General features: G+C 40.5%; 6 protein-coding genes and 1 long non-coding RNA gene across 16 annotated transcripts; 3 read left to right on the top strand and 4 right to left on the bottom strand.

Moving 5' to 3' along the window:
- Positions 1–13,551: 13,551 nt before the first annotated feature.
- RAMAC (RNA guanine-7 methyltransferase activating subunit) lies at positions 13,552–17,938 on the top strand. 4 transcript variants are annotated; one of them, XM_084532111.1, is made up of 4 exons: positions 13,677–13,876; positions 13,980–14,078; positions 14,922–15,086; positions 16,707–17,938. In XM_084532111.1, exons 3-4 carry the CDS (start codon positions 14,923–14,925, stop codon positions 16,894–16,896), a joined length of 354 nt encoding a protein of 117 aa, XP_084388237.1. In that variant the 5' UTR covers positions 13,677–13,876; positions 13,980–14,078; position 14,922; the 3' UTR covers positions 16,897–17,938. The 4 variants fall into 4 exon arrangements, with proteins under 4 accessions (XP_084388234.1, XP_084388235.1, XP_084388237.1 ...); XM_084532110.1 differs by having other exon boundaries at positions 13,980–14,179; XM_084532108.1 differs by lacking the exon at positions 13,980–14,078 and having other exon boundaries at positions 13,552–13,681.
- An 18,342-nt stretch (positions 17,939–36,280) lies between these two features.
- Positions 36,281–41,100, bottom strand: LOC311442643 (UPF0235 protein C15orf40 homolog). Of its 2 annotated transcripts, none has more exons than XM_084532106.1 (4): positions 40,977–41,100; positions 40,552–40,678; positions 39,206–39,333; positions 36,281–37,159 (listed from the first exon to the last, which is right to left on the bottom strand). In XM_084532106.1, exons 1-4 carry the CDS (start codon positions 41,067–41,069, stop codon positions 37,067–37,069), a joined length of 441 nt encoding a protein of 146 aa, XP_084388232.1. In that variant the 5' UTR covers positions 41,070–41,100; the 3' UTR covers positions 36,281–37,066. The 2 variants fall into 2 exon arrangements, with proteins under 2 accessions (XP_084388232.1, XP_084388233.1); XM_084532107.1 differs by lacking the exon at positions 40,977–41,100 and adding an exon at positions 40,746–40,838.
- A 9-nt stretch (positions 41,101–41,109) lies between these two features.
- Positions 41,110–55,567, bottom strand: BTBD1 (BTB domain containing 1). The gene is made up of 8 exons (XM_084532096.1): positions 55,081–55,567; positions 48,743–48,899; positions 48,070–48,175; positions 46,471–46,668; positions 46,005–46,197; positions 45,326–45,413; positions 42,276–42,422; positions 41,110–42,055 (listed from the first exon to the last, which is right to left on the bottom strand). Exons 1-8 carry the CDS (start codon positions 55,536–55,538, stop codon positions 41,897–41,899), a joined length of 1,506 nt encoding a protein of 501 aa, XP_084388222.1. The 5' UTR covers positions 55,539–55,567; the 3' UTR covers positions 41,110–41,896.
- An 8,260-nt stretch (positions 55,568–63,827) lies between these two features.
- Positions 63,828–86,713, top strand: TM6SF1 (transmembrane 6 superfamily member 1). Of its 5 annotated transcripts, XM_084532102.1 has the most exons (11): positions 63,828–64,158; positions 66,178–66,281; positions 67,281–67,378; positions 68,367–68,470; positions 69,318–69,400; positions 70,769–70,890; positions 75,475–75,579; positions 77,777–77,869; positions 78,872–78,991; positions 80,024–80,094; positions 81,657–82,629. In XM_084532102.1, the coding sequence occupies exons 1-10, from the start codon at positions 64,067–64,069 to the stop codon at positions 80,072–80,074; spliced, it is 972 nt and encodes a 323-aa protein (XP_084388228.1). In that variant the 5' UTR covers positions 63,828–64,066; the 3' UTR covers positions 80,075–80,094; positions 81,657–82,629. The 5 variants fall into 5 exon arrangements, with proteins under 5 accessions (XP_084388228.1, XP_084388226.1, XP_084388227.1 ...); XM_084532100.1 differs by lacking the exons at positions 80,024–80,094; positions 81,657–82,629 and adding an exon at positions 84,000–84,337; XM_084532101.1 differs by having other exon boundaries at positions 80,024–82,629.
- HDGFL3 (HDGF like 3) lies at positions 86,018–123,917 on the bottom strand. The gene is made up of 6 exons (XM_084532105.1): positions 123,796–123,917; positions 101,546–101,622; positions 98,580–98,718; positions 97,106–97,264; positions 95,365–95,511; positions 86,018–87,383 (listed from the first exon to the last, which is right to left on the bottom strand). Exons 1-6 carry the CDS (start codon positions 123,877–123,879, stop codon positions 87,378–87,380), a joined length of 612 nt encoding a protein of 203 aa, XP_084388231.1. The 5' UTR covers positions 123,880–123,917; the 3' UTR covers positions 86,018–87,377.
- Positions 122,443–126,017, top strand: LOC311442645. The gene is made up of 2 exons (XR_014696788.1): positions 122,443–123,456; positions 124,496–126,017. It is a non-coding gene; the product is annotated as an uncharacterized lncRNA (long non-coding RNA).
- Positions 126,018–149,255: 23,238 nt separating this feature from the next.
- On the bottom strand, positions 149,256–225,495 carry BNC1 (basonuclin zinc finger protein 1). Of its 2 annotated transcripts, none has more exons than XM_084532092.1 (5): positions 225,366–225,495; positions 157,872–157,974; positions 157,494–157,729; positions 154,313–156,240; positions 149,256–152,166 (listed from the first exon to the last, which is right to left on the bottom strand). In XM_084532092.1, exons 1-5 carry the CDS (start codon positions 225,372–225,374, stop codon positions 151,485–151,487), a joined length of 2,958 nt encoding a protein of 985 aa, XP_084388218.1. In that variant the 5' UTR covers positions 225,375–225,495; the 3' UTR covers positions 149,256–151,484. The 2 variants fall into 2 exon arrangements, with proteins under 2 accessions (XP_084388218.1, XP_084388219.1); XM_084532093.1 differs by lacking the exon at positions 225,366–225,495 and adding an exon at positions 169,753–169,904.
- Positions 225,496–226,032: the final 537 nt, after the last annotated feature.

The following is a 226,032-nucleotide window of genomic DNA, read 5'->3' as shown; positions in this document are numbered from 1 at the left end:
GGGTCTTGTGCAAAATGTTTAACGTTATCAGTAATGGATGAAGTGATTGTTCTACGGCCGATTCCATCCTAACTCCTCCACTGCTACAAAGAGTCCTAAGTTTTGTATAGTTCCCATTGATTCATCTGATTTTTGTATGATGTAGTTTTCCATTTTCTTAGAGTATTTTGAGATCTCTGTAAATGAGAACTATAAATATGCTATCAAAATTAATTAGTTCTTAAGCTTTCATATGCAACATGATATTTCACTTCCGATTTGCCTCCAGTGCAGGATGTGTACACGATGTAATTCCGTCCTCATTTCGCATTCACAAGTGTGCTCTTATTGCTGTGCCATGGTTCAGGAAGACTCCAAGTACTGAAGGCGCAGGATCCCTCAGTACGATTCAAGCTGAGCAATAAATAGGTCCCCATTCTGTAAATGGATGTAACTTCTTTAGATGAGAAATTTCTCCTGTTCCCACGGGCCTCCTAAAGATATAATTTTTGATTCCTAGATACAGGGTATATATCCTTTTCAGAAAGCTGATCTAGCAACCAAGCGTCTGCATTGTGAAAGGCAAAAAGCTCACAGGTCCCTTCCTCTCTCTCAGTGTTTCTGTTCTCTCCTTTTGTTTGGCTTTCACTATTGTCATCTTTTGCCACTCTATTTTATTTTATATATAACTTTATTTCAGGAAAACTGCTGCTTAGTCTATTTGAACTATTATACTTCAAGACAGTCTTCTCCCTATTTCCCGTGGCAGATAGTATTAAATAAAATATTCAACACTGTGATTTTCTCTTTTTTTTTTTTTTCCAAGTAGTCTGATGAAATCTGCATTTTTTTACTATAACAGAACCATGCCATTTTCCTTTTTTTTTTTTTTTTTTTTTAACTCCTTTGACAAATAACCAACCATTTTCATGCTTTAAATGTTATCCAGAAGTTTAACCAAAGAAGGCTATGGGGAATTCTTCATTTTTACATTTGAAACAGAGAATTAATTTTCAACATCCCCAGATGGCTGGAGAATTAATGTGATTATAATATCATTGGATATAAAATTTTAAAGATGAGTAACAGAAAAGAAAGAACTTTAAGTTAGACTGTTGAAAACGCTCCGATTTATGATTTTTGTTGTTAACACCTACTTAATCCAATATCTAATAAACAATTTGGACAAGGAATCCAAAGGGATTTATTTGTTTAAATAAACCAACACTCCTGTCCTTTGAATTAAAATGTCAGAGCTCACAATAAACATCTGAGACCTTCAACAAGTCCTCCAGCAAGGCAGAAGAAAACCCAAAGCTGACATATTCATGTGATTTCTAAGGCAAAAGCAGCTCTCCTCTCCACTGTCCTCCAGACATAAACCAAAACAATCCCATAGCAATTGTTTAGGACTGCTTTCTGTGTCTTTAAAAGCAAAAAGGATAGGGCCATTTTTTAAAGCGTTTTGTCAATCATCTATAAAAGAGTAGGCTGAACGTTCTCTTCTTATTCTTTGCAGTTTATTCTTGTATGTATAATTACTTGGTGCCAGGAAGCTCCTGTCTAAGTGTAGTAATAGAAGGTACACAAGCGGTTTCTATCTAACTTTCAAAAAGGTTGGCCTGTAAAATATGCAAATATCAGCTTAAAGCAGATTTTTATGTAAATGCAAAGAGCTGTCATCATCACACTCTGGTAGATGCTGCCTTCTCAATGAAGACAAATATACAGCTAACGAAAACCAATAAAAAATAGGATTTTTGAGAAAGAAGACATAAAGAAAGCTGCCAAAACCAGAATAACGCCCTACCAGCCACCATAGGTCTCTGAGGGTAAGTACCCAGCAGTCTTAAAGGCTGTAAAATTGTACAAGGTTGATGGATTTCTGATAATTCTAGTCTAGTTAGACACCTTTGTCAGCTTTAATAAACAATTTAGGACAAATCCTCTAGGCATCCTCTGTACTTTGCTCTACCAGAAATCCAGCCTGGGACACAACTGGGAGCACGCACTGAATTCTGTAGTAAAGGTGGCCCCCACTTGGAGCACGCCTTGTTCCCTTTGACCTGTTTCTTCATCCTTATGAGGAAAGACAGAGATAACAGATGCTCCCAACTGTCCTTCTTAATGCTGTTCATTGATGTAGACATGTTGGTTATGTCCACTCCATTGCAAAGTAAGGAAGGTTGGTCACTCTCCAAACGATGGCTTTTTTTCTGCATCTAGTGGTTCTTGCTATCCTTCTCTCAAATTGTGCTAATTTGAACTGGGTTTGCAATGGACAAACTGGGACTGGATAGGGTAGGTGAGGAGCTCCATGTGTAAGTCTTCTTACTGCTTGCATTTCAGTCTACGTTCCTGTTTAGATGCATCCTAATACTTTTCTTTCTTTCTTTCTTTTTCTTTTTTTTTTTTTTCCCAAGTGCACGGGAGTGGAGATCTTCAGATAGTTCTCAGTAATGAACAGGTCTCTCAGCTGATGGGTGGGATCCTGAATTGCTCCTCAACACTATCCCAAATACATTCAGTTTTTTCCTCCCAATATACAGCATCTTGCATTCTGTATGTTACTTTTGAAGTTATTAGCTTCTTCACTTAGTTTTACTTTGGTTTTCTTTTTAAAACCAGAAGAAAAAAAAAATTATTTCACTTGCAAGTACAAATGATGACTCTGGTTTCCTCCCAGGCTTACTTACAAAAATCCATATATTTGCAATTTATAAAATGGAAATTGGAACAACCAGGAACTGGATATGCAGATGGAGTAGATTAATTTTATTTTTAAGGTGATTCAGATCAAAATTTTTGGTAGGCCACTTCGTACAAGAGATAAGAGAAGGAAAATACTATATCCCTTGTCTGTTAGAAGCAGGACTTTCATCTTGCAACTTGGGTGTGATGCTGATGGTGACAGGCAAGGCTACTAGTTGAGGAGCAAATAATACAGCAAGGAAAATATATTCATATTTTTGGTGAAAGAAGCTTAATTTTCAAACATGCAGAATTGCAGGACCATTCATTTCAGCAAGCCATTTTGCTCACATGTAAATTTTCTTGTAGCTCAGGAGTTTTTAATTCTCAGGCCCTTTTTACCATCTGTAACTCAATCTCTATTTTTTAAAGAAATTGCAGACATCTGTTTAAATACCCATCTCTTCCGTCACATGGAATTTTGGATTCAAAAATCCGAGCTCGAAAATAATACCAAAGTTGGATTACATTTCCAAGCAACCACAGAGTGGCATTTTAAATGCTGCCTTTTTAATTAGCCCGTTCCGACACCCCGGCTGTGCTGCGGTGTGTGGAGCAGGGTCTGCCATGGCGGGTGCGGGTCAGTGAGTGGGACCAGGAGCAGGGACGAGAGGCTGCTGGTGTAAAATACTTCACTCTTTGTGTTTCTTTAGAAGTTGCTCATCAGTGGACTTAGCCTCTTAATCAGCTTGTCTTACCAGGAAAGCTAGACTTTTCCATGGGTACATTGGACATCTGATTGATTTACATGAATGCCCAATGGCTGGATAAAAGCTGATACATTTCCTTGTGGGCAGATGTATTTGGATCCCTCTTCTGTAAGTATTTCCCTAAGCACTGAGCAGTACAAGGGCCATGGGGAATGAAGCCACGTGGGATTTCAAACCTATTTACAAAACTGGCTGGTTGAGGTACAGTGGTGAGAACCCTAAAGGTCTCTCAGAAGCCTATAAGGACACAAATAGGGACCTCAGCACAAGATTTCCCTCCTCCAATTGTGGAAAATATCTTGATTTCAGGGAATCCAAAACTGGTTCAGAGAAATTAGACTGGAAGTGCCCAGCTATGAGTGTCCTTCACAGGCAGGGACAACTTTCATTTGTGAAGGAAACTATTTGTCACCATACAAGCCCTATTTTGCACCACTCTCTGAAAAAGTGTTGAGATTTTTTCCCAGGAGACTGTCCTATGTAAAGCAATTAAAGTGCATTGAAGAGGTAGGCTAACACTTCCATACTTCCAAAATGCATTAAAACAAAACAAAATGAAGCAAAGCAAACAAACAGAGGAAAAAACTCTACTGGGCTTAATGTATACCCCTTTCAAATAAAACTAAAGACCTTGACTTGCACTAGTCCTTTTCCTCACGTCTTGCTAAGATACAATATGTAGGCAATAATAAAAATGAAACCAGAACGCCACAACTCATGCAGAATTTGTTCTCTTTTTGCTACACTAACGATTAAAATCTGAAAAAGTATAAAAGAGTTTTTTGACAAAAGAACAATGAGAACACAGCTCCCACAAATAAAGATGCCAGGGATATTTTAATGAGGAAATGCATTTTAAAATAGGCTTTTAGGTGGTAACCTGGGCAATACATCCTCCCTAGAAAAAACTAGCTCAAGAGGAGATTCTGCATTCCTAATCCCAGCACCATAACTTCATTCTGCGACAACACTTGGATAAATACATAAACTCTACCAATCTGTTAAACAAACACAATTCAGCTCTATGTTTGGCTTCTCAGAAAACACTATCTGTCAACACTAAACCCAGTCTTGTGTAATGCTAGTTAACAGAACTTTAAAAAGTGCCCACTTCAAATGGTAAACACAGATTCCACTTTTCTAGAGAAATTTCATATTCCTTGAGGGGGTATATAAAATCCAGATTATGGAAGAAAAAGAAAAAAGAGCAAAATGTGTATTCATTTGAAAATATTAAAAATAAAATAAATTTTAGGGACATGTTTACAGCTGAATCACTGGAAGGAGCACTGCTGTAGATCCAGAGCACTTAGCTGGGTTTTGAAGAAATACCAAAAGCATGGCAGGCAGCAGCAGCAGCAGCATCTATTAATATCACATCAAGTTTTTCAACCATGGTTCAGTTCAGGTTTTGGAGCCAGGGGAGGGACCGCAGTGCAGAAGCACAGGAGGTGACACCAAACACGCAGTTAGAGAATTCAACCTAACTCCAGGGGCTTGGTGGGAGGGAGGTCAGAACACTTCCAGAAAAGCTTTGGGCTAGGCACTTCAAATGTTTTGTTTTAAATTTATCTGTAGCCAACGGAGAAGTACTAGTACACATCAAAACCTTTTCTGCATACTTGAGAAAATGAAATTAAGTCTACACTATAAGGTCCGGATGACACATATCCTCTATTTTTCATTTACTGTTCATTTGCAGAAGAGCACAAGATTTATGTTGTGTATGTAGCAACATTTTTCTAAGTTTAATTTGATAGTTTTCCTGCAGGGGTAGGCTAATTTTATCCGTATCTGACTTTAATAATATTTATTACCGTTCTTCTGCTCCTCAGTGGCTAACTGAATATTCTCTCTATGTCCATCTGGTGAGTATCTTTTCCCAAAATAGTCCGTGACCACTCTTTCCTATATTTGCATGAGAGACATACTATTATTATATTTGCGTGGAAGAAGCTGGGTGATCCTGCAAAAACGTTTTTCAGTGACATGATTTGTCCACACTGGAAGTTGATTTACAATGTGAAATGTGATATCGTAAGTGGTATGCAATGAAAGATCTAAGCAGAAAGTACTCAGCAGTCTCTCAGAAATCTAGCCAAGGTTGCTTTTATTTAGATCCTCTGTTCCCTTGCCCACAAGAATTAAGGTTTGGTCACAGAGAATAACCAGCAGTTATTGCTACTCGGTATCAACTTTCTTCCCCTATTTAAAGCTGAATTCCTGGTGGTTTTAGGAACATGCTTTCCACAACAGGATTCCATAGCATTAGCTGAACTGGGGAAAGAGCAGGAGCCAGCTCTGAAAGCGTAACAAAGCATGTTTTGAATGCATGGGACATGCAAAGCCACAAATGCCAGCCAAGCAACACCACGTGCTTAAAGCCACATTCAGCAAACTGGAATTTCCTCCTGCACTGTAATGCCTGCTGCGACAAGTAGCTATACTCTTGAGGAAACAGCCTCTAAGATGCATTTTGCTCTCTAGCTAGAGGAATTCTCACTACAAAGACACCTTCAACAAGGTAATGCTTTGCATTTTCATTTGGTTTTACACACAGGAATCTCAAAGCATTAATAGGCACGCTGAGGCAAACCTGGCCCCCACGATGCCAAAGGAAAAGTACCTTTTTTTGACTTCACTGGGATCATGATTTAATCATAATTGATTAATCCTCATTCCATTCCTGTGAGGCAAGTGAGGGATATGTAGAGATCACTTCACACACCGCTACACTGTGGCTGTCTCTGGAAAATATCAGCTGTTCCAAAACAGAGAGAAGCCCAGTTTGGAACAGGATGCAAAGGCCAAGACTCGATCCAACTGGAACAATACAAGAAATGCTGATAGCCAGAGTGGAATCTCTGAAAATAGATTTTGGCCAGCACGCTGGGATTAAGAGCCCTACTTTTCAAAAGGTGTGCTGGGACCTTTAATAACCATAAATAGTCAGGACTTTGTTTTTGTGCCTCACTGGAAAGATGGCACCGCTTGCGATATGGCATTTCCTCACACCGTGCTGTCGCATTGCTTCATTGCTGGATCATCTGCAGCTTTCAGCAGGACCGACGTGGCTTCCGAGCCAAGTGGAGAGCCGCAGCAATGTCCCAGCACTGCTGAAGACATCATCAAAACAGTACATGGAACCCGTGGAACAAGGGCTTCTCTCCCAGGAAATAGCCTGTGAGATCTGGCAGCAGCATTTCCCATCAGATAGCAACTGTGAGATCTTGGATATCTTATGTAACCGCCATCCCTAAATAAAACGTATATCTAGTTCATCTTTTTTTCCCCCTGATTTAATTAGAATCTTGCTTAGATTTTTAGGTTGGCAAAGCCTTAGCTTGCAATATGCTGCAGATGCTACTGCTTGGAGATTAACGTTTGCTTTTTAATTAAAGTTTTTACTCAAGAAGTTTGTGAAACCCCCACAGCAGCACTTAAGACCAAGAAAATAACAGTGTATTATTCTTAAAATGAGCAGTCATAGTGTAACATGAAACAATCACATTCAAAGTATCACCCAAAATTACTGTGTGGTTTCATATAAGCGTGAGCTTTTCTGGGCTTGTTTTTAATGAGCCTCCATCAGAGGCACTATCAGAGCTTTGCATTTCCCAAGGTAACATCTCTCTATTTTTTTTAAGTTTATACTCCTCAGTAGTAAGCATGCTCTGGTTTCCAACCAACATTAGAAAGCAGCGTTCAGCTGAGTGCTAGCAAGCTGAACAGCTGGGTTGCCACCATAGCACAGCTTCTGCGGGCTGTGCAGGGATGGGAAAGAAATGGAAATGATGTAAGGAAGTGCTGAAGAGAGACCTGAAATTGGGAGGACAGGAAAAGAACAGTAATGTGGAAAGGCTCCAGGAAAGGAAACTGCCATGAGTCAAGGGGCAAAGATGGAGAAGGATTTACAGCCGCGCTGGGTCAGGCAAGGACGATGTGACTCGGCATCCGAGGTCTCAGCGAGGGCAGGAGGGGACGCAGGGGGTGGCAGCCACAGCATAGTCTCCTGAAAGATTAGGAACTCTTGTCTGCTGGAAGGAATGATCGCCAGTCCCAATTTAGAAGTAGGAGGGTGAGTTATTACTGCTGGTAGTGGTGGTGACCTAGACCCCAAGTCAGGGACCTGCTCCAGCACTGTACACACATAAAATGAAAAGATGGCCTCTGCCACAGTTTCCAAATTATGGATAGGGTGAGGGTTGTGCATCGGTGAGGCAATGGCAGAGCAAGGAGCAGACCCCTCCATCCAGCTTCACAGATCCTGCAGGCTCAGCTCAGCTAAATTATACCGCATCTTGCTTTAGCGTGGTGTGGCTTCGAAACAAATCGGTCTCTCAGAGAAATAGTTTTACTTTTTTAAAAAAATTACTTCTGATTAAGAAGACACTCCAGACTTGAAGTAGTACAAAATTGGGCTATACTTCAGCCCTTGCTTTCTTTAATGGCCCTTAACCTTAAGAGGAACCGCGGAGAACGCTCAAGAAGTCTCCGCATGTGCAAAGGGAAGATAAGAAAGAAGAGAGACAAGTTCTGTGCTAACAGAGTCCTGGTAAACTTGGAGGTACAATGGGAGACCCGGCTATCCCCTTTGGAGACTGAATATTTGGCTTTGTGTCCCAGGCAGCTGACTGCCATGCAACATGCAAACTGCATAAACCATCAAACCCGGGAGAAATGCTAGACGCTTACTAAAAAGGCATAACTGTTTCCTTCTGCCAGACCCTAGGTTTTGCAAGGGCCTGAGTCCCTGATTTAAACACAACACAAATCATTACCAGATGTGTGTGTCAGGGCCCTGAGTACACTGACAGGCCTAAATTCCCCTGACCAGCCCGCCCCAGTGCCTCCCCCGTGCCCCTGCCCAGGGCCCAGCTCAGCCCTGGGCTCCGGTCCCCTCACAGCGGTGCTGCAGCACCCAGTTGGCCTCGGGTTTGTCTTGTCCCCACAAACATCTTTGTCCCTCTTGGCTGCTGGGGGGCTGTGGGATGGGCCCCTGCCACACTGGTCATGCCATTGTGCCCAGTTCCTGCTCCCTGTCCCTCACTGCCCCCTGGCAGTGAAGAGGAAATTCTCTTCACCCACCTTCCAAACAGCCAGGTGCTGCTAACTCGTATCCAATCTACTTGTTGGCATTTCACTGCAGCAGATTTAAATGTATCAGACTGGAGAGGAACACTAGAAATGAGCCCAAACTAAAAAGAAATAGCAAAATACAACAGAAAATTGAATATGAATACAATCCAGTCCTAGAAACTTCTGCAAGTACCTCCTTTACATTTTGCAAGTATCTTTACAATAGGCAAATCCATGGCAGCACTGATTCATACCTCCCCACTCACAGGATTGCTTGACATCTAAAAAGCGGCTGGGTTGGAGTTTAGACAGCCTGACGATTAGGATGAGCTTGATATCTTAACATTTGGCGACGCCATTTTCTGACTTTCAAACAACTCCACACGAGTGTGCTTTCAGCATCTGAATATTCCTCCCACCGTTCTCCATCCGCGTGGTACCTCCGTCTGGGAAAGAACATAACCTGTGCACCAGATGTGCTACACAAAACCCCCCTGCCTGCCCTTCAGCCGCAGCATGCGTGCCTCCACGGGGTCTAACCCACCTCCACCTCAAATGAGGAACATATGGAGCACCATGAATGGCAGGAACAAGACTTCGCTTTGAACTGCATTCCTCCTATCAAAGGGCCCTCTGTCTTGCCTTCTCCTCGTCCGTTCCTCTGGGTAATCATAAGGAAAGAACCGAGCGTTTGGAAAAGCCTCCTGGGGACAAATTCATTTCTAGTGTAACTCTGCTGAAGTTAATGGTGTTGCACCATGGATTAAAATGGCACCATAATATTAAAAAACAGAGACAGCATACTACTCTGTAATTACTGTCTAAGAGAGCGAAAATAATAAAAATGATTCATTCTTATAGACCCCAAAGGGCACAGCTGGCTTAGTCAGTTTAAAAGGTGAAGATAAAAGAAGGCAGCTAGAATGTAGTGATTTTTAATTTGTATATATATATATATATGTATAAATGACAGTCAGATAACACCACCTCTGCACTAATTTTAAGAACAACATGCTAGAAATATAATTTAATGTAACTGCAAGTTTTAAAAGACTGATAACAGAAATAGCTCTTAAGAAAATTAAAGGCCTCCTTTCATACTGCTGTAAATTAGGAACAAATTCCTTTTAATCAAGAGTTACGCTGTTGTAAGCTTAATGCAAAGGAATTGGGCCCCACAGCACCAAAATGGCTATTCTGTAACACAATCAAACACCAGGACTCGCATTTTACCATTCTTATAAAAAAAAGGACAATGTTATTTTTTTAGGCAGTTAACATTTAAAGGTCATTGTTACGGGAAGAAAACATTTCTTGTATTAAGTTTAGTAAAGTTGGCAGAAACGGTGCAGTCTGTTCCTTCATGGACTTCGCTTTACAATACCATATGGAGGTGTGTGGAAGGCACTCTGAAGCTCAGTGACACTGCAATATAACGGCAAAGGCAAGGCAGAGATCTGATAGAATTACTGCACGGGCTTCAGAGGCATTTGTCAGCAACAGCTGTTATATCTCAGTCTTTCTTGTTATTTAAGTGAGATTCATCTAGGCAATAATCCTTTCCAGCCACAGGAATAATACCCCATGATGAGACTTGATCTTCCAAGCACAGGAGGTTCCAGAGAAAGAGCACAACTCTGAATATTTCTAGAGATTGGCTAAGGAGCATCTCTGCTCACCTATTTCCCAGCACAAGGAATGATCCAGCAAATACCTGACCGTCATTGGTTGCTCAGATGTCCCCTGGTGGTCTTATGGCCTCTTACACGCACAGAAACACAGCTTTCCTTTGATGTGTAATCAATAACAAGGCTGCCACACACACCCTTTGTACCTGCCTTTAGCCAGAACACAAAGTCTTGCTTTCTCTAACAGTGCCAGACATCACCATTTCCTAGAATGAATTATCCGGGGAAGTCAGTTTTTATTGTACAAACAAACCTGGCTTTCAGTTACACTGAGAAAATAAAGGGAAAAAAAAAAAAAAAAGGTGGTGGTGTGGAATTAGCTAACAGGAAATCACTGAACAGATTCAGCACACACGCACGCACACACACACACAAATTAAAAAAAATCAGAGTTTTGAATATAAATTTTCACTAAAATGTTACCTGATATAAGATATAGAATGTTGTTTAACAACAAACACGCAGAGAGATAAAACCAGCAGGATCTATAACAGTGTACGGAGGCTTCTCTTCCTATTTGTTTATAGACAAAAATTTCCTTGATCAGACAGGCCACAATTACAAGGGATGTTGGTTCCTTAGCTGATTTCTCCAGGTAGATATTAACATTGAATTAAAAGGGTTTCTCCTGTTTAAAGATATAGAAATGTTCAAAAATGTAGTTCTCCTTTTTTCCTGCTACCAAGATACACGCTAACTTTTCATTAAAAATGCCACAGCTGTCAACCTCTACTGAGATAAAGCAATCAACCTAGTCATAAAGAAATGAAGATTTGTAAAAAATGTAAGACTTTAAACAAATAAAACTTTAATAATGTTTTCCTGTTTTCTTCTTGCTATGGGCTGGTTCTCCAGTACAAAAGACTTATTTCTTTTCCCCAAAAGTGACCATAATAACAAGGGCTAGGAATAAACTTTTAAATGAAAGCTGAATATAATGAAAACACGTGAGTCCCAATGCTGGGGATTTATGTAAAATGTCAATCACAAAGTCTTGTGACAGAACAGTAAGAGTTATCAACACTAAACAATTATAAAAAGAACTGCAATTTCCCATTGTTTCAGAGCAGACAAGAGTCTGCTAGTTTTAGTGTACATTTCTTTGTTCATCAGAAAGATTCACAGTACAAAAGCTCAAGTAATTTCCAATAGGCTGAAAGGAACATTTCTTAGTTTAAAAATTAGAAGATAAAGCTTCTTCTAACAGTACAACATTTAACATAATGAAATCGATAGAAAAAAACAAAACCTTTGAGGCTTTATCACACTACAGTAGACTTCAGAGATGTTGATTACAAGACTGTGTTTGTACTAAAACAACACATTAATTATCCAGAGAGGCTTGAAAGATTGCAAGAGTGGATTATCAAGCCCTCAGTCTTGACAACACTTGGAGCTAGACCTTTGAAGTACCTGGCCACCTGTGTAGGTATGTGTGATGTGAAATTCTTAGTGGGTGTTGAGAGCCCTACTTGGTGCCATTATTCATTTTTGTGTGTCTTTATTCCTTTAAAAATCACCTGTCACTTTGTTTTTTTTTTTCACATGCAGTTTGAACTTCAGTATTCTACAAGACATCTTAAGAAACTGCCCAGATCATGGTCTCCTTGATGTTATAACCTATAGCAGGCAAAAAGGCATGTCATGAAAAATACCCAAAGCACAAACATCTTAAGTTTTTATATATATATATATATATACACATATGTATGTATGTATGAACTACTCTGATTTAGCCATTCCCTGCAAGTGTTCTCCTATGTGAAGTATGCTGATCAGAGCACCTTAGCAAAATTGTAATTTCTGAAGTATGCTGCTCACGGTGTTTACAACCAGTGCATGCTTTCAAACCATTTATATATGCTTAGATTATGCGTGTATGGATGACTCAAGTCTATAATTAAAAGTTTAATATTAAAATAAGTTTTCTCTTTTAATGAAAAATGTAATCCGTGACACAGCAGACTAGAATCTCAAAACCATATTACCATTGTATTAAGGATCATCATATTAATTTTATGCATGAAATCCTCTGTAGACACACCTGAAATTGCAATATCCAGTGGTCAAAATGAAACATGTCTGGGGAAGAAATAAAACCCTACTTATTTCTGCCCAGCTTAAAAGGGCAGTCAGTAGAACAGGGATTATATGGGGAAAACATAAGCTAAAATATATTATTTTTTAGCAGCAATGACAATTAATTTGGCTTAGAACTAGGCTAAGATATTTGCATTAGGCTGTTTGGATTGAGGTCATCATTTCTATTCCACAAGAGACAACACACTCCTGCTATAGGTCATGCAGGAGGGCAGACTGTAATTATTTCTGTTTATTTTAAACAAAGGGCACTTATTTTGGTCTAACAATTTTGGAGAATTGGATGCTGCTATCACTGTTGCTGGGGTATTTTCTTTAAAGCGACGTACTTGATTATCAGTATCTATGCTTTGCTAGTGCCTGTGAGCATAGTGGAGGCCCTGAGCTTATACAAAAAAAAATACAATAAAACCGTTGTTATCTTAAAGGGTCCTACAAAACGTCTTTTTTTTTTTTTTTTTTTTTTAATACAGAGCATGAGAGACAATGTGCTGTTTGAAAAATCTAAAAATTACTGGCTTAGGAAAAGTGGAAAATAGTCAGCAATGTAAAGACTTGTAACATCTACATCATGGAAACAGTGCCAGTAGGGGAACAGGGACACAAACACCATTTATTCTACAGGAAGGCCTGAAGGACTGGTGGCATCGAGAAAAGGGAGGCAACACAGCACCCCTGTACTGTAAACCCTCAGGGCAGCGAGCTGTTTATAAGCGCTGTGTTTATAAGCCATAAATCAGTAACAACACCCGGAGCCGCAGAGGTATGCGAGCGGAGCTGCAGTTCCTGCTTTGAGCCATTCACCTGCCCGGGACCTTGCTGAGGAAGGTTTTGAAGCCCACGTGTAACTTGGTGTGGGGAACGAAGCCTGCAGCACTGGGTGGGAGCACAAATGCTCGGCTGCAGCCAGGTGCCAAAACACCGCATGAAGAATATAACTTTTATTGGGTTGCACGGAATTATTCAGCTGCCAACAAGGCTTCACTTAATCTTTCTTTCTTCACTTAGAAGTCAGTGCATCTCGGCACTTTTTAAGTCCTGACATACACTTATATCGCATTATCAACCCTCACAGGGCTATGTCTGTAGGCACCGGGTCGGTTTCACCGCCTTCAGTTGTCCCGACCCAAACTGCCTCCCTAAAACCTGCCAGGACAGGGCCACGCCAATCTCTACGCTATTTACATCAAGGCACTTTGCCCAAATCCCAATTTCGGGGAACCTGCCCTCCGCCCACCACTACGAGCCCTGAGGCCGGGGCTCCGTGAGGGGCCGGCGGCCCCGGGAGAGAGGCACCGCCCCGGCGGCGGCGGGAAGCGGCGGGGCCCGGCCCGGAAGAGGAGGGCTCGGGGCGGCGGCGGCTGGCGGCACAGGGTGAGGGGAGCGCGGCTGCGGGGGGAATGGTGCCGGGGAAGGGAAGGGAAAGGAGGCGAGACCAGGCCGGCCGCTCCTCTCAGCACGCTCCGGCGGAGCTGCAGCAGGGGGTAGGCGGCTCTGGCCCGGCAGGGAGGGAAGCGAAGCGAAGCCCGTCCCTTCTTCCAGGCTGCGTTGGGCCCTAGGCGAGGGAAGGTGACTGGCCCCCCTGTTACCAGCCCCAAAGGCTGTAGGAGCCCCTGAGATACGTTTTCGGTCTCAGGGTCCACAAAACTCCCGTCTCCTTCCTTCCCTCCAGTTTGCAGATCTTCAAGGAGGCAGCAGAAGACCTCGATGTGGAAGTCGGAGACAAGGACCTTTAGTGCTCTAGATCAGGCAGGGCCTGTTAAAACAGTAGGTGCGGAGCTTTTCTCAGCATCTCCTGTTAGGGCCAGACTGTCACTGATGGGCAGCGCTGGGTAGCACCAACTTCTGCAGGGCAAATTCATATATAGGCAGGTAAATAAGTAAACTAAGACCTTAAATACAACTCCCATTTGAGAAGTGTATTATGAGGCAACTTAAGATCATCTTGGGTGCTGTTCTTTCTTTGAATCAAATTATTAAAACAAAAATCATTGTAAATAAGTAATTATTTTGCTTTGCAGGCTATAATTATCTATTAGGCCTGCATTATATTCTGCTGTAGCAAACTTCTCAAGTTGATCGTAGTAATGTTCTTCCTGCAAGGAATGGATAAGGAGTGGCTTGGAAGTGCCTTCTGAAGAAATATTTTTTTTCTATAGCTAACCTTCAGAAACACCCTATTTCTTTCAACCAGAATTCATCACACTCAAAATTGATTCAAAAGCACTGCTGTGTAATAGCTGACTATATTAGCTGTTAATCTGAGTTGACCTTTTCCTGCATGCATGGAGTCCCTTAAAACCAATCCCAGAGTTTGGACAGATCAATGTTTGCATATCCAGTATATATGTCCAAAGACCGGACGTGCAATTGGAATTGATCTCTGTAAGGCATGTCCTTCATTGTCTTAACTCTCCAGAACAGGCTATTTTGTTTGTATTTGCAGTCTTAGGTCATCAAGACAGGGAGCATCAAGTCGTCTGTGCTATTGTGCTCACTCGACAGTGTAACTTTTAATTGTCCTTTACTTGCCCTAAGTGGATGGTGGTAGTTATTACAGTAAGTCTCAATACATCATTAAAGCCTCTTCTATTGTGTTTATACAAATTTTCAGGATGACTTCGCTGGTAGACATGCCCCTGGATTATGAAAAGATGTTTGCTCATCGGTTCACATCAGATGATAAAGAATACCAAGAATACCTGAAACGCCCTGCAGATCTCCCTCCTATTGTTGAAGAATGGAGAAACAGATCTGGTGGCAACCAGAGAAGAGAACGGTACTGATGTCTATTTTTTTTAAATGTTGGTAGTTTCACAAATACATGATTAAACGATCACTTATTTATTTCAAAATAAAGTTAGGAATTTGTACTGTTAATAGAAGTATCCTTCATAGTTATGTATGTTTAAGGTGAAGAGTCTTATTTGAAAAGTAGTGAGGTTTTACATTTTCTCTCTACTGATATTGAAAGCTTTGATCTTTGTATAAAAGTATAAACTGAACTGCTTTCCTAAAAGGAATGAGCTGGAACCACTGAACCCATTGCCTTGGGGTTTGTTCCTGCTCAGTCAGGAACACTTTCCAGAGGGGAAAGATGGGAGTTCTGCAAAACAAAGTAGCCTATTTTCTGTTGGATAATAATCAGCAGGAAAATATGTGAAGGAACAGGCTAATAACGTGATTATCTGTCGCTAGCTGTCCAAAAAACTTTTCATTTGTAACTTAAGTATTTGTTGCACTGTTAGACTAGCCTGCATTTCTTTCATTAGAAATATCTGTAAAACCCATCATGTCTGCCTAGCGAGTGCAATATTAACCACCTACTGCAAAATATTTTGAATTATATTATTTTTCCAGAATGTAATTGTAGCTTTTTATTTAGCCCTGGACAGTAACATCTGACTTTCACATGACCGAAAAGGGACAATTACCACGTGTAGCACATTTGGTAATACTAACGTCAGAGTTCATATTTAAGTAAACTCCTGTGTGCCTAATAGTTGTGAAGACTTCTAAGATAAATATCTAAATAAAATTTGTGCCTTATCTGAAGCAAAGGACATCATTCTAACTTTTTATTACTCTAGAAAGTTGTCATCAAGTTAAACCCCAAATCAGTTTATACAGATTTAAAAATAAATAAATAAAATTAACAGAGATGTACCTTAAACGTGTACAAAATTTTGTTCTTTGAACTGATGAACTGTTGCACCTACTCCTTGTTCACGAAACAGACTTCATGTAAATGTTGTCTATGCTGTATTTTACCACACCACTGAGATGTCCAAACAAAAATGACTGCCTGGCAGCTCAGGTGCCCATAACAATAGTGCTACAGCAGAACAGCCACAGTTTAGCCTGAACAATACCTAAATAACCACTGATAAGTAGCTCCCTGAGTGTAGTTAAGTTATGGTATATACTCACACTCTGTCAGCTTGGGAATCAACAGGAGACTATGAAACAATTGGTAATATGTGCTAGGGTATGTGCAAATTCCAGGGGTATGCTGTTAGGTAACTGAATTGTATGTAAGCCTGCTTTGCCACAGCTTTCAACCATGAAGCTAGTAGACTGAACCTTGCTTCAGTACAGCTACAGATGAACCTTTTGGTTGTTTTTTTTTCAGTATATGGTCCGTTAGAGTATTTAAAGTTCCAGCAGTGGCTCTACTGCCTATAGAATGCTTTGTGCTGGGAAACACTGTCCTGCCACTGCTCAACAAATCACGTATTGAGTCGTAGTAAGAAATTAATTAATAATCTGAGGTGACTGTTGATATCTTTTTTATGACAAACAGATGAAAATGTAAGTGGTTAATTGTTATGTAACTGTTCATATACTCAGTTTTAAAAGTTTACAATTTGTGCGAATCCTTTCTTTCTTTTTATTGTAGGTTTCAAGATGGCAGATATTTTAGAGGGGACAGATACAACTGGCAAGGTGACCACAGATCTAATCAGAGGCCAGAAAGAGGTTGGGGTAACAACTACCAGCAGCACAGACAAGGACAATCTTACTCTTCCCACTATGGACAATATGGCTACAACTCCTACAACCCAGGCCCTCGTTACCATCCCTACTGATGGTACTTGTGGTTGGAAAGTCCAATAATACTATGTGATGAGTTAGATTTTTGACTTGTCTCCTGTTTTCTTATTTTTCACGGTTTACAGATAACTGAAGAATCCATATTCAAGTCCATTGTTGTTTATCTGTAGCAGGAACTGAAAAAGGGAATACCTTTTATTAATAATAAAAGCATATTCTACAATTTGTTTAGTCTGTAGATCTTAGATTAAATTTGTCTTATATTCTTTTGTCTGCACCACTGAGATCCTCCTCTCTGTTACATTTTAGAAAATGAGGCAGGTCAGGGGAAAATGGTTGTAGCTTGTCTGCAGCCTGTAGAAGCTTGTTACATAGTCTTAAGACAGTTCTTTTTTGAAAGTGACATGCTGTGTCTTTCTCTGGAGAGAATTTTCTAGTTTGACTTTTGATAGTGAGAAAATTTCAGATGCCTTAAAAAGGAGAAGAAAGATACTATTACAGAAATAGTTTATGGGGTTGGTATTTATGAAAACTCAAAAGAACTCTTTAGGTATTTGATAGAGGTGTGATATCTCAATATTTAATTTATTGGGATAAAACAACTGTAGGAAATAAGATCTTGCATATAAGATAAATTCCTGTCTGTTGAGTCAATGGGTTAAATTTATGTGCAGTATTCCTCTTAAAAACATGGTCTAACTATTGGAATAAGAGTTAAGTAGTTTAAATATGTATCTTCTTACTCTAGTAGTTCAGTGGTACTCAAGTTTTACCTGAGAAGTGATACTAGACTTAGATTAATTTGTAACATCTTAAAATAATTTTGGTATGTGCATAATGTATTTCGGATTTACATTTCAGTAAAGCTGTAAAACTGTGATGTCTGTTGTTAATTAGTTTGTACGAGATACTTTGTGGATGTTATAGAAGAAAGGAACCATAATCAATACTGTTTGTATCATACTTTGTTTTATGAGAAAATAGCATAAGCAGTGAACAGTGGGTTTTTTGGTTCATGGCATTTAAGTTCCACATTTTCTTTAACTACTCACGCAATAAAAGTATTTCACGTTAAAAGATGTTTCTGAATATTTCTGAAATCTACTTTTGAAACATTCAGAATTGCAACATTCATCTAGGCTGACAGCTGCTCAAGAAGCAGTACTAACAGATAAGTGTTAATACTGGACAGCTGTTGGTTTAAATTAGATGAGTGGCCTACTCAGCTAAAATAAAGAGGATGAGACACTGTGATTAATTAGAAGTCTGGAGTGTTAATCCTCTAACTTACTTTTGACCATAATAGGGTCAAAGTTCTCTATTTCACCATTAATATGATAAGCTAATTTGTCTTAGGAGAGCAGTGCATTTCTTTCTACTTGACATCTTCAACTGTTGTACAGAAACACAGAACCATCCCTGCTGTTGTCTAAGTCATGACATTATGTGATAAGTTCAAATTACTGCATCTTCCTTTAAAAACAAAAAGTAAATATAGCAGTCAAAAACACTATCTCAGCTCAAGGTGCTTTTGAAAACTAAAGAGACTGCTTACTGTTGATCTTAAAAATGTCCCGTGTGCAGCTTCAGCATGGAATCATTTAGCTTGGAAAAGACCTCTAAGATCATTAAATCCAACCATCACCTAGCACTACTGAGTCCACCACTAAACCACATCCCTAAGCACCATGTCCACACATCTCTAAAATACCTCCAGGGATGGCAACTCTGTGACTGCCCACTCCAGGGCAGCCTGTTCCAGTACCTAACCATCCTTTCTGTGAAGAAATTCATCCTGACATCTAATTTAAACCTCCTCTGGCAGAACTTGAGGCTGCTTCCTCTCATTTGTCACCTGAGAAAAGAGACCAACACCCACCATACCACAACCTCCTTTCAGGTATTTGTAGATGACAGTGAGGTCACCCTTCAGCCTTCTTCCAGACTAGAGCCCCAGTTCCCTCAGCTGCTCCTCTTGTCTCGTTTTCTAGCTCCTTTGCCAGCTTCATTGTTCTCTGCATTCCAGCAACTCAGTATTTTGTGGTGAGGGGCCCAAAACTGAACACAGTACTTGAGGTGTAGTCTCACCAGTGCCGAGTACAGAGTGCACAGTCTGTGAAGCAAAAGCTGTAGTGCTGAAAAGTGGCTCCACCTACCTGTTCTTTTGCTTTCCCCTTTTCAGACAATATTAAGAGCTTTGATATAATATTTAATATCCTACTCCCTGATGTACCTGCCTTGAATTCAGTTGTTTAACCTTAGAAATGTTACAGTGAAAGGTTCATTCTTCCTTGAGAAGTTCTACAGGATGAAATGCTCTTTTAACCCTTGATAATTAACCCCCATTAATACGGAAGAGCTGTTACACTAGGGAATATAAGCTTATCCAAAGTTACGCTCTGTGCACTATCAAAAACCTGCAAAGTGGTTTGGTGGAATTCCTTTTTAACACAGAATCACATGCAAGGAGCCAGATAACCCAGACTCCTACCTCCAAGAAAGGAGCGCATCTCTTTCTGCAAAGAGCTTGATACTGCCTGCTATGCCAGGGAAGCCAGGCTGTGCCAGGATATTCTTCCTCCTTACCATCTGGAGTAGCATCTCAGGTTGAAATAAAACCTGGCAAAAGGAATGGGTTCTCTCATCTGTTGCTTATCCTCAAAAGCCCAATAACTATTTTAATTTTAGTGTCTTTCAGCTAATGAATGAAGAATCTACAACACTGTGGCCAAGCTGTAGCACATAATATTATGGTGGCCTAAATGGACACTACAACTTTAGAATCACACATTGCATGGCCTCAGGTGTCATATTCTGAGTTTCTTGACCAAGTGATCAGGAGAGACACCAAGGCCAGTGCAGCTTCCTGGTTTCTGTCTTTCTTTACGTCCTTGACTCCTGTTATTGACCACTTGTCTCACCATTAAAACTCTCAATTCAACTTCAAGGGATTGTATGATTTACAAAACTTGTAATAATTATGGCAAGAATATATATATATATTTTTTATGAATGCATTTCTAAGTAAATGCATATTTTGCACTAGACAAAAAGATAAACAAAATTTAATGTATATTGTCCCTGAAAGTTTCCATTTAAATGAACTTGTATCTATGATAAAGTCCAGTCTATTGCTTCTGTCAAGCTAAATAATACCAGTAAGTACTGTCTCCAATCACAGTTTTTGCATTATGGTGTGTTACAGATGATAAAACTGAAGCTACATTAATTTTAACATTTGCAACTTCAAACACTGCAGAAATTGTTTGCTTTAAGTATGATGGAGATTGCAGGGTAAACATTAAAATTCAGTGTCTGGAATCTGACTTTAAGAGAACTTTTCCCTCTGACATTTGCTCAGACATCATTATTAATGTGAATAAAACAAAAGAAAGATAAGTGTTATGTATTAAAAAATGACTGCCACGTTGCCAAGAGTTTAATAAATGCAGAAGTTTGACTTCAGCAGTCCTAAATCCCTTCCTGAACATGTAAAGCAATTTTATGCAGACAGTTAATTCATGCTGAAGAATTATCACGCTAAATTACAGGTGCTGCAGCAAGAAACTTCCAAGAAAACTCAGTAGCTTTTGTAAAATTTCTTAACTAGAATTTTAAAAAATGCTAACCACTAAGCCACTAGCTACTTGAAGCCAAGAGAGTGCATAGAAAAATTCTTAGTATGATTTGTGAGATACAATTTTCCAAGTGTTCACTGCTATTCAACCTCTATTTTATCCTAACTCTTCAGCTGGGAATTGAGATGTGCCGACATGCTTCGAAAGGTTAGCTAGAAGCTGAAATACTTTCAAGAGGCTCTTTAAAAGATATTTCAGACAGTGAAGACAGTGTCGTATTTCTGATATACGTATAATTATCACTCAACTTCTAGAAAAAAATGTATTTCATCTCCTCCTGTTCAAATATATCTGAATGTATTTAAACTCCTACTATTAATTTGCTACTAAATATTCTCCTTAACCAAGAAACATGGTCACATTTACTTCTTATACTGAGATGCTGGAAGGAAAGTTCTTTTTATATCAAATTTAAGCTGACATTTCCTCTCCACTATCATTCCTATTCCTTACAATATCTCTGAATTACACAACTTTGGGTGAATTTTCTTACCTGATCCAACTGGTGCAGTTCCACCTCCTCTGGCTCTGACAAACAAGAGGGGTTAGGAATACGTGGCCCAGGAAGGGAAAAAAGGACTGCTCCTTACAGCAGCGGCAGGCTGCCTTCAGAGTGTTTTTATGAAACTGCACCTCCCTTATGTTTCATTTGCCAATCAGGAAAAGTTACTATAATTTGTCTCCTGTATGTTAGAGGAAAGCTACATAATCCCACTTACATTACGCACAGCACTAGTGTTCTCATGATCAGAAACTAAACAAGATTATGGGTCAGATCAGGTTTCCCTAAAAGTACCTAGGGAGTATGCAGCCCGATTCAAGACACACAGACACAAATCCTAGAGATCAAAACGGAGTCCAGTGGCTCCAGAACTGCCAGGATGGTAGATGGCAACTATAATATGGTGGTGCACAATGATCTTTCCTCTCAAGATGATTATTTTTACATTAGGCCCTGCAGGCTGTAATTTATTTTTGTTTACCATGGCCTATATTCTTCCTCAATAGGGCACGGGCTGCACTCAGTGGTTGTCAGTCCTCATTTGTTTATGTGAACAGCAATGCCAAAATGTTATCTCTCTGCAGCTCACCCCCTTATTTTCTAAGTACTGTCCTATTAAAATGCAAATTTATTACAGAAGAGTTGGCAATCACTACATTTTCCTGCAAGTCTAATAACACAGGACATCATTTGTATTGGTTACCTTCTCTGATATTTCCAGCAAGTGGGAATACAAATAAGTGTTATCTTTTTCCTAACACACTATTGCTTCTTTTTCTAGTAATATTTCAGCAGATGGATAATTTTTTTCCACAAGTATGGAGCAGTGTTTTTATTTATTTATTTATTTTTAATGATTACTTTCATATTCTGTAATTCAAAACTTGCTTCACTAACAAAAGATCTATTAATATCAACTATAAAAGCTGCTCCTGCTCATCATTTGAAGAAAACTTATCTATTCAAAAGATGAGTTAAAGTTCAGGAAGCGACTTAGCTATTTGTTATAGAACTACAAAAGCAAGCTTATTTGTGAAAAAAATCTAAAGGGAAAATCTTCCAACTGAAGATTCAAACAATTTTCAAAATGAAACTTGTTACACCTTAAAAGAATGACAATAAGTTTCTTCAAAGCTCTTTTACACGGTTAGAGAAGATGATTTGGTAGTTATATACCTACATAAATTAATAAATTAATACTATTTCTAGTACTGTTTAGATAAAGGTTAAAAAATATCTCTCTATAAGCATACACAAACACATAAGATGTTTTATATAGCTTTTGGCCACCCTGTGCCAAGCATTTAGCGCAATCAGAGCTGATCAGAAAGTCCAAAGTCATGTCTGAAGTTCGTTTCTGAAGAAATGCTTGAAGACTTTATTTTCTATTGTAAAGACTTATTTCCTATTGAAAAGGCCTATTTGCTATTAAACATGTGATCAGTAGAAATAAGTTAATAGTGATAATTACCAAGTGCAACCAGCCCCAAGCTATTACATAATCGTTTTACATAATAAAAAGAAAATTAAATTTTCCATGGCAAAAGCTTTCTTTTTTATATGCTTTAAGTTTTTCCCTTTTGTAGTCATCAAGTAACCTTGATTTATGAATCCCACTGAGCTCTCAAAACAAAGTATCTTTAAGAATAAGTTCTTATGTGCTGCAGTGTTTTTAATGGCACGAGCACTTGAATACAGCAAATGAAACCCTTGGAGTTTAGGTTTAGAGCAAGAGCTCTGCGTGGATACATGTTCTCTTCAGACCAGTATTACTCATGCAGATGCCACATGCTCACAACACCCACCCTGAAACAAATGGCTGCAGCATCAGACTTGGGGTACATACACCCTCCTCTAATCCACAGCTGCAGCTAAACTGCTGCAAGAACATAAAGGAGCTTAACCTTAAACTGCCACAGGGGCAAATCCTATTTCTCCAGTCCTGCAGCTCAGAGGATATTTCCATCAGCAGAACTATGCTTTTTTGTTGTCCTAAGGTAAGATGGGACTGGGGAAGGTACCTTGTACAGCCCAGGCAGAGACTAGAAGGAGCACTGCTGAGCTGAAGGAACAGTTGTTTCATGGCCATTTGCTCTTGTATACTGAACCCCTTAGGGGAAAATATGTTTTAAGATGTAATTATTGGTTATCAAATGACTTTAATGTCCCTCCACAGCCTGGGAAAAAGAAAAAAAAAAGAGAGAGAGAGAGAGAGAGAGAGAGAGAGAGAAATTCCTTCTTCCTCCAGACTCCAGGGATCTCCGCAGCCTACACCAAGCTGGCAGAATATGGACTCAGGAAGCAGTTAAGCAGCTGGCTCATTATACTGGCAGAGTTTTCAAGCCCTTAAGTAAGGTGGATAGATCCAGGGAACGACAAACAAACAGCTATTGATGACTTATCCTGCAGTCTGCGTAAATCCCACTGAAGAGCCTTTCTGGACCTCACCAGCAGGATTTTAGTTTTTAAGAGACAAAATTGATTTAGTGCTAACTAATAAAAGATCAGCCTAATTCTACTTCCCTCCATACCTGCATTAGATATATTCTTATTATTGGCCTACATTTTTTTTTCTTTTTTTCTTTTTTTTTTTTTTCTCCAGTCCCATGCTCTTTTTACTCTTCCTCTTGTCATTCCACAGGCATCAGGCTATTCTATGTCAGAGATCCATTTTAGCAGTTCCTCTTATTCTTGAATGCTCTTAAAGACAAGACCTTCTAAAGCTACTGAGTGTAAAATTTGAAAAAGACAGCTTTGCCACAGTGCCAGTCATTCTAAAAGGAAGTTAAAAGGAAAGGGTATTTTCAAAGACAGAACCAGATGTGTTAATTCCCAGCTCAGCTACTACCACTTTTAATGCTTTTGTGTCTTGATTTCCCATCTGTAAAATAGTGGTTAAATCTGCCCTGTTTCCCTCCTGTCTGCTACATATTTCAGCTACAAGTCTCCTAGGCAGGGGCTGCTCCATTTAAAGTATAGTTATGGTGTACAACAATCTCAGCTGGGTCTGTATGTCCTGGTAAGAGGCACTGGGAATGGTCTGGTGGATGAATCGATCTATTTTCTGACCATTATTTAAAACAAAACAAAACAAAAACATGTGATAAACGCTGTGCAGGCAGGGCCAATCTAAACACTGCCTTTATTTCTCCATGCAGTTACACAGCACGCTATTTACATGTGCACAGCTGGGATGCTGGGGCCAAGCAAGCTCTCAAAGCCAGACCTACACTAAAACGATTCTAACTCCTATGGGTGCAGTAGAAAAATGCTTAAAAAATATAAGCAGCATAAAGGCAGCATCATCATAGCTAATAGGTATGGATAGTCCCATTTGACAGTTAGTCCTGAATTCAACCAAGGTGAATTAGAAATGAGGGGGCAGTCTATGCAAACTTGATTCCACATCAATAACATTTGTGCTGCTTACTGTGTTGAATGTCCTATTCATTTACACCTAATTGATTTCAGAAACATTTTCTCTCTTGTACATGCACACCATAGAATCACAGTAAGAGTAAAATTCTGACCTCATGGAAGTATTACAGCACTTTTTTTTTTTTACTTTTTTTTTTTTTTAATCAAGCTGTTTTACACCTACAGCAAAGGAAGAGGAAAGAAAATACAGTGGGGAAAGAGGAGGAGTGGAAGTCTACTAAGATGAAAGAGGGAATGCACTGGTGCAGGCAAAGGAAGAGAAGTCTTCCTCCAAAAGAGTCTATTGAAAGGTCAAAGAGAGTGTTCTTAGCATCTGAGAAGATGAAATCATTTCATTGAAGGTAAAATGCAAGGCTGTTTAAAAGCCATTTGTGACTGATGAGAACTGGAAGACAAAGATGGCATCACAATCTCTTGGCAAGAAAATTCTTCCAGATGGCATCTCTTTCTCATTAATGCTCTGGGGGAGGATCCTAGACAGCCCAGCAGGTCCCGTCGTGACTTTGGATTCGAAGCCATCCACAAACTCAGCTGCCCTTTGGCTCAACTCCACTTCTGCTGCACATGCGTGTGGCACGCAGCAGTGCTACAGGACATTAGCTGATGAATGAAATTAACTGCCTATTTTTACCTCTTCAGATCACACCTCCCAACTGTGTTCTAAAAGGCAGAAACCTGCCCATAACCACGTCTCCCACTTTGTGGCTCAGAGAACTTTCTCAAGCTCTCCAAGTCTTCTACTACTAGTATAGTAACCTTAAGGATTGCTAGAAAACACAGATTTTTAACACAAAGAAAGTTGACCTGTTGAAGGTCAACTCATTTTTTGAATTCATGCCTCCCAAAGTGGGCATCAAGATGATCAAGATTTCTATGCTGAATTAAGACCAGACTGAATGCCTGCATCTTGGCTTCACTGGGCAAAATCAGAGCAAGGCTTTAAACAGGCTACACAAAGAGCAACGAAGTGTCAGCACTGCCTGGTTACTTACAGACTGGACCAAAGGCACCTTATTCAGAGTAAGCCAACTCACTTAAAACATTTGTGGTATGCTTATACATGAGGCTGTGGATGTGCTGCTTTGGTTTAAAGCAGACTTGTTACAAGTTACAAGCAAGATCAGATGAAATGGAAATAGGACACTAAGGAAAGAAAAAATGCAAAATGCAAAAATTTTGACTTAGACAACTAAAACAGTTCCACTCAACCCATGCAAACCTGCGGGCAGAGCAGTTCTTCAGGGGGGTACAGCAATCTACTCAGGGCTTTCCAGGCTCCTTGTCAGTAAGAGCCAGTCCCACACAAACAGCACATGCAGCCCTTACGGTTTTGTTTTTGTTCGTTTGTTTGTTTTTCCTTAAGGTATGCAACCCTTTCAAATTTGCACAGAGAAACATAAGCAAAAAAAAAAACAAACAAACAAGCAAAAACAACAACTTTATTGTTGCCACAATCCAATGGGTTTAGGAATCAACATTATAGCCTTCAATGCGAGAGCTCTTTTTGTTGTGAAAAAGATTCATCAGTGGCCCCCTGCAGAACACCATGAAGCATGAGCATGCTTCCCACTGCAGCTAGGCCTACCCAGACTGCCTGCCAGAAGCATTTTCAGGTTCTTATTTAGACAGGAGGAGCTCCAGTTGCACTGAAAACTGTCAAACTTTCCCTGATGAAAAGCTTTTGTCCCTATCATCAGCCTCTTTGTTGTCCCCAGCTGTCCCCCACAGAATATTTGTATTTTTTCCCCTCCAGTCTAATTGTAGATGAATTGAGGGACAGACTTCCATACTTCCCTCTGGAAATTCTCCTGTAAGCCTGTTGGAGCTCGTTACCTATGCCTTCTTTCTGAACTCTGGCTGAAGTACGTGACCTCTTCCTCCTCTACAGTGTTTGTCATCAGCTCTGAATTTGCTACCTTGGGTCAGATTCCTTGTGGAATGGTGTGGGGCAGTGACTTCTTGGTATTTTTGTCTGTGCCACACCCAGCCCATTCAGGGATCCCAGCTGAATTCAGGAGAATCCAGGACCCTTACAGGGCCAAGCACCTATGGAAATCTCTACTGAGCGAGCTCCCATACAATTGTTCATAAGAAACCCAAGGAGAGTTTAATATGGCAATCTCTCACTGCACAAGAGTGGCTCAGTTTGAACAACTGAAAGGAGGTTATTTAACAACAGAAAATGACCGTATGTACCAAAAAGTCATTTACACATCACTAGGATTTGTCTGGATTAACAGAGAGCAACGGACAATGCTACAGACCTCAAGCAAGCTAAGGGTCAACAGGCAGAATTTATTTGAATTCCTACAGATTAAGCTGCTAAATAAAACACATTCTTTCCTGTGAGCATAGCAGATATAAATATATAGGAGCAGTCAGTCCCTGACTGCACGCTGGGAACCTAAACAAATGTTATAACGCATGAAGGATCTTGTGCATGTAACATCTGCACCGCGACTGCGGTGGGGAGCGCCACGCTGGGCCCGTGCTGCTCCTGAGCCTGGCAGTGCCTCACTCGTCCCCATGACATTGCTGGCCCGCAGGCAGAGCTGCAGAGTGCACAACGTGGTAACGGGGCTGAGTATCCGCAGGCAGATGATAAACTGCAGCTTCCCATGCAGGGACAACCAGGACTTCTATTTTAACCAGCAAAACACTGATCTGGAGATGGGATTTCATTAAATGCAGTAAATTGTTTACGTGGTTTCCACGCCTTACTCAGTTTCCATGTCAAATTAACACATCTCATCAGGTGAAGGCGAGCACGCCATCCTGAATACTGATCCAGGCCAGAATGCAATTCCAGTAAAAATTAGTTTAAGTCCTTTCCATTGGCCCTTTGTCAGCAAACTTCATGGTACACAAGACAAAGAGGAGGTAAAGGAATAAAACAAAATCAAACACAATATACTTAACATATTGGGAACAATTAAAATGGGCTTTTTAATTAACCTTGGTAACCTTCTAGGAGCTTTCAAATTTATATGGCTTTAAATGATAATGATTTCAACAGAAAGCATTTTTGTTTCTCTATGAAAGGTATTAGTAGGAAATTGAAAAGCTGCAGGAAAATTCAATTGCATTTTTCACATTTGTTATGAGCCTGCTCTAACTGTGCCACAGGAGAGGTATTTAATCATGCACCACTCCTTGCTTTTGGATGCTCTCTTCCTATTTGGATTGGAAGGACACGTATTAAAGGGTCATTAACCAAAGTCATGTACATCATCTCTCCCTCACAAATCAACACCATAAACACTGCAACAGCCACAGAGCCGCTGTATAATCAGGGCCCAATGCAGGCTTTGCGGCTCATACAAGACTAAGTGGACAGACTAAACTACCCCAAAGAAACCTTTTTCCCTCCCAAAGAAAGGGCAAAGGCCTCGCAGCTGCTGGAAGACTTCTTAGAGCTATCTCATGTGCAAACGACAGAACCTGCATGTGCGACTCTGGTCCCACAAGTACCCTGGCAGCTGAAGTCTCAGCACAAGCAATCTCATTACCTGGTTTCTACATGGACGGTGCACTTACCCCTTGTATTTACACAAAGTTTTAAGCATGTGACAAGAGCTTTACACTCTGAACACATTATGAAAGAAGATGAGAGACAAATACCACATTGCACTGGCTTATACAAGTCACGATGGCGGTACTGAGCACAACTGCACGGAACAAAGGGCTGTGTCACAGAATCATATCATGCAATGTTTTCACATCAGTACACTCCATAACATTTTTAAATAGAGTCATACCCCTGGCTGCACAAATTCATAAAGCAATGAGACGCCGTGGTGAGATGTATACAGAAGACTTCCCTTCTTCGTAGTTACATTCCTGTCTCCGTGCACTGAATGCAGTACCTCTGACTACTAAATGCAGTGAGATGCAGTGCACTTCCAAAAAGCACAGAAAATTAATTTTGAGGCTGAGTTGATTCCTGCTTAGTTTATCCCACATAAGCCTGTCTTTTATATGGCATACTTTGTCCTTAACACACAGGGGTTGATTTATGCCTCACCATTTTGGAAATTATTTCAGGATGGTCTTTTTGCCATAAAAGACGTGCACAGGAACACAGTGTCTGGCTTACTGAAGAAAACCGAGCAGCATTTCATCTCCTTCAAGGAGTCTCATGATCTACTTTCTTACTTTTGTCATTACTATTTAATGATATTATAATTACTATAAGCCTCTAGTGTTCAGAATAACCACAAAACAAATACAACCTTGATTATGCTCTTATTATTATTTGTATTACAGTGGCAATTAGAGACTTGAGCTTTACCCAAGGAAAAGAGGAACGTGCATCTCCAAGAACCTGCATCTAATCCACAATGAGAATTACAAATCAGAAAAGATTAGGGGAAAAGGACAAAACACAGAGGTTGCTATACCTAGATCACATGCTCATATTGTCTTGTTTTAGAGGCCTGACATTCTTCTTTAGAAAAGATTCTGTCTCTCATGAAACTGGACACAAAGATAATCAGCAGTCCTAGCCTCTAAAATTGGCTCACATCTTATTGTTTAGTACATGTTCCTTACAATGCTCAGATACATCTTGCTCTCCCCTGCTGCCAGTTCTAGGTTCACTACAGTCTTGATAGCTCATTGTCTGTTGCCACACCTGCTGTCAGTCATGCTTTTTTTGTTGCGACTAAGTCGTCACAGATTGATTTACCCTTTAAAACTGTGGGCTGTATTTATCCTCTAAAACAGGCATGTAGCAGAAGACCAAAGGCTCCTTTGTGGAGAAAGCTTTTCAATGTTGAAGATGTGTGTCACTTCTGCTTGACACTGTTCACAGGCAGTAAAGCAAAAGAAAACAAGTGCTTGATTCACCCTCTCACATACTACACTGTCGAATGAGCCAGTTAATCAGAAGACCTGATTTCACCATTCTTAAGTGATTTCACTTAAACCTTGACATGTCTTCCCCTTTCGGTATTTGCTCTCCTTCAACAGTGGAAATTAATACAGCAGAGTCATTAGGTCTAAAATTCAGACTTGATGATTGGTACGAATTTCTCTGAGTTCAAATTTCTCTTCCAATTAAGCCTTAACGCTTTCCTGACAGAGAAAAAGAATGGAGTGTCTCATCTGGAAGCAATTTTAAAGACAGTCCACAGTTATCATCCCCCTGCAGAGCAAACTTGCGCCTTAGCCACTAACCTGAATGAGCTCTTCTGGCACCAGCTCCTCCCACCGCAAGAGGCTGGAAGCTGGCTCACAGGGCTGCCAATTTAGCATGACGAAAACCTGTGGGAGCCTTCTCTTTACTTTGGAGGAAGCTCTGCAGATGAGGTAAGACCCCAGGAGTTGCAGTTGGCTGACTCTGGTGTCATGGGGATGTGCCAGCCTCTCAGAGTCATTACAAATTGTTAGTCCCGACTTGCTGCGAAGGATAATAGTTCAGTCACCAAAAAGAAAAAAATACTGCCAGACTGTAGCTGCCTTTGTAGAACCAATTTACTTAAATGAGATGAAAAGGCAGAACAGATGAACTAGTTATAATCAGCACACAGACTTTTCCATCTAAATTTGTATTTTAACTCACAAATGTCTCTAAATAACAATAGCACCAGTATAGCACTCTTTCTATATTACACATGGGTATGGCCCTTGCATGGATCTATGATTTCAGAAGATGAATCTTTCCTTCCTGAAAAAAATCAGTTTGGCATTTAAGGGCTCACAATTCACACTAAAAGGGCCATAGAAAATAGCCTTTTCCCATCTAGATTCATAGATTGTAAGTAAGCAAATCACTGTGAAAGATGGGGCAAATTATGTTGCAAATTATTAGATTTACAGTCTTTGAAAACATGACAAGGAAGGTATTACTCTTGTGACAGTTTTTCCCCATTCTGACTTGAGTGCTAAACAGCAGAACAGATGCCATAAAACATCTGGAGCCCATCACATCGTTTATTCTGTGCATGCTTCTCCCCAGTAGAGCTTAGGACATGCTGCAAATACTTCCAACAAGCCAAAAAAAATTGCTATTAGTTCAATAAATGACCTTTAAATAATGTAAATTATTCTCTATTCTCCCCTCCCTACCATGTTTTCTCTTCTTTGTTTTCTGATTTGAGAAGTTTGCCCATTACTCAAACCCAGGAATCAAGCAAACAGGTACTGCTTCTTCAGAGTCTAATCAAGGTACCTCCCTATGGACACCTGGGGGACAAAGCCTAGAACAAAGCATGTAAATAGCTAAGATCTGAAAATGAACTAACAAAATTTGTTTATTTAAATTTGTAATCCCAGGCATGTAAAAGTTGAAGCACTTCACTACATTATTTCCCAGGTAAAAGACTGAGTAGGTCCACTGAATGAGCAGAAATCACATGCAGCTGAGAGACCAAAGGTTTTCTATATAAGGTTGTTAAACATTCTTCAGAAAACACATCTTTAATGGAACTTTTCTTAACAGCCTTGTGATATAAACAGTGGTGCAAGAAAAAAAAAGCATTTCTTGTAGAAGTTTATCTTCCAGAAGATTAAAGAAAAAATACTTTCAAATTCACGTGTGATGGCAACCCCAATAAAAGAAAGGCTTATAGCAAGCTCTGGCATTGCATGTTCTTCTGGTCTTGTTTCCCTAAGTGCACAACGTGTATACCTACACCTCCACAGACAGTTTTACTTATTTTTTGTAGATTTAGAGTTTATATAGGTTTATATACTTCATAGACTACTGAAAAAAAAATGTTTAATTAGATCTTACACCTTCTCTGCTTTCACGCACCCAGACATTTGGAAGACTAGTCTTGCTACACATACACAACTTAATGACAGCTATTGTCAAATTAGTGTTTTCAGATGCTCTGATTTCACATTTATCCTTTCCCAGAAATATCACCTAGTGCTTCATTAAATAAAAGACTTTTTTTTTTTTTTTTAATTCTAGCTGATAAGTGACAGCAATCACAGCAAAAAGAAGTCTGACAGTTTGAGAATATCGTTATGAGCTGATCACCTTTTAAAAATATTTGACCAAAAAGCTCTTGGGTCTGCTTTGGTAGCTGAACCTGAACTCAGTGAGGAAGTGACTGAGCAGAATCAGACGTCCTCATTAAGTAAAATTAGTCAAGTACAATTTGCCTGGCTGATCCCCTCTATGTATTAACCCTGATTTTCAGACATTGATGAGCTTAATCAGGATTTTCAAACAAAAAGAAAAAAAATAAAAAACACTCATGAACCTAGCAGGTTTATTAGGAACAGATTGCATTTTCACTGTCAAAAGGCACCAAAGAATCAGCCGAAATACTGAAGAAAATTCTCTGTTCATAAGCGCATCCTAATAGCTAATAGCAATCTTTCCTCATAGCACGAACATGACCTCAAATATGTGCTAGCTGATTGCTGTCAGATTTACTGAAGACAAAAGGAGACATTTTATTAAAGGGCAAATGCCAAGAGGCTACACAGAGCTGCTACAGGGCTTCACTAGAAGGGACAGGTTTGCCCTCTGATTGCAAAGATTACATTGCTAGGGCTTTTTCCCCTTCCACAACGAATATATCTCAAAGTGCTGTCAAGCCCAAGAAATGAAGAAAAAACAAAATACTGTAGCAGATAAGGAGATAAGTGTCAGCAACAATGCTGATGTAACAAATAAAGAGCAGAAACAACCCCAGAGAGGCTGGTCCTGCTTGAGGGCACTTAACCTGAAGCAGTGGCAGCAGAAGTGAACGTGAGAGGGCAGCAAGAGGGCATGTGGACTCAAGGGAAGGCAGGCAGCTGCTGGAGCAAGGCTGGTGATACTGCTACCAAGTTTACCCCACAGACCTTCTGAGCATCAGAAAAGAAGCAATAAACTTTGTAGATGTTAAGACAATCTATTGGAAAGGGCATCAGAGAAAAAAAAAAAAAAAAAAAAGGTTCTGTAGAAATATCTCATTTTATACAGTTTATAAAATTTGACTTGCCAATGCCCCTTTCAGACAGATGGGCATTGTAGAGGTCCTAACATGTTTTGAGGGTCCTGATGTTTTTTTCCCTTAAATTATGCCTTAATGCATCCTGCTTTGCAAGACACTGCAGCAACAACAGCTGGCCAAAGGAACAACGTGCTGCAGCCCTCCCAAGAGCACCGCACACATGCTGGGTAATGGGAAAAAGGCAGCTTAATGACAATTATCCCAGAATTACAATTTGTAACTCCAGTTGTTCTCTTAAGGCAGACTGCTTTATCTGAGCAGCACAACGTGAAACTTTGTGCTCATTTCAACACTCTTTTCTCCCTAAGTTCATGGTCAACTGTTTGCTTTACAGCATGTTTCAATAGTGACCAACTGTTACAGCAATACTCAATTCATTTCCTTTTCCCTGTGTTCTTTCAACTCAAAAACTCAAAATGTTATTTAAACAACATTCCAAAACCTGAGCCTCAAGCTGCAGTAAGATGGTATGGTAGACTACTCTGTCACTCTAGCTTTCCCAGCTCTTGAGACAATAAAAAAAACTAATAAATGCAGTATTTATAGAGGAAAGCAAAATTCTTCATGGCTTACTGACAATTACTTGAAAAGCTATACATAAAGGACTAGGAAGAAATGAATTCCAGTACCTTAGAGAAGCAGCAGACTCCTCCTTTCAGACAAGTATTTCATTTCTTCAGCAGCTTTTTGACTGTTTATTGTGCCTTGGTTACATTAACAGCGCTTTAGAAAGGCTGCTGCACTCAGGGCAGAGAATAGTAACGGAGCTAAGCTTTACATGCAGGTACAGCACCATGTTCCCAGACGGAGCCAGGGGAGCACATTTTCACACTAGCTAATATGGCAGTGAATCACCCTCCCGAGATAAAGGCTAAAAACATTAGGAGGGGAATATAGCAGGCTGGAATTCAGGGTACAAAAAAAAAAAAGGGATTCAGCTGGTTCACGTTTACATATGCAAATAAACAGTATGAGAGGGGAAATACTGAGAGAGAGATGTGAAGTAATGAAGAGAAAGAGCAGGTGTATCTATCTTCCTGCAGGCTGAAGGAAGGAAGATATTAAACGGTGCCTTCTGGTAAATTGCCACTGCCAGTTATTGACAAAGTTGTCAATTATATGGGATTATTTAGACTGATGATACAGGAAGAAATGGGGATTTAGAAACACATGGGACTAAAAGCAGAGATGGGGCTGTACTGCAGATGATAAATGGAGTGGACTGAAACAAAAAGAGCAAAGAGGCCAGTTTCAGAGGGTATAATTAAATATCCTTAATTAGCATATTAGAATGCTGCAATGAAACATATACCTACTTCCAAAGTTGGATTTTAGAAAATAAACATTAACTGAATGGAAGAAAGAGCAAGAATATTGTCTGCCATAAGATTGCTTGACATAGAATATATTCAGTTAACTTTTATTTTGCTAATGTTTAAATAACTCAATTATATAAAAAATGCACTGCCTGCCCACGTCTATAACCACTAAGATATTAAACCACCATTATACAGATCTTACTGAAATTGGTCAGACAATGCATTAGGAAAAGAGCACTGAGCTTGAGTAAATAGTAGGATTTCAAGTCACATTGCTAAAGAAAAAAAGATGTTCTTATGCACATAGAATAGTTAGATGGGGACCATCATGCTAAAGGAGCCACTGCTTTATTAAAAATAAATGCTGCTGAAAAGTTAGGGAATATTTACTACCATAATTTCCTAAATAGAATGGAAGATATTTCATTGTGTTCACAAAGAGAGTTGATGGCAAGGAGCTAGGCCTAAATCACACTTTTGGCATTGATGTCTTGTTTGGTCATGTAAGCCACTTACCTTGCTGTGCCATACATCAGCAATACCTTCCTGCCTCCCAGGCACGTCACAAGAATAAATGTATCAATGACTATTATAGATATATTATAGATATAATTGGGAGACCACATGAAACCATCAATACCCTTCTGAAACATTTTTGGTTACTGATATCAAACAAATTCTCTGTTTCCAGCACGTAAAGACTTCATTTGCCACACTGCTCACTCATCCACTGGGTGAATCTTGAGCAAGACAAAGCACTACTACCAGGATAACTGAATTTCCACTTCTCTGTTTCCATTGCCATCACTTTTTCACATCTGCACTGAGGTCTCAACTAGTTAATGCCTTGAGCAACAGAAATTAGGGCTTGAATCTAGGCCACCAATAATATTTTTGCTTCCTGAGAAGCAATGCTGAAAAATATAACTGCACTAACTCTTGGAAAAATACCTATGACAACTGAACAGGACAAACTGAAGTGAGTATCAAGTGCTGTATTACAAACCAGACAAAAGGAAAAGTACTTGGCTTGGCTAAGAACAAAATCAGCTTTATATATGGGCCCCAACACACTCACAAACGCGACAGGAAGCAGAAATGCAACAGGGAAGAGGGCACAGTGGCTGTCTACCCAAGGACTAATAACTTCCTAGCTGAATAGGACTCATCTTCTGATTGACAAGGATGATGAATGTGACTGTGCCTGGCTCAGATTACATAAAAATGGCAGCACAATACACTGACAGCACCCCATTTGTCTTCATACCTTTAGTGCTTCGGAAGAAAAGATGCAGAATGTTAGCTGAAGTAGTCTGAGAAAGGTAAAATCTCTGAAGCAGAAGCTGGCAAAGAGATTAAGCAGAACACGTTGACAAGACACAGAGGGAACTGAAAGACTAAATTGGTCACTTTTGTAGACAATCATCACCAAAGACGAATGTACCTCAGAGACTGCACTTGCCTACCTACCTCCTACCTCAGTCAGGGTCTGAAGTCCTGGTAAAGTGTAATACGTTGTTTTAATATAGGATAAAATATCACACATGGTATCAGCTTCCTGGGAATTATTTATAATGCCTGTTGCAGCATCCATCTCATACAGCTTATTAAAGCAGGATTCCTCAATCTTTGGATTGCTGTTTCCCAGTCATAATAAACAGAAAGTTGGAGAATAGGATAAAAACAAACGAACAACAACAACAACAACATACCCAATAACCAACCAAACACGAACACTTATTTTTTGCTTGTTCTGCCTTAATTCTTCTGCAGGACATGGTACCCCTCTGCTGGGCAAGAACAGATGTAACGCCAAGGAGCTACAAACCAGAACTGACAGACCAGTAAATGGAAACTGGCCCATATGGGCTGAAAGTGGTAAGGGAAGACGAGTGAGGCAATGTGTAGCTGGCAACAAGCCTGAGAACACAGGGAGTCACACAGGGAGTCCAGATACAAAACAAAGCAAATACCAGTCACAATTCAGACTTAGTTCCCTAAACGCTGTCCAAAATACAGCTTAACATTTTTGTAAAATCTGTGAAAACGAGTCACCTTGAAGTCTAAATAAAATTGTTGCAATATTTAGGATATCAGGAAGAAGAAAGAATTTGGTAAAATGAGATTTCTGATCATGAAAAAAGGATTTGTGAGCTATAAAATCTGCACCATGTGATGCTGGTAATGGAATTTAGCCCTAACTTTTGCATCCATAACTTTTTTTTTTTTTTTTTTTTTACTTTAGGCATTAAATATATATACGTATGTAAACATAAGTAATTGTAAAACATGACAATCATAGTAAAGATAAGAAATTCGGGCATTAGTAGTGACTGTACTAAGAAGTAAATTCCTACCAGAGACCTCTGAAGAATACTAAGAAGAAAAGTCAAATCTTCTTATTACCCGTGAGACTAGGAAATAATTGCCCATTTTCTATGGGTTGGGATAGTAAACATTTTTAAACCAAGGAATGATCACAAAAAAAGTCATGTTTAAAAATAACATTCTAGTATGTGACATCAAGGAAACCATGTTTCTGTTAAAAATATAAACACAAAGCAAAGTTTGATAATATTTTTTTGCCCCTTTTATTAAAAACAGTCATTACATTTGACATACATTTGGCACAGCTTCTATCATTGTATCTCTGATTTTCAGGCAACCAATTGCAGGCTATCACAAAGTGACACTAGGAACGCCATTGCTGAGTTTGGGGTCAGAGCTACAAACTTCAGATTTTGCTTCATTTATGCTGTTGATTCTGTTTTTAGTTTGTCTGTGTGATGATCAAGAACAGCATATTGCCTTCAAATACATTCATATTAGATGTACATATGTGAACATGGTGTAGAACTGTACCCTATACCCGCCACTAGATATTGAAGAGAACACTCTTCTAGGTTTTGCTGTCCAGAATGATTTATAATTTTGCACTACATTTCTTGTCACATTGTCCCAATGCCTTTGAAGCCTATCACTCCAAGCCTTTTGCTTGGTGAACCAAAGTTTGTTGCATTCAGAAACAATTTTCTTAAACAACTTTTTAGAGTCCATGAAAGATGACAAATCTTACTGACAGGAAACTCTCCAAAGGGGAAAAAGCCTGTGGTAGTAACAGAAGCTGATACAGAGCTTCAGTAAAGACAAGTTTTTCTAAGCAAACCTACACACACACACAAATGCTTCAACTATACAGCAGCTATATTAACACAGGGAGAGGGAGGACAGTGGAGATTATCTTCTCCTAGCCATTATCCAAATTCTAAAAAGGACTAGATTTACATAAGAAAAACCATCAGTCCATTTACCAAGACACATTACATTGTTCCATTTGCTGCTTGTGTTTTAGGTCACGTGGAAGCTTCTTTTTTCAGTTTTTCTAATATCTCATCTGGTGTCACCGATACCAAAATCTTCACCACTTTATCACGGGATTTACCACCCTGGTTCAGACACACAAAAAAATTATCTTGCAGAGAATCACCGCTACACACACATTGCCAAAAAGCTCATTGTGATGCCAATACATCAGGTATTGAAAAATTATACGGGTATTGTTGAAAAATAATTCTTAAGAGTATAGGTATGCAGAGTTAACAGCAGTAAGACGTGGTTCATCAGTGTCCTTTCTAGTTATTTTAAAAGTGGAAAGCAATGCCTCATCTACTCTGCTTTTAAAATTGGATAGAGCTCCCAGAGCATGCCCTGAATTTTTGCCCTTTTTATAGGCTAGAATAAAAAGTAAGGTATGTTTCCATAATTCAGCTGTATCATCTAGAAGAAAGACTGCAACTGCATTTGCGTTTTATTTTTTTAAAGGTTACTGTATATAGTTGATAGATGTAGACTTTTAAATCTTCCTTCAACACTGTTTCCCACAAACCATTAGTTACTCTTAAGCTGAATTCCCAAGTTGATAATAGCAACAAAATGAAAATAAATTGCATTGTATATAACCTGTAAAATACTCAGATTAGTATGGCAGTTATTTTAAATATTGTTGACTTGTTTTTGTATTACTGACAAAATTGCTATTTTACATAGGAACTGGCAAATTTGCAATTTCATTTCATTTTGCCTGAAGCTACAACTTTGCCCGTATTCAGTAAAAATGTGAGAAACAAATATGTTGTATTTTAATCTGCAGCCTGACAAAAATCTTTAAAGATCCAAAAGGACATCCTGAATAAGGAAAATGTCTTAACAGTGCTATACAGAAATATGGCATGAATTTTAAAATTAAAAATAGATTTTTGAAGCAGACTAGCCAGCTGATGATGAAAATCAAGCCCCTTGGGTAGAAATATTACCATATTTCCAAAACCCTGTTTTATACTGGATTGTTTCCCACTTAGTTTAGTTTTCGTGGCGTTATCGCTTATCATAAAACAAGTAGCACATAAGAGAGAGCAAATAGTACAAAAATCACTCGGTGTGTACACCCAGCAGATCAGGATGGGAAATCCAAGTCACAGATAAAATACTGACTTTACCACAGTGCTTCACTGAGAACAAACAGTGGTTTGTGAAAAACAACACTAGCATGCAATTATTTGGACATTGTAGGTCAGATCAACTGAGTCAAGAAGGTCAGGCAACACTGGCCCCTTTTATGCTCAACTCTGCTTAGCACTTAGGAGAATAAACTAGTTAAACCTAAACATCTCTTTAAGACAGGAGAGTGTTATTGTAAAATGTTGATTGAATTAAGGAGTTTGCCCAGGAGTCAAGAAAACATGAACCAAGCCTTAGCATCTCTACCTTTCATCAAAGCAGTGCTCAATTCATTGATTGTATTCCATTTATAACCACTATCTTTTAACAGACTTTTACAGCTACATTAAAGAAGCACAGAAAAATAAAGAGCACAGTTTTTCATTGTGCTTACAAACTGTAAATTAACATGGTTGGAAAGACTGACATATGAGTTCAATGCGTTAATAAAACAAATTATTTATTCAGTGCAATGAATAATACAAACAGTTTCCACATGCCAAGTCAACACACACAAGTTCTATTAGTACAAAGAAACTGTTAAGGCCCAGATAGAATGGATGTGTTTACAGATGCTTTTACTTATATGCAACAGTTACTTTTCAGAAAATTTTTACTCAAATACAGAAGTACCTTCAAAAACTGAATGAAAAGTTATTAATAAAATGCACATTTTTCTGCAAAGCACAAATTATGTGTATTGAATTTGAAATGAAAACAAAAGTATCTTTAAGGGTCACAGAAAACATGAACTTCATAAACTTTTGGAAATATATCATGATAAGAAGTACTCTGACTATGTACTCAAGCTGTGGTTCTTCTTGTGTTAGGTTTTCCTCAATGAATCATTCTATTAACTCAAACACTTTTCAAGTGTCTTTTGGACTAAACTTGGAGAGTATCTCCAATGACTAACTCAGTGAATAACAATTCAAGATCTTGAATTTAAAGTGCAGTAAGAGAAGACTGAAATAAAGAAGAAAAAAAACAAGTACCTTTTCTAAAATAACTTCACTCTTCTTCACTTCTAGCACCTTAGAGAGGTAGCGACACAGCTCTGCATTTGCCTCCCCTTCTGACGGAGGCGCAGCAATAGCTACACCTACTGCCTCAGCTGTCACATCTAGAACAGATATTTTAAAGAGTTTATGCTCAGAATATTCAAAACGTCTTGTTATCATTTCCTAAAAATGAATGCTTATGCTTCCAAAAGCATTTCATTTTACAACCAAATGACCTCCTAGATCAGGAGGTAACTCTTAGATCAGCAGGTAACTCAGTATTTTTATACTTCACTAATTCCCTTAAGTTAACTGTTAGCCAGTGCGAATAACGATAACCTTCCAGCACAAAGAACAGCAAAGCCTTTAGACCCGTATCATTGAACAGCTAATGAATTATTGGCTTTTACACTCTAGTAGTTGGAGCACTATGGTAATGTGCTCTGTATTGCCCATTCTTCTGCTGTTGTACTCCGGCTCTCCAGCTTGGCTCTGTGCAGCATAATACAAATCGTATTACCCCCAATATGCAAAAAAAAAAAAAAAAAAAGCATGACCAATAGGCTGGCCCCAAGATCTTTGCTATCATCAAGTTTTCTCTGGCTCAAGCGGCAGCACATCTAAGTGTGCTAATCCGTGCTCAGATTTTACTGACCCCATGTAAAACTCAGCCAATAGATCAGTGTTTCTTGGATGTAACAACTGAAACGTGATATTTGCATTCGCTTCTTGTCTGCTCTAGCTTTTAGATTTATGTTTGTAAACAGTAACTATTGTGGCCTAAAACTGCTTTTAGTTTTAATCCCTGTTGAAACAGGGAGAGCTCAGCATCGCTCTTCTCAGAGGGGGAAGGCCCTCAGCAGGGAGTACGCCCCTGTGTCAGGCTCACACCTACCAATGTAAAAACCTGCTCTAGCTTGTCCAGAGTTGTAGCAAGGGAACAGATTTTGCACGCTCCATCTTTTACAGCAGGAGGAAACCTCCACAAGCCCTTGGGATCCAAGCAGCTGGCCTAAAACTGAAGCGCTGCGCCCGCGTGCTTGAAGGAAAGCCCACAGAACCACTCAGGCTGGACGAGGCCCTCAAGGCCAGCTGGGTCGCTGTCCCTCCTTTCACAAATAAAATAAAACCAGAGGTGTGTTGGGCATTCACAGCGTGAGCACGGGGGGGTGGGGGGGGGGACGAGGGCTCCTCCGGACTGTTGCCGCGCCCCACAGCGGCAGGATGGCGGTTACAGGGTTACACGGTTACGGGGTTACACGGCCCCACACCGCCTGAGCCCACAGAGCCCCCCCGGGCTCCCCCTGCCGAGCCCGCCCCGCTCCCCGCCCGCCGCCCACCTGTGACGGCGCTGCAGCGCGCGCCGGGCTTGGCGCGAACCGTCACCCTCACGCCGCCCTCAGCCGCCACCACCGGCCCCGCGGCCGCCACCACCGGCCCCGCGGGCTCCTTCGCGGCTCCTCGGCTCTGAAAGAGAGAAACGCGCCGTCAGCACCGGCACCGGCCTGGCCCGGCCCCGCCGCCCTGCACGCACCTTCCCCGGCATGGCCCCGCCGCGCCGCCGTACCGCCGCCAGCAGCGGGCGGAAGGCGCTAGGGCCCCGCATGGCTCCGCGCTGCCCTTCCGCCAGCACCGCCCGGCCCCGCCCGCAGCTCCACAGGCGCCGCCCCCGGCCCCACAGGGCCTGGCCCCAATGGGAAATTTCTAGGAAAGTCCCAGGAAATAGGAAAAATGAGCTGGGGGTGGGTCTGTCCCCGCTTCTCACCCCAAAATCGTTCTCCAAGCAGTGCTCTCGTACACCCTCAGGGAGGGTACAGAGTTCTGCACGGGAAGAAGTGTAAAACGACACCGACTGCATCCCATTACCAGAGGCAGAATGAGTGGCACACACACGGCCCTGAGCTCATACTAATTCTTTAGTATTGGGTTATCCAGTCAAAATAGCATCATTACAAGTCCTGTACTCCCGTTTTCACATTATACATTTTCTTACAGGCACATATGTATATACAGTGGCTATGTCCATAACCGGTTCTGTGTTCCAAAACAGCCCTTCTAAATTAAGAGATTCGGGAAAGATCCATTTATTGCAGAGTTAGACTTCATCTTTCTTTGCTGCAGCTGCTGTCTGGAGTGTTAAGTCCATTAATTCTCCATGGCTCATCCAAAACGTCTAGATGATACTAATACGAATCCAGCTTTGCTGATGTACTTCCAAAACAAAATAATATACATACATAGCAGTAATTCGTGTCCTTAGGGTCATTCCAAGGTTATTTTGGAGAAGTGCAAGCTGGTAGTAGAGCAGCAGAGTTACTTTTTAGGACAAGTTGGGGAAAATGTACATGTGAAGCTCATAACTAGTACAGATTTTCCAGTTCAAGAAATGAATTCTACTAGGTGAGAAATAAAGGGTTCAAAATACAAAGCCATTAATCACAACATACTATTTAAAACAATCTTTTCAATATACAGAGTACTTATTCCACTTGATGCTTCATTAAGAGGAAAAGCTAAATTACATTCTGCTAACAATGACGCAGAGAAAATAGCTTTCCCGGTACCTCTCAAACAAGTTAGTTTTGTTTTAACACATTCATGTCATTTCACAGAATTGTCTTACTGTCACCAACAGTGAGCTAAAGTCCAATGATACACTGACACATCCAAGACGATTGTGTGAAATTATGTATAAAATATTATTTCTGGTATCTGTCCATCTTCTATTGATGTCCCATTGTTGTTACCCGGCGAACTATAAAAGACAAAGCACGTTTTGCTAGCAGTAGGAGATTCGTGGATCACCTTCTTCAATCCTTTTGTTCCATAGTGGGAATCAGGACCCTGAAAAACACCAGAAGACATTAGCAACTGAATGAAAATGTGCAGCAAGACCCATAAAATTTTGAAGTTCAAACACTATTTAATTATTTTAACAGTAAAAACAAACAAACAAACAAACAAAAATCTGTATTTATTTATACACTTTCCCATCAGAAATTAGACAAAAGACAAACCCTTGGATGAAAACAGCTTTTTCTTCTATACTGTTGAGCATTCTTACTTTTAACGTTGCACAAGCTGTGTAGCAAACTGTTGGCAGAATCTCTATAGGTTCTTTGAACATGACTCTGAATGTACTGGCAGTTCCATCGCAACTAAATCCAGTATCATTTTGTCCCAGTGTTTGATTCTTCTCATAATCAATTATCTGCATAAAGACACGAAAAACATATCTTTAGATTTATGAGCTTGAGAAAGATTCTTACTGTACACACATTGGAGTATTACAAGCGAAACACTTGCCTACTCCACCCAGTTTAATTGCAACAATAGTGCAGTTTCAGAATTGAGATAAGTGCAATTTCCTAACAATACTGTGAGGGCTGACCCTGCGGTGTGGTGAACCATGGCTTTTGCATTTTCGCACAGGCTGTCCAATCTGTGCACTAAACTCAGCCCACAGCACTGCTCCAACCAGGTTATAGCTTTGCCTGAGAGGAGATGAATAGCTCAAACCTTCAGCTTTTGACCTTAATAAACTACGTATGATCCTATACTTAGATTTGCTGATCTTTGTACACCTACACAGCCCCCATGAGGGAAGCACATGAGGCTGGACCCACATGCTTCACAGGCTGTGGATCATTTAGAAAACAAGTTTTTACAGATAACGTGAACAGTCAATGATATATTCTTAGAAGAAAACAAAAACTTGTGCTTCGATGTTTTATACAATTTATTTCTATTTCACATTCAGTATAAAAATTACACTCAGACCACATATTTCTTTTGCCTTCAGTTTTAGTGGCAAATAGGAATCTTTAGCTGAGATGTCAGAAATAGCACGTATCATACTTCTCATTTTGGATAGCAATTTCTGATCCACACTGCTGAACATCTCCTGCAGAAGTAGGATACCACAGCTTTAGAGGAACACAAATACTGCTCATGATTACTCCACTAACAACAATCCTAACAATTTTATTAAATTGCTATATAATGTTATTACTGCACCAATGAGAGCATACTTTGCCTCAAACAGGGCTTCAATTTTTTTTCCAGTCACAATCAAAAGAAATACTAACAATTCTAATGTTGAAGGCATATGCCCCTTTAACATAGTAATGTATATTGCAAATACATTGCTTACTATTTTAAGGTGAGTATAAAATATTTTTTTTTTTTCCTGAAGCTCTGCTAGTATTGTATGCACTTTCAAAATGAAAGGTGCAGAGACAACTTAAATGGCTGCCTACAAGGACAAAATTTCGGGCTCATCAGGAACTGGAGATAGTTTCAGAGTAAAGAAAATCCGTAGAGGATGGGTGGCCTTCATCTGAACCATGAAGGTGCATTAGCCTGTCAGTTTGGATCAGGAGTGTTTCTCAAGTGAGTCTCTTGATCATTCCTACTTAACATGCTTTGGTTTGCCTTGCAAGAACTAAATTCTTTTCAGATGAAATAAATCCAGCAAATATATTGAGGGACCACACAAAATGCTTTCATCTGCTAATAGGAATTTAGTGTAAGGGAATCAAACAAGAGTTAATGAAAAGTAAAAATCCCCCAGTAAGTATAGTGTGGTACTGATGACCTAGCAGCTAAATTTTTCGTTCCGAAGATCCACCTGAGTGCACTATACTACTCATTTACACAGATGTATAGTTTGAGAAAAACAAATTGATAAAGTTTCAAATCAAGGGATTTGCAAGTGAGTTTTTAAACTGAGGAATGTGGAAAAGCCAACAAATTCCTTCAAAATCTCAACCCCGATAAACTCTCTTTGGAACATCATAAAAGGAAAGATTTTTTTTTCCCCCTGCAGAAGACAGGCACAAAATTCCTATACTTAAGTACACAATGGTCAGAGAACAGTAATCATCAAATGGGAAACAGAAGACAAATAAACTGCCCTTTAAATAGGATGCCAAGAAAAAAAAACTGGAACAGCATTTCCAACACATGCTAGAAGTCTACAAAATAAAATGGGGACATCTGTCCCCAAATGAAGTCACGGATTCTTTCCCAAAACATTCCACATACCTAGTAAATCAACGTGATATTGATTTAACGTGATGTTGATGAAGTAGCGGGTTATGAAATACACAGCACCGAGTAACTGTGTCAGCCACAGATTGTTAATACCTTGCTAGAAAGCTTAGAAACAAATCAAAACTAAACTCAATAAGAGAATTCAAATGGACCGAAATTCCATACTTAAAAAGGGAAAGATACAGTGATGGATCAATATTACTAGAAGACAATCCTAATCACACATGCTAACAGAGATCAGACAGGCTACAGGAGCAGGAAATACAATTTTAGTGGTGTCTTCAGTTACCCTCTCAGACTAGGCAAGTGTCATATCAGGACACGAAGCAGGGGTGACATTTTTAGATACTATCACTGACCATTTCATGAGATTGCTAACCAATTGCTCAGTAGGAAGAAACGCAACCCTTGATTTGGTACTGAGTGATTAGTAGGATCAGATTCACAATTTCATAATGGAAACACTATGTAACACTGTCTATAATATATTTAGAGTCAGCGTTCCTACATGAACAACAAAAGCAAATCCACCACAGCTGTGCTAAACATCAAAAAGAAAAATGGGGAAGTTTGTTCAAAAGAAGCTAAAATAAACAATTAAGAAAATCAAATCCTTTTACGTAGCATACTACTAAAAGACATCACACTCCTCAGTACAGTACTGGTACACATCACCTATTAGAAAGGCTTGAGAAAAGGGAAGAAAGCTGGCATGACTAAACTGCACAGGGCTATTACTGTAAACATAAAAAAGGGCATCCTTACAGGAATTCAAGGTTACACTGGACAAGTGTTAGGGAGTTACTAAACAGAGAGACCAAATCAGTCTCAGGAAAAGCCTGTTCTGAAAAGGATCGAAGGACAAGAGACTAGAGTGGATAGGAAGAAAAGTTTCGTATTGTACTTACTTTTCCCTAGTCATCTGCTTATGACACTGTTGGATATAAAATACAGCTTAGATTCCTGCCTATCAGACTGCTATCCTATTTAGATATACAGCAAACCTTTTGTATTAAGCACAGTTTCTGCATAAGCCTATTTCAACAGAATATACTGTACCTGGATATTGACTTGATAGTCTGTAGGTCCATGAATAGATCCATATAATCCAAATCCCACTATTGAAATTCTTCTGTTAACTGTGAATCTAGTAAAACACAAGCCAAGAAAGGAATTGAAACAACTGTGATGAGTGTGTTACCTTCTTCCCAGTCAAGGAAGAAAAAGAATCCCATCGAAGAGTGCAAAACCAAACTGAAAATGACATTGCATTAATATTTTTCAATAGTGTTTTCTATTTAGATTTCAATAGTAAAAATGTCTTTTTTTTTATTATTATTTTAATCAGTTTTATAGCATAAAGCTTTGTGAATCCACTGAATCGTATATAAATACATATATATAATATTAAGGATTTCTAAATGAAAAATGACCAGATTCTTGATCTGTTTTTATTTTAGAGATATTCAATATCCTTTGTAACTTAAAACTGGATATGTAGCGAATACCCCACCCCTCTAGAAAGTACCCAGGCCTTTTGAACTTTGTTCTTTGCTCCTTTATATTTCATCAGTGCAACAGCCTAAGTCACTTTATAAAAGGAAAAGATTAGATGTGCCCAAACGGTACCAGCTAGTCTGTTACTGTATCTTATGCCAAAAATTGGAAGTTGAATAATATGACTGCCTTTCTTCCCACACTTCTCTGTTTCCCCTTCAAATAGTTTCCAAAGCCATACCTAATCCGATCACTTGTTCCACTGTAGCCCCAGCGACTCTCCACTTGCTGGAACCTGTTAATGCTGCATTCTTTTCCTCTAAGGCAACATCTTGGTCGGTCAATGTAATCTACTTTTGGCTTAGGATTGACAGTAAAATGCAGAAAGAGATTTACTACTTCCCGATCTGACAAGATTCCAGACTGAGCAGGGCCTATGAAAAGAAAAAACTTCCAAGATAATTCTAAAACTTAATTCAACTGTCATATTTAAACCACGTGCATTAGCACACCAAGGATGGCAATAACATTTTCCAATGGCCAGACCATGTTCTGCAGGATATTTGCTTTCATTAAGACTGAATCACAATGTTTATTAGTACAGTATTAATAATAACAGGATAGTGTGTTAAGGATCTCAGCACTCACAGATGAGCAGTGCAGAACTATTGTGCAGAACTAGTAGGACAAAGAACCCCAGAACTCACCTGCTGCAAACTCTTCAATAGTCATTAATGGAAAACGAATTAAGGAAAGAGCTCTTCCAAGGACTTTCTGTTTGTTTCCAAATGTCACAGGCAGTTGTTGTCTTTGACATTCAGCTTCTGCCCAACGAACAACAGCTCCAAAGAGTCTACTTTCTCGAATACTAAGGGTATCTCTTTCTAGAACTGCACACAATGTGTCTGTTATGTGAAAAAATATTAACAGATTTGAATCAATATTAATCCAAAACAATTCTACACATTTTAAATAAGCTTAAAACATTAAACAAATAAACACTCAGAACTTTTATAATACCACAAAACGTGTCTTATGACTAGAGAAGTCTCCCAATAGTGTGCAGGTGTCCAAGCTAAAAAATAAATAAAATAAAATAAAATAAAATAAAAAATAAAAAATAAAATAAAAATAAAAATAAAATAATACTTCCTCTTTCTGCCACGATGACAGCATATAAACTTTTTTCTTGATTCCTAAGAGTGTGGCTATAGACAATCTATATATTAATGGTCCTATATATAGGATATATAGGGGTGTGTGTGTGTGTATATATATATGTATAATGTATGTACGTATATGTATATATATATATACTACATAAGCTATGTAGTGACAACCAATAAATACCCTAAAGAATTTCCATGGCTATGGCAAGATCAAAGCTGGCAGTGATCAAGTACAGTGCTGAATGTACAATACCACTCCAGTTATTCATGACAACACAGTCACGTTCTCAGCCGAGTATCCACCTGCCAATCTCAACCAACTGTAGACACAAGAAGCAGCAGTACACACAAAACCAGTTTAAACATACATGAAAGTGATCTTAAACATTGACGCATTTGCCTCCCACAAAGTTTTAAGGTGGAACACAGGATGTCAGGCAAGCTACTCTCACTTGCATTTTACAAAAGCAACTTCTCCTGTATTTCTAACATGTTCTGACATTTTAGGAAGAGCATATGCAAAAAGTCTCTACTGATTATTTAAGGTTTAGTTTGCTCAACTCTCAGTTTAGCATAGAACATGAGCTGTAAAAAAAAAAAAAAAAAAAAAAAAAAAAAAAAAAAGTGTTTTTTCACATTCTGAATCTTCTGTCTTCAGAATTTTTTACATGCCCTGAATTTGAGCGAGGCGTGTTTGCTGTCATAGAAAAGTCACAAGTCAAAACAGATTGAGATTTATCGAGAGTGGAGATTAATGTTCACAGTTTGGGTCTAAACTCACTGAACACAAGTTAACAATGACTTTACAATTTCTTTAAGCAGCTGGAATACCTTTCTTCAGTCTGAGTTTGGGATACAATCTAGCTGATCTGGAGTAAAATCGTAGACATATATAGTAACAATCAAGTTTAAGTAACCAAACATAACAACTGCTGGCTTTTGGTAAAGGAAAAAGTATAGAAAGCAGAATTACCAGGAGAATTCTAAGCTAGTTTATATTTAAAAAACAAAGAAAAAAAACATTCTACACATTGTACCTGATTTGTGCAACCCTGAAGAGAGAGAAGTATCACACAGCAATAAAACAGTATGATTCCCTTTGGAAGTCTAACACTTAGGACACAAGAAGGAACTTACCTATATCAATATCAGTAAAGCCTTCTGCACTTATTGCATCCATGGTACTTTTGTCTATTGTGTCGAGACACAGACTAGCAAGCTGAGGTTCGTCAAACAGACGAGCCTGAGAAAGTAAAGTAGTATAGCTTTGGTTACTGCGCTGTTGCAAGCATCAAGCTGCTAAACCCCTAATTCTAAGAAGCAAGTATTTTTTAACTCAATGTAAGTCTAAATTAAAATAGGCTGATTTGTCTAAGTATGCCTGGTGTTTATACCTTCTAGAGCACTTACATTCTCAAAGGAGAATATAATTGAGGAGAATGCACTGCATACAAGGTTTCCTTCATGCTTATAATTTTAGTTTTGAAAATATAACTTTAAAAAGTACATATCAAATCTACTATAGTGAACTATCTCATAAAGACAAACAAAAAAACAATTAGGATATTCACTGTAGAATACACAGGTCTCATCTGAAATGTCCCAGTACACTGTGTATTAAAAAAAATTCCTCTGCATTACCAATAAAAGCCAAGACAAGTCTGTAAAAATGCTAACAAAGCAATAAGGTATTTTCAGACATAAATTAAATGATGCGACGGCAGCCCCCCTGTGAAGTAATATTATTTGGTTATTCCCATCCAACTACCAATTTTCATGGTAAACCAAAACTAAACTTAAATTCACCTACCTGAGTAAGCAGCATAAAGGCATTATCTGCTCGGAGGTGCTTCGTCAGAAAATCCACACAATGTGCTTCCAGGGCTGGGACTGCATACTTCTTAGCTGTGTAAAGAGTAGTCATGACTGTTTCTGGACCGATTTGAACTTCATCTGAATAAAGAAACCTAGAAATCAATACACAGATAGATATAATAAAAACATATCTTGAAGTGCCGTCAAGCACAACATAATCTCTTTACATTTACAAAGCAGGTAAAAGATTTGCACTGCAAACATGTAACAGTTCACCATGTAGCATTTTTACAAATTAATAAACTAACTAAAGGGTTGAAGAAAGACTATTACATTAACCTAATGGCATACATTTGTTTTAAATACACATTACTCCCTAAGACTGATCTGGCTGTGCTAGTTATACATAGCTACCAAACTGTAAACAACAGCTGAGCTGCAGAATTGCTTAGCGTATTAATGCACGCTCTTTTCATTCACTACTAAAAGCTGTATTCCTAAGTATCAATACACAACCCTCTATGGGTGTATTACTGATTTTAATTTACTGAAAGTGCATACTAGCTTCTTCACAATAAGGAGAAGAGCGTCAAGGACTTCTACTGTGATAACATCTTGTGTGACAGTCACCATTCTCCAGCATTCAGAGGAGAGGAAAGGGAGTAATATTCTAACAGATGACCTTGACTCTATTCCTGCTGCAGACTGACATAGGAAAAAAAACCTGGCTTCTCTCCACTGCTTGAGGTTATATGATTGCTTGAGATTTCAGCATAAAGCAGTGAACCAAACCATAAAAGTCTCCACCAAAACCAGGAAAAAAAAAATCTCTTTCCTGAGCAGCTGTTACTTGAAACCAGACAAGATAAGATTTATTTTGAGGTTCTGCATGGAAAAGATGACTTTTTTAAAAAAACACTTTTCTTTCAGATGACATTGAAGATAATCTTATCGTTATTTCACCAGGTTTTCAGATAATAATCAAGATTATTCTGTCATTTACAGAAATATATCTGTACTACACAAACACGTTCCCCCCCCGCAACACACACAGCTGATTAAATATAATAAACCAGGGCACATTTGCAAATGCAGGAATTGTACAGGGAAGGACAAATCTTTTAAATTTCTTAGTATTTTTTGTTTGGACCTCCTGGAAATGAATGGCAAACAACACATTGAGAAGGAAGGCATGATTAGAAGGGTTTTTAACATAATAATAACAATCAGTTTGTATTTAACAGAAGAAACTTGTGAAAGGAACAGACTCAAACTTGCCTGCAACATTGGGAGACCTAAGTAATGGGAAGATGGAATAATAGTTTCAGATAAAATTATTCACTGTTTTTGTTTCTTGTAAGAAAACCCTAATTCTTAGTAATTGCTAACTCTTCAGTTGTATATCAGTATGAATGAATATTTATAACAACCTACAACTGAATTCACTGCCACTTACAGGTATGTGTTTATCATTACAATAATCTAATCCATTCAAATGGCCAACTTTCACATAATTTAGGAAATCTGAACAAGGCTCCAGATTAATCCTTTAAACTGAATTTACATCAAAGCTTTTTGAAAGGAGTTTATCTGAACGCTGAACTTGTCAGTACAAGTTTCATACAGCTCATGTAGAACTGATTTATGAAAGCCATAAACTATTAGTTGATGAAAATGATAGGCTTTTTTTGCCAGCCACAATCACTGACAAATGTAAGAAACTAAGATGTAGTAGGTACAGTTTTCAACATGCAGTTCTGTATACCAAATTGACAATTAGCTCATGAAAGCACAGAATAGCACATTATGATTTTGGTTTTAACATTTTTAAAAGTCCTTTTTAAAATGTCCTAAAATTCCTTGTATGATTTTAGAGAGCTTGGAGGCAAAGATGTCATAAGTGTCAAAAATTAAGAGGCTGTTAAAGAGTGCCATTACCACATACAGACACTACAAGGTTTTACTAAATCCTACCCCCCAAAAAAATAAAATAAAATTCACCAAGTTGTTTTTGGAACACAACCTTGATTTTATTTCGTAGATGTGTCCAACCTGTGGCCAACAAACAGACTGGTTCACTTCGTACACTTTATAAGAATCAGGGCGCAGTTCCAAACTGTACTTTTCTCTGATGCTTCTTTGCTCAGCTTTGTAGGTTTTTTTTCCCCCCCATATGATCAAAAATCAATTACATGGCCAAAATTTTTCATTTGTGTGACTTCTGTTAGCTGCAGGATGCTTTTTCATTCCATGAAGGACATACCTGAGGCTCTCTGCTACGATCCCTTCCCTGCTGCACGCCTGGACGTACATTAAGAGACACTCCCCAGCTGCGCGCATGTCAATGACAAAAGTGAGGGGACTTCCAACGGTTAAAGCTCTGGCAACTAAACGTTACCCAGCACCAAGTCCATCACCTAGACTTCATGATGCACCAGGGAAGGGTGTGAGAACGCATAGCAACAGGACATGTGATACAGTTACATACTTTTAAACTGAGTAAACTCCTGATAAGGAGTATCCAAGTATATTAAGAATGTCACATAGTCAGGTGTGTTTGCGCATTCAGTATTCCAAGTTTTTGATAACATCAGTATTCTCAAAGCCAACCGATAGTCTTTTGCAAGTACTAAAAAGTGTGAATTTGCAAAGCTGAAAGGTAGCTGTAAGCGCTACAAAAATCGTAATAAAGTGCATTGTTCTAGGACGTTGTATAATCCTGTTTCCCTTTAGCATATGGACGGACGGTCATGATGCATTCACCTACTCATAAAAGAGGAACTCTAGGTGTGTCTTCTCTCTAAAAATCCCTCTGCTCCTGTGCCAGGAGCTCTGTCTCTGTGCTGCCTCTCCCACTTGTGGCACGCCTGAACTAGCACTCCTTTGTGTTCACACCACTGCTCTGCCTCCACTCAGCCCAGTGGGGCTCATGATCACTTCTCCTCCTCCCTCCTCTCAAGACTTACAGAAAATAACCTGCACTTTAGATACTGACCAGTTGTGCCGCCATCCAGGATGGCAGATGGCTGCATAGACCATTTTTAGTGACCCAAACAAAGAATTTTCCAAGTGACTACTTCAGCATTCATTTTGCCTAAGTATTCAAGTTTTACACGACTTCTTTACTCTCAGGTTAGCACTTCTTTATCCCCTAGTCCCAGCATCTTCCCAACAGCTGAAGTATTTTCACCACTCTAAAAAACACAGGAGTCTTCTTCCAGTTGGTCATGATTAACCCTCTATTTACTGCTTGCCAAAGTCCTCAGCAAAGACATTTGGAAAATGAACTGCTAAATTAGTGTCACGTTGTCACTTTCCTTTATACTATGACAAAGGACAAGTTAAATTATTTTAAAATGTATGTGAACGGAAACAAACAAAAATAATCTGCCTACAAACCCAAATCTACACCACAGTACCCTAGTACGAGTCCACTTCAATGTCCTGGATCACTGCAATTCAATCTGTGCAGGTCAAACCATACAGGGGGAAAAAAAAAAAAAGTTTATCAATTGTGAATTAGAGAAAGCAGATTCAAACTTTGGCACTCACATTACTTCACTTCTTAGGGATTTATCCGACAAATTACTGAAGCAGTCAGCTGCTTTAAAAAAAGCTTCTATGGCTCATGTTTGAAAACTCTTCAGGCAAAAGGAATACTGGGTGGCAAGCCAAAACACACATCAGTCATTTCTACGTCTTTGAGCTCAGCCAATTATTTTCTACGAACGTTCTTGCTCCTTGCCCAGTCAGTTCTCAGTCTCCCTTTTTGCCATCTTTACAATCAAGATTTTAGCCAACAGACAAGAACTACCTAAATTTCTCAAGGGGAAGGAAAAAAAGAAAAGGAAACCCTAGAATTTATTACTGAAATTAAGCAGTACTATCAATTAAAGATTCAGTTCATTATTTTTAAATAACTTAACTCAAAAAAAATCAGTATTTTAGAGGCTGATCATAAAATAGAAGCAATTGTAGCCATTTTAAAAGAGGATATGAATATATCCAAAAGAAAAATTGAAAGAGAGAGATGTCACATCAAATTTGTGACTATCTGGTGTTTAAAATGTTCACTATCTAGCTCCTTTTTTCTTCCCCATAAATCTAATTCAATCCACAATCTATTTCGTAACACAACACTAACACTGAGGAACATTTACATCACAGGACAGGGAGACACCACTCTATTTCATTGGATGTGGAATGAATTTAAGAGAATCTGAACTTTTTTCATCACAAACATCTCTGCCTTTGGCTTTACACTATAAGAAGCATTGGTCAATAGATCTTTAAGAAACATAACTACAGATAGAACAGAACAAAAGACATATGTAAACAAAACCAGAAATTAGCTGTGAAATGTTAAGTAATTAGCAAATTATCCTTAAAAGTTTTTGCATCAATTTGATGTTTCTTTTATCCTGATGTTCATTTGTTAGGAATATAAATGTCTCAATTCTATTCCTAGCTATTACACTTCAAACTGGTCTTTGCAAAGATTAAAGAAGTGCCCAATAAAATACAACCATCATTACCTGACCAATTTACTAATGACAGATAAGAGGCCAATAATGCAAGGTGAAAGTCATGAAAAAAACAAACAGGGTGTCTTATAGTTGAGGGACCTTAAATCTGTGTATAAGAGCATGGAAGAAGTCTGGTACTAGTCTGTACTAAAGAAATTCTCTTTAGATATGTTTCTAACAAGGTGTTGCAACTTATACCATTATAAGCTCGGTGTACACATATCAGGGTTTGATTCTGAAGAGGGAGCTTGAAGGGATGCTACCAGATCCAAGGAAGGCAGCAGGCGTGCAGGTTACCTACTCCTGACGTAGGGAGGTAGTGACAGAAAAATAACAATACAGGACTGTTTTGAGGCCTTGTAATTGGAACAAGTTCACTCTAAATACATATCTATAATATAGGAGAAAGTTCTAAAAAGCTGCCAACTATTTCATACATACATCAAACCTGACACACTTCAGTTCAGTCTGGTGATATTTAGACCAGATACAGGTATAATCAATTTACTTAAGCAAGTGCCCTGGCCCTTACGTACCAGCAGCTCTACAGACACAAGGTGGCTTTTGTTTGCTTTGCTTACTTCTACAATTTTCAAACACCACCCTTCTCACCCTCCTGCTTCTGCATTTGTATATTTAATCCAAACAAACTTCTCTCATCATAACCATTTTTCATTGCCTGGTGTTTTTTCTGTATCTGTATACAGACACACGTCTCATTCATTTGCTATTAACCTTTGTAACAATTTTTGCTTGAAAGACACTTCCCAGCATGCTACACAAGCACTTCACCTTACATTTTTACCACTCCCTGTTTGCTGAGAAACCAGAAAATACAGTTTATTTGCTAAAGAGCCACACAGAGAGTTGCTGCTGTGTACTTTTTATAGCAAAATCAGTTGCTGTAGCTCCCGTTTCCATGATTACTAAAAGGACTCCCTGATTCTTCTCAGCCTCCAAACAAAAAGAAATTGTTAAGATTTGGGCCCTTATTGCATAACAGAAAGCTCTAAAACACTACAAATTCCCTTCCAGGCAATGACACTTGTCTTCAAAATGTTCATTACAGATATCTGTTCAATACATTTTATAGATGTTATGCCTAGCAGAGGAGTTTCTTGTGAAAAAAATCTTAAGATTAAATAGATATTAGACATCAGTAGCCCATTTTGCATATGTTTTCCCCACCACTGCGCTCGTGGTTTCCCCTGGGTGGTTTGCGTGTAAGCTGTGAGCTAACTGCATGCTGCTGCGCTCTCCACCCCAAATATCTGAAATGTGTGCCTGCAATAGGCATTTCTCTGGTGAAGGGACACAGTTCGCTACCACTGCTGAAAAAGACGAGAGAACTGCAAGACGAGTAAGTTGTCAAAGTAAATTATCAAATGAAATTAAAAGCCCAGTACAGCCTCGGTTCCTTCTCAGCCATCAGTAGGTGGATGGGCAGTTGCGACACTCTGGGATTGCTGAACCACCAATTCCCATCACCTTCATTAAAAGACGAAACCAAAAAGCCAAATCAGCCCCTCCCCGTCCCATCCTGAGGGGCCACTGGACCCCAAACCAGGCTGGGAAGGGATGCGCAGGGAAGCGGCACGGAGCAGGACGCCGTGACCTTGGGTGCAGCCCCCGGCTGCCGGGCGGCCCCTCGGCACCTCGGGGGGGAGGACAAACGGGATGGGGCTCAGGGCACCGACCCCCGGCAGCGCACGAGGCTGAGGGGACGGAGCTGACAGGGGGGGAGCCGCCGTGTGGGGGCCACCCCCACCCCACACCTCACACCCCCATCGCCCACCCCCGTCCCGACCTGAGCAGCGCCAGGAAGGCGGCGGGCTCCACGTCGGGCAGCTCGATCTCGGCCGAGGTGGTGGCCATGCCGCCGTTGAACATCGCGTCGAAGACGGCGCTGCCGGCCGCCAGCACGAAGCGGTGGGCGGGGATGCGCTGCTGGCCGGGCCCGGGAGGAGCCCCCCCGGCGCCGCCGCCGCCCCCCGATCCGCCGCGGGGGCCGCCCTTGCCCACCACGAAGTGCACGTCGCTCAGCAGCTCGTTGGAGAAGAGGAAGGCGAAGCGCTCCCGCAGCGAGCCCTTGGTGGCCTGCCAGTTGTACAGCGGCTCCCGCTGCAGCACCGCGCCGCTCTCTGGGGAGGCGGTGGGAACGGTGGGGGCGGCGGAGGGGGCCGAAGCTGCGGCAGCGGCGGCACCGGGAGCGGCGGGAGGCGCCTCCCCGGGAGCCCCCGCACCGCCGCCACCGGCGGCCGCCATCGCCGCCCTGAGGGGGCCGCGCCGCGCCGGGCCGGGCGCTCAGGCAGCCCCGCCGCGCATGCGCCCCGCGCAGGCTCCCTGTGGGGCCGTGGGTGTCCGCTGGCCGTGCGGGTGGCTGAGGGGAGCAGGGCACAGCCCGCCGGTTCCTTCTGGCACTTTGTCACTTCTGTCACTTTTTGTCACTTTTTGTCACTTGTCTGAGGGAGTGCGGTGTCCCCGCGTGCAGTGGGAATGCAGTTCCAGTGGGGAGAGCCGGCCTAGGCCGTAAAAAGGCAAAAGGCGGCTGTGCAGTCATGGAAATTTATTTCTGTGTGTGGCTGAGTAAAAGTTAACGGCTCTCCGGTTAAAGCTTGTGAAAGGCAAATTAATTTTTACAACACCTGATTCCTTATAATAAAACTCAACACATATATGGATGCCCCTTTAAACTATTTCTGAGATAACTTGAGAATATGAATGACTGTTGCTATGTGCACCTTAAAATTTTTACACAAAGTGGTCTATTTAAAGTGTGCCTTCATGTCTGACATTTTAAACTTCCGAGGAGGTTTCCAAAGCAAAACTTACTAATAGTGAATGTAGTAGACAGCACATTTTTTTCTGTCTAAATCAGCGGCCATCAAATTCAACATCCTTGGGCCAGGGACTGGTCGTCTGAGGTCACTAAGTTGGTGAATTAATTCGGCAAATACTGAAAAAAAAAAATGATCTATTTTATTTTATTTTTTACTTTACTACGTTAGTGGCTTCTGGAAAGGGAGGAAAAGGTTTGCGTTGTCACAGTCCTGTCAAACCGGGCACGGTCAGCTGGAAAGTAAGGCGGATCCTTTTGCCATCTGCTGGAGCTCTGCTGTAAATGCAGCACGATGTAAATCACGGAGCTGAGGGCTGTTTATCAGAGCTCCTGGCTTGTCAGCATTTATGGAAGCGTGTGGCTAAAAGAGGAATATAATATGTCACCGCTCTGCGTTTAGGTTTATAATTAGGACAAAACTGAGACCGAGCAAATGTGGTCTGTTTCGCAGAACAAATTTTAGAGAACCTTAAGCAAGATGGAAGCAATTTCAGCGGGGCAAAGGGCACAAGAAGATATAGTATACCAACCATAAAGCAGCAAGCAGCTTTGCACACAGGCTATATTTAAAAGTAAAGTCATGCTGCTGACTTGGGAGAACGAAGCTAGCACCTCTGCACTTTCCTGGTCCCAAGGTGGACAAAGGGAGGAAAGGGGGAGAAACCCAAATTTCCTCTGCTAGGTTAGGGACTGGAAGCTCAGGAAGCTGAGATGTACCGCAGCTTGCTGCTTTGCTGTCTCATACCATTTCCATTCTGGGGAACCCCAAAGGATCATCTTGAGAATCCATTTTAGGGGGAGTTTTTAAAAAATGAAAGGAATCACTTGTCACTCAAAACGGGCAAAGGAAAAAAAAAAAAAAAAAAGGAAAATGGTGACAACATGGACAGAAAAAAAATATTTTCTGGGAGTATATATATATATATATATATATTGTTATGGGATGATCTGGACATTAATGAGTTTCCTGCATTGTTGTCTTTCTCCTTTTACCTTTCTGTGATCACTGACAAGTTAGCTTGTCAACTGAGAGCCAACAGACACAACTGTCCTGCTTATACAGAACTGTGAAAATGCACACATGCTGTCATTAACACACCAGAGAATGTTAACAAGGCTGGAAGAGGGCTGAGGAAAAAAGGGGGAAAGGTAGGCCAATAAATTAAAAGAACAGTGGCTGGGGCAGACAGAATACGTAAGATCTTCAATCATAGAAAGAAAAAGCTATGCAAGAAAAAAAAAAAAAAAAGAGAGAGAGAAAGACCCATGAAACAGCCTGAGAAAGAAAGTTGAGAGTGAAAATGAGGAAAAGAACAACAATAAAAATAGTATGAAAGAAATCCAGTGTCTAAAAACAAAAACAATAAACAAACATGAAAAGAGACAAAGGAAAGGAGAAATGTGACCTTGATACCCATCAGATTTGTTCAGCTAAAAGCTAAAGGGACTAATTCAAACAGTTTTGGAAGTGAGAGCTAAGAGAATATTAAATAACAAATTTCCCTTGAAAAGTTTTTTTTTTTTTCTTTCCTTCATGTAGCCTATAAGCCTCAGACATTTGTTTCACCTTGTAATTTTCATGCTATTTTCCTTTAAAAAAATCGTCTGGCTTTTCTTTGGCATTATCAGTAGGTAGATCATAGCCATTTTTAAATATGATGTCACAGGATTGTATTCACTGGTCCAAATCAGAAATAATGCACAATGCTTTTCCCCAAAGGGTTTACATATGAAAGTTGCTAAAATGCTGCCCCATTTTATTTTATTTTATTTTATTTTTTGCCTTCTTATTATGCTCTGTTTTTATCTAGGAAATATTGTATAAATTAATACAGAGAGAAAAAAAATAACATAAGCAGTTGCAAATTGGCCCAAGCAGAACTTTTTGTTTGATCTCATGTAACAGAATGGCTACAAATCAAGGGCTGCAGACAAAAGTTCAACAGTATTATATTATATACTGCGAAGGTTGTCTTGATCACTGGCCAGCAAAACAGAAGGTCAGGGAGTGTCCACGCTTTTGAGCAACACACTTCCAAGGTCTACGTAATGGCCTGAGATAGTTCAGGCTGTGTCTTTTTGCTATGGAAATTCATAGAGCTTCCTAAATTATGGTCTTCCTTTACCCATCATCAGGAAGGTAGAAGAGAGACTGGATTTACATACACTGTAGAAGAACTGGAGAATTTGGTGATCAAACTGCGGGGATTTCTGAGATACTTGTGATGCCAGGGATGTCCCAGAGACACAGGAATGCCTGCCCAGAGGCCCTGTCCTTCCCTGCCAGTTAAACCCAGCCAGTTCTGTGAGAGCCATCAGCAGGGTTTGGGTTACAAAGCATATTGTTTTCAATCATTTGTTCCTGAGATTATTTAAATTCTCCTCCCTTTCCTTTGTTTCCCCACATGAACTCAGCTTTGTGTATGTTCTAAGTCCTTGTTATGATCTGAGTTTTTGAGCTGGCACATATTTTTACAGGGATTAGTAATTGTTCTCATAAGCAGCTCGCATCCCTTCTCTACTTCATGAGGGAAGAGAATAATTCAGCGTAAATCATAGGTTTGTTTCTGATTAAACTTCCCGGTTGGGACCATTTGACAACTTTTCCTTTCTGTGCTCAGTTAGATTCTTAAAAGTTGTTACCATGCCAGTGCTGTGGATGCCACACATACATAGTTCCATTCCCATAACTGAATCACTATTAGCTTTAAAATTATTCAAATGTGTAAATTTGTAGCAACAATGCCTTCAAATAATAACAATGAAGTTATCTCTGGACCCATGCAAGCACAGAAAACAAAATCTGAGTCTTACATCTGAGGACCACTAAAGGTCAGGGAATTTTTTTCAATAATTCTTTTCCCTATCATTTCTCCAAGTACTTCTTTTATGTGAGCATTTAAATGTGCATTTTCTGCTGTGCTGCTTAGTTGTCCTGGAGCATTAAGGTTTTAATGTACCTTGTTTCCCCAGTTATATTGATATACTCCTCCAGTTTTTAGTGATAATACTCATAATTTCTACCTAATCTCTGTTAATATATTGTAATTGTTGCTTGTAGTGCATCATTGCTATAAACATTCCCGCTAATAAATATAGTCCTGGAAATATTTTCAGAATCCTAACTGAAAGATGTGTATAAACATCTGGCACAAGCTGGCACAAACATTACATGGAAATTTTGCAACACCCCAGCTGCAGAGGCAGCCTTCATTCTGCACATCTTCATTCTACACATTTTCATTCTGCACATTTATACATTCCAAAGATATTCTACAAATAATATTCTTTACATCACTTATCTGAAAGTGATTTATGAAACCAATTAATTAAGCCTTAGAGGATTCTACTCACCACATATCTATTTTAAATAGCATTTCAAATACTGACATAGCTGGCTCTATGAAAACTATTATACTATGCCGTATTTTTAAAATATGTACGTATGTTCTGTTACTGCATAGCTGGGGAAGCAAATGAGGGAAAAATCTCTTATTACTAGTTATTAGCAACATATCTTTATGATTGAACAGTGAATGTTTTGTGAACCTATTTACTTTTCAGTCACTGATAAGTACATGCAGTCTGTTGAGGCACAGTAGCATTTCAGACAGCACACACAGCTCCTCCACTTCTAACAAGGTGTTTAGTTAGCACTTTGATTTCCACATGATTAACAAGATTCTTACTGAGAAGCCACACTCTTGCCACTTGCAGTTTAAGTCAAATAGCACAAGTGACATACATACTCCTTTTACTGTAATGCCTATTAAATTTATTCTGAAATATCTCTTTCCCTCTTAAGATTATTCATTGGTTAGTAAACAGCCTATAGCACAGAACGCAGCTCTATTTTGGGGGTACTGATACTGAATTTTGCAAATGAAATAAACACTGATCACTAACTCCTTCTTGCTTGCTTCTGTACTAGTGTGATTGCTGCTGGAGAATCCCCCAAATCCTCAGCAGATCATTAGCACGTGCCCTCCTGATCCCCAGTGCGTACTGTATGAACTACATTATATTGCCTCTGGTGCACCATGCACTCTGTGAATTACAACAGAAATTCAGAAATAGAATAGGTTGGATTTAAGGAGGTTGCAGTTATATGTGATCTAAGCTGCTCTCTCAGCAAATGAACACATGGAACAAAAGTCCCAAACATGAAGCTTTTAATTCATCTTCTAATTCATCTTTCAATTCATCTTTCATTTCATTTTTTCAATCCATCTTTTTCTGGACAATAGGCTACTGACTTCTGTCTTAAAAATGTAATTGCACTTACAGGAAGTATACTGTAAAGAATTTGTCAGCTTAGCTCGATAGAACTGAATGACACAAGTCGTTTTGTACCAGGATGGTATTTTGTAGCTGGCATCATAATGCAATGAAAGTTTGCTGCTTGGCAGAGCCATATGCGAACACATGAGCAATGCTTCCATGAGCTATAAATAGAGTCTCTTAATCCTTGCATTGATCTTCATGTGCTTGCTTAAGGTTCACCTACCTATATTTGTATAGATTATTTTAATTCCTTTGATTTAAAATAAAATCAGCTATGTCTCAATATAATGTTAAGCTCTACAATTTGTTCTGATTTAGGAGGCAGTTATTAAAGGTAAGAGCTGTTTCCCAGACTAAAAGTAGACACAAAGACCTAGTGGTCAGTTAGTCTCCTATTTTGAAGCTGACCATTAATAAATAAGCATATTTATGTCCTCCACAGTACTCTTTTGCTGGCACACTTACAAATGCCTTCTTAGTACTGACATCAAGACTGATCTACTGCCATTTAGTAGAGAGACTGAAGAGAAACATCTGTATTATAAATATAGACTATTGATCCAGCAATGGTCTAACAAAGAAGCTGACAAACACCAGCCCCAGTTTATGGCTTGTGAGTTGAGTCTCACCAGTCTGGTGGCCACACACGTGGCTCTGGTCTATTGCTGAGGACAGGATTACCAGTGAGGAATCCATCATGTGGCATAAGGCTGGTGATCTGAGAAAGAGTTGGGCTACCTATCTGAAAATGACCATTTGGACAAAAAACACGTAGTTTCTGACACAGGAATGTTATCGTGTGGTGAAGGATCATTGGTCTTGACACTGTGCTGCTGAAGAACTTGTCTTTCAGATGAAACACAAGACCAGAACCCTAGAAATCACATGGGACAATACATATGATTCTGTGACAACTTCTGCACGGGAAGGAGTCTATTTTTTCAAGTTTTTGTTAATCCATTTTGCTTTGCTATGCTTAGCTGCAGCTTAAGTGGGGTGTACTTGTTTTTCAATCTCAAACTGATATCTTATGTTGCTAAATAGTTGAATACTTGCATGAATTTCTACAAGCAGTGGCACACACATGCCTCATAAAGACGTTACCATTTATAAAATTCAGGAAAAATAAAGAAAAAATGCTTTTCCAGCAACAAAAAAAATGAATATAATTGATTATGTGACAGGAAGCTGAGAGGTTATGCTTATTCTGGTGACAGCAGCTTATCAGCACCACTTTCTAGTACACTGATTAGTAATTATGTTGTTAAAGACACCCTATACCTACCTTCATTTTTATATTGATCTTCTGGTACATGGGGTTTTACATACAGTTGAAATTCTTTTCCCTTCCTCCTCCACAAGAATACTTTAAGCTTTCAGGACATACACGTGTTGGAGGACTCCTGCTTTTAAACTGAAGGTTTAAGCTCAGTAAGATACTTTGCTCTTTGACTATATATTTTTTTTTTGACATAAAGCCAAGTTTTGAACTCTTTGCTGTTGGGGAAGTTGGTCAGTGGTTATGGGCTGCACTAACTGAACAAGTTTCTAGAACTGGTGTCTGATATACAAAATATCACACTACAATATACTCAGACTCAAAATCGCATTTTTTTCCCCTTTGAAAAGCTAAAATTCAGGGTCTCACACCTGACCCTCTGCTTGATGGAAAGTTTTTAGACACTGCTGTTGGAGGAAAAGGTCAGTTTTGTGGCTTTGAGTTGCTAGAGCTCCAAGAGAAACAAGAATGCTGGAGATGTTATTTTCTTTATAAAGACTGAAACAGAAGCCAGGGTACTTTGGCACAGAGAAGCAAAGTTGGAATGAGAAGTATCTGTAGCTATTAGAAATAAAGATTTCTGTAGTGGAAAGGGCAGAATAGCAGACTTCACATGTTCAGTACAATTATGGATGGACTTGGGTGTTCCTCTGTCCAAAATGGAAAGGAATAATGGAGCTGGAAGGCTTGGTAGTGCTTTGTTCACAAGGTGAGAGATGAGAATGTAAGGAAAAGAACATGCCCTTTTGATCAAACACTTCAAACATGCCATATTTTAGGGGTCTTTTCTGCCAGCAGATGCTTATAATTTATTTTTTAATCAAAATTTGATAGATCTCAATACAATAGATTCAAGCAGTGAACCCTTCTACTGACGTTTATGTACCACAAAAAATATGCCCTGACAGTTCCTACTCAGAAGCTGAAAGAGGACTCAATAAACAATCATGGTGCGAATCAGCACTGGAATATGCTGACAGAGTGGTAAGGAAGAAGTTTCCCACATGGCATTTGGCTATATGGACGCAGGCACCAGGAGAAGTTTGAGACACGAATCTTGAGACTGCTCTGTGGCAGCTGCATACAAATGAGCAGCCTATACATTTGAAAGCTTGAGAAGTAAACCGGCTGTGCATTGAAAGGTAGGCATTTGGAGGTGATAAATTTAGCCCTGACTCATCCAATGGCAATTTTGACACTTGCTGTGGACTAGATTACTTTTAGGAGTTGCATCATGTTTTTACCAGATAGTTTGATTGAGCATGGTTTAACCTATTCGTATTCCTATGGCCAGATTCTAGACCTTTCTCAGCTGAAATAACTATGCAAGAATTAGTTTGTGTATAGTACGTAGGGTGTAGATATGTTCTGGGTCATCAAGTTCCTTTCTCTAAGAGGCAGTCATATCAGTTGATCTGTTGAACTTAAACTTACCAAATGACATCTTAAGACTTGACTTTTTTTTTTTCTTTCTTTCTTTCTTTTTTTTTTTTTTTTTTTTTTTTTTTCTAAATCACTACTCTTGCCATGAAAGATTTTGAAAACCCTGTAGTGTTTACAGCTAAAAATCAGTTTCCAAAAACTACCGTGGAAGTTTCTTCACGGCTTTGTCCTACAAATTAAATAGTTCTTTCCTCTCCCTGGTGCTAACTCCTCAAGTATTTACTGAGATGGTTTGTGTGCCAAGCTCCTCAGCCTGCTCCTGACGGACAGGTGCCGTCTCCCCAGCCGCCTCACTGCCCTCCTCCTCCTCCGTCCAGGGCGAGTTTTTTCCCCTTTGCGGTGCAGGACGCCCGTTTTCTCCTGCAAATGCCCGGTGTTTAAACGTTCACTGAACTATGGAAATAGCGGTTTTCCCTTCTGCCTGCCTCGCACGCAGACTCCCCCCACTTTTGTTTGCACGGAGAGTTGATGGCATTAACACTCCCGCACGGAACACGCTCGGAAGCCAGAAAACGCGCTGACGGCCTCATTCCTGTTCTTTCTCGTTACTTAAACGCGAAAAGATGAGTTCGGAATCCGAACTTTTCAAAGCTCTCCCCGGCCTCCCGGCTCCTCCCGGCCCCTCACCGCTCTGCCCCTTCCGACGGGGCTCCCTCAGCCGAGCCGGCAGCGCTGAGGGGACGGCGGCGGCCGGGCTGAGGCTGAGGGTCAGGCCCGCCCGCCGCCGGGGGAACAACGGGCGGCTCCGGTTTCTGAGGCGGATTTAACCTTCCCCGAGCGGGGCGGGAGGGGGCGGCCCGCCTCGGGGCTCGGGCTGGCGATGGGGCGGGCGGCGAGCGGCGGGCAGAGCCCGGCGGGCCGCGGGAGCCTGGCCCTCGGCGGGGCGGGAGGCGCTGAGGCGGCGCGGACCATGCGCGGCGCTCGCTGAGGCAGCCTCCGGCCGCGGGGATGAGCGCCTCGGCGGCCACCGGCGTCTTCGTCCTCTCCCTCACCGCCATCCCCGTCACGTACCTCTTCAACTGCCTGGCGGCCAGCGGCAGGTGAGGCGGGCGAGGTCGGTGAGGGGGGAGGCTGCCGCCCGCGGGGAAGGCTGAGGGAGCCCGGTGGGTATTTTTAGCGGCGGCGCTCGGAGAGGGCAGCGGCGGCCGCGGGGCCGAGGAGGGTCCGGGTCGGGCCGGCGGGAGGCGATGGAAGAGCTCGGGGTGAGGGCAGAGCGGCGGCGGGAGGGGAGCGATGCGAACGGGGGGACAGCGGCTCGGCCCCGCCTCGCCTCAGGCGGGCCCCGCGGCCATCACCTGAGGGAGCGATGCAGGAGCGAAGCCGCCCCGAGGAAACCCTCACGGCGCCCCGAGCCCCGAGGGCTGCTCCGGGGGCACTGCCTCAGCCCAGCCCCGGTTCAAAACGAGAGGAAGGACTCACCCGGCTCGCCAAACTTGAGAGCCGCACGCCTCAGGCAGCCCCCGGAGACGTGCGGCGTTTGGCTGAAAGACACAGTTCGCCCCCCGAAAACACGGGAGCCCGGGATAAACCGCACGCCTAGGGAAGAAATGTCCTCCCTCGTGGGGAAAAATCACCAAAACAAACGCGAAAACCGACGTACTTAAGGGTCCGTGTGGTATTTTGTGGTCTCACAGCCCGGGGTGTTTTGCAACGTTATTGCTTAAAAATATATTGCTCGTGTTTCTAAGGCTTTGCCGCATCTGTGCCTTCCTCATTTTCCTTCACCAGGCCGGTAACTTTTTTCATTTGTTTGTTTGTTTCTCACTGCTAGAGAAATACTGGCTTACTTGACTCATTGCCAATATTTGTTTCAAATTGACAAACCGCAGTGAAAAGTCACTGCAATATCATCAGCGGCTGTAATGGCAACAAGAAACCCATCACCGGTAAAACAGGCTAGCAAAAGGTTCAAACCATGAGCTAAATCCACGGGCTAGCGCTGCTCCTCATGACTGAGCACGTATGTGTCTGTACCCCAAAACAGGGGATCTGACAAAGTTTTTCCAGTAATTTCAAATAAAGTTTCACTAAGGCTGAAATTGTCACTGTCCGTATTATTTGATGGTACATAACTTGTTTTCTTGATACATAGACATAGAGAGGTACTCTGTAAAAAATCATGTGAAGTATTTTTTAGCTTGTGCTTCTGGAGTTTACCTAAGTTTTTCCTCCTTTATATATTTATTTATTTATTTTTCCCATTGTGCACAAGCACAAAAGTGAAGACTGAGGAGTCTGTCTTACATAGAACTAGATACAATTTACACCCTTAGAGACGTAAGCCAATTTCAAACATTTTCTTAACTCACATTTCTGTGGGGGAGGAGACAAATTTGCTTTGTGCCGAAGACTTTGGTGCTTTCCTGCACTACCTCTTTCACGCACTAGCATTAGAGCCGCAGCTTCAGAGAACAGGTCTCTGCAGAGCCCACCTGTGCTACTGCCAAAGTGCTGATTCTTAACCACCCCAAGCCACCCTGCCTTACAGGGCTCAGGGGACCTTTGGTAGCACTTCCAAAACTAGACATTAGATCCATTATAGGTGCTCCACCCTGCTACTCTGAGACCATGAGACTGATGTCCTTTATTTGCAAATATGTATTTTCGACAGTAGATAATTTATTGCTGAGGTGGGACTAAATGTCCCTAATGATCCCTTTTGGCCTTGAAATCTCTGCATTTGTGACTTTCACGTCTCATTGGCCCTTAAATTTTCCATCATCTTTGTTTATTTTTACAGATACCAGTATGAAAACTGATTTTAGTCAGACAAATCTAGACTCCTGGATATGTTGTTTATCTAGCTATTTATGTATTTTCTTTTTTTAGATGATCACATATAAAAAGGCACATTCTGCAAAACTACCAAATTAATACTATGACAGCCTATGCAATAGATTTTAAAAACAAGCCTTTTCAGTATTAGAAGTTACTTGAAGAGTACGTACATGTGAGAGTGGGCTTGTCATTTGAAGATAGCTAGTGAGGAAAATTGAAGAAGCACGTTTCTGTCTCTGCCTTTCATTTAAATCACCTTTCTTTTTTTAATGCTGTTACAGTTCCTGGTCAATTGTTGCAGTTGGATTTCTGGTTCTGGTTTTTATTGCTCTGTTGGCTCGTGTTCTTGTCAAAAGAAAACCACCAAAAGACCCACTGTTTTATGGTATGTCTTTGTAACATGGAAGCTAAATTAGAATGTATTAATTTTTGAAAAGGATGATGTATGATGGTTATTTCATATTGAACATTTACGGCATGGCTTCAGAAGCCATTCTATCCATACCTAAACTTACACTTTGCCTTAAAGGCGTACAGATATTCATTACTTTTTAAAAGGAAACCTTAAATTTAGATTACCTTATAGCAAAAACATAGAAGAAAAAAAACAAAACAAAACAAAACACTGCAGTTGTGCCTCCAGCTGGCCCAAGTTGGAAATTTTACAATGTGGAACCACAGGCAAAGCAGTATACAAACTACCTGTATTTGCCCTCAGTCTTCCTCCTCCTTACATCTTATAAGCAGCTGTCCTGCAGTGTTCTGAGTTAGGCTGGGATCTCTCAATTCATGCAGAAGTCAAAGGAAATAGATAACATAAACCTAACACAGATAAATTTCCTGTCTCAAATGAGTGACTCACTACCTTGCCCAATAGGTCTCCCATGGACTGCAGTGGCTAATGCAGTTTGCATTGCTCACCTTCAAAAATGGCGAGTTACATTTTCCTCTCATCTTCCTTTTTTTTTTTTTTTTGTCCTTTCCCCTTTTCAGAAGATAGTTACATTCGAGGTTATGTACCTCGAATGTAACTTTTTTTTTTATGTGATTAAGATTTTTGAAAGCCTACACAATGCCTTCTTTACTTGCTGATTTTCCATGGAGATTAATGGAGGTTGTGCCTACAGCTCTACGGGATTTCACATTTCTATGAAAAGCTTCCTAAAAACTTCCTGATTCCTAGCTAATAGTTAAAAAACATTAAGCTACATGAGAAAGTCATATTACATGTTAAACGTCAGTTAAATGGCCTCAAAGTAGATGCATCTAGTTCAATAGATCTCTGCTTAACTAAATTTGTCAGACTGTGAAGTGACTGCATGATTTCAAGTCTTTAAACACTTATGATTTTTTTAAAAATTTATTTTGCTTTATCTTATCGCAGTTTATGCAGTATTTGCCTTTACCAGTGTAGTGAATCTAATAATTGGACTGGAACAGGATGGAATTATCGATGGATTCATGACCCATTACTTGAGAGAGGTAAACGATTGTTTGGCTTATATGTATAAATAAAATCTTCACTATGAATAACTTGTTGCAGTATTTGTCACAGAAAAATAGCCATTTACACATGCAACAGAACCTTCTTGAAATTGGTCACTGACCTGTTCAATTATTGTTATGGACAAAACTTTTGTGGACTTGAAATCACTGATTCATTTGGAAGATGAGCATTCCTTTCAAGCTCCAACATTATGTAATTTAGTTGAAGTAATACTGTTCTGTATTAACATCTGTGGTAATTATGTGGACCGTACACATTTGCAAAAAAACCCATAGTCAGCACTCAAAAGTGAATGAGTGTTGCTATTTCTAAGTGCTTTACCAAGAAGGAAACAAAATTGTTCCTTTATTGTTGCCTGATCACTTTAGTAAATATAATTACAGTAGAGTTAAAAAATGATGATGCCAGATATCTAGTCAGCAGAATCTGTTGGCTGCTGAATATCAACATCCACCAAAAATAGCTCAGTAAGAGCTTGATTTGAAAGTCACTGAAGTCATTGAAAACATTCCATGAACTTTAATGTGAAATGAGTTGGGCCCTACAAGGTTATATGTTGTCATCATCAACAAATTCTATCCCGCTGATCTCTAGGTTGCTCAAAGTATTTTTGTTACTTGTTAAATATATCTTTATTTCATTGCTTCTATCGTTAAAATACTGAAAAGTAATAGTTCCATAATATAGCAGAACAATGGCTGATAGTCATACTCAGGTGTTTTCCCTTCCATCTTGCACCCTGTTTTGCAAGTATAAAACTGATTTTATTATACCTGATCCTGTCTAAATTAGGTTTGTGCTTGGAGACATGTTTATTGATAGTTAAAAAATAGATTGACAAATCATCGGTTACTTTTCTCAGATTGTTTCCTGCTATTCTTTTTTTTTTTTTTTTTTTTTTTTTTTTTGTTATTCATTATTCTCTCTTATATCATTATGTTTTTATTTTTTTTTTTCCTGTAGGGTGAACCATATCTGAACACTGCTTATGGCCATGTGATCTGCTATTGGGATGGCTCAGCACACTATCTGATGTATCTGTTGATGGTTGCAGCTATTGCTTGGGAGTAAGTAATTTTGATTAATGTATCTTTTAATTTGCTTGCATTCTCATATAACCTATAATGGGGTTTCTTTCCTATGCAGTATTTAAATTTTCCTTTTAGGACCATTTTATGTTGTAGGCTAAAGCAACACTACTAAAATTTCTTTATTTTTAGGAATTGTACCCCCTCCAAGTTGCCCTTTCTCTCATCTGAATAAGACCAACAAATCAATTGAACAGTAGTCTCTTTTCTTCACCCTGAGCATAGCTCTGCATGCTTTGTGTTAGTTAAAATGAAAACTTAAAGACGATGCATATTAAAACCATGTGATGCCCCCTTCTCCCATAACATATTTATGTTAGGATTATCATTATTTAGCGTTATGATGTTCTCTGTTTTAGAGAGAATCACACAGTTTGAAAGGCAGTGGCTCTTTCTACAAGTTCTTATCTTTTTTGCTGTTGAAGAAAGTCTGAGAAGATAAGTACTGAAAGTCCAGAGGCTAATGTATCCTCTGGTAATAGAAACACTACAGGAATCAAATTAATTATTAATTTTATAGTCTTGTACAATATATGACATGCAAAATCATGCACTCAGCCTTTCAGTGAGTGAAACATAGTGGCAAATAACTAAGGTTCATATGATAACCCTCTCAGACAGGAATGTAGAATTTTTCCAAGTCCTCACCTCCGAGTAATAATCCACTGTTGTCTTGTGATGCAGATTTTAAAATATTTGTTTACTAAGATACCACAGTGACAATCAGGAAAATATTTGAGGGTAATTTGGTGTAGTGGATTTTTAAAGAGTGCAATAATTTTATTATTATTTTTTATGTATGTATTGATTTATTTATTTTTAACAGACAAAGCTATAGATCCATTGGCCTCTACTGGCTGGGTTCCATTATCATGAGCATCATTGTCTTTATGCCTGGAAACATTGTGGGTAAGGACATGCTTTATATGACTGCATTTTTCATGTGAAACATTCTCAAAAATCAGCAAAAGACTATCTAATTTTACAGCAGTATTGGTTCCTTTCTGCAATAAAGCAGAAGAGGAACTTTAGAATATCAGTAAACAGAGGCAAGATGTTTCAAAATTTAAATATGAGGAAGGAAAGACTGACACTAGGAAAAGAAATCCTTTTGATTTACATTCTCAAGATTAAAAAAAAAAAAAAAGAGTATTATATTTTGCTATGCCCATAAGGCTTTCATCCAAAGTAGGTTTAATTTGACCAATAAGACAATAACTGTCTCCTAGTAAAAATATAATCTTATTTTGTATGAAATTAGTAAATTGCTTACTAGTCTGTCCTTCAAGCAGCTTAAGAGGAATCTGAATCACCTTTAAAAGTGATATCTGGAAGTTATTTTATTTTCAAAATAATTTAACACTCCCAGATTTCTATGATAAATCAGTGAATAGCTGTGCTCCCAGAGGCTGAGAATTGTAAATTAAGAATTTACATCATGTCTTTCTGATAGGTGGTCCTTTAGGAGTGACCACCCTGCCTATTTCCCAGCTCCAGTTAAAGATTTCCTCATTTAAGAAGCTTAAGTTGATGCAAAGTTGACCAGGATGCAACTGAAAATACGTTCCTGCCTCCAAATCCTGCTGTCAACTTTAAAAAAGCTCAGTATGGTAGAGCTTTTCCTAACAGTTCATGGTGCAGTCTGGAACCAGTCCAGTGCCGTCTTTTGTAGAAACACATACACCACAGAGAAGACTGTCACAGTAAATCTGCAGGCTCTCTCTTCCTCTTTCCTGTGGGGAAGGCCAAGAAACTTGTTTTCAAGAGCACATCTTCTCTTTTCCTTTCTGACATAGGGAACAGCTAGTATAAAAGACACAGTTTTCCTGATTTACCCTGGCTGAGGTCTCTACTTATATTTTGTTCATAAGTATTAGTACAGGCCTGTAAGAGAAATCAGGACTTTGGAAAACAAATGCAATACCAGGTCTTAAAAAATATTAGACAATTTTTTTTTCCTCACTCCAAAATGCCATCTCTATTTGAAGCAGTGTAGAGTGACTGAGGTAGTTTCCAGGCCCCTCAAAGAACGCAGATTTCTGAACTGCCTCCTTGTCTGATAGTTTCTGTCTCATCTGGGACTAACACTAATGGGTACATGATTTTTAACAAGGATTATGTGTTGCTTTAGCAGCCATTTCTAACGTTTTATCATAGTGTCAAACCTGAAGCAGCTATGATATTACACAGGATTATATATATTTTTTTTTTTGCTCCACTACAACACAACTTACAAATTTCTCATACATCTTATGATTTTATTATTATTATTAACAGGAAAATATGGAACAAAAGTGTGTCCTGCCTTTTTCTTAAGCCTACCATATATTTGCCTTCCTATATGGGCTGGGTTCCGAATTTATAACCAACCTTCGGCAACTCATGACACTCCAGTCAAGGTAAAATTGTTGTATTTAAGTGTTGGCTACTGTTTGGAAAACGAAAATATGCTTAATGTTCCTACTGAGTTTTATAGGTAAGAGTGGAATGCTTTGTAACTGTTCGCTGTTATGACAATTGCTGCCAAGCTGTGTAGACACTGTAAAAATACCTGTGCTACAAGAACATTTCATTATGGTGGGATAAGGGAATAGCAGAAGTTTCGCATGTTTAGAGCAAAGGACTCATTTCTAGAACTAATCTTGTGGCCTTCTTCTATTTTTTTCCAACCTTAACTGATTGAAAAACTAACATATACCAGCTTCATAAAGCACCACACAACCCCTATAAAAGCTCTGCAGGAAAGTAGTAGTCATCTGTCTTCTACAGATGCTCTGCAGGAAAGTAGTAGTCATCTGTCTTCTACAGATGACTACAGATTTCATGTAGTTAAAACATTTCTTTTTCCGTATGCCACAATATTAGATTTTAGAGGTAAGACATTAGCAAATTGATAGGAAAATTGTTTATGCGTTTTTTACTTATTAAAAAAAATGTAAAAAAATTTACAAACTGCTTAAGCTATTTGCTTTGAATTTAGTAGCTGGGCTGAAATAAGATCAACTGAGCAAGCAAAAACAATGCAACAATGGCTTAAGCACTGTTTTATATATATATTAAATATATATAAAAAGCACAATCCTGCATTACAAAGCACAGAACAGATATTTAACACTTTGTTGCCATAAGCAAGCTAGTTTATCGCCACAGCATAGCATGATCAATTAACAGTTTTGCATCGCAAGAGCTCCTGAGTCCCAGTCAGGTTTATTCCATAACTGAAAATAAAGACTCTGATGAAGGAGAGTTCCTATTCTAAAGCTAATAAGCAGCTAGCATGCGAGGGGCATGTTCTATGGCATAGAATAACAGCAGACAATGCACTGAAAAATATTCCCAGAAATGCATGAAAGACAACATTCAGCCATCTATCCATTCATGACTCAGAAGTAGGAACAAGGTGCATAGATACTCGTACCTTCTGACGTTTGAAGACATGCTACAGAATCAGAGCTTTTAGAGTGAATCCCTGTTAAAAGCGAATGAGAGAAGATTTCAAATAGCAAACCCTTGTCTACCCTCCTGCATAGTATTTAGAAAACCACATCCCATCCGATAGAATTTTGAGCCAATTTATTTAAAATCATCAGTAATTAGAGGCCAGAAATACATCTGATAGTCATTAGGGTAGAGAGGTTAAGCATAGTTAGAGGTGGTGATGATGATTTTTGCTGTATGTATTAGTGAGAACATTCTTTGTATTGAGGATGGGTAAAGGTTTCAGTTTGTCTTGTATAGAAAACACCACCGGAACTGCTACTTTAGAAAATGTACTGCCTTTCTACTTTAGAAAATGGACTGCTTATTTGCTGAAATATAGCCATGTCTCCTGTGATCATGAGGAGTTAAGCCACTTAACTAGGTTTGATATTTTACTTTGTTATATATTCCAGAGAAATACAGTTTTTAAATTTTATTTCAAAAAGCGGGTGAATAAGAAGTTGGTGACCTGGAAGTTTAACATTACACTTTTAGGTAAATCCTTTCTTGTAAACCTAAACTTCCTTTCTATAGAAGGCCATAAAAAAAACTCTTGATCCCTTTCATTAGGGCCACCCAGCCTTGTTCAGTCATTTCTTTTTTAGAACTCATATTTTATCTTCACAGCTAATTTATGCTCTGTATCAAATGTTTGGAGCTGGGAATTTATACCTGGGTCCAATAACAGTAAAAGTTAGAATATCTTTAAACCATAACAGGACTACTAATGACTTTTATTTTTTAAATAAAACTCTTGAAATCCTAAATTAAATATTGTTTTCAGGAAACAATTGTGTGTAGTGCTGCTAATCAGTTTAAATGACCATTATAAATCCTGAAAATAGTTAGTCCTCTTTCGAAAGAAAATCTGCAATTAGCTGAAAACTTAATTTCTTTTAGCTATCTTTTATTTGGAGTCAGTATTAATAGACTTAGGAAGAAAATGTACTAATGCCTTTAAGCGTTGTAGAAAGAATACTTACATGAAAGCAACAGATGTAATGTATGTTATGTTGGCCAGAATAGTCATCGCTATAATGTTGTTATAAACTGTTTAGTTAAAAACAACAACAAAACTGACAGAGAGGAGATGATCAAGTTTTGGGTGTTTTCTGATAGAAGTGGATGCATAGGAAAGGAATGGAGTTATGTCCTCAGTTTGAATCAAAGCAAGCTGTGCTAGTGTTTTACAAAGCCCAGCAGATTTATCTACAAGTATTACAGCGCAAGAAACAGTTCAAGGTAATTTAAACTTCATTAAAAATATTAATATGCATAAATTCAGATTTGCACATGAATTCTGAAGGGACTGAATTCTATGGACAGCACACATGATTATCCCTGCTGCTTAAATCTGACCATGTAAGGAGCCTCTAAGAAGCTATGGAAAATAGCTTTTCCCTGGAAGTGAGAGAAAATGCTAAGTGTACCCACACACTTCCTTACTAAACAAAAGCAACAGCAGGATTGGCAAGATGTGTGCAGAGTTCAATGTTGCTTTTAATAAAGGGGAAACCTGTAGCAGGTTCTCTCTACTCAGCCACTGTACTTAGCACATAATTCATCTCAGCACTTACTGAAGTGACTTTGCCATGTAAAAAGGAGTGTAAGGCAAAATTACTATGCAGTTAAGGTCTGACAGTAAAGTCACAGTAAAGTGCCTATTGTCTTCCTAATTCTTGTTCTTTTTTTATTATTATTTTTAAACCTTTGCATTTTCATTTTGTTTAGTGTACACAGAGAGAAAAAGGTGTAAGTTGCCAAAATGCCTTGGCAATTTCATAAACTAGTTCTACACAAATTTTGTTCCTACTATTACATTGGCTCTGTCTCTGATACAAAGTTATATTGTAGTTTTGTGGTCACAGTGAATATGTACATTCATTTAATATACCTTTTGACAGGAAGGACTGATGCATATATGTATATAGACATAAATGTGTGCTTCAAACTTGGACAAAGTGGAAAGAAAATATATCAACCCTCAGATTTTCCAATATCCTTATGTGGTTTATATCTGATAATGACTTGCAACTCAGTAGCCATGGAACTCTTTGTCTTTCATAGGAATATTAGAAAATATATGTAACTTGCAGGTAGTATTATAAACATTGCTACATTAATGCTTTAAATACTGTGAATTAACAGATTTTTCTGAAAAATATATTTTAAAAAATAATTTTATGAAAAGGATTATCTCTGTATATAAAAGCCTTATTTTTATTAAACTACAATGCAGGTTGTACAGTTCTTATTCAGGAATTGTGCTTGCAAAGTGCTTCTCTTGCTTCAGTGACTTTATTGTGATCTTAAGTGCTTTTAACTGTGCCTCTACATCCTAATTATTGTTTTGTGCTTTTGGAGACAATCCACAAGTATATAACAGGAAGGAGATCAGTTTTTTCTTTTGCTGTGTGCATGCCAACACACGGCTAATAAAAAGGAAGAGGAAATGAGTAACACGTATAAATGGGGAAGTTCTCCCTCTGAACTACAGGAAGGTATTCTGATGTGCCTATAATTTTGCCTGTGAATACAGTGCTGAAAGTGTACCTAGAAATATTTCCATGGGTCTAGTAAGTTTTAGCATGTAGACAAAGCAATCACTTTGGTTCCTCTAAGCCATGCTCCCTGTTAGATATCTTCATGGCCTTTGTTACCCTACAGTCTGATCACCTCACATCTGCACACATGGTCCTGGAGGGAGATTCAGGTTCTGAAGAAAGGAGACAGAACAGATCAGACCCAGAAGTGCTTCGGTACCTGCCAGAGGAATCCATGGCACACAGCAATTAAAGAATGAATAGTTTCGTTCCACCCCCCCACCATGTGCTCTACAAACTCTCTTCATTCACTGTTTCTGCATTACACATTAGGATAAATTACTTGCCCACTGAAGTCAGCAGAGATCTGTTAGCCACAGACAAGTTTTTATTTTATCCCTGTTCCATTAATTTTAATAGTAGCACAGGCTGCTGAAAATTAGCATTCACTGTCAATAATGATGAGCCCTCATTTTAATGTCCCTCCAAAAAGTCCTTTTAAAGCATATTGGAAACAACTTCAAATGCTTGAGATAAATAAACCCACATTTCCAAAGCTTTTCTACAGACGGACATTCAGGAACATGAATTCATTTAAATTAACAATAGATGCAGCTTTAAAGGAAGTTAGTTATACCGCTTTGAAGCCTGGCATGATTTCAGAGTTAAAGTAGTGTTAAGTTGCTTTGAAAGTAGACTAATCTGTATTGAAATGGCTTTAGTTGGATCCATCCATTTCTAGAGTTTATTCAGACTAATTTTCCTGACTGCATACTATAAAGACCAAAGTCGTCTTTTTAGATGCAGAAATCTTTCAGTCCCCAAGGTCAGTGGGAAAAAGGTAACTGAAAACTGCTTCTATCATGACGTTTCACCACTTGAACCTTCTTGTAGTGACTAATCTGAGGTTAAACCATGTTATGCAGAACTGGGATGTACTAAACACATTCTGTATTGCAGGTAGTTCAGGAAGTTCAGAAGAAAGGACTCTTAAGACGACCAGTAGATTTAATGTTAGCTGCATACCTCATACTAGCAACGGGGTTTTGCATATTTAGGGGCATGGTAAGTTGAAGATAATTTAATATTCTTGCCTCTATTTTTCAGAGAAAATTTAAAATTTGTTTTCCTAAATAAGATATTGTAGCAACGTTGTGGCAAAAAGATATGTTTAGTCAAGGGAAATCCTTTAATTTTCGGTGTTGGAATGGGCCTTTATATATATTTATGTATTTATATATTTATTCTGTGTATAGGACAAATTGATATTTAGAATAATTGTTGGTGCTTTGCTTCTCTGTTTTTCTATACATAAAGGCTGGCTTTCAGAAGAGACTTGGTACACAATTACAAGAGCAAATAGCACCCCTAGGGGCCTAAATATTGCTTTCATTGGTCAATTGTTGAACTTATGTCCAACTAAATTAAGTTTGCATTTGTGTTTTTCTAAACAGAGATACATAGTTAAAATTAGGAAAACAAACTAACTAACACTGCATGAGAGAAAGGAGAAGCTTTCCACCTGGAGAGGGGGAAAAAAACAAACACACAGGATTTGTTCATGTTACCTGAACAACACACATTGATTCTACTTAGCTAGAATGATTTTGTTCTTATGTTTGCTTTTTATGCACAGGTGTTTATATTAAAATTTCAGAGGAAACGAGTCATGAGTCAGTATTGAAAATGCTTGTTGAAGCAGATAAATCCAGTAGTAGGTAAATCTAGTCCCCTGTCAGCTGTAAAGCATTTTCTGTCTTAAGCAGAAGGGAAGCTGCATATCAACCAGTGATCAGAGCTCAGGTGTTTAGGTGTTTTACACAACTGTCTGCCTGTTTGATTTGTAGATTTGATCCAGTCTGGAATAATTCAAGTAACACATGATAATTATCCATAGCAATATTTTATTCACCTAATGCAGATTGCCTTATTCTAGTTCTGTTCCTCACATTACTCTCATCTTCTGCTGTTTCTCTAAGAACTAGCCTCGCAACAAAAATCTTTCTTTTTCCTTCTAACTTTTTGCAGTCCACTTAATTCCTTATAGATCACGCTACTTCAGAGTACTACTCATGCAGGTTAATCAGCTTTTTACCTGTTGTTTTGCTGTGGGAATCGTTATCTTATGCTCTGACATCTAACTTTTATTCTGCAGCCCCACTTCATTTCTCAGAGGAATTGTTTTGTGTGTTTTTTTTTTTTTTTCTTTTTTGTTTTTTTTTCTTTCCCCTAAATGTGTGGTGATTTCCTTACGTATTTCCAGTACCGAAGCAGGAAATGTTTACTGGCCTTACTTCTACATGCAGAGAGAGATTCACTGAACGTCTCTGTGTAAGCTGCAGTAACCATGATTTTGTGAAAAGGCTAATGAAACACAATCTTTTATACTGCACCCAGATCTTCTTCTTGGATCCATATGTTTGAAAACAACAGGGAGGAATAGCCATTGCTGGTAAATCTTTGTATTTCCCCCTCAAAGTCATGCAGCACCTGAAATTGGGTTGTGCAAAGCAATGTTCAGCCCTGCTATTAAATGGGCATTGATGATGCCGTGCTACAAACACTGAGTGTGACAGCTGGTGATACAGACTGCTTACACATTTTGGAATAGTATTTTCATAGTAGTCCTTTAAACTCCTAATATAAAAAAGTAACTACTTTTGGAACTGGATCTTTTCATGTTTATTGGGAACTTTATTCTCTCTGTAGGAATATAAAATCCAATTATCTCTCCTCTGCTATCCCCTTTTAGAAGTCATTGTAATTGTTTTTATAAAACACCTGTTTTTGGAATCTGCATCACTCTCCATTGCTACTTTTCCACAGTGCAACTCTTTTCTTGGACTACATCCATAGCTTGCTATCCTAAACTTAGGTGCTTAACCTGAAGTTCCCACTGTTTGAACAATTTTCCATTCAAAAGCTCATTTCCTGCTATCAAAGCCTGGTTATCAGGCCAAATCAATAGTAATTATAGTTTTTACTATTGCATAGCCAACTGACTGAAATCTTTTCCAGTCAGAATTTTTGAAGAAGGCTGTTTGCATTTCGTTGCAACCCCTCCAAGCAGCAACTGAACTTTTTGATTTTTTTTTTTAAATTGGTGATCAAATGGATCACCTTTGCAATAGATTTTCACCAAGCCTCCTGTGTATCAGTGCTGCAGAACACTACTGAGTAGCTAGGGCAGGTAACAGGTATCAGGTTAGCTCATTTTAGAGAAAATTATTTGTTCACGGGAAGTTTTAAAAATTCTTCTTAGATTGCTCTGGATTGCCCTGCTGAACTCTGCCGGCTATATATTCAACTTCACGAGCCTTATATAAAAGATCCTGCTGCCTATCCTAAGCTTCAGGTAAAGCATTGACTGTGGAGCGTAGAGTGTTATGAAGTGATTTGTTACCTGGCGCAAAGATGAAGCCATGGGTTGCCACAGATGACAACATCAATAAGGGAAGTATTTGTTCATGGCAAGTTAACCAGAATTCCATATTACCCCCTAAACAGCCTTACAGGGTACCAACTCTTCATGGTGATAAGTTTAACTTTGATTCAAATCAGTTACCTAGAGTTACACATCCTAATTACTGAGGATTCTATTAATATATTCCATGAAATAGACCACATACTTTTTAGAATAATTGCCTTTCCTTAGATGGGCAAAGCAGACTTTCAGTCTGGAATAACGGAGCAAGGGGTGCAGTAGAACTAGATTCCTTAAGCTCGCGTTGTGCTTCTGTCACCAGTGACACTCCTTGAGGTAGGATGCTTCTTACAAACCCTATTTACATAAATATTACAGAGAAGGGAATGTTTTCCTTTAGTTACGTAATATTTGCAAGGTTGCCATTCTTTTGCAACCCTGGCTACTGCATAGGGGCAGGGCCTGAAGAGATAAGAGGATTCACTAGTGGGACAATGACCTGTTCTTTCTGGAAAAGGGGGTGGCTTGGGTATATCTCATATTGCAATACTGAAAGCACCATGGAGCTTGAGAAATGGACACCCATATTATATTGGATAATGAGTTAGGACAAGTCATACTTATTAGATTGGTCCCAAGATGGTAAGCAGTAGGAGGAAGGAAAATATGTCCTGGGACAAACAGAATTTGGAACAGGTAAAGAGGCAACAGCCATCAATACTAGTGGAGGCCTCGAGATAGCTAGATCCGGTGAACAGCATCCATGTGTGAAACTCTTCTCACAAAAAGCTTATAACTACAGAAAGGCCTGGGAATCATTGCTCCGAGGAGTTTAGTTGTGAATAATCTCAAATCTTCAGTCAGCAGCTGGCTAGTTTTTAAATGCATCTCCCTCATATTGCAAAGCAACTAATATTTGTGTTTAAAATGCAGATGCTGGCATACATGTTCTACTCTGTACCATACTATGTGATTGCTCTGTATGGACTACTGGTACCTGGTTGTTCCTGGATGCCTGATTTAACCCTTATACATGCTGGAGGACTAGCTCAGGTATTTCTTCGTAAAATGTTTACTTTTGAATTACTGGTTAATAAGTAGAGAACTATGGAATGAGCAAGGGGACCAGAACTTGATCTTGCCATGCTGGTTTTACACCATTGTAACACAGATCACCTTTTAGATCTGTGAAGAACTAATTTAAGGGAGTGGAGAATCAAACTTATTTTCTTTTTTTATCAGGCTGCATTCTTGCTCTAGTAGACTTTTCTCTTTCTGCAATATCTTTTCATTGGACTCATTTAAACCTTATTAAATGCCATTAATTCTTTAGCTGACACCATGAAGGAAGGCTGTTTCACAGCTGAATAGTGGACCACATAAAAGAGAAAAAAACAACAATGAACAACAAAACATAATGTTTCCATAATATGTGCTGGCCAGCTAGGTGATCTGGGAAAAACAAAACAAACAAACAAACACAAATGGAACAAGAATCTAACAGTCACACGACAGAGATATTATCAGTTGAGGATGGTGAGGTAACTCTGGGAACCTCCTGGTCCACAAGCCGCAGTAACATTAAGATATGCTCCTGTTGCCAAAGGCATATGCATGATCACACCTAACTCATTCTGTTCTGATTCTCTTGAACATTTCCAGTTAATTGCTAGATGGTGCTGATGGTTATAAGAACACTGACCAAAACAGCAACAAAAGTTGACAAGCACTAGTAAACTACCTCTCATGTCACACAGATAAACACTGAACAGTTGAGACTGTGACAAGAATTGATTTGTACTGTATGTAGGGTGTGAAATGTGCTGAGTATTCAGACAATGCAGAAAATACGCACATAATCCTGTAAGAATGATGAAAACATAGGGACACGGAATAAAGGCAGTTAAAGTATTGCTATTAGACAAACACAAACCACTACTTTGTTCCCTATGCATGAGATAGCATTCACAGATACTAACCATAATTCAGTTTAACTGTCCAGTAAAGATGGGGAGAGTTTATTTTCTATTTGTGAGCAATGATTACAGAGATTAACTTTTTTTTTTTTTTTTTTTAATTATAAAGGATCTTGAATCACCAAATTATATTGAAACAGAATCTGGCAAACATTACTGAAGAATTTTAGATGCTCAAAGGTATCATAAATGTTATACAACTGTGTTCGGCCCAAATCTAATCTAAAAAAAGCACAAGGTAGCTAAAGTGGGCAAGTCCGTGTCAGGAACCTCTCTCTACTGACAGATTACTCATGTTTCATGAATTCCCCAGGCAGTAAGGAAAGAAACTGCTCCTTCAAGGATTATTTAGCACTTCATGAAATAAACCAGAAGTCAAAGCATGCTGACTGTCACAACCATACAAGTTTACCAAAATCTCAGACCCCCCAGAGACTGGAGGTGTTTCAACAAGGTTGTTTATGAGAAACAAATGTTTCTCATAACATATGCTGACTTTTTTTTATTTTTAAGTGGCACTTTATACTCAAAATTTCCCATTTTCATCTTTGAAGCTTATCCCAGGCACAAGCACAAATTCTGTAGGTTGACAAAAGCTAATTAAGTGAACTGTATATTGCACACTCCCCCTAATTAATTTTATCCCAATTCAAAGACATTTTGTATAGTTTTTGTGGTTTTGACTGTAATGTACTGCACAATGAACTTCAGTCATCCCACAACTGAGAATGATTTACTTGATTTGCCTTTGTGCAACTTAGGAAGAAAAACATGTGATAATGGTTTGAGGGCTCTTTTTAAAAGCTGTTTTGTTGTTGTTTTTATTTGGAGCATAAAACACATTTCCAGGTTTGTCTACTGTCAAAACAGTTGCAATTGGTAATTAAAATAAATGTAGTACTGAAACACATTTTGCTTTCTGCTGTGCGTAAAGGTCCAGAAAAGGTAAACATCTAAAGATGAAAATGGAGCATTGACCCCTGGGAATAAACACTGCTCCTACAGATGGGGGATGTTGGGATTTTAGTTATTTTTATTTCTATCATTATGAAATACATACTTTTGTTTTGGCAAAAACAAGTCTGAAAATGGCATGTGATGCATCCAAACCCTTTACAGGTGCCTAGCCCTTCATACACAATAAGAAATATTCCGCTCTATTTATTGTTTCTAGAATTACACATAGCTCTCAGCTTGGATTATTTGGTTACTGACATTCAGACTCCAAGAACAGGTTGTGACTCTTCTCAGACTTTCTGAAGCTGCAGGAAGAGCTCTTTAAATGCCACATGACTGAAGTACCAGGAGCTTTGATTATAAGGAAGAGTTAAAGTAGCCTCTGTGAACTTGATAAAATTGGCATTCACCTATGCAAGTGAGCCACACGAGAAGTGATTAAGAGCCATGCCCCCGCTACCCACAATCACCTCTGTCTCACTAGCTCTCCATGGCCTTCTTCCCTACGCTGAGATGCAGAAACTTTTTCTTTACTCCTTCTCCACATAAGTGTTTTCCTTAATCCAGCAATTTTTGGTGGCTAGTTTCTGCAGTGCCTCTGATCTACAAAAGAACCTAAACCCAAGGAACTTATTTCTCTAGGTTACTGTCTTCCCACTCCATTTGATGTCTTTCCTTAGGCTCTTAAGACCTGGTCCAAACCCTTACAAAATCAGTTATGATTTTTTCTGATTTTAATCAGACAAAGAAGGCACAGAGTGAAGACTCCTAACCTTTTTTCCCAGGTTCTTCTTCTCTGGCTGGAGGACTTTCTTGATTGCAGAGTAACAAATACTATGATTAGTCTACTAGCAAAAAATAATGTTAAAACAAAAATGCCAAACAAAGAAATCCCCACTATTTCATACAAACAAGAAACTTAATGAGTACTAGGTATATGCAAATTGCAGCTGTCAAGTTGAGCAGTGCCACATCCAGCACCAGGCACCTTCCCGTTGCTGTGGAATGGCCTCGTGAGCAGACTGGTCGAGGCTTTGAGGCCAGTGAAGGCTGTATGTTAATCAGATAAGGCTACCTGAGAAGTTAACCTGCTGCGTCTTATCTGGTTGATTCCTCAGCCAAGGTTTGGAGTTTTGTCAAAATTAACCACTTAAAGAGGGTTCAGTAACAGAAAGCTTAGTCACTGAGAGACTCAGATCACAGCAAAGTAACAGAGCAGACTCAAGGTTGTTCCCACTTACTGAAATGCCAGCCTAGTGCACAATAGGCAGCACAGTGATATGGAATCACCACCAGCTCCTACCTTTCTAGAAATTAAGGATTTGGTAGGAGTCTGCCTGGCACTTGAAAGAACAGGATTAGGATATTGGTGAATGAGAGACCTGCTTTAAAACACACCCACCCTGCCCTCAAGGGGAACAAATAGAAAAACAACAAACAAAAAAAACCCTAGAAGCTGACTACATTCATGGAAAGGAAATATGTTAAATTAAAAACACAACAGTTCTGTGAAGGCAGATCAAACTTCAATAAATACAAACTGATTTTAACAGACCTAAATATTCTCCCTGGTAATGAGAAGAAAAACATGTTATATAGAAAAACATGTCTAGTAAATAACAACTTCATTTTATGGTGCATCATTAGCTAGTGAGAATCTTCATAGGCTACAAATAGAATACACAATAACAGTCAAGTGTTTCTGCTTTTTCTTTTGATAGCTCACTAACATGCCACAATTCTTATAAGAGACAAAAACCACAAAATAAGGCTTAGATCTTCAAAGGCATCTAGGAGGCTTTGGAGTTCTGGGTTTCAGAAGCTCTCTCTTACAGCTCTTTATGACAAGGTTCTTGAACTTATTATGATGCGTGGCTGGACACAGCTGCAGAGATAAACAGGAGAGCCTTGCAGCCCTCCACAAAGAAGCACGCAGCTCAGCATTTTGCGCGCCCCAGAAGTTCTAAGACACCACAGGGAGAGTCTTAGCGCTTAGGTAAAAATTAGACAGCCCCAAACTTCCTACACAAAGCCTGGTGGTGGCAGCTGGGTATTTTCTTAGGAAACTGTTACCTTGTATAATGGGAGGTCTCTGCTCCTGAGTGCTGGCTGCTTGTGCTGTGTTCCCAAGGTAAGGAAAGGCAGCAGGTATCTGAGCAAGAGCACCCAGCTGCCAAAGGCAGTTCCCATCTGAGACAGGTGAGAACAAACGGGCTGCAAGAAGTGGCTGAATTATTCAGCTGATATAAAAAGGCTGCTGATAGTGTGCCCCTGAACATCTGTTTACTGTGTAATAGCTATTTACAGAAACTTGCTAAGTGGCACTCTGCTGAAGTGTGTTTGTGTTTGATTTCTTTGATTACCCTGTTTCCTGACTCTGCTTTGCTAGATCAGTGCTCCCTGTTAAGTGGAGGTGGTTATAATCTCCTGAAAACCAATTTCCTTTTCTGTTTTGAAGTATGGTCTCAGCCTAACCTTTTGCCAGAGGGGTGTGTATTAAAACACCTGCACTGTGTTTCACTTTCTAACTGTGAAGAGAATTGTGTTCTCTGTGAGTCCAAAATAGCTCGGGCTGAAGCCAGAACAGAGGGCGTGATTTGGCCATAGTGTACTCCTCTGTTACTGAAATGCTGGTGTCCCTTTCTCCTGCTCTGCTTAAGATCAAATTGATGTTTATCTTCTCAGATCTCCCCCACTGCAAACTAACTAAATAAATAAAATTGGACACATGATAGTTAATGTGAACGAGCTGTTGCTTGAAATAGCAGGTAACAGATGGAGACAAAAGACAGCAACTATCCTGACACTTCTATCTTTAAATGTTTGTTTATGCTAAAAATATGCTTCAGCTCAGCAAGCCTGCCTTTGCATATAACCTTCACCGTAAACGTAACCTGTACCTCAGAACCACCCCCAGCCCAAAGGCCAAATTTTACCAACATTTTCTGAAATCATCAGGAGTTCTGGGATTTGTATTTGTAAAACTGGGATTAAGAGTTAAACAAACAAACACCAAACCCAAAACAAACATAAAAGAAACTAACATAGCTTCCAAGTTTTTATTTTCTGACTTTATTTAGAGTCAGCATCTGTCTGCTTACCGTTGATGCCAAACACAATGTTCCTAGGTAGGTGGGTGCAAGTCCTACCCCCCTTCTGGGCTGAGACTTAGCAGAGACCTCTACAGTGAGTAAGCTCCAGTGGCCATCTGCCTGGGGAAGGATCATGGGCCCTGTTGCATGAATAATCAGCCATAAGCCAAGGGTGAAACCCTACACCTGATGTAAAGATCAGTGCCACCATGTGCATAAAGTACTCCTCCTACCGTGACACTGACAGATCCATTTACGGCTCTTGTACCAAGATATGAATGACCTTAGTTCAGATTTTGTTTTTGTTTACTGCTGTGCTGTTTACTGCTGTATGAAAGAATTCAGGAATAAATAGGTTGGCTTGGAAAACGTCACTGGAGATGCATACTTGCATGCAGATTATGCTGTCTTTCCAAAATATACATCAACTTTACCTTTTTTTTAATATATACATTATATACACACCACAGGCTCAATTTTCCCATATTGGTGCTTCTCTTCATGCTCGAACTCCTTACATCTACAGAGTCCCTGAAGAAGCAAAACAGTTTTTTCTGGTATTGAACATAATGTATGGGATTCTTCCCCAGCTGTTGGCTTACAGGTGTGTCAACATGCCAGAGTTTTTTATGAAAACAAAACAAGAAGAAAAAACGGAATAGCACAACAGTTTTCGGCTCCTCTTTTTGGCTGTGTATATAATTGGGCTTGGAAGTAACTGAACTGCTCAGATGGAACCCAAATGATGTGTGTAAGATGTGTAAAATTGCACAATTGTGTAAAGATGCATGATCTGTTTTGTTTATCCTACTCAAAAAGGGAAAATAAAGACAACTGCCTTCAATATCACTTCTCAACATTCTGACTTAATGCTGTGGTGGGGTTGGTAGTTCCCATATAGTTCATGCATTTTTAAAGCAAGCTTCCTTGACATCTTCAGAAATCCTGCACGGAGTTAAATAATTACGATGTCAGTGTTTTGCCTCTACACACTATCAGTGTTAGCAATCCCTATGCAAAGCTACTGTACAACATGAAGGTCAAGATTTTGAAATGTCAAAAAGTAACGTACATAACTCTGTAACATGCACACGTTTTATTTGTCAAAAAGTATGTCTTGTGGGTCAGCCTCGTTAAAAATCCCAAGAAATCTTTTAAGAAGCAATCAACTGTTATGGTAAGACTCCATATGCAAATCATATAATTTTGTTAATACTTTAAAGGATTCACCTCTGCAAGGACTACTCATATGCTGGAAGTTAAGCATGTGCTTACCTGCATTTCTGCACTGGGCACGGAGTGCTCACTGCTGTGAACAATCAGGCCTGACAAAACAGCATGCGTTTCCCAAGAGGTTCTGCTGCTGTGCTTCTCTGTGCAGCTACTTTTGCTAATGGTGTTAGGTCACGAACAAGTAGCAGCATACACAGAGACCTCGCTTTGTGTGGTTTATGTTTCCATTTGCAATTACAACTATTTATACGACTTCTATGTGTATTTACACTAAAAGCAGTACACTTAGTGCCTTTCTTGCAGATGAAATTAGCTGATACATTTTAGCTGCAAACACTTTATTTTGGGACACTGAATTTTGGGTGTTTTGATTTAGAGAATTTCAATTTTCTTTTTAAATCTAATCAGTAACAAGAAAGCATCAGCTCATGCGCATGCATGTTGCACTCTATACAAGGGGACTGTCAGAGCAGCAAGAAATTCATGCTTTGATGCTCTCCAGCTCAACACTGAGGTGTAGCCACAGCAGTGCTCAGAGGAGAGAACCCATGGTGTTATACCTCCAGCCAAAGGGATAGGTCCAAAATAACCACAACACATCTCAGTCAATGGTTCTTGGTAAAAAAGAACTTAAGCAAGGGTTTCCTTCAAGCACCCTCCCTGGTGTGGACTCCTTCCACATATGTTAGAATTTGGGCCAGCTCCAACCCTGTACATCCTCCCAAGAAACCCCCCGAGCTATCGGGCTGTAACAGGACATGCTGTCTCACAGATATTTGAGCCTCCGATGTTACTTCTAATGTTTTTAAAGAAACTTTGAATACATTCAAGGTGAATTTAATAACCTCCTGTTATCCAGAAAAGGCAAAGTACAGAAAAAATAAAGATCTCACCTGCACTTGTATCTATTATGGTCAACTCATGTTAACAGAATGTTTTGCTTTAATACTTGACTTACATTAATACCTCACATTATTACACGTATGAAGCCAAATATGACGCTAACTTAGTTGCTTACAACCTCAAACCTTACTCCCAATACACATTCCAATAAATTTATTCTGTAAAAACAATACATTTTTTTGTTTTCTTTTTGTTTCATTTTATGTTTTTTTGTTGTATTTTTTTTTTTTTTTTAGTTTTTTACAGTAAACTCGTCAACTACAAACCTTGAATACGCAAAAGATGTTCCAAGGACAAGCATAACAAGGATTGATAAAACCAGACTAAATATGTTTCCACAATAAAAGCTGGCATAAAAATAAATAAAAATCTCTATTATCACAATAGCAACAATAATGTACACAGAATAATGGATTTGGAATGCTTACTTACTAGTCTAGTTCTATTTCCAAAAGGAAAAAAAAGCCAGAATGACAGCATCCTTTTTTAAGCCTTTCATTAATTAAAATTGATGTTTTCTTTTGGTTTCCCATAGGGTTCTATATCACAGTAAGCTTAAAAATGGAAAGCATCCAAATGAATGATTTCAAATTGTGTTGGCATTGGAAAAAATCCTTGTATTAATCTAAAGAAACACAAAAAGACTTTCACTAACTTCACATATAGGAACTAAGTCAGATAGTGTACATTACATCATGATTTTGAGAAGTATTAAGAGTATAACTAGCTAGGTACTTCTAATAAGGAAAGGTATTTTATTACATTATTGAACTTTGTGGTGATCTCAACTGAAAAAGATTTTTTCTTTTATGTTGTAAACTGATCAAAAATCAAGAAAGTATGGATTACAGGGAAATTTAAAATTATGTTTGTAGGTGGAAGAGATTGTAGTATTGTATGAAAGGGACTCGTTTCTACTTGTTTTTTAAAAATGCTGATTTAGAATGATACAATTTGGAGTTACACCTTTTCTGTTTAGAAAAGGAATCTAAACATGTTCAAGTATGCGATATCTTCATAAACCTCAGCCACTGGTAAAGGGCAACTTCATGCAACCAAATAATATGAAAATTGTAAAGTAACCCTTAGAAAAAAGGGTAAAATGTCATTTCTGCAAACACAACAGATAGGAATGTGAATAATGTGCATACAAACTGGGATGCTGCTGATGATACTAATGAACAGATGTGGTGACTCATATCAAATCCAAGAATATTAGACAACCAAACATGGAACCTTCTTGTGTTTTCCCTTAATATTCAGCAGTCATTATGTTGGTTAAGTCTGAAAGAGAAAAAGAAAAAAAAAATCACATTTAATGTAAGAAAAAGCACACTGCAACAAACTTCAATATAATTAATGCCTTATTATTCTACTTCAAAGTCACAGGTACAAGCAGTTGCCTGGTCTGTTTAAACAGAACTTTTTTTCTAGAGAAAACTGCTTATGTTACATCAACTAAACATACCACTCCAAGATATTAAAGAGCACAGTTTAAGAGTAAACATTTAGAGCTCTATTCAACTAAGTAACTCAAGTCATGTATGTGAGTTGTTTTTTGGCTTCCTCAGTCACTTAATTGTAAATCTTGTAGGACACTTCACATGCACAACCGAATCTCACATTTTCCCACTTGGCTAGATCACTGATATCGACAGGCTTCAAGCAAAAGCTCTGGCACTGAAGACCTTGTGATGAGAACACTCTTGTTCAAACAAACGAACACTTAACAAGCAAAAGGAAAGGTAAACAGTTTTCATAGCTAAGATGTCTGAACGTTACTTCTGAAAATGAAATAGTTTGGCTTGAGTTCACTGTAAGGTGATGACAGAAAAGGAAGAAGCTCCCCCTTTATGACCAAGTCAAGGTCAGCTCCTGCTTCCACTGACATCGATTAGAATGGGATCAGACTGTCCTCATGGCAAGTGTCTCCCAGTCTCAGTTTCTTCACATTAAACAGAGGCAGCCAGACACCTACAGGCGCATGGACCCACTACTTTTGCCGAACAATGTGAGGTCGCACAATGCCACGTGACTACCCAGCCCCGACCAAGATCTCCCTTCTCCTTTGTAAAGAACCCAGGATGTGAATGCTGGTCTGCCCACACCCTGACGGCTGGAAAAAAATACAACACACAAGCAGCATGAAGGCACTGGTAATGTATCTGGTGTCGTTCAAGAAACAAAGCCAACATCAAGGAATAAGGGGTGGAAGGGGGACAGGTTGAATCCACTGGGGGTGACGGAATTTTCATTTTACACGGGATCTGGAAGAAAATATGCAAAGAAGGCATCTTAACAGCCCTGCACAAGCAGTTTGCTGCCTAAGTTCTCTGGCCCTCATGCCTGCTGCATGTGATGCCACGACTAGAACAGGCCGCACTCCTCTGCCCAAGAGGATCAGTGCATACTAGCACCCACTTAGCAGCCTGGGGTCCCAATCTGGCTGCTGCACCTCTGAACTAAGGGCTCTGCTCAGTCTGGCTTTTCTGTCCTACAACAAGGGGGTTGCAAACTAGTGCAGCACAAAAAGTAATGGAAACCTGCACCTTCCGTGTGGGAGGTCCCGGTACATCCTGACTAACGACACATGATAAGGGGTTACTTATTAAAAAATGCTTATGCGTGTAATGATGTCTTACAAGAAACTGCCCGAGCCATGCCTCCCGTCAAGAAGTGCAGCGGTGGAGTTCATCCACAGCACCACGCTTCCACTGACCTCCTCTACCCTGTTTAAGAGTCGGTGAGATGAGTATTACAGATGCTTTGGAGACGTGGCTTGGAAGGGTTCACTGCCACTTCTGTTCCCCTCAGAGGGAGGTGCAGACACCCATTAAGGCAACTATAAATGATTAAGCAATCGAGCCATGCCTTTGACTCCAGTTCTTAATGGCAGCTGCTAGGCAGCTCTGACAGGCAGGATGGGTGTTCAAACAGCCGGTCCCTGCAGCATCCCTCTCAGACCCCATAAGGAGAGCCATCCTTTCAGAGTATTAAAGCTTTGCACTTATTAACAACAAGGCCCCTCTGGGCTACTGCCAGCAGACTGGGTAAGCACCCTGCTCACGTGGCACACTGCGAATGCTAATAGCTGCACTACCCTGCCTCACAGATGTGTCTGTAGAGCCACAGCACAGCACAGGAGGGAGAACAAAGAGCCAGGTATGCAAATCATCCTCTAGCACTTCAGCAATTTGCAGGAGGCTCTTCCACCACAACACAGGTTTTGTCTTCCACACGTGCTCCCAGCTGTCGAAGAAGCCAGCAGAGCTCTGCTCCCCACACACATGCAGCCCCTGGGATGAGAACCTGGGCCTCTCGAGGCTGCTTCATCTGCCCGGGCAGCATGCGCTGCCAGCTCCCTCATCGGCCGCTGAACAAGGATGCGGCGCAGCCGAGCAGTTTCCATGGTCTCCATGGTTTCGCTTCTCTTCAGAAGCAGATCACATCACATCATCTTTGTTTGAGCACACCACTCAGCTTTACTGTAAGGCAGGGTACAACGTGTGCTGCACTGGCCAGCACTGCTGCACACAGAAGAAACAGCACAAAATCTGGGTGATGCAAGTGAAAGATTGCAGTCAGCCATAAAATGGAGCTTGGAGCTGTAACAGAAGGACTGGGAGTACAGAGAGCAGGGAATAAAGCTAAACCTCCGTATTGCCTTGTTTTTTCTGGCACTGAAAATTCCTTCCATGACAGTACCTGGCAACTCAGCCACCTTGTACTTTAGGTCTCGTTGGATGAGCAGAAGGATAATTATTTACTTGCTCTTTACAGTTGTTGTTATTCCATGCTGTTTTGAGATCAAAATGGTTACAGAATCCAATGTAGACAGAGATGCAAATAGTGTATTTCATCTATACCAGCTGCTTCAGACATTTATGTTCCCCCTGAATTACGTCTCATTGCCTTACTGAGCAGTGCTGTTCTGAGCTGCGTTAAGGCAGCAGACAACGCACCTCTTTATGCCAGTTGAGAGTATGTCACTAGGTAGTTTTTACACCAAAATTCTTATTGTGCATTTTTACAAATGTTTTTTTGGAGAGGTGAATTTTAATTTACCTAATTCCTGGAAAAAAAATCAGACAGAAACACATATTCTATTTTAGTTCTCTGGACGAATGCCAACATAATGCTTTTACGTAGAATAGAGCCCTAAATGCTATGCTTCTCATGTTGGTGAAACCCCAAAACTGTTATGCAGTCTAGCCAATGTAATTCTTGAGAAATAAAGAAGGAAAAGCTAAGGAACCAAACATCTCAAAACCGCATCAGAAACGAACCTGTATTTCTCTGGCCAGTATGGCTGTAACACTTTTCTTTTACAGCAGTAACTGCAATTGTTGCTACCCCACAAACATCACAACAAAAAATATGTCTTGGACACAGGCTGTTTTAAATATGTTCTCCCAATTGCAATAGTATCAGATGGCAGTAATCTTGGACCAGATTTTGATCCCCTTATTCATGCTGGCAAGCAGTTGCCTCCACAAATAGATCCACTGACTCCCATGTTAACTGATTGTCAGTGTGAGTAAAAAGATCAGAGTCCTTTACTCTACTTCAATATCCTGGCTGTAACAGGACCAAAAAAATGTATTTAATTTCCAACAAATCCAGTACTTTTCTTAGACTCAGTAGTATCATTCACCTCCTGAAAGGCAACCATGTGCCCCCTCACACAAATGAAAGGCAGGCTCACACGAACAGAATGCCTTGCTTACCAAGCCAGTGTCTGGACTAGTAACTAAAATAACAAATACTGAAAGATAAACTTGCCCCATACCCTAAGTGCTGGCCTTAACATTCAAATACTTCCTTATAAGTTAGAGACTACAGTCAGCTTTCAAATGTCATTTTACGGGTATCCAGAGCATTGAAAGTAAAAAGCGATTTAGGTATTCAGTTACAACGTTTCAGAGTTATGCCAGCCAAGAACCAAACACACAAGTCACAAGAGATTTAAATGTGGAATGTAAATCTGCTGCCATGAATTCACTGATTTATGAGCTAATTCTGCACCATAGAAAGTAAACAATACAGAGCCATGAATACCTTTCCACAGGAGTATTCCGTTTATGTGGTATTTTGAGACAGGCAAGACAATTTAATATTTAACAGCAGAGGACTGCCATGGGGGGTCTGTGACTTGATTTGAGCAAGCTGTGGGATGGTACGTCTTAGTTAACATATTATTAGTTAATTAATATTAGATAATAAAACCCTGAGGTTCAGGCTTTATATCTTTTTAGCAAGGGAATCAGCTAAACAAAAGCAATGAGGGAAAGAAACTGAGAACCAAGTAGTGGTGGCATGATGCAATTTTAAGTTGTTTGAGTCTGAGGAAGCTCACGTCTTTTATGATGAGAGTATTTGCAGTACTCAAGAATGGTAGAGAAACTAAGATAAGAAAAGGTAAGAAAAAAAGCAGTTTTGTCAACCCCAGGGATAAAAAAAAATCATGAGTTGAGCCCTTGAAAAGTATGAAATTGGCTGAAAAAAATCATCATAGCTTTGAAAGTACTTTTATTTGCTCTGGGTTTTGAGTCTTTAGGAAGCCATCACTTCACATTTCTAAGCTTTCCTCTACCACCTGGAGGTTAGAAATTTCATTAAAAAAGTAGAGGTGAAGATGCTCCTGCAATCATTTGACTTCAGCAGTTAACCCTTCATGAAGATCCCCATAATGCTGAGGTTAAGAGCGTGATTAAAAGACAAGGTACCCTCTGACACGGAAAGGGGAGATGTGCCTTTAGCTTGCAATGTGGGGATTATAAAACATAACCACTACCTCATTATTATTAAGAGAAAAACTCGTGTCTTTTAGCCAGCTGTGCCTGGTCAGGCACTGGGAGGTGCAGAGCAGCCCTGGGGAGCACTATGCGGGGTGCCTGAGCTCACAGCCATGGCCCCTCACAGCTTCCACCGTGAGGCCTCTTCCGAGTGGCCGGTCACAGCAGCAAAACCAGTACAGGAGGAGACACGCCTGTCCTTGAGATCTGGGCTCCGAGCTCTTGCTTTTCTTTCCTCTTTGCCTTCACAGCAGCTCTCAACGAGCAACCTTGAAACAAGCTCTCCTCTGGTGCCAGTCTCACGCAGCCCCCTGATGCCTTTGGGACCGGGGGCGCGGCCTGCACCCACAACCATCTCGGTGTGCTCTTGGCGCCATCTTATGGCCGAACGGCCCGAGCCCGCCCGGCCTCACAGCGCTGGGTGCGAGGGGGAAGCCCATTTTCTTCACACTGGGCATTATCCGTAGTGTGCTTTCCTCACAGCCTACACGATTTTAAAGACAGTTTTAAAGGATTTCACTTACGACCGTGTCCTCTATTTGACCTGGATGTGGTTCGGATTAGTGGGTGTGAACAACAAGGAGAGCACCCCAACTCCGAAGGCGTGCGTTGGCCTTTTCCACCTTCCTTTCCACCGGAGACAAGTCCGAGTGTGTGGGCCGGAGGAGCTCAGGGCCCCTGGCAGAACCAGAAAGCAACTAGCCATGAGCTACGTGACTGCCTGCCTGTGTAATGCAAACTGAAAAAAAAATCCTGATTCCTCTTTCCCCAAGTGCCTTGTGCCTGATGAAGGATACTTTCTAAACAGACACCTGGTCTGGCTTTGAGGACACGGAGACATGGAGTGTCTCCTCGTGGTCCTGAGAGAGAACTGCACTGCAAATGCAGAAGAGGTTTTACACGCGAAATGCTGAGTCTGCAGCAGAAATGGGCCCAAGGTAAAATATTTGGATCAGGATGTGAATTCCTGCAAACATGGCAGTACTTTGATCTTCAGTTGCCCTTAAAACCACCTCTTCTTGTACCTGCTACTAAAACTTCACCTTTCCCATAATATCAAAAGCATCAGAGATCTGGTTAAAGACTGGTCATTCATGCGTGATGTTGAGCCTGAACGCTGGGGTTGCAGAAGTCAGAGCAGAGTCAACTCCTCACGTGGGTACAATGTTTACTGTGAATATTTCTGCAGAGTTCGTGCTGGCAGGCAGGGCACAGAGACTGTTGACTGCATTTCAGCACAGGGGCTGTGAGATATCTGCAGTCCTGAAAACGCTGCAGAGCAGCACGGCATTTAGCACGCTGGGCTCCTAAACCAGCAGCTACAAGCATGTCACATACAGAAGAAAGAGCTATAAGAATATCACCAGCCACAGAGCCAACACTGTGGGACTTTTTAGCCACTTAATCTGTGACTGACCTAACTCAGTAAGCATTTGGTCCTTACAAGAACATGCCTGAAGTTCACAGACATCCCGTCATCGCTACAAACATGGGAAACAAAGCAGGCCCTCCTGAACCTCAGGGCACCTTCCTCAGGCCTCCTGCCACCTCAGACAGAGCTCATGGCCAGTTTTTTCATACCAATGAAAAAAAATCTCTGAGGATATTGAAGTGTCACAGGGTTAACTAACCAGAACGTGCCTGTCCTGGTTTCAGTTAGGACAGAGTTAATTTTCTTCCTAGTAGCTGGTAGGGTGCTATGTTTTGGCTTAGGATGAGAAGAGTGCTGATAACATGCTGATGTTTTAATTGTTGCAGAGCAGTGCTTACACCAAGCCAAGGATGTTTCAGCTTCTCATTCTATCCTGCCAACGGGCAGGCTGGGGGTGCAGCAAGAGCTGGAAGGGGACAGACCCAGAGCAGCTGACCCAAACTAGCCAAAGGGGTATTCCATACCATCTGACGTCATGCTGAACAATATATAGGGGTGGCTAGCTGGGGGAGGAGGGCCGGACTGCTTGGGGTTAGGCTGGGCACCAGTCAGCAGATGGTGAGCAATTGCACTGTGCATCACTTGTTTCGTACACATTATTATTCCTAGTACTATTATCATCATTGTTATTATTATTATTTTTCTGTCTTAATAAACTCAACTCACAGGCTCCACTTTCCCGTTTCTCTCCCCCATCCCAGAGAGGGAGGGGGGAGGGTGGTGTTTAGCTGCCGGCTGGGTTAAACCACAACAATGACCAACACACACACTGTGCACTCACAACATACATCAGCCCCAAACTCTCAGGTTATGTGGGTGAGGTGTTGGGAAGGTGTAGCTGGGTGCAGTGGCTCCTTGCACCTGTCTGTGGCTCAGGCCAGCAGCTCCTTCGGAGTGAACGAGAGGGTCCAGGCCCCAGAAGCCACACACCAATGTCTTCATAAGGCCAAGAGCCACAAAACAGACACTCAGTACCTCAGAGAGACAAGGGGACAGGAAGCTCTGGGGAAAGTCTTAAGCACGAGATGACAACAGCTCCCCAGAGGTTGTGTTTTGTGAGAAAGGGTTGAGGCTGAGCACGCAGCTGGGTGCTAAGGCACCTCGGCAATGTCAGATGAGAGCCTGTGCTGGCTGGCTCCCTCCTACACCTGGGAATTCATGTCACTCAGCAGCTCCTGTGACAGCCCAGCCCAGCTGCTGGCCACGTGGTAGGGCCCTGGCATGGGTACCAGAAAGGAACTGGTTCTGAGAGGAGCTGTAAGTGCTGGAGCACAGAGGCTTGTGTTGCTCTGAAGGCACAGAAATAGTACTGGTTGTTAAAGGAGGCTGACAGTTAACCAATTCCCATGCCAATACCCTGCTTAGCAGCCTTCCTTTCTGTTGCTGTGGTCACAAAATAATACTGACACAAGCACACGACTGACACAAACACACAGACTATCTGAAACTGCATACAATTATATATGCACTATCTATATGATCATATATATGTACTTTTATACCATTATATACAGCAAACCCTTTCCTTGGAAGACCCTATCCTAAGCCAGGATCTGCCCTAAAACCCAAAGTATACAGACTCTGTAAGGCACACAGGAAACCTCATGAACTCTAAAGAAATCAGTGGGATTTACACAGGTTTCAAACAAGTGTGAAAGGATAAGCAGGTTCCCACTGTTTAGTGAGCCAAAATGCATTGTGCAAACAGTCTGCTTCTGCTCTCACATCAGTTTTGTATCATTCCAGCTCATGGTTTTCAAAAGTTACTCTCAGCTGACATCCATGCAAGTGTTGGAACAAAACAGTGCTTGTAGTATCTTTCCTCATTCAGTCATTTCCCTAGAGCAAAATCTGTACCAGGGGAGAACATGGAACAGAAACCCCATGTTTCTGTTCTAGACACATTCTGAGCACTTAAACACAATATGGAAAGATCTGCATGTGGTATACACACTGCAGCACAATACCTTTCACCCCAACTTCAGAGCCCAGTGGTAGCAAAGTGCATGTGAAGTGAATTATATTAATGAAAGATTACCCCTTCACTGGTTTTCTGCAAATCTGAAGAAGTGTTTCTTGTGTCGTTGCCTGCGTCCCCAGCATCAGAGCTGCTCTTATTTTCTTCCTCTTTGCAGTCCTTATCATCTTCATCTCCAGGAGATTTCCGTGACTGCTTGGAGGATTTCTAAAATGATTGACAACAAAGTTATAAAGCAAAAACAAAGCTTCAGCCATAGAAAGACATTTTTGTAACATATCTGCAATGCTGCCTGATCATGTGCTTCATTGTTCAAGGTGAATACTGGGTAGGAAATGCAGGGTGAAAAGCATTTCTCAGATTAAGTAGCTGGAGCAAAAGCAGATATTCTGTGTTCAACACAGGCTGGCAGCACAGTTGACTGTAAGACAGACACAGTAATAGGAGGTGGGTATTAGTGTTGGGTCACCTGTAGGTTTTGCTAGTTAATGAAACAGATGGTGCCAGCTTGACAAAAGTTTTGATTAAACACAGAGATGTAAAATGAGAATAACATTAGCAGAACTGCTTTCCATAGTTTTTTTAGTGCTGTCAGCTTTAATATATTAACATTAAAGCCATGTGGAACCAATATATCTTTCCTGCTCCCTTTATGTTATGCAATTCTACAGTACAAAAGGATAAATTGTGGCATTAAGCCACCATTTTCCTAATCCTCTGTTTGCCCAGAGTCTTCTGGAAAGAAGATGGTAGACCAGACCTGAATTTCTAATGTAAAACACACAAAGAGGGTGAAATTACTTAAAACATTTTGTTCAGTAGATGAACCACAAAAACTCTTGCTCCTCCCCCCTAAATTAAGCCTGGATTAGATTGTCTACTTGCTCCTTTTCATTTCATTTATTTTTCACTTTCAGAAGAATAACATGAATGTGAAGGAGTGTGACTGCCACACCTTCCACCATTTTTTAAGCAAAGGACAGACCTGGAGGTGTGCACAGAGCTGGAGAAGTGACTGTAATGTCACTCCCTACCACCCAGGTGACAAGAGGAATGTATTTGATACCCAAATTGCCATGTACACAGGTGATTACGTTGACCAGCCATTATAAGGCAGTCTGAGACCCACTACTCTTAGCTTTCTTATCTATGTGGTTACTTAGATATTCACAGGGTAGGCAGACACTGTAATGTAAGTCTGTTATCTACTAATTAAGTACCCTACTCCCTGATTACAGAATTAGCTCTTTCTCTCTCCTGTTCTGTATCCTGTACTGAAGTGTTTTAAGCACAGCTACAGCAGGAGGAACTGAGCACATCTGACCCTACCCTACCATTTATTACGGCATCTTGGGCACTCATGCTGGGGATGGGAGAGGTAATCTTGAATTCTCGCAGACAGGGACCAACCCTGAACTCATGTCTCACAGGAGACACCCTTCTAAAGCATTTTTATTGTTCTTTATGGGGAAATACCTATTTGAGCTTATCAAATTTCTCATTTTCTTGAAGATCTGAGAACCTTGAGGCTAACTTTGCATGGATTTTCTTTACAGATCTTCTGAACTCCTTCCCATTCTTATGCCTTCTCAAAGTGTGGGCACAAGAACAGGGCAGAGTATTTCAACTGCTGTCTCACCAAGGCTGTCTACACCATCAAGGGCCCGTTTGAACACCATCATTACAGTACTGGAATCAAAACACTAAAGAAGGAAGGACAGATAGCCACAAGGTACACAGTGACTTGGTTATTAATGGGTAACATATATATGGGTAACAATAGAAAAACTCAGAAGATAACCTTTGAAGTGTAGGATTTTTTTCGTTTTGAGCCTGCTTTTTCATTCTTTCTTTTGCCTTTTCCATCCTCTTCTACCCGATCACCTTCCTCCTCACTACTGGCATCTGCTGTATTTCCTCCTTCTCCCTCAGTTTCTGATGAGCTCTGTTGCTGAATTGCCTTTAAAGTAACAATAATGATAATAATAATAATATAAACAACAAAAATATCACTAAAAGCTACCGCTTAATTTTTGTTCAGTATTTACAGAGAAACACTGGGAATAGAGAGCTTGCACTTTAAACGTTCTAGACAGGAGGAGCCCCGGTTATTCTTACAATTACCAAGAGAAAGGGCTGTAAAGGTAATTTTCTCAGTCACCATGTGAAAACAGTTATCAGATGCAGATCCTGGGATAGTATGTTCTGAAGGACTTAAACAGATACAGAAGATCTGATAACAGAAGTGCATTTGCTAGAGAACCAAGGGTTGTTCAGTGGAGAGATCTGGCATGTAGCTTTTTGGGCAAAACTATGGAAACTTCTAGACTTTGGCTGCATTTAGGACAGACTTATTCAGGAGAAAAGATGGCTGTTACAAACTCCCTCAAAGGGCAAGACCTTTGTGTTAGGAAAAAGCAAACACTGACCAAAAGGCTGAGAGCTCTTTGACAGTTCATCTCCCACAGACTATTCACTAGATTTTTTTTTTAAATCCGCAAGTGTATGCAAAACATCTGTAGGGCTGAAAATGTAAAACAGGAACAGAGAGGGGCAGCAGCTTGTCTGCAGGTGGTCCGTATCTTTGGTTTGTAAGGTTTTGTGCTAATAATGTAATAGGTGTTCGCCGTCTTTTCGAGGTGATTTCTATCTTCAAAGGACCACACTTTTTTAATGAGCTAAGTTCTCTGGTTTTATACAGCCCACCGACTACATTGACTACTCTTCTCCCTCCCCAGCTGCACTCACTTTTTGCTCCTGATATCCAACAGGGAGAGCTGTTGTACAACAGCTATTATCTGGTAACAGCAGCCTAAACCTCCACCTTCTCACCCCTCACTACTTTGTCAGTGGCATTCTGTGTTATACATACCAATGTAAAAATCAAAAGTGCAGTGACCTTAAGGTCTGTGTAAAATACACTGAACTTGATATAAAAATAAACAACAGAAAGAAGAAGTCATGTTTATAGTGGAGTAAACAAAACCTTCCATTTTTAATTCAGTTAAATCTGCTGCAGAACTTTCCACTTCGCCACCCCAGAATATCACAGAAAGCAAAGGGCCCTGCAGTATGATTAAAGTTCAATTTGTCACCCAGCGCAGGACCACAGTTGTCTTTATACTATATGATTACACTCTAATCACCAGCTGAGAAACTTTCTAGCTCCACCAAAACCAGGACCTTCCATCATCACTCATACAATGTTTACATAGATAAGAAGTCTTCAAAGAAAATAAGAAAGATAAGGAGGAATAGAAGAGAAACTCATTTACCTGATATCCAGTAAACTTTACTCCAGGGTTGTTTTCTATTTCCCACAGGCCTTCATTAAATCCTTTTCGTTTGTTCGACTTCCCAAACTTATCTTTATATTCTTTATATGGGAAAAGGTCTTTGGGCCCCAGGAACGCACTGCATTTTAACAAAGGTAGCATTCAAAAAAAAGGACTCAAATTCCTTTTCTTCAAATTAAAAACATTAACAGTGCAAATGTTTTCCCTATTCTTCTGCTCATTCCATCATTGTGTTTTTCATTTTTATTTATTTATTTATTTATTTACCACTGGCTTTGAGTTACTGCTGTGAGTCTGATTTTATGGATTGGCTCGCCATTCCAATGTTTGATGTTGCAAAACCATGCTGTGTCTCTCTAGAAACAACTAAAACGAGTCTCATTTATTATATTAACTACTGCTGGGAACTGGCACTTGAACAGTTTATGAAAGGGATTATATGACGTAATTGCCTGCAACAGCAAGGGACCAAACTTCCAATCCTATGTGTTACAAATCCAGAAAGGCCTAAAAATAATACCATATGAAAAGCCAAAGCATTTAAGGAATGCCTAGAACCCATGAGCAAAAAACTTATCCCTTGTACCACTACACAGAAAAAGCAGGGGCACTCAGTATTATTTATACTGTAAGCCTGGGAGTGTCTTCCATGGATCAAGTCCCCCACATACTAGATTCTGTGCAAACACAATAAAAATGTTCTCTTTCCCAAAACTCTTATAATTTCATATAAGACAAGAAACAATGGGTGAGTATAGACAGATGAGTAATACAAGGAAACAATGAGACACACACGGTGCTTGTGGCCAAATTGGTTTTTAGACAGCACAGCAAAGGAGGGATTTTGTGCTCTGCTGCTGCATGTCAGCTACGCACTGCACCAACTAATTTCAAGCACAGGCACCACAATGCAGGGAAAAATAATAATAACAAAAAAGACCGGTCATTTATCCTCCTTTTACATAATTTACAGTAAAGTTCTACGTTCTTATGTAAAACTGAAGAAAGTATAATTTCCTTTTCACTGGCTATCTATATCTGGTGTGTTTACTGTTCTCTGTATCACAGTACTGGGATGCCTAATCATACGTTAAATTAAAAACAGTGAAGGCAAAAAAAACACAACACAACAATACTTCATTCCCACATGGAAGATTCCATGTCACCAATGGCCAGAGCTGAGCATGTCACATTGTCCCTCACTATAATCACCACCCTACTTTCCTGATGATCTCTGCAATTGAAGCTAACTCTGTGGTCTCTACTGTCACAGGATCTCAGAGCTCCACCTCTCTAAATGCATTTATTCTCGTAACATAATTGTGAGATAGGAAGTTGCCCGTTCTTGCACATGGGCTTCTGCAGGCACAGAGATCTGCCCAAGATCAACAAGAACAGTTCTAACACAAACAACAAAGGAAAACCTCATGAAATTTACCAGGACCTACCTTAATTTAGCTCAACAGTAAAGTATGGAAATGTTTCTACAGTCTTTTATGTATGGTAAACACTGAAAAAGCGTCCACTTCTTTGAAATACATTCATTGCCACTGGGAGAGTGTAACAGTTTCTACTACTCTGCTATAAAACTCATAAACTGCAATCTACAGTTCATTTTTAGCAGTTATGCTTCTTAAATTATTAAGGTAGTAAGTATGAAATGCTTTCCTGTGTCAGATGTTATAGTCAGATCACAGGCTAATAAAATCCAAAACAGAAGAGATTAGCAGTCTGCGATTCATTCATTTCAGAATAATAGTGGTCAGATTTCTTTTTCTCAAAATGTTTCTAAGAAAAATGTTTTCATTAAGAAAAAATGAAATTACATTTTGGTTTCTGATTTTGAGGCATCATAAGTTTATTTTAGCTTATCCTTATTCTTTTTAGACTATTACACGACGATGACAGTAGCAGTGGATCACGATATATCAAAATATCAGATTGTTTCATTACAGCAACAGTAGGAAAAATTTTAACTAGAAGAGAGACTATTTTGATCTTGATGAAGCAGAAGCTGTCCTTAAAGATTTTAAAAACGAAACATAATGCATGAGCTATGGGCCTTATTATACTGTGGAAAAACATTAAAATTCAAAAACAATAATTTGTGAATAAAACTTCAAACCTCTGAAACTGAATTTAAAATGTCATCAGAATTTCATTTTTTCATGTTTCCATTTCTTAAGGAATTCTAGAAAACATGTTGCCTGCAAGTGGGGAAGGAAAAGCTTTAAAATGTAAACATTTCACACAAAATTGAATGGAAATTGTGATAAAAAACAAAACAAAATTTAAAATTTAAAATAGACTAGAGGCTGGTTAAATTGTAATGTTGAAAGTCTGTACTTTGTAGCAATTACTATGAGACCTAACTTACCCTCTCTGTTCTAATCCCTTCTCTCCCTACGAGGTCAGCCAGCTCTGTTCTTCCATCACTTCTGAAAGCTCTATCCTACAATATCCCCAGCACAAATCTCAAAGGAATGCATACATTGCAAAGCTATGTGAGGCTTGCGTGAGACTCCGGGGTCTGCTTCCTTTCATTTTACCAACCACTAAGCGAGTTCTCACACAGGACAAGAACCCAAATGTGCCCAGATACAACAGAGACAGCCTGGTCTCCGCTATCATGTACACCCAAGTATAAAAGTTTTGTCCCTGCATCTCAGTTCACATGATCCTGTAACAAATTTATGGCAACACTTTACAAGAAACACAGAAACTGATTATTAATTATCCTTAGACCATGGTATAACATCCACGCAGCAGCATCCATGCCTACTTTCAGGTTTCACTCTTGTATGTTAACACAAATAAGCCAGGCTCGTAGGACCTCTCTCTAGTCTCCCAGTGGCTTCAGGTAGGATTTGTTACAATAAAATCTGTGGAGATGACATCAGCTGAAGTGGAGGAAGACATTTCACAGATCGTGTTCATTCACTTACGTTTCATGAGTCCCAAAAAAGAAGATGGGGTATTTATTTGCTGGAGGCTTCACGGCTCCTTCAGGGAGTTCATCAATCTGTAAGACAGAAACGGACACAGGATTACTACAGACGTGGTGCCCCTCATCCCAGAATCCCTGCCAAGCCACGGGAGTGCTGGAACAGGTACCCTGCATCCCTGGGGGGAGCCCCATGTGCAGGGGTGGGAAAGGGAGATGGCTGCTGGTTTTCAGGCAGGCCGGTCAGCATACTTAGTATCAACAAATGTCAGCATATGACAGAAACACTTCAGGGAGACACCAGAAGACCAACGAGCAGACAAAAAGTTTTGTTGATTTCATTCCATGGCCATTATAACACATGAAGGCAATAAAATTGAGCCCGCTTAATTTAAGTGTTAAACTTGGATACTGCCTCATCAGAGGCACCGAAGCCCAGAGGGTAACGCTGTCTGTCTCACATGGCCACCTAAATAACTTCTGTAATAAATGGGGAACAGATGGCATCTTTGAGACTCCAGAGCAGGAAAACCAGACCAGCTCACACTGGTGCTTGCTGGTGGTCGTGGTGTTACCCAATGTAAAATGTGTAACGCACACCAGGAGGAGGGTCTGGCACTCTCCTTCCCCCGGCGTGTCCTAACAACTGCTTTAGGCCACCATTCCCCCGTGTGCTCCACCTCTTCTTTCAAGTTTTCTTCCTGTCCTCGTATTTCTCAAGATACAGATACACAGCAGCTAAGGGAGGAGTGGCAAGGATGCTCTCCTGAGAAACAGCAAGGAATTGGGACTGGGACAGTGCCCCCGGCTCAGCAGTGCTTGGACTCTGGACTTGTGCCTTTGAGCAAGGGCACTGATCACAAGGCCCAGGCAGGCCCAGGGCTCGGTCTTGTCCATACCCATTTCAGTCTTCTGTGACACAGTAACAGAGCCCAGGTGCCTGCTCACACCAACCAGAAACACAGAGCAGCTTTAAATAAGATCTGAATGCCTGCCTTACCAAAAATGGCACTTTGGAGCATACGTGGGCGTCTAAAACTAAGTGTCCAGGGAACTCTCTGACTAAGAAAAGAGAGCCTAACGAATCCAGACAGCTACAGGGCAACACCAGAGAGCAGGTGAATGGCTTGCTGCCTCTCAGGGAACTCGGTCTCAACATAAGCACATCGAATCCTGCCAAATGTCACTGGAATTGAAAGCTAGGTGCTGACATACCAGTGCTATAAGAAATCTGCTCTTCAGAGCAGCAAGGAGAGGCAACCTGCATGTTTTCACTCAGGAGGCCAGGCCCACATGTGCTTTCCTTCTCTCTTCCTGCCGAAGGACCCCAAACACTGAATTCTTGTTGATTAATAAACACCAGATTGTTTTCAAATGATGTTCTCTTTCACTGTAAAGCATCTGCTGGCTATGTAGCTCTCAAAGGAGCGTGAGCTCTGATACCAATTCGAGCCCTTTTGGACTTGCTGAAAGGACGCTAGTAGGGGACAGAGAAACCAGAGCAACGTTTGGAGCACCACAGGCTTCCTTTCTGCAAAAGGAATGGGTGCTATCTTTTAGGCCTAGGTGGAGTATTCTCAGAGTTATGCCTAAATCAGGGGCTGTACAAGCACTCCCAGACCATCCCCTGTCCCTTTCCTGAGGCACCACCCAGGAGCGCAGCAGCTGCCACCCAGCAGTGGGTGTTGGGGCCCTGTCACCGTGCTGGCACGGGCTGCAGGAGACGATCCATGCCTTGTGGGCGCAGCAGACACACACCTTTCATGTAACAAAGCCAATGAATTAATCAATAAAAGGAGAATTTATATGCATATAGCAGATACACACTGGTGGATGATGGAGGCTTGCATTCGGTTTTAGTTCAGCTGTGTGTAAGCAGGAACAGGAACAACACCACGGGCTGTTTGGGGTCCTCTTCATCACCAGGAGTATACAGGGGAAAGAGAGCCAAAGATATTTTTCCAGAACTCATTATTTTCTGACATTCGCTATTTGTTTTTAAGTAAGTGCCCATAATGTGATTATTGGCTCAGTAATTCACGGTTTAAATACAGGTATTAGACTGTAACGGTGAAAGAAAGTATGAAGGGGAAAACACTCCAGCTCACTTTACAAGCTGATAGCAAATCAGGGAGATAATGTGTCCCATTCTGCAACACAACATATGCTTGCTTAAAGCTGGAAGTATCTACATTTTGGACCAACAAAGGCTATGCTGGCAGTTTACCAAGTACTGGGGTAATACACCTCAACTGTCTGAATGCCATAGCTGTCTTCCCCTTCGTTATGACAAGGATGATGTCCAAAGAGAGACGAGATCCGAGAAAAATGTGGACTCCTGTGACTGAGACAAACAACGTCTGCTGGGACTAGACTGAGAATCTCATTTGGTTGCTTGAAATATGGAGCCAGCTCTGGGCTGCATTACAGAACAGCGCAGTCCAGTTACTGTCTCAGCCCTTTAAGAATTTCTCATGAAATAAAGCTAACAGCTGTAAATGATCAGTAATGCAGAGGAATGAAGACATGCTTAGCAGGGAATGCTGACCAGAAGGGAATGGGGATCTTAGATCGCACAACGTGCTGCTCTTCGAAGCGGTGAGGATCTTCTCCTAAGCAATGTCCCAAGCGCAGCTAAGCCCCATGTCATATTCCCAGTAATGCCGACCGCTAGCTAAGGAGCAGCACCAAACACAGTAAAGGTCAGCACAGGCATCTCTCATGCAGCTCACCTGCTCCCCATTTTGTGGCATATTTCTTTATTCATCCGAGTATCCCCCTTGACTATGTATCATTGCAGGAAAGCATAAAAAAGCTTTTCATAGCTTTTGAAAGTTGGCATAGAGGTACAAACACATGCAGTATAAATCTGCACTAAACAGCTCAAGGATGGGCTGATAATGCTCCCACTCTAACACCGCACTGTGCAGCTGAGGTCAAGACTTTCCTGCCTTTGCTGATTTTGCTGCGAGCTCCCCAGCTCTCAGGCTTATGTCTTTAGTATTATAATGAGGTCAAAATACGAAGCGACAGTGTTACAGCAATTCAAATCTGTGGCAAGAACCCTAGGGAATTTAGGGAAGGACGAGACCCTCTCTGCCATTAGGAAGGATCCCTTCTCTTTTTGCTTGTTCCACCAGAATCCCTGCATCAGAGACCAGGAGAAGCGAGCTTTGCACACCCCATCCATTCCCAGCAAAACCACTTTAGCCCTCCATGAACGCCGAGGCTCTAAGTGCTTATTTAGCTGCAGAACAACCCCAGCACTCCTTGATGATTGCTGCTGTTTTGTAGTAATGGAAAGCAAGCAGTACAAGCAACCATACTGCAGCCCCCTGCTGCTGTACTCGGTCACAAATTATTCCCATCCTACAATATGTTTTGGTTAAATATGCTGAAGATTTGGATCTGATATTTTTTCCCCATATCAGCAAGATCAAAGGCAGAGAGGGAGGGAGGGAGGGAGAGAAAGGGAGCGGGTGCGTGAGCACAAGAGCGAGGAAAGCATCACTGCTTCGAACCAGGAACAAAAGAGATAAGTGCACCCATACTAGGGCACAGTGTTGTAGTCACAGAAACCTCACTAATGACTAAAGCATCTGTCTATCGGAGAGCCAGACTGCTACTGCATTTTGCTCCTGGAAGGAAACAAACAGATTCTAAAGTGCCCGTTATAACCTGCAATCAAACAGGAGATTCATCCCCTCCTGAAGCAGAGCAGACAGTGGGCTGGAGCTTGCTGCCACAGAAATCAGGGAGAGCAGCGCATGGCGTGCAAATCTGATATGTGCATCAGCAACATCATGGGCAGCCGCTTCAATTATGGCTAAAATTAAAGCAGGTGGTTTCAGATTTCGAGTTTTATCCCCTTTACTCCCATTGCTGTCATCTGCTTAATGAATAACAATTGCTTTCTTTTTGCACAACCTCAGCAGAGCTGCACTTCCCAGCATTTGTTTGCCAACCAAGCAGCAGAGCTTTAAAGACGTAACTGTGCTTTTTTTTTTTCTTTCTTTCTATTTTTTTTTTTCTTTCAGTAAACAAATGCCAGGCTTCTAGGGTCAGGAATGCTGAACAGAAAATTCAGCCTGGACCTCTCAAACCAGAGCAGGGCTTTATCAAACGGTGTTGCTAGGGACTACCGATGGGGAAGCAAGAAATCTGCCTACTTACATTGCAGTTTACAGGCTAGCATGTAAAAAGCAGCATGAATATTTTGCTCGCAGTGCTGCTGAGCAATTGCTGACTTCTCAGGTAGTGTCTCCAACTGGTTCTCCCGGGCTGGATTTGGCAGCCCTGGTACTGCAGCCCCTTCCTCCCATAGCGGCTGTGCTGAGGCGAGGGAGCCTGCGGAACGAGGGTGGGTCAGGCTGGGGCTGCAGATCTGTAGCCCTGCAAGGAAGGCAGCGCGGAGCTGCCCTCCGAGAACAACGGGGGCTCCCAGGAGCACAAATCATCCCCCTGCCTGCCTGTGGGATCAGGCAGCGTTTTCCAGGCAGGCGGAGGAGCTCCCTGGGAGGGCTGGTGCAGAAGCAGAGGAGGCTGCACTCCCTCCTGGGTGTTCTGCTCTGCAGAGCTCTACATTCCCTGCAAAATGGGAAACATGTCTCTCGGAGACACGCAGAGAGGAATGGCAGCCTAGTCTCTGTTTGTCTACGGTGAGCAGCTTTCTGCGGAGGTTTACGTTACTGCAGCAGTCATGACAAGGGCAGCGCTGCCCGCCGCAGCTGAAGGGCATCCCGGATGCGTCCATCTCCTTCTACTTGGAGGGACAGCAGGTGTCATGTTGTACGGCTGGCACACAACCTCCATGCTGTGGGTATGCTGCTGTTCAGAAGCAGCACTTCCAGGCTATCAGGGTGGCTTTTGGACCACAGCAGCTCCCAGACCTTGCTCCATTTTGCTCCACCACAATTCTACACTGACAAAACCCCACATATCGTGCAAAAATACCTATCAGCTTCACATGCACGGACAAGAAAGCTTTACTTCAGCATGCAGAGATGCTTATGTGGGCACTGAAACCACAAGAACAAGTCCTTTTATTTTGCAAAAGGAGGGAATTAAAACTGCAGCGCAGTAATCACTGATTGTTTTGACATACTGTAAATGCCTTTGATTGGCAAAAGCACACAGAAGCATTGCAGAGATCTGTATCTCCCCCTGAAATCCCTGGAGTCACTGCACAGCAGTCAAGCAAAGGCCTATAGTATTTTTTGCTGGAAAGTGGTTCAAGTTGCTTATTATTGCCCAACACATGCAAGCAGCTTGATCTTCTGCAGTTAGCTTATTAGCACAGCTCTAAATGGATAAAAGCAATACTCTTCAAAATACATTATTACAATAGGGTATTTTGCTTCTCTGTAACGTGTCATTTTTATTCACGTGGACTTAATACACTTTTTAATAGCTAGTGCTACTGGGAGTTAGCAGTATGGCAGCATCTTTCCTAAACCATTGTTTAAAATACAGCTCTGCAAAAATGTGAAATATTAATTTTTTTCCCCAGAGGATCCTAAAATGAAAAAAAAAATATCCAACCTTCTCCAACCTAAAAACTGTGACTCAAATTCCGTAGTACTTATATTTTACAACAATCCAACTAAAGCTGGTTGGAGACTGCAGAATTTCACTCTCATTTATCAGGACTACGAGATATTTGAAGCAGAGCACAACTCTTTCCCTGATGTACATCATACACGAGAACTCCTGGTGTGGAATGCTGGCATATGCACTTTTTCACCCATTAAAAAAGATAACTCTGTGAAGGGTGAGACTAGAAGCAGAATCCAACTTAATAAGGTAGAATTGCACAGCTACAAAAGTAAAAATTAAAAAAGTCTCTGGGCATGGAAGAGTGCCACCAGCAAAAACAAAAAGCAAAACAAGATTAAAAACAGCAGAGCATACTTTTGAGCACTGCTGAAAATGGCTGAAGGGTATCCTGCAGACAGCCAGAAATGACAATATAAAGACATCAATCCTTTTTTTCTGTGCATGCTCGGGACCTCGTCGAGATAGAAGACAATGAAGGGTTAGTTGGAGTCCAAACAATGCTGGCAGGCAATGTCTCACTAGGAAAGATCAGCAGTCCTGCAGCTGAGTTCAGCCCCTTTACATCCCTAATTAGCAGCATATTTTTTAAGACATAAAGTTGAAATACACTTTCTGCAGAGCTGCTTTCATCTTCAGTATGAAAATGGGGCCGAGGCTTAGTTCTGCATGACTAGTATCTATATGCATGACTTTGTAGATAACCAGCCTACTCATGTGATTCGAGCCCTCCGCCAGCGTGCATGGCTGGGACAGAAAGATGCCAGACGAGGGGACGGGGGAGCTGCCTCTGCCACTGGCCTCTGGGCTGCCCTTGGCCACATCACTGCACCTCCTTCACTCTCATTTTACAAATGGGGACGATGGTACAGTTCTTCCTATAAAGCAGATGAAGCCCAGAGATGAAAAGCTAGACATTACTCCTAACAAACACTTTCAGCTTTGTTGGATGAAGATTTCAGGTTATCAAGCTGCAACCCTCCCAGTCAGTGACCACACACCAAAGTTGGACTGTTGCACAACTGCTCCATTTTCTCCAAATGAAATGTTTCCCTGCCACTTTCAGTGAAGCAATAGTGCTACTATTAGGATATGTTTTTTTTCCAGGCTGTAAGGATAGGATGTGATCACACTATTTTCAGTCAAACTCTCACCTGCAGTAACTTAGGAACACGCCAGCTCATTTTGCCACATCAGACAAAAGAAGAAAGACCAGAGATATTAAGTTTCCTCATGTTTTGTGATAAACAAGCTGTCCATCCGAAGATGGACAGACCAGTAGCCCATATGCTGAGAGACAGCTTGCAATGCAAGCTTAACCGCAACACTAGACAACGGGGAATCCACATAAAGGCAAGCCAGAGAAAAATAATCTTCTTAAGTTTCATGGCTCACAAAATTACTTTTTTATTTGTGGATAGGTGGTGAGAGGTTGTTCCTTTTCAACAAATACTGCCAGCCCTGAGGCATTTTGTGTTTACTTCTTTAAGTAAATTATTCCTCAGGTATCAAAATACTGTTTGCAATGTACATCCACCTGAGCAAACCACAGTGAGCCCACTAACACCAAATTAAAGCATTTTCTGATGACAAAATTTGGTTATCCTTCTTTATCATCTTACTACAAATATTTTTGTCTTGAAATATTAAAGGTGTGCAAGAAATGCACATACAAAAATGTGTTTGGAAGACATACAGCAAATAAACACTGATTAAACAGTCAAGACATCAACACATGAGAAATTCTGGGGACTGCACATGCACAAACACCATATTTTTCTCTTGCCACTCTCTTCTTGTAAGAAGGGACACTAAAATCATGCCATTTCCTCCCCCCCAAAGTACCTGGATGAATCCTGCCACCTGTCATATCAGCTCTGTTAGAAAGAGTGGATGAATGGTACAAGAATGCGAGAGACTGTTGCATATTTTTGGGCCTTCCACATTTTACACTGGAATTTTACTCTTTCATTGATGGTTTTTGTTTTAAGGAAAAATGTTTTATCATGTGATAGGATGTTTTGGCCAGTCAACTTGATCAAAACCTTTTCAGTCGGGTGCAGCCTGCCTTGGGCACTGACATTTGGTCAAATCCACACAACCAGTTTTTATACTCAAGGCTCATCTGCTTCACATATCCGAAGATCCATTCTGTGCTGCTCAAGCTGTTATTAAAAGAAGTGTTGCTGGTTCTTATGCTCATATTGACACACTTAAAGCCAAAAGGTAAGCAAATTTCTGGAAGACTGCAATCTCCAGACTTGGCTGGCTTAATTTACCATTTCTCTTCCAATGCAATTTACTTCCCTAAAAAGTCAGTTAAAAAAACTGGAACGGCACAAAACTTCCAGGCTGAAGAACACCAAGAACTGCTCTGCAGGATTTGGAACAGCTTCCCACAAAGTACACAAACCTTGTTGACACAATAGCTTGCAGCTAGAATTGTTGTAAGGAAATCTGACTGATGGAGATTGCAGGGGCAAACCTTCAGTTTATGAAGGGTGGACACAAAGATCCAAGGTGCAGAAGGGAACGACCGCTTCACTTGCTGCTTCACTTGCTGCACCTAGAAGGCTCCTGCTAGGGAGGTTCCAAGGTTGACACTTTGGAGTGCTGCAACCATTAACCTGGGCCTTTGGGAACAGAAAAACCTCCTGCTTGTGTCCTCTGTGACCTGTTTTGTTAGCCTTACTTGCAGCTAAGGATTACATCAGGGGACCAAAATGCTCCTTACCACTGAACAAGTGCATTCAGACTGTGACTCCTCAGCAGCACAAAGGTCTAAATCCAGATTTTGGCGCTATGGGATGAGTAATAATCACCAAATATCATCAGCACCCAGGCCAATTATTTTGTTGTGACGCAAATCACATGTACAACAACATGTGCTCCGTCTAGGGAGAACGAGAAACCATGAAATCTAATTGCAGAGCCAATGAAATAGAGTGACTTGCAATAATTTTTCATTCAAAGTCAGGATTTCCTGTTTACTCCACTGACAAACTGCAAATTCGTACCTGCAGAAGAGCTCGGCATTTGTAGGAAGCCTTGGGTTGCTGTAAGCTGAACAACTGTCTCTGAGTAATTGTTGTCATTACCCCCCAAGTCTTAGCCCCATCTATGGTGCAAGCCAACTGATGAAACTAGCAGCCTGTTTTGCTAACTAACATGCAACTTCTGCCTGGATCAGCTGGTTCACTGCAACAACAGTACTTTTTTTTTTGAAGAAGAAGAGATTCATGCAGTCACAGTGGTCTCTGTGCAGCAGTCAGGCCCAAACTTGGTATTTTTACTGGGCTTGCTTAGATTCTGCTGTCATTACAGTGTCAAATACCTTCTCTGCAAAGTCCCTCAGTCTAGGTTAAACTCTCAGGAATTTTAATCTGTCTGCCTAGAGAGAGTTAGGAATGAACTTTTCCAAGCCAAGTCATACTCCTTCCCACCTGCCTGTTTTTTCAGCTTCCAAAACCTCAGAATGACAGTTTTCATTTAGCCTTCATTTAGATTCAACCAAAAACATAATGTTGCTTATATTTACTTAGATACTCCCTAAAAAATTAACAACCTTGTTTATCAAAATGAACATTTTTCTCAAAACAAAACAAAACAATCCTCAAGCAGCAACCTACAGGAATGAAACTCTTTGCATTAAAATATTTGAAGCATTCCCATATGTACATATGGACCTAGGAACTTAAATCCTAATTGCTAAGCCAGATTAGAAAAAAATCACTCAAACAAAAACATGACAGACAAAAAGACACACTTTTTTGGAGCTGTAAGTGGCATTAACCTCAGAGACAAGTGGGATATATCAGTATGGTAGTGACCAGACTTGTAGGGTGGCATGCCCATTATTATAAAAAATATGCTTACTTAACAATTTCACATCAGAAACCGTAAATGTAAGTTTTAAGCATGCAAGTGCTCTCTTTGATTTAGATTTTAATCTCTACTTATTAATTATGGGCTTGAATTTGCCTACATGTTTACATACTTGTAGGTTTAAGACTTACTTTGGAACATCCTCTCTTTCTATCCACTAAATTAACTTGAATTTGTGTATGAGGTATGTGTCAGTATTTTGTGTTACCTTTAAATAACTTGCCAGAATATGGTGTTTCCACGAACATGAGTTACCTACAAAAGCCAGTGACTCAGGAGCAGTTGTATTACAGAAGTTACAAAACTTACTCCAGAAATCTGCTTTCTTCCAAAAGCTTCTGATTTTCTCTTACTTTCCTTCTCCAAACACCACCAGGGCTTCTGGCCATTACTCTGTCTCATTTCTGTAACTGACTTTGAGGGGCAACCAGAGGATTAATTTTAAAGGAGCAGTGATTTTTAAAGGATACAGGCTGTCAGGGGCAAATTGCATGTGTGGAACGGTAATAGCTGTTTTCCCGCATACATTAATACTAAATTTTTAAAACACCCTTTACCTCCGTATCGGGAATAGCATCCATACTGAGCAAGGAATCTTAGCACTCTCCATTGGCAGCTCAGCAAAAAAAAGTCCATGTTTTACATCAGGTTACCATTTTGTTTTAGAAAGCAGCTGTAAAGAAACAGCGTGTTGTTCTGACTCATCTTGCACAAATAACTAGGAAAAGGCAATTACACAGAGAACTTGGTTAAGGAGACACATATCTGGAACTGGGGAGGACATTAGGGAAGACTAAACACACAGATTTATCCTGGGATCCAGGTACTGTGTTTACATACACCTCATACGAATCAATGAAATCCAGTCATAAGGCTTTCAGGCCGGTATTCAACATTTTAATTTTAGTTATCACTTGCTTTTACTTCTTAAAGCACTAGTGGTGGCACATGACATGCCCAAATCATCTTTCACAGACAAAGAGTTTTAGCTCATGCTGCTCATGCTTTTAATCCTGAAGATCCCCAGCTCAATCTCACAGGAACCGCACATGATGGCAGCCCTTTTCAATAAAATCTGTCATGCAGACAGCACACTTTTGGCTGTAGAGATGACTCTGCCACCCCTGGTACTACACCAGGTCAAGCATATTGCTGACTTTTGACAAAGAAGTAAACTAACATCTTCATCTAGCAGCAAATGTTTTGAAAAAGTAAAAGCTTCTTGTTAAAAAATTGCTCCCCTTGCTCCCACATCTACTGAAGAAGCTGGCGTTCTTCTTAACATGTTGCCACTAAAATCTTTATTATTATGGGCTTCTAAAAACATAACAGCTAGGAGCTGATCCTGGAAGCAGAGCTGGGCACGCAGTTGGCACCATAAACAAAGTCTTTGCCTTTGTGTGATCAGATCCCGTGCAGCACAATAGCACAGCAATTACACACAGGTGAATCCACTCATTTGTAAGGCAGGAGATGGCACAAAGCATCTTGCAGAAGACGAGGAGAAAGCACTCACAGCGTTATAATGCTGAAGAGCCCTGTCTGACAACTGCGTCTCCTCTAATCTGCGTTCACCTTTTAACATGGAATCCTTGCCGTTTTACCAGAAGCACCAATTCAAAAAAAACCTGCTCAGAAAACCAACCTGCTCCCTTAACAGCAATGAAAAGCTCCAAAGCAGCGTCTCTCAAACAAACACAGAGAAAACAAAACATTAATAGACAGGACAGGCTTATTACCGGTGATAAATCATCGCAGACATTAAAATTCTAGCCACGAGGCTTAATAACTTTATGCTACCTTCTTCTAAAGGCTGTGATATGAATACTGACTGTGACAAAGAAAAATAAAGTTTGCAGAAGAGGAAGATTTTGAAAAATAACTCCTGATAAAAAGCAGCAAAAGCGAGTACCTGAAAATGTGAACATATGTGAATCACCTGATCCAGACACCATACGAAAAGAATTATCTGTTGAGTTCGCTGCACCGCTAATATCTTTCAAAAGCCCTGGTATTTGGAGAGGCACCGCGGTATGGAATGTCATCTTTTATTTTTTAACTTTTTTAAGATGAATGCCTGCCTTCTCCCTCAGGCTACGGTCCTACTTTGTGTTTCTACAGGCAGGGCACCACATATGTAAACGGTTTTACTGAAATCAAGGAATCTTTATGCAGTTAAACTCGTTCCCTTGCTTTGGGACATGGTCTTTAGAGAGCAAACTGATGGGAAAGGCATCGTCTTCCTTCCGCTCTGCTGTAAGAAGCAGGGAAGAAGCAGGGCAGTAAGCCTCCAGCCCTGCAGCTAGATCTGCTCGGGCACAAAACACTCGGGACCCCCAGCAGGAGCCTGCGGGTGGGTAGGGGGATGCAGTGCTATCAGTACGGTGCTAACATCCCAGGGACCTCCACCTCACAAACACCTCCACAGTAATGGAATAACCCTGAAGGAGCGCTCCTCACTGCATCCCAGATAACTGTGCTTCAAGAAATCTTTGCAGAAATACAAATGTACGTTGGCTCAGATGGCAAGAAGGATATCTGGGCTGAAACCCAACGAGCAAGCTATTAGTTTAAGCAAACGATGACAAAAGACGCCACCACAGCATGGCACAGTGCCTGGCACGAGACGCCTTGCTTGGGTTGTATTCCTCGTCCGGATCTGCCTCACCTAACGCCTGCCGTGCTCTGGAAGAGGCACCGCAGGACAGGACGCCAGGAGCCTCTGCAAGCATTGAGCCCAAGGTACTCTCCTGTGCTCCTGTGAGTGTGTGGATAAACATGCAGTCACTCCGCTGAAACCAGCAACGGCAAAACGGATATGACAAATGACTCACAGAGCCCTAGGTCTGTGAGAAATACGAGCTGCGAGTAACCCAAAATTTAGCTTGCAAAAGGAAAAAGCTAACACATCTGGGAAAAAACGGATTGGCAACGTAAGAGGGAGAAAGCTGGAAGCAGCGATACTACAGGAAGCCAACGGTGGACCACAAGTCGCACTCGAACAGCCAATGCGCTGCAAAGGTCGAGGCAATGTGCAGAAATCCCCGCATGCAAACATACGTCCTGCCAGGGGGCTGGCAGACAGCCCTCACGTGGTGTGACTGCACCCAGGGAAACCGCTCGGCCCTGCGCGGGACCGTCGTGAGGGCTGCTCACCAGTTGCAGGAAGCTCGTGAAAATGCACACACGTTTACGTCAGCGCAGCACGAAACCAATCAATGGGGCTGGAGGGCTTGATTTACATACAGTGATTAATAATAAATGGTCTCCCAAGGAAGAAAGGCCACGCACAGGCAGCCTCGCCTCTGGAGGTGCAAAGCCCACCCCTCTGTGCCTGCTGGTCGGGGACCCCTCAGCCATTGCCCTCGGGTGGCCTCTGCACCAGCAGTGGGACCCGAAGGCAAAACCTCTCAAGAAGGGGAAGGATGCAAGGCTTCTTTTGGGGCAGAGCTCTGCCTTCTGGCATCATCTTCCACTGCTCTGTCAGGACAGCAAACCTGTGACATGTGCTAATTTAAATGCCACTTGATCGGGGCTTTTTTCCCTTCCTCCCCATTGAAGACACTGATATGTGCCATAGGAAAGACAAACTATAAGGGCCTGGCGGCGAAAGTTTTCCCAAAGGGATAGGTGGAGGAGGAGCTGAAGAGCTGCCTCCTGGTTACCGAACAATAGGTTAGGGACTTGGGCAACAGCCAGGGGCTGAAACCTGGATTCCTGGTTTGTCTGTTTTCCTCAGGCTAAGCAGACACCCGCTAAGGGAGACACCCTGTCCTCCGGAATACAGACGGGGTTGGCTCACAGCACCCCTTGCATGGAGGCTCAAACATTGTGCTATGTAAGATTCACAGTGCTGAGAGAAAATGGCAAAAAAAAAGCTGCCTGAATCCAATGAGTTTCTATGCAGAATGCATAAGCACATCAGGGGAAGGACCGTAACCCCACGACTGTTCTTTGCAACCACGGCATTTGCTCCTCCATTTGCACTTTCCTGCTTCTCCCACCTAGATTGCATCTCCAGTCTACATGCTACAAATCTCTGTAAGGTCACTCCCTGAACTATTATCAAGTTTCAATATATACTTTATTTATACATTTTATAATCCAATTTGATATGGGATTGATTCCCAGACATGGTTTGCATTACTGTGCAGTTGTGCCTTGAGCTCTCCCAGACTTATAGTTTCTTCTACTCACTGCCTCTGTGTGGGTTTACTTCTGCCACATGTGGCTTCACAGGTAGGTGCTTTCCGAGCCTGACAAGTACAAAGTTATTGACTCTTAAGACTTACACGCTGTTTTCTAGCTGACATCAGTGACACCAGCGATCCTGCAAGGTCCCTACACAGTCTGGAATCTTTTCCCTCCTCCTTAGCCCTACTTACTCTGCTGGATGTAGGATGCTTTGTTAACTGATCGTCTTAAAGAAATTCTTTGGCATATGACATTCCTTGCTCTGTTTTTCCTCTTTTGTTACATGATGCCTTCTATTCAAACAGCCAAACTAGAGCTGGCAAACGGCCTCTCTAGGTTTTTTACACTTTGCTGCAAGGCAAAATAAACAGTTGTTTCCAGTTTGCATTTTCAGGGCTACAGATGTATGCTAATTATCCTTTCAGTCTGCTGACGGAAAACTGAAAGAGATTTAAATGTATTTTTCTAAGGCAGACACCAAACTCTCTGGACACCTGTCCCTTCTAACTCTGGGCTTTGTGCTTCTCAGAGCACAGTACAATCTCTCCTCCTTTTATGTTGACTCTAAAGACACTTTCAGATTTCAGCAGGGGTTTACAAAAGGCTGGGAGATGGGGATTAAACCTTGCTGAAATTCAAGAACTTTATGTCTTTTCAGAGCAGCAGTGATGTGCAAGGTACTACTTGGATTGACCTGGGACCATTTGAAGGATGGGGAACTTCAGAACAGGTCAACAGGAACAATATCATAACATGGGAAGTTCATTCTTTTGTTATGATGCTGTAGTATTTAATCAACTATCTTACCTTCCTTTTGTTTTCTGGAACAATAAAATGAGATAAAATGGAATAGCCAGGTCTTATATATTGTTTTGGTAAAAATATATATTATCAAGACTGTCTTGTCAAACAGTCCAAGTAGAAGAATGAAGAACTGGAAATGAAAGTGCAATTTATTTCCAATTTCTGTATCAGGTTTAGAACTGGCTGTTACACAGAAGAACGAAACAATCTCAGAAGTGCGAAGCCAGTAATGCAGCGACCTTCCCCAGAGGAGGAAGCAAGGATCCATTTCCTTCTTTAAGTTTTAAAAGCTTTACTTCATGATACTCACTTGTCTGCCAAATATTTCTTGGAATCTTTTAAATAACTGTTTATTCTATTTGTTCCTACTGTGCTTCGGCCAAACTACCGGGCCCTTCTCTGCTGATGCTGCCTCTACTGGAGTCCAGAATCAAGTGGTGTGCTGCCACAGCACCGTGTTACTCCTATGTTTGAAGCATCCCTCGTGTCCACCCCGGTGTGTACACACGCACAGAACAGCTACGTGCAGGCACACACGTACACGGATACCCGTGGTATCTAGAGGTACGAGTCACAGATGACATGGGCAGACTTGAAAAGCACCAAGGTACCTAAAGATAGAGCAAAGCACTGACGTTCAGCTAACTCCTGACACCTTTAGAAAGCTGGCTCCACATCCTCTTCCTGCCTGCTCCACACAGGCTACTTTCCAGTGTTTGTTGCTATATTTATCACTTGAATTACAGTATTACTGCGAGGCCTCGGGCAGACTCCTTCTCCTTATGCCTCCCAAGCATACAGTGGGAAGGTCTTAACTGCTCAGACAACACCTCTGCAAACAGTTCAAATGTGAAAGATCTCTACATTGTCATCACTTTTCCAGCGTTATCAGGAAATCATTTCATCTATCCTCAGATGACAATTGCAGATACTTACTGACAGCAATCACTTGCTTGTAACATTTTTATTACCCTAAATGCAGGAAAACTATCATCAATTCAATATTAGGATGGAGAAATCAGGAAATGAAGAGTTAAAACTGAAAACTCAGCCTTTGTTTTGCTGCCTATGCTTCACTCCAGCTGGGTCTCCTAACAGGTCCTTTAACACAATAACAAACAGAAGAGATCTGTCAATTAATACATGTAATGGAAGCTAACAGTAAGAACATGCAGATTAATTTGACAGGCTACAGATTTGACTGAAAGGGGCACCTTCCCTTCAGACAAAGCATGTATCTATGCAGTGATGTCCATGAGGTTACTTGATGAGATCTGTTTGGTAGCTTTGGAATGGCAAGAAAAACATCTAACACAAAGCCTGCACGGAACGGGTATGAAAATCTTTACATGCTTACTGCCTCAAAACTTCTGAGTCAACCGTCTTCCTTCTGGGTTGGCTTCATTTGGGCTTGTAAAACATGATGCTGCAGGAGAAAATATATTCCTCTATTGTCATTTACACAAAAAGAACAGACTTGCACATTTGGGGATAGTTATTTAAACTAATTAAAAAAGAGAGATTAAAAAAACTTATTTTAAAGAAGCTTTCCCAAATATTCCTGTCCGCGATATCATCAAACATAGAACACCTTGGCCCCAAAATGGTTCATTTGCCAAGCAAGAGCAACTGGAAAGGTTTTAGTATAAGTTATGATTCAATTTTCTGTATAAAAACTCCATTTTAAGCTACAAACCTCAGATGAAATCTGTTTTCAAGTCACACTTACAGCAGAACACAAGAGCAGGGATAAAGAACATCAGCTGCTGAGGTTCCTCACCTTCCAAACAATAGGAGAATTCACACTTCACTCCTTGTTATTTTTGTTTTAGGAAATGAAGGAAACAGTACTCAATGAGCTGGTGAAGTCACTGGAAAGGCACTCACACCTTCTCTAAATATGACCAGATATTTGCAAATAAAAGTTTAAGCTCAAGTTATCTAAGCAACATGTTTCAACCTGGTGCAGAAGGCTTAGAGAGCAAAAAGCAATTCCATAAAGAACGCCCGGCCTTAAATGTCTCTTTTCAGATGCACCTCCACAGAATTCATGGGAGTGCTGCATGAAGCAGCCAACAACCTCAGAATTAGTTCCTTGGTTATGACAGACCTTCGCAGCGATCAGCACATCATGTCTCATCTCTGAGACCTGCCTGAAAAATTGCTTGCAGATCTCTAAGGAGTGATGTATGAGTGAGGTACATAATTAAAGAGGGAGAGAGCAGGAAGAAGCTCAGAATTGGTAAAAGAGAAGTCACAGGAGACTCATATTTAGTAACACAGCAAAAGTGATGTCATAAAACAGAGCAACCAAAAGGGGAAAAAGGAGAAAAGCACATGGTGAAGGACTGGACAGGTCCCAAATGGCCAACGAGAAAAACTCAAAAGATTGCAGACTGGGTTTTGGCAGAAAAACACAGAGAAAGATCTGTTGTCTATTTCTGATGGACCCTTTGAAGTTTTCTGGATCTAATCTGATTTTTGTCTGTCATTCTTTGCCAAAAAAGATAAACCCTGCCAGGGAAAACCTACCTTCCCTTATCCTTATACTAATAAGAAAACAAATGGTCTGTTTTAAATATCAAACACTTAAAATGTAGAGTCGAGTCTTTCTTCTATGATGTGTTTGAGAGTTTAATATTTCCAATCTGCCATACTTGCAATTATAACTGACCAAAGTCATTCCTGGTTGTCAGAGCATGGGCCTTGGTCCTACACTGAGAGCTTCACCAAAATCAACCCAGAAAGCTTCATCCACTTCACTGACCTGGAGAAGAAAGGTTTATTTACTAAAATGCCTGTGTGTTAAGTGTTCAAAATATATTTCTACAAATTTTTTACTCACACTGAAAGTCTTCTGGAATTCTGTCACTCCGTAGCAATAATTACTTTTAATATTCTTTAATGCTGTACTGAACTGCAACACTATAGTATTACTAGCCTTATCTTTTTATGCTTTAGTCTACCAAAGTCTGTAAACATGAGCTTAGTTTTAAGCCCTTCCCTTGGATTATTTCAGCTCTTACACTAAGGTACCTAACTTTCACATCTTGCTGTAGGGGGGTGGCACAGTCAAGCTATACTGAAGACTCACTCAGCTAAAACTTATCATGCAATCATCCTTACATTTATGACGCCGAGCCTGCTGCAGACATTAGCTCCCGTTAAAATGGCAGCATTTACTATGTATCACTACAAGCAATAAACTCAGAATTTCATACCCATATAAAACTCCAATATATTAAAGTGTCTCAAATGCCACTCTGTCATTGCTATCGGCAGATGCTTTGTAACAGTGATGTTCACACACAAGGACTGTCAGGTACCTAGCAAACCTGGCGTTCAGGTAGGTGTTAGTTCAAAGCAGAAATAAGGACACTGGACAAAAGGAACACAAGAGCAGGAGTCTGGAAAACAGGAAATTTATACTCACAAGACACTAAATGCACCTTCAAAGCAGCTGGCGTGACACTGTCACTTTAAAGGATGTGTTCTCCCAGCACGAAATGCTCTACCCAGCTTTAGACATCCATGTGTTTTCCATTAACATGCCCTGCTTTACCTGCTTGGATCTGTTTTGTATTGTCCCAAATCAACTTAAACATCCCCACACAAACTATCTGGGTTTACCCAAACCTAGTTCTTGTCTCCCCGTCTGCATGAGCCTAGATTTCTGTTCAACAATGGCATCAACCATTTACCTGGGCATGCTCTTATTTTATTGAGGTCATTCCAGATTTTTTCCTCCTCTCTCTACCGCTGCATTAACAGCTTCCTTCCTATTTTTAAATCAGTAGCTAATTTCAGCAACTAAGTGCTTATTGTTTTTTCAGGGTCGTTCATAAAGCAAACACCATTATTGATCCTTCTGAATCTACCACCAGTCTTCCCTTTTTATCTCATCTGAGTGACCATTCAAGGGGCTATTTCTCAATAAACCAGGACACCTATCCTAGATTAGCTGGGTATCTGAAGAAAGAGATCTTTCTGTCCATGTGTACTAACACAACTCCTATCGCTGTAGTAGCCAAGCAACTCCTAAGTGTTAGTGCTTTTGTTTCCACAACACCTTTTTAAAGGGAAAAGTGCTGTTACTTGTCCTATAAAAACAGGGAACTAAGACACAGAGGGATTTAGTGCTTCAAAGGCAAAGACCATTCACAAAATGTACAATGAATTGGATCTTTTTTTTCCTATATTTTTACCACAGCAGCCTTCCTTCTCTTTCTGCATGTACTCTGGATACACAATTGCTCATCAGTTGGACTACAGCAACTGATGACCCGGCCAGTTGGCATTTATTCCACATTTTTGATCAGGTGCACATAAACAAAAACCAACAGCTTGTTAAAGTAAACTGCTGCCAGTATTTTATCTGTTCTTACTATTAAGCTCCAATTCTTGGGGCCTAAACTCAAAATCTACTCACGGTCCTCCAGTTAAGCTAAAGGAAATTTTGGCTTTGCCCCAGAAAACACGATACCAAAATGCAAAGCAGCCCTCCCAGGTGGTGAGACCCAAGTGACATCTTTCACGTACGAAGTATCTAAAAGCATCTTTTGAAGACAGTGCATTTATTCACCAATTCTACTTTATCAGGCTATGTAAAGATAACATTTACTGGCCATTACCATTTTGGCTAAGTGTGGCAAATTCGATCCTTTTCAAATTAATGCTAGACTGACTCATAAAGAAACCTGAAATGCAGTTTGACTGCCATAACGCACCATCAATTATTAGATAAAATTTTTCACCGGTCCCTCTGTGTATCAATCATTGCTATCTGGCCACTTCCTTTAAGGTTTCTCTCTCTTCTCCCAGAGTGATGAAAATCAGCCTGGTTCTTGCTGATCATTAGACCAACCTAACTCCAAGCTAATGGTCTAGGACTAGAGATTGATCTAGGGCAGATCTTCTGCTGGATACAGGTGCAGTGTTGTGCCACGTTGGCCAGCTGGGCCCACGGGTGTTGTACCTACTGAAAGACGAGAGGAACTGAGGCAGATCTGCACTAAGGCAGCTGTGCTGCTTCTGAGATATGAGCGAGATTTTCTGTATGACAGTGCCCGTGCACACGGAAACACGCGGTTGAATCAGAGCCAAGCCAGTAATGCCTGTGCACTTCATTACAGGGTAGGCAGTCCTCCTGCCCTGCTTTAACACTTCTCAGCTTTATTAAACACAGTTTAAGAAGCCTGTCCCTGCACAGCAAATTCCTGCCAAAGGTCCCAGACATGCAAAGAGCCATGTGGTAGGACAATAACATTGCTATTTAAATGTATTGTTAGTTGTATTATTAAGCTGGTATATTAGCATGAAACATGTCGACTTTCACATGAGGATACAAAGACCAAACGTGCTAATTGCATAATGAATGAAGAAGTAGGTAGCTAACACTCAAGGATTTGGAAACAAGCTAATCCCCTGGATAAAAGGCATTCAATTAATCAGAGTATCAGACTTGACTCAACTCAAACAATTCTTTTCTCCTCACAGGTATAGCATAATGTTTTCTGGGAAACAAAATGAAGATCAGTGTCCTCACCACGTTTGTCTTTCAGTTAAGGAAGTGCAAATCAGGCAAAACCTGGCAATGAAGATGAGGTGAAGTCCTAGTAAAGACAGTACAAAGAGTATTTCTCACAAGAAAGGCAGCTTCAGGCAGACACCAGCCTGATCTAACACAAAGTTGTATGTAGCTGCTCCACGTGCTGCAGGAGCACGATGGAATTGTGCCTGTTGATGTTTAGGTGAACTAAAACCCAACACCAACACCCCTCAGCCTGCCTGCTCGATTCCTGCCTGATGGTTGACTCTGGGCTCTCAACAGTTTCTACCTCGGCTTGCTAAGTCATGTTAAAACTAGAGACTGCTTTGTCTTCTCTTGAACTTTACATCCTGTTAGTCTGCACAAAGGAAGTAAGTTCTGTTAATAGCACACCTATTTTTTCCTAATGAAGATGTACTCTCTTGGAGATTATTGTCATTCACAAACCTATTTAGACACCTAGTCAAAGGCTATGACCAGCTGCGTAGCATACAGTGATTTTTTTTTAAAAGGAAAAAAAAGTCATTAAAACAAAAGGGCCTGTTATGCTTCTAGGTAAACAAACGGGAGTTTTTCAGAGGCTCAAAAAGGAAAGAGATTAACATGCTTCCATGTAGTTATGGTCTCAACTGTTCCCATTAAAATTTTCACAGTAAATTAAACCATAACAGAGGTAAGAAAGAAGTCAATTTTCAGTGGATCATGCTATTCTGCTGACATAAATCGCCATTTTTAGGTATATATCCAGCAACCTGGATAATGATAGAATAACAAAACCACAACCCAGTGTTGATTAAGTTTGTCCTTTAGCATGCTAATTTTAGTCTGCTCTGCCAAAATAATTGAATGCATCACCTTATTTACATGCTTCTAGTTATTTAGAACCCTCTCACTGTTTCTTTACCAACCTTTGCTTAAGCCTGTGGTGTTGGCCTTCACTCCTTGCAGAGTATCTGCTGTTCAACACCACCGCTGGTGCTTCCTCAGCTGCACTCAGAGAGCCCTTCCATTCGCTGCCCACCACTTACACTCATCTTCTCCCCGGGCTTTCTCCTGAAGGGTAATGCTAGATCTCTGTCTATCTTGATCCTGCCCTTCTCTGTTTTCGTACACATTGCACACAACGCTCCATTACCTTCATGCTCTTACAGGTTAGGAACGCCAGCAACTTTCCTTGACTAGGACATCAAGCGCCATGGAATTGTCCCAGAAAGGTTGGAGAAGACAACAAATAGACTCCCACTGTTCGATGCCTACTAATGAGTTCACACAACGCGTGTTACGCAATGAGTTTACACAATGGTGACCAAAAAGGAGGGAAGGGACAGGCCCTGCAAGCGTGCCATGGTACCAGACCCCCCTGGAGAAAGCTCTGCTCCGCATTATTGAGGCTGCACCAAACGCGGATGTTTAAATACAATGGGGCGCTTATGTGACTGCCAAATGCCCGCGATGCTCTTCCACCTCACTTCCATCACAGCGGCGTAAAATGAAAGATGACAAAGGGCTACGAGGGAAACTCAGCGAGGTGCGAGACAGCACCAAGACAGAGGCAGAGCCGGAGGCCCGGCGTGCGGCGGGGCAGCCGGGGGGCCACAGGGCGCGATGCCGCCCTCCTCAGCCACCTGCCCGCCGCGGGCCGTGCCCCCCGAGCCCACCGCACCCCTCAGGGCGCCGCCAGCCCGGCCCAGGCCTCGGCCCCTTCCCCTCGCGTGTCCCCCGGACCCCGACCCAGGCCGGGCCCGAGGCCTCGGCCCCGTCCCCGCGCCAGGCCGGAGCCGGGCCCGGGGCGGCGGCGGGGGCCCCCCCCCCAGCCCCACGGGGGATCCGGGGGGCCGGGGCGAGGGAGGGCGTATAATAAACAGCATCGCTGTCACGCAGGCAGGGCTGCCGGCTCCCAAAGCCTCCTCCCCGCGATAACAATCCAGGTACAGCCCGCGCTCGCCCCCCTCCCTCCCTCCTTCCCTCTCTCTCTCTCTCCCTCCTCCTCCTCCTCCCTCCTCCTCCTCCTCCTCCTCCTCCCGGGGGGCCGGGGGAGAAATCTGCAGATCAAAGAAAAGATGCACAATAATAGCGGGGTGGGCTCGCATCGCGGCCCCCCCGCCCGCCGGGGGCCGGGGCCGGGGCCTCCGGCTGAGCCTCGCCGCGGCCCGGCCGCTGCCAGCCCCGCGGGAGGGCGAGGGGGGCGGCGGCGGCGGCGGGCCGGGGGTGGGGGACCGGGGGGGGGGGTGGTGTCGGTGCCGGGCTCCCCCCGCCGCGGTACTCACCCGGGCCGGCCAGTGCGGGTACCCCTTCATTTTGGCGAACACCAGGTCTCCAGCCTTGTATTCTCGGGGCCGCGGACGAGCCATCGGGAGCCGCCGCGGGAGCCTCCGTTCGTGTCCCCCCCCTCCCTCCCTCCCTCCCTCCCGCACCCCCCGCCCCGCACACGCCGCCCGGGGGCAGCCGGGCGAAGCCCCCGCGGGGTGCGATGCGCCCGGGCACGGGGCCGGGCCGCGGGCAATCCCCGATCCCTCTCCTCCTCCTCCTCCTCCTCCTCCTCCTCCACCTCCTCCTCCTCCTCCTCCGGCGGCAGCGGCGGCGGCGGCGGGAGGAGATGGGGTGTGTGTGTGTGTGTGTGTGTGAGTGTGTGAGTGTGAGCGCGAGTGTGTACGCGGGGGAGGAGGGGGAGGCCTTGGACACAACCCCAGCAGCCCCCGCTAGCAGGGAGCCGGCTGGCGGCGGGGCTCCTGGCCGGGCGGGGGCGGCCGGGGAGCCCTCACCCCGCGGCGGCGCTGCCCGCGGCCCCCCCCGTGCGGAGCCGCCTCACGCCGCCCGCTCCATCCCCGCCGCAGCCGCCGCGGCCCCGGGAAGATGGAGCCGCTGCCTCCGAATTATTCCTCGGGCAGCGACCGAAAACAGGATCTTCTTATCCCCTCCCGCCTCTCCCCCCCCTCTCCTGCGCTTTCCCTTCCTGTTATTTTCTAGGTACACAGATCGGTTTCTGTGAAAAGAGGAGAGCAGAGAGCGGCTCCCGTCCCTCCCGGCCCTTCCTTCCCCAGCTGAAGCGTGACATGGTTCTTTATGCGCGCCTGACATGGAGGCCGGGCGAAGAGGAGGCGCCGGCTGCGCCCTGCGGCTTTCTGCAGCCGGGCCCCGCGTTCCCTCCGGCCTGCGGGGCCCCGACACCAAGGCCCAGACCCGGCCTGGGTTGGATCTTGGGGTGCCCCGGCCCCCCGAGCACACCCCGCCGCCAGGCTGCGGCTGCACCCGCTGCCACAGGACCCCTGGGCTCACCCCGGCCCTTTTCATGAGGCAGAACGCCCGCCAGTGCAGGCCCCAGAGCAAAGGCCTGGGTCCGGGGCATGTTGCTGGGTCTTCCCAATGCCTGCACCCACACTCCCGCCACCATCAGCCCCTCCATGTCCATTAGCACCCTAAAACACATTAAAAAAAATAATCACAATAATAACAGTCCGCAGCACCAGGAAGACCTGGAGCTGCAAGCTCCTTAAATTCACAACAAGGGCTTGCCCACAGAGGATGTCAGGGGCTTGACTCGTGCCAGACGATGCCAATTTTTAAAAGCCTGTACCTCTGTGGAAGGAAACCATTGAGAACTCACAATTCCCAAACCCAGATACTGCTATTTTTACCATAATGCTACCAGTTAAGTTGTAATGTTCATAAATCAATTGTTATTGACATTTATTATACTGAAGTATTGTCTAGAGGAGCAAAAGATGAAAAAGCACCTGCAACCTAGGTCATAAGCAGAAAAGTATGGAAAGGTTTTTCCATAGGTTTGGCTGAGCTTGTAGCATGCAAGATGCCAGCTATCACCTTTGGGTTTTGGGAGATGGCTCTGTCTGGGTGCTTATCCACATCCCAAGGAAAGCACCTGGCAGCAGGTGGATGGAGGAGGAAGGAGTGGCTGAAAGCCACAGGGTCACATCTAGGGAAGGAAGTAAGTGGGCCACAACAAGCACTGCCAGCCAGTGGGGTTGGTAATGCAGAGAAAGGAGACAAGCAAACACCTCTTCTAGCACCTGTTTTGAGGCTGGAACAGGACCAAGAAGACTCTCACTGTTTATGGTGTCCCTATGACAGGACTGTGGTACCCAAACTCTGCTGTTGGCAGTGCATGAGTAAACAAAGTTTGTCACTTTGGGTCATAAAACAGGGTATAGGCTTCTCTGCTGGGGGAAGAACTGCTGTAAAATCATTAACTCAGGTATCAGTAGCAGACTAACAATGGAAAAAAAAATCCAAGAAGCTGCATAAACTCTCAGGTGATTAGGCTGCACTCTGCTCAGTAGTTATCTGTGCTTGAACTACCCAGATCAGTGACAGGGTTGCCAGAGCAGCCACCTTCAGTAGAGACATGTGGCCAAACAATTCACTTTCACTTTCACAACAGATAGGATTTCGCATCCTTTTAAATTCATACCTCCCTTCAGTTTAAAGTCTCTTCAGAACAAATAAAATACAAAATATCTGAGTACAGGAATTGTGGACTCTGATCTGAGTTTGTTTGGAATAATTCTGTGTATTGCATCTTACTTCTCATATTGTATTATCTTCCCAAACCACCTTTATCTCCAGAGTACTTACTTGAGAGGTGGATCTGATTTATTTTTCCTATTTACATTATTTGCTTTTCATTTACTGGTATTAATAGCTCTTTCTAGTAATTTATTTAATGATCTTAAATCAGAAAGGAGCAGAAAGTATGTCTACTTCTTCCACTGTATTGCAAATGTCAGAATAGCAGAATTCAAAGTGGCTAGATTCTGAACTGAATCATCTCATCAAAATGTTCATTTTTTTAAATTCTGTCTGTCTTAGCACTGCTGTCTGCAGAGGATGCAGTGAGTGAATAATATTTCTAGTCTGCAGCGAAGGTAATCACACAGTAGAGCTCTAAAGAAAACTCACCCCATAGACATGCAAGGTTGCAGCTCTCTTTTTCTCTTGTGTACAGGCTGCAGTGGGTAAAAGAGCTGCCAAGGTAAGAACTCTGCTCAGCTTTGGCCAGCTGAAAATTCCTAAATACACTTTGCAAACAGTCCCATCATCAAGCTGTGGTTAAGCTGCTGGGAAAGGATGGAAGAAGCAACAAGTTTCCCTGCTGATAAATTAAAAAGGAAATCAAATGCTCCACACATTAACAACACAGAAAACTACCTCAGTGCAAACAACAAAGGAATTTCTTAGTGTGAGTGCATAACCCTATCAGCCACTCAGTACAGCAGACAAAAGCAAAGACCTTCTGCACAGGAACAGTTCTGCTACTTCACCTGTACACCGTTCCTCCCCTGTTATGAAGGATAACAGGGTATCTACCTCTTCTGCACAGAAGTGGGAAAGAGGGTTTCTTCCTCTTCAAGATTTATGATCTGCAACTTCAAGAGCAGTTGCAGATCATAAATGTGAGTGGAGGGATGCTGGAGCTTGCTAATATATATAGGCTACATATGTATAAGCCAGGTCCTAAACCTACAGAAGTCAAGAGCTGGGCCTGCTTTAGGCCCAGACAAAGGAGGAGCAGGTCCCAGAGGCAGCAACACTGTGTCCTCACTGGGCAAGGGAGACCTGCAGCACGGATGGCTCCCTCCTCCCACCAAAGCTCCCCAGAGCGACGCAACCAAGTTTCCTCTCACTTCTCAGCCTGTCAGACAGGTGTTTCCTGAGCAAGGTGGTATATAAAAGTATGAACAGGGGAAGAGGGGGAAGGCTGAGGCCCAGCAGGACCTTGCAGAGAGGTGGCAGGGCCAGGAGTGTGGTCAGTCATGAAACCATGAGTCACCCTGGACAGATGGTGTCTGAGGTAACTATCTTGAAGCTACCGCCACACTGCTGAATTTTGCTTTCCCAGTAATTCCCAGGAAACAGTATTCTTGAGTATCCTATTGAGAAACTTGAAGCCAGTCCTGATTATTTCCCCCTGTTCATCTGAAGAAAATAGCCACATATCTGGCTGGAAATTTTCACAGAGAAAGAATACCACCGATTCAACAGAGTGGTCAAATCCATCAGTCAATCCTTAAGAAAGGCCTATGTGGACAAAAAAGGCTTAATTCCAAATGCACCCTTTGAAGTCATGAATACAGTTATAAACACACATAAATTTTGCAAGAAATATTCCATGATCATATACTTGTTGGACATTTGTACGCTATCCTGTCTATGGACCTTATTCACCTTGCTATCTCATGCTAGCCATTTTGTGACATGCTGCCTATATTGTGTATTATGTTACATATGTGTAATATGTTATTATTCGTATTATTATTTGTACACATTATAATTATATAAATACAATAATAATATTATATATTATTATTGATATTATTATTGATATTATTTATGTTTGCCTCTGAAATTCTGTCCCTGGCCAGCCTATAACTTTTGTTTTCTCCACCCAAATCCCTTCTAAGATCAGGCTATAAATGCTCTGCAGCATGGCCATTTGTATGATCAACTTTACTGTAAGACATTGAAAAAAATATTTATTTTGAATATTTCTTTTTTGACTTGTCTATCTATGGTTGATACAATTTTCTTTCCTTCTGCATTTCCTTTTCCTGTATGTAAAAATGTGTCAGTGATGATTACAATGATTAGTATTTTGCTTATGTATGTAGTAAGCTAGTGCTTATTTTATTTTAATATTTTAATAGGAAATCGTTCTGAGTCACAACTGAGCCATTCCCCCATGCAACACGTCTGAGAGCACCGTCTGCAGTCCCAGAACTACTTGAGGTCAGCAGAAAAATGCCATAATCTTATATGTCCATCCCAACATGCATAGAAAGGCACTTACCATGCTCATTAGGATATTCTTAATTACTGGAGATAAGAAGCTCACCAGGGGATCTCAAACCTTCTCTGTAATAAGCTTAGAAGGGAGAAGGGTGTGTATCGTATCTGGAGCTGGTTATATATATCCAGTTCCCTGAATCTTCTTATGTTATACACTGGAGCAATCTCCTAATCATATTAAATTAGACAATCTTCAAGGTGATTGCTTTAGATGCTACAGAGGTGTGAATGCATATCCTAGAGGCAAAAAAGATTGGAGTACTTCAGTTAAAATTAACTTCTTGTGTGGTTGGGAGCCTTCCATTATTACCTGGAAATGTTTGTACAGGTTGGAAATGTTATTAGCAAGTATGCATTGCTGTTGCTCCTTGTGCTCTATAGGTGTCTCAAATGAAGCTACAACAAACAAAAGATGCCTACAGTGAATGCTGCTTAACAATTTCCAATTCAAACTTTTGCTTTCAGTTACTTAGATATTTTTCAGAATTTAACCATTGAAATTTTCCATGATGATTGTGTGGCTAAAAATCAAATCTCTTCTGACAATGATGATAGAAGAAAACTGTAAAAATACCAAATTGCCAGTTACCTTTTGCTGTCCTATAAGTACCCATAGAAATGTAGCCAAGTTGCAAGATTCTGAAAAGCATTCATATGCACACAATAGAGGTTGATAAACAACTCTCAGATGTTCTGTCTGGACTAAACATGCTCTAGGCTATGGTGAATGTGATTCAGCTCATGAGTGGAGATGACTGTGGAAGCAATGCTCGTGAGAGGAAAAAAATGGCTGTTTCCATCCTAGTACCCAGACAGTGTATCAGAGGGGCATGACCAACTCTCCATGCTGAGAGAGAGCTGGGAGAAGTTGGAAGGGGAGCAGGAGATAAAGCCTGGGAAAGGCATGAGAAAAGCAGAGAGGGATTAGGAGATGGACAAAAGCAGCCACATGTGGAAGAACACAAAGATTTCAGAATATCTTAGAATATATCAAACAAATCCACACATTACCTATCAAAATTCTGTGGCCCAATATGCCTCATTTGTTGCCTGTAACTTTTCCATACAGAGACTTCACTGAAAGGGTTGGAACAGGCACTGAGGCATTGGAACAGGCTGCCCAGGGAAGTAGTTGAGTCACCATCCCTGGAGGCATTCAGAAGACATGTAGCTGTGGTGCTTAGGGACATGGTTTAGTGGTGGACTTGGCAGTGCTACATTAACAGTTGGACTTCGTGACCTCAGAGGTCGTTTCCAACCAAAGTGATTCTGTGATTGCAATGATCTATTACTGTGCTGCCAGTTAACTCATCAGCTCAAATGGAAGCTTTGACACTGCACTCAAAGGTATCAGGCTCTCTATGACCTGCTTGAGTCAGGTAACCAGACTGAGCATTTCTATGAGGGTAGAAACACACAAAAATCCATAATAAGATTATTAAAGATTGTATCACAAACCATCCAAGACAGCAGAATTAAAGTTGCACCAGCAGCTTGGGCCTGAGTATTTCCCAACATATAACTGCCTGCCTATGAAACTTTGCTGTTCTTTGGATTTTCTCTTGTGGCATGTGAGATCTTTTAGCAGCTGTTTGTTAACAAACACTCATCAAAATCTAGTACTTTCATTAATAGACAATAAACATAATTATCTATGGTAAGAAGATTATCTTGTTGGACAGAAATTACACAGTTTTCTTTTTACTTTGCTGTTCCCATACTTTAAAGTGTTTGGTAGAGACATCATTCATTACAATGAAACTAATGACTTCTCATCTCCATTTAATATACTAATCTATAAAGTGTCTCCTAGAAAGGCTAGGTGACAAACTTGATCTCTAAAGCTATAAAGCCATAATACCTAGGAAAGAAAACCTGCAACAGACATTTCTCCTCCCAAGACATATTTTAAGTGTGTCACCTAAAGCCTTAGAAATTTATTTGGTGAGAAATATTGTGAGAGTTGGCATGAACAATAAATTTAGTGCCAGATTCATGACACTTACCCCATCATAGTTTTCCCTCATAAATACCAGAGGAGAACGGATTTCTCTCACATGCCCTCTTGTATTCATCAAAGTAGCTTTTGGAATGTGACTTAATGAGTAATTACATCTCAACATGGACAGCAGAACATATATATTTAAGGAGCTTTGTAACTTCACTTTTATGTCACCTGAATGACAGTACCAGAAGGTGAGGAGCAGAAAGAAATGATGTATCTTGCATGACAGCTCTTGAGATTGTCAGTGTTCTGTACCACAAAACCTGTCAGGAGCAGTAGTTTGATGTTGGGATTTACCTGTTGCTCTGGAATTTATTGTTCCAGAACCCAAGCTCTGAATTTCATAATACAGTGGGATGCATAGATGTTATCATGGGAAAAATAATGAATTAATTCAGTCAGGTGTTTCTTCCTGGATAGCCTGGCATCAACATGAGTTTAATAGAATCCAAAGTGCTACTGCAATGTCATCCCATCTCAGCTGAAATCATTATAAAATCCCTCAGCATTTTTCCTATGATGCCACATCTCAAACTTTTTTACATCATTATCCTCTGCTCCCACAGTCAATGTGACCATCCTCTTGGTGTCTCAAATCTATAAAATGTGTCTTATCCTCAGCTCCCTCCACATCCATGCAACTTAGGTTGCATTCAAATCTTACATTTCTTTTTCTGTGAGCAGTTTTCTTCTCTGTGAAGGCACTTTACTTCAAGTATCACTGCTACGTATTCTTTTTTTGGTCTCTTCCATCCTCATACCCTGTTTTTCCAGTCAATGCAAAGCAATGTTCTTTCTTACCGTGTTCTACACATTGGCTTCACTGGACCAAGCATCCTGCTGCTTCTTTCTCACCTTTCCACCCTCATTCTGCACCTCTTGGATGCTACTAGTGCTCAAGGGGGCCTGGGAGTAAGAACTAGAAAATCACTTGATTGAAGGTATCGAGGGCAGTCTGCAGAGGCTGAGTGGCTATGGTGATGCTTAGAGTGAAGACCATGTTGGCTATCTTCAGTGACAGGTGCCAGGATGAAAATGGAGGGCTTGGGGCAGTTTATATGGATGTCACTGCACCTGATGGGCTGCAGGGGAAAGAATTAAGTCATCACTGGTCAGACAGAAAATGTGGCATGTTATTTTCTTTCGTTTTCTGATTCCCAACAAAGAAGAACTCAGGTCCTTGGACAACCACTCCTTTCCTCTCCAGGGAGTGAAGGGAAGCTGGAAGGGAGGGACTGAAGCTGCCAAACCTACCACCACACTTGGTCTGAAACGCTCTCTCTTCAGCCTTCTGGTGTACTCTGAAAGATCAGCACACCACCCTGAGCAACACAAGAACTGGTTCCAGCTGGCTCCCCTGCGAACTCCTTAAAAGCACATTTCTTCACACATTCCACATACCCACTACCTCCAGATCATGTTTCTTGCAGTGGCCTGCAAGACTGCCCCTTCCTACTTACATCTTGTCATGTGGCAGCCACATGTTGATTGTTTCCCCGTTAGCCATGCCAAAGTTAATATCCTGCTCACCTATTTGTCTCTCAGAGCTCTCCAGCCTGTGCTCTCTGCTTGGGACATGTCCCTCATATGCTGCTTCTCAAAAAACACTACCTCATTTCTTTTTAATCCCTCTCCCAGAACTCCATCCCTCTTGGACACTCAGGACAGCTGATTAGGTCTCCCACATCTCTAATGAGGGAGGGTTGGTGTAGGAATGTAAAGAACCTGGAACTGAAGTGGCATATAGGATAATAAGAAGAGGTCGTGGATAGGATGTGGGGGAAGAAGGGAAGTTAGCATGCTTAATGACAATTAAGATTCTAACGTGTAATTAGCATGACTTTGCCCAGCACTTCAGTGATCCCTTTGTTGTATAATGTATTCCTTTCCCCATAGTCTGACTTTGTTTTCCTCAACACTGCCCTCTTCAAAGAAGGCACAGTTTTCTTCTTCTGAGTTTGGAAAGTTATGTGTTTATAAATAATAAATAGAATAATAATAAATCAGGGCTACTGTGCTTGCTAGCAAACAGCCAATATGCACTAGGTCTCTTTGAAGTCAAAGGGGCTGTTTCTGCTACTGCTTATGCCACTTTCTCTACTTTGGATACAGAGAAGTTGTTCCCGGTTCATATCACTGAGAAATGACTTGCTAAAATGTAAAATCTTAATAAATTCCAAACACAATAGAAATACTACTAAATGATAAATACTCATCCTAACAGATTTATATATAAAATATTATAAGACAAGAAAATCATTTGCTTCTAGAGAAGCGACAATATTTCTCTATACCACATAATGCCTTGGTAAGGAAATGGCTTGCTTCTGGCCACTTGTTTATTTTCTTTAGCTTTCACTTTTGTTTACATGGACGCTATGTTATCGAACATAAATACTGGTTCAAACCTCCCCACTGTAGTTCAGAGAACTCCAATGTTTCAGAATAAACAGAAAAATGATACCCATCTTCACTGAGTAGCAGCAAGGGGCTTAGTATATTGCTGGAAGACAAGCATAAAATATTTAGGCTGGTTAGTATTAAGAAAGTCAAAGAGAATATTATGAGATGAAGCAGCCAAACAGAATTGGCAATGATAGTCTCATAATGGAAAGGTATTTATAGGGTGTTGCTCCCATTGGACAGGATGCTCCTGTCTTACTCAGGCAAACCTCCCACTGAAACTTTCAAAGGGCATATTGCCTGCCTAGAGATGAGCAGGGACTTGAGGACTGACTGATATCCAAATCTTCTGCCCATTCATGTAATGTGTTAACTGGTTGCATTGCACGGTCTTGCACTTGCAGTTCTGCAACTTCACGGGGTCTGAGTGCTTCCCATACCAGGCAGATGCTGCTCCTAGGAAGGTCAAAGTCAGTCTTTGTTGCCCACAGAGGAGAAAAAGTTCAATCATTCACAGTTGCTTTTTGTCATCCCGTGATCAACAGTGAATTTCTGGAGCTAACAGAGGAACAGTAGAAAGAAGTAGAAAGAATTGGTACCTCTGGTTAGGCACCACAGCCCTTTAGTTCAAACTGTGCTGCTCTGCAAGCCTCAGTTTAAGCAGAGAGCTTACCTCTCTTTAGGTCTAGCTCTGGATGTATGTGGTATTTTAGACCTTGACACAGGAGAAAATCCACTCTACCATACACCTGTATGAAGAGTAAGTCTCAGGCAGCAATGGTATGAGATGGCAATGGGCTTCAATTTGCTCCTTTGTCCGCTACCAGCCTCCCAGGATGGTTCTTACTTCACACTGGTAGCATAGGGAACTCATAGTACAGAGACCCCAGAACGCAGCATGGAAGGATTCAAGCTACTGTGAAGTGCTTACCTGGAAAACAATAACATCCATATAACATTAATGGTAACGCGGGATGTGAACAATCAAGATGCAGGTCGGTAATATGAACCAGTAACAGCAGGTTATTGTATAATTGAAAACCATCAGCTGTTTTGTGTCTAGTACTGGCCATTATATAGACTTGGTGCACACTGTTTGCTTGTTTGCTTCAGAAATGGGACTCTAAATGAACAGGCAAAAGGTGATTCCTTTTTGTGTTCAGTTCCCAAAGTCATTAAAGTGACAATGGGTACACAAATTAAAGTAAGGACTTCATTTCTCAGCAAATACATAGTTTATAATAATAGCAATTTAATAATAATTGGCTTTGTAACAAAGGTCACTAGGCCAGATGCTCTCGGTGTAACTTTGCTGACACCAATATAAGGAATAATTTGGCCAGGGTGTACCCAGCCCTCTGTTGCACAAGGCAACGAAAGGAAGCATGCTCACACAAACCTGCAAGTGTAAAACTGCATGGTTCTGCCCATTTACAGACTATTATTGAAAAGCTAGATTAAATTTATACTAAATGTTACTTCAACTATATATAGATATATAATATAAAATTCTATTCAGTGGAATACATGCACATGAAGCTGATATAAACCTTCACACCCCCAAAATGTTACCTATACATTCCTTTATTTCATTGTGTATGAACTCATTCTCTCTCTGACACACATGCATGTGTGTAAACACACACACATGACAATGAACCTACCTGGTCTTACTGATCCTGAGAATCCCTGAGGGGCTGGGTGGAGGTCTAAATAGCCATGTCATGCCATCGTGCTGCCATATGTTTGTCTTTTCTACACTAACATTTGCCAGGAAATCTATCATTGTCAATACAGCCCCGTCCTGTGACATGAGAATAAAATGTTTATGTGCAGTCTCTGTCAGCGTTTTTTAGAGATGGAAGTATCAGTGGGAACAAGGGTACTGCTGCACCCTCTTTTTAACTACCTTGATTTTTTGGCCACAGCTGTGATCCTCTTTGATCCACAGTGTCTTTTTTCTGTCAGTAACCACTCTGGTTTGGATTATTTCTTTTTTTTTTTTTTTTTTTTTCTTTCTCTGAGTGAAGTGCCCCACAAGCTCCTTTATTTGAAGATTTTGCTTCAAACGCTTAAAAAATAGGGCTCTGAGCACCTAAATGCTTGTCTCCAGATTCATGGGATGTAGTTCATTCATGTCAAAGGCTGCTGCCCCACTATGCAGCATGCTCAGCTCCAGTCTCCCACAAGGTGTCAATATGGTGACAAAACTAGTTTCACTTCTAATCTGTAAAACCTACAGAAATCACACAACTCATTTCTATATTGTTGCACACACATATGCACTCTTGACACATGGCGTTTGCTATTTGGATAGAAAGCTTTTTTTTTTTGTTTTACATTTTGGTGGGTTTTGCACTAGAAGTCAGGGAGGCCCAGCCAGGGGCTCCTGCACTATATAAAAGGATACCGCAGGGCTGCTTTAGTGTAAAAGTAAAAACAGATGACACCATGAAAAAAGGGCCACTTGCTTGCCAAAACGTCTACAATTTCAAAATTCATCTATACATTTTTTTCATATTAATTTTTGTGATTATTTATAACATAAAAATGCTTTTAAACTGGCTTTCAAAGCAGACTTTCCAAAAACAGTCTTGCTTTCCATTGTACTTCTAATCAGTTTATTTCTAGTGCAAAAGGAAAATGATGTCTTTCTCTAAAATTAGCTTGTTTACAGAAATACATGTACTAGGACTACTGCTTTCCTTACAATGCTAATGCTGTGCACGACAGGTAAAAATAGTAATAAAAACAATGCACATTTTAAAGGATTCAGTGGGCTACCTTTTCTTTCCAGCTGCAACCTCAGTTGCTTCATCAGGGTTGAGAGCAAGTAAATTTTTGTCCAGTACGTGAGCCTCTGTGAAACAATGCAGTCAATTTGCAGCTTTGTAACTTCCATCCTAAACTGGCCATGTTTATTATTATCATTATCATTATTATTTATTTATTTATTTATTTATTGTGAATGTTTCTTGTTGTTTGTATTAAAACCTGTTCAGATTTTTTTTCAGTTTAGGTCACTAGACCTTTTAGAATATTTTTTGGATGACATGGAAGGCAAGCGCTCAGTATGTCTTACTTGTATTCATGCTTCTCCTTCTACTTTAAAATAGCCACCAGAGTGCTTAAGTAACATAAAATGTCAATGCAGATAAGCAATACAAAGCTAAGCTCACACAGTGTCTGGGTATGTTGTGGTGGAATGCATGGAATTATCAGAAATTCTCTCCTTGCTCTGCACATGTCTAGCACCTAGGGCAGCAGAGCCCATATCTTTGGGAAGTGTTTGTCAAAACCTAGGTACATACAGGTTATGTACATACATTACAGCCTACATCTGAGAAATGAACAACAATGCAGGCCCAATATCATAGCAAAGGCTATCACAATGTTAGTTTTATTTATGATCAGCCATAAATAATGTAACTTGAGTGATGTATTTGTTCTTGCATGTCAGGGAGGCCAATCAGTGTAAGTGTGACCATGTACTTAAGGTCATATATTCTGTATATTTTAAATGTTCCAATTGCCATTTATTCTATTTATCACAAAAATTATGCTCTTACTGTAGATCAAGGAAAAGTTAATTTGATAGGAAGAAGGTATCAGAGGATCCTCTGTCCCTTAAACATCACTGAAATGGTAGGTCAATGGGCTCTTTGTGTGAGGCAAAGATTAAAAAACAGGTGGTTTCTTCAAAAAATCAGAAGCCAAGCAGCCCAGGAATTTCTAAGCTATATCTAGGAGAAGTGTGAGAAGCGGTTTGTCAAAGTAAAAGAAACAGATCCAAATAAGAATATGTGGAAGATGAAAACTCGCTGAGAAGGAATTTTGAACAAGCGGTTATACATACAGGCTGGGCTCTGGGGAGAGGTGCTGGGTGAAAAAGCTTTAGGCCGCAATCATCTGATTTCTTCTTTAATCAGAAAATCTGTGACTGTATATTCTGTCAAATAAAGAGAAATGTGTGAACTGAACATGTCCAAAAGAGTTCAGTGTGGGCTATTTGGATCAGTAGGAGCAGGAATGTGTTTGCATGAAAATTAACTGGAAGAAACATTAGCAGACAGAGCCATAAAAATACTGTAAAACCAGGATTTCTAAAATGCGCTTTGGTCTGAGGATAAACCAAGAAAGTTTTGGCAAATTCTTCTAAGAAAAATGTGAAGTCCACTGGGAAGCTTATATTAAAAGTTAACACCCCAGCCCCTCCAAGAAGTCTGTCAGCCTGTCACTCACACTGAGGACTTTACTACCATTCCTCAGACACATGGCCACCAGCTACACTCTGCTTAGCTCTGTGCAGGGAAAGCTGCTCTTACAAATGGTTGGGGAGACAGCCCTAAAATGTGTTCTACTACATATATAGAAGTATTATATGGCTGGTGGAGATGCTCTGAGCAAAATCAAAAACTCAAAGTCAGGTAGGAATCTTGTCATTAACTAATTAACTTTGCATGAGAGCCATTTTATGGCATAATTTACTTCAAAATGCATTGATTGTAGTGTTTATAACTGTGCTATCCTTGATAAGACTGACAGATCAAAGATGCTTCTAGACTGTGGCAGTTTATTTATTTATTTGCTTTGTGAGCTTTCATCCTATTGTCAAGAGACAAACCTGGAACTCTTCAGAATTATGGCCAGACACTTGCTGAATCTTGGGCGTTTTAAGGGTTTGCTGTTTCTGGTGCTGTCCCAGAGCAAAACTGGTTTCCTTTTCAGAACTGGGATACCAATGCCCCTAACAGCTAACACATTTTGCTACCTGCTGGGAAAAACTATTGGGTCAAGTCCTGCTTTAGCTTTACACAAGCTGCTCTGGGATGGGAAGCTGGCAGTGTACTGTTAGGTGTACCAGTGCTTCCAGAAGCACCGCCACTATTAATAAAATAGAATATCAACAAGGAGGCTTCTGCAAGACAGACCAGCACAGGGATGGTGGCTTCAACACTTTACTAGTCATTTGTTGATGTAATTAATGGCGCTGAAGCTACTTAGCACATGTTGGTGCTACTACCATGGGGTAGTTGCCAGAACGATGTGTTCAGCCGGGCTCTCTTCTCCCTGGGGTGCCCTGCATTAGCCAAACTTACGTCTCTCTGCATGTTGGCCTGCGCCATGGACACAGTGCTGTTTGCCAAGACACTGCTGGGTGAGATGGACTGCTTTTGCCCAGAGGCAGTACAAAAGTGCTGCCATTGTTGTACTCATGTACAGATCCAAATTAGATCTTTCATTTTCTTTAAAGAGAGACATTCAACTCTCACAGAAAGGCCAGAGGGAAGGCCATATGGAGAATATTTATGCTGCCATTAATGTAGCCTTTCCCAGGCCTCTGACCTTTCCCACCAGGAGGGTTTTTCAAACTTTGTTCTAATTGTTAATACAAATCTGTGTTTCCCTGAAGTACTGAACATTTTCCAGCAGAGGTCTCTGCCTACTAATAATAAAGGTTTGGCCTGACTGCTTAGACGCAGCAGGGGTCAAAAATCCTTATACATCAGTTAGGCTTTGTCCCTTGGCAGGATTAAGTAACAAAACCAAGACTTTGTGAATGTGAGTGCCTAGCTTTGAAATCATCATCTGTTTCACAGAGTGGTGATGCCCATCTATTACATACACTGAGATTCTCGAGAAAGGTTTCCTTTATGTAAGATATTTAAAGTAAGTCCACCGAGGTTTATATAGCAGATGTAGCCTATCCACCCAAAACATGTTTCAAAGAATTTAAGAATTAAGAGCCCCTCGTTGTTAAGTACATCAGAGAATTATTGAACTGTAAATATCACACTTCTTCTGGATCCAAAACAAACAAGCCCATTCCAAGGGAAGGAAAGAAACTCCTTTCTTCCCAGAGCGTAATGTGGTGTAGATCTCTAGCTTGAGATCTAACTACAATCAATTGCAACTGCTCCAAGAGACATTTAGCTTTCAAGCTATAATCTTTTTGCTTTTCATCCATCTCTAATACAAGTTTAGAGATAATTCTCTGGTTATGAGAAAATGATTCATTTTTATGCCTACATATCTTTAATTTTATTTTCTAATTTACTTCACTGAGTGAGATGAACTGATAAAATGCAAGGTGTTAACAATAGGGATTAAACTTTTCTACCTTTAGGTCTGGTTTCAGATCACTCTGTGCACCATCCTAATTCACCAAGAAACTTCAAGAAGTCTCAAAGAAAGACTCTTTTGAAGCTCAAACAATATAACTGGGGTGGGGCAAGTTCCCTTCCCTCACCTCAGGAAAGAGCTTCACCCTCCTCTGTGCCAAGCCGTTTGCTGGTAATACTGCTAATGGTTGTTCATCTTGAAACCTCCTATCCAGACATTGTTTTTTAAACTGTGACGTTAGAGGTGCATGTTCCCTTCACATCCAGCTTTCCAAAAATCACATTTCCATATTACAAACTAAAGTAAGGCCAGCAACCAGGGCAACACATCTGTGTTGCCACCAGCAGCTTCTGTAGAGAAGACCAGCAGACAGAATCACTGGAGTATTTGCAAGCCCATAACACAAGAGCCACAGCTTCCCTTAGCACAGAAAAGCAACTTATTCAGAGTGACACCAATGTAACCATACTGGAGTTAAGGTGGTGTTTTATGGATGTGATCACCAGCCAGATTCCAAGAGCACCATAATTTGTTCAGTTTTGCTTCAGTCTCTCCTATTTGTGCATAGCTAGCTGAAGGTGTTTGTACTGAATGCATAGACTGATACCATGCTCACTTGCTCAGTGTCCTCTGCTATAGCAAGCCCTTTGAGACAAAGTGAAGGAGAGGAACTGCCTGTGATTTAGCACAAGGAATTTTAATCAAACAGCAAAAAGTTCCACCGTGTTTCAAAACTAAATGTTCTAGTCAAATCAATGACTGCACCTGTCTTCTGCTTATAATTCACTACAAGACACAAGTCCCTTGGTACTCTCATAGATATTCTTGCAGTCCTTTGAAAATCTCACTTCCACCTCAGTAGTTCTTTGATTTGCAAACTGTGGGTACAATTTGATTCATGATTCACTCCCCCTTTCCCAGCAAATACCTTCATTCTACCCAAAGCTGATCCTTATTCTCTCAGTATTGTCTCTGATAAAGATTGTATATTGACTTTTTGGGGAACTCACTGCAAACTGATCTTTCCCGATCCCTTGTATTTAGCTGAAAAACTGTGGTATGATTATGATAACAGGGAGATGAGAGGCAGACCTGACTAACCTCTGGATATCAGGGTTCAATTACAGCTCCAGTGCTTTGCAGTTAGATGCTTTCGTCCCACAGAACTGCTGCAAGTCTGGATGACATTGGAGATATAACTCCCTCCTCTTTCTACTTTGCCAAGTAAATCACTGAAACACTGAAAAGCACAAACAATCTTATAGCTGACAGATTCTGGAAAAGGCTGCAGGGCAGTCAGGATTGCCTGGGAAAAAGAAAAGGATTTAATTTGGAAGTAATAACAATATCAAGATTACTTTTAAGGAGACTGTCCCTCCCTTTCTCTAAAGACAAAGTCAGCTATGCTCTCCTTTATCCCAAGAATGATAAAGACTGTTTTGTTAACACCTCTGAAGCTCTGCAGCTACCACACAAGTGCCACTATGATGTGGAACAGTACATACAAGGAATGACCATATTCCTCCTTCTAACTGTTTTTCTTTCTTAGCTTTCCTTAAATGTTCTGTGTTGTCCCAAAATGTTTCCATGAGCCCAGATCTTGAGATCATGAAAATTCGGAAAGTTTACACTAGGAAGAAATCAAATGTATGGCGAGGAAATGAACTTAGGATATCAATTAAAATGAATGGGCCATGAACCCAGCAGATAACGATGAATAACAGATTCAAAAAAGAGGGTTTGCAGGTCCTTTTTCCTGGCACATGTGCCTTGTAGAAAAATTCTAGTAGAGCTGCTCAGAACCTTACCACACATCTTCCCCTAACATTTGTCCTTCTGCTTTATATATGCTGTATCGAAACTTTCAAAGGTGTCCTTTTATTGAGAAAGCTCATAATTGGCTTGGAATAAAATGAATTAATTTCCCCCTACATTTTGACCTCAACAGAGATGTACATTTATTATGTGAGAGCATAATCTGGGATTAAGAGAAAACAGAAGCAAAGTGCACAAATTATACAGGATTCTCAGTTTTAAACTTGGAATGCGGTACAAACTTTAACATAGAACAAGAAAACAACAGAGAACAAGTGTTCAACAACAGAAGAACATCACTGAACAATGTAGAGAAAGGATGAAATCATGAAATCACAATTCTTCAGTCACAGTTTTTAGAGCCATGAACATCTTAGCAATATTTCAATACCTGCAAGAGAAGAGAATTTGTATGTATTCCACCTATCAAATATTCAGCATAATCTTGCCAAAACTTAGCTGTTTTACACAACTAAGTGCTATTAATTCAGTTACCTGCAGGTGTGAATTCAAGGCTTTCAATGGAGTAGACACTATAATTTCACCATCAATTGTCCTTTCCATGCTTAATAAAGTTGTACAGAAAGTATTCATTTTTTAAAATATACTTCTGCTGTATAGTGTTACCGAAAGGCAGTACTTTAAAATGAGAGCCACCCTTTCAGGGCAAAAGGCCTAAGGAGTTATGTAAGAAGTCTGTGATTTAACAATGTGATTAATCTTTTCTTATACCACAGTTCACATAACAAGGACCTCATAATACAGTACTTGAGAATGGATCCCTGGTATCAGGAAGCATTTGCAACATCGGGCCTGTTGTTCACGCAATAAGCAACAGATGAAAAAACCCATACATTAACAACACTTGGAATTATAATGTATTGTGTTTCAGGGTGGATGGATGGAAGAACACAACGCTGAATAGTTGAGTGTTTCCAAACTCCATTTACTGTAACATGCCAGTAACATTAATTTCTCTGTGCTTGGGTCCTTTCCCTCACATTTCTAATTCTCTTTCAGCACTAGATTCTGTATGAATTCTCAGGACTGAGGAAGAAAAACAACACACATTTGCTTTTTTCTTTTCATTTACCAAATCATATTTCTGAATTTTTTTTGCATTGGTGGAAAGAAACCACATTGGTGCCAGGTTGGAAAAGTGGGATGAAAAAAGTCAATTGCTGTGCAATGCAGAAAACAAACAAACAAACAAACAAACACACTGAAAACACCTATACTGTTTTGACACATTTTAAGCCATGCAGCTTGTAATGAAAATAACACTGGGTGCATGCCCCTAGATGCCTTAAGACACTAGTCTTAACCAGGATGGATGCAGGGTCATGCACCCGGATCCAGGAATATCCTCCAGCTTAGACATAGCTTCTATAAAACACATACCTGTCTGGAATATCCAGCTACCCCTACTTATTTCTTCCATACAGTAACCTTCTTCTGCTAATACAGCAGCGTACAATTATTTTAAACAAGCAGGAAAAGAACAAACAATGCATTGAAATTCTACCTGTGGCCCAGCCTCAGCCCCGTGACTTTAGGGAGGCTGCAAGGCCAAAACGCTGGGGAAGGAGCTCTCTCCTTCCACTGTATGCTTCACTTTAAAGTATTTTCTGTACACAGAATTAAACATTTTTATCTTTATTTGAAATGCCCTGAGACTCTCCTTTGATGTTATGTCAGGAAAGAGGTACACTCTTTGCTGTTCACAGAATTTGTGCAATTTTGGGATATTTTCAAAGGTGCAGTATTAGTTTTCCGCTTGCATCCATGTTGAAGTTTCTTTTTTGGAAAGCAGAAATACACCTGAGAGTGAACTGTGATTTAATATAAAGACAGAAATTGCAAATACAAAAGGAGAAACTGAATGATACCTTCAAAAGCATCAGTGCTGTCCTAACTGAAACCAGGACAGAGGTATTCCAGATTTCAAGAGCAGGGCGTCAAGTAGGGTGATATTTCTGGTCTGCTCTGCTCAGCCACGTTCTGCAGAGACTTCTGGGATAGATTGCGCTCACTTTGGCTTGCAGGATTCTTTGTGGTATTTATATTAGGCAGTGCAAAAGTTGTTGATGTAATGTCATGATGGTGGTCTCCCCTAACACAACATGTAATTAATGTGATGAAAAACACAGCTTTTCAAAGAAACTTTGGCATGCTTTTATAGAAGGGTATGCAGACTTCTTGAGTTTGCAGTACATATCTGAATGCAAATACGCATGCTTGATTTCCCCTGAGTGTTGTGTGAGCTGTTATTATTACTGACCTGGAAATTATTCTCCTTTCCCTGTTTGACTATTGTTTTTGTCTGGGTTATATGCATCCCTGAAACCAGATGTGCAACACTTGATATATTTCCATTACTTAACATTATCATGTATATTTATTATCTCAAAGCTGTACAATTTGAAGCAGTAACACTTGGTTTTCGCTGCATATTTCACAGTTGTGGTCTGCTACAATGACCAACAGACCTCCCAAGACAAAATATTGTAAGGAATTGTATTGTAAAGAATCTACGGCAGCTTAGGCACCACCTGGCATATCACTGCTACGGCACTGCTCTTGAATCAAGAGAAAAGACCAAAGAAGAGAAAAGAAAGTTCAGATTTTATTTTTCTCAAGTGTGCCTGTGCAGACTTTATAAAGGTGTCCACCATGTGGTGGAACCAGAATCACCTCCAGTTGTTAGCAATAAGGCAGCTGATGGGGCCAGTTCTGATTCCATCCAGAAGAGAGCAGCAGCATATCCCCGTGCTGAACGTGTCCTCGCGGAACAGACTCAGAAAATGACCCCAAATAATCACCCACTCCCTGCAGTAATAGCCTGACATGTAAAACAAAGTAAATGCCAGTTTAATGACAAGCTGATTTCTTTCAGTCACACAGAGGAGGGTAATACAAAGGGGGTGGGAGCTGACATCAAACATTGGCTGCTGCTCTTCAGCTCTGAGAACAGAGTAATTCACTTTTTATTGCCTTTTTGCTTTAAACAAAAAGACCGGTGATGTAGGAAATGATTGCTTATGAATAGCGAAGATTTTTTATAAACAAGGAATTAAAGCGAGGGAGTATAATATCATCCAAAATACTACCTTTGCAATAATCTCCTGTAAGAACACAGAAGGGATTTTATGGAGCTGAATTCTTACATAGCCTGTGATATCACCATGTACATCCAAGCCTTTATTAGCTCAGTTACCCTCACAGTTTCCCTGGGAGGTCACTACTCTGACTGAGGCACAAAATGCCTTTGTAGATCTGCACCAAATTGCTGAAAATCAAACAGAAAGTTTGAGTTGTGGCTGGAGCTTTCCTGCAGGTCTCCTGAGCTCCCAAGCAGCTCAGTTACCTGTAGATAGCCCTTCCCCTCCTCGCTGTGAGGAACACATCCTCAGAGCATGTACCAGGCTCACTTTATGTTTGCTCAAAGGGCACTGTCAAGGGAGCAGAGAGTGCGTAATGCAGTGCTGGCAGCTCAGTGCAAGAGGAGGCATTTTTTTTTTTTTTTTCCTGTACAGCTGAGCTGCATGGTCAGAGCACGGGGAAAACTCACATCTCTTTACCATGAAGAGTGTTGCAAAGATATGGCTGAGAAACTGAGACGGCTTTCCATCTGTCCCCTTACAAGAACTCTCTTCTGACATGAGAAAGTACAGGAAAAAGGAGGGAGAAAAGTCTTGCTCTTAAATGCAACAAGGAGAAGAGTAGGAACATAGAAAACGAACTGGAGAATACAGAAGTTTTCCATTTCATCTTCAACATGCAGATCTTTCTCCATTCTTGCTTCATCTCCTGCACTATCAGGACCTGCTCCCTGGTGGTGGCTGTTCATGCTCCGCATACTTTCCAGTGTGGGTTCTCCTCCATCCGGTTATTGCTTCCTTGGACAAAGTAAGATCTCCTCTCCTTCTGCCACAAATAATACTTGAGAAGAAATCCCTTGTAAATCTCTCTCTGTGAATGGAGATAACACACACAGCTACGCAGATGGCACCCTCATCATCATGTGCTCTGTGCACTCCTTCAGCCTGTGGGACCACTGCTGGGATTATTCTCCATGTCACACCCCCTACTTTCAATCCCAGCTGCTGCTCTTCTTCATTCTCCTTTGTGCTAGATAAGGCTGAGAAAAAGCTAAAGGAGCCTGCAGATTTTTGTCAAACTCTGCAGCAGTGAGAGAAACCCCAGAAAGGAAGGAGCTGAAGAAATAGCTGAGGGGTAAGGATGGGTGCAGCAGAAGTTTGAGCTACTGCACCCCTTGTATACAGGGGGTAAAGATGTGTTTGTTTTGTTTTGTTTTGTTTTGTTTTTTGCTAAAGCAGGGGGGCACTGAGCACTGGGGGAGTAAGCTAACTAGAGGATTTCACTCAAAAGAGTTTTTCCTGCATACACCTAGGAAGGCGGAGAGACTCGTAGTTTATAGGACATTAGTGAAAGTTAGAAGCTCTGCACAGTGACTTTCTGAAGAAAGGCAAGTCCTCCTGTTGTAGATATTATTAACAAGAACTTCATTACTCTGCACATGGCAGTATTAAGCCAGTTGTTAGTTTGGAGCACGCTTTAGTCAGGCTATTCACAGCCGGAGAAGCCTGCATATACCTCTCACTTGCACATGGCCTCTCAGTGCTCAGGAATCCAATGTAAGGTTTATATCATCCCACACAGAGGTGCAGATGTCTGCTTCCCAGAGCAGCAATAATGTGTCTCCTCGCTAGTAAGTTATGTTGTTTTCCTAGTGTCTCCTCTGAAGTCACTCTGGCTGCTCCTGACTCTTCCACATCTCTGTGTGCCATGCACTCACACAGTTTGTTCTCTTTCAGAATTTTTGGCTGGAGACTATTTGAATGTGTTAAGATACATCTGTCCGGATTTTGAACTTGCCTAAACTGGCAGAGCTCACCCAGAGTTAGTGTTTCGCATTTACAAAGATCTGTCTCATGCTATCTTACCAGTGGGGATAATACTTTTTGTAAGACTGTTTTTACATTGGTCATGCAGAAATACAGCTTCAAACTAGTCATTTATAGGGGAGATGAGGGCACAGAAACTAGTAAAACTTATTTGGTCTTTCAAAGCATTATATTTTGACCTGCTTCAATAAGCTAACAATTACAAACTAGTATAAGCAGCCAACAGGAGCCTACTTACACACGTAACTTACAGTCCTTGTTGAGACCTGACTCTGGTTTTATATGCCCTGCTCTACTGAATTCACAGAAATTATTCCCAACTTGTATTACCATAAATGAGAGCGGAATTAGGTTTAACATGAATATGCAGCCCTATGCATATGCAATTATATATTGATATATGTGTGCATAATTTATCTATGCATAGAGCACATACATATATTGTCGTTCTTATCAGCAGATTCAGATAAGATAAATATTTTTCTAGAAATGGGCTTGTATAATAACTATAATTAAAAATAATAATTTTGAAATTAAAATAAGAACTCAGGTTGGAATCTGTCTGATTAGTTTTACTACAGTGTAAGTTGCTCATTACAGACCTTAAAAATCACACTGCTTGCAACTCATGGGTCCTCTTTTTAAAAATAAAAAAAAATATGGAAGCCAATACTGACCCATTTCATTTTATTACTGTGACTGAATTGATGTTAAGACTAGCTGCTCCCGAATCTTGAATGGGTACAGAGAGGAGGTGAAAAAAATCTAGAATGGTTCAGTTCATTCTTGACAATCATCTTACTGGTAGCTGGATTTATGGCTTTAGGTTTGAATGAAAAGGGCAGGCTGGGCTCCGGGACTTGAGAGAAATACTAGTCTACAGTAAGAGATGTGCAGACAGGGAATGAGTAAGAAGTGTGTTATACATCTTAAGAACTTACAGTATGATTCAGCCTCAAAATGTCAACAAGGAAGCTTAAAAAGTATTAAATTCATCTCTCACTGATATCATCATATGATGGGAAAGCCTTGGGCTTTTTCTAGGACAGGGTAGCCCTAGGACCTCTTCTTCAAGCAGCATATCAACATGTTTTCCCCAAAAGCGGTAACAGTTCTGCAGCCCTACCACACCCTGACAGTTTCTCAGATCTATGAATATCTGCTGCTAAGCGTACAGTCTTCAAGGATTGCCTATAAAGCTACCTACATTTGTAAACTTCCAAAGAGTGAAAGAATGGTATGGGTGGGAACTATCAATAACAGCAATAAGCAACAGCATTACAGAAATCCTTACACTGAATGAGCAGAAACTATAAAACAAGAAGATTAGTGATCAAAGATTTATAAGATTAAAGCAAAGAATCGGCTCACACTTGAGAAGACGTGTCTGGATTGGCCTTAATTTAAGGTGCAAAAAAAAGGTTCAAAAGTTGTAGAAGGATGCCAATATATGATATTCCTTACAATTCAAACTAATGAGAGTTTTGCTAGAGCCTTTGGCAAGCACAAGTATTTGTGGCAACACACGCATCTGCAGGCAATAATGGCATGTAATTCACAGTCAGCTTTACCAGCTTAGGAGTGTAGTTACAGAAACACAATACAAATGGCCACAAGAGCTTCTATGAAGCTCTAAACTAGTTCAGAACTGAACAGAGTACTCACCAGAGATGGATCGTCACTTTGCGACATTACCTTTTCCTGTATCTGTTTATTGAACACACATGAAAGCTGAAGGGTGCTCACGGGGAGCCGAGCTGACAGGGTGAGAGCTTAAGAGGGTGATGTTTCAACAATACATTTGCAAGTTAGCAACTTTGCGTAATCCAAGGAGTGCCAAAAGGCATGGGGGGCCGGGGTTAGGGGGCTGAAGGAAATTAAAAGCTTGTCTACTGTCAGAAACATGCTTATGAGGAAATACCACTATCCAGCAAAGCCTTCAAAATGCTTTCCAAGCGATTCAAAGCTGAAATGATCACTTTACACACACTTTATATATAAAGAGGTAAGGCTTGAGGTTGCCTTCCTCTCCCCTAAAATCGGGGGAGCTGGCAGTAACTGCTGCTCTGAACAAAACCTAGAGCCTGGCTTTCTCTACAAGAACTCTTTGATCCAGCCTCCCTTCTCTCATTGCATTGTCGTCTCCTTCCCAATCCAGATTCAAACTCTCATTTCAGTTTTGAAATAAAACCTCACTTGCGGGCTGAATGGAACCCTTATGGGCTGTATCTCAAACTCGAAAGGTGTTTTTATTTTAGCTGCATTTCTATAACCTATGCTAGCTGATTAATCAGAAGCTGCTTGTGAACCCTTTTCGAGGAGGGCCTGGCACTCAATTTAAAAATCCCTGGACTAAGTCCAGGTAGTTTAGCTGTTTTTAGGCTTCCCTATTCAGTGCAGGGAATCAGACAGGTATTTTCAGAACTTGTTTCTCCACTCCACTGGTTTTACAGTGTATAACTTTACTAAAGATTCATTAGAAACAATAACCTCTGGTTTTGCCACAGCTCTTTTCAGAATACTTTGAAACCTGGAGGTATAAAAACCAGCTCCCTTACACTCTGTTGGAAACGGATTTTTGCAAATACTGCTGTAAGTACTATCACACTTATTCTTTCCAGAGCTATATAGGCTTGCTACTAACAACTATTCAAAATACCTGTATTCTGAGAAATCGGTTGCTCAGATGTACAGAGTGGCTACCACGCAGTGTGCATCTGTGCCTTCTCCTTTGGAGTCACAGAAAGATGACAGGATCTAGTTTTTGAGGCTCTCGTTTTCTACAGAAAAAAAAATAATAATAATAATAAAAAAAGAGAGCAACATAAATGGGTAGCAAAGGTTGGCATGTCCAGGCCCAGTTCAAACCTATTGTTAAGATTTGATCCTCCAACTGTACGTACTTGCAGCATCACAGATGAAAACATCTCTGGAACTGAGCCTCAGTCAGTGGAAGCTGCCACAGCTTTCCAGAGCAACTCTGAAAAGCTCAAAAATAATGGTACTACTATTCTGAAGTGAGGTTACTCCCTTCAACATCTGTGGTGAATATGTGATACAGGCTGCTATAAGCATCACACATATTTAAAACTAACAGGAGATGTTAAGGCTTGGTCCAGCCACGCTGCGGTCATTAGGAGGAGGGAGCTACACAAATGCTTCATGAGATACATATGCTGTTCTAGGGGTACCAAGGGCTTACTCTGTTCTAAATCTTCTATCCTGTTCAAATTTCCGAGAAATAAAATTAAAAAAAAAAAAAAAAAAAAAAAACAAACAAAAAAAACAAACAAAAAAAACCATCTTTCCAAAACATGAAGTAAAATAGAGCCCCAAATATTTATCTTAACATAGTTCTTAATGATATTTACCTTCTCTTTGGTTGATAACATTTAAACTAATGTCTCCCCTTGCCTACAGCTCAAAAGAAAAAAAAATTGAAATATCTGGCAACATGTATTATATCATTACTACTGGCTCATTACAATAATGACACTTCCTTACTATGGAATAAGTTAGTACCACTGTCAAAACAGTGTTCTCCACAGCGGGAATGTGTTTCCACAATCATCATTTTTTAAATAAAAATGAAAAATAATGATTTTTTTTTTCAAGTTACAAAAGCCTATTTTTCTGAATCAACCAGAGGCATTATTATTTGCTTTTATTAACACATACAAAATTGTTAGGATATACAAATGTGTTTCCTTTTTGGACACAGTGAAAGCTATATTAATGGGCATTACAGCATTAGTTTACATCACACTGTTTCAAAAAAACACTGTTTATGATTAAACAAATAGGTTTATATATATTTACATTTATAAAAAGAGCTTGAAATAGCTGTATAACAAATCATTGATTTACACTATCAAAAGGCTGGGAGCAATTGTGTCTCCTACGATTGTGCCCTTAGCTTTCAATCCACGATCGCCACTAATACAAGGTCTCATTTAAAACAAACAAAACCCAAAACACTGACCCTCCTGCCAAAACACACACACACACAAAAAAACAAACCCAAAGCAATGGGACAGCTTTCCCCAGGATAATAATTTCAAGCACAAATGGATTATTTTAAATATCACACAAACCTACTGTAAATTAAAAAAATAGAAGATTACTTTACACAATGCATGGAAACCATTTCTACTGAGCACAAACATTTACAACTGTGTCATGTTTTTTCCTTGCATAACCCATACTCACACACAAACCAGTTTTCAAAAGAATTAGTGAAATATTCAGTCCACTTTTGTTTTCTTTATACAATATGAAATGGTTACAATACCATAGTATATTTTAGAATAAGTTAAACATCAAGACATATGGCAATAGCATTGTACTAGTTGTTCTACATACATACTAAATCCAGAAATTCAGTCTATTTTTATTCAGTCACAAAAATGAATAAGGACTAAGATCCAGTTATACTGGAAAACTAGACTAGTTCTAGAAACCACAAATACTGTAAGCACTTTGGTATAATATGTACAGGTTGTGCTGTCAATATCATGCTTGCATACTACAAGTGATTGAGCCATTTCAACTGGTGAATTAAAAAAAATTATTGTAAGACTTGCTTTAGTATTTCTTCTTCTGTTTGGGAATTATTCAGTCAAAGAAGATGCACCACAAGAACATACACAGCATTTGTATGATGTGACTACAAATTAAATATTGAAGAGGGTTTTTTTTTTTTTTTTTAAATACAATGCAAGACCAGTCTTCTTAAGTGCATAGAACATAATGCAGAATACTGTTAATTACAGGGACAAGTACAAGGATATTAAACATTTTAACAGATATTGAACAATGTTCTCATAAAAAGAGATGTGAATAAGAATAAGCATTCTACCCATTACAAAGATCAACTTGTGTTTTCCACCACCAGTAAGAGAAACAATACCTTTCATGATACATCAGTTATCTACTGCATCCATTTTATTTTTGTCTCTCAAAGGCTTAGAATTGCACCTTCAAACTCTTAAAAACAGTTTAGATTTCTTTTTTTTTCCCCCCATTTTAAGCAAAATGTTTTCTCTTCCTGAAAGAGGAAACTCAAAAAGTGCATTTTAAATTATTTTTCCCCTATTTCACAGATACATTTGCTGCAGTTCAGAAATTTTTCTTACCTGCTTTCTGTCACTGCAATCTATCAGAATCTCTCAGAGTTAATCAGGCAACCCTGCCAAGTTAAATAGCCTCTCCTTTTGCAAAACAACTGGTATTATATCTTAAAAAAGGCAAAATATTGCAAACTGGATTCAAGTGAAATGCCAACTTGAAGAGTAAGGACGACAGGATTTCAGAAGATTTGGACTGTATTAAGTCTTCCAAAATTTGCATTTTATCTTTTAGATTCCAGGATACAGTAAACTGCAAATACCATGTTCAATTAATACTGCAAGTCAGCTTCAGACTAAGGTCTCAGGAATGAAATGGTAGCCCCAAAACTCTCAACCCAACCAGAGGAAACAATGGAACTGTTACTCATTTCTTACACAACACAACAACTCATTTTACATGTAAACAAAAAGGATGACGGTTCTCGTTTGAAGCTCCTACTGTGGCAAATAATACTTCACAGGTATCAGAAATACTTTAGTCAGTGACTCCATATCTTCCCCATTTCAAAACTGCTTTCTTTTGCTTGCAGAAGCGCAACTACTTTACATCAAACTAAACAATTGCACAAAATCTATAGTACCAAGCTTTGCTAAATGAAATTGCCGGAGAGCACACAAGGAAGAAAAGAATTTGACCGTGGTTGTCGAGTGGGCTAGAAGTCAAATGAGTTTAAACAAAACTATTTTTAACACATTCCTTAATTGAAATGATTAATTCCTAGCAGAAACAAATTCAGATCAGCACGATCTTACTGTAGGCTAGTTGGTGACCCAGCCAGACTTTTGTGCAGATTAGGGTTTTGACTGTGCCTGTTCCGACTGCGAACAGATGAAAACATTGTGTTGCAACCTGGGACTTTACATTTGTGGAGTTGGCGGAGATGCACAGTTTTGTAATGAGCCCTGAAAGTTCCCTTATTACTGTATGTTTTTTGACATATATGACAAGTTATTGGCAAACTGGAAGGTAAATTTATAAAGTTCTGGTTAGCTTTCTCAATTAAAGTACAGTCTTGGTAGAGTTCATCATTAGGCATTAGGCTGGGTCCTTCACAGCTTTCATCACTATCATCCAAGGGCATGGTGCACACTTCACTTCCTCCGTCAGAATCCCAAGAAGAATGAGCACTGCTCTCAGATTTAATGCTGGAAGTAGTGCTTAGATCCAGAACAGCTCCATCATTCAATGGATCATATCCGTAACTCTCAGAACAGGGTTCTCTAATTTTGCTCATTGGAAAAACCAAGCTGCCTGTTCTGTTCATTCCTTTGAAGATTACAGAAGTATGTCCAACATGTTGCTTTAAAGAGACATCTTGACAAAACTCCTTAGCCATGTCTTTCAAGAGGTATGCTGCATTGAAATGGTTGTTGAATTCCAGTGTATCTTTAGTCAGAAGCTTATGATGAAGATTTAGGTTTGAACTATGTCTAAAAGAACAAAGACAAGCTTAGCAAGAAAGTGTTTTGCCTCACTTAACAGTTATTTCATAAGGATCATTAACAAAGAGAAAAATCAATATTTAGTAGCATGCATGAACTGTGTGCTTCTAATTTGACCAACTGCTGCAGTGGAAGTGCACATAGATGATTTATACATGTGACTGGGTATCTGAAATTGCTTACACTGGCATATATCAGAAATAACTACAGAAATCAATGTTTTAGGTTCTCTCCCGCATTGTGCATAGCTGTCCACTCCACTAGATCTAGTGCTGCGTCTAAAAGAGTTGTTGAACAGACTAAAAAACTTCTGTATACTGAACTGAGGTCAGAGAATGGACTGAGGGCAAGAGGAAATGAGATCCTTCCCCAGTGGACAAAGCAGGAAAGGAGTGACACCTGAGTCTGCAAAATATATTGATGATCTCTGATGATCTCTTAAGTACTATAATCGTGTACTAGGATGCAGCTAAACATCAGTACAGAGCTTTTCCTTGAAAAGAATATCCTTGAATGAAGGAATGCTGCATTTTATACAACTTGCAGTTTTTGAATGGGCATCTCTGGATTCGGTTTAAAACCACCAAAGCATACAAATCACTGCTGTTCATTGAATATTATCAATCAGCTCACTGGGAACCTCCAGACCCTGGTTAGAAGACTGAATTTATTGCAAGACAGGGAAAACATTCATTTTCCCCTAGCCATCACCTAAGCCAGTTTCATCCAAAGCATGAACTGTTTGAAAAGGGCATAGAAATATTTTGCACCTGCATGCACAGCACTCTATGTTCAAGTCTAGAAACTTCTGAAAATTTGTTCCAAATAACTATTGTTTTGCATAAAGCTTGTGAACTTTCTTGTGGATTGTCTTTTGTGCCTTAAAAAAAACAAAAACAAAAACCAAAAAACAAACAACAACAACAAAAAAGCAAACAAACAAAACAAAACAAAAAACTTCCAAAAGCACCTATGTTAAAACTTGACTGAATATATTGGTTTGGAAAGGAATTTGTGGCATGTGAATGCAAATCTTCCTGCTGGCCTTCTTTCCTGTGGCCCATATCACAATTAGAGTGGAAAGGAATTCACATCTGGGAAGATGCAGGCAGCAGATCAGGGTATGAAGCCCTGCCAGCAGCAGATGAATCTGTGCATCTCAGATGCAGCGGCCAGTCCTCAAAGACTGGCTCATCCTCTCTCTGGACTGCATCAGCTGGCTCCAGTACTCCTAGCAGATTACAGACAATCTAAACCTTGTGTCACTCTGAACTACTATCCAGGCATGCTTTCTGCAGCCAAGATCTGCTGTAACACTGTTACAGGAGCGTTAGAGAAAATACAAGACTTAGTCCCACTGACACAGGTTTGTTATCTATTACTTATCCATTCAGATACATAACTGACGGTCAACAATAAAGCTTCAATTCCTTATTTCTCAGCCTATGCGCATAATAGACTAAAATAAAATGACTAGCAGCAACACAATACTGCAGTTAACAGTAAACTGAATAAGCTCATGGTATTGTTTAGGAGTTAGTATGCATCGTCACATTAAAGCATTACCTATGTATATACACACCAGATAGCATTAGTTCAACTAGCACTGCGTAACGTTAATTCTGTACTGACATAGGGTAATCGTGCTTTCTTATGCGCTTTTTTCCTGTAAGATTTTGTCTGCTCAAAATCCTTGCATAATGCAAGGACAAAGATAAGTGAAGATTTCCTGAATTGATCTCATTGCTTTTTCATTAAAGAAAACTGTATACATTGAAATACACATGAAAGTACACGTTAAACATATAAGTCCACACATGCATCTACTGGAAAATTGCTGAATTCATACCCTTGTGGCTTTCCCTTTATGTTCTAAAGTATTCTCTCAACTATTGAAGACTTTATCAGTTATGAAATTTTCATGGCTTTATTTAATACCTCGTAGTCTAGTGGAAAGGAAATGTTTCTTTCAATGGATTTTCATTTCACGAATGTTCTGATAAGTTATCGTACCTGTTATACGAGGATACACAGAAAATCTTTGCAGGCTCCATTCCTCAAACACTCATTTTAATTTCAAATTAGGCTCCATTGTGATGGTAAAATAAATACAATTTTGTTTATAATTTCTTACCTGTCTCGACTTCTACGAGAAGGGAAAGCAGCATTACAGCCCTCAACTGTGCAAATATGCATTTCTTTGAGATGCACATTTTTAAAATGCATTTTTACACTGTAAGGGTTTTTAAAAGTCTTCTTACAGATGTCACAATGAAAGCGGCTTTCTTCCTTCTGAATCCCTAGTGCATGTTGACTGACATGATCCATATCTTTAGAGTCTTCAAAACAAGGAATGGCAGCACCCCTGTTTGACAAAGTGCTGAAAAAGCCCCCGGTCAGCAAGTGGTGTTGCAATTCAGGGCAGTCATCTTTAGGAATCCTGCGCTTTGACTGCTCTTTAATATACATGGGGGGTTCAGTCACTGGTTTTATAACATCATTGTGGTGGTGTTTTGGATCTTCATATATAATCTCATGGGGAACTATTTTTAATGGTTGGTTTTCTTCTGGTTTAACCTCTTTCTCACAGTGATGCAATTCATTTTCAGAGATATCCTTGATGTATTTGTTATCTGGCGCAAAGACAGATTCAAAATACTTTGGGCCCTCTACCCCAGAGACAGATTTCCATGAATTACCTGAATGGGGGTGATTTTCCACCCTGTCGGTCACCCGCTTCTCTATCTTATGCTCACAGGACTCAAGCTCTCCATCGCTTACCACTTGCAGACGTGTATCATCTTCAGAACTGGCAACATCACTGCTTTCATTAGGTGTTTCAACAGCTTCTTTCTCTATCTTAATAGGCATACTTGATTTACGAGATTTCTTCTTAGGTAGCATGTCAAATGGCAATTCATTTGAAATAAGCTGCTCTGGTATTGAGGAAGAAACGAGAGGCAGAGAAGGAAGAGTACCTGGAGTATTAGCAAGCTCAGCTGGTGTAACTGGGCTACGATAAAAAGGAAGAACAGGCTGTACTGTCTTTAGATTTGGAAAGAGGACACCATTCTGTCCAATACTGGGAAATCCAGCCTGACCCTTTGCGTCTGTACAAGAGCTGGCATAGCTGGTAATAGTTCTGCTATCTGGAGTTAAAATTGTAAATTCTGTCCTTTTACTATCTCCAGGTCCAGCAAGGGTCAAACTATTTCTTAGATCTTTATCCCTGTTATTTCTATTCATTGGCATATGGAGTCTGGGGTTAGGATTTGCACTATGACGATTTCGACTACGCAAAGAGCTAAATACCATATTGCAGCCCTCAATTGTGCATTTGTGCTTTATCTTCAGATGAACAGCATTATAATGTATTTTCAAAGTACCTTTGTCATAAAATGTCTTTTCACATGCAGTGCAGAAAACACGCCCTTTCCTTGGCCCAGCGCCATTTTTTTCAACAGATTTCATTTTGGTTTCTGGAGATAGTGCTGTCATTTCAAGCTTTGCTGCTGTATTATGTGAACTGGAATCACTTAAAAGGGCATCATCTTCTGTTTTAGTGGTGACATCTGGACCATTTATGCTCCTCTCATTGTCAACTTGAAATGGTGCAGAACTAGAAGTTAAGAAGCTGCTTTCAGAAAATGGCATATGAACATCTTGTTTAGTTTCATTGCTATGGTCCTGACCTTGGTCAATCAAGTGTCTTTCTGGTGGTGAACCTATCAAAGGTGGAGGCACTGGACTGAAAAACTGGAATGGCAACATGAAAGCCATGTTATTTACAATGTTCTCAAAGGGATGAATGTTGGTGGGGCTCATTTTGTCCAAGGAAGCAGAAAAATTAGGACTGTGTTGATTGCAGCTCTCTATGAATGCCCTAATATCCAAATTAGCAGTTGGTGGTGGTATTATAATTGATTGACCTTCTTTCTCTTGAATTGCCATTAACTCTACAATAGACTTAGTTTCTCCAAAACGAAGAAATTGCTGCAAAGTAGCCAGTTCTTCTTCATTGGTCATTATGCTCCAGTGATCCAGTACCTTTCCTGAAGCATCCTAAAGCAAAAAAAATATATATTAAATGAGTGAAATACTAGTTCAGGAAAACAGAAAACCCCTTTCCCCCCATTCTCTATTATTTTTTTCATAGGCTAGGAATTCATGTCTAGTAAAATCATAAAATGATTCTATTTAATGAGAGATTAATGGCAATTCTCTGATATTTTCATCAAATCTTACCACATTGGTGATATTATTTCTTTCTGAACTAACAGTAATACTTTCCAATAAACTATTTTTTTCCACAAAAATTAAGACACACATCATTTGAACAACAGTATCATGTAACTACAGATGGCAGAGATGGAGCAATCAGACCAAGATTTAGCTCCTCATTTAAGTCAAGTATTCTTTCATTGCAAGTTTAATAATCTTCCAAGCAACTAAGATCAGAGAACAAATGAACCTGTATTGATCTATTGCCAGTGTTCACAGAGCACAGCTGTAATTACACTGGAGTGTTGGAGTTCTTTCAAACTCTAGCTATGCCTAACTTTTCCCAATAACTACAATAAATATTTTATCACAGAACATGTATTTGATGGCCTACTGAGATTTTTCACAGTGCATGTAAGAGTTTCTAAGATGATGAAGAACGTAACATTATAAATTTTTCATGTGGTAGAGGTTCAAGGTAATTGATTCCATATTTTTAATCCTAACACTAAAAAGCAAGATTATCAAGACCATTAAATATTGATTTGTGTCATAATGTAAGATCATAATGTTACTTTACATAAAAGGTAACTTCCACAGTAGCAAGGAGTAACATCAGTGTAAGCACACAGGGCCAAATTCATCCTTAGTGTAGCTCCAGTAAGGTCAGTAGCTCTATACCAGAGATGAAGATTGTCCCTGGTGTTTGAAATGATGGCAAATTTATTTGTCACAGTATTATTCTGCTGTATTAAAGTAAACTCACTGATTAAATAATACCGTGATCAAAGTCTGAAGCCTTTACTTTGACACATTCCCAGTAACTTTTTTTTTTTTTTTTTTACATCTTGGGTTACCTTTGTTGATAGATTTAAGCAAAACAGAAAGATTTCACTTAAGCATGAGTAAAAAGAGAGCATTGACCAGAAGTCCACCCTTCCTTTTGTGGTGCAATATTTGTGGCAGACTATTACTGCCTTTCAGACGTACCACATTGTTAACACATTGTGAACTACTGATAATATTAAATGAGAAAAAGTTCTGAAATATGACTTAACTATCATAGTTATAAAAAACCCCTCTTAGTTCAATACCTGTAGCACATATCCACGTATATAATCCTGTAGTGTCCAATCCAGAGCATGGAGAATTTGTATCACTTCTTCCTGCTTCAGAACACTGAAAAGTCTATCCAGCAGAATTTTAAGGCGTACGGGAATGGCTTGGGTTCCATATAGCATGAGGCTACTGATATCAAAGACAACATTGGATTGAACTATTTCTACCTGGCTTGATGGATAGAGGTTGGGAATCCTTAATTTGCTCAGGGCTGAAATGAGAATCATAAAACATAAATAAACATGAGTACTTAAAACTGAATGTAAAGAATATTGGGGTAGAGGGGTGCGACACACAAAGTGTGTGAGGAGGGTCCTAGCATGTTCTATATAGGCTGCAGGAATAAGTATTACCATGTGCTACCCATCCATGCCGGCACTGGTCGCATTGTCGCTGATTTATTTTCCCAGGTTTGAAACACTGACAACTACAGTTCACCAGAGTGCATCGGATAGCCTAGAAATCAATAGAAAGATTGATAGGTAATATACAAGCACTATCTAGGGCGTGCACATTATACATATACAATGCATGCATAAAATCCATATGAAAACAGAGATAATATATTGCACATTGATAGGTATATGCTTGTATAAGTAATCCAGGCAAAACCTGAGTTTAAGCAGAGGTAGTCTTGCATAAATAGAATCAGTCACCTGCTAAAGCACTAGAATATTATGGAAGCAAAATATTTAATGATATATGTACAAAGCAACACTCCTGTAGATACATTTAGGCTGATGCATCTTTATAACAATAAGCTGTTCTTGGGCATTCACCTAAGATAAGCACCTCATGTAAGCACCGCTTTTTCCAGAAAAGTCTGAAAAAGGTACACAAATGAAAATCTCATTCTCTGCAAGTCAGGCTGGAACCCTTTATTGCAATATAGGGAGCACTAATGAGCGATATGCTAGCTTTGCATAGACTCATTCCTTACAGCCAGCAGTACCCACACAGTAAGTCCATTCCGCCAAAGAGACTTCCACTGACACTTCTCAGTAGCAAAGTTCATCAACAAGTATTCCATTGCTTCAAACACTACAATCGTCGGATTTTATAAGGGAAATGCTTGAGAGATAATAGGCGAAACAGAACACACCAACAGATAGTAACCAGTTTTATGGTACAATTTGTGCATTACTCTACTTTCACCAAGGTCATCTATAATGCAAATCAAATTAGTATTCAGATATTCCTAATCAACATGGTAATACAAGCTTGCTTCCTGGAATATATGCTTTCTTCTGTACATGCCCATCTGCTGCAGAAGGCAGACAGACAATTTTGAGGTCCTAGTTAAAGCTCCATAGGGATTGCTACAGAGCAAAGCATTTCTATGATTCCGTATTGCTTAGATCTGATACTGAGAATAGGTTTTACATAAATGGAATATTTATTAAGGGTGGGAAAGTGAAGAAATTAACGTGCAGGAAGTCTGCACTGTTATACAAAAATTATTAGATTATGTGATTGCAATGTATGTCTGAAATTTTCCATTCTTAAAACAAAATGGTTTATATTTTAAAGTACAGAGAAGCAATACGAAGGAAGGCAAAGCAATGCCCACTACTGGCTGCTACTCCTGCTCCTAGGGTCTTATGTAAAGCGGGTACTTTTGCTACTTACTAATAACCATGGAAATGCAAAACAAGATCTGAAGAAAAAAATAACATATTTTAAATGCTGGCATCCCCACACTAGCAGTTTGGAAAACATACAAAGTAGCAAGTTTTTGGGCAATCAGGCTAAGAGAGAGAAAATGTTTAAAATGAAAATAACATGGGAGAAAAGTAGTTTCAGTGGGGTTTGCCACAGGCATTTCTTTTGACCTGGAGCATTAGACTGACTCAGGACAGAAAAGCATACTACATACAACAGTCTGCTATAAACAAGCACGTGCAGGACTTCGAATGCCTACTGCTTTACGTGACAATCTGGAATTTTAAAACCTCAGGTGCTGGCTTAGCAAGGACTTAGTTTACAAGCACATCTCCAAGCTGCAGTGACTTGATGCTGAGACTCGTCTTTATTTGAAGGATGGGAACAAGTGGCAACAGTGCTATTGAAATCTCTGAATCACTTTGCCTCTAATCTTTTAAAGGAGCCATCACAAAATACTGAATTCTTGAGAAAAGCTCTGTGCTCCCCGTAAAGTCATAAAGTACACATCAATACCCTACACGATGTGAATTGCTTCACTTTAATGGAGAATGTATTTTCACTTAGATGCTAAAATCCTTTAATATAACAATAAAGAGCCATAAATTTCTTATGGAAAGGTTGAAAAAAAGGTGTAGTTTGTTGATGATTAATTTCTATCACAAAATACCTAATAATGCAGTTTATTTCTTCTACCTCTGTCATACATAATGTTCTGTGACTTGCACAGACTGAGCCCCTTCCACAGGCAATCCTGCTAAGTTCAGTAAGCTACAGCTGAATTCCACGAATGCATCTTTTGTAGTCTGTCCAGACAAAATTACAAAAGATTACTTCCTTTTTCTGCAAGAAGTAACAGAAATACGTACAAGGAAAAGGCATCTTTATGATAAGTTAATTGAGATTTCATTATTTTTTTTTCCATTCCTTTTCCTTTGGACACGTTCCACAAACCACTGACCTTTAAAACAACTTTTTTTTCTTCTTATTTTGTGTACTTAGCCAAGAAAGATACACCACATGGAATTCTGCATTTTATAGATTTGTGTAAGAACTTTCTTTATAGGTACATGTATTTGTCTGCCTGTATTGGTGCAGAAGATTTCATGTGTAAAAAGTAGAAAACATACAAGAGGCAAATTTTATTTTACATATAGGAGGGAGATGAAGAGAAAGGGAGTATGGTTTTCCTTCTATTCAAACTATGGAATTAACCCCTCCTCAAATCAATACCCAAATGCTTCTGGACACCACTCTTAGAAGTGGTTAGCTTATATACTGCTAACGTATCAAAGGTGTATCGGTGTATCTTTACATCAGTATCTGTTGCTAACTTAAACTACTTGCAAGAATCCCTTAGAAGAAACAAATGTGTTTTACAGGTTGGTAGCTTTTTCTTTTATTCGTGGTTATCAGAGCCTGTTTCCAAAAACTTTTCCAGAAACATTTGTATTAATATAGTCACAGAACATATATAACATGGCAGAAATAACTTTTAAAATAATCTGGAGGGACAGTTTAAAATCTTCACTAATTGTTTGACTTAAAAAAAAAAAAAAAAAAAAAAAAAAAAAAAAACACATTTTAAAAGATGGATTTTGATATTGCCCAAATTAACTTGTATCAGAGTTTAATGAACAGAAACATGGCAAAAATTCATGAGATTAAAATGCTTGTCTTTTGCATGTTAAACCTGCTATCCTTAATGTGCTTAGTCTTAAGGTACTGTAATTATATCAAGTCTTTTAATGAGCTTTATTTTCCCAACAGGTGGAATATACACACAATTTCGCTCTACAGAACAAAGGAATAACTTTATATATTGCATACACGTAAAGCTTCAAAATCATAATTAAAGGATTGGAAATGTAGAGGGAAATTAAAGTAGATTTTTTTTTTAAGTGCAACCTTTTCATTCAGGTTTATTATTTCATTTCTGTTTCCAGAAACATAAAGCAGATGTTAAAATAAAAACTAATAAAAAAAATCTTATGCTATCATGAAGGGTCTTGTTATTGTTTTCCAGTCATTCTGTCCCTCACAAAAGGACCTTTCCAAATCCATTATTAGCATATTTTTTTTTTTTTTTTGAGTTGAAAATTCTGATAAAATTTTCTATGGTTTTACCAGCAAGACTGTGAGAACATGAATTTTGGATTTTTAATGCATGTGATTCTTCATTACAATTTAATGATTAAACCAGATTAACCATTAACCTGGCTTCTGCAAAACACCTAACTACTAATCACTGAAAAAAATCTTAACATCTGTTGCCTGAAAGTCATGACTGCTGATATCTTTTTTTTTTTTTTCCTAGATATTGATGTGGTTTCGATTACACTTCAAAAGTTACTGAACATTTCTTTTCAACCCACTCTCAGCCTTCACAGCTAAAGAAAAGCACAAGCTAATGGGACAAGTTCATTCTGATTCTCGGTATATAATCAGGCTTCATTTCATAAAATAAGTTTGTGATCATCTATGCACTTTTGAAGCCCTCAGGGACCTATGCTCCCTTGGAATTGCAACGTCCTAACAGGTTTAAAACAATACAGTAAGAGGATGGGCAATAGGAGTGTTTGTGATTACCCAATGATATGGAAGTATAACTGTATCAAACCTCACTCTATGTTAAATGGAATCTAGTCTGACAGCACTCCGGCTTGGGAACCAAATTAAAAAGGAAATAAATATTGAAGATCCTGTCAGGACTTAGCCAGGGATCTCGGCTCACACTAGCAAGCAGGTCTGGCTCTCTGCACTCGCTGAGCACTGCATGTGCAGACACCAGGAAAATGGCAGAGCAAGTCTCAGACAGCCCCGGAACCACTTAGCGTCAGTAATGCATGGGTCAGCACCCTCGCTTGTTTCTGTCATCCAAGAAAAACCCTCCCCTTCTTTGCACAAAAGTGATTCCTTGCTTTGGAAACTGCTTATCATCAAGATACTACCGTCCCATGAAGAGCACTAGAGCTTCGCTGCTTTGCTCTGCAGATTACCTACAAAATGGTGCCACTGATGCTATGTTACAGTAACATCTTTTGGAACCAAGACTAGATATTCCTACCAATTTAAAATGCACGTTTGAGGAAAAAAAAAAGGAGCTACATGTACAAAAATGCACGAGGGAAGCTTTCATTACATAGAATGGAACAGACACCACTTTTCATTTCATTCACTGAGGACTTCTAGCAACAAGCAACATCTGCTATGGTCATCCCACCTAATTTTCCCAAAGAAAGTTAGCACGTCGTCCTTTTTTTTTTTTGGTCAGACAACTTTTGCCAATTTCCTTAGGCATATACTCCATGGATAAATAGATCTGTCCATCATTTTTGCCATGATTTAAAGCAAGTTCTCAATTTACATTTCATTCACACTACAACCCAACTGTGTCTATCTGCATCACACTAACAATATTTTTCTTTACACCTATCCCATATACACTTGTAGAATTCCACCCTGTATGTTTTTATCCCTCCTTACTCTTCTTCCATAGCACTGACTTGAGTTTTTGCTACTTTGTTGAGCTCTCTGCAGTTTACAGGAACTAAAATATATTCCAGTATACCTCAAGTATAATCACCCAAAGTGTTGGGCTGCTCCAGATGGGGTAAATTCATAAAATACTCATCGAGACTTAGCCTTACAATTAAGCTTAAACCGCATGTTGATATTATATGTTAGGAGTTTAGATTAAGCATTTTTTTTTCCTTGAAAGAAAACCATATTCCAAGTTGAGTAAGGGCCTGAATCCCAGCTGCCTGTAGAGGGGCATTAGGAGGGCCCCTGAGGCATCTTCAGGGAAGGGCTCCGGCCATTTTCTTCTTCCTGACACTTCAAGAGGAGAACGTACAGCTGGAGGAGGGACAGAACATGGAAACCCTTCACTGCGGGTTAGTAGAGCTGGAAGGACACACCGGGCAGGGAGAAGACACTCACCAAGTGACAGTGCACTTAAATGCCTGTACCTGTGTACCCAGGTCTGACAGCAAGGCCTACCTGAGGGCTACTCCGGACAAAGTAGACTTGGCCTGCATTTCAACCTGCACGTGGCCAGCCCTGTGGCCTGCAATGTTTTCTTCTGCCATGTGTTTAAGGTCCTCAGTTGTGGTTGAGGTCAAAGCTGTCCTGCTACACTACACACTGACAGACTACACACCACTGATAATCCTTCACTGGCAGTGTTTGAAAGCCTTAGCCCTTGAACAAAAGATTTTCCATTCATATGAAATTTCTGCCCACTGCAAGCATATTTGGTTGTTGCAAATTCTTCTGTTTCTACACCAAAGTTTAAAAATACTTCAGACTAAAATAAATCTATAAAGTTATTAAAATAAGGGAAAGGTGCCTGTAAGATGCACACACTTTTTCCACAGTCATCTCACAAAAAACGTTTCTTACAAAGTAACAGTGCCATTAGAGTCATTTACTAAACACAATAAATAGCAACAAACATTTCTCATGAGAAGAAAGAAGGCCTTGCTGTTTGCTGTATCCAGAAAACATCTGATGTTTTGCACATTTTGAGCTTTCAATTAAGTAGAGAAAAATTTGATGTGGATGTGACAGAGTAAACAGCACTGACCAAATAGCTCCAACCTTCCCCATTAACAAACATGTTTAAATGCTAGCCCTAGATGATTCATTTGGCAAACTGCTTATTAGTAAAATAATTTAGCAAAATTCTTGTCTTCTGCGTAAGAGACTAACGAGGATAGAGATGGGAAAGACAGAGATGGGCCACAACTTGCCTTTCCCAGCTCCACTACACATGAGGTTACACCTAAATCCATGATGGCTCCTCAATAAGTGGGCTGGTGTTTGTTCATGCTGAACATGTATGCTCCTACAGAGCTCTGGAGGTACGAGAACTTCTGAAAATACCAGACAAAAAGCTTTTGTTCCAGAGGCCAAGCACGAATTTAGGAGTTTGACTTAACACCTATTGTGCTGAAAATGTTGGCTGGTGCTGATACCACTAAACTCCCACTTGGACCTTCTCTGTGGGGAGACTCTGTTATGATTTTTACTGTTAAAGAACACAAACGCCACAAGTTTGAATACAGTTTCTAGACAATACACAGAATACATCCCATTAATTACCAGAATCCTTATGTGTATATTCATATTGTTTATTTGGGTCCGATACCAAAACCTGACCTCCTTTTAAATGGTTACAGCCTGAGAATACAAGTAAGCAGAGTATTTACAACCCAGGTTCTGCAGCAGGTTACATTACCTCATTATTGTCTCCCTCTGCGGAGCTTAATAAAGCAAGTTTTGGCTAGAACTGGACTGAATTTCTCTCTTGCGGGTGCAGTCTACCACCTGCAGCCGAAAATGTTTAATTGTTCTTGTAATAATTGACGAAAACATCTTCAAAACTGGCCAAAAAGCGGTGGGGCGGAGCGAAACAGCTCAGTAAGATACAAATGAAGTTAGCCAATGCTTCCATGCGATGGTACCACACGGTCAAATCAACCATGATTGTGGATTTAAAAGTTTTAGCCGACTTCTGAATTACAGGCCACTAGTCCACATGTTGCTCGCCACTTTATTAGGAACTTTTACTAACTGAGAACAGTCCTGAGGATGAGTAGCTGAGATAAGAGACTGAATTAAGTAAAGACTTAAAATCCTACAGCCAATTGCGGGTAAGCAGCAGCTTTAGCAGCTAATGGAGAGGTGCTTTGGACAGTCTCGGGCAATGCAGCGAGGTGAGTAAGCAGAATGGAGACATTTCTGAGAAAGGCGGCACACTAACGAGGCCAAACTTCAATCACAGCATAACTTGCGGGATGAAAATCACTCTTCATGCATGTCACTTACCCTAAAGGGCCCCTTAGGGCAACTCTTGTTAATGGCACTGTCAAAATAATTATAAGATGGGAGTGCACGTGTGTGTGTGTGCGCACACAAACTGTTACTCTTTAAACAAAAAGCACTGGACAGTAAAGCTCAATTTTGCTATTCAACAACGTGCTTGCAGATACATTAGCTTGCAATGCAATTAATCTCGCTTGTTAACAACAGGTGTGTGTTGACAGACAGCTTGGTCAAACTGGGGAATATATTTAGCTCCTCTTTTCTTTTACTCTTCAATTAGGAAAAGAAAACAAGAAATACAAATTAAGGAATGAAAAATGTCACCCTATCATTATCTTACAGTTATTTACTTTTGACCCTGAAATAAACTATAGTGCTACAATTCCCATGGTGTACCTGCCCTACTCTGTGTAGATCAGAACCGCTTACATTTTGCTGTCTATTAAGCAGTATTTATCACAAAAATCTCAACTTTCTTTCTAACAAATATACAGCAAAAAATCATTCATATTAGTGTATTTCAGAAATGAATAACAGGTTGATGCAGACTGATGAGGAAAGCTGCTCAGGGTTTGGGGGTAAGGATAAGTCACCAAAGAGAAACGGTGTGAAATTTGTTATGATGAAACACTACCTGTTATTTAAACTAGAAAATAGGCCGTGTGCAGGCTATTTAACCCTACTGGCATGTTATGTATCCCATGTTAAGTGCTGAGACTACAGATCTGTCCAAGATCTAAAGCTTAATTAAATATTTAACTCCAAGTCCTACATTAACAAGAAATAAATGTTACATATATGCACAAGTTGTAAGAGAAATGAAGAATATTAGTATAAATGAACTGCAAGTCCTTTAAAGCATATAAACCCTTTCAAGTATGCCTTTAACTATTTACATAGTTTAAAGAATGTTATATGTGCGCAACATGGGTGAATAAACGTTTCAAAGACAATCCCAACATTTTCAGCTCCTCACACCGCTGCATGAATCTTAAAGCCATAAAATAACACATGCTTAAATTCCTCCCCTTCTTGTTGCAGACAGAAAAGATAGAGAATGAAAGAAAAATAACAGCACTCTGAAATATTTAGTGTTACGCAATTTCATTTAATGCAATTTCATAAATTTTAAACCCAAACAGTATTTGTACACATACACGTGATACTATCTATGGTGCTACAGAGTTATGCAATACTTTATGCAACAGTGTAGCTCCATTGGTAATTTCACAATTTAAAACTTAGTATTCCTTTTTATTGAATGCAGGTGAAAAAACTTGAAACGGCTTTCGGACATCAGTTTAAACAGCTAATAAAAGAAAACCCCAAACTTCTGAATTCAAATTTGAAATATAGCTGATCAACAGTGAGGAACAGTTATTTTGATCTTTAGAAAGCAGGTATCTGTTTAAAGATACAATCCTACCATGGTTTTAAAGTGTGGAAATAAAATATTACTGTTTTTTATCCTAAAATGACAAAAGTCTCTCTATTAGAATTTCTCACTTTTTGCTCAGTCCTTCAATATTGTTTACTTTGAGTTTGAATATTGAAATTTCAGTCCCTAAAGAGATTTTCAGATAGTTAGTAGCAAATAGATACAGAGAATTATTATTATTTTTTTTTTAAAAGTGATGAAGCTATAAAACTTCAGCTGTAGCATCTGCTAGGACAAAATCTGCTGGCTGCACAGCGCATAGGAACAGAGTTCCTGCACCACGTAAGTCATGAAGGGCAGGAGATGACCCAGGGGGCCAAAACAATAGCTTTTCTTCCCTGCATTTTGTGGATCTCTTGCTGGAATAATGAATTCAAGATCTGTAGCTAAATTTTAGCTCAAATCTGCATGAAAATATTTAACAAATGCCAAATCCTATGAAAGGTGCTTTAAAAAACATATAGCAAAAAGTGTAATCTACAATAAATAAATAAATAAAAAGAATATTTTAGTTCTTATCAGAGGAAAATTTAATATAATAGCGGAGTCTTCATTACTAAAAACAAACTAAATCACTGGCTTACTTGATGGGAAATAGAATGACATGCTCAATGTTGTATGAACAGATTTCTTAACAACACCATGAACAGGCGCAGAAGCTGGAAGTCAAGGCATTTGGTATAAAACGACCAAATCTTGTTGCAGCCTAAGGAGGCAGAATTTCATCCCAGCTATAGCGAGCCCACAAAATGGCCCAAAATTTGGAATAATTTTGCCCGTTCATGACAATTTAGCTCTCCTGCACGTCTGGATATGTTTGCAGATGCCATTCTCTTTATGGTTCTAAATAGGTTGAAGATGGTTCCCTAGTTCAAAGAATTAACAGAACAATTACTTTTAAAAATCAATCAAGCAAGAAACCTTACAGTAAGTAAAACAAGAAGGTATTTTCCATAACATAAGGTTAGTTACTTTTTACATGTTCACCTATGGTTAAGCTGCAACTGCTAAAAACTCTGAAGTTTGATTTACACAGAAATGCAGAATTATACTGGTTATATATAAAAAAACCTTATTAGCATTATGCATATAATGTAAACAGATCTAATGTAATATTACATTATATGTCCTTTGAAAGCCAATATTTTATCCATTTTCAGTAAGAGAAGAAGTGAGAAGGTATTGTTCAGTGTACTTTGTTCTAATCACTAGAACAAAGAAAGGCACCGCACACTGTCGTTAGCAGTTACAAACAATGCAAGTCCTACTTTGCACCATGACCTGGAGTGAAGGGAGGCTGCCCACCTCACATTCCTTGAGCAGAGCACTAAGCCCCTATTTCAGTATTTTAAAACTAGCAGAGAAAACAAGAAGTCTTGTCTAGCATAACGCTAGCATATTTTCCAGCAAACTGCAGTAAACAGAACTGTATTTTCAAAGAGGATGTTAAAAATAGAAACATATGATCTTTTCCCACCTAGAATTGTATCCTTACAATTAAAGACTATTAGCTGGCATCCCTTTTAACCGTCAAACTCAGACAGTGGCAGTTCTATAGCCACAAAGAGAAGCAGTAAATGAGAAGAACATGTTACTACACTGCATTTGAGAAAGTTTGGCTCCAAGCTATGCACTGATTAATATCAGATCTCCTTCTTTACTTGCCTCTTGACAATCTTGTCACATCTGGCTGACAAATCCTTACAAGCTTATCCAAACCAAGGCAGCCCAGATCATGCTCCGGGAGTAGCTTGAAGGAAGCGGCAACACCAGCCATGCACTGATGTGCCATCATGAAACTAATGAAGCTGACTTCACTTGCAGACTGCAGGAACACGAAGAAACACAACATGCCTCAAGGTTTTGCAACATAACGCAGAGTTAGCTCACCAAAAGATAAGACAAACAATCAGCTCCCGAGGTTCAAGAAGCCAAGTAGTTACACGAATTACAGAAATTTATATATAAATTGCTCAAACGACAATCTCAACTAAATGAGCACATCAAACTCCAACTTCGGCTCAGATGTGAAAATTGACTGCTAACTGCCTTTCAAACAATGGTTTGTTTTAAATTAAAACAAAACCAGCTCAATTCATTTTCTCTCTCTCACATCCACAAAATATCAGGAAGTTGCCTGGCTCCCCACATTATTTAAACTGAAAAACATATATAAATTTTGTAAAATTTATATAGAAAACACAAATACAAAAATAAAAGGAAAAAAGAAATAGGGGAAGAAAGGAATAGTGTCACTTTTTATCCACAGGATTTTACAGAAGGATAAGCCACAGCCTGTATATATCAGTAGCCTTCCCTTGGGTTAGCGATCTGCCCTCTCCTCATTTTTAAACCAAGGATTCCTTACACAGAGGACTAGAAGTATCTGGCCAATTAATAAACCAGAAAGTAAAATGCTGTATCTTAAACACATCTAACAAAACCTCATTATGTATGAGATGACAATTAAACCATGTTTATTTTTCTACATGATAAAAAAAATCAAAATAAATTAAATAAGCATCTTATATTCTGATGCATTTAACCTCTTAATGAGCTCAATATATTTAAAAAATAATAATAACAGAAGACAACCCCATGCACACACACACACACTCCCTCTCTCTCCCCTCCCTCTGCCCCCCCCCCCACAAACAGACTGATCCTAAGAAAAGAATTACCGGCCTTATTTTCTGGATGCTAAATAGTCAGCAATAAATTGAATATAAAGGGCATACATTAGATTCCACTTTACTGGTAATTTTAAAAGAACTTCGTACTGAAATTATATTGTTGACTGCTCTTCAGTGCATTTATACGTCATAATAATGATAATGTATCTGCTTAAAGCACTTCAGTCAGAACACATCTGAGTCACAAATCACAGATTTTATTGTTATTAATGTATATCGAGGACTTCTACAATTAAACATTGTCAAGTATTTATGATTTACATGCTACTACTTCAATTGGAAAACAATTATACAAGTGATGGCTCTGCTTATTATAATCAGCCTGCAATTCTGCATTACTTACTGTAGAATAGAAAAGTCATACAGTTGTTTACAGTGCACAGCAGAAAGAAAAGCAGGATTTATTTAATATAAAGTAGTTTTCTACTTTCACAGTATCTTTTAGTAATTAAGAAATGGAGAGTACATTTCACTATAGCTTTCATCTCCATTGTTCATTACCCAAAACAACACCATTACAAGAATTTTTATATCTCCACAGTGCATAACCACAAGTAAAAGTTGCACAGTAAAAACACACATTCATATATAACTGCAAAGAACTTTCCTTACCTCAGACATTCTTACTGTGCTTATGTTTCCAGAGCTATAAAACAGTTTCCCATTCCCTCAGTGAGTTGTACAAAGAAGTACTGGAAACACTCCTGTCTGTACAAGTACTAAGGCAGAACCATCACACGCCTCTTTACTCTTGTCTGACTCTGAGCACCTCAAGGTCTGATGTATGCTCAGGCTGTGCACAGGGGAGTGAAATAGGATCCTCCCCCTTGGTGTTCTCCAGACCTACAGTACGAAGTTGTGTCTGCCTCTCACCTCTGCAGCCAGCTCTCACCTCGCTGCCCCGGAGTGCTGTGCTCCAGCATGCTCCTCCAGTCGCAGGGCAGTCCCCTCACAGCTGGCTCGAAGAGGGCATGACACTCATCTTTCACAGAGATTTGATCAAAAGGAGTCACGGAGGCTTGAGGCACTCCTAATGCAGTGCGAGGAGATTCTACCTCTGCTCTGGCAGCCTAAGTAATGCATTAAATCAATGCAGCTGACCTAAGGCCTATTACATTTTTTTTTTCCAAGAGTGTACAACTATCTGCAAATAAGCTACGAGGTACTTACGATTAAAATTACTTATTTTTAGTGTCGGAGTGTTGTTTTGCAAATTGCAGCTGCTGATTTTTTTTTCTCTTTCTTTTTAAACATTTGCAGGTCTTAAAGGTTCATTGAGTGGGGTGTGTATTTTTTAAAGTTAAAACATTTCCCCCTATCAACTTACTTCTGTGTTAAGGCTGAATTTTATTTCTTTTTATGAAGTTGAAGCTTCCTATTAACAGAAGTACAGGCCATAAAGACAGGAGAAGAATTACTTTCCAGTAATTGGGCCAAAATCTGTTTTGAGTTATTCAGGTGTTGGGTTGCATTCATGAGTTAGAACAGGATTTTTGTCATAGTCATCTCTCACCTATTTAAAAAACAAAACAAAACCACGAAGAAAACACTTCTCCCTACTCTAGTTTTGCCTCCTATGTATTATTTCTTGGCACCCTCCTAAGCCAGGCACACACCGTGCTACGCCCAGAAACACACATGAATAAGTCTCACTGGACTCAGTGGGAATCCTTTTAGGAACATACCAGGACAGTGTTTGACCAGATGAATACCTGTAATCCCATAGGGAAGGCAGCAGGAAATAAGATGGCTGTAGGGAGAAGAGAGCTAACGTAACAAATAATTGTTGGGTAATTTGTCTTCTAATCCTATTTATTATTTGCTAGATATATGCACAATGCTTAAGGAGAGAACCTGGTTTACATTTTACCGAATACTGGAGTAAAGACACTGTCAGCTCCACCACAGTGACTGGAAGCAGGCCAGATAAAGCCAATTTTAAAGCCAATACCAGAACCTGGGCCCACAGAGCACAACATGAAGCATACGCTTTCCCTGAATCCATAGGTTTCTCCACTCTATACCTTATTTCTCCAACTGAACTACTTACAAAGACTGAGAAAAAGAGAGGGGGATTTAGTTTCTCAGTATGGCCTGCCAGATATTTCTGCCAAAAAAAAAAAAAAAACACTGAAGTGTGCAAAGAGTCAACCACCGATAGGTCCCCCCCTAGCAGAGCTCAGCCGAGGGCCACCTCTACCAGCACTGGGCTCTGCCAAGGATGCCAGGACTCTTCCATGCACATCATCAGTGGTCCTACGAGCTGTAGGATGAAGCATCCACCAAATCACAGCCACGTGATGCTATTTGAGCTGATTCTTAGGAGCGGTTTTAAAAGCCTATGCTTTGTAGGGAGGGAAAACCCGAACTGCCCTCTCATGATGATAACTCAAAGCCAAAGGCACACCTTGTTACTAAAATTGTATTTCCCTCTTAATGAAACAAACAGCAGTGTAGCTAAGGAGTCTACCTGATTGAGAATTCTCCAACAAAGAGTGGCTTAAGATTACACAAACCGCCAGAAGGTCTGAATTTACTTCAAAATGATAAGTGACTAAAAGTCAGCTGTGTGGAGAGCTGTTCTCCCCTCCAGCCAGTTCCCAGGAAAAACCTATTTACTAGCTATCTGCCATTTGCCTGGAAGATGATAATTCTTATTAAATGGGCTAACTATCCATAGCAAACAATTTAAGACCAATTGACTTTTTTCTTAATTAATTATCTACTAACAGTCTCTTAAGCATTATTTTCATTGTTCAAGCTTTTTCAATTAATATTTTATGGGAACATATTCCAATCTTGCTCTTTTTCAACTATTCTCTATTACTGATTAGCATTTTTTCAGCCTTTTACTACCTGTGCTCCATTCAGTAAAATCCAATGATCTCTAGCATAATGTGACACGTTCGAGACAATTTGTATTTACAGGTCAACTTTTAAAGAAATTGTAGCACACTAACAGCGTTTGCAGTAATTTCAGCTGATTCATAGTTCAAGCTTGCTTGTACAGAACAAATTATCAAGATGTATCTTGAAGAATGACCAAAATTGAAACCAGACAGTGACTCCCATAACTCCTCTTCCAGCAGTGAAATTTAATGGAAAAATAGCTTCTTTGGTAAAAAATAAGCTTCAGGACAGAGCCCCAGGCTTGAGCCAAAGGTCTTGGGTTCGATCTGGGACTCTGATATCAAATTGCTATTTGCAAGTTATTGCAATTTTTGCAATTCTGATTTTTATTTTTTTTTAATCGCATTTGAGTTGCAAGCTCCTTGAGGAAACCGAGGCATCTATCTGTGTTCTTAGGGACACTGTTGAGGGCAAAAGAAAAGGTTTCCCAGGTCTGAAATCCATGCAAGTCCACATGTAAACACCTAGAATCATGGCGTAACAAGGCAGCCCAAAGAAAGCTGCTTTCTCTCCCTATCTGCCCCAGCCTGCCTCTCCTTCGCCATGTCTCAGCCTGTGTTCAGAGCAGCACGAACATATGAGGATGTAGGGCAGATTGTGAAGTGCTAAAACTCCTTCACCACATTCCAGAGTACTCACAGTTTTGAGAAGATCTCCAACACATGGAACTGGTTACAGACAGAAAGCTGCTGCTCTTACCTGATTTTAGTATCTAGCATTTTTTTTTTAAAGTAGGTATTAATCATAGGGAATCGCTGCAACTGAGATAGCGTGATGTAGGACAAAAGAGCAATGTCATCCCCAGAAAAACGTTTCTCTTGGCTTTTTTCAATCATGATTTGATGGCTGATTCCAAAACAAAAGAAAAAAAAGTCATTTTAAAAAGACCTTCCACAAACTATTCAAGCACAATCTAAATGTTAGTAGCAGCTTTGGTTTTTGCTGCTGTGTGCTCTATGCAAAGGGACACGTAACTTCCCCAAGCACACACTGTCTGTGTCAAATTCTTTCTACCAGAGTTAGCTACAAAATGGCATTAACCTCTGTGTCCTGCCTGCTTAGCCTAAATTCCAAACACGTAATACACTATGCCCCTCTTCCTTAAATCAGTGCTGGCAAAGATCTCCGTGCTAATTTAATGGTCTGCTCACTTATTGCCTTGGAGAGAGGTGTGGATCAAACATTTCACCTTACAAAAGACATGTGAACTAATGGTCTGCCCCTTGATCATACAGATGGGCAGTGGGGCACCTTTCAGCAAGGAATGCCACCAGGAACAAGAATTACACACTTGTCCAGAGCTGAAGGGACCCAAGAGTCTGGGGAGATAGGAGGGAAAGAGGAAAAAGACCTTAAAAAATGAAGAGAACCCATGGTCCTGCCATCAAGACAAACACACTTGGGGATCTGGGTTTCAAATGACAAAATAGTTTTAAACTCTGCATACTGCTTTTTATTTAAGCACTTGTCAAGTACAACAAGGCCAGCTTAAGCCATAGAGTACGTGAGAAGCTTTCTCAAGGTGTGTGGAAGGTCTGGGTATGGCACTCCAGTTCTCAACTAAGCAAGCAACAGAGAAACCCAACTCAAGGTAGGCTGATTTTGAAAGGTGGCCCAAGCAGATAATACTGAGCTATGGTGTACAAAACTGTTTTCCTTTAACAGTTTAATCTGAGTGTAAATGTTGATCACTATTTTGCTATTTATATCTCCTTTAGTGTAATTACATAAAAAGAAAATATGCAGTTTATTTAATACTACCTGCATTTATACCTCTGCTTCAGCACTACTTTTTCTCTGACTGTTCACTCCATTACCTTCCTTTGTTAGCTCAAAACAGCTCAGGATGCTAATATTTGAAGTAAGACTTATTATAGACCCATAAAGAAACCATCAACACCAGCTGATTCCACTGATATATCCCCTCTCCATAGAAAGTCACTGGCATCAAGAAAACCTGCAGTTAAGTTGTGAAATAGCTACCTGAACAGAAAGTTTCTTTTCATCTTTTATTAAATATCTCTTTATGTCAAAATGCATTTCTTTCTGAAAAAAATTGATAATGGATTCTGTAAGTTTGCCATCTAACAGTTGTTGTTTTTTTTTCAGGTTACATAGTTACATCCTTTTTTAAGGCCCAGTTCCCTGCAGGAATGGTACCATAATTATACAACATGGCTTAATTACACACTGCACAGAAAGAGCTTTTCAATACTGGTGTTAAAACATGTTGCTTGAAAACGTGAAATACAATAAACCAACATACATGGCTTGACTTCTCTGTGCTAATCACTACATTTGTTCATGTCATATCTTATTAATCTCTTTGTTAATCGAGGTGGTCCTACTGCTGATATTCCTAGCAAAGCTTTCCCCAGCTTCCAGTGATTTTTGGAATTGTGTATTTTCATTCTCCTGTTCTCATTCCCCATTTTTGCTAATTTTTTTTTGGTAGATGTCATAAGATCAGCTGAAGGGATATGCTGTTCCATTTGACTTTTTGAGAGCATTAACATACTTTAACATTACTCTGTTCTATTCTTTTGCTTTCTACCATTTTAGTTTCCTCTGTTTAACGCAGCTTTATACTAAAGCAAGGGACACACAATTAGCAAGTACTTGGTGACAAACATAAATACAACATTTTCTCTTTTCTAATGAAAGCAATAGAGTTAATCCATTGCTCACATACACCATACAGATGAGTTCATCCAATTTTCTGATAACTGGGGCTTTCTGTTGAATGCTTACAATTTCATTCCAGGACTTGACAGCATTTACGAAAACTCCAGATTACTTCTTTCCAGCATGCTCTACTTTGCATTTTTCAGCAGTTTTATCTGCTCTTCAGGTAGGTTTATTAGATCTTTTTGGAGAGCTTTACAATTCAGAGTCTTAATGAGTCTAAAACATGTATCTTCTCTGTAAGCAGCATTTCTTCTGTACTCTCTCCAACCTCCCCAGATTTTTAATAAACACCATCTGACCCACTCCGAAGCCTGGAGCACCCAGTTTAACTATTAGCCATTTGCAAACTCACTGACTGTTCCTATTCTTTGTTCTCTGTCTTTTTGCCAGCTAAAAATGTTAAACTAAACACTTTACCTTTCACCTTCTTGCCTAGTAGGTGCTTTCTATGCTTGGATTTCAGTATGTATAACTGAAGAGTACAGGAAAAGAGATCACGAAGAGCTTACATAATGACCTTATCTTCTTTAAAATGTTTTATGAAGTAATGTCCACAGAATTCAAACTTCAAGGAGGGACAGGCTTCAAATCCAAATCTGTATTTGGAACTAAAACTTGTCAATGGGCCAAAAAAGCATCAACTTTGAAGTTGCCTAGCCCCTAGAAATATACCTAGTTAAAAACATAGAAATATAGAAGCTTTATATATATAGATATATACGCAGTGAATATCAAGACGGAAAAGTTGTTATGAAAATATGAATTGCATCACATCACTGTTCAAAGTAAGTATATTTTAACTGACCTGCCTGAATCAGAACAGCTTTAGACACTTACAGACTTTTCTTGGCTCTCTCCTTCCATTTCTCCCTAACCCCTGGGCTGTTAGAAAGAAAATTGGCTTACCCACTGACTCTGTTTCTTTCTTTCTCCATTTCTAAGTTCTTGAACTGCAAAGAAGTATGCAGCTTCTATCTAAAAGGATGGCAAAAAGCTGTATCACTTTATCATATATACGACATGTCTACCCAACCAGAGATAGTGCTCTAAGGAAAGGATGCAGTGTGGATGATACCCAAGTGTTCTTCGCAGCTCTGTCCACCCTTTACATGGTCAGTGTGGTTTGGGGTGGGCTGCATAAAGGTGCCAGAGGAGAATATGAACCTGCAAACCTTCGGGCTAGATAAGAAAGGTTATCAAGCAAAATGCAATTTTCAAATCTTATCTAACAGCCAAACATTAATGGGAGCTGAAGTCCTTCGGTGGCAGGGATTAAGGTGGGAGCTGTACTGGCTACGCATTTTCCTTTCTGCACAATTCTAGCGATTGCCCTCTCATCTTGTAAGTCTTGTGAGGAGCATAAAACATTTAATTGCTAACTCTGTTATTAAGGAATCTACTTTGTCAGACTGCAGCCTCTAACAACGGTAAGTCTCTTAGAGCAAATCAGTTTTGATACTGATGTTTCTCAGAGGTGCAGCATTTAATCCTCAAATTACAACACAAGTTTTAACAGGCAGATTCTGTCTGTCACTGAGATTTAGTAATTAACAAAAAAAAAAATCCACCCCCCCCCTTCCTAGCATTAATGGTTTATCAAAAGAATACCAGTAATTTCACTTAAGATATAGTGATGATCCAGGCAGAAATACAATGGGGAGAAAGACTTGTTTATGCTATCTGATTTAAAGTGCCTAGACAGAATTCCAGAGACTTTGTGTTGTCATAAAAGGAATAGTCAGTAACCATGTTTGTGCCCCCAGGCCAAAGGGTGTGACATTGGGCCAAAGGTGTGTCAAAGTCAGAAGAAAATGTCTGCCATAAAACTGGGAGCAACTCATATTCACATGGTTAAAGAAAAGGAGAGCCGGCAGTATGATACCTGAAACATTAATGCCATTGTTTTGTTCACTCCCCCCCCCCCCCCAAAAAAAAAGGTGATAGAGTCCTACCAATACAGGAGACACTTCACCTACAGTACTGAGCTTTGTATTTATTTTCACAGCCTCCAGCATTTTCCTTCCCTCCCCCCCCCCCCCCCCCCCCCCCCGATTCTTTAATACCAGGTAGTGGTTTTCAACTGTTTAAACCATGGCATATAATAACCGATGAGTAACATAGCAGTAATACCAGTGGTGGCATTTTTACTTTGTTTCATGGGAGTGTCAGAGTATTACAGAGATGACTAGGACGTGTCTCAGTGGCAGTCTGATAAAATGAAAGATGATTTTTCCCTGCCCACAAGTTTTGCCAAGTTTAAATCATAAACATCATAAAGGTTATAGGACATTTTTTTTCCAGGCAATGAAATAAAAAGCAAACATTCTATGCTTTCAAATTAATTTCTGAAAGAAGAATTATTTCAGAAAATTACTACAGCTTATCTGAAGAAGATTTTTCTCTCTAAGCTCATAACCTACACATTTCTGGACAAACTGTTGTGTTTAACAACCATGCCTGAAGTACTGTGACCACTAGGACAATCAGAGTTCATTATGGATGCTTATTTACCAGCTCTCCCACGCTGATGAAGACTTATCTTACAACTTTATGCTTTAGCCAAAACTTCTGTTCTCATTTATCTTTTTGATTTTAGATCCACCTTCTTATGGAATAGGAAGAAAAAAATTTAGTTCCTATTTTTACAGTGACATTCCATGAAACCTCCTTGGAATGGTCACCCACCTTCCACCTAGTTGGTTTCTTTAAAGCTACCGATTTTATTAGCTTATTCCAGACATCTGCCTGCTCTTTTTTTTGTCTCAAATATGTGTTGAACTTCTGAAGTTTACCCAGTAGTAAAAGCAGAAGGTATAGCAACGTCCTGGAGAAGCATCTGACTACCCCCTTCAACCAGGATACCACATCAATACCGGGATGGTTTTCAGTGAGCTGTTTTTAATGGACAGCTCCCAGGTGACACCAGACACTGCTGCTGCAGCCGCCGCAATATCATACATCCTTGATTGAACTTTGATTAATTTTCCAGACTTTCAGAGCCTGTGGCAAAAGGATCCACAGCGGTAGCTGCAGCCATTAACTCCATCTTTTGCGATTTCTCCTTCTTCATTATGTTTGGGTCTTGATTGAACTTTGTTCCAAGTTAGTAGCTTTTGGCTATGGACAAGGGAGATAAGACTTTAGGAGTGCAGGAGGATAATACGTGAAAAACTTACAGAGAAAGCTGTCCAGCTAGTTGGTAGTAGCTTTGGATATACCTTGATGATATGAGTGGTGTTAACAAAAAAAGTTGTAATTCCAGCAAAAACCAGTCTAAATAACACAGGCAACCACTTCATACAGCCATATTCCAAATGTCTTCAATGTTTGCTTGTGTGTAACAGATACTATTTCGTTATGCTGGACAGATTCAGAGTTGCTGCATTCACACAATGAATAAAAATACCATTTCTGGGCAAAAACAGAACTTTACAGAAGGACTTGTTTAAAAATCCATGAATAATCCCAGTGGCTTCAAAAGATTATTTGCAGAGTGTGCTGCTAAATGGCGCGAGCAACTATCCCACTATTTTTCTGCTCAATATGATAACTTTACAGTGTATAGTCAACCTAGTGTTTGTTACATTATCATATCCAAAAAAGCAGTTTATGAGCCGCTAGGACAGATCTTACACTTCTTATGAAAAACTAAACCTGACAATACTTTACTGAAAATGTTACACTGAAATTTTCCAAGCAATCCTTCAATATTTTCATTACCTTACTCTCTTCCTTATTTCTGGCCACAGGAAGGAAAAAAATCTGGATAGTTTAATACGTTAGTAAAGTCACATTTCAGTTCTAAGATTAATTCACAAAAAGAGACAGTTTTTCCTTCTTTTCTATTCTGCTTTTTTTTTTTTTTTTTTCAATTAACGCTTGAATCTGGCACTGTGATACATCCTCAGACCAACCTACATCCAATTTTATTGCCAGCTGTTGATATTTGCCAATGGTGGTATATAGAATTGGTATGCAAAAGTGGCTGTAGTGATCTGTAGAGATTTTTGCCAGAACCTACAAATGCTGTGTAAAAGCCCCTTTCAGAGCTTGAAAACCGAAATTAACTGATGGGAAAAAATATTAAACTATTAAGGGTGATTCAAAATCCACTATGAATCAAAGATATACATGATGTTTCCATAACACCTGACACAATGGGGCTCTGTCCCTACAAGAGGCCTCTGGGCATTCCTGTGATAAGCAATAATAGATTTGTCTCTGTGAAGCTATGAGTTATTGTGGCACCTCCAGTGTAGGCAACCTTTGAAATAATTGAAAACCTGGAAATAAAAGCAACCTTTTAAAAATAAAACACATACATACGTACACACACAAAAATAAATATAACTTTTCCTTGCTTTAACCTTTTTATTCATTGCCAAGAATAGCTGGCTGAGGAATCAGCATCTGCCACGAGCTCTCATTTATTTTCCGATGCCGCCTTGCCCCATTGCCCAGGCAGTCTCCGCAGTTTCCCTCCTCTCATCCCCTCACCACTTCGCCTTCCTCTGAACCTGAGGAGACAGAGAAGCCTTCCAGCACCGAGCCCTTCTCAGCTTACAGACACCCGGCTTTTCCAGCCCCTTGCCTCCTCCTGCCAATCCCTTCCCCACTGATCATTCTGACAGCAGACTGCTTACACAGAAAGCCAGAATCTCTCTGCTACCAGATATTTTTTATGCAACATTAAGAACAGCATTTTATACTGGAAATTATTAGCTTAAACGTGTTCAGAATGGAACTCAACTCCTTGTCAGCTCAAGCTGTGTACATCTGGGTGATCCGGACACCAGGCTTGGCTAAGGTGGCTAGGATGCTAATTTAGACTGCTAGGAAATTTGGGAATTAAATAAACTTCTGGGAATCTTTGAATGTTGCAACAGGTAGCAGCAATTGAAGAAGCAAAAGTTGCTATGAATAAGCGTTGTGTTAGCTACAGAGTCCTTGAATTTCGGCATCAACGTTACTGGAAATGCACTTGAACAAGCACCAGCCTATTTTAGGGTGAGACTGGAGCTGCCCTGTTAATAACTCAGAAGCACTGGACTGGTTACCAGGGCTTTCCCTCCATTAATATACTGGTTTAAAATAATAGGGCAGCACGCATAGCGTGAAAAGTGGAAAAGAAGAAAAATGCTTCAAGACCAACCACTTTTTACAAGACACTTGGGGATTGCTTGGAGGAGCGCCAGGCCTGGAACAAGGTGCGAAATCATACAATTAGAAGAACTATGGCAGGTGTAAAACAGAAGTCTCTTATGAAGCAGTGGTTTAGGTATAATATCTGCAGGAAGCTGACTGCCAGACCGACACAGAAGGGATTGAAGAAGTAGGCCTGGCAGGATTACCACAAGGAAGTAATGAGCCTTCAGCTATACTAAAGACACACACAGCTTGTGCGATTTTTCACAAACCTCCTTTTCTCTTTTACGCTGTCCTACTGTTAAAAATAAACCATGCAGTAGTGGTAAGAAGGGCGTTTTGTTGCTCCCCACCTTAGGCCTTAGGCTCCTGTGGAGACGAGCCGAACGGTGACGACCCTACTGGATGTAACGATGGAGGCCGCAGCAGACTGCGCTGAAGCCGCATGAGGTTAATGGGAGTTGGAGATTAATTTTGTTGCCTTTTTCAGTGCCTTGGACAGGTGGCCCCTCCTGCCGAGGGCCTCCATGAGCTAAAGGACTTTCTCCTGCCTTCACATGGCCAACACGACTTGTGTTGCTGGCTTTGAGGGAGGCAGGATCAAGCCTACTGGCAGCAACTGCGAGACATTTTTATTAGCCCGGCCACATGCCTTGTTCCAAAGCCCCTGCCTTGTAATAATTTTTTCTGTATTAAACTCTTCATCCACATATGGCTCCACCATACTCAGCTTACCCAACTGATTAAGAGAATATTCTTTTTGTGCTGAAGATGCAGCATGGCATCCGGCTTGCGTGACTCTGTAGTAAAGGAGCACTACGTCTCTACATCAATTAGACAAAAATCTGAATAGGGAAAAACCACTGAGATTAACATAATCATTTAGTGCTAGCTTCTTTTGAAATTGTCCGTGCTGAAATGAGGTAGTGATACAGTAAGCACAACCTTTATTAAAAACACTGTGACACCTTCAAATAGAAATGGAACATTTGCTGTGATCTTTACTTTTCTCTACAGTAGAGGAAGGCTATTAAGAAGGAAATGCCTTTTTGGACTCCGAATATATTTAAATCCTCATTGGTAAAAATCAGTTTAGTTCCAAGAAATGCAATTTATACTAGATCTGTAATAAATTCCATATACCTCTGAAGCCTTTCATTTCAAGTGATCTCAACACATTTTTTATTAAAAAACACCAATAAAACATTGCAACCCTCACTATATGCTTAGCATTATCTCCTTTTTACAAGCTGGTGGATTTGTGATTTACCCAAAGTTGTATAATAAATCTGCGACAGAGCCAGCCTGTCATTTAGCCTGTTCTGTGCCTTCATCCTCCTCTTAAGAATAGCATTTTCTCCTGACCACCATTTTAGCAAGCAAGCGACAATTGCTGTTTATAAACATTGTAGAGTAGAGGCACAATCCCAGCCTTAACAAACACTTCCTCTATAGACTTAGAAAAAGATGTCTTTGTGCAGAACCATCATATTATACTGGCCAGCAAAGAGAAATAGCACAGCCTTTGCAATACATCTATTAAAGAAAAATTGGCTTCTTTAGAAAGCTCTAAGAACTCATTTCTAGCCTTAGAAATTGTGTATTCTGTTTATCAAGATATTTTCTCTGTACTCCAACCCACATTATCTGGGTAACATTCATTCTGTAGCATCAGCCTCACAGAACGTGAAATATGTGTTTACAGGGGAGGAGAGATGCAAGCTACTTTTATACATAGATTTTGTGATGTAAATAAGGGGTTGGAAACTCAGTCTGTGAAAACACCAGTATTTGTTGCTTCTTTAGGCTAATTAGTAACTGCTCTGCACAGCCCAGCCATTAGCAGTGGAACACACTGCTAGTTTTACTTCCCAATTAAAGCATTGCGTTGTGCCTAGCCAGTCACAATTACAAGAACTGGAACAAGGAGCCTACGTAAACAACAGTTGTGATCAGAAATATATCTTGGGTACCCGCTTTATTACTTCAACGGTAAATAAGCCCCATTTGAAAGGGCAAATGTTTCTCAAAGGCTCGTACTTGGCAAACCTCAAGGTGACCACCTGTATCGGGGACTTGAAATTACCACCTGGCCTCTCACCGTCAATTACAAGCTCTGAACACTCAGCTACCTTTGAAACATGGCTGAAAAATAACCGCAATGATAAAATAACAGCAATCCTGGGAAAAGACAGGCATTCACATTAAAAAGCAATTGCTTGTCCTCTCTGAAATCCCATGGTTCTTGACCAGAAGATGCAATACCACTAACACAGACGCCCAGGAACACCAAGGGGACTCCAGACCAGTGCCCTGCTGTGATGCTTTAGGCAAAAACATGCCCCTGACTGGTACCCTCACCCGGTGGTCAGGGCTGCACAGTAGGAGCAATGTTTGCACAGATTTCTCTTTAACTTAACATGTTGGTGTATTTTTTTTTCTTTTAATTTATTTTTACTTGAAGTTTATCAAGTTATTTTCTAAGTGAAGTTAAGAAAAAAAATAGCACAGCTCTTCATAATTTTACTTTTGCTCAAAGAGCTCATCTTTATCAAAAATATTTTATTTCCGATTTATGTTAAATTTAAAAAGATTCTTTTTTTTTTTTTTTTTTTTTTTTCATGTTGAAGTGAATCGTGTGTCACTTTTTACATTTTCACCCCAGAAATGATCCAGATATTTGATGGCACTGAACTTGTGTAAAAATACAAATGAACCGATCTCAAACCTATGAGAGAAAGGGCTTCTCTTCCTACTAAAAATATTTGATTCTCTGCCTCCTCTGCCAACAAAATCCAAAAGCTCCACAGTGGGGCAGGCAGACATTTCTGATTAAACCTCATTTCAGCCATTGAGGAAAGGCATCACAGGGACATTTGAGGGGCCTGCAGAGAATGACCAGGTGCACGCACTGTCCTACCTAGCACTCAAATCCATCTCTGGAGATGAACTCTAGACAAACATGTTCTCTTTCACAGCTCATCCCAATCCTCGTTTTCCATGATCATGCCGAACATGATCTCATTTACAAAAGCACAACAAAAAAGGCAGTTTCAGTGATGTGTACACCTTCCCACGTGAGAACTAAACGAAATCCATATGGGAACTAAACTGAGACCTATCAACTTTCACTTCTACATGGTGGAACACTTTCCAGTCATTATTGCTGAGGTTAAAGCAAGAAACAGTAATCCATCCTGTTTTAAAATTATCTGTACTATGTTTTCTGAAATTCATTCTGCTGTGCAATGATCTCATGTAGAAGAGTGATGAGCCACAGGTTAAGTTTTAAATGCCAACATTTTATCTCTGTGAGCAATGATGTTTTCTATTTGCAAAAGATGTATTTCATCCCTATGTACAGCAACACCAAAACTCTATTGGAACAAATGTCACATCTTTCTTTGTCCACTTATTACATAGCTATCCAAGTGATTTTAGGTACTTCTTTCAAATACACCTGGATTACCAATGATCTATTAAGAACAGGTGAGAACAACAGGAGGGTGAACTTGAAAGTGAAGCAGGGCAGGCTTTGGTGAACCATTAAATACCTTTGTGCTTATGTTCTCTAGTTTTACCATCTGTAAAAAGCCAAGGACCTCAATTCTTGTAATCTCTGCATTTCACATTTCCATCAGCAGTAAGGCTAGGACACCAGATTTTTAAGTCTTGGAGACAACAACTGGCAGCAACTACAAATGGCAGCAACTACAAAAGTACGCTAGAAAAGAGACACAAAGAACTGAAAAGAAAAAAAAAAAAAAAAAAGGAAAAAAAGGAACTATACCAGTGATGTATTTGACTTGCAGGTTTCCTTTATTTATTTCAATTTTTGGAAGTTCACCTCCTGAACTGCATGCCTCTCAGCCAAATTTCTTTGTTTTTATTTATGTGCTAGAACACACACATGCTCCCCTTTTAAAATGAATGGATCTGCTCCAAAGCAGACCCCTGGGCAACTGTTGGTACCCCAGAAAAGTCTGCTTCTGTCCGCACTGCAGTGTGTCAAGCCTGCTGGAAGGCACGGGCACACATGTTGATCTGCAGTGTCACATTAACAGGCAGATATCATCCATCCATGGATCTATTCCTCAGTGCCTGACAAAGACAGGGGACTTGACAAAACCAGCTGACTGTGACTCATTTCAGATTCACTGGAAGAGACTGGGTTTTGGCTGGAGAAGTATTTGGAGGGCTGAGCAGGAGCAATGCCTGCTCTGCTTTTGAGCTGACAGTTCTTGGCTTGTGGATTTATACGCAGCACTGCTCATCTAGAGAGCTGCTTGCTTATGGCTGGGGAAGCGACCATGCGGATTCACCTTGCTTTGGTCACCTCTATACAAGATTAATGCAGTGCATTCTTCTTAGCTGGGCTGAAAGTAGAGCAGGTGCAGAAAAGCATCTGTTTTCCCCCAGAGCAGAGAGAACCGATGTGAGCACGTAACACCTGCATTCAGGCCATTTGCTGGTTTTCTGTTTCTTCCTGGCGCCATTCATTGTGCTAGAAAGTTTCTGCTAAGTCCCACGTAGTTCTAGATTCAATTGTAAGTGATATCCTCTCACCGAAAGTACTGTCACAGCCATTAAGGTCTGCCAGGAAGCTCTTGCTGTAAGACTGAGGTAAGACCTCTTGGGACTGGCAGGCTCTCAACTAATAGTCTCAGCCTTTGAAATTCATTCCCTTTGGCAGCTTCCCAAAGCCAGATGCTAATGACCTTAGGCATGATGCAAGACCTTTTTATTGGTGTAATTTTGGGTGTTTTTTTTTTTTTTTCTCTTTTTTTCTTTCAAATTCCTGAGGTAGCAACAATGCCAGAAACTTCTTATCATTGGAGAAAGTGTTCATTTCAGCACTGCAAGTAGCCACCTAACTGTAACAGAAACATTGCCTGGCTCAACCCGACACACACAAAAAAAATCACTCTTATTAGCATTCAGCAACAAATGTTTTTGAATATTCCTTTATACAACCAGGTAAGACCTTCTGATACAAATTTAAGCTCTAATACCTCTGGACCTATACATTACGACAGTTTTCCCAGGGAATATAGCCTATAGCCTTCTGCCAGCCGGCTGTGCAACTGCAGGCAGGTGAGTTCAGCTCCTCTGTCCTGGCTGCCCGTGCAATGCGGCTCGCCCTACTGCAGAAGCAAGGAAATACCTCAGGCTGTGCTGTTAAATGCTGTTCCAGAGCTACTCTGGGGATCCTGTTCTTAGTTAACCTTTTGTGAAAGTTTCAGAACCATACTTTCAACAGTATGAAACTCAGGTAAACCGATTTTTAATATAACAGTTTCCTAACATCTCTGATAATTTTGTAAGCATCAGTAGAGGATATTCTGAAGGATTAATCTCTCCTGACTTCCTTGGTCTTTGTTGCACAGGGAGAGGCTCCTTCTGAGGGTGTCTCAAAGCAGGAGCCTAACTTGGGTGTTCTGCATAGCTCTGCACAGTCCTCTACAGCAGCACTGATACACGGGGCCTGGGAGATGAGCTTCACTAGGCATCACCTTTCCTCCCTTCTTTCTCTCTTGCCTCCAAACACACTGAAAGAAATGCTACCAAATCAAGGTGATGTCATGGGATTACAGACTTGTTAGTTTAAATTTCCTTTTAAGCAGTTTTAAAATTAGGTCCCAGTATGTCACACGATGATAAAAGCACCAACAGTGACAGTGTTCCTGGACAAAGGTACAGTAAATTTCCTGCATACAGAAGATAGTATCAGGACACCTGGCCATTCTGTGCTGAATTCTGCACTTAACACAGCTTTGTAATTCTTATCAGAACCAAAGTGACTGAAATTTTGCTATTCTCCAGTTTTAAACTTCAGAGAAATCAGTATTTTTAGGGTGCTTTGTTGCTTACTTCAGTTTCATTATCCTAGCATTAGGTCATCAGGGTGCAAATCCTCAGTGGCAGTGTCACAAAGATGCTGCAGTGTCAACTAGGTGAGCACCAGACAAAGGAGTGCTTCTCACCACCCATACAATCAATCAGGAAAAAGGAAACCCTCACTTTCAAGACCAATGAGAGGCAGCAAAATGTGTTTTGAAAACCCCATCAGAGATTTTCAGCTGCTGAAAAAAATCCATATTTTTTGAACGGACAAATAACTCATTCCTCTCGCTAAAATTCAGCGGGCTGCATCTGTTCATTTGCTCCAGGAACCCACACAGGTATCAGCTACAAGCTATGGTTAAAGGTTTGGAAAACAGCTACCATAGTAGCTGTACATGGAGATGGGGTAAGAACACGAGCTCTACAGCTGGAGCTAAAGGACTGTGACTCACACCACATTCAGTAGCAGAGCTGTGCTCTCCCATGCATTAAGGAAGCGTAACCTCAACTGAGAAGTGAGGTTATACTAGACTTCCTATACTTGATTATGAAAAGTACCTGGCATAGTTTGCCACGCTAATGGCACTTAAGCTCTTTGCAAAGGTTGTCCCCCGAGAGGTGACTGGGGACTGGTTCTACCTCGCTTTTGTGCTGCTGACAGGAGCTGATGTAGCAGAGGCAGGCGCGTGCTGGCTGTAAGCCTTTCTTTCCTTACAGGTGCTGCCCACAGGGCTCTGTAGGATTCTGATCAGTCACATCACTTTTACAGTTCAGTTGTGGATAATTTCAGAGTATTTCTAATGATCTATTATTAATTGGTAAGAATTACATTCTGGTCTTTCTTAAATTCAGAAGGGAGAGAAACTGTACAGCTCTCAGTTGTCAAGGACAGTAAATCAGTACTTAAATCAAGAGGAGTCAGAAGTTGTAAGTGGACTGATTTATAATAATTTGCACAACCTTATTCACCTAGGTGAAATCAGTAAATAATGAAAGAAGAACAGCAAAAGGGCATTTAAGTAAGCCAGTATCACTGAACCAGCATACAAATTAATAAATCAATGAAATAAAGATGTGCTGGCATTGGTATTTTAGTGAGAAGTTTGGTCGACAAGCTGCCTGCAAACTGAAGAAATTGTTTTTAGAAAAGGTCAAACAAAGGGAAAACTCAGATTTGCAAACCAGATCCTTAGCATGCAGAGTGGTATAAATCCACCCAGGTCAGTCAAACCATGCCATTTCCCACTGACTTGGGGCTTTGTCCCCTGTTTATGCAAAAAGAGAATGACAATGTCAACTAGTTTGTAAAATAAAGACCTGGTGGATCTGCAAAAGAGTCTGCTGCTCAACTCTTCAGTTAGGGCATGCATTCCACGGCTGGATAAAGAAAGGAAGGGGGGAGAACGAAAAAAAAAAAAGACTGGAAACTCCACCTGGATGCTATCAGTCTTGCCCAAGTAAACAGTACTGACATTAGTGCTAGCCTGCTGAGTGGTACAGGTTAGGAAGGGTCACAAAGGCAAAATGGTGACCAAACTTGCCTTGAGGTAGAGATGCTCTGGAATCTGTCACAAAGGAAGAGAGCTGAAAGCTCATTTTATCTAGAAGTCATTTCATTTTAGAGTTCAAAACAATTAAAGACATTGAAAGAATTGTACAAACATGGATTATAGCAAGACAGAAACAATCTCCTTTTTTCATATAAACATGCACTCAACTACATGCATACGGTGTGATGTGTATTGTTCACGAGATAACAGTGCAGTGCACCCATAAAATGGCAAGGGAATTTATGAGAGATAGCAAAAAATACCCAGGAAGTTTTTCTCATAATGCTAAACTAATACTCACCTCCACATGATATGACTAAGAATATTTGTAGAAAAAAATGAAAAAAGTGAAAAAAAAGAAAAAATAAAAGAGCCTTTAAGATGCAAATGCCATAAAAAACTCCACTGTCATGTCCCAACAACTAAACGAAGTTTTTGCAGAAGCCCCTTGAGATAAACTTTCCCTTGACATGCAACTCATTAAGTTGCAGCCAAATCTGCAAAACAGAGGAATATCTATTTATATGCATTAATCACTGGTTTGTAACAACTATTTCAAGAGGAATTTTTCTGACATAGCTTTAAATCCACTTTAAATCCTTATTAAGGAAAATGTGCTAAGGTAATTACGCACTTTTTTCCAGTTCAAGTTTTCTTTCTTTTCTGTCTACAATAGCAACACTGAAACTACAACTGGAAACCCCAAGTCCTGAAAAATAAGTTTTACCAGTAATACTTTTTTGCTAGGAAAAGCCACATAGATTAAAACTTTTTCCTAGTATCACTTCCAATTCCTTCCCAATGCTTTACTTCACACCAAGGAAACAGAACAAAGGCTGAACGTTACTTCCATATGGCATTAAGCAACAAGGCTTAAACTGTTCGCATATTTTGACAATTGTCCAAATCTCAACTGGGGTGGGAGTCTATGACTACATCGGAAATGAAATGGTTAATAAATCTTAAAAACTGATCCTTTTCCAGGCATGTTCAAATAACACGGTTAAAAAAAAAAAGCCTCAACTGTAAAGTGAAGTTCTGAACTAATTTTACTTCTCATACAGCATGCCAGGAAGTGTATTACATGCCATTGGCGAGATACCAAACCTGTGACTCTAGGGGGATGACTGAAGGAATCCTCACAATTCTACATCTTGGAAATAAATTCTATGCTAGAAGGAAAAGCTCTGTAACGCATGCCATCTGGTGCCCTTTGCCTTCTTTTTATGAAAGGGGAGAAAAGAGAAGAGGAAGAGACTGCTTCCTTTCATATAGGCCACGACACGGCGGGCCAAATGCAACTCTGGTTAAGAGCAGCAGGAACAGAGGAACTCTGCTGGTGCTTTTCTCTCCCAGTTGCAACCCTGTACAACGTAAGCATATCCTTAATTCTTGGTATCAATCTGAGCTATCTCAGATTTGTATCAGGAAGCCTATTGTAATAACTGGGAGTGTCACTTGGCCTATTAATTGCAGGAGAACAGCATCTAATTGCATTGTAAATGGAATGGGTTATGGCGATGCCACTGCGCTGCACTGAACTCAGCTACTGCATGACATTTCCTTTAAAATATAATTTGTAATGTCTTAAGAAAAAATTGAAACTATGTCCATTGAGTCTTGAAATAAGTAAATAAAAACTTAGTTAAATCCATATTATATCACATACAAAAAATCCAGATGAGAAACAGTTACTTCTTCAGGATTACCGAAAGGATGTTTCCGTAATTCGTTGAGAAATGCTTACTTCTTTAAAGTAGATGAAAAAAATCAAAAACAAAATGCTTAACCAGATATGTAGAGAGCTGCCTCCCATTCATTCCCCCCAGTCCCAATTAGCTGTCCTACCTATGCTTTATACTGCTACAAGTTAAAGTAGAAATGGCTACGAGCCAGCGCGAGTTAGCCCCAAGGAAATTCCTGCCGAGTAGCAGGAGGCATGTTAGGGATGTGGCTGGAGCATTTCTGCATTCCAGCTCACCCCAGTGGCTATAATGACCTAGTGGGGCCATCTGCAGCCACCCTTCAGTTTGGGCAACACCCAGGCTGCTGCAGCCTGGGGTAGAGACCAAAGCATCTCATCTGGCTGAGGATACAGATAATAAAGAGACATTAACCCCCCTTCCTCGCACATGAAGTACTGTAGTTAGTAGTGATTTATTTGGGTCATTCATTAAACTGTTAAAGGACTTGCCTGATATAAGTTAATATTAGCTTTCAAATCTCATGAGATAAGGAACACCTCATTTCACATTGATAATGATAGGAAATCTCTGGCATAACAAGAATCAATAATTTATATCATAAGGCCTTGAAATCCTAATGTAATGGTTTGTTCCATAATCAGGCAGTAGAAGATATTTAAAAAGCCATGTTTATTTATATTATAATCATAGTTTCTATCACGACTGGGGTCTATTTTCCTCTCAGTGCAAATATTTAACTCCCATTAATGTTAACAAGAGGTTACCTAGCATGTACTTTGGCAAGAGAATAAAACCTGTATTTTAACATTAATCTTGAACAAGCTTTCAACTTGAAAGAATCTTGAGAGTACCTTGTATTAACACTATCTTAATTGCTTCAAAATCTGGATTTTGTATGAAGCATATACACAGATAAAAACAACTCATGTTAACTTTAAGTTGCACATTTTAGGATAATGGAAAATAATTGTGTGTCACCTTTCTATAAACTGCATAGCTCACTGTGAAGGCACTGTTAACAAAGACAATGATAAAATCTTTCAAGAATTCACTACTTCTGTAAGAATGTTATTTTTCTTTTTTCCTTGCCTTGCTTCAGATATTTGTTCACAATAAAAAGCACAGATGTTGCTTCACGATATCTCTCACAATAAAAACAGTGGACTGAATTCATTTTATATTTGCAAAAGAAACAACTGCTTGGCATTCGGTATTTACAGTTTGGGGAGTCTCCTTGTTCACATAAGCGTACTCACTGAGGACAGTAAGGTAGCACAGATATATAATGCAAGTAGGATCTGGCCCTTTTCATTTTGTGAAAGTGCTTTGATCATGACTCTCTCAAGACATTATTTTAAACTAGAATGCAATTGACCGCTATTGCACCATATGTTCCTTATGTGTGAGCTCTGTCTTGTTCATTAATTTTTATGCCACTACTGTTGGAATTCAGCCAGTGTAATGTGGAGGCAATTAGCAATGTCAGAGTGTTCATGCCAGCATATAATGAGAGAGAGAAAAAGAGAGAAACTGGGAGATTATACTTCCTGCTACAGGCAAGGGTCCTCTTCAGGGTTGTCTTTTTTTTTTTTTTTAAAAAAAAAAAAAAGATTATTTGAAAACTGAAAGATGTGATAAAAACAGACAGGTGACAAGAAATAGAAGTCTTGTTACAGAAATCAGATTTACTCACTTATAAAACCTCTCCTGTAGTTTCCTAATATGTTCTATGTTCACGTATTTTCAGAGGATGAAACTGATGACAGCCTTGTGGCCTGATGACCTCGTCTTCTAATCTTGCAAACACTGCAGCCTGCTTTAGCTCTACATCAATATGCTCAATTTTCAGCTACAAAACTAGATGCATGCATACACAAGAACATAGACATACATTAAATAATGCATGTTCCTATGACATAGCATTTACTGACCATATCTGTGACATTTTTCATAAAAAAGAACTGCTTCTGAAAACCTTGCCCTCTGAGGTCTAAGACATTTGCCATTCCTGTTGCTATTTGTGTTCTTTACATTCTCAAGATAAGTAAGATGTATGACTGAGGTTCCAAGCAGTACTGGAGACCTCACTCAAATATCCACCTCTTCCTGTATAAGCACATGCACGCTGCTTCCCTTTCAGTGAGGAAAAAGGCCAGTTTCATAACCTAATTTCTACCTTATTTTAGGATAAGAAAGCACGTGGCATAAAGGCTGCAAAAAAATGACAGTATTAGAAAACTTGTGCCTGTAAATCCAAAAGTAGAGTTCCACTAGATTGTCTCCCCCAGCATCTTCCTGTCAAACTCCTTATCACAGTATTCTTTCATGAGACAGACAATTAAAACACCATACACACAAGAACCCCTTTGTAGTCCAAAAGTCAAGAGTTAACATCTATATGGAATAGCTACAGGTATGCTTACAAAGCAGGTAGCTCAGAAAAACTGACTAGTCAGGAAAATGGCTCAAACTGGAAAACCCAAATTCATGTTCTCCTGTGCTTCCTTCCGCTTCCAGTCACAACTGATTTGGGCCTGGGCTTAAGTTTCACACTCCATAAAGCATTAGTGAACTCTGAAGTTCACTGGGGATACAGTTTTCTGTTCTATTGTGTTTAATGGTTTAATTATCTATTTGTCTTGAAGTCATTAAGCACCTTTGCACTAATGCTATAGTTATTAAGAGATACCTCTCTCTGCAGTCATTTAAATACCAGTTACAGTAGCATGGTGCTGCTTGGGGTGAGGGGCTTATAGGTTAGTGGCAGCTTTTTGTGTTCCAGCTTGGCAAGTATGACAGTAGATCGACTAATCCACCCTAATTCCTGGTGAATATTTACCTACATCATAAAAATCACAGAATCTGGCCAGCTTCATAGTAAACAGTCACCTTTAAAGAATCCCATTCAGGCACTGCTGCACTGACTCAACACACAGAAGGAGCCCGATCCAAAGCCCATCGAGGTGTGAGCGCTGCCTTACTGGGCACTCTGGCAATGTGTCCTGCCTAGGATCTAGCTACCTGCATTTTCACGCTTCTCATGAGCAATAGAAGTTCAGTCTGAGTATTTATAAGTAGTTCAGAAGTGTACAAAAATTTCTAAACTGGTAACACTGTAGTGAAACTTCATCAAAATTGGATGTTTTGGTGGTATGACATTAAAGTTTCACTGAAAGTTGGAGTGAATCACTTAGTTTGAATTTACAGACGAAATTTTATTTTGAGAGTTAATTTCTCTCGTCTAATTCATTTGGGCTTTTATATCACAGATATTTAATATTGAGAAATAAGTGGAAGAAAGCTGGTAGCCTCCAAAAAAACAGATTTCTGTAGTAAACAGCTTCTGTACGTCCATTTGTGGCTTCAGTGGATGAAGCAAGAGACCTGACTGTATTTAAATCAAGAGCAAACCTCACCTTATATCAGAGACAAGCAAAATCATATCTAGTCATTACTGAACGTTTACTTATTTGACCGGTAAGGGGAGAAATTAAGGGCTGGCATAATTTCAATGAAGTCAACTAAATTATCAGAGCAACACAGTTTAACTGATAGGAGCAAGCAAAGCATTGAAATCTGAAAAGTATGTGCTTCACTCACTTTCAAGTTGTTTGCAGTAATAATACAGGGGAGTTCCACTTTAATTGCACGTTAAGAATAGAAAAGAAAGGAGAGCAGTCAGGGGGTGACTGCTTGAAGAAACAAAACTCAGCAACACCAAGTTTTGCAGTGTAAATTTTCAGCCAAATGTTATTAGAAACATTAGTCCTTCCAGTGCTAACTAATCCAGTCATTTCAGTTTTCCCCCGTTAATTCAGTTTAAACAAGAAGTGTTCACATATTTGCACGTAGCATGCAAGACCAACCCAGAAAAAAAATCTTTTCTAGTTTTCCAGTAACCTCAATTCAGAAGCTAAATTCTGCTCAGAGATCACATTAGCGAGCGGTGCCCCTCAGACAGTGCCATTGCAGGGTCAGCGTGCCGCCCTCCACCCTTGCAGATGAGCAGAGAGCAGCTGCCCCGAGCTCTGCTCGCTGGGTTTGCGCAGCTGCCTGCCCCGTGGCTCTCCTCCGCCGGTGTTCCCTGCCGAGGCCCTGCTCCCCGCCACGCACCTAATGTGTTCAGACACCAGGGACACAGGGAGAGGCCGCGCACGCAGCGTGAGGCATGACAGCAATGCCAGTTACAATCACAAACGTGCCCCAACCGATTCTGCTTCCGACATAAATTGCATCAGGCACCAAGCTGGCAGGAAGCAGTGTCAGGGGAAATGGCAGGAGGGGCAGCATTATTTTATTTTTGAGGCAAACCTCTACTTAGTCTCTTTGTGCCCTTGTCTAGAGCTCTCCCCCAAGGCCAAGGTTTTTACACGGCATGAAAAGACAGAGCCCAGGTTTTGTGCCTCACAGTCTGAGGGAATGGGCTGAATGCTACAGAACTGCAGGTAAGCAGAAATGGCACAAGGCTGAGCCTCCATAAAGACCTGGGCATCAGTGGTGCTTGGTGGCAGGACAACTCTTATCAGGTCACGTGCAAGCCTGCCGAGTGCCGTGACATGCATACAATGTGATCCTCTCACCTCCCTGGGACAGCACAAATCTCCTTCAGCTTAAGCTCCTGGATACTTTACTGAAGATTCCCTTCCAAGCTGTAGGTTTGGCACTATGGGTTCCTTCTTGAGACCCCAAGCCCATCCGTATCCTAGCAGATACCACACACCTGGCCAGACAGGCTGAACTCCAATCACTCCTTCCCACCAGAGGACTTGGCGCACCAGGACCCCAGCAGTCCCAGACATAGGAGTAGCACGCTGAGCAGTGCTGGTATGTTCCCAGAGCTCCTGCCGAGGCACCCCTGCTAGGGAGGTTAGAGTAACACCTTCCAAATCCGTACTCCAGCCAAAGAGACCTTGACCTCTCCTTACAAAAGTGAAGACTAGAAAGACACTAAATTCAAAACAGGACCTGAAATTCTGAGATAATCAGTCACAAGATCCATCCAAGACACAAACTGATGTAGCTACACCTTAATGTGATCCAAAGCAGTTGATGGAAGAAGAAATCCTGGCTACAGAGGTCAATATTTTACCCACCGTATTCAGAGGAAAGAATTGCAGTATTTCCTTTCCTAGTTCTGTCATGGATCTGCCACACACCATTGAGCAAGTCACCTAAAATTTCTTTGTTCCTTTTCTCATACAAAAGAGAACAACGTGATCTGTCAAGGAGGCTGCTGATGAGGCTGAATTTATTTTCTGCGAAGGACTCAAGATCCTCCAGGATAAGGCCCTGAATATGTGACAACTCTTATTACTCCACTCCTGTAATAACTCCAGAACATCCCAGGGAGCCCGACAGCAAAGCTCTTCCACTGAACATGAAAATAATTTTAACAAAAAGTCAAAATTAAAATAATAAAAAGTTAAACACTGAACATTCAGGGGAATTAAATAAGAGACCAGCTTGTAGTTTTCATGTGCAGTCATCTGAGTCAGCTCTCTGAGGAGTGCCAATGGCTAAATTCATCCTTGAGCTATGCTGGCTTCTGCCAATGTAAACCAGGACACGCGGCCTCTGCCAGCAAAGCAGGGAGAGGCTGCGGCAGCGGAAAGCACCCACCGCCGTCCTCCTTGCTGGGGGTCTGAGCACAGCAGCAGGAGGGCCAAGCAGCCCCGGCCACGGGAGGTTCACCGCTCTGGCATCCCAAAGTGGTGTGGTTGAAGCATCTTTTTCTCTGGGCTCTATTCAAGAGATGCAAGCAGATTTTAAAGCAGTTTTTGGCAGAGCCTACCGCGCTGAGGGATAATGGTGACCAAGCTGAAGTACAATGGAAGTGTCACTGGCACCAAGAGAATCACATCCGTCTCTAGGAATTTTGTCCACCTTAATATTTTTCTTTGCAGTTTGTATCATTAGCCAAGTTTGTCAGCCTGTGTTGCATAATACCGCTTAATGTACAGTCAGAATGAGCCTCGGATCCAACTGGGAAACAGCCGTGTGACTCAGATGTTTTCAGGGGAGGGCAGAATTCTGTGTACAGAAAACTGTCCTCATTCCCCCACGAACAAAGAGTGGCAAAAACACAGGCATCTCCACTAGGCCAGCTGTATTGCTGTATGGTAGCAGTCCTCAACTGGCAAGATATGAAAAAGGAGATTAGCAAGTATAATAACATTTTATTGCGCTCTTTAGAGTGAAAAATCATTTGTATATTACCACTGCTGATCGTCCAAAGCCACAATACTGAACCCAAACCCCTTCAGATTTCAAGGGAATCAGGGTTTGAACCTTCATCCAAACCCCACCCTCGGGGTTCAATTCTTTATTAGATCCAAGACTGGAAGGCACCTATTTTCTACCTTCTGGGAGGCTGGCATTTTCCAAGGCCTCATAGAATTCATGCACTTCACAGCTGAAAATCTTGGGAGGAGAATCTGAATTTTTATTGTTACAAACCAGGCTCCCCAGCCTAACCGCCAACCCCCAAACTCAGACTAAACCCGAAGCAAACACCACTGCCCAGCCTCCCCCAGGGCAGAGCTCTGCCAGCAGAAGGGGCCAGAAGCCGCCCAGGTACGGCTCCATTACCCCATAAGGACGGCTCTGAGTTTAATCTGGAGGAATACACAAAGATTTGGCTTTATGCAAAGGCTAAGTTGTGACTGAATGTCTCATCTTGGTCCCCATTGGAGCAGATCCCAAAACCACCACACACTTTGGCACCGCTTGTTATACTTGGCAATCCTCGCTCAAGCTAGGTGGGTGCATTGGCAGAACTTGTGAGGAACCCCTCCTCTTTAATTGGTGGGAATGTACCTGTAAGGCTGAGCTGTGTTTGGTAAGGCTAAGTGTTCCCGCGAGGGAAAACGACTTGAGACAATTCAGTTGGTGTTTAGAGTAACAAGACAGAGAATGACTGAGGCACTCTTTCATGTTACCTGGAGGGCCCCGTTAAGCTCTTACCGCTTGCTGTTGTTTCACCACAAAGCTGTGTCCCTTGCTTTAGTTCAAGGGAAAGCTGATGAAATAGCCAGACAACCCAAAAGTTTTTCCCTTGTAACAGAGAGACACCCAGCCTAAGCCTAGCTCTGGCCACTATTTTAATCCATGTAAGAAGTTAAAAAGCACAAAGACAATTTGTGGCAAATGTTGTCTAATGCAAAGAAATTCAAAGCTGCAAGTATTTTTCTCTTTTTTAAATAATTTATTACAGACAGGAAGATTACTTGAAAACTAAACTTTGTTCTACTTACAGTTGCCTAGTACTTTTTTTTTGTTTTTTTTAAATGTGACAAGAGTCAGTGAAGATTATATATTTCCTAAAGCTAAGGATATATTTCATGCATTGACTTGAGACCTATTAAATCTACAAGCAGCAAATATAAGGGGCTTAAGCTGTGTTGTGAATTTAACATTAGTAGGAGTGTTTTCTCCAAGCACCAGGCCTTTGCATTAGATGACAGAAGGCTGTATATCACTTCCCGTACAAAATTAAAGATGTTCGGAGGTATGTGACCTCTACCGTCTGAGCTAATGGAGTCTCAAATACCTAAAGACTGAAATTATTACAAACAGATAGCTGAAATATCATATCTCATATTCTATTCAGTAGAGGGCAGTGGTAGATAAAAGCCATGCGCACCTATTAACCTCGCTAAAGTCCCGTCTCCGAACTGGTTGGCTGTCATGAATCTCACGGCAGCAAACACACCGGACAGGCAGAAACAATAGTGATGGAGTCAGTGCTTTCAGTCGTGTTCCTCTGCTTGATTTCTCATCTCCCCTCCTCCCCCTGCCCCCTTTTTCCTCTGCAATGATGGTATGATCAAGGCCAAATGCCTTCTGCAAGGTGTTCCCCCCGAAAAGCCAGCAGGAAATAAAAGGGCTCAGAACCTTGTGGGATCAAGTTCTTAATGGCTCTAAATGAGAGTAAAGTAAACACATGCACATGTGCATGCATGCACACACACACCCAGCATCTCTTTGTCAGACCTTTTTACCAGAGAAGGCGAACACAGGCTGGAAAAAGACTGTTGCCTCGTGGCAAGGGCACTCAGAGGTGGGGGCAAGGGGGAAGAGCAAGTTCTAGTGCAGTCCCTGCACTTCGCCAATTATCTGAATTGATTCATTATACAGCTTTATGGCTGCAATTAAACAAGTGCCAAGAAATACAGCCAGGACAACACAATTTGTTACATTAGCTCACTCACACTGAAAATCACAATTACAAATAACAGTGTCACTCCACAAACAGCGAGTTCTCAACCAATACAACTGAGTAGGAAAAAGATGAATAGGATGTAGCATGCACTTTTTTTGCACATGAATGTATATGTACAACTGTACATATTCTAAGGTTTTCCTATTGCAAAGTGCCATATCTTATTAATCTTAAATCAGACATGAGAACAAAACCTGTCCTGAACACCGGAGAGATTCCAGATAGGAGCCTAAGACCAACGGGCTATGGTCAGCAGCACTGGGAACAGGAATTGTGAAACTACTGCCACTGCGTTTGAATTTTTCTTTCCCTGAAAACAAATTACTTGCCACTCCACTTCTTTTATTAAAGCTAAGGGATACTTCTGTCACAACAGGGCATACCTTTACACCCTAGCACAACTATCTCGAAACAGAACTGCTGGAGAATGGAAGAAGCACGGTGCACACGTGTCCTCATGTACAAGCTGCCAAGAAATACCGATTCATGAAAAAATAAGTAAAATCATTTGCACCTTAAGAGGTGGGAATAAAAAAAGGCAGTGACTTGTACACACAATGTCCCCCAGATTTCTCCCCATACAGCTTCCAAGAGGGCGGCTGTAGCTGCCCAGCTGCAGAAGGGACGGGACGTGGGAGCTGTGCCTGGGTCGGAGCAGGGTGTGTGGCCTGCAAGGCCGAGCCTCAGCGCTCCCCTGTCTGTGTCCCCTCCTCGAGCCTGGGGGCTTCGCCTTCAGCTTGGCCTACTGCCTCGCCAGAGACCCATCTGCAACCGCCAGGCTTTACAGGTGCTGAATGACACTTCCTATCAGCAGCTACTTAATGAAGGAGGCTTTCCAAGAGAAGGATCAAGTGTCAGCTCGCTTCGCTCACTTCCTTCTCTTCTGGGAAACTGGGCAGGCCCCAAGGAGGAGGCTGTATAGCTGCCATCTCACAGGATGCCAGTGCAGCTCCTTAAACCTGTTATCTCTTCAGCTGGAGGGGATTCACTGGGGCAAAGCATGATACAGCCCTTCCTCCCAGCCCACAGCCCTGCTGAAGGCACCGCCTGGGTCTTGGGGCACGTGAAATGCAGCCGCTGAGCACCTCTGCCAGCCCTGCTCCTCAGAGCCTCAGCACTGCCTCTACCAAGGCCAACAGACCTCTCGAATCAGGAAACATAGTTGGGAAAGATCCCAAGTGTGTAATGGCTTTTTTTAAAAAAACACCAATGATGCTTCACTGTCTTAGCAGCGACGTATGGCTTTATTCTGCCCTCATTTAAAGTATTCAATGTTTTACACTAAATTTAGCCCAAGAATTTTGTTTGCATCAATCAACAAAGCCCATATTTACTATGCTAAATGATGCTGTTATGCTTACATGTGTTCGTGTGTAAGTATTAACATGTATTCATATACTATTCCAGTTATCTCCAATAGACATTAAATTAAAAAAAAAAAGAGCACACACAAAATGACCAACTGCATGCTGGTGCAATTTACTGAAGTAGGCTGAAACAAAGCACCTTAGAGCAGCAATAAGAGATAAAAAGGCACAAACCCAAAGCTGAACAGGTAGAATTAAGCATTTGGTTCTTAGTAAGATGTAACTGTTAGCCAGAGCCCCAGAGAAGTTTCTTGTTAGCAGGCTGGCAACATTTGAAGTATTATTTCCTGATTAAGTTGATAGCTGGTATTCATTGCAATCACTTGAGGATATCTTAGTATCCTGTGCAATTTTAACTCCTCCATAAAATATCTGGAAGGAAGCCTCGCAGGCTATCTGACGTTGACTCAGCTACTTGGTGACCAGCTGCTTTGCTGTGGTAGCAGTAAACTGCAAAGTCCTCTACTTACAGAGCACTAAACACCAAACCCTTGTAAGTACAGAAACAACTCACTCAGCAATTATTTATTTGCTGCCTTGTCTCTCTGGGAAAAGCCCTGCAAGTTTCTCATAGCCTGCCTAGCAAAAGCCCTGCATGGATTTCCTCCTACATGATACATGGGAACCTAGTGCTTTCTCAGAAAGAGCTGTAACTTGTAATCTTCGCCTTCATACAGCCAGCCATCAGGGTGAGGCTTGGCAGTGGTCAGCATGCAAAATGCTCCCACACACAACTAACCTCAGAGGGAAAATTCATAGAGAATCCACCCCCATGTAGACGGCCGAGGCAGAGCGCAGCTGTCTGCAGCTATCCGAATGGCTCAGCCTTGGTCATCTTGATCTTTTTAATGACCCTGCGTATCAGGAGAATAGAGGCATCTGTTCAAAAGAACCTCGCAGCTCCTGACAGAGCAGAGCACACATCAAAGCGGAGTGGGTCAGATTCTGCCCTCACGACATGCATTACATTCGGAATAACTGAAACGAAATCAACAGAATTACCCTTCATTAACACTACGCTAACCAAGAACTAAATTTACTGTTCGCTTTTCACGGTAACGTATGCAGATGCGCTACTTTTTATAGTTCAAAACCTCTCTGTGCTTTATGGCCTAACAATTTTTCATTTTCCTTTGGCAAAAACCAAGTATAACTTCTAAAGAAAGCAAGAGGCTGAGTATATTTCTGCCAAAACTTTCTGTCGCTGGCATTACTGAAATGCCAGCAAATGCAACAGATCTGTAACATCTCAGGGTGCAAAGAGTTAATCTCCTTTCTTGCAGATCATCTGTATCAGTCCAGATGCTTGGTTGGGAGGAAATATAACCCAAGTGCCTGGACTAGTGCAGCAGGCTAAAGAATAAAAATATTTTTATGTACTGTACTTATAAAATATTCTATTTGCTGTGCAGCACAAGTTATGTTTAGAACCTTCCTTCAAGGATTTTCTTTTCATATCAAGAAAAATAGATCCATACACTTCTTGTTAAAAAAATACCCCTGCCTAAATGTCTAACCTCCTTTGTGAAAACTGATCCTTTGCTGTTGGTCTGCATCTTTATTGTGCCTTCAGACTTGTATGTTAAAATAAAACCAAGACAATGGAAATCAAAGTAAAGTGCCACTTAAAGTCAATGTAAAGTTTATAATCCTTTGCAGTCCATTCTTCTATTATGCTGATGACAAGTTAATTTGGGTGATAAAATGGAAACAAAAAGCAAGGAAGTAATCCTGTTTTACAGAATATTATTCAAACAATAATAGCTTCCTTCGCATAACACTTATTTCATTCCATCATTACTATTATTACTACTATCTTAAGCTATGACAGATTGTAAAGGGTCAAAGATAATTTTTATCAATCAGCCTCCCTTTGTCTTTGGCAGGTTTAATCATGTCACTTGGAATGTAGCATGAGGGGCCTGATGAAATTGGAAAAGCATGTGAAGATAAAAATCACTCTCAGATGAATTCAGACACTTCCTGCCACTCTGCAGATGCCACAGTGCTGCAAGCCACCCTCCCAGGAGAGATGATTCACCTGGAAGGAGGGCCAGGCTCTGCCAGATGTGTAGGAGGCTGCCTGAGACCCACATGCTAACACTGTCTCAATTGTATGAAGCATATGCTTTCAGTCAAGGGTGAAAAATGCAGGCACCAGCACATGCCAAAAGTCTTTCAAGCATGGCCCACCAGTCAGCCTGAAGCTTAATGCACTGATCCATCGAGTCAGCAGATGTGTGTCACCACAGTACAAGTTGAAGCTGGTTAAAGCTATAAAAGAGTGAAGTGACCTAATCCAGACATTGAAATCTCACAAAGAAAACCATACCGTTGTCACTTTGGGGGGCTTAGTGCGCGACTTTAAGCACAAACACTGAAAGCCTTCTTGGAGTAAAAAGATACGTTGCTGTGAAAGCATAAATCCCAACCCTGAGCTACACTTGTACTGATTTCGAGTTGATCTGATAAAAGCATAACGTGGCTTTCCTTTTTAGTGCTGCACATACAAAAAAGAACATCTGCACAATTTTATTGCTACAGCCATAAATGCTCCTTATCCACTTGGTTTGAGGCAGAAGTCCAAAAATACCTGGATAGAAAGTTTATTTGCAGAGTACCACTGCGTACTTGGTAGAGCCAGTGAGTTATACAACATATTCTTTCACTCCTGGCAGAGGGCTGTCGGTGTCAGCTAGGAGTCCGGCAGCAGAAGCTGACTCTGTAATGCCTGGGAACTCCTCCCTCCTCTCCATTTAATAATCGTTTAGTGGGTACAATATTTCCCAACACACTCAAAGTCAAAGCGCACTTTACAGCGAAAATATTCGCCCCGTCCACACGGAGAACAATTTGTTTAAAGAAACCAGATCTCCTTAGCACTCAAAGATCAGCCCAACACTGGCCGTGTGCGAACCCACTTCACTGTCGACAGCGGTTGTTTCACATAGCTTGTTCAGACATAGGTGACGAGATGTAGTTCTCACTGGGCAAACATAATTAGGCAGATGCAAAGCTTTTTCTTGAAGTCGTTTCTGTCTATCACCTGGAATCCAGTTCACAGAGCTTTCTTAAGTATTCCTGTCTGTAATAGCCAGGACTCTGGAAGAATACTGCTGTTTCACAATGACTTCATTGTGCTTTGACATAGCTTTCCCGAGCTGTGGCCTGTGGCAAACACACACCTGTTCCATTTATGCCCAAGAGGCCAAAAAAAAAAATTACTTCAAATAATATTCATGTTCCAACAACAAGCAGGGCTCCTCTGCCTTCAGAAAAGTCCATCCATTTTGTGGAAGAACAAAACAAAACAAAAACAACAACAACAATCCCCAACTTTGGTCATTTAAAAGTTAACTCTTTTCCTAAACAACCTAGATTAAAGACAAGGTGTGCCAGCTTAAGGTGAAACACCACCGTGCATCTGAAGTCTCCCCCCCAAGTTCCCTCAGTTAAAAGCCTTGCACATTCCCATTTCTCAATAACTGCAGCATTCCGTGCTCCAAAGTGAGGATTAGGCTGGTAACTGGGCTAGGATCATACATACATGTTATGAAAAGAGGACCACAGGCCCAAACTAAACATAAACGAAGAACAGGCTGAGAGGTCAAAGAGCTAGAGACATGGCTGGTACTGCTGAGAAATATGAAGTGAACGTGGGTACCCTAAGTATACATGTGGACACACACAACTCACATGTTACTCTTATCCAGATCATGAAAGACACTTTGAATTACATTGAACAAGAAAGTTTTGAATTATTATTATTTTATTTTTTTGCTTCTCCGATTTTTCCATTGCCTTGCTCATCTGCAATTTATAGTGGGCCAAAAAAGATTTCTGGCACCTACCGTCATACCAAATGGCTTTTATGTGCCAGCTATACAATACTTTGCATCATCCATAGTTTCCATTAACAAATTTGCCCTTTCACCCCAATAGCACCCATCTGTCATTTCCACTGCTTCACAGGCTTTTTTTTTTCCCCACCAGAGGTGGTTTCAGGACAAATTCTCTGCTGGAGCATTCATGTGAGAAGAAACAACTAAGAACAGGTAGGCATTTTATGGAAGGAAAGTAAAAAAGAAGTATAGCCCTGCAAATATGATTTTTCACAACTTTTTTTTGTTGTTGTTGTTGTTAAGGAATTGCTGAATGCTACCTTTCCTACCCCAAAAAACTTTTGTTCCTCTAACTGATAAAGAATGTGCTGTGCTATAGAAGGATAAGAAGGATAAGTGGAGGTTAATAGACAAGCAGGAGTGAAAGGGTCCTCCAGATATCCCCTGTGGTTCGTGAAGGCTATCTCATGGCAAGACTGGATTCAGCAGGAGCCAAAACAACAATATTAACACTTGGGCAAGATATCAGAAGTGTAAACAGATATGGGAAGGAAAAGATAGCATTGAAACAATAGTACACAAAAAACAGTAGGGATCAATTTATTTATTTTTTAAATGCTAGAGGATGAAACAAGGCTCTGAATGCCATTGAAACCTCTCATGACAGTATTTGTTTTCACAGTATTATAGCATTCAACTTAGTATCAGCTAGGGTAAAATGAAATTATTCTTCATTCACAGCTATCCATCAATTTTCTGTACCTTGTGCTGTAAAGGCATTCCCCATTCATTTCTTTTCCTGGGGACTGATATGGAGAGAACCATGTAAGAGCTCTTTGGGCTTACCGCTTTTTTTCCCCAAGTGTGCAGACAGCAGTGAGCACAGCTGTAGTAGTGCTGTGGCACTGCTATTGGTTCATGCTGCTGAAGATTTTAAGGAAATAAGAAATTTTGAAAAACAACACAAATGATTAAGTGATTGAGCTATGTTTATGCTTTCTTTTTGGAAAAAAAAAATAAACTGTTATTAAAGAGTTAAGCCACTGTATGTGTGGGCGAACTGCTTTCTGTAATTGCTATCTATATACAGATCTTAAGAGAGATGTTGATCTTCTGAAATGAAGGGTGCAGACGCAAGTCTTTTTAAACCAATAAAAATACCGACATTTAAGGTTTTTTTTTCCATAGATCCTTTGTATGCAAATCGCTCAAGTCAGATAGAAAATTAAAGACTTCTCCTTGGACAAAACATTGACATTGGAACTTAAACAGATAATATATGGCTGCCTGCAGAAATCAGAGCTGTCTTAGACAGTGTTCCACTTTTCTGTCAGAAAATCTGACTGTGATTTATATTTGGAATTTACACATATCCATATTAAAAAATAATTATTAATCATGGCTGTCCTTTTCCTGCTTCTCTGGAGTATACACACATAGTGCTCCAGAACGGCCGCATACACCACCAAAATCCTCTGGCTTTGCGCTAAGACAAATCTCTCTCCAACTTACCAGGATAAAAATATATCTAGGACTTGGTCCCTTTCCATCCCAATCAAAACATGTTAATGTGTATACACAAGTTGAGAATTATTTCAGATGGCTCTGAAATATCCTAAATAAATATTTTTAAGGGCCTGTCCTACATATGGATACGAAGCAGTACTTCTACTTTGCAGTGAAATAGTGACTGTGGGGATGGAGGTTAAAGACTGAAAACTATACCAGTCTATTGCCAGTTAAACCAAGAACTGGTTTCTCCCTCCCTGCTCCCCTCTGTTTTCCAGAGCTTTCCTTTTGTAATATCTTATTCAATACAACTTTAATGTAATGCACACGTGCAATATATCTTACATGCGATGTGATCACACATTTTTTCCTCGGGCTTGATCCTGCCAAACTTTTCATTCTGTGAGTAACCTCTCCTCACACAAGGTATATCATGGAGGTCTGTACTCAAGTAGGGAAAACAGTTTTTTTCTGAAAACGGTTTTATAGCACGAGTGCCAAACAAACAGCTGGGGGGTTTACCTAGCCTGCAAAACATCTCCTGGCCCACAGACTCCCGTGAATGTTGGATCACGTCTAAACTGCATAGCAGCGCATGGGGCAGAGTGCTGACTCACACCCTAAGATTTCATGAAGCTCTGCAGACCTGTCTGGAGGTACCAGTTCAAGCCTGGAAGCAGTACAGTCACATTTGCATTGAATCTTCCTGGTAGGGGTTTTAGCTTGGAAGAAACACCGTGCAAGGGTAGCTATGCCACTTCCACCAAGCCAATTAGCCCCAAACTGGTTCAGACAGTGCCAAATATCAGGGAGCAGTATATTGGTATTCAAACTGAGATTTTATCTCTATGTTACCGTGCTGAATTTAGTAACTTTGCTCTAAGTGGTCCTTCTATGCGCCAAAATATAAAATAGGTTTGGCATCTTTGGATTAGAGACTGGTGCCTGCAGATTGCAATCCCAGGCTTTACTTTGAAGTGTTAGCTTTTGCCTCGCAGCAACTTGACAATGGTCATGATTCAGCATATCCAATGTGCTGGGATCCAGACTCCTTTTCCTTTATCATTTGAAACTGAAGAAAAATAGCAAGGACTTCTAACATTAAAGTGCCAGTTAGAATTCATAACCCTGGTGCTCTTCAGAGGGCACAAACTAATTCCCATTCTTTCTTTGCACCCCAAGAGAAGTCTTACAATCAGATACAAGTTTCTTTTTTCATCCTACCTGAGCTACAAAAGTAGCCATAGGACAGAGCAAGACTTGAGTTTCCCCAGAACACCTGACAGTACCCAAACAGTGCCCAGCAGAACCACCCCAAGACCTATTTGCTCCATATTGTTCTTAGTACCAGGCGAGCCCCCAAATTTCATTACTTCTTTTACTTCATTGAGATTGAATATTTGTAAGTGCTACTGGTCAGGATCAATCTTTTTATGTTTGGGGAAGGAAATATTTCCTGTTCTTTAATATTTGTTATTTATTGCATCTGCGGATTTAACATTTGCTACTGGTTCTATCAACTAATTAGAATATTTCTATTAAAACCCAGTTTCTTTAACGTACCAGTTAATTTACCTTTTTTTTTTGTTTGTTTGTTTAGTGCATAAATCTTTATTCATACACAATAATCCAGCTATGCTTTTTGTAAGTTTTCTAACAGCAGTTCACACGAAGACAGGCACCCCTTCTCCAGCTGTGATTAATGCTACTTCTTTGTGCACCACTGGTCTAGTATAGAGCACTGGATCCTCCCACTCCAAAGACTGATAACTGCAACAAAGATGGTGATTCTGTACCTTTCAGAAAGGACCATTTATGGCACAGAATATATATTACATTCATTCCCATGAATGAAGCTGTGACTTTACTGGGGTATTTTAAGCAAATCTTCTACACTTTCAGATGCTAGGCAGTTAGGCCTAATATGTATTTTAGTGTTTCTATGAAAACTTTTGCATCCTTATACACATGCTGCTCCTACAGAGGGTCACAAAATCTGGTTATGTGGTCTTGTAACAAAAGGCACTGCTGCTACCTTAGAGTTGTTCATAGGAGCAGGAAAGTTCCTTACCAATGCTCTAGAAAGAATCTGTGGGAGGAGACAATCCAGGGGGCAGTTAATGACTTTGGGGGGTTTTACAGTGGTCTTAGGAATCAGTGTTTCAGTTCAGGATTTGCATTTCAGTTAATCCTCTGCAATGTCCCTCATGATCCAACTGCAAACCGAGACCTCACAGCTATGCTGTCCGACAGCCAAGCATGCTATTCCGGTTTTAATTCGATGGCCATTCCCTCCCTCCACATCCCCCTTCGTGTATTACAATGAGGTACAAATTTTGAAGTCTAAGTATTATTAGCGAGATGCCAAAATTGACTTCATTCATTGCTGAATGTCAACCCTCCAGGTACGTTCAGCAACTGCTGTAACTAAATGCAACTGGCCATAGTTGGCATGTCCTGATACTGCATTTGTTCAAACAGATATTCCACGTAGACTGATGCCAGAACACATGCATGTTCCAACAGCGAAGGCTGTGAAACATCAGGCTGTGACAGCTGGCTTTAGAATAAAAACTGTCCAATAAGATATATGAAAACATAAACAAGGGGACTCTGTTAGCCGAGGGGACTCGGTCATTTTCTCAGTGCTGATTTTATATGTTTATAAAACCTATACCTTTAATGCATACACAGTTCCACCTACTTACGAACTGAACAATTGAGTACAAATTGATGAGTAATTTCTACATGAGGAAAGAAAAGATAACATAGCTCAGCTTCTTCATTAATCACTAACTTGTACAGATCAGGGAAAGGGGCCATCAAAATGCTGTGGCAGTGCTCCATGTTCACATCACAAATCCAGAATCAGGAGCTTCAAGGTCAGAGTATTTGTTTTATTTCTGCGTTTCTCACTTATGTACTATTTCTGGTTTCTGCAAGTGGACAAGATTTATAGCAATCCACAGTTTTAGAGCTACAAGGCAGCAAGGAATTTCATGAAAGGCTCCAGTTTCCAGGAGTTCACCTGCGGACAATGTAGAGTGCAACCACTCACCTGGTGCACAAGGATCTATAAGTCCAGCAGCTTTCACCCTAGGAATATTCTGTTTCATCAGACAAGGGCACGCTGCTTGAAAGCTGCTGCCGTAGAGCTGATCGTGACCACAGCTAGAAAGCCTACGAGACTCCTTCCTCCAGGCCTCTCTAGGGAGCAGAGCTCAGAGCCAGGTCTCTAGTTTTTCAGAAATCTTTCATTTTAGGCTGGGACATAAATCAGGTCTTTACAGGGAATACCTACACATCATTTCTTATTTTGCATCATCCCTGCTAACTCCATTTAATAATACAGTATCACTTTGAAAATAAGGCTCTTATTTCTATTAAATGTTAAAATTACCTGTACATTTTCCTCTTTAACTTAATCTTTCCTGTGCACTCTGTATACCACCAAGTGCTACAAAAATCCCCAAGTAAGAGCTCTTCCCTGGGGTTGTAAAAGACCAAAGGGAAAAAAAAACACCTACAACACAGAAAATCATCATATATCCTTACCTCTTAGAATGAATAATTATTGCATAAGGACACTCTTAAGCTTATGAAGAACAGTAGTTTCAAAGGATAAAATTATATAAATTACAGTCTTTTTGTGATCATTTTGTCTAAAGGTGGAGCTCCTCTAGAAAAGAGGATGATTATTAAAGGTAGAATTGAAAGACAAATGCATAATTATTTTTCCTGTCCTGTAAGCCCCTTTATTACTCATCTTTCGAGTCATGAAATGCCTATTTGATCATTTTTTCATGTGACATGTGAGAATGCTTTTTCTTGCCTTACACCAGTATCCTAAATCCACCACCCAGCGCTATTTGATTCCTTCTTCACCTTAGACAAGGAACGCATGCATCTCAGACTTCAACAAAAAAAACCTAACCACAGGGTCCTGCTAATGTGATCCAAGAAAAAGGCAAAAGTCATTACTTCCTGTCTTGGATCTCTTCTGTCCCCTTCCAGCTATCCCAATTTCCTGCTGTCATCTCTTCCAATTACATGAATATACACTTCTGACAGTTATTATACCATTTTTGGGGTGAATAAAAGGGAATCTTGAATACTTTTTTAATGTTAACTTTTCTTCTAATAACTCTTTTATTAGCTTGCAAGTTTTGTGCTGTACAAATTAAAGCACAATCAGACAAGTACTATACCAGCACCCAGTAAACACAATAGCCTACTAGAAAAGTTATGAGCAGTGCTTAGAAAAGAAAAGAATGTATGCCCAGAGAAAAAACAGTTGCAAATGCAAATGCATTAAAGGTTTAAACAGGGCAAATGGTGCAGTCACTAAAGAGCACGCTTATAAAACCTGTTTCAAGAGTGATTTTTCTAACTTTGAAGTACTACCAATTATGCTTTAAAGGTGCGCGCTAAAGTAAGTGTTAAAGATCTGTTGCTACAAACCTATTTTTCCTTTTATAAAAAAACACTATTTTTCCTTTCCTAGTTTATTTTATATATTTTATAATAGTCAATAGCATTATATTTAGATAAATATTCAAAATTAAATGGGACGTCAATGTCAATACAGTCCTTAAGTTTCAGGCTTTGAACTGCACAACCACAGCATGGTTCTGTCATGGTTCCAGTAGACAGAGGATGGCATTTAAGATCAAACGCAGCGTGTCGCCCCGATATGTTAGCTGTCACCCTGTGAGTAAACATCGCTGAGGGACAGCGTTAGCAACACCTTATTACTCGTGATGCGGCATGATAGTCGCAAGAAGCTAGCCAAAGTGTCAGAGATAACACCAGTGAGAGCTGCTGGGGGAAGTAATGCAGCCTGGTACGTTTGGAGGGATTCCTTCCTCCACCCCCATTGTACTCCTTGAGGACTCACCCGCGATTTGCTATTTGATCCGAGGAGCAGGCCTCCCACTGAAACAACAGCTATCAAGGAATGTTAAGCAAGGCAGCGTTAAATTAATAACTGTGCAGTTAAACTGCTAAATACAAGTAGGTTTGCCTCAAGTGCTAAGCACATTAATTTAAACTGTCATTTATGTGCACTTTTAAGGGGATACTTGTGAGGTGTCCTAGATTTCCAGCCGTTAAATGACAAAATGTTTATCAATCCACACACCAAGGGCAGGATGAGCAACAGCATCTGCACTTCAGGTTTCTTTCTCACAGGCTGACCTCGGCCGGGGCCTGAAGAGGCCCTACTAAGACAGGAGTACCACGTGTCTCCTGGGAACACCCTGTCTTTGGTTTCCCTCACGGCCCCGTCAGAGTAGGCCTCCAGCCGCTCACAAGGTCCCTCGGGACAGCAGAGGGAGGAATTCTGGTGGCTGCTCAGTGGGCACCTTGGGACACAGTTGGCCCCACAAAAAAAGCTCCACCAGACGTGTAGGCTCCACGTAGGGTCAGGCTTGGGCGCGTCTGCACCTTGCTCCTCAAACCGGAGGCAGAGGCAGAGGCAGCGTAAGCTTTGCCACCGGCAGCGGTGGAGAAGGTAGGCAGCAAGGGCACGGAGTCCTGAGGCAAGTACTGGCAGTCCTGGCAAGGCACGGAAGGCTGCCCGTTTCTTCCAGCCTGGCCAGGCTCCCGGCCAGGTGAGAGCTGTTAGCACAGCCCCTGAGCTGCCTTCAGCAGCCGTGCCTCGTAGCTCAATGCCAGCCATTTTGAAGCACTTCGTTTTTTTTCACTTGTCAGAATACGACTGTTGTGGTACTCTGCTCCGCTTGTCAGGCCTGACAGCCGCAAACAGCAAGGACTATCGACTATGCTACTACAGTCCTGCCAAAGACTCAAAGTCCCAAGGCTAGGTGTGTTACACCACAGAGAATTACGGGCGATTATATAAGGAGTTACATACTCTGAATGCTAGCAAATATCACAAGATGTACATGAGAAGAAAGATTATACCAGTCTATTCCTCTTCCCCCCCCACCTCTTACTATGCAGGATAAAAATCCGGCCGGCAGGACACAGTGTGCTGGGCACCACCCAGCTGCTCATGCTACCAGGGCCTGATGCAAGAGCATGATCCAAATTCTTACAGACCAGTTTTATTTTTCTTGAATTCAACAACTGACAGAAGAGAGAGGGTTTTGCATAAAGTGGCACTAAGGAAGCTGGCCCAGTTTCCTTACTGAAGGAGATGCTGCCTAGTCCAGAGGAAGCACATCCAATATTTAAGCAGTGAGGTTCCAGCTCACTTCTCAAAATGGGACTTGGAAATTTCAGCCACTTTCATCATTTTTGTATGCAAGAACTTAATCAAATATACCCACGTATTCCATGTCAGAACACAACCTCCCTATACATCACAAACTCACACTTTTTAGATTTATGATGCCACTATCACCTCAGGCTCATCTGTACAACAACTGCAGAGATGGCTAGTCCATCCCCAACACTGCAAATTCTATAATTTTCTGATTTTTTTTTTAAAAGATCAAATTTAGCAAAACAACAGGAAGCATGAAGTCCACTGCTTAACACACTAAGGATTAATTTTATTCTTAAAAAATTGCAGCAATGTATGCTTCTGGTTATGGAGGTGTGCCAGTAGTGCTACAATTAGGGCTGTGCTGTCACTTCAATTATAAACCCAATTTTCTGAGGTTTTACTAAAACTTCAGCTTAAAGAGAAAAGCTTGCTGCAGGCTGCAATGTGTTGTACAAGATCTCAGCCAGGGGATACCTTGTTTGCAACATTCAAAAAGAAAACCCAATCTGGTGTTTCAAATGTTAGAATTTAAATGTGCTTATAGAGACAAAACATTCCAAAAAAAAAAAAAAAAGGAACATTTAGTTATAAATTGAGTGCAAAGCAAGTGGCTTCCTGGTTCTCATCAGAAATAATATGGATAAGCATGACTGCAGACTATGCAAGTAGAAAGAAGGAATAAGGAAAACAATTTTGTTTTATTTTTATTTTTTGACACACACCAGGCAGTTTTATAAGTAGGACTGGTTAGATCACAAAGACAGTGACCCATGCAATTTTAAGGAGGGAGGAACAGAACACCTCTTTTCACAGCGAAAAGTAGGGCAAAGACCATATGGACAACATGGGCTTCCCTCACTTGAGAGAGGGATATGCCAGAGGTGTGACTACTCCTGCACGTGCACACTGCAGCCCTTGGTATTGTCAGCTAGCATCAACATGCCTCAGACCATGCTTCAACCAAAAATAACACGGCAGAGGATGCACAGAGCTCAGTGTGGGCTGCAAAACTCAAGTGAGCAGGCAGCTTTATACGCAGATGATTATCTTGCCATGAGCTCTTCACTGAAAACACTGTGTATGCGAATAAGGCAGCTCTTTAAAACCACCCCAGTTAAATTTGTATTCACACTTCTGACTGCAGCGTGGACAAAGGCTGAAGCCCATTAGTTAAACAGAGAAATGGAACTGCACACTGCATGCTAGTGGTTTCTTCACTCTGTCTTTGCCTTCTTCTGCAAACACTATTCTTACAGGGGAGGAGATATCTTTCACCCTGAAAATTTATTCCTTGATCTCTCATGCTGGCACTCCGGTGACGCTGACACCTCTTTGCTATTGAAACGCCTATAAAATATACCCATGCGATACAAACAGACCCTTGTTTCTGCATCTCTTGCAGCTTAGAAAGTTCCAGGTCCCACACATGCATTTTGCCAAATTGGCAGTTGCTAGGAAGCAAACGAAAAATGCTGGCAATGGTTCTGTGGAGTGGGGAACATGCAGCAGTTTTCCTGTAGCACAGGAAACAGACTGAAATTTTCAAATGACTCTCCAGGCCAAAGACATCCAGAGGTGTCTATGAATAAGGAAACTCAAAGTAACTGCGAGGGGATGATGGAAGTGGGCTAAACAACGGTGCAGCTTTTGTAATTAATTTAAATTGGACACCTTGATTCACTTACCTCCTCTAGCTGAGGTTTCTGGAGAGGCAGAGTTGGATAAAAGCTCACAGGCACAGTCTATCACTATGCAGAGGACGTGAGTTTTTAAAGGGGAACTAGTCAACCTGAGCTGAAATCCTAAGAGAAACTGCAACTGATAATGTCAATTGCCTGTTTCCTTAATACATGAGAAATAGTCCAAGAACTGGTCAGAAAATAATCCAGCATTTAATTGCTGCCACACTTTAGCAGCAGTTTCTCTTCTTGCACAAAGGAAAACAGCGCCAAGCAGAAAGACTGTTGGAAAGCCATGAGGTTAAAGGTAGACCAATAAATGGAAAGGTCAGAAGCCTATTTCTGCAGAAAAACAACAACAACAAAACTGATACTAAGACAGAAGATCAAGCAACTGCGTCAAGACTGGTTTCTGAAATATCTATCATACAACAGTGAAAGAAAAAAAATCACACATATGCTCATAGCAAAGGAAGTGCAGCTGGAGGCTGCCCATTGAGGCTAATGGCAATGCATCAGTGGTGAATTCTTGCCATTTCAAACATTTGATTTAAACACAAAGGAGGATTCTGGATTCCTTTTACATATGCTGTACACGTTGTCCTTTTATCTCTGACAACACCACTCAGTAATTGGTTACACCCAGCCATCTGCTAGCAGGAGCCATCTCCATCCCCACTGCCTCTGCTCCTCACAGGAAGGTCCATCAGGGCTCTCAAAGACTAGCCCAAGTTTCATTCCCTGCCACTGCAGAGTTTGCTCAGGGTGCTTAAGGATTTTTCCGCCTCTCCACTTCCTCCATGGAGCTCATTTATAGTAAAATAGGGAAAACGCAGTTGGCAAGAAGATACAGGAATCATTTCCTTCTCTTGCTACTTTGATGATTCCCCTTGGGGGACACAGAACAAAGACAATCCACACTGGAGGTAGCAGGGAAGATCCAAAAGTCTCTTTTAGGGCAAAGGACACGGGTTGTAAATCAGCTCTCTTTTTCTGAATCTATTCAACCCAATTCAACTGTAAACTCCTCAGATGTGACTGCACCTTCTTGTATGTTCCTACATGGCTCGATGTTTCATGCAACAGGGCACGGCACGACCTTTACTTTTGATAGATGACAAAATAGCAGATAGCTTCCCCCCCTCCAAATAGCGAGTTGCTACAGAAAGCAGTTAAGAGAATTTTTTTCCTTCAAGGAATACTGACATTGTCTCAGATTCGCAGACCTTTGTACAAATGCACTGAGAATTGCTGTCTTCAGCAAAACTTAACCATTTTAACACTAGAAACATTTAATATATAGGTATGTTTGCAAAAAGCAGCAAATATCTGAAGTGCACATTGTTTTCTTGTTCTTGACCAGATGACACTCGTTGTCTAATACATAACACATGGCAAGCTAATTCGGGAAGGCAGGGTTATTCTCCTATCTCACAGAGCTCTGTCTTTGTAACATTTCAGGAAAAACAAAAGCTGGAAGTTTCGGAAGACTGCTTGCTGTACTTTCAGCTTTGTGACCTGCACGCAGCAATACTGTACTACCCTGACTTCTAAAATCTGCGACTATTTAGTAGATAAACTGTACAGCAACAAATCCCTTCCAAAAGCATAGGAAATAATTGGTGCTGAAGACGTTAGCTGTTTAATGTACAGTACCACTAGCAGCAGCATGTGCTGCCCAGCAACTTGCACCAGGGCAGGACAGGCTGGGGTGCAACATGCTGCATGCTTCTGACTCTTCGTGGTCCTTGGTGTGAGCCACAGGCATAATTTAGATTAGGTCTCTGTAAGGTTATTGTTGGATAAAATATTTCTTGTAAAAGTAATTTAAAAAATCACTTATGCAGCTGCATGAAGTAAAGATACCTGGTCCAAGACACAGCTTTGAGAAGAACCAAAACTGACAAAGACTGACAGCAAAGTGTCGAGTCAGAGCTCACGCAGTTCACAGTGCTATAAATGCAGAACGAATCCAGCAGCTTGCAAACTCATCCCCTTGCGCCTGTTTGCATGTGTGCACATACACACAAACATGCTTACACACATGAGAAATGAGTCCAAGACACAGGGCTACTTGAAAAAACAAAAGAATGCTCATGTTTTGGCAAAATACTATTTTGCTTTTACTGGCATGTGAGGCCAGGCTGCACTAGGCATATTTTAGCAATAACGATCAAAGCACAGGCTTTCCCTGAAGATTAATGACTGGCTAAGAGGATAGTTTGAGGTCTGTTTACCCCAGCTGGTCCTTAATTCCCAGGAAAAGCATCTGCAAAGCTTATTATTGCTATAAACTTAAGATGGAGGGAGGGGTTACGCTGTTTCAAATGATATGTACAATGACTTTTTAGAGACTTAACGTCTTGTATATTAGCCAGACTGTTTAAACCATCTCTTAAAGAACTATTCATCTTGAAAGTAAATAACTTCATACTTCCGCAGCAGCGCACTTCATGTAAGCACTGCAAACTCCTTTACAAGCAATTCATTAACCCCCCCGCCTGCATGGCAAGTGAGGAAAGAGATATACAAGGATCATTTCACTCTTCATAGAAATACAGCTACAGCTGGGAGGAGAATGAAAGCCATTTAACAGCAGACACAACTCCTATGTAATATACAGGGCAAAAAGCGAAGAATATTGTATTTCCCTTAAACTGCAGGAAGATTTAGCTACACAGAAAGCAACTGCTTGACCGAACGGGAGCTAATGTGTAACGCTCTCGGAAAATATGCATGTGGTTTTTCAGGCAGATTGTGAATCTCTTATCCACACCGCTGAACAGCTACTCAAAGGACCAATTTCACTGATTTAATGGAGGAATAGTTCCAGTTTGAGTAAGTAGTTTCCAACCCGAATCTTATTTATCACAGTGGTCAAGAACGCTCACCAGAAGTTCCCAAAAGCCTGCTCTCAAGACAGAAATGTTATTCCTCAAAAATATATGGGATTCTCAGTTTGGAGGTATTTGCATCTTCAAATACAAACAAACAAATACATAAAAAAACAAAGCAGCAAAGCTTAATTTCACATCAAATTTGGGATTATTAATAGTAACCGACCCGAGGAAGGGCTATGGATTTTAAGGTATTGTAATGTGGCAACCAACTGACAGGCTAGATTTAAATCTCGAAGGTGTTTCATTTAATTGTATATACGTTAGCAATCATGTTTGGACTTGAAGTAGGCTATATACTATACTTTCCTGTATATTTTCCCACAGACGTAATCTAAACAACAACAAAAGTTGTTTTTAGCATCGTTATGAAAAATAATAATAAATGGATGTTCCAAACGAAGCATGTGATTAAAATGCTGCCTTTAGAAAGGCTGAATAAACCAAACAGGATTAATTCAAAAGACTCAAATGATCGAAGGGTTAAAAAAATATTCATGGCCCTGCACGTGATTTGCATGAGACAAACTCACGTTCTGAAACAACCTTTACCTTTTCCTGCACAAATAAAGCTCCTTTGCTATATAGAGCAAGATTCAGAATAAGATGCAATCTTTGGCATCAAAAACTGCTTTTCTGCTTGCATCCTACTGATCCTACTGAATTTTCCCATATATCATTGTTTAAAAAGGTATCACTCCTTTTCTGTGTGATAGATATTTTGCTTTTGGTTTGTGAGGCAGAGAACTGACTAAGCATCAAAACCAACCCCATAAAATGGAGTCAAATATATTTCTAATTATTTATCTTCTCTAAAACAGAGCTTTTCAAAATGTGTTGCATTTCCTCAAGTACTGCACTCACATATCTTCAAATTTTATTTTATTTTTTTTATAGTTCAGGTTGATATTTAGGTAAAAGTTACCATTAGTGCTCTCAAATCATCTTTGATGATTTGGGGAGAATAAAAGCTTTGATGGCCTCAGATTCATACTCAGTTGTGTGACTTATGAACACCAACTCATGAGAAGTTTCAGAAAAAATTCGTTTGGAGATCTAACTTGAAATTTCAACTTTTGTGATGTTTACTATCATGTTTTTCTGTTCACAAAGTTCTATACTAGAAAAAATAACCAATTATATGCACTGAGGGAAAGAATAATCATAACATCCTATTAGCATTCGCGTGAATTAATCATTTTGGCCCCTGTGCCCCCCAGCTTTTTTTCCTTGAGGTTTTAATCTTTTGGAAAGTACCGGGTTAGATTGGTTATGGTGCCACAGGCTCCTGTTTCCAACGCACTCATGACACCAGCACTGGAGATTGCTATGGGCTGAATGCTATTAACGTGATCATTCCTGGTTGGAACTTCAGGTCCCCTTATTTGTCACTGAGAGCAAATCAAAACACTGTCCATGCAAAATGGCAACGGCTGAAGTGGTTATTATCAGTACTCTTCTATTGATTTTTATACATTGCTGTGTTTTACCAAACGAGGAACCTTTTACAGCTGCCTTTTCTGCACCACACCATGCCTGTCCCAGGACCTGGTTCCACAATTCTCTTGCTATGAAACGGGGGAAGCAACATTTTGGAAAACCGACCTCCAGCGTGTCTGAATTCATGTGTGTGCACCTCGTTCCTCTCCTATAATTAAAAAAGCCTTTCAAACCGTGAGCCCATGGGCTTTCTGCTGCTGGTAGGAATGATCCTTCTGCTCTATGACAACTTTTAGCTTGTTCCAACATATCTCCTAAATGAAGGCATCCATAAACAGAAGAGAAGCTCATCTCATTTTTGCAGGCAGGTGTGATGCAAAACAGCAGAGGAGCCGGGTAGTCAGCCTCCTGTGCCCATACCCACTGGGAAAACACTCTTTGGACATTAAAAAGGGGCCACAGCCTGATCACGACAAGACTTGAATAAACTAATTCATAAACATAAGAGCACGTTATTTCTAGTCACACACACAGCTGCAAAGGTGCCAAGGGAAGAAGAAGCGTTCCACTTTCTCACCCCCTTTGCTCTCACACATATCGCAGGGCAGCAGGATCACAACAGCTGAGCTGCACTTTGTGAAAAAATGCTGATTTTTTGTTTGTTAAAAGACATTTTAGAAAAGATGATGGACAGGCTCATATTAATTATTAGCACATCATTGTGTGATCTTACACTTCACCATTTCATTCATTTCCTCTCTTATACATACATAACAGATTCAGCTAGTTTTACTTTTTTCCCCTCACCCACTGATTTGGCCTTGTAGAGCTGATCCATTTTCTCTGACTTCAGGCTCTCTCCAGATGTCCTGACTAGTCCAAATCTACATAATTTTTGAGAAGGAGTACCTGTGATATTGCAATATTCAAAAAGCAAAAACAAAACAAAATACTACCACTCCCCTCTGTCTCCCTCAAAAAAAAAAAATAATAATAAAAAAAAATATATATATAAAATTCCCATAAACTACTAGGATATTGTTTTAAAGAAAATCTTATTGGTTCCATACTCCACTACACCAGACTACTCCAGACAGTTACGGTGTATGAGCTCAGAAGGCACTATATGAGAACACGACAAAAATAAGATTATGCATAGATCCCAACAAATATAACCGAAATCAAATGACCTGGTAAACCAAACAAGGTTCAGACTGCAGTGATAATCAGAAAGATAATCCACTGAGTAACACATATTTGATACTTAAGTCTTCATTACTCTTCAGCTTCTATTGCATCAGGTACATCACCTATACCTGCTCAAAGTTAATATAAAGCAACGCTAAGAAAGACTTCAGCACACAAAGAAAGGTGTCAGAAAAGCAGCTCCTTAGCCACTTTAAAGCAAGTTAATGGTGGGTTCCAAAATAATTCTAGGTGCAGAACATCTCAGGGAGCATAATAATGTCAGCAATGTTTCAAAACACAATCCTACCCTAAGTCTCAGCAATGACTGCAAATTTCTAAACATGTTTGACACTGAATCTCTAAGAAGAGTAGTTTCACAGATGTTGCTGGGTGTATAAACTGATCTGTTGCATTTTTATCATACATCCTGGTGTATAAGATGAAAAGAACTACTCAGCTGTCAGTGTGAGTAACTGTGTCTGGCAAACAGAAAATAAAATTTAAAATACCTCAATAAAAGCCTGTTGTTTATTTTTAAAATTAACTGCAAACTAAACAAATTGGATAAAAAAAGGGGTGGGGGAGGGGTAGGCATTATTTTATATATTAAACACAGTGTTTTAAAATTCCAATTGCATTATTTGCTAAATAAGGATTTAAATAAGGATTTACCGTGGCTACTGCTCCAGAGTCAGTATTAGTTTTACTACAAAGGTAAGGAAAGCAGGACTGGTTCCACATAGTCCTTTACAGGATTTATCCTAATACAGACCAAGAAACCAGCATCCCTGACTTTAGCATAATAGTCCTTTATTCCTAGAAGCATACTTTGTACCTGGATCCACTACAATTCTTCATCTGGAACTTACTTATTATGAATCAGACTCCAATTTCCACAGCAACTGGATAAGTTAGAACTTATTCAAGAATAAACATAAAATTGAGGTCTGAACTTTTACGATATTTATAAAACAAGCAGTATCTTAGAAAGCTGGATTCTAGACAGCAGAATTAATTTACTTTGAAAATGTATGACTTCTACTGAAAATAGTGAGTAGAGCATCCAAATAAATTTTTAGTCCAAAAGAATAGATCTTTACCCAAAAAACGTTATGTACATTATGCTGTATCAGAAAAATATCAGATACTGGATATGACATTGATGCTTAACATTAAGAGCTTCTATGACAACATAGGATTTCTACCATCATGAAAGCACAATCATATTTCTCATTTTGCTTTAACAAAGTGAAGCAGGAAAATCAATTTTATGCTATAGATGTGACCACTGTTTTTTTTTTATTACAATTCTGCAAGCTGAGGGTTATGCCTTGATTTCTTTCCTGAGAGAAAGAGAGTGAAGAGCACCCAGACAACCAACAACATTCAGTGTGTTGATTCCAGTAAGAAAATAAATATTGCTTCAAGAGACAAAAATAATGTAACCCACCCCATCAAAGAAAAAACCAAGTCGTTTCACTTGGCTACTAGGTAACATTTATTATATGGGGGAGATTCTGACAAAAATCCACAAGCCTAATTTTGTTCCAACTACTGCAACTCTTGAATGTTTCACTGCCAGGATAGAAAAGTAAATAATAAAGTAAGTTTTATCATGAAAAACATGCTTGTGAACCTATGATAAACTTATCTTCCTATAAATTTCAGATGCAGAAAGGTGTCAAACGATGAAAGTAAGATGCTTACATTTGAGCTCTGTAAAAATATCATTTAATTACCGAGTGGTCTTTTTGCAAAGAAAGTTAATTCCCTACTTTCTTCATCTACCCTATCTGTTTTATTTATTTGCAAATGAAGGACCAGAAAGTGCATTTATTTAAATATTTACAAGCGCCTCCGATGCGCCTCTATCAAGGTAGATCATCAGCACCATCTGCTTTAATTGCTGCCGTCATTGATTGCTGTGCAGGCACACATGCAGAAGCTCCCAACGCCACAGCTCTCCTGCCTTTCTCCCCCTGCGCTACATACCAGATTTTGTAACCTGTGTCAAGCTACCCCCGATGCTTACAACTTGCGAACAGAGGCCAGCAACGAGCCTCCCCAGACACTAAATCATAATCTTCGTGTTTTTCGTATTTCACATTCTAGCCGCAGTTTCAACATCCATACCCCGTGACACGAGGGAAGGATAAATCAACAAGCGTGACAGCTCCCTTGTAGAGACTGGTACGGCCCTGGGAGCTGCCACACCCGACACCCACAGCTCCTGCCAGATGGCTTCGGGAGCGCGGCGCTGTTAACCCCTTCAGGAGTTGCTCCGGGTTTTCTGCTGAGCAGTTATTAAGGGATTGCTTTTTTTTTTTTGGGTAGAAAGAGGGAAAAAGATACTTTGATCCAGCTTAGCGAAGCTTGGGTAACTGAAAGACAGGTCCTTGGATTGAGAGCTCAAGTGAAAAAGTCACACCGTGTATTTCCTTAAAGACAGGAATTAGGAGTTAGCATTATACAGCATTCCTTCTCCCATACCATGCTGTGGTCCAACATGTTTATCAAAAATAGCACTGCAAAAGTTTCAAAACAGTCTTACGTTCCCTTTTTCCGACCTAGGATGCGGCTTAACCTTCTTGGAATGAGAATGCCCATTAGCTGCCCTTCAGCCAAACAGCCTGCTCAGGCTCTAAATCAACAGGGTTTCTAATCCAAAACCCATACCGTAAACTCTGCGACTGTTTCACGGGGTTTGATCTGGTCCCAGGGACATAAATTTGCATGCAACTCCTAAGTTTGTGAGCAGTCCCTTGGCTTAAACTTGCACATGTGCTTAAGTACTTTGTTCTGGCAGGGCCTAAGACAGCTACTTAAAAATGAAAACAGAAGCCATGTACAGAACAACTTGTTAAAAACAGTTTTCCTCCTGAAATATTGCACCAAAGAAAATAATGTAACAAAATCCACATACCAATTTCTAAAAGTACCCACTGACTGAACAGTAGGTAAACACTAGCTAAGAAGTCGTCAGCCAGTATCAATGCACATCCCTTCACACAAAAGGGCAGAATAAAAATAAAATAAAAATAAAATTCTGAACTATGTTGAAAATTCTTTGTACAGTATCATAGGTACAAGAATCTGTGGATACAAGCAGCAAGCAAGAGGTCTCAGTCCAAGTTTAAGAGAGGCCCCTAGACTTCACCTAGTCTATTTTGTGGCTTTGAAAACAGTTATCTGGGCAATTTCCTCATTTCTCCTGTACAAAATGTGCTCATCTTTCCAGTTTGTGTGTGGCTTTGTCACAAAAAAAAAAAAAAAAAAAAAAAAAAAGACAGTAGAAAGTATTGCAAGGCCAGCACTACTGACGAGCACACTTATGAGTGTTTTACTTCCTAGAACTCCTGATTTGGTTTCCACTGGGATTTGGGTTGCGTACCAATTTTCCTTTACACAATTATAAATAATACAGTTCAGTTTTATGTCATCTATGGAAGAAATTACACTGAAAGAAGTACTTATTTCAGCTCTAAGTGATATCTTGTTGAAGAAAACATGTATTAATAATATGAACTTTGATCATAAAAAATAACATGACTGCAAGTATTTTTAATTTGGAGAACATGCCACTAATAATGTTAAAAGACTTAAGGTAACTATTCACAGTGCACGAGAAACTCAGGTTCAGTTTTTATAATTTAAACTAATTGCTCATACACACTGACACTGATGGGTTACAGGCTTGTTGCAATTTGCTAGCATTTCAAGGTGCAAAATTAATATTTCCTTGCATGGTTCACATGAATAACTTGAGAACAATTTTTCCTCGGTTTGTTCTTTACACGTGCTGTACAAGTTAAAGGGTTAAGTAACCATTATATTCTAAAGAGCAAACTGTTTGCCTTAGGGCCATCTCCTCCTTACGCCTGATGAATTGCCTGACACTTCATGTATCATACATTACTTTTCACTAGGAAGTAACATTTGGTTCCAGTCATGGTGCAAGACCTGACTTTGGAAGTATGAAGCAATATGGGATAGACCAAAAAAAAAAAAGAAAAAAAAGAAAAACAGCCAACAACAACAAAATCATATGCTAAGTAGTCTGTACATATATAATATCATAATTTATTATGCCTGTACTTTAAAAAATGGGCATAAAAGTGCATGAAGAGAAATTCTGTGCATACTGGGATGAGTAAAAGTACAACTATGTGAATCATATTCAGAATAGCAAGATGCTTTTCAGGACTAGAATGAAATAAATGCAAATGTTACTGAGGGCTTGGCACCAGAAGTGTTTTAGAAGCTAAATGTAAGCATAACATTTAAAGCTGTTTTTAAACAGAATGATTATAAACAAGATTAAAATAGGAATGGCCCAGCAATTAGCCAGCAGAAACTGACCTGTGCTTCAGTACAAAGGTGCAGACCTGATACTATTCAGTGTGTTCTGCAAAGGACAGGAGGCACAGCTCCTGCCTGTAACAACTGCAGGAAAACAAAAGCAAAGAAAAAATAAAAATAAAAAATAGAGGCATCAGCCTCCAGTTTAAATTTTTGTTGTTGTAAAATATTGCATGTATTTCAAATATTTATTTAAAATACAGCCCTGATGTGTCTTCACTTGTGTGTGTCAGAACCTGCTCAGAAAGTACAAAGGCAAAAAAAAAACAACATGACTTCTGGAAACATACCTATAAAACCCTACCATCCAAAGATACCATATTAACTTTGTGAACTAAAGTACTTAGATACTTCAGAGCAGTTTACAAAGCTTTTCAAATATTACATGCGACAGCAAACCAGTCGTTTATAATTATAAAAGGGTTGAAAGTTTTATTGGGTAAAGATTTAGCTTAAAGTGTTAGTATTAGCCTTTTTTTTAATTTATTTGTAAATGTAATTTAAATGTATTTTTTCTTGCTGTCTGGCTTCCTAGTAAAACCCATGCTTTATGGATAGGATTTATATAACCCTGTATCACATTACTTATTCTTCAAGGTGTGCTTTTCAGGATATAAGTGTCTCCTTGTAAAATGCTTCAAGCTACACAGACTAAATACAGGTGAACATGCCTGGAAATGGTGCTTCTCCTTTGTGGAGCACAGCTCCTTTCATTAAGTGTGCATCTGACGCTTCTACAAGAAGGAATACTTAAGAAGGAAAGTGATAAAAAAAAAATCAGGAGCCAAGGTTTGGCCCCTGAGGAAGGGAGAACAGGGGGGAAAACACAACTTTCAGGTGTGAGTTCTGCTCCTGGGCTTAGCACAATCCTCTCTGTGCAAACCAATGGTAAGACATGGGGGGGTTCTTGCACAGCTCCCACTGCATTTGCCATTGCATTGCACAACTGAATCACCAGCGCACCTTCCTTCCTCTCTTCTGCAGATGGGAAAATGAAGGCTTCCTTTCCATAAAGCTCCTGAAAGGGTTAATTCATAAATATGTATAAAGTGTTTGAGACTGCATATTCTCTGGGCTGCAAGGCATGAAAGGAGTTAACAGGAATTTTAATCAGAATACCTCTATTAGATGAAGGAAATGTCTGGACTAAGAACAGGTACCAGAACAGAGATTTCTTTTCTCTTCTCTGTTTTGAAAGGATACCTTTTCTGAACACACGGTGTTCAAAACATCCTGATAGCACAGAATAATAAAAAAAAAATAAAAATTGCTCCTGCTATGGGGAACAAGAAGTATGCTTAGGTGACAGACTGTAGGGAGACAGGACGGGCAGGAATAGATGGGCCCAGGCAGAAGGGTACTGAGCTCAGGAATGCGGATTTCTCAGACAACAGCTGTCAGCAACCAGCTATGAGATCCACTCAGAAAGCAGAAGCCTCACCTCTCCCCAGTTAGCTTATTTAACAGCCTGTTTATTGTTACCAGTAAGTCTACTGAGGTGAAGATCCAGTGCGTGAAGCTCCTTCGACAGGCTCTACCCTTTAAACCTATTGTACAGCCAATGAACATGGTTCCATGGACCAAGTTGCTGGGTTTTATTTCAGAGTTTATCATTTACAAAAAACAACCAAACAAAAAATACAGGTTGCAATGTCGAAGCTTCCCCAGTTTAGAAATGCCAAAAGTTTCACTTGTTTGTGCACATCACTTGATTATTCCTTTAGAAAGGACAAAAACCATGACAAAAGTCACCAAGACAACATTACCCTTTATGGGTAGGGTGAGCCCTATCCTCTGGAGGACACATAATGATAAATAATTGAGTACCATAATGCAGAATGGGATCAGATTAAGACTGCCTAGCCAGACATAACTTCTAATTCAGACACATGGCTTTGCAGCCTTACTCCTTCTTTCCCCTCCCTCAGACATGCAGATTTCTACATTAGCAAGATGGGATATTTGGGATCACTGGCAGCATTCGTAAGATGGTCACAATTTACAAGCAGTCTCCTTTGCCACCTTCATTGAAGACTTTTCCAAAGCTACCTTTGGCATCTGACTTTGAACAGTGATATTTGGTGATTTATATGCCACAGCTTCTTGTCCTTGGGTGTTGGTGCATATAGCTCACAGACAGCTATGTCAGCCATGATCATTAAAACCTGGGCACATTTGTATTTTTGGTTTGCTTTTCCAACCAGTTTTAATACCTGTACTCTTTTTCTAATTTTAAAATAAAGGACACGGTGGAAAAAGCAAGAATGATGACAGCCAAAATAAACACACCAATAGCTGAGGAACCATCCTAGGCAATCTTGTATTCACATGAGACCATAACAGACCAAACACTGCAGTTTTTTGTTGTTGTTGTAAAACCCTGGATAATTCAAACTGCCCTTCAAAGCAGTTGTACAGCAACTGAAGAAGTGACCAGCCAAAGCACACATTGGACAAAACAGTGTAATTAAGACAATCTATTTCACAGATAAGAGGTTCAATCTTCTGGAGGTAACACGTGCTGATTTGGCTACAAGAGGAATTGCAAAAAGGGCTCCAGGAGAAAATGCATTAGAACATAAAGGAAAAAAAAAAAAAAAAAAAAAAAAAAAAGGATAAAAGCATTTTTGCACTTCCCTTAGAGTTGTCTTTTGGTTTGTTGAGACCTTTGTACATGAAAAGGTCATGTTCACCTATGAGTAATAAGCATAATCTCAAAGTTTCCTCACAAGAGAGCTCAACCAGGCTCCAGCCTCCAGGGAGCGGAGGCCAAGGCACTCCCCAGCCGCCCCGCAGAACGAACGCTTCCACGCAGCAGGAGGAGAGAAACCTTGGCACTAACCTGTAACACAGGATCGTGGTATTTTGGGGGAACTCATTAAAACTTGAGCATCAACGGCTAAAACTGAGATTTTTATCTGAAAGAACAGAAGCAGTAAAATGAAAGCGGGGGCTCATCCGGCATATGCCTGATGGCAAGCCCATGATACTGTTGTCATTTTCAGTAATTCTGTGTACAAACATGTATGTTTTAATGCTTTCCTTCCACCACAGAAACACTTCCTTTACTGCTATCAAAGCCCTCCCAAGGCAGCAATTAACCATCATCTAAATGCATAACACCTAACTGTCCTAACAGGAAGGGCAAAAATAGCGTCCTGAGGCAATTAAGAAATAATCGAAAAGTTGTAACCAAAAGTAAAATTCCCGGGCTCATATAGCAGAGCCAGCACTGGGACGGGGAAGGGGACTGAGGTAGCAGGCCCCCTGAGGCGCTGCTCGCTGCGCCTGAGGGCTGGCGAGGGGACAGGGCGACGGGAGGGCCGTGTCCCCACGGGGAGCCCTAAACGGCCGCTGCCACCCGGGGCAGCCCCGTTCCCGTTCCCGACCCCAGGCCCATTCCCGTCCCCGGCCGCCTCGGCTGTGGCGTCGCGGTGGCTGCCACGTGCGGGCGGCGCCGCCATCTCCGCCCTGCCCTGCCCTGCCTTGCCCGGCAGCGCCCGCCCGCCGAAGCCGCCCTCAGGGCGACGACGGCTCCGCTGGGGGGGCTTCAGCGGGATGAGCCCCGGCGCTGTCCCCTTCCTTCCCCAGGCGGGCTCTGCCGCCTAACCCCGAAGTCCCTCCTCAGCGCGCCGCCGTGGCACTTACGGGCTCCATGTCCGACGTCTCCAGGCTTCAGGGGCCGGTCCCGAGGCGATTCCTCACGATTTAACGCCTGCTCGCCCTGGCCAGGCTGATTGTCACCTGCGTGGCTGATTGTCACCCCCCCGCCGGGCGGTCCCGCTCCGCCCCGCCACACCTGGGGACGCTTTGCAGCCCCGGGGCCGTTAGGGGCTGAGGGCGATGCGGGACCAGGCCGAGACAGCGCCCAGGGGCTGTCCCCGGGGGCTGCTTTGGATGTGGTGGCTGAGGACGCACGCGTCTCCAGGCCCCCGGGGAAGGTGCCAAGACCTCACCGAGTAGAGCTTGGCCTGTCCTGTCAGTCAGTGCCTCCTCATGAAACCTGTGTCTGTAAGTGAAGTTACAGCCGTGTAAAACTTGGATAAGACAGAAGAGATTTAACCATTTCCTTCTCTTCTTTTAAAAGTTTCCACAGCTATGAGGGGCCACCTGTGTGGGGACGAACTGAAAAGTGAACAGTTGTCAATTTCTCTTTATCTTCCCAAGATCTCTCCTAGTCCTGTAGAAATGTTGACTCCAAGGTATGAATCATATGGAGCAGTACATGTATGAAGAAAAACTATTGTATATTCACTCAGTTGTACACAAATGACATTTGTTCATACCATGTACACAGAGCATTCGGGAAAAATAT

This window comes from Aythya ferina, assembly GCF_964211825.1.
Source record: "Aythya ferina genome assembly, chromosome: 11".
NCBI classification, from domain to species: domain Eukaryota; kingdom Metazoa; phylum Chordata; class Aves; order Anseriformes; family Anatidae; genus Aythya; species Aythya ferina.
Note: the sequence above shows the minus strand (reverse complement) of the source record. Positions and strands in the feature narration are given on the sequence as shown.

Excerpts from the sequence above, each read along its gene's own strand:
- RAMAC (XM_084532108.1), top strand. The coding sequence starts at position 14,923 with ATGACTTCGCTGGTAGACATGCCCCTGGATTATGAAAAGATGTTTGCT. Across the intron at positions 15,087-16,706 it reads GGCAACCAGAGAAGAGAACG|GTTTCAAGATGGCAGATATT; the intron begins GTACTGATGTCT and ends TTTTTATTGTAG.
- LOC311442643 (XM_084532106.1), bottom strand. The coding sequence starts at position 41,069 with ATGCAGTCGGTGTCGTTTTACACTTCTTCCCGTGCAGAACTCTGTACC. Across the intron at positions 40,679-40,976 it reads GCTTGGAGAACGATTTTGGG|AGCCGAGGAGCCGCGAAGGA; the intron begins GTGAGAAGCGGG and ends TCTCTCTTTCAG. Across the intron at positions 37,160-39,205 it reads GTGAAGTTATTTTAGAAAAG|GGTGGTAAATCCCGTGATAA; the intron begins GTACTTGTTTTT and ends TGTCTGAACCAG.
- BTBD1 (XM_084532096.1), bottom strand. The coding sequence starts at position 55,538 with ATGGCGGCCGCCGGTGGCGGCGGTGCGGGGGCTCCCGGGGAGGCGCCT. Across the intron at positions 46,198-46,470 it reads TATTGAAGAGTTTGCAGCAG|GCCCTGCTCAGTCTGGAATC; the intron begins GTGAGTTCTGGG and ends TTCTTTTCATAG. Across the intron at positions 42,056-42,275 it reads CAGCTTGTGCAACGTTAAAA|GGTCCTGATTCCCACTATGG; the intron begins GTAAGAATGCTC and ends GGTGTTTTTCAG.
- TM6SF1 (XM_084532098.1), top strand. The coding sequence starts at position 64,067 with ATGAGCGCCTCGGCGGCCACCGGCGTCTTCGTCCTCTCCCTCACCGCC. Across the intron at positions 67,379-68,366 it reads TGACCCATTACTTGAGAGAG|GGTGAACCATATCTGAACAC; the intron begins GTAAACGATTGT and ends TTTTTCCTGTAG. Across the intron at positions 70,891-75,474 it reads CTCATGACACTCCAGTCAAG|GTAGTTCAGGAAGTTCAGAA; the intron begins GTAAAATTGTTG and ends TCTGTATTGCAG.
- HDGFL3 (XM_084532105.1), bottom strand. The coding sequence starts at position 123,879 with ATGGCTCGTCCGCGGCCCCGAGAATACAAGGCTGGAGACCTGGTGTTC. Across the intron at positions 101,623-123,795 it reads ACCCGCACTGGCCGGCCCGG|ATTGATGAACTCCCTGAAGG; the intron begins GTGAGTACCGCG and ends TCTGTCTTACAG. Across the intron at positions 95,512-97,105 it reads AAAAATCCTACACTTCAAAG|AAATCCTCCAAGCAGTCACG; the intron begins GTTATCTTCTGA and ends CAATCATTTTAG.
- BNC1 (XM_084532092.1), bottom strand. Across the intron at positions 157,730-157,871 it reads GCATGGATGGGTAGCACATG|CCCTGAGCAAATTAAGGATT; the intron begins GTAATACTTATT and ends TTCTCATTTCAG. Across the intron at positions 156,241-157,493 it reads TACGTGGATATGTGCTACAG|GATGCTTCAGGAAAGGTACT; the intron begins GTATTGAACTAA and ends TTTTTGCTTTAG.